The sequence below is a fragment of the Callithrix jacchus genome, chromosome 3 (genome assembly GCF_049354715.1).
Source record: "Callithrix jacchus isolate 240 chromosome 3, calJac240_pri, whole genome shotgun sequence".
Lineage (NCBI taxonomy): Eukaryota > Metazoa > Chordata > Mammalia > Primates > Cebidae > Callithrix > Callithrix jacchus.
Genome location: NC_133504.1, coordinates 43778144 through 44005596, shown reverse-complemented (window position 1 = coordinate 44005596; position 227453 = coordinate 43778144). Strand labels below are relative to the sequence as shown.

Sequence of the window (227453 nt, the reverse complement as noted above, 5' to 3'; positions counted from 1 at the left end):
AGATGATCTTTAAGACCCGGCACTCATATTCCATGAGTCTAAGTCTATCAGATTCCTGCTGCAGAGGCACATATAAAGATTTTCAGAGGCAACGGTAGACCTCAGCTTCTAAAGACATGGACCTACTACAAACAACCTAGCCAGGTCCTCAAGCTTTCCATCATCACTGAGGTCCAGAAATGAAGGCTGGTATTTACAGCAGCATCACGGCTCTGGCAGGATAAGAATAGAGGGTGGTGCCTTCCAGAACTGCCAAACAGCTGAGTATCACTGGAGTGAAATAGAACAGCCATAGACAGGGTGGGCTGGAGAAGCATGACAGTTGTGAAATCAGGGCAGGAGGAAGGAAATAAACAGGCAAATACATGGAAAAGAAGTGTGACGTGGTTTCTTCGCCGTCTGAGAAGCAGCAAGTGCAAAGCTTATCTGAGGCCAGAAACAAAAGTCTTTTCTTTCTGAGATGGAGTCTTGCTCTTGTTGCCCAGGCTGGAGTGCAATGCCACGATCTTGGCTCACTGCAACCTCCACTTGCCGGGTTCAAGCGATTCTCCTGCCTCAGCCTTCTGAGTAGCTGGGATTACAGGCGTCCGCCACCACACCACACCACACCTGGCTAATTTTTATATTTTTAAAGTAGAGACACGGTTTCACCATGCTGGCCAGGCTGGTCTCGAACTCCTGACCTCGTGATCTGCCCGCCTCGGCCTCCCAAAGTGCTGGCTTACAGGCAGGAGCCACCGCGCCCGGCCAGAACAAAAGTCTTCATGTCTGCAGTGGTGATCATCTCAGCTATGACCACATAACGTCAACAAGCACTGGTGTTGGTGACCATGCTTTAACATCCAAAGGTCCACAACAACTTTGCCATGCAGCAAGAGGTCACTTGCTTATGTATCTCATTATTACATTCTCTCTTCTTGAAAAATGGCAATCCCTCGTAGTAGAACGGATCATCGTTCCCAGGCCTTCATGCCCTCTCTGAATTACAGTTGTTCATCTATGCCCTTGCAACTTGGTAGTTCCTTCCACTAGAGCTGGCAAAGTTTATGTCCCTGCCTTTTTGATGCTGGGCCAGGCCACGTATGACTTGCTCTGATCAAAGATATACGGATGGCACAGACAGTGTGCTGGGTGTGGGCAAAGGTCTCTAAAAGCCATCACAGACTTTGACCTGCCTTCTTGTCTTTCTGTGATCTTGCATTTCTCTGATCTTCAAAGATGAGTCCCATAATACGAAGCAGAACAAAGATCAGAAACCCAGACTCCAGACTAGTATAGCCGAAATCAGCCAAACCCCAGCTGCAGACCCATGAGCATGAAAATAAATGGTTATGATTATGAGCTCCAGAGGGATGTAAGACTGTTACTCAGCATTAGTGCAGCAAAAGCAGATTGATGTATCTCTTAGGATTCTTCATTCAGGAGTTGCAAACCTGAGTAAAGAAAGCCAGAGAAGAAAATAAGAGCTGCTTTTGGTAAGCAGAGAAAAACTTTGAGAAATTGGCTGTCAGGTTGCACTGTAAAGCCCTTGTGAAGATAGGACTGTTCACACTTAACTTGCCACAGTCATCTTTTTTCCTTCTGCAGTAACTGCTACTCAGTCCAGAGCCAGCAATTATATTCAGCTGAGTCATGCTATGTTATCATCCACGGCACTCCTGGATTCCTGAGTCACTGGACAGTTGTGTTAGAACCCATGTTCACAGAAGTGTTTATTGGAGTGAAAGGATATGAATAGCACTTGCAGCATTTAAGCTGTACTCATGATCTTCATCACATTATATTCAGATGATATAATTTAGATGATCTCTTTCTGCACTAATTGATAATAGCCTTCTGGAAATGCTTCTGGAAAGCAGAATCCATACCTAAGTTAATTTTTTGACTTCCTTCTACGCAAAGCTCTGCCCCCCCAGGAGAGCTTAGAGCCAAGTAATACATGTTGAATGAGTGCAAGTTAAAGAATCTTAAAATGGCCTTTATTCAAATGAGATAAAAATTATATCTCCTCTTGCACATGGGCACCTACATTTGTAGATGGTCACAAGTTACTGAATCAGGAACAAATAAAATGATTCTTACTATCTTCCTGCCAGGAGATTAACTCCTGAACCTTTGCAAGGGAGTCTATTCACTGGAATGAGCCCAATACACACACCCTGCCTAAATTCTCCTCCTCTGATGTTGAGTTGTTTTTCTCCAATGCATAAACCTGTCTGTCCTTTCTCCTCAGAGTCCTTTGCAAAACATACTGCCTCTTAGAAAAAAAAAAAATCAGATGCAATAGGATGGAGGTCTGAACGCCTGGCTTTTGTGTGTGAATACCTAAAGGTGTTTGCTTGGTGATGTCTGGAGGTAGTTCAGGCTGACATCAATTACAATGCATGCCATGCTCCTGTGGGGCTTTGGCAGGAGAAGAAGCTTATTTTAGATACGTGCAGAGCAACTAATAAAACCTCCTTTTTTGATCATCTTTAGGGATTGAGGATTTTCTGGCTGGAGACAAAATAAAAGAAAAAGCATTGTTTTCACAGAAAAACATTAGCTGTTGAAAATCAAGGAGAAAAAATATGCGTTCGTATACTTAGAAAACTGGAAGGATGGGATCCTCCAGGAATTAAGAGTGCATCTCTGGAGAAGGAGATTGAAAGCTGAGGTGAGGCCGGGCGCGGTGGCTCAAGCCTGTAATCCCAGCACTTTGGGAGGCCGAGGCGGGTGGATCACGAGGTCAGCAGATCGAGACCAACCTGGTCAACATGGTGAAACCCCGTCTCTACTTAAAATTACAAAAAATTAGCTGGGCACGGTGGCGTGTGCCTGTAATCCCAGCTACTCAGGAGGCTGAGGCAGGAGAATTGCCTGAACCCAGGGGGCGGAGGTTGCGGTGAGCCGAGATCGCGCCATTGCACTCCAGCGAAACTCCTCTCAAAAAAAAAAAAAAAGAAAGCTGAGGTGAGACAGGGCAGGCAGGAGGGGAGGGAAAATAAAGGAGGTATGTTTCCCTTAATACATACACTTCTGTACTGGTTGAAAAATATTAATACCATGTTTTATCTTCTTAATATTAAAAAACAAATAAGATGTGTGAGGAGAAAAAACAAGGCGTATAATTATGGAGTGACTTTTAAGCCCATCGGTAGGTTAGTGATACCACTGGAAAAGAAGACAGAGGACTCATTTTAAAAACTTGGATTTTTAAGACAAACTATGTATCAAAGTCAGAAATTAAGTGTCAAAAGTAGTATTGCCTAGCAAACAAAAATCAAAGGGATGATGAAGAAAATAGAAGGTACTTTTAAGTCCAATGTCAGGAAGTAGAGTCTTTGTTTTTTGTTTGTTTTAGTTTTTGAGACGAAGTCTCACTCTGTCGCCCAGGCTGCAGTCCAATGGCACCATCTTGGCTCACTGCAACCTCTGCTTCCTGGATTTATGCAGTTCTCCTGTCTTAGATGCCCAAGTAGCTGGGATTATAGGTGCCTGGCACCATTCCCGGCTAATTTTTATTAGTAGTAGTAGCAGAGACGGTTTCATCATGTTGGCCAGGCTGGTTTTGAACTCCTGACCTCAGGTGATCCACCTGCCTCGGCCTCCCAATGGCCTCCCAAAGTGCTCAGATTACAGGCTTGAGCCACTGCATCTGGCCATGAAGTTTTGTTTCAGAAGATTCTGTGGACAGAATCCAGAGAAGCTACTGAGTCTGTACATAGATAACTGGAAACGTATCTTTACAAAATGTCAGTGTGGTATAGGGAAAGGCATCCCAACATGGAATTTTTTTAAAGCCTCATTTGATGACCAGAAAAGACTGTGGGTGAGGTTAGAGGCACAGCTGGAGGGAAGAGATGGAAGGGTGACCAGAGTGAAACTCTAAAAGCTCATTCCAAACCCCAGTAGTTCCAGACTGGGGCATTTGTTTATGTCTGGAGACATTTTCAGTTGTCATGACTTGGTGACGCTGCTGGCATCTAGTGGATAGATATCCGGTAACACACAGGCCAGCCCCCACCACAAAGAATCATTTCACCCCAAATGTCTGAAGTGTGGAGGGCGAGAAACCCTGTACTAGATGAAAGTGAATAACAAGATTGCTGAGCTGTTAATACCTCACATTGTGTGTGCTTTACAGTTTACTAGGCATTTCCACGTCCATTTGCTCATCACAAACCAGCAGGTAGGCAGGGCAGGCATCTCTATTTCCCCGCGGCCGCTGAGGAAGTAGAAGTCCAGGGACTGACCCAAGGGCACACGGCCTGCGGTCCAAGTCTTCGGCCCCGTCTCCACACTCTGCTGACTCTCCTGTCACATGTGGCATATGAATGTCATCTTTGATCTAGATGCTTGGGTGAATATTTGCCATGCCCCAGAAGGTGACAGGGAGAGGGGATGTCATTTAAGCAAAAGTAGAGAAGTCACAGTGCCAGGAGTAACATTACTGGAAGGAACTGATGGAAACTTTCTCAAATGTCAGTGAAACAGCTACAATGGGTGATCTTCGGTGGTGGGTCTTGGTCACGTTTTGGTCATACGCCCACAGGAGTTTTGATATACAGAGACCTGAAAGCGCTTGGCTTGCTCAAGGAAGAACAATTACATACAGTTAGAAAGTGGAGGTGTTGAAGGAGATGTGGTGGAGAGTAAGGTTGGAAAGCAGACACACGCTCCTGGAGATCAAGTGAGAAACAGAACTCGACTAGGTCATGCCATCCAAAAAACCACCTGATTGGCCAAACAGTAGAAAGGAGAGCTTTACTGGGGATCACCGGTTTGCAAGCTGAGAAGATAAAGAGTGGATTGACGGTGATGTCTCTTTGTGGAGGAGAAGGACAGGTTGGGTTTTATGCCTTGCACAGCCTGTATCACATATATTTAGTAGGTTTGGGGGCAAAAGTTGGACGTATTTGTAAGGGGAGCCAAGTGCATGCTCAATGGGTAAACACGTATATACATCCTGTGTTCACTTTGGGGTGGGGTTTTAGCATTAAAATGAGGTGGAATTTGGCCGTTTACATCAAAAAGTGAAGTATAAGACACAAAGACATTTTGTATGCAGCTTTTATAAGCTGACTGGAACTGGCTTAAAATCTGCAATTGCTTATCAGAAAAGAATGTTTGTGAAGCCGGTCTTCTGTCCAATCAGAGTCAGGTGGTGTGGGTTGTAAATCAGTTAGAAGATGTATTGCTAGTGTGTCTAACAAGAGGGTGGGTTTTTTTTTTTTTTTTGTATCTGTAGAAATGTAGAAATTTCTATGCCAGCCAGGTCCTGAACCCACAACCTATAGGTAGCTTTTGTTTCCTTAACCTTGGGGTCCATCGTAACAGGTAAAGGAGCATCTGTCTCAGATCAGAGTCAGCAACCACAAGCTCTGGACATTTTGAAGGGCAGTAGTGACATGACCAGTATTTTATAAAGTCTCCACTCCATGAAGGACAGTTTCTTTTAAATCACATTTATTCCTCTTGCCCATATTATAAAACTGATTGCCTTTAAAAGCGTTGCATTTGATGTTGGTGGGTTTTCACCGAGGGCGGAGTACTTTGCTACAATTTGGATGATAGAACTTACTGAGAAGTTGGAAGCAGATGAAAATAGCATCCTGCACAGGCTGTCCTTTGGTGTGCCTATTTAAGTACATAGTGAGTGAAGTCATAGCACAAACAGTCTTACGAGCAGCCATCACCTGATGCTAACCCAAATAGGTTTATTACTACAATGCTATATTCAAATGAACCGAAATAGCCTACAGTGTATACACAGGGGACCTAGTGTCATTTACATTTGCTCTGTCTGAAATGGAGATCATCACCCTAAAAAGCGTAAGAAAGGAAAGCACTTAATTACTCACGGTATCATGCTGTGCATAAACCCAATAATGACTGTCTGTACCTTTGAATTACTTACAACTCATATTTTAACAAACATTTTAATATTTTTCAGGTACCACATGCTCACTATAAAAAACTGGAAAATGCTAATAAGGGCAGAAAATAAAAGGGTCACCCACTATCTGCCACAAAGCATTTCTTTCCAGAGCTATTTTCTAAATGGCCCATCTAAACATGCTAGTCACGGTGCCTTTCGTTCCTAACTTCCTCTTACAGTTTCAGAGAAGAAGCATCAGGTTATTTTATTTTTCTAAGGTAAACACTGCTTGGACCAAAGGTGACACTTGACCCAAAACCGTCCAGTGACCCACAAGGTAGCGGGTAAGGTCTTCTGTCCTAGAGGAGTGATAATGAGCAAATATAACTTGTCCTTCTAAAATCTGGACCAAAGGATTTGTGGCCCTTTGGCCAGTTGACAGTGAAAGGAGCAGAACTTACAAACAGGGAGCTAGAAGGAGAGGTCAGCGAGAGAGAACACCTGGGTCAGATGAGAGGACGACACAGAGAATCAGCGGTAGGGCTGAGAGTGCGCTAGGTCCATCTACAGACAATAAAGCCCTCCCTCCTTTCCCCTTAAGGCAGTCAGACACTTTGTTTTTGTTTTGTCCCATCAAAAGTGCTACATGGACCAGACACGGTGGCTCACACTTGTAATCCCAGCATTTTGGGAAGCCGAGGTCAAAAGATCACTTGAGCCCAGGAGTTCAAGACCAGCCTGGGCAATGTGGTGAAACCCTGCTCTACAAAAAACTACAAAAATTAGCCAGGCTCAGTGGCACACACCTGTGATTCCCAGCTGCTTCAGAGACACCGAGGTGGGAAGATCTCTTGAGCCTAAGAGGCAGAGGTTGCAGTGAGCCAAGATTGCATTGCATCACGGCACTCCAGCCTGGGCAGCAGACAGAGACTGTGTCGCAAAAAAAAAAAGAAGTGCTATATGCTCAATATTATTTTAGTGTTCCCAGTCATTATCAGGAAATGGACATGAGGTAAATCTTAATGTTTATGCAAATAAAATAATTCACCTGTTCTCTCAAACTACATTTATTGTATTTAAGATCTTGGGAAACTTCAGGTAAAATGTCATGATTCCCAACCTCAAGGAACTTATCATGAGATATAACTGTAAATATCTACAGACAAATAAAAGTATAGTTATTTTAAGAAGTTTAAAATGACATAATTCACTGAGGATGCCTTTGGCTTCAAGCAACAGAAGACCTCATTTAAAATGCTTAAAAAACAAAGAGAATCTCCCATAACAAAGAGTCCCAGTCAGGGATAGTGGCACAACTGTAGTCCAAGCTGAGGAGTCTGAGGCAGGAGGATCACTTGAGCCCAGCAGTTCAAGTCCAGCCTGGGCAACATAAGGAGACTCTGTCTCTTAAAAATAAAAAGTCTACCTATAATCCCAGCACTTTGGGAGGCCGAGGCGGGTGGATCACGAGGTCAAGAGATCGAGACCATCCTGGTCAACATAGTGAAACCCCGTCTCTACTAAAAATACAAAAAAATTAGCTGGGCATGGTGGCGCGTGCCTGTAATCCCAGCTACTCAGGAGGCTGAGGCAGGAGAATTGCCTGAACCCAGGAGGCGGAGGTTGCCCGGTGAGCCAAGATCGCGCCATTGCACCCCAGCCTGGGTAACAAGAGCGAAACTCCGTCTCAAAAAAAATAAAAAATAAAAATAAAAAGTCTAGAGATAAGGCAGTGTCAGGGCTTACTGGTCCAATGAACACCAACAACATCATCAAGGACCTGGGTTCCTTCTTTCCACTCTGCCATCTTCAAAATTGTATTGACTTTTTGTCCTAAGGCTCTTTTCCTTACAGATGCCAAGTGTCTATTTCTCTCCCAGGGATCAAACCCTTATACAACAGTGTCTGAAGTTTGGAAAAGGTAATGTTTCTGAGTTACAAGAAAAACTCTCTCAGAGACCACAGCTGGCTTCCCTTCACCTCCATCACCATTGTCCAACCACGGGCAAGGGAAATGGAATTACCTAATTGGTTTAGCCTAATCAAAACTCACCCCTGAGGCTGGAGAGGGGCTCATGAAACACATGATTACCCAATACTTCAACAAAATAGGGGTTTGGTTAACAGAAAGGGGAGGGTTCAAAATGATTCTTGAGTGGGTAACTAAGGGTGTCTGTCATACGGTTTAAAAGAACAAATTTAAAAACTACTGATGGGGGTGGGGAGATGTTGGTCAAAGGATACAAAATTTCTGTTAGACAATAAATTCAAGAGAGCTATCTTGAACTTACTTAACATCAGGGTGAGGATAGTTAATAACAATGTATGAATTCTCAAACCTACTTTAAAAAGTGGGGGAAATGACTGGTAAAACAAACATGGAGTAAAAAAATCAGAGTAAAATTAGTATAAAAATCTGGATTAAAATCTAGATTACAAAAAAATTAAATATAGCATAGTTTAATGAGAAGAGAAAAACAAAACTGAGGAAAATTGAGATCTAACTGAAACATTAAATCCAGAAAACTAAGATGCCAAAAAGATGAAATAATAAAATAAACTAAGCCCAGCAGTTCTCAAAGGATGGTTCTTTGGCCAGAAGCACCAGCATAAACTGGGAACTTGCTAGAAATGCAAATACTGGGCCCCACCCCAGGGCTACTGAGTCAGAAACCTTGCGGGTGGGGCCCAGCAATCTGTTTTAACAAGTCCTCCAGAACCAACAGAGTCCCCAGGAGCTGATGTAGCTAACACCTGCAAATCCAAAAGAAAAACAGACACTTTAAAACATTAAAAATTGTAAAATGAGGCCAGTGCCGTGGCTCACACCTGTAATCCCAGCACTTTGAGAGGCTGAGGCGGGGAGATCACCTGAGGTCAGGAGTTCAAGGCCAGCCGGGCTAACATGGTGAAACCCCGTCTCTATTAAAAATACAAAAATTAGCCGGGGATAGTGGTACATGCCTGTAGTCCCACATACCCAGCAGGCCAAGGCAGGAGAATTGCTTGAACCTGGGAGCTGAGATCATGCCACTGCACTCCAGCCTGGGCAACAGAGTAAGACTCTGCGTCAAAAAAAAAAAAAAAAAAAAAGTAAAATGAAAAAAAAAAAAAACAGGCAAGAGGGTCAAATAAAAATCAGCACCTAGACTGATTCCAGGGTTAAATCTTTGTGCTGGGCAAATACAGTTCTCTGAACCACTTTACCCCTCCCCGCTCCCCTGCCCCACATCCTGACTGACACCTAGTTGGTTGTCCTACGAAAGTTAAAATGAGCAGCTCTCATTCTGGCTACACTTTAGAATCAACTGGAGAACATTTAAATCATGTGGCTAAATCAGCCTCTACCTCAAATCAAGTAAGTCAGAACCCTGAGGGTGGAGACCTGGCCTCTGTATTTTTAACAAATCTCTTGGGTGCTCCTATTATACGGCCATAGTTTTGAACTATTGGCTTAGAGCTTCTGGGTTGAGAGCTGAGGGTTAGCGAGGCCTCTTGCTCTTGATAGCTTGCTTGACCTCACACCTGCTGCCCATGTCCCCAGCAGCCTGGCTATAAACCTTGGAGAAAACATAAAATAAGCGAGCACATTGCTTACATCTTTTCTCCAGCAGGTCTACCTACACCTGCCCTATGTACCAGCATTGGACCCTCAAATTACTCCATACGGTTCCCAGATTATGGGATCTCAGTATGGACAAGCATAGGCCAATGTTGAAATTCTTGACTGACATATCTTGTGCCTTCTAAACACTGATGGTGCTGGGCATGGTGGTTCATGATTATAATCCAAACACTTTGGGAAACTGAGGTAGAGGGATCCCTTGAGCACAGGAGGTTGAGACTGCAGTGAGCCATGATCGCACCACTGCACTCCAGCCTGGGCAACAATGAGACTCTGTCTCTTAAAAATAAATAAATAAATAAATAAACACCGATGGGAACATAATGTTCTCACCTCTAGCCTGGGCCAGTCCACCTCATAGGGAGCAACCTTAGTTTTATACATGTATAAAATATTATACAGATGGTCCCCAACTTACAATGGTTCAACATATGATTTTTTTTTTTTTACTTCACGGTGGGTTTATTGGGATATTAAATGCATTTTCTGCTTATAGTTTCAACTTATGTTGGGCTTATTGGGACATATCCCCATCATAAGTCAAGGAGCATCTCCATATACTGTATAATTATAATATTATACATAAATTCCTTTCTATATAACTACACGTTATATGTAATTATTAGATATGTATGTGTATATATATATGCACACACATATGAAAAATGAAAATAACATATATTTAAGTGGTCTAGGATGGGGCCTGAGCATTTTAGAATCTTCTCAGGTGATTTTCCTGAGCAGCCAGCATTGAGAACCACTGATTTAGAGTGAAACATTCATCAATTCAGATCTCTGGATGAGAAAATATAACATATTTAAAATAGAAGGGAGAAATACAGTTAACAAAAGTTCCCCAATTATGTCAGTGGGAAGAAAGCCTGCGCTTTGCTTACTCTCTCCATTCACGCTCTCAAGAGTGTGTCCACAAAACACTCTCAGTGGCTCCCGTAGCAACATGGATTCTTCCACTGCACCTTCATCTTTTCATGGTGGCCCAAAGGCTTTGCTCTCCCCTTCTCCCCGGTAGGAAGCTTGGTTCAATTGCCTCTTCATATTTACCTTCTGACTACTGCTAAGCCTCACGTGAACCAGCAGATACAAATAGTGCTTCTGACGTGTCTTCCTACCTCAAGACTCAATCGAGCTGAACTTCCCTAGAAATGACAAAGCAAGATACAAGAGAGTGGACAGTTGTGGCGGTTCAACAGACAAAAGGGGATAAAGGGGGCTGGGAGGGAAGGTGACCGCCTGTCCTGGTTTGCCTAGTTCTGAGGGCGAAAACTGAGACCGTCCTGACAACACTATGACCACGCACGGCTTTGTGTCTTGCAGGAGCTGACACTCTCGTATCGGTCTATGAGACCTTACTTAACACAAGCATTTTATATTTTCTTTGTTTTGTGAGCATGCAGAGTTAATTTTCTAATTTTATTTTTACTTTTTAAAAAAAATTAAATAGATGTGTCAACCATCAGAAAACTTATTCAGAGAAGCAAGAAGAAAACAAATGAAATCACTTGTAACCTCACTTTCTGGAGAAAATTCCTTTTAAGATTCTGGTGTTTCTCCTTCCAATCTTTATATGCACATATATTCTAAATATCTGTGCAAGTATACATACGTTAAATGTACTTTCTATTTAGGAAATCTAAGAAGTTGGGAGAATAGGAAAGATCATTAGGCATAAACAAAAGATGGTATACCAAGGGAAATGCAAATAACACATGAATGACAAGGGAAGTGAGGGTCACACTGAGCCACACCAGTGCTTCTCCAGGAGCCACAGCCTTGATCTGAGGCATCAGGGTAGTGCTTTGTCCGTGGAGTGTGCTAGAACCATGAGATCACCCTCTCTGATGGTGACAAGGGTTTGATTACTTCTTATTTTTTTTTTGCATTATAAGTTTTGGGGTACATGTGAAGAACATGCAAGATTGTTGCATGGGTACACACATGGCAGTGTGATTTGCTGCCTTCCTCCCCATCACCTATATCTGGCATTTCTCCCCATGCTATCTCTCCCCAACTCACCACCCCCCGCTGTCCCTCCCCTATTTCCCCCAAACAGACCCAAGTGTGTAGTGCTCCCCTCCCTGTGTCCATGTGTTCTCATTGTTAAACACCTGCCTATGAGTGAGAACATGTGGTGTTTGATTTTCTGCTTTTGTGTCAGTTTGCTGAGAATGATGGTTTCCAGGTTCATCCATGTCCCTACAAAGGACACGAACTCATCGTTTTTTTATGGCTGCATAGTATTCCATGGTGTATATGTGCCACATTTTCCCTGTCTAGTCTGTCATCGAGGAGCATTTGGATTGGTTCCAGGTCTTTGCTATTGTAAACTGTGCTGCAATGAATATTCGTGTGCATAAAGGGTATTCAAATAGGAAAGGAGGAAGTCAAATTGTCTCTATTTGCAGATGACATGATTGTATATCTAGAAGACCCCATCGTCTCAGCCCAAAATCCCCTGAAACTGATAAGCAACTTCAGCAAAGTCTCAGGATACAAAATCAATGTGCAAAAATCACAAACATTTCTATACACCAATAACAGACTTATCAAGAGAGCCAAATCAAGAACGAATTGCCATTCACAATTGCTACAAAGAGAATAAAATACCTAGGAATACAACTAACAAGGAACGTAAAGGACCTCTTCAAGGAGAACTGCAAACCACTGCTCAACGAAATAAGAGAGGCACAAACAGATGGAGAAACATTTCATGTTCATGGTTAGGAAGAATCAGTATCATGAAAATGGCCATACTGCCCAAAGTAATTTACAGAATCAACGCTATCCCCATCAAGCTACTTATGACCTTCACAGAATTGATTACTTCTAATTGCAGTTTTTGCACAGCAATTACTTTTGCACAGCCTAGTAAGTATATGCTGGGCTCCAGAACTGAGGAGGACTGAACGTCACAGGAGGCTCCAGCTAAAGAAGTTGGAAAGGGTTCAGAGAAGAGATACCAAAATGACTAATAAAGGGAAGCACAATGAGGCCTTTGAACAGAGGTGAAAGTACAGCTGTGCAGCCCGGAAAGAAAGGAAGGCTGAGACAATGTAATACCGTTCATGCAGATGAGGGGTGTGCACCTATGCAGGGGTGACTTGCTCTTCTCTATTTTCACTAAGAACTGAAAAAGGAGAACAAATAATAAGCATTACTCTGCCTGTCTAAGGGCTTTTTCCTTTGTCAGATTTTTGTTCTTCCCAGTGACTGATACGATCCTTACATTTTTGAGATACTGACTGTTGATACAGGGATTTAGGTTTACACAGGAGAAAGCGCCGCAGCGGCTGTTAAAGCATCCAGTGAGATTTTCCAAGGAGGTCACAGACTTTTCTTTTAATGATTAAAATAGAACTGTTCTTCATCCAATAGGGCTGCTTTCTACACTGCCCTGCCTAAGAACTGAGAATAAGTGTACCTTCCATTTCTATGATACATTCATTGAATGTCTCTTTTTTCTAAACTCATTTGGTCTGTGAAACAATCATTTGAGATCACGAGGAAGATACTATCTGCTCATTGTCCAGGCAAGAAAATGAAGGTTTAGAGGAAGGAAGTGACCTGCCCAAGGCCCCACAGTGAATGGTGAGCTTAAGTATATTCCAGACCTCGTGATTCTGGGTTTCCAGGACTCTGGCCATACTAGTCAATCTCTGAAATCAGAATCACTTGCAGGGCTTGTTGAAACAGGGATTGCTGGATCCAGCCCCAGAGTTTTGATTCTGTAGGTCTTGGGTGGGGCCTGACAATTTGCATTTCCAGCAAGTTCCAGGTAATGCTGCTGCCATCTGGGAACCACACGCTGAGAACGACTGTGTTGCAGCATACCTGCCAGCCAACTAGATTTGTGAAAGGAGAAGACTTCACTAAGACCTCAGACCCAGAGAAGCCGTATTTAACTTGAAAAGCCATCAGCATGAAACTCACTAACTTCTGACCACCTTCCAAGCAACTGGCCCCTGTGTTATCAGAGCACATTAGCACACAAGTCCAGTCACAGTGCGGAGTCGAAGCCTTGCTTCCAAACACTTCCCCAGAGAAATACAACATGAAGAAGCAGAAGTGGAGCAGGGAAAGTAAGAAATATTGAGCCCCTCTTCTATGACAGGCAGTGTCCAGAGTTTTGTATAATTCCTTATTTTATGTTTACAGTCATTCTGATAGAGAAACAATTATTCCCATTTTACGGATGAAGAAACTAAGGCTCAGAAGGGTTACACAACTTGCCTAGGAAAAAAACTAGAATATTCAGCTTCCAAACTATATATTTCTTTGACATCACAGAATCAGCTATTTTACATCCATTCCCTGACTTGCATTCTATCCACCCTAATTTTTAGACCCTCAGCATATTTCCTTCCCACATTCTTTGGGGGTTAGTTAACCCCCCCCCCCGCCCCCGTTCCCAGCCTATGGCATTGCACTTAATTTCTTTCTAATTTATGAAGTTCTTTTCTGAACTTTGGTGCCAGAATCATTCAGGACTTGTTAGTTGTCTATTTCGTTTGATGCAAAGACCTAACCCGGAGGGAATTAGTTGGGTAAATTGTGGCACATCCATATGCTGCTGTACATGGACCTAAAAAATGGTTGTGATATATTCGAATTTTATTTTATTTTTGCTTGTCTTTGTCAGGCAATATATTTGAGTTTTAAGAAGCAGTTTACAATCATGCACACTATACTACTTTTTGTTAAAAAAACACACACATGCATACAAAAATGCACATTCACACATTGCAACCCACACGGTCTAGAAGACTATACACCAAAATGTGAGCAATGATGAACTCATAGTAGTGAAATTATGGGTGATTTTTAAATTTTCTTGATTTTGCTTTTCTAAATGTTATGATCTTTCTTTTGTTTTCTTTTATTTCCTCTTTTTCTCTCTCTCTTTATTAGAGATGGGGCTTCACCATGTTGCCCAGGCTAGTCTCAAACTCCTGAGCTCAGGCCATCCACCCACCTTAGCCTTCCACAGTGCTGAGCAGGTGTGAGCCAGCACGCCTGGACAAAAATGTTAGGATTTTTCTTTATGGATATGTGTAAGAAAGCTTCTTTCACTTCTTATCCTTCTCTCTTCACACTGAGTTCTTTACAAGCTCCTGGTGTTTATTCTCCTAATTAAATATTTAGTTACGTATTCTTCTCTATGCAAGAAAAGAAGAGTTCTTTGGGAGCAGGAGGGTAAAAAACAGCCTCCCAACTATGTCCAATTCAAGGAGAAAACAAGCTGGCTACCAAAACTCCCCTGGGGCTCGAGTTTTCTATGCATGGTAAGAACACTATTCAAGGACATCTAAGAACAGAGCATATGTAATAATTATTTCTTCAGGATTCTGAAGCTCTGCGGGGCATGCATAAGAATAGAATACACCAACTCATAAATCTAAATGATTTATAACAACAACATATATACCAAAATAAATACTTATAGAAATCAATATGTTGCAGTACTGCCTTAAAAACTTTCAAAAATTAATAACTAGATAGAGTCTGAAGCCCTTGGTAGGGAGGTAAATTCTCTATCCATGTAAGTCTGCTGGAGACCCTGGGACAGTGAAGGCTCTAAGCAGTGCAGGTTTGGGGAAGGAGGATTCTGCAGTGTTAAGCCGGGGTCCTCTGGAGTGAGTCTCAGGTCCAGGCCTTTTCCAGTGGAGATCTGTCTCCAGCCGAACTGGAATGAATGCTCTGGGCTAGGGTGAATTCATTCAGTTACACCCCATGCCCTGGGCCAAACCATGCACCCAGTTAAAGGGAGTGAGTGGCTATTCCTGTATATCCCCAAGAATAAAACCACTTGTGACCTCTAATGCCATTGGAGCTAGAAAGGGAAGTGAATTCTTCTTTCAGGTGAGTTCCCGTAAGGGATGGGGATGGGGAATCATTCACTGAGCAAACAGAAATATTTGCAACTAGAACATCCCTAAGCCTGCAAATTAAAAAATAGAACAAAACAAAATCAAAAACCTATACATCTTCAGGATAGGACCATGAGAGTAAAAGCAATTTCTGGCCCAGGTCCCATCCACTAAGCACTTCACCCAGGCAATCCTCCGGAGAAAAACAGAAAAAGTCACTCCTTCTCTAGGCCTGCTGGGTCTGGCCTGGAGGCTGGTTGCTTAAACCAATGATTGTTTTCTAGAGAGCTCTCAGGGAGAGCAAAAGTAATGAAGCCACTTCATGTTCTTTGTCTGGGAGCGTCAGCCTCCGGCGTTCTCAGCACTTCTCCTGAGCTGTATCCATCACTGTCAGACTGTCTTGTGAGAATGGGGCATGCGGATTAAAAATGACTTCACAGCCCCTGCCCCGCAGGTTAGGGAGCACGACATCTATTGGTAGCTGGGCATCTGATGGCTGAGAGCCAGGCCCCACATTGCTACATTTCCACTGGGTACCTGCTGCTGAAATACTTATCCTGAATAACATCTTGGCCCTAATCTTGAACCAACTCTATCCCAGACTCACGTCCTCTCTTAGGTGATCTTTTGGTGATCTTCCACTCTCCACCTCAGCTTTTTTTCCTACTGCAAATTCAACGTTGTAGCAGGTTTTCCATGGTGTATTGTAAATATTTTTAAGATTTTCTCTATATTATGATGCTTTGACATCTTAACCTTTCTGGCAGGGGAGAGACTGTCCCTCCAGGACAGTTCTTAGAGGTAGCAAAGGACCCAGCCAGGAGCATGCCTTTGATAAGCAGATTAATCAATCCAGAGCCACATCTCCTCTACCTGGCCCTCAGGAGGCAATATTCCACTATTTGATCGTCCCCAGGCCTGGTTTCAGAAACCTAGGACCACCACTACAGCTTGGAGCCCTTCAGAATTATATTCAAACCAGCCAATACCACACTGTTCATCCTGCCCTGTCTTGCCATTCCCTCGGAAACCCCAATCAAGCCCCTGGCCTAATGCATCAATGCTTAATGGATGGAAAACTAGCAAATGAAAAGATGCTCAACCTCATTTGACATTAGCAAAATGCAAATTAAAAAAACCACAGCAAGGCCAGGTGCCATGGCTAATGCCTGTAATCCCAGCACTTTGGGAGGCCGAGGCAGGCAACGGATCACTTGAGGTCAGGAGTTCAAGACCAGCCTGGCCAACATGGGGAACTCTCATCTCTACCAAAAAGTACCAAAAAAGAATTAGCCAGGCATGATGGTATGTGCCTTTAGTCCCAGCTACTTGGGAGGTTGAGGAAAGAGGATCACTTAAGCCCAGAAGGCGAAGGTTGCTGTGAGCTGAGATCATACCACTGCACTCCAGCCTGGGGAACAGCACTTGAGACTCTGTCTCAAACAAACAAACACAATAAGATGCCACCACATAGCTACTAGAATGGCTTTTTTTTTTTTTTTTTTTTTTGAGACAGGGTCTCACTCCATCGCCCAGGCTGGAGTGCAGTCATGTGACCTCTGCTCGCTACAACCTCTGCCTCTTGTGCTCAGGCTCAGGTGATTCTCCCACCTCAGCCCTCCAAATAGCTGGGACCAAAGGTGTGCACCAACCACCACACCCAATTTTCTGTATTATTTTTAGAGATGGGATTTCAACACATTGCCCAGGCTGGTCTCGAACTCCTAGACTCAAGCAATCCACCCTCCTTGGCTTCCCAAAGTGCTGGGATTATAGGCAGGAGCCATCACAACCATTCGAATGGCTTGTTTTCAAAAAAAATTGGCTGGGCATGGTGGCTCATGCCAGTGAGGTCCCTTGAGCTCAGAAGTTCAAGACCAGCCTGGGTAACATAGTGAGACCACCTCTCTATAAAAACTTTTAAAATTAGCCAGACATGGTGAGTGGCACAGGCCTTAGTTCCAGCTACTCAGGAGGCTGAGGCAGGAGGATTGCTTGAGCCTGGGAGGTCAAGACTACAGTGTGCCATGATTCTGCCACTGTACTCCAGCCTGGGTGACAGAACAAGACCCTGTCTCAAAAAAAATTTGAATAAATGAATAATAAATAAAAACTAACAATAATGCTAAGTGCTGGTCAGGATGTTGTGAAGCAATTGGAACTCTCTTCTATTGCTAACAGGAATGTAAAATGGTACAACCACTTTGGAAAACAGTTTGGCAGTTTCTTTTTATAGTTAAACATGCGCTTACCATGTGGCCCAACAATCTCACACCTAGCTGAAATAAAATCCTTTGTTCATATAACAATCTTTATATGAATGTTGAAATAGCTTTATTCAAAATTGTCCAGGTCTGGAAATCCAAATGTCCTTCAACTGAAATGGATGAACAAACTATGGTATATCTCTACAAGGAAACATTGCTTAGGGATACAAAGGAATGAATTAGTGATACATGCTGCAACATGGATAAACCTCAAAAACATTATGCTAAATGAAAGAAGCCAGACTCAAAAGCCAGCATACTGTTTGCTTACAGGTTTATGGATTCGTCTGCATTTTCTAGAGTTTTATTTGTGCAAAAGCAAATGTTTAGGGACAGAATACAAACCAGTAGTTGCCAGGGACTGGGGGTTGGGGAGAGGGGTTGACTGGAAGAGTCTGAGAAAATCCTGGGAGCAATGGAGTGTATCTATATCTTAACTTTAGTGATGGTTACACTACAATACATCAAAACTCACTGATCTGTTCACTGAAGATGAATTTTACCATATGGAAATTACACCTTAATCTTCAAAATATGAAGCCAGCATTGGCGTTTGTCTTCAGCCGACCATGTAAATTCCTGATGTCATTTCTCTGTTCAGTCTTCTTCAGTGGGGCTTGTCCATGTTTCTCTCTTCCGTCTCAGAGCCACGGAAGGTAAACACAGGTTTCCCGCAGGCTTCCTGAAGATAAGTGCAGGTTTTCCACAGCCCTAGAGGAAACTGCTATTGCTGCTTAGTTCGCAGAAGTGAAACTAGTAAAAAAAGCCAGCTTGGGATGCCGGTTAAATAGAAAAGGAAGGGGCTCTGTCAGGGCTGCCCTTTACACATGGCGTCATACCCTTATACATGGTGACATGTGGTCACACAGGAAGTAGAAGTCACTGAAGCTGAGCATGGCCACCATAAGCTGTTTCTCACCTAGGATAAACTTCAGGGTGAAAGCGATTGGAGGCAGCCCTGCCTACCAGGTGGTCGGCACCTGAAAAGCTTAAGTAGGTCTCCAGATCCAGCTAACTCCATTCTTCCCTCCTTCCAAAAAGGCACTGCACGCCATGGGGCCACTGTCCTCATGAGCAATGCTGCACTCTTCAACCAAACAGCCATCTGACTTTGACTTAGGAAACAGAGAGCCAGACATGGCTAGGAATGGATAGGCCCCAAATGTTCCTTGTTTCCATGATGGGCAAGGTCCATTTCAGAGTCAGTTTGGGAAGGTGGCTTCTCTCCATCACAGAAAGCATATATTTCTGGGAACCAGCCTGCCACTAGTTCTGAAAAGAATCCTTTGGACCAGAGATGAAGTGGGGCCTGGATGGATCTGCCAGATGAGTTCCTTTCCAGCCTGCCATGCCCAAGGTGGAGCCCTACTGAGGCAGGCCAGCTCCCCACAGCACAGAGGCCAACAGGGGCCAGGATGTTCACCTGACTTCCTGCTGCCACATTGCTCCAGCCCCGGACTTCCAGGCTTCTCTCCATTATTCTTCTATCGTCATTTGTTCCTAGATCTTGGCTACTCTGACCAGCAGTCTTTTCTTTTTCTCTTTCTCTCTCTCTCTATTAAATGGCATTACTAAGGTATAATTGATGTAAAATAAGCTGAGAATTTAACTGTACAATTTGATAAATTTTGACATTCATATATGCCCAGGTAACCATCATCACCAAATCAAGATAGAGAACACATCCATTGCCTCCAAAAGTCTCCTTGTGCCTTTTTGATCATCCCTCCCTCCTGCCCTGCCTGCCCCCTATTCCCAAGAAGCACCAGTCTGTTCCCTGTCACTAGGGATTGCTCTGCATTTTCTAGAGGTTTACATAAATGCAGTCATACCGTATGTGTACAGTCTCTCTCTCTTTCTCTCTCTTTGGTCTGTCTGCTTTCACTCAGAAAAATTATCTTAAGATTTATCTATATTGCTGCATTTATCACCAATTTATTCTGTTTTCTTGCTGAGTAGTGTTCCATCATACAGCTATACCATAATTTCTTGGTGTATGTTTACATTGTTTTCAGGTTTGGGGAAGCCTTTGTCTTCAAGCAGCTGGGCTGGGGCTCCTTCTGAAAACAGCCAGCACTCGTTGCTGCCAAGGCTTCTTGCTTTGGCTGCTTCTGAGTCGCTGCAGTGGGAGCAGGAGAGTCCCTCCACAGAGTACGGGAAGACTTGTGGGGAGAGGTCGCATCTCCATATAACCCCTCCACTTCTCCCCACTCCTCCCCACCCCCTCTATTCCAGCAGCCTCTCAGACCAGATCAAGCTGCCCCTTGACCTGAGCCAGGAAGAGAAAGGACCAGATAGCAACTGGGAGGAATGGGACAGGTCAGTAGTGACACCTTTCATTTCATGAGCATTTCCCACTGTTTGCCCTTTGAGGACAAAGCAAGTCCCTGTAGAGTGGTAGGTTGCCGAAAACTTTTACAACACCAGCTCTTAGAATATGTTTTTAAAGAGATGAATACAGAATGTTTACAGCAGTGCTCCTTAACCTTTGATATGTACACATATCATTAGAGGGTTGTGTAAAATGCAGGTTCTGATGCAATAGGCTGGGCATGGGACTTGAGACTGTGCACTTCCAGCAAGCTCTCAGATGATTCGATGCTGCTGTCTTCAGGCTGCCCACTTCAAGGGGTCATTCGCAGGTGTTCAGTTGTTTAATAATTGCTTTTTAACAAGTGTTTAATCACTGTCTATAAAACTCTACTAAGCACAGGCTAACAACGCAAGTCATCTTCTCTCCTGGAGAGCTCCTGCAGCTATTCTGAATTAACCAGGGCCTCCTACTGAATACCCCAAGTGCTCCCTTAATATCCTACTGAATACCCCAAGTGCTCTCTGACTGGTGTCAGAGCTGGGTGGTGTCAGATTTTAGCCTATCAATAAAAGCACCTCGGCCAGGCGCAGTGGCTCATGCCTGTAATCTCAGCCTTATGCTATATCTTGGTTCCTGGGAAGTATTAAGTTTTGGAACTTAGACTGCAAAAATGGGATACTGTGAAAACCGGTGAACTACAAGGGTGCAAGTAAAATGAAAAAAGTGGGTTATGGGATAGTCTGGGGGACAGGACAAAAGGGAGGGGAACAAGGGTATTGATAATAGAGGGAGGAGGAACTCCCAATTTTGTTACCAAGGCTGATCCTGCGCAGGGGCCCAAGGATTGAATGGTCAATCTGAGATGTGCTCTAAGTTGAAAACCTAGAGCCCCAGGAAAACATTCCAAATAGGCCTCACCTGGTCCACGGTTTCCATCAAATATCTCTCTACCCTTCCTTTCATGGACCCTCAATTTCTCCCATGTTTGAACGACTGCATCTACTTGGCTCATTCTTTAAGCTGTATGCTATTCTCTCAGAGCCTGACTCTGATAGAATCTTTTTTTCCGTGGGGGCCAACCATCACAGGCCGTCTAGGTGGAAATGAGCTGGTACTGGTAGCTGTGGAAAGCACAGATCTCTGGGTGCAAAGTTTTGATAAAGTGATCCATTTAATCACGCAAATGAATGTTTATGTCCTGAAACGTGCAAGGCGCTGTGAATACAGTCCCTTCCCTCAAGGGAGAGCAAGACACAAACTGATATAGCACTCACTTACGCTCAGAGGTACAAACTCAGTGTCTTAGGCAATCAGAGAAGGGTGGTGGCTAGCTATGGTATACAGGAAGGCAGGTGGTGCTTACCTGCATGACAGCTGGGAGCTGGCTAGGGCAAAAGCGAGGGAGATATTCCAAACAGAAGGAATGACCGGAGCAAAGCCACAGGGTGGGAATGTCCACTGTGTCTTTGGAGAAAGGGAGTCTGTCTTCATGTCAGAAGGAATGGAACAGGAGGATGGAACTGTCCCTCTCAGTGAGGTCTGCAAGCAGGGGGAGAGAAATTAGTCAGAGAAGGAAATAGAGAAAGGCCCCAGGGACAGGAAATCAAGATTCTGAGACATCCCTCAGGCCAAAAAGGAAATGATTTCAAGTGATAGCAGTGATCAACAGTGTCAAACACTAAGGGAGGCCAGAGGCCAGCTGTCACTCATTACTAGCTGAATAATATTTGGGAGCTAATTAGGGATGCAGACATCAGAACCAAGATGGTGCTTTATGGCTGATTTGGTGGCCGTGTGCTTTGTTGGAACAGTGGAGTGAGTCAGGAGGTAAAGAGAACAGGTAGGAGGCCACTGTATCGATGGAGGTGTGCAAACCTCAGCCAGGTTGGAGTTCCAGGGATAGAAAAGTTAGTGTAGATGAAGGAGCAGGGGAAGAAGACATCCCAGGTGGGGTATCTGCACGTCAGGGGTGCTGGAGAGAGGACAGTGGTCATGCTGCAATGTTCAGTCTTCCTGAGAGAATGGCAGTTCTGAACAACAAGTTTGGTTTTAGTTAAACTGAGACACTTATGTGAAAATGTCCAAGCACGCTGGCAGAGACATTAATATGCAGCTTTAAAAGAAAGGCCTCAGCTGGGCGTGGTGGCTCACGCCTATAATCCCAGCACTTCGGGAGGCCAAGGTGGGTGGATCACCTGAGGTCAGGAGTTTGAGACTAGCCTGGCCAACATGACGAAACCCCATCTCTACTGAAAATACAAAAATTGGCCAGGGGTGGTGGCAGGCACCTGTAATTCCAGCTACTCAGGAGGCTGAAGCAGAAGAATTACTTCAACCTGGAGGGCAGAGGTTGCAGTGAGCTGAGATCATGCCACTGCACTCCAGCCTGGGCAACAAGAGCAAAGCTCTGTCTCCAAAAGAAAAAAAAAAAAAAAAAGCAAAGTCCTCCTGGAGACATTGAGGTTACCCACAATCATTTGTTTCTACAAAAAGCAAACAAAAACATGAGACTCTCTGGTACTCTACACTGTGCTACACACAGGGGCTCCAAAATGGAGAAAGATGGGGTTCCTCCCTGTGGAGTTGTCAGATCCATGGAGGAAATGTATCCCCTCTGCATTCCAGTAACAGATTCCAGCACTGCAATGGAAGTGGTTGCAGAGTGAGGTGGGGAAATCCTTGGGTAGAGGAGAGCACTGAGGAGGGAGGGCCCAGAGGGGGCAGATTCTTTTCTTGTAGCTTACAGCTTTCCATTGCTCACAATGTGCCAGGCACTGGCTAGAGCACTGCCAAGTGCAGACTTGTACCCACCGGAGGATACTGTCCCTCTCAGTGAGGTCTGCAAGCAGGGGGAGAGAAATTAGTCAGAGAAGGAAATAGAGAAAGGCCCCAGGGACAGGAAATCAAGATTCTGAGACATCCCGCAGGCCAAAAAGGAAATGATTTCAAGTGATAGCAGTGATCAACAGTGTCAAACACTAACAACATGTCAAGAGGGATAAGATTGAACTGGAGATGAGCAGGGCATGGTGGCTCACACCTGTAATCCTAGCACTTTGGGAGGTTGAGGTGAGGTGGATCACCTGAGGTCAGGAGTTCAAGACCAGCCTGGCCATCATGGTGAAACCCCAGCTTAAAAAAAAAAAAATTATTTTTTTAAAAAAAAGGTGAAATTCCATCTCTACTAAAAATACAAAAAATTAGCTGGGCATGGTGGCACGCCCCTGTAGTCCCAGCTACTCGGGAGGCTGAGGCAGGAGAATTGCTTGAACCCAGGAGGCGGAGGTTTCGATGAGCCGAGATCGCGCCATTGTACTCCAGCCCGGGTAACAAGAGCGAAACTCTGTCTCAAAAAAAAAAAAGACTGAACTGGAGATTTGGGAACTTGGTGAAGTCATGGTGATCTTTGGCAGCAATTTCAGTTAAGAAGCATCAGAGAAAGTCACAGAATGAGAGAGTTATGAGGAAGTGGAGAAAAATTGAGTGTAGATATCTTCTTTTTTTGAGAATTTTGGTAGTAAAAGGAAAAATGAATGCTGGCAGTTCAAGGTGAGAGAAATTTAGGAATTTTGGGGGACGAGTGGGGGAATAAGGGAGCCTGGGGCATGTTAGTATTCAGAGGAAGAAGGAAATATTGGGGTGGAAATGTTCACGGATTGAGGAGAAAATGAAAGGAATAGCTTCGTGGAGAGTGTGTAAACTCTGCTTGGCTCCCCACCTGCTCTTCTCTCCTGTGGTTGCGGCCCTCGAGGGGTGGGGACTACAGCCTTCAGGGTGCCCTGGTTGGATCCTAGTCCTCCTGGAGCTGCCAGGCCCTAATCAGTGGTTTCTGCTTTGTGCTCCATTTCCCTGGGAGTGACTTAGTGGTCTAAAGCCCAGTTTCCTCGTGATGAATGCCGGTGTTCTGGCTTGTAAATGAACTGTTGACCAGCCTGAGATTTCAGGAAACTGGTTTTCCTAGTCCTAAACACCAGAATGCCCTGACATGCAATGACAGCTCCTTCAAGTGCTGACCATTTGTCAACTCATTTGTCTACTGAACCCCAGCTTTGCTTCTGTAGATTTGGCATTTTGGTTTGAAACTTTTCACAACTGTCCTGATTTCAAGAGACTTTACATGGAAATCACCTTTTAAAGCCACAGTTACCAAACATCTACTTTATTTGCACCAAACAGCTAGCTTTAGGCTCTGTTTGTTTAGTAAGCATCGCCTTGGCTTCAGTGTTGAGAGCAGGAGAGACTGTGATAAAGAGCAAAAGTAGGTGGGGTGCAGCCCTTCCTTCTGGGAAGTTTAAAGGAGCAGAAAGGGCCCGGGCTAATGCCTGTAATCCCAACACTTTGGGAGGCCGAGGCATGAGGATTGCTTGAGCCCAGGAATTTGAGACCAGAGTGGGCAACGTGGTGAGAGCCTGTCTCTACAAAAAAACTGTAATAAATTAGCCACACATGGTGGTGCACACCTGTGGTCCCAGCTACTTAAGAGGCTGAAGTAGGAGGATGGCTTGACCCAGGAGGTTGAGGCTGTAGTCAGCTGTGATTCTGCCACTGCACTCCAGCAGGCACAGTGGCTTACACCTGTCATCCCAGCACTTTGGGAGGCCGAGGTGGACAGATTACCTGAGGTCAGGAGTTTGAGACTAGCCTGGCCAATATAGTGAAACCGTGTCTCTACTAAAAATACGATTAGCCGGGTGTGGTGGTGGGCACCTATAGTCCCAGCTACTCAGGAGGCTGAAGTAGGGGAATGGCTTGAACCTAGAAGGCGGAGGTTGCAGTGAGCCGAGGTCGCACCACTGCACTCCAGCCTGGGTGACAGATTGAGATTCTATCTCAAAAAAAGAAAAGTAGGAGAGGAAAAACTAGGGAATTCAAGAGGCAAGTCAACCTTGAGATTCTCATTCCCCAGCCGATCATCCATCCGTCTATTCATTTACTCATCCTCTTAATTGTTTATCTGTTCATCCAGTCAACAAAATTTGTGGCTCACTCACAATATGCCAGCCTCCAGAAATAAGAGACAAAAGCACTGAGAAAGCAGCAGGAAAGACTGAAACTAGCCCATCAGTGACTCAGAGGCCTAGACACACCTAAATTATCTCTTGCTTTCAGCTGAAGAGAAAGGGAAAAACCTGTTTTATTCACACACGTTCATGCTGGGGCTTCCATCAACCAATTAGGATCTCAGGCTTCTCTCTCCTCTCCAGTTCTCCCCCAAGGAGGCATGAGTAAAGCTATGGTTTAGCAATTCTGGGCAATAAGGCAAGTGCAGGGTATCAAGTCATTTAAAGACCTTGTCAAATCTAGACGTGGGGAGGGAGGCTACTTGCATAATACTTCTTGCTATTCATTACAGCAACCAGCACATGAGCATTTTATAAGAAATTTAACACCAGACCCTGCCCCAGCAGGAGCTCATTTAGTTACCAGAGGCTTTGCAACCTCCCACTGCTTAGCAGTTAGCGACCCAGCAGGGGCCCCCACTCATCACAGTATCACCCTGGAGACGCCTGCCCCTGGCTCCGCTTCCTTGCCTGGGATTATCACAAGACCCAGATTCCCACCAGCTTCTTCTGCTCCTCCAGGACCAGAGTGGAGCCCAACCTTGGGCCAAGGAAAGGAAGAGGCAGGGGTATCAACGAAAAGCAGGAAGAATGTTCCACCTCATTCTACCACTGTCTGTCAGACACTGAACGTGAAACAGACCCATATCTAAGTCACGCTCATTTAAAACTGGATTCTTATTTTTTAAATTTCTGATTAAAAGCAAAAATATTCCTGTAGATTATCTGAAACAGAAAAAAATAATAGACAAAAAATATAGAAAAAAATGAGATATTTAAAAATTAAGAAAAAAGCAAAAATATTGTTATGGTGAAAACTTGTAAAATATTGAAAAGAGCTGAGAAGAAATAAAATCATCCCAAATCCTATCACTCAGAAATAAACACTGTTAACATTTAGTTTGTTGCCAATCTTTTTTTCTTTGTATTATGAATTCTCTTTGGTGATCTGCTTTTTATTCCACTTAATATATTGTGTCAATTTCCCCATGTTTTCAGATGTTCTTTTACAGCATATTTAATGGCCATGTTGTATGCACAGAGAAAATAATAGTAGCTAACACTTAGAAGGTAGCAGTCACTTTACATGGAGTAACTCATTCTCACAACTTATTGAGGCAGATGCTATAAAATTATCCTCATTTTACAAAAGAGGAAATTGAAGCACAGAGATGCCACACAGCTCTTAGGCAGAGAGCTAGAATTTAAACCCAGAGAGTCTGAGGGTCCAGGCTTTGAACCACGAACCCACATTGCAATGCAATTTACCTCACCTATTCCTGATTGTCCGGTGTCATTCTGACTCAGGGGCTCTTTTTTTGCTGTCATAAACAATGCTGACTTGAACATTCTTTTTTTTTTTTTGACAGGGTCTCGATCTGTCATCCAGGCTGGAGTGTCGTGGTGCGATCACGGCTCACTGCAGCCCCGACTTCCAGGGCTCCAGTGATTCTTCCATCTCAGCCTCCCAGGTAACTGGAACTACAGGTATCTGCCACCATGCCCAGCTAATTTTTATTTTTATTTTGTAGAAATAGGGTTTTGCCATGTTGCCCAGGCTGGTCTCAAACTCCTTGATTCAAGAGATCCACTTGCCTTGGCATCCCAAAATGATGGGATTACAGGCATGAGTCACTGTGCCTGGCCTGAACATTCTTAAATACACACTTTCGTATACATGAATTATTTCCTTATGATACATCCTAGGCCAAATGGAAAACTACTTTTAAGACTTTTGATACGTATTGCCAAACTTCAAAATATAACAAATTATATTCGCACATATAGAAGTACTACTTTTTAATGAACTTTTACTAATGTTGGTTATATTTTTCTTTGTAATTTATGTGGTGAAAATGTTTCCTTATGATTGTTTTGATATGCATTTTCTTGCTTACTAGTTTTATAAAATTTTTAAATAAAATTATTGGCTATTTGCATTTTTGTTTTATGTATTTATTTATTTAGAGACAGGGTCTCACTCTGTGGCCTAGGCTGGAGTACAGTGGCACAACCTCAGCTCACTGCAACCTCTGCCTCCTGGGCTCAAGTGATCATCCCACCTCAGCCTCCCGAGTAGCTGGGACCACAAGTGCCTGCCACCACACCTGGCTAGTGTGTGTGTGTGTGTGTCTGTGTATTTTTGGTAGAGATAGGGTTTTACCATGTTGCCCAGGCTGATCTCGAACTCCTGATCTCAAGTGATCTACCTGCCATGGCCTTCCAATGTGAGTATTTTTGTTTTAAAAATAATTTGTTTGCATTTATATTTTTCTTTCTTTTTTATTTTATTTTTGAGACAAAGTCTCACTCTGTCCTTCAGGATAGAGTACAGTGGTGCGATCTTGGCTCACTGCAACCTCTGCCTACCAGGTTCAAGCAATTCTCTTGCCTCAGTTTTCCAAGTAGCTGGGACTACAGGCATGTGCCACCATGCTCAGCTGATTTTTTAAATTTTCAATAGAGACAGGGTTTCATCGTGTTGACCAGGCTGGTCTTGAACACCTGACTTCAAGTGATCCACCCATTATGGCCTCCCAAAGTGCGGGGATTACAGGCATGAGCAACCGCACCCAGCCCAAACTTACATATTTTTCTATTAGAGTATTCTCTTTTATTTATAAGAGTTCCTGGTATTAAGATTTTTAATCTTTTGTCTGCAAGGTTGTCATTTGATAGACAAATAGAATTACATCAAACTAAAAAGCTTCTGCACAGCAAAGAAAACAATCGGCAGAATTAAGAGATAACCTACAGAATGGGAGAAAATATTTGCAAACCATCTATATGACAAGGAGTTAATGTTCAGAATATATAAGGAATTCAAACAACTCAATAGCAAAAATTCCAGTTTTTAAAATGGGCAAAAGATCTGAATAGATGTTTCTCGAAAGAAGGCATAAAAATACCCGAGGTATATGAAAAAATGCTTCAACATCACTAATCATTGGGGAAATGCAAATGGAAACCACACACAAAGAAATCACTTCACCCCAGTTGGAATGGCTATTACTAAAAAGAGAAAAAATAAATGCTGGTGAGGATGTGGAGAAAGAAACTCCTACACACTGTTGGTGGGAAGGCAAATGAGTACAATCACTATAGAAAACAGTAGAGAGATTCCTCAAAAAATTAAAAATAGAACTACCATACGGTCTAGTGATCCCACTACTGGGTATACATCCCGAGAAACTGAAATCAATATGTCAAAGAGATATCTGTACTCCCATGTTTATTGTAGCACTGTTCACAATAGCTAAGACGTGGAATCAACCTAAGTGTCCATCAGTGGATGAATGGATTAAAAAAATGTGGTATATTTATGCAAGGGAATACTGTTCAGACTTTAAAAAAGAACAAAATCCTGTCATTTGCAGCAACATGGATAAGCCTGGAGGATATTATGTTAAGTGAAATAAACCAGGTACAGAAGGGCAAATACTGCATGATTTCACTCATATGTGAAACCTAAAAAAGTTGATCTCATAGCAGTAGAGAGTAGAATAGTGATTATCAGAGGCTGGGAAGGGAAGTGGGGAGAGAGGATGAAGATAAGTTAGTCAATGGGTTCAAAGTACAGTTAGAAGAAATAAATTCTAGTATTCCATTGCACAGTAGGGTCACTATGATTAACAATAATGTATTACATACTTCAAAATAGCTAGAAGAGAAAATTTTGGATGTGCTCACCACAATTTTAATTTTGAGAATTAAAATGAGAAATGATAAACATCTGAGGTGATGGGTATGCAAATTACCCTAATTGGATTATTGCACATTGTATATATGTATCAAAACATACTATATCCCATAAATATGTAAAATTATTTTGTGTCAATGAAAAATTAGAATAAAAGAGGTTGTCATTTGCCTTTTAGTATTGTTTATAATGTTTTTTTAAAAAAATATATAGTTTCAGTTTTCACATGGGTAAATTCATTGATCTTTTCCCTTATGTTCTGTTTTTAATGCCATGCTTTGAAAGCCTTTCCCTACTTCAAGAGAAATTCACTTGTCTTAGCGTTCTTTTGAGACAACATCATTTAATGACTTTCTGATCAAATGAAGAAAACTGCAGAAAGTAAGAACTTATCCAATGACTTGATTGATTGTCCAGCGCAATATCTACTTTGCTGCCATTTAGAAAATGTCCCCCTTGGGGGAAGACAGGAGTCAGTGCCATTTTGTGTGTCTCTTGGGAGCAGCCTATCATTCTGACTCAGGGACTTTCATTCCCTGCGTCCCCCTGAGGCTTCACTTCCTATCTCAGAGGTGGCCTGCTTGAGTCAAGATAATTTCTTTGCTGCTGTTGATGGGAGCTGTGGGTTTACAATCTGTGTGCACTTGGACCCCTTTCCTTTTCTCTCCAGGCTTCTTCAAAGAATATGTTTAGAAAAAACAAACACCTAGAGCTTCTAAAGACATTGAAAAATTGGTTCAAGGACTCACACATTTTCTTTCTTGAAAAAAAGATAATCATCTTTACATAAGTGTGTTCAACCTTGTCCATGCAGGAACAACCCACCCAGGGGACTACCCTCTCTCTCAGGCCGTGATCCTAATGCAGTAGAGCTGTTTTCCAAGCCCCATGCAGGTTCTTACTAAGTGACAGGAAGACTCAGAATATTGAGCTGCACTCTCTCTGCAACCAAGAAATGCAAAAAAGATCATCTAAGTGCATGAGCATCATTCACTGCTAGCCTAGTGTTTCTCTCTAAACAGGCTTCACCAGATGGGGATGAAGGAGATGCAGCATAAATGCCTGAGCAAGAAGCTAGCATTCGGGCAAATGAAGCCACTTGTAACTGAAGAGCCTACCATTCACTATTATTTTAATATATCTCTCTTCTCTTTTTTTTTTTGAGACAGAGTTTCGCTGTTGTTGCCCAGACTGGAGTGCAATGGCATGATCTCGGCTCACCGCAACCTCCGCCTTCTGGGTTCAAGCAATTCTCCTGCCTCAGCCTCCCGAATAGCTGGTACTACAGGCGCACGCCACCATGCCCAGCTAATTTTTGTATTTTTAGTAGAGACGGGGTTTCACCTTGTTGACCAGGATGGTCTCGATCTCTTGACCTCGTGATCCACCCGCGTTGGCCTCCCAAAGTGCTGGGATTATAGGCGTGAGCCACCGCGCCCAGCTTATTTTAATATATCTCTCTACTCATTTTGAGAAAAATTTTTTTTAAAAAAATGCTTTTGGCCGGGTGCGGTGGCTCCCATCTGTAATCCCAGCACATTGGGAGGCCAACGTGGGCAGATCACGAGGTCAGGAGTTCGAGACCAGCCTGGCCAATATGGTGAAACCCCACTTCTACTATAAAGTACAAAAATTAGCCAGGCGTGGTGACGCGCACCTGTAGTCCCAGGAACTTGGTAGGGTGAAGCAGAGAATCGCGGGAACCAGGGAGGCGGAGATTGCAGTGAGCCCAGATTGCACCACTGCACTCCAGCCTTTGCATAATTTATCTTTATCCCCTAACTTCACCATCTTTTTTATTCCCCTAGTAAAATTGCTACCAAGGTTTTTCAGGAGAGTTCTCCAAGAGGTGTTTGCTGTTTACCCTGACAAAGCTATGAGTGAAAGGAGCTGCTGCAAGAGATGGGGAAAGGAACTAGGCTCAATCTGCTTGAATTACTACAAAACAACTTTACTGTGTTAATAGCACAGTTTTCTCCTTATAATCCCCCCCAACTCCCAACATCAGGAAGAGGTAGGCCTGCCAAAGAGGCTGCAACCCTGAGGCAAGAACCAGCAGTGAATCTTAGATTAGCAGCATCCTACCTGTTCCTTCTTCTGAAGCAAAGAGGACTCAAACTTAGAAAGACAGGAATGACTACAAAATGTCAACTTCCAGTCACTTTCCACTTCTCCCTCGATATGGTTTGCATTTGTTTCCCCCTCCAAATCTCATGTTGAATTGGAGGAGGGGCCTGGTGGGAGATGACTAGATCATAGGGGCGGATTTCCCCCTTGCAGTTCTTGTGATAGTGGGTGAGTTCTCAAGAGATCCGATGGTTTAAAAGTGTGTAGCACTTCCCCTTCATTCTCTTTCTCTCCTGCTGCCAAGTGAGGAAGGTGCTTGCTTCCCCTTCCCATGTTTTTAAGTTTTCTGAGGTCTCCCAGTTATGCTTCTTGTCAAACCTGCAGAAGTGTGAGTCAATTAAACCTCTTTTCTTCTTAAACTACCCAGTCTCAGGTAGTTCTTTGTAGTGCCTGAGAACAGACTAGTACACCCTCTTTTTAATCTTTCTCACACAAATATACTTAAAACAGTTTTAGATAAGGAGTGAGGGATTGCCGAGGGGAAAAATAATGAAAGTAGAAATGACACATTCTAAGAACTTCAATACATCATACTGTACCCAATAACCAATAGGTTTTTAAAATATATATACTTTCTATTTTAGGACACGTTTAGGCTGAGACAATTATTGTGAAGAGAGTACAGAGAATTTCCATATACCTAGTTTCTCCTGTTATTAATATTTCATTAGTGTGGTACATTTTATACAATTAACAAATATTGGCTGGTGTGGTGGCTCACACCTGTAATCCCAGCACTTTGGGAGGCCGAAGTGGGCAGATCATCTGAGGTCAGGAGTTTTGAGACCAGCCTGGTGGATATGGTGATACCCCATCTCTACCAAAAATACAAAAATTAGCTAGGCATGGTGGCAAGTGCCCGTAATCCCAGCTACTTGAGAGTCTGAGGCAGGAGAACTGCTTGAACCTGGGAGGCGGAGCTTGCAGTGAGCAGAGATTGTGCCACCGCACTCCAGCCTGGGTGACAGAGCAAGACTCTGTCTCCAATAAGTAAAAATAAATAACAAATATTGATACATCATTATTAACTGGACTCCACACATTATTCACATTTTCTTAGCTCTTACCCAATGTCCTTTTCCTGTTCCAGGATTCCATCCAGGACACATCTCATTTGCTTGTTAACATCTGCTTAGGATCTTTTGGCTATGACAGTTTCCCACACTTTACTCATCTGTGATGGTCTTGATAATTTCAAGGAGTATTGGTCAGGTGTTTTGTAGAATGTTCTTTAATTTGAGGGTGTCTGACATCTTTCTCTAGATTAGACTGGGTTAATACGTTTTTAGGAGGAAGATCAAAGAGGTAAAGTGTCGTTTTCATCGTATCATATCAAGGGCACATACTATCAATATAACTTAACCACTGTTGATGTTGACTTGATCACTGGCTTGAGGTAGTTATTTGTCAGGTTTCTCCACTGTAAAGTCACTCTTTTTTTTTTCTCCCCCTTTCCATTATGCTATTTGGAAGGAAGTCACTATGTGCAGCCGACACTAGGAAGTGAAGACATATTCTACCTCTTTAAGAATGGGGTATCTACATTAGTTATTTGGAGCTCTGAATGGGATATTTGTTGCTTCTCCTGCATTTATATCACTGTTGACTTATAAATAACTTATTTTGCATTTATATCACTGTTGACTTATAAATAACTTATTTTGCAATTTAGGCTATAATCCAATAGTACTTTGGCCAGTAGTTCAAAAAAAATTATGAATTTTTAACAAATATGAAAGTAGACAGTATAATGAACTTTTATGTAGCAATTACCCAGTTCCAATAACCTGATGCCATCGGCAGTTCTACTCTCCAAACATCATATCATTCTATCCCTAAATATCTCTGTATGTAGCTCTAAAAGACAATGATTTTTTCAAATACCATAATACAATGACCACAGCTTAAAGAACTGGGTCTTTAAGAGCAGATATCCAGTGAACGTTCACATTTCAGATTGTTCTTTTCTAAAAATTAGTTCATTTTTAGCAGTGGGACCCCTTGCTGGAAGAAGCATGGTTTTAGGAACCTCAAATCACAGCAATTACTATGAAAAAATAAAAGAGCAAGGAGGGAAACCCCAAAGGGGTTTAGGACCTGGGCTATACGCACAGCTTTTCCCACCCTCGGTGGTCTGTACACGTATGAATATGCCAGTATGAGAAACAGATACATTAACATGTGATTTTAATATTCAAATTTTAAACTGCCCACTGCAGGAATTCCTCTATAACACTTCTGATAATGGTCATTCCACTCTGAATATTCAATAAAAGGTAATTTACTTTAAAATTCTTCTTGTTTGTTTAAAATGCTTACATAATTGCATTCGTTTTTTAAAAATCACAATTTCTCAGAAATTTTATTAATTCATTAAACCATTTCTTATCAAGCATTGAGTTCTAAATTCTAGGGATATAGCAATGAGCAAAACAGACATAAATTCACATCATCACGAAACTTCCATTCCCATAAATCGAATATGTTAAATAAGTTGATGAAAATAAATTATATCTTCATCCTTTTGGGCTGCTGTAACAAAATATCATAGCTGGGTGGCTTATAAACAATAGAAAACTATTTGTCATATTTCTGCAGGCTGAGAAGTCTGACCTCAGGGCACTGGCACGGTCAGGTCCTCAGGAGGGCTCTCTCTGGGTTGCAGGCTGCTGGCTTCTCCCTGCATCCTCACTTGGAGCAAGGGGCAATCAGGTTTCCTCAGGCTGGCCAGGCGCAGTGGCTCGTGACTGTAATCCCAGCACTTTGGGAGGCTGAGGTGGGCAGATTATTTGAGGTCAGGAGTTTGAGACCAGCCTGGCTAACACAGCAAAACCCTGTTTTTGTTAAAAATACAAAAGCTAGCTGGGCATGGTGACACATGCCTGTAGTCCCAGCTACTGGGGAGGCTGAGGCAGAAGAATGGCTTGAACCCAGGAGACCGAGGTTGCAGTGAGCCAAGATGGCACCACTGCACTCCAGCCTGGATGACAGAGTGAGATCTCATCTTAAAAAAAAAAAAGTTGGCTGGGTTTGGTGGCTCATGCCTGCAATCCCAGCACTTTGGGAGGCACAGGTGGGCAGATCACAAGGTCAGAAGATCAAGTCCATCCTGGCTAACATGCTGAAACCTGTCTCTACTAAAAATACAAAAAATAAAAATAAAAAATTAGCCAGGCGTGGTGGCACAGGCCTGTAATCTCAGCTACTTGGGAGGCAAAGGCAGGAGAATTGCTTGAACCCAGGAGGCGGAGGTTGCAGTTAGCCGAGATGGCGCCACTGCACTCTATCCTGGACAACAGAGCAAGACTGCATCTCAAAAAAAGTTTCCTCAGGCCTCTTTTAGCAGGGCACAAATCCACTCCATGAAGCCTCCACTATTGTGATCTAATCACCCCACAAAGTGCCCACCTCTTAATCCCATTGCCTTCTGAGTTAGGTTTCAGTATATGAATTTCAAAGGGGATGTAAATATTTAGACCATAGCAGTGTCTTAGAAGGTGACAAATTCTAAGAAGAGACATCAAGCAAGGTAGTGGGTCAGGGGTTACATTCTTAAATAGGGGGTTCAGGGAAGCCCTGTAAAGAATGAGTCACATTGGAAATCTGAGGAAGAGGGAACCACAGGAGCAAAGCCCTGAGCTGGAGCCAGGCAGCCAGGGTGGCACAGCCTAAACCTATATTTCAGGTTCCAAAACCAGACAGGTGTCCTTTACAGATCCCAGGTTACTTCATCACAGTGTTTATCACTATATGAACTGAGCTTGTTCTGTGATTTGTTTTTCTCTCCACTAGAATGTGAGCTCCATTACGGGAGGAATCTTGTTTTCTTATTCGCTCCGTACCACTGTACTCCAGCATCTAGAGCAGTGCTACGGTAGTAGGTGCTCAATAAGTATGTGCTGAATGACTGACTGGTAATGCGTGAACAACGGCTTAACCCAAGGCCAGCTCCTAGGCCCCATTGCCCTTGCTCTCCTGCACACTGCTGACCCAGGGAAAGGAAAGGGGCCAATAATGTCAGTCACACCGGCTGGTCCGATCTCCCTGCAGCTTCTCAGGAGTGTGGGACATTTCAAGTAAAACAAAGGGAGAGGACAGTGCTTTTGCTGGAAAGGCAAACATCTGTGGAAGAGATGACAGGGGTGGTCAGAAAAGGAGGATAAAGAAGGGAACTTGTCTTTTAAATCATTTTGCATACACAGAGTTTAGGTCCCATCTTCCCTTTCTGCTTCTAAATCCTCATGTGTGGAGGTTGGAGGACTTGCTGCTGGGAGTTTGATCTTGGTCAGCAGCCCTCTTTTATCAGAAACGGGAATTCATACGTGCAAGCGTTAAAATGCCCTTGCAGGTTAAGACCCCTCACCAGGTTCCAGAGTGGGCTTCACAGCCCGTTAGGACTAAGCTCTTAATGTTGGGGTATACTCACCTACTGCTTTTATGATTCTTATTTCTTCAGTCTGAAAATACACAGTAGCAGGCCTGATTTAAAGGGAGACATACATTGACCTGTTTAGAATGCTGATGATCTGCCAGAACACAGTGGAATCCAGGGGTATATATTTTTTTTTCATAATTTTTAGCAGACAGGCTTACTCAGGTGCCAAGAACAAAAGAAAAAGAAAACAGCTGGGCTGTAGATCAAGTAAAATAGTAATTCTGGACCTTAAAAATCAGAGTTGAATATATGCCACAGGGCTCAGCACTCTTGTCAAACATGTTTCAAGAACAGCAGGTTTCTTAAGTACATCTCCACATGTGGTATTGGCAAGCTTGTGAGGCCGCTTCCCCGCCCTGTGAAAACGCATGCATTTATTCATCTTAAAATACCTCAAGATTGTCAAATATTAAAAAGTAAAAATATGACTCGTTCTGTCGTATCAATAGGATTCATGAACTAGATAGGACTTCCCTGCCAGAGAGCAAACACTGGAAGCATCTAAGAAGCTGGAAGCTTACAATCTAAAGGGTTTTTTAGGTCCAGCATGGTGGGTCATGTCTGTAATCCTTGCACTTTGGGAGGCCGAGGTGGTTGGATCACTTGAGGCTGGGAGTTCAAGACCATCCTGGACAACATGGCAAAACCCTGTCTCTACTAAAAATATAAAAAATTAGCTGGTGTGGTGGTGCTTGCCTGTAATCCCAGCTACTCAGGAGACTGAGGCATAAGACTCACTTGAACCTGGAAAGTGGAAGTTGCAGTGAGCTGAGATCAAACCACTGCACTCCAGCCTGGGTGAAAGAGCAAGACTGTGCCTCAGTATATACACCATGGAATATTATGCAGCAACCAAAAATGATGAGTTCGTGTCCTTTGTAGGGACATGGTTGAATCTGGAGAACATCATTCTCAGCAAACTGACACGAGAACAGAAAATGAAATACCGCATATTCTCACTCATAGACGGGTGATGAAAAATGAGAACACATGGACACAGGGAGGGGAGTACTACACACTGGGGTCTATTGGGGGGAAATAGGGGAGGGACAGCGGTGGGGGGGAGCTGAGGAGGGATAGCCTGGGGAGAAATGCCAAATGTGGGTGAAGGGGAGGAAGGCAGCAAAACACACTGCCATGTGTGTACCTATGCAACTATCTTGCACGTTCTGCACGTGTACCCCAAAACCTAAAATGCAATTAAAAAAAAAAAAAAAGACTGTGCCTCAGAAGAAAAAAGCAAGGGCAGGGGAGGGGTCCCAAGAGGGATTTTATATTACTCCCCAAAGCCAAGAAAGCAAAAATAAAAGTGATGCCAAATTATTCTTTTTGCCAGTGAGTTTAAAATCTTTCTAGGGAAAAGTCCACTTACTTAAACAAACGCCAGTCCTGGCCGGGCACGGTGGCTCATACCTGTAATCCCAGCACTTTGGGAGGCTGAGGCGGGTGGATCACGAGGTGAAGAGATCGAGACCATCCTGGTCAACAAGGTGAAACCCCGTCTCTAATAAAAATACTAAAAATTAGCAGGGTATGGTGGCGTGTGCCTGTAATCCCAGCTACTCAGGAGGCTGAGGCAGGAGAATTACCTGAACCCAGGAGGTGGAGGTTGCGGTGAGCCGAGATCGTGCCGAGCCGAGATAGCGCCATTGCACTCCAGCCTGGGTGACAAGAGCAAAACTCCGCCTCAAAAAAAAAAAGAAAAGAAAAGAGAACACCAGTCCCTTGGCCATGACACAGGTAAGCAATCTTAAGAGACTTGGCCCTTTGCCTCAGACTAGGCACACCAAGCCTACAGACATCAAATATGGGGGTGATTCCCTTCCAAGAACAAACATCAGTTAGCCATTTGGCAAATGAATAGGTAAGCACTCCCTTGGCAGACATAAAAACAACAGATAGCTTAGAAGTTTCTGTAGCTTCTCTCACAATCAAAGACACAGAAAGTTGGTTCTATCAGTCAGGCCAATATGGACTAGAAAAACTGGTATCAAATATTCAACTGCAGCAGAACTTGTATCATAAGACTGATAGCTCTAACTTATCTAAATACGTATACCAATCAGTAGGTATCTACTTTAGAAGCACTGTCATCTTTTAAGTTTTTTCAGGTCATCATAGGTTTTAAGAAAAACTTAAAACCTCTAGCAAGATAAAATTACTTCAGCTGGTAAACAGAGGTCTACAGATGCCATAGGAAATGTAAAGAAAGGGTGAGTCCATTGTCTGATTTTTCTTTGCACCTTTACTTCTGTTCCTTTTGCTTCCAGGCTGTAGCCAGTCCTTTCTTCATGTCTTAGAAACTGAAGAATGGGTAAGAGCAGCTGTAGGGACATATGTAAAATGTTGAGATATCTTCTGAAACACACGATTTTAAATGACAAAGAATATTTTAAAAAATAGTTTGAAATCTGAAACTATTTTCTTTATTTTTGAGATGGAGTCTTGCTCTGTCCCCTAGGCTGGAGTGCAGTGGTGCCATTTCAGCTCATTGAAACCTCCACCTCCCAGGTTTAAGCGATTATCTTGCCTCAGCCTCCCAAGTAGCTGGGATTACAGGTGTGCACCATCACACCTGGCTAATTTTTGTATTTTAAGTAGAAATAAGGTTTCACCACATTGGTCAGGATGGTCTTGAACTCCTGACCTCAGGTAATCTGCCCACCTCAGCCTCCCAAAGTGCTGAGATTACAGACATGAGCCACCACACCTGGCCTGAAACTATTTTCTAAGACTTACGCCTACATATTAATGTCAGACAACATTTTAAGACACCAGGCTTTTCCCAAGATTAGACTATAGAGAAAAATAAATAAAACACCAGGCTTTCACGAATTTACTTCAAAAAGTGTTCATTATGCATGTTGGAGCCAAAACATCTTTAATTTTTAATCCCCTTTTCTTCATTCATACAAGCAAAATAATTTCCATCTTGCTGCTGGATAGAAAGATATGCCCCCACATGAAGATTCTCAGCAAAGGAGGCTGATCATGTGGACAGCTTTGGTCTCTTTCATCTGTAATCTAACCATTCATCCTCTATGTTTACTGAGAATTGCAATGTTCAGGAAAATGAGCTAAGGGCTTTGGTGCATATAGAGACGACTCGGACATGGATCATTTTGCATAGGATGTCTAGGACAAGGAGCAGTCAGGATTAGGAATTGGGTGGTTGAGTTCTAGTCTTGGCTTTGCCACCAACTGTGTGGCTCTTGGCAGCTCACTAAACCCACGGAGGCTTTGCTTCCTTCACCTATACAACAAGGCAGAAACTAGATCAGTATGTCTTAACCTGGGGTTCACAATCCCCAAGGTGTTCAAGAATAGTATGTGGGGTTCATAAACTTGTATGGAGAAAAAAAATTTTTTTTTTTTTCTTTTTGAGACAGGGTCTTCCTCTGTCACCCAGGCTGGAGAGCAATGATGCAGTCACAGCTCACTGTGGCCTCGACCTCCCAGGCTCAAGCAATCCTCCCACCTCAGCCTCCCAAGTACCTGGGACTACAGGCATATGCCATCACGCCCAGCTAATTTTTAAAAATTTTTTGTAGAGATAAGGTCTTGCCATGCTGCCCTAGCTGGTCTCGAACTCCTGACCTCAAGCAATCCTCCTGCTTCAGCTTCCAAAGCGCTGGGAAAAATTGTTTTTTATTTTCATTAATTTCTAATTGCAAATAGGCATTTCTTTCAGTTATGTTGTAGGTAATAAATCAGCGTAGAATTAGCGATGTATTAGCTGCATTTTGTCACCAAGAGGAATCACAGATACGTTCCCGTTATTCGGCAGTTATTGCACATATCTCAAATACTGTTAAGGCTTATTACGGTGATATTATAGTAGCTATTAGACCAGCTGCTACAGTTTTTCAACTAGTATGTTGATAAAACCTTATAAATTACTGTATGACAAACTGGTTTTTAAAAATATATTGAAAACTCCATCTCATATCTATTAGGATAGCTACTACCAAAAAACAAAAAATAACATGTATTGATAGGATGTGGAAAAATTGGAAAGCTTGTACACTGTTGGTAGGAATGCAAAATGGTGCAGCCACTATGGAAAACAGATGATAGTTCTTCAAACAATTAAAGTTAGAATTAATGTATGACCCACCAATTCCATTCCTGGGCATATACTCAAAAGCATTGTAAACAGGGACTTGAGGAGATATTTGTCTGCTTATGTTCATAGCAACGTTAGCCAAAAAATGGAAACAACCCAGCTGTCCATTGACAGATGAATGGGTAAACAATATATTGTAGATACATACACTGGAATATTACTCAGCCTTAAAAAAAGGAAGGAAATTCTGACATGTTGCAACATGGATGAGCCTTGAGGACATTATGCTAAGTGGAACAAGCTGTTCACAAAAGTACAAGGACTTTACAATTTCACTTATATGATGTACTTAGAATTGTTAGACTCATAGAGACAGACAGTAGAAAGGTAGTTGCCAAGGACTAGCAGGGAGAGAAGAATGGGGAGTTATTGTTTAATCGGTACAGGTTTCAGTTTTGCAATACAGGAAAAGATCTGGAGATAGATGGTGGTGATTTGTGCCCAACAATGGGAATGTACTTAAAATGGTTAAGTAAATCAATTTTATACCGTGTGTATTTTGCCGAGGCCGAGGTGCGTGGATCGCGAGGTCAAGAGATTGAGACCATCCTGGTCAACATGGTGAAACCCTGTCTCTACTAAAAAAAATACAAAAAATTAGCTGGGCACGGTGGTGCGTGCCTGTAATCCTAGCTACTCAGGAGGCTGAGGCAGGAGAATTGCCTGAACCCAGGAGGCGGAGGTTGCGGTGAGCCGAGATCGCGCCATTGCACTCCAGCCTGGGTAACAAGAGCGAAACTCTGTCTCAAAAAAAAAAAAAAGAATATATATATATATATATATATACACACACACACACTCACACACACACACACTATTCAGCATCATTTACATTTTTAGGATTTTATGCATTGAAAAATTATTCTGAAGGGGTCAGTAGGCTTCACCAGAATGCCAAAATGGTCTATGACACAAAAAGAAACCCCTTAAAAATCTCAAAAGCCACTGAGCATGGTGGCTCACTCTTGTAATCCCAACACTTTGGGAGGCTGAGGCAGGAGGACTGCTTGAGCTCAGGAGTTTGTGACCAGCCTGAGCAACATGATGAGATCCTGTCTCTACAGAAAAATTTAAAAATTAGCTAGCATAGTGGCATGCACCTGTGGTCCCAGCTACTGAGGAGGCTGAGGTGAAAGAATTGATTGAATCCAGGAGACTGAGGCTGCAGTGAGCTGTGATCACACCACTGCACTCCAGCCTGGGCAACGGAATGAGGCCCTGTCTCAAAACAAACCAAAAAACCCTCAAAATATAAAGGCATTGTTGGTTCTGAAATCCTATCATTCTCTGAAATGGAAAAGGAAGCAGGAGAAAAATAGAGTTTTATAATAAATGAATGCATTCCTATATGTAGGAATATTTAAACCTTCAGTGATAAATTCAAATCCTTTGATTTTTATAACTACTGTAAACAGAATTCCAAAATATTGACAATGTTCTTTTTTTTTTTTTTTGGCAGGGGCTTGCTCTGCCACCCAGGCTGGAGTGCAGTGGCATGATCACAGCTCACTGTAGCTCACTGTAGCCTTAACCTCCCAGAATTAATATCTCCCACCTCAGCCTCCTAAGTAGCTGAGACTACAGGCACATGCCACCATGCCTGGCTAATTTTTATACTTTTTGTAGAGATGGGATTTCGCCATGTTGCTCAGGCTGAAAATGTTCTTTAAATCCCAAGAAAATAACAACAGTTTTATAAGTTCTCTGCTGCCCTTTTCTTAAAAATGTTGACCATGGGACCCTGTGGATGACTTCAATTGTTAATTATAACTAAGCAAATCTGACTTTTTCAACATTTATCAAAATACTCTAGCAGGTTAAGAACAAGGGCTTTGACATTGTTTTGCAGGAGGGAAAAAGTAGAAAGATCTTCCTCCTCTTTTTAAAAAATATTTTCATTTAAATTCAAATGGGAAGAGGAAAATATCTTAGACTTTTAAGGCAGTTTCTCTCCTCTGACGCCACTGGAAGGAACTGAGGCTCCTACTGCCTGCCCCAGTTGGCCCTGCCATAGAAGGTCCGGGGCAGTTTAGGCAAAAGTAAAAAGAATTTCATTTCTCAGGGAGAAGTAAAGTCTTCTTGATCAATTATGTTTCCCTTACTTATCTCCAAGGTTTTATCTAATTACCTGAGCTGTAAATAGGTCATTTTCAGTGTGCATTGGCCCATTCTTGCATTGCTATAAAGGAATTTCTGAGACTGGTTAATTTATAAAGCAAAGAGGTTTAATTGGCTCTTGGTTCTGCAGGCTGTACAAGCATGGTGCCAGCATCTGCTTGGCTTTTGGTGAGGCCTCAGGAAGCTTTCAATCACAGTGGAAGGCAAGGCAGAAGCCAGTGTGTTAAAGGGCAAGAGCGGGAGCAAGGGTGGGGGAGGTTCTAGGCTCTTGTATAATGAACCAGATCTTTCATGAACTCAGAGCAAGAACTCGCTCATCACCAAGGGGATAGCACTAAACCATTCATGAGGGATCCACCACCATGATCCAAACACCTCCCACCAGGCCCCACCTCCAACATTGAGGGTTACATTTTACCATGAGATTTGGAGAGGACAAATATTCAACCTATATCAAGCTGTAAATAATTTTTCTATAAACACGAAATAGTATGTCATTGTTACAGGCTGTATGTGTGACAGAATGCCTTTTTTTTTTTTTTGAGACAGAGTTTTGTTTTAGTTGCCCCAGCTGGAGTGCAATGTCAATCTCGGCTCAGTGCAACCTCCACCTCCCGGGTTCAAGCAATTCTCCTGCCTCAGCCTCCAGAGTAGCTGGATTACAGGTGTATGCCACCATGCCTGGCTAATTTTTTGTATTTTTAGTACAAATGGGGTTTCACCATGTTATCCAGGCTGGTCTCAAACTCCTGACCTCAGGTGATCTGCTGGCCTCGGCCTCCCAAAGTGCTGGGATTACAGGTGTGAGCCACTGCACCTGGCTGAGAATGCCTTCATATCCTACTTCAGTGGTTCTGAACCAGGGTGATTTTATTCCCCAGGGGACAGTTGGCAATATCTGGAGACGTTTTTTGATAGTTATGACTAGACGGGAGGTGGAGAAGTACTGTGGTTGGTGCTACTGGCCTCTAGCATCAAGACCAGGCCAAGGATGCTGCTAAACCTCCAGCCATACATGGCTGGACAGCATCCACAGCAAGTTATCCATCCCACAGTGTCAATAATAAAGAGATTGAGAAATCCTGCTTTATCTGATATTGTTAAAAAGAAAATGATTCCCAGATGTCTCTTGAGAGCCATCTTGTGAGAGGAAAGGAGAACATAAAATCAGATTGAGTACTTTTGGGTTTACTTATTAATACCTCTAATGCTCCCCACAACCATGTGTTTTAGTTATTTTCTCCATGTGCATAAGTAAAGAAACAAGCTCCCTGAACTTAAATCACTTGTCTGGGTCACAGAGTAATGGAAGCCTATTAAGCATGTGTCACTCTGACTCTAAAGCCTATGCCCTGTCCATAATCTGTGCTGCAAGTAGTGAAAATTCAGCTAGGGTGTAATATAATGGACTCCCCCAAACAGGAGTCCCAGTCTTCATGAAGTCCTCCTATGCCATGGACAGAGACCTAGGGTCTTACACAACATCCCATCCAGCCTCTTGGTTGCTAAGTGGCATACAAAAGAAATATTAGAGGGAGAAGCAATGAATTGAGAATAAAATGAAACCATTAAAAATAGCACAGTATATTGTGGCACAATGTGTTGGCAGTGGAATAATAGCACAGTATATTGGTAAGTGTTGCATTACTTGGCATGGACAGTGAGTGCTATGCCAGTTGAGGAGGGGACCCTTCAGTGTGCACTGGAGTAGACTGGATGGTCTCATGGAGGGAGTGAGAATGGAGCTCTCAGTGAGTGTTGCATTTGAAGGCAGAGTTAAGTTTAGGAGGCTAAAGCAATGTATTATTGTGATGAGGATGAGTGCTCTTGAATCAGATTCCTTAGGTTTAAATCCCTTTTTTTTTCTTTTTTCCAAACAGTGTCTCACACTGTCACCCAAGCTCAAGTGCAGTGGTGTGATCATGGCTCTCTGCAGCCTGAACTTCCCAGGCTCGACTGATCCTCCTGCTTCAGTCTCCTGAGTAGCAGGGACTACAGGCATGTGCCACTATGTCTGGCTAGTTCTTTAATTTGTTTTACAGAGACAGAGTCTCCCTATGTTTCCCTGGCTAATTTCAAAATCCTGGATGCAACTGATCCTCCTGCCGCCACCTCCCAAAGGGCTGAGATTACAGGTGTGAGCCACTGTGCCTGTCTTCCCTAGGATTAAATCCTGTTTCCAGCACTTAGCAAGCATGCAACTTTGGACAAAGCAATGAACCCTTTTGCATTTGTTTCTTCATCTGCAAAATGCAGATAATAGTACATTTTACATTGAATTGCTGTGAGAATTAAACAAGATAATTCATGTAAAACCTTAGCATGGTGGTGTTTGCCCTATAGTGAATGCTCATCAAATGTCATCTAAAAAAGACAGGAGAGAGGATGTGTGTGTGTGTGTGAGTTATTTGAATACACAAAAATTTAATTAGTTTAAGGAGAAAATTATTGGAAGGCTGCAAGGGAGCTCACAGAATTGACAGAAGGCAGGATAACTTAGATTAAGAAACCCGGCAGGAACCAAGGGCAGCTGCATGGAAGAAACTGCAGCCAAATCATGTGGTGACAAGCAGAGTCCCACCTGAGACCACACAATGAGGAAGTCTCTGAAGTAGGAGAGAATTAAGATATTAGGTAGTTCTAGATTAGCAAATAGCTACTAAAGTAGGTGTTACGTTTGGGGGAGTAAGAGTAGATTCTAGGGTTTGATGGTGAGGGATGGGAAGAGGCACGGGGCCTGGGAGTGCAGAGGGAGCCCTGACAGTGCCAAAGTGAGCAACTAAAAGGAAATGTGGCTGGAGTGGCTGGTAGTAGCACTTCTAAGTCTTCCCAGGGAGGCAGCTTAACTGCAGGTGGAGGAGAAGGAGCTCGTGCCCCTGAGGGATCCAAAGGAGCCGCCCAGAGGGGCCTGAGGAGAAAGAGCTCATGCCCCTGAGAGATGGAAGGAGCCACCCCAAGGGGCCTGAGGAGGAGCTCATGCCCCTGAGAGACCGGAAGGAGCCGCCCAGAGGGACCTGCCACAAACTCAAAATGCTTTGAAATGCCCTATTTAGTCTTAAACGTTCTTGTGAATTCAATATTCTTCTTCATAACAGATGTTTATTTTGATATACTATGTAATTGGGATCACATACTGAATTCTTTAATATTTTTCCCCCAAGTCTTCAAGAAAAACAGATGGGGCAGGAAAAATCATGTGACTTCATATATCTCCACCCCAATTGGCCTTGTACTCTGCAGGGGCATATGCAAACTTTCCAGCATCCATTCAACATAGACTAAGCTCCTACTGTGAGCCAGATGCTAGGTATTCAGAAGCAAGTCCTAACCAATGTGGTGCCTTCCCTCACTGAGGGATGGTCTATTCTGCACTCCAGTCTAAGGAGCATAAATTCTAAAAAACTGTGAGCAAATATGATTGGAGAAATATGGTTGGGGCAGATCATGTAGTCAATCTCAGCTCAAGAAATACTAGGTCTTGGTGGGGCATGGTGGCTCAAGCCTGTAATCCCAGCACTTTGGGGGTCTGAGGCAAGTGTTTCACCTGACATCAGGAGTTCAAGACCAGACTTGCCAACATGGTGAAACCCCATCTCTACTAAAAATCCAGAAATTAGCCAGGCATGGTGGTGGGTGCCTGTAGTCCCAGCTACTACTCAGCAGGCTGAGGCAGGAGATTCGCTTGTATCTGGGAGGCAGGGGTTGCAGTGAGCCAAGATTGCGCCTCTGCACTCCAGCCTGGGTGACAGAGCAAGACTCTGTCTCAAAAAAATTAAAAAGAAATACTAGGTCTTGAAAAAAGACTTCGGCTGGGTGCGATGGCTCACACCTATAATCCCAGCACTTCGGGAGGCCAAGGTGGGCGGATCACGAGGTTGCGAGTTCGAGACCAGCCTGACCAACATGGTGAAACCCTGTCTCTACTAAAAATACAAAACATTAGTTGGGCATGGTGGCACACGCCTGTAATCTCAGCTACTCGGGAGGCTGAGGCAGGAGATTCACTTGAACTTGGGAGGCGGAGGTTGCAGTGAGCCGAGACTGTGCTTTTACACTCCAGCCTGGGCAAGAAGAGTGAGACTCTGTCTCAAAAAAGAAAAAAGACTTCACACCAAGTACGAGAGGCAGACAGGAAAAGGAAAAAAATCAGACTTGGAAAGTGGACAGAAAGAAATATACAACACATATAATATGTGTGATGTGGCACCTAACAGCCACAGGCATAAGGGGCAGCACAAAGGCGGCAGGAATGAGTTCTACAGGGGAGGATGTGCTTGCTGAAAGAGGCTTTTAAGAGATGAGTAGGAGCTGATGAGGCAGACAAGGAGGGCAGGGCATTCTTGGCAGAGAAAGACACAGTGCTGTGAAAGGGCATGGCGGGTCGGGGTGTCTTAAGGGTAAGAAAGGAATGAGGAGAAGACTGGAGAGAGGAGCAGGGGCCGGGTGTGGAAGGCTTTGTCTGCCTGTCGTGTGAGTGCTGGGACTTGCACCTGAAAGCAGTGGGACGTCACCGAAAGGCTTTTTGACAGGGGCATCAAAGGATCAAATTTGTTTTCAAGAAGTGTAAGTCAGGAAGCAGTGGGTGTGTCTAAAAGAGGCAACATTGGTGGCTGGAAGACAACTTCTGAGACTACTGAGACAGTCTAGCCAGAGATAAGGAGAGCCTGAAGTGAGGAAGAGACGGAAGAGGGGAGACCCTGGTAGCAATGAGGAAGATGATGATAGTTACAACAATTTTTTAAAATCAGGTAAGATTAATAAAACCATTGCTATTCTTGCTAGACACTGTTCTAAAGACATTAAATGAATTATTTTCCCTTATTAATTCATTCAACCAATATGTGGGTCAGGTATGGTGGCTCATGCCTGTAATCCCAGCACTTTGGGAGGCCTAGGTGGGAGGATCACTTGGGCCCAGGAGTTTGAGATCAGCCTGGGCACCATGGTGAAACCCCATTTCTACACAAAATAAAAAACTTAGCTGGGTGTGGTGGCATGCGCCTGTGGTCCCAGCTACTCAGAAGACTGAGTGAGATGGGAGGATCACTTGAGCTCGGGAGGCTGAGGCTTCAGTGAGCCGAGATGGTGCCACTGCACTCCAGCCTGGGCAACAGACCAGAATTTGTCTCAAAAAGACAAAACAAACAAAAACGAATAGGTGAATAAATCAAACACTGATGCAGGCAATGGGATACAGCAGTAAATAAAACTAACAAAAATCCTGACTATAACGGAGCTTATATTCTACTGAGGGAAACAGACAATAAACAAATAAATAATATCTAGCAGTATGTTAGATAATGCTGAATGCTAAGGAAGAAAAGAAAACACGGGAAAGGGGAAATAAAATGCTGGGGAGAAGTGTACAATTTTTAGATTGCAGAGCCAGGCAAGGCCTCAATAAAAAGTGACAGTTGAATAGACCCGAAGGAAATGAGGAAACTAGCCACAAAAATATCTGGGCAAAGAGCAGTCCATGCAGAGGGAACAGCATGTGGAAAGGCCCAGAGGCATGAACACACCTGCTAAGTTCCAGTAACAGCGGGAAGGCCAGTCTGGCTAGACTTCAGTGAATGAGGCGACGAGAAGTTGGAGATTAGGTAAAGACAGAGGAGTCCAATCTTGTTGGACTTTGTAGGCTCTAATGAGGGAAGGTGTTCTCTTTCCGGGTCCACAAGGGGGTGTAGTTTTAAGGGCAAGAACTTCCTAGTGCCATGCCCCCCTCCCATCTCTCTCCATCCGGGAGATTTAACTGCTTATATTTGAATTTCGCAGGCTTGGGAAAAAACTAAGAGTTAATCACTTCAGTGGAAGTTCTAAGGAACTCCTTTCATTGACCAGGGTCTTGGAGAAGGTGGGGGTTCCTCCCAGGTTAAAAGTCCCCTTCTTCCACACCCCTTCGGACTTCATGTTTGGGTCCCCTTCCATGAACACTCCCTTCATGGAAGCTGTTTTTCTCTATCCTGGATTTTCCCTCTGGAGTCCCCTTCCACACTCTCTCGTGGAAGCCTGTCTTCCCCTCCTAAACTTCATCTCTCTCTATTCCCTTCCACTCAGTGTGGAAGCTGCTTTCTTCTGGATTCCTCGCCAGAAGCTGAGCAGATGCCAGGATCATGCTTCCTGTACAGCCTGAAGAACTGTGAGCAAATTAAACCTCTTCTCTCTCTCTTTTTTTTTTTTTTTTTTGAGACAGAGTATTGCTCTGTCACCTCTGAACCCAGGCTGCAGTGCAATGGTACCATCTCAGCTCACTGCAAACTCTGCCTCCTGTAATCCCAGCACTTTTGGAGGCCAAGATGGGTGGATCATTTGAGGTCAGGAGTTTGATACCAGCCTAACTAGCATGGTGAATCCCATTTCTACTAAAATACAAAAATTAGCTGGGTGTGGTAGCCACAGCTGTGACCCCAGCTACTTGGGAGTCTGAGGCAGGCGAATCACTTAAACCAGGAGGCAGAGTTTGCAGTAAGCCAAAATCACGCCACTGCATTCCAGTCTGGGTGACAGAGCAAGAATCAAAAAATAATAAAGTAATTGAATTTAAATTTAGGAACCTGATAAAATCCTAGCTGTTGCCCTCAAACTACCTGTATCAGGTGATTCTCCTGCCTCAGCCTCCTGCATAGCCAGGATTATGGGCATGTGCCACCATACCCAGCTAATGTTTGTATTTTTAGCAGAGACAGGGTTTTGCCATATTGACCAGGCTGGTCTTGAACTCCTGACCTCAAGTGATTCACCTGTCTTGGCTTCCCAAAGTGCTGGGATTACAGGCATGAGCCACCGTGACCGGCCAAACATCTTTTCTTTATAAACTAAGCAGTCTCAGGTATTTCTCTGTAGCACTATGAGAATGTACAGTGAGTAAAGACACTTCTTTGTGTGTGTTGATTTTTTAGAGGTAGGGTCTCACTCTGCTACCCAAGCTGAGTGCAGTGGTGAAATCATAGCTTATGGCAGCCCAAACTCCTGGGTTTAAATGATCCTCCTGCCTCAGCCTCCTGAGTCGCTCAGATTACACGCATGTAACACTGTGCCCAGCTAATTTTTATTTTTGTAGAAACGGGGGTCTCAGTGTGTTGCCCAGACTGTTCCTAAACTTCTGAGCTCAGGTGATCCTCCCACGTGGGCCTCCCAAAGTGCTGGGATTACATGTGTCAGCACTGTGCCTGACCTCTGCAATTCTTTTAAGGAGTTTTGCTGTAGAAGGAATTGGGGGATTGCAGCAGTAGCCAGCTGGGAAGAATTTTTAAGATGGGAGAAATAGCAGCATGCGTGGAGGTTGATGGAAATAACCTGGTAGAGAGGGGGAAACTGATGAAGAAAACAGGGAGAATTTCTTCAGGAGGGAGTGGCCTCTATGGCACTAGTGGTGAGCTGACCTTAGCTAGGAGCTAAGTTCATCTACAGGAACAGGAGTAAGCAAAGAATACAAGCACAGATAGATGCTTCACATTTACATTACTTCAATATTAAGTAAAATTTGAAATTCAGTTCCTTACTTAAGTCACATTTCAAGCACTCAGTAGCCCTATGTGATATGTGATGGAGGCTATTTTATCGGACATAGTGGCCATAAAATATTTCCATCATTGCAGAAAGTTCTTTTGGACAGTGCTGGCCCTGGGGTATGACCATGAGGTTGGATGGAGGACAAGATCTCTAGAGGAGAGGTCAGGGTGTTAGAAAGATCATCTGTGTGTAACTTGAAATCTCTAAGGCCCAAGACAGAGGTAAAATTGAGGTGAGTGAAGGTGGGTCCATTATTAAAATTATACAAAAGTGATTAATAAATGGAGACTACATGATATGGTTTGATGATAAGATAATTATAGAGGAGGCAGGGGGTGTGGTCTAAAAGCAGCAACGAGAAGCAAGAGGAACCCTACTCCACCTCCAGGTCCTATGGAAGGGAAGCCAGCTACCACTGCAGAGGGCTGCAGGGAAGCAGTGTCACCAGGGGACAGAGCCAAGTTTCAGTTACTCCTCCGAGGGGAGGGGAAGGACACACTCAGAGGAGAGCTTGAAGGAAAGGAGGATTCTGCTGACAATTGCCCTGCGTTCCAGAGGGCAGGTGAAAGGGTTTTGGGAGATGAGGAGGATGGCAGGTGAGGCCAGAAAAGGGGATGAGCAGGGTCAGATGGGGATTAGATGTCCAGGGATGAGAGGTGACCTGGGAGTCTTGGGTTTCCTATGGGATGGACATTGGTAGGGATAAGGAACATGATGAGATTAGTCCTGATGGTCACAAGGTACATAGTGAGGGATCAGGGGTAGGGTGGGTGTCTTGACAGGAGCTGGAGGGGTTGGCAATCCCCCTTGAAGAGGCATGGAGTCTGGCTGAAGGGGCATCTTACACTGAGCCATTCCTTTTCTTGGTGGCTGCTTAATGGTGGCCTTACTTGATCCCCACAACTCGTGCACACTATTGTTATTCTAATTTTACAGAAGCAGATATATTTAAAAAGCAAGAACTTGGAGAATGAGGGCCTTTAAATTTCAGGTTGATTCTTAATCCCCAATGAGAAAGGTGAGAAGGGGGAGTATATTTGGGTGTGAAAGTGGAGGGGGAATAAAGGACAGGGAAGTGGATTCTGGTTTAATGTGTCTGGAGTTGAAAGTGCCAGCAGGGGCACTGCCACGTGGAAATGAGTTGAAGGTGCTCCAAACTATGGAAGTTGGCTCAGCATAGGTGTTGGAGCTGGAGAAGTGGATTTAAAGTCAGCAGTCCAAGCCACAACAGATTTTTGACCCCCAGATCTTCCCAGGTAGAGGTCTTACCACCTCACGGCAAATGGAATTGTTTCTAGGGGTGAGAAACAAGAATAGACTAGAAATGAATTTCAAGGGCGGGCGTGGTGGCTCACACCTGTAATCTCAGCACTTTGAGAGGCCAAGGTGGGCGAATCATTTGAGATCAGGAGTTCAAGACCAGCCTGACCAACATGGTGAAACCCAGTCTCTACTAAAATACAAAAATTAGCCGGGCGTGGCAGTGGGCACCTGTAATCTCAGCTACTGGGGGTGGGTGAGGCAGGAGAATCACTTGAATTCAGGAGGCAGAATTCAGGTTGCAGTGAACCGAAATCACAACACTGCATTTCAGCCTGGGCAATAGAGCAAGACTCCCTCTCAGAAAAATAGAAAAGAAAAAGAAAAGAAGTTAATTTCAATTTAGGAAGCTGATAAAATCCCAGCTTTTGCCCTCAAACTACCTGTATAATATTTTTTCCCTCGCAGTGTTCTAAAGGATTGTCTCAATTTTACTGCTGGTTAAAGGCTAATCCTTTTGAAATATTGCTTTAACAGTGACCCCTAGTGTTATAAAGAGGTATCTGCTAACTGATGTAGTTTGGAAACGAAAATTCCCTTAACCTGAAAGTCATTGCATAGATTGATATTGCCAGAAGGTACCTTCATAAATTATTCAATCCATCTCTCTGCCTTTAGGGAGGATCACACTTGAACAATTCCAGGTCACTTCCCTTCAAGAAAGATGTAATGGACCTGAAGAGAGTTCAGAGAATGGCAAGTCACATAAACAAGGAGGAAGATGTACTTTCCTGTGAGAATAGATTGAAGAAAAGGAGAAAGAAGAGGACAAGGAGGAGGAGGGAGAAGAAGAAACTGCAGACTAGAAAATGGACATAGAAAACAGTCAAGTAATAGAACAAATCTTTACATACCACCTCTAAGAGGCACTGCTTTGAAACTGTGAAGAGGCTGCATTAGCGTAATCCTGGACACCATTTTTGAGCATTTGCTTTATGGCAGGCAAACTTACAACCACCCTTAACGTAAGAGGCATTATGGTCTCCATTTTACAGATAAGGAAACAAGGTATAACACTCAATCAGCTGAGGTGCCAGGTGCTATGGCTCACGCCTGTGATCCCAGCACCTTGGGAGCCTGAGGTGAGAGGTTGCTTGAGTCAAGGCATTTGACACCAGCCTGGGAAACATAGTGAGACCTCATCTCTACAAAAAGTAAACAAAATAAGCTATATGCGGTGGTGAACACCTGTACTACCAGCTACTTGAGAGGCTGAGCTGGGAGGATCACTTGAGCCCAGGAGGTTGAGGTTGCAGTGAGCTGAGATCATACCACTGCACTTCAGCCAGGGCAACAGAAGCTGAACAAAATAAAAAATATAAAATAGCTCATCTGAGACAGTTTCAAGGGGCAAAACCAGAACTGGAACTCAGGCTTTTTGACTTCTAAGTGCGCGCTTCTAGCCTCAATGCAACAGCCCTTAACTAATAAAGAGGAACGCTAATTTATAGACAGAATGCACATAAGTCATTAAACTGGCAAAGGCTAAAAACATAAATTTGTTCTAGAAAAGTATGGATGTGGACATGGCAGTTTGGGAACATCTGTGATGTTTTCAGGCAAATCCCCTAATCTGAGCCGGTATGCTAATTTTCATGTGCTTACCACACACAAATCTAAAGACTTTCAGAGTAGAAACCTCATGCAGACTAAACAATGTATTTCAATTTTTAAAAATTCTCAACAGCAGAGAAATTCATCATGTCTCGTTAAATCCCTCCTGTTGCTACCGGTTTTCTTTTATCCTGTCTTCAGTGAAGATGGAAAACAGTTGGACATAATCCTCTCCAACCTTTTCTATATGTGAATGCCATTAAGTGTCTCCAGGTTTCTGCTCTATCCACCTTCAAGATACATAGTTCTCCATCCTTTTGAATATCTCCACAGGTTTTGTTATTTAACTTGTGATTTTAATGCCCCTTAGGGAAGCATTTCCAATCCTAAAGAGAAGTTTGTGCTTATGTAATTAATAAATCATAAAAATGTCTTCATTGATAGCAATGCAATGCCTCTAATTTTCAAAGGACTTCCATATCACTTATCTTGCTTCTCACATATTTGTCCCTGTTTTACAGAAGAGAAAGTGAAGCTCAGAGAAATTAAGCGATTTTCCCAAGGTCATATAAGGAAATAGTGGGGAAAAAATTAAGATGGTTAAAAAGAGGGAGCAAGGTATACGATGACTGAGAAAGTCAAAGGGAAATTTTTAGAAGACACGTGAGTGTTGAATGTTAAGTGCAGAAAGGTTTTTGCCTTTCTGTTTGTCTTTGGTAGCTATCAGCATCTGGAAATATAAATATTCAGCAACCAAAACTACAGCCTTCCTTTCCAGTCACCCACAGCGCTTCCATTTTCATAACTGGAGCCCAGATCCCCTCCTTCAACTTATAGGACTTAGGAGATGCCAACTCAGAGCCACCTAATTATTATGAAGCCAGGCGCTGTTCCCAACACCCCACTGGTATTAACTTGTGGAATCTTTACATCTCTCTGAGCTGGGGTATTATTGTTACCTCTCATTTCACAGATTTGGAAACAAACACAGGTTAAATAACTGGCCCCAGGTCATACAGAGAGTCTTGGTAAATGTAAAGGTAAAGTTTAAGTAAAAGCCGTGTAAGTTCTGCATCTAAATTATTAAGCAGTAATTATTCATCACAGACGATGATCCAGTATAATGGCTATAAGATGGGTAGGACAATAAGATCCCTTGAACACATGTGGCAATTGAGCCCTAGTTAGGTTAAGTCATTCCGTGTTGATCACACAGTGAGGCAGGGCTGATACCAGTTAGCATCCATTTGTGTGGCCATACTATTTCTTAAAATGTTCAATATTTCTGTGCAGATTGACATTAGTTTCTGCCCCAAGCCCTCCATGGGCCTCTCTTGTGTGAGCCCTTCAGATCTCCCCATAGCCCAGCAACTCATGGGGTCCCTGCTCGGGGATGATTGTGCTCAGCCCTGGCATGATTGTGCTCAGCCCTGGCAGGCTCCTTTGGAAACTGACAGAGAGGAGGAGAGGTTCTGCAGTAGGTCAGGCGCCCAGGGACAGAGGGTAGCCCAGTACAGGAGCCTTTAAAAGGTGTCTGCTGCACAGTAGATTTCACCCTTGCCCTCGGCCTGATTACCCAAAAGGCAAAAATAGGGCTCAGTAACAGCAGAGGAAGTATCTTTCCCTTCGTTTACACATTAGCAAGTGAAACTCTAGGTGTTAGAGCAAAGCAACAACCCTGTCTATGGTGCAGTGGTACCCATGGGGGACTTAGGAGAAAGAAGACCAGCATTTGGGGAGAACCAGAGGGCTGGAAATGAAGACTAGGGAGTTTCTCTCTTTTCTATATGGTGTATACATGATGATACACACACATGAGAACCACTGATACAGTGTCGGACCCTTACCTGGTGCACAATAAATGTTTCTGAACTTTCTGGACGGATTAGGTTATGATGTGAGCTGTTTAGAAAAAGGCCATAGGAGTCTGTTTTCAGCCTTGAATTTAGCAGGGGGATTACTAAGGCACCAGAGCAGATATGCAGGGGCCAGGGAGGAGCTGCTGAATCAGAGGACATTGTCTTGATAAAAAAGAGAGTCTCTGAAATGGGCCAGTCGTTATAAATATCAAAGGCACATGCCTGAGCACTGATGTAAGAAGATGAATGGTAGAAACGTGACCGTCTGGGAAAAGACCTGAGCATGACGGATTCTTCCAAATCTAAGTCCACTGAATTAGTTCTGAGACTACTAGTGTGACATGGAAAGACGACAGCAGACAAGGCACCCCTCCGTCTGCAAAACTCTCCTGCTAATGCTTCTAAGGGCACAGGAAGGAGACAAACAGAAACAAAAGCAGGTGGAGTCAAGACGATGAAAGATGACCACCACAAAGGAGTTTATGAAGTGAGAAGTGTTATTTAGTCAACAGAGATATTCCACAAAGAATCTCTTGTTTAGTTTTATGACCTCATTCTTGCAAAGGATATAGCAGAGAAAGAATTGACTCATAAAAAGCAAAGATATTTCTTAATTTCCTAGTCATAACTTGGCAACTTAAAACAACAAAAACTTACAGAGTTCTGAAGGCCAAAATTTCAAAATCAAGGTGTTGGCAAGGCCATGCTCCCCCGGAAGTTTCTGGGGTAGAATGCTTTCTTGTCTCTTCCAGTTTCTGGTGGCTCCTGGCATTCCTTGGTTGGGGCAGCACAACTCCAGTCTCTGCCCTGGCCTTCACCTGGCCTTCCTTGTGTGTTTTTGTGTTCTCTGTTTTGTAAGGACACTAATCATTAGATGCAGGGCCCATTCTAAATCTATGATGATTTCATCTTGAGCTCCTCAACCAATTATGATTAATTATATATGCAAAGAAAATTACATGCCTATTTCCACATAAGGTCACATTCTGAGGTTTTGGTTGGCCATAAATTTGGGTGGGGGGCATTATTCAACCCACTATAATGTGTGACACATGCAGAAAATGACAAAAAAGCGAGATTATGCATTTATAAAATAGGAAATGGATTTATACTTTGAGATTACCTTATTCTTACTACAGCCAACTATCTAATGATTGATGACAATTAGAAGCAAACTTGACCTTTATCTACCTGCTGTAGGACAGTGGTTCCCAAATGCTAAACAATGGAACAGCACTGGTCAGAGGAAAGCTTTCACAGGCCAACGCATCTTTTCCATACTCCCTGTAGGCTCTCAGTTGAAGCCCCAGAACCTCAGCTGCCCAGCCTTAGCTAAGAGGATATACTGAGTAAGAGCTTGCTCTAGGCACCTGGGCTCTACCGCCTGCTCCCCAAGTTCTTCGTGGCCCAGTAAGGAATAAGGACAGCATCAGAAGGGTGAGGAAACCTGCTTTTGTTTGCATAGAACATTTCAAGTTAAGGGAAATACCATTAAGAGTGTGACTTCCACCTTTGCTAACAAACCTATGAGAAACTGAGTTTCATAGTGAATGATAAAGATATGAGGATACCTTGAACGTTGATATGCTACTTTGCGATGTCCCATTGAATATATAACCACAAGCTGACAAATGTGTATAAAACTAACAATTATGTGCAATGCAGTAGGATTTTACATAGTAACTCTTCTAAGCTCAAAAATTATATATATATTTATAAAAATATATTTCATCTGTGTCTCTCTGTTGTCAATGACCAACTATCCTTTATGCTATGTCCTTTTTACTTTTTACATGTAAAGTATGATTTCTTTTATGAAATAATAGTAAACATAGATTCTTACCTTACAAAATGTAGAGGGCAACTTTTGTTGGTTCCATGGTTTTAAAACATTTTCACTGAATATATTTTATATTTCAGTGATTTTTTTTATTGCTTCAGAGTACAGAATTATTACAGAAATAAATTTCAGATCATAAAGGTATTCCTTCATAAGAAAATCTGCCATTTAAAAGTCAAGCTTATAGGACATACTAGTTAAAATATAATTGTATTATTTTGATTTAAAGTAACAGGATTTGCACTTGAGAAGGTACACCGTAGATTTCTTTTGCACAATAAATTTCTGAAGTGCATGTATAATATGATTCCATTTTATATTTAAATCCAAAATTTCAAGAGCACAGTATTTTCAAATCAAGTTACACCTCCTTCTCTTTTTCCTGGAAACAGCTGTCAACAGGCAAGATATTCCCACCAAAGCACTAACCTCTCCTATCCACCTGTCTTTCCACCAGGCATTTTGAGATCAGGCAAGTAGAAAGACCATCTGGGGTAAAAAATGGCTGCAGAGGGAAAGCTGAACCCAGGCTGTACATAGTCGCTTTGCCTAGAACATTGGTTTTTCTCTTTTATGGGCCTTTACTCTGATGAATTACCATATGACAAAAATGGTAGTAGAGCAGCGTCACTGGATAATTACAATCTCCTTAAGTGTCAAAAGACCTTGGTCTTCTTTCATATGGAAACTCTCAACCTTCTCATTGATAGCAATTGATTATTGGTGTGGTGGCTAAGGTGGGCAGATCACTTGAGTCCAGAGTTTGAGAGCAGCCTGGGCAACATGGTGAAATCCTGTCTCTACACAAAATACAAACATTAGCCTGCCTTGGTGGCGTGAATCTGTGGTTCCATTTACTTAGGAGGCTGAGGCGGGGGATGGCTTGAGCCTGGGAGGCCAAGGCTACAGTGAGCTGTGATTGTGTTACTGCACTCTAGCCTGTGTCACACAGCAAGACCCTGTCACAAAAAAAAAAAAAAAAGCAATCAAGTAACTACTCTGTCCAAGGTACTCCAAGAATGGCTTACAATCTAATTGTGTTTTGTCTTCATTACCTCCCTGATGATTCTTTTGTGCAATTGCTTCTGGGCCTCCCTTTCTGTATACTCAGGGAGAAAAGGCAAAAGTTTCTGGCACCTTAATAGGAACTGTTTTGTCAGCTGCTCATGATTAGAAAAGCTGAATCAAGTTGTCTTTTAGTCTCTCTGAATATTTCAAGCTTCTAGAAACCAAGGTCTTATTCATTTTTGCATTTTAAATGTTGTTTGAATTACAACAAGAGGCCTTATTCACCAATATCCAATAAAAGGTATATTTTAAGAGTTACGTACATAACATGGCTGACTTGCTTTCTAGCTGACTCTCAGGAAAAAGTTAGCCGTATACTTACATACATGAGTGCAGATATATGCATATCTCTGGCTGATGCCAAATAAAATCTGTTATCCTGCATGACACAGAGTTTAACTTGGTACATCAAAACTTGTTGGGTCTTGCCTTCCAGAAAAGGAGCTGGCATAGACACAAGGGTAGCATGAGTCAGAAAAAGATGAAAAATACTTATCAGGTTCTTCTTGGTCCTTCATCTGCTTTTGCACTTCATACACAAAATATATTATGTCCTTGGAAATGGCTCTTTGTATCTCCTCTCCTCCTACCATCATGTCAGTCTAACATATCATAGCATAAGCCAGATATAAGCCTCCTTTTGGACTGAGCTGGCTGGTAAATTAACTTATGCTAAACGGCTGTCTGCCCATGACTGTCAACTCTATCATCCTTGTCTGTCTCCTTTTCCCTTTCGCAGACATTTCATTTCACTGTGGATGACATTTCATTTTATTCTCAATGCATTTCATCTCCTTGCAATATACGAAATTTTTTAGTGAACGGAATACTCACTGACCCTTCTGAAACTGACTAGGATATTTGTGTGCCCCAAACAAGTTCAATAATACAACATTGCTTGGCTTCCTTTACAATTTATACTGGAGAGGCTGAGTTCTTAAAAGGGAGCATTTGTCTCCCTTTTATCCCCCTCTTGGATCCCAAAACTGAACTTAAACATTATAGACAGACACTACATCTATAATGTTTGACATTATAGACATGAAGGTCCTTAACGGGCTAGTGGGCAAAAACCATCTAGGAATCAGAAATCAACAGATATTTTCTGAACACTTGTAGTGTGACCTTGGACGCTAGTTTCAAGATCACCTTAATAATATGATGGCAGCGGCATTGTGGCAGCTGGTGGGGAGGCACAGCCTGATCTACGAACTCCACGGAGCCAGCAGGAGCCGGGGACAGGTAGGAGCCCCACCATCTTCCTAGTTAGAGGAGTTGGAGCACCAACCTCCCAGGCTCACTGCAGCCGCCCAGCTCAGCTGCAGACCCTAACTCCCTTCACTCGGAGACCCGGGAAGCGCATCCCCCTGCAGGCTCGGAAGTGCCTGCTCCCACCACCCTCCGGAGCAAAGTTAAGGCTGAACCCAGGCACTGTGGCAACCAGCGGGGTGTGCACGCGCTAGGGGCAGTGCTGACTTCCCATCCCCGCCACCTCAGCCCTCTCCGGACTTTGGGCACCGAGGAGCATGGGAGGGAGGCCAAGGGGTGGTGAGGGCAGCTCGGCACGGGCATGCAGGCGCACCTCGGCAAGAACAGCCTGGGCACTGTGGACTTGTGGACAGCAGGTTGATGGCGGCAGGAGGCAGACAGGCTCCTGGACAGAAAGGAGTGGGTCCTAGGTGAAGCCCCACTTAAGCCAGAAACAGCCTGAAGCCTGGGGGCTGGGCTGCTAGTTCTTCCGACCCGAGTGAGAACTTACCGTGCTTTTTCCAGGTCTGCCATGGACCAATCAGCACACACTTCCTCCTCTCTGAAGCCCGTAACACCCCCTCACACACACTCAGCCAGACTCTGGCAGACAAGGGGACAACCTGCCTGCAAGTAGCAGCCATCTACTCTGGGTCTCCTCTCTGCTGAGGGCTACAGAGACAAGGAGGCAACCTGCCTGCAGATAGGAGCTACTCACTCTGGGGCCAATCACTCTGCATCTCCTCTCTGCTGAGGGCTACAGAGAGGGTGGGATGACCTGCCTGCAGACAAGAGCCACCCACTCCAGGTCTCCCCTCTGCTGAAAGCAGCAGAGATACCTGGACAACCTGCCTGTGGATAGGAGCCACCCACTCTGGTTCTCCTCTCCACTGAGGGCTGCACAGATGTTGGGATGACCTGCCTGTGGATAGGCGCTACCCACTCCAGGTCTCCTCTCTACTGAGAGCTGGACATTCATTGGGACAACCTGCCTGTGACAAGGAGCTACCCACTTCGGGTCTCCTGAGAACTGTTCTACCATTCAGTGTAGCTCCTCTCCACCTTACCCACCCTACAGGTGTCTGCCTACCTCGTTCTTCCTGGATTGGGGGCAAAAACTCAGGACCTGCTGAACAGTGAGTCTAAAAGAGATGTAACACAAAAAGGGCTGAAACACGCATCCCCTGCTCACCATATTGTGGGCGATGAGAAGGAGGGAAGAGCTGGGGTCCTTTGTGAAGCCCAGACTTAGGGGCTCCCTAAGCCTTTTTGGGGTTCTGCGGTTCCTGGTGTCTCCAGCCTTCTGGGTGCCACCACGTTCCCCTTGTCCAGACGCAGGTGTCTGCAGTGGAAGCTGGGCATCTTAGAGACTCTAGTAGAAGGCAGAGCAACCAGGGCTCAAGGCCCATCTACTCCGACCTCAATCCCACTCTCAGCTAGAGCAGCTCATCTTTTCCCTGAGTAGTTCATTTGCTGGAAGGCACTAGGAGGGGTGGGGTAAGCAGCCTCCAATGATAATGCATGCATGTACTCTATACATACTATCTGGGGATGATGGCGATGTTATTGAGAATTCTAACCTACATATGAGAAAACAACAACTTCCTAATTTCCAAATGCATTATGTCCCACTGCAGAAAACAGGTTCTATCAGGTGGATCAGGCAGAAGCAGCATTGGATCCTCTGAGAGAAAGATCTGAAACTTTTAAGACTGATTTATATTTAAACCCCAACACTTCAACTGGTGAGCTGTGTGAACCTCAGTTTTGTCATTTGTAATAATGGAACTCATGAACCTCCTTTATGGGATTCTTGTGAAGAACCACTTTGCTTTTTGTTTTACAGCTGTATCCTCAATGCCTAGAGTAGTATCAGACAGTGGTAGGTGCTCCGTAATATTTGTTGAATTAGGCCAGGCACAGTGGCTCTTGCCTATAATCTCAGCACTCTGGGGGGGCTGAGGTGGGCGGATCACGAGGTCAGGGGATTGAGACCATCCTGGCCAACATGGTGAAACCCTGTCTCTATTAAAATACAAAAAAATTAGCTGGATGTGGGGGCGCATGCCTGTAGTCCCAGCTACTCAGGAGGCCGAGGCAGGGGAATCGCTCAAACCCGGGAGGGGGACATTGCAGTGAGCTGAGATTGGGCCACTGTACTTCAGTCTGGTGACAGAGCAAGACTCCATCTCAAAAAAAAAAAAATTTATTGAATTAATAAATGAAATGATGGTTATGATGAAAATATCAAACTCAGCATCTGGATCATTGAAGATGCTTCATTTTCTTCCTGGGCAGATGAATCAACTGGATGGAGTCAGAGATGTTTTTAGAGAGGGAGTAGAGTGAAATAGTAATAGCTAACATTCTATGTACCAGATACTGTTCCACATGTTTTACGCATATTAACTTCTTTAATCCTCAATTCCTAGGGTCTTCACCAACCTGAGAAAGTGTCCTAATCTTTGCCCTTAAGAAGGTTAATCTATCTCTGATTCAATTTGCATTTTTATAAAATGGAAATAATAACTACTCACTACTGACCTCATAGCTTTGCTATGAGAATGAAATTAATTAATCCATATGTAATTCTTAAAACAATTCCTCATACAGACTAAGCACCCAATACGTTTTTAACTCTGATTGGGTTGTAAAATCTCTACTACTTCATGTTTTGATAATGATATTCTTCTGGGTACAATAAGTAAATGTTTTAAGAATTCTGAGATGAGAGAGATCAATGTAGGCAGTAGGGGCACTTACTAGAGAACTTTCTAGGACTAAAGCTGGGCCTTCATAAAATTTGGGTGGGCAGAGAGGAGTGGGAAGGACATTATAGGAGGAGAAATATATGTAGCTTGGGATGGTGTTAGAGTCATCCTCTAAAGTGCTTGACTTCTGGTTTGCTATTAAAGTTTTCCCATCTGTAAAATCAAGAAAACATCTGCCTTATAGGGTTACTGTTATTAGGATGTTATATGAACTAATGAACATAAAATGCCTAGTAGTTGGCACTACTGTTTACTGTTAAGGGCAGACATAGGCCAGGTGCAGCGATTCACATCTGTAATTCCAGCACTTTGAGTGGCTAAAACAGGTGGATTGCTTGGGCCCAGGAGTTCAAGACCAGCCTGGTCGACATGACCAGACCCCATCTCTACAAAAGATACAAAAATTATCTGGCATGGTGGCATGAGCCCGTACTGCACCTCAGCACCCAGCTACTTGGGAAGCTGAGTTGGGAGGATGGCTTGAGCCCAGGAAGCAGAGGTTGCACAGCCATACCCTGTTTCAAAAAAGAAAAAGAAAAAAGAAAAAGGGGGTAGATACAGAAGTTTGTGAGACAATGCAAAAACTAGCCAATTCCATTCAAGAACTGAGCTAGTCCTAGCTCCCCAAAATGTATCATTAAGTTGGTGATTTTTCACCTATATAAGGTGAAAAATAAATCTGGTTTAAGTGGAGTGTTAAATTTTAACGGTTTAGATTTGGGGGTATAAAGTGGGAATTGGTTTTACGTATAGTACTTAGAGTAATTTTTATACTTTTTTTTTTTGAGATGAGGTCTTGCTCTGTCACCCAGGTTGGAGTGCAGTGGTGCGAACTCTGCTCACTGAAACCTCCATCTCCCGGGTTCAAGCGATTCCCCTGCCTCAGCCTTCTGAGTAGCTGGGACTACAGGAGCATGCCACCATGCCCAGCTAAGTTTCTGTATTTCAGTAGAGACAGGGTTTACCATGGCCAGGATGGTCTCTATCTCCTGACCTTGTGATCTGCCTGCCTCGGTGTTGGGATTACAGCTGTAATCCCAAAGTGCTGGGATTACAGGCGTGAGCCACCGTGTCCGGCCACTTTTATACTTACATTTAAATTGGTTAAAGTTACTTTGAAATGGAATTACTGAAAAGTAGACCGAATAGTAAATTTAGTGGAGAGGTAATTTTATCTTTCTTCAAATTCTATCATGCAGACAGAGGCTTGTTCCTTTTAGCTTGCTGCTGCCAGGGCAATGAACAAGAAGTAACATGAGCCACATTACTTTCCAGCCACTCCTTAAAATGCTTAATATAAACTTCTAGCTCCCAAAATACTTTTCTTGACCTCAGTGTTCTTTAAGACTGGTATTTCCTACTTGATCCTTTTATCCAATCCCAACCCCAGTATCTTAAAGGAGCATGAGCTCAGGCCTAACTTTTCCTCTCATATATATTGTGGGAATTGTTTTAATCATTTAAAAAAGTTTCTTTGTGAAGATTGCATGCATACTTGGAATTAAATGGTATTTTCTCATTGGAACTTCATGCAATCAAGGGTGGAGTTTTGCAGATCTATCTACAACATATGCAAACTCTGGATGACTTAATAGACTCATCTACAATTGATATTTAGAAATATTATAAATGTATATTCTCTTCATTATATGACACAAAAGATCGAATAAAAGACCTTTAAAATTCTTCCCAAGTGCCTTGTTCATTTCTGCCTCAGGTCCTTTGCCCAGTTTTCCTTACTTGGATTTATTTCCCTGCACTTTACCTGTCCAGGCCTGAGAACTCTGCATGAAGTCTTCCTGATTACAGCAGCTCATACCAAACTCTTCTCTGCACTTTTGGAATTCTTTTGTCTCACCGATTTGAAACTTAGCTTTATCATTCAGCGTATTTATTCTGTCTCCCCAAATTAAAGGGTAAAATCTAAGGTAGAGAATAGGTATTCAGCTCCTGTGTATCCCTGCTTACTACCTAACACAATGCATTGGCAGAGAAGGCCCTCAAAATAATATTTTTATGTTTATGTGACAGTCTTCGTCTCAATTCTGAAATAGCTTCACTAATAATAATTGCATGATTGAATAATTTTCTTTGCTCTGAAAACAGAAAACACGTCATTCCTGGGAGGTCAGCTTGGGACCTGTAATGCTCAGTTTTTAAATGCTGTATTTCTGATACTTCACTAGATGGTAATGTCAGAGAGTGTTGCAAAGAGCAAGTCATTATGGAGATTCTGCCTGGTACTATTTCCAGACTCTATGTTCAGCTTCTAGAGAGCACAACAAGGCCATGGATAGTTCTATTTATTAATTGGATTTGGCAAGGACAGTTAATTCCTTGCAAAAATACACAAGCAAGCTATTAAAAATAACATTCAAAGGAGAAGGTTAAAAATAATATACAAAAAAAGCTAAATTGCTTAATTCAAATACAAGTGTAGAAAAATAACTCTATTAAAATTTATTTAAGTATTTATTGATAACACTGAAGTGTTTAAAAAAGAGGCCAGATGGCCAGGTGCAATGGCTCATGCCTGTAATCCCAGCATTTTGTGAGGCCGAGGCAGGCGGATCAAGAGGTCAGGAGTTTGAGACCAGCCTGGCTAATATGGTGAATCTTGTCTCTACTAAAAATACAAAAATTAGCTAGGCATGGTAGCACATACCTGTAATCTCAGCTACTCAGGAGGCTTGAACCCGGGAGGTGGAGGTTGCAGTGAGCCGAGACTGTGCCACTGCATTCCTGCCTGGGCAACTCTGTCTCAAAAACAAAACAACAACAAAAAAAGCCTGATGTGTTAGCTCAATCTCCTCCTCAGCAACTGGTTTCTTTCTTTCTTTTTTAAAGATTTTGTTCAGCTTTTAATAATGAAGACTTTATAAGTGGTGGAAAGATGAAGCAAGATTTCTTAATAGTGAATATTCTGAAATGTTAAATAAATTTTATATACAGTTGGCCCTTCATATTCATGGGTTCCACATCTCACATCTCTGGATTTAACCAACCTCAGATCAAAAATACTCCAGGACAAAAAAAAAAAAAGACAAAAAAATGGATGGTGGCATTTCTACTGAACACGTACAGACATTTTTTGCTTGTCATTCTTCTCTTGACAATACAGTATAATAACTATTCGTACAGCATTTATATTGCACTAGGTATTATAAGTAACTTGAGATGATTTAAAGTCTGTAAAAGGATGTGTGTAGGTTATATGGAAATACTACACCAATTTATATAAAAGGCTTGAGCACTCATAGATTTTGGTAACCAAGCAGTTGCTGGCCAATTCCCCATGGATACCAGGAGATGACTGTACACGTCCCTTTTCTGGAGAAAATCCAAAGCTTTATTTGTATTCTCAAAGGGGGCTTGTAATCAAAAGAGGTTTTAAAAACACAGCATTCTTCCGACTCACTACTCTGAGTTTATTTATTTATTTTGAGAAAAAATCTTGCTCTGTCACCCAGGCTGGAGTACAGTGGCATGATCTCAGCTCACTGCAACCTCCGCCTCCGAGGTTCGAGTGATACTTCCTCACCTTGTAGCTGAGACCTCAGGTGCGTGCCACCATGCCCGCTAATTTTTGTATATTTAGTAGAGACAGGGTCTCACACCACGTTGGCCAGGCTTGTCTCAAGTTCCTGGCCTCAGGTGATCTGCCTACCCTGGCCTTCCAAAGTGCTGGGATTACAGGTGTGAGCCACTGCGCCCAGCCTTACTTACTCTGAGTTTAATAGGAGAGATGAAGATACTTCAAAATTACCTTTATTCCAAGTATGTCTCAAGTTTCAATGCATTTTTTACTTACTTTGAAATAAACAAAAACTCTCTACCTTTATCAGTCTCAAAGTTAAAAAGAAAAACAAAACACAGGTAGCATTCAAAGGCTTAACTTATAGAATGATCCCCTGGACCTAGGGAACTTGACAAGGGTTTCTAGAGTTGCTCTTGAGAGCTCTGAGCATCTGGAGTCCTCATAGGAGTGGGGCTGCTAAGTCATTAAAAAGTGTTAGCTTTATAGTTTGCCTGATTAAAAATGTAGTATCATCTCCCTACGGTCCCACAAAACCCACTAGAAGCACTTAACTGATTCCCACACAGTGAAACCATTCTCAGGGCAGTTAATTAGGAACTATGCCTTTTCCAGACTCCAACAAGTTTTCAAACTGCTCAGCATAGAGTGTCTATTATACACATTATGAAAAGAAGAGAGGTTGCCTGTACTTGTGGTAAAAACTCCTGCGAAAATAAAAATCAAAACTATCTTGTAACCAGGGGAATTACGTGGAATAAAGTCAGTTTTTAAGAAGTCTGGCTTCTTATTTATTAAACAAAGTGGGAATGGAGCAGGGTGAGAAGAAGCACCAGCTTTCAAGGAAAGTCATTTTAAAGACGCTTGTCCCTGTTTAATGTGTTCATCATAATGCAGTGAGTGACACTCCAGCTGAGAACGTGGGTCGCTCCAGTGGTAACAGAATTTGGAAAGGATGGTGAACAGTTCCGAAAACATATTTTAAATCTTTTACGGTAAGGATAGCTGCAGAATATAATTAAAATACCAAAGAAAATACCCAAAATTAAAAATTTGAGAAACTTATATTTTGTGCTTCGCATATCCTAAAATTAAACTTTGATTTTACCCTTCGTTCTTGACACCTGAGGCCCATCATGTCCTACAGGACACATCTTGCTACTATACTGAAAATAAAAAAGAATGGAATATTGTTTATTAATCACTTATTCTCTACATAAAAATGTGTTTTGCCTTTTGTCATTTTTTTTCTTCAAGTGTTTTCAAATCTTCTTTTTGAGGCTCAAACCTTAAAATACATAGTTTTCAGGTAGATTATTACTTCTTTTCCAATTACCCTCCAAGTAGGATGTTAATTACCAATAAGGCCATTTGAGATCACTGACCTAACATAATTCAAGCTGCCCCATGAAAAACTATACCTCAAAACAGAATTAGGAGAACCCTGGTATTACTTGGCCTGTGCTTTCTTGTTACATACTACATTTACACATATTTATAAAGAAGCGGTAGAAAGGGAATCAGAAATATTAACAACACCATTAAAATCCCTTTTATTGTTTCTGTACAGGTGTCTTTTATAGCATGACCTATGTATTTGTTCCATAATGCTCATTTTTACCAGCTTATAACTTATGGATGTTTGGTGCAGGGCAGTTACAGGGATCTCAAATGGGCTCGGTTCAGGTTTTATTTCAAGATTAGGTCTGGGAAGATTTCCCTTCCTCACCCTCACCATCTCATGAGGTCTCCAGGCCCTACTGCCCTTCTCTGAGGAGTTCAAGGAGAGGTTGCCCACATAGAGAAATGGACAAAATATGCCAAGGTCTAAGGCTAAGACTGGAATCATTTCTGCAAGGTGGTCACCAGGAAAAGGCTGCTGTCAAAGTCCTCTCTAGGGATGCTGAGAGGAGGAAGAGGCATTTCTGCTAGCCCACAGGTCCAGACAATGAACATTGCTCATTCCAGTGGGGTTGGGCCATCTGCAGAGCCAACTCAGCTCCCACAGTTCCTTGACCTTCAAATAATGTCCCTCTCAGTGACCTTGACTCTAATCTTCCTCATTATTGGGAGGTTCCATTGATCTTTCTGCTCTCAGTCTTCCAGCTACTTTCTTTCCAGACCTGGAGGGAATATTTTCTAATATTGCGTGGAAACTCCTTTTTCCTCAGACTCTACTGTCTCTCTAACACTTGGCTATGTTCCAAATCCCACAATTCTGCTTATGATCCAGACTTTCAAAGACAAGATGGGAAGACTTCTCAGCTTCTACATTTTTTTTTCCTGTAAATAAGATAGCTGCTACTTTCCAGCCCTAACTACAGGCCAGGCCGTGCAAGGTTTGCCCTTAACCTCACCACACTCTTCCTTACTCTAGAGGCTGCAGTTCCTGAACTGATACAGCCTCTCTCTCTCAGAGCCTTTTTCCAGAATGGTCTTCTCCTTTCTCTAGTCTCTCATGCCTACTTAAATCCTATTTATTATTCAAATTTCAGGTCTTGGCTCCTAATATTTCAGTGAATCTTTCCCTGACCTTGAGTCTAGGTCAAATCCCCATATTATACAATTTTATAAAAGTAGGTGCCACTCCTCGAGAGCATTTATTGCAACTGCAATGTTACATTTGTTGGTGTCATTATTGGGTAGTGTCCGCTTCCCCCACGATACTGCCAGTTCCATGAGGGTAGGGATTTTTTTATTCACTCTCATCATTAAATCCTCAGTGCCTACCATCAGGAGCATATAGGCCTTTGCTGAATAAAGTCATTTTCCCCCCCACTACAATCTTTAGAATTACTAGGATTGCATCAATTGTATATAAATTAAGGAAGACCAATCCGGACCTTCAAAGAATTTAGTATAATTTCTCTAACAGAATAATTAAATCTGGAGGACAATGATCAAATTTAGAAGAAAAGGCTGGAAGTTGAAATTCCACTTGTACTTGTAGCCTAATTGCAATCCCTAATTCCACTTGTACTTGGAGCCTAAGTACAAGTAGATGTTGTAAAAGGTTATTAGCCTCGTAGTAGATTTAAACTGCACGTACTATAATTCAGGAATGAAGAAATATTCTTTCTAAACAAGTTAAACTTTACTTGCTCTTAAGCCCCCATTTCTGTTTGGTAGCAGAAATAACAAACTTAATTTTTTCTTTTAAATATAACTAAGTGTCTTGGGCTGGGTGCAGTGGCTCACGCCTATAATCTCAGCACTTTGGGAGGCTGAGGTGGGCAGATCACCTGAGGTCAAGAGTTTGAGACCAGCCTGGCCAACATGGTGAAACCCCGTCTCTACCAAAAATACAAAAATTAGGAGGGTGTGGTGGCACACATCTGTAGTCCCAGCTACTAGGGAGGCTGAGGCAGCAGAACTGCTTGAACCCACAAGGTAGAGGTTGCAGTGAACAAAGATCACATCACCACCACTGCACTCCAGGCTGGACAACAGAGTGAGACTACTTCTCAAACACACATACACATATACAAACACACACACACACACACACACACACACACGTTTGTATTATTCAGACATTGTAATAAACTGTTCCCTAGCATAACCTCTGGGTGTAGGTGCAGGACTTGCTATACATACAAAAGGCATAACAAAACAGTAAACTAGTCACTCTATGGTGTGGGATGACTATCTTTTTGCAAAGCACTTTAAGAGTTGAGAGATGCAGTTCTGGAGCTTTTTTTGGGTAACGGTTCCTCATTTGAGCAGGTAGTGACACGAAAATAGCTCCTATCTCTATGCTAAGTCTATTTTGTAATATAGAATATAAGGTGTAATACCAGCTAATAACCCAGGCGGTGACCTTACATTAACAATTACAAGAGTTTCTTGCCTTAGAAGAATAAGTTAGGGGAAAACAAAACAAAAGCCAAGTCTTTATTCCTAATACAGGAAACAAGACTATATGTATCTTTTAATTTACTTTCTCCATTGAGCAAATATTTAATCATATCAATAGCCTGCTATGTATTTGGTAAGTATCTCTTGGGGAGATACAAAGGAATAATCCAATAGTCTTACCTTTAAAAATATTCACAATCTTGTTGAGTTTTGACAACTAAGAAAAAAATAATTAAAAATAGAGTGAAGTGGGGCTCTTAATCTTTTGATTTTCTCCTTGTCGCAACGGCTAAGAGTTTTCTGATCAAGGAAACAGACTCCTTTGGCCTTAAATTACGTTAATGTACAAAGATGAACATATAATTCATTAAGTTAAACCAGCAAGTCTAGTTTTTCACCAATTCAACACTATGCTATAGTTTCTATTTTACTTGGAAAGGAATTTTCTAGCCCTGCAGTGATGGTAAAATGTTCAACAAGAAAGATTTGCAAGTCAAATTTCGAAAATATCCTCTTCAGTTCAGGCCAACATCATAGCATATACACCAAACTATAATAAAAGAAATTAAAACAAAGTTTGAGCCTAGACATTTCACGGAATATATAAACATCTATATTGCATCAATCGTCCATTAGAAACATTTAAATGGTTTCAATCTTTTGTTTTTGTCTTGTGCTATTACAGTACTGCAATCTTTTGTTTTTGTCTTGTGCTATTATAGTACTGCAATCTTTTGTTTTTGTCTTGTGCTATTATAGTACTGCAATCTTTTGTGCTATTATAGTACATGAATATGTTTCACTGAAGAATTATTTCAATATAGGGTGTTTTCCTAGTGCCCACTGGGGGTGTTATATAATAAAGCGCATGTGGATATAACATCTTTTTCAAATATGGGAAGTTCTGAATTCTGAGATGCATATGTCCCAGGGTTTTGAATATGGGACTTTGGAGCTGCAAACACCGCAACAAATATCCTTAATATTTTGTTGTGTCAGGATAAATGTATATCGTGTATACATATTAAGTCAAATTTTCTGGGTTCGAATCCCTGTTCTGTTGTTTATTAGCTGTAGCTATACTTACATTTTCTCGTCAGTAAAATGGGGATAAGATTTTGAATTATTCTGAGTATTAAATGAGGTAACGTGCAAAACAGTTAAAATGTCTGGCAATTAGTAAGCATTTAATACATGTCAGTGATAATTAATTAGTAATAGTAAGCATTTAATACATGTCAGCTATCATATAATTACAGTAACAGAAGAGTGTACCAATTTATAACCAGTTTATCTTTCTAACAACAGTGAATCTATTTCCTTATGCTTTTGTCTACATTTGGTATTATCATTTTTGTCTAATGTGACAGGCCAAGAAACAGAGAGCAATATCCCATTGTTTTGCTTACATTTCTTTGATTTCTAGCGATGTTGAAAATATTTTCCTACTTTTATGAACCATTAGTATTTTTATACTTTTTCTTGAGTGTCGCAATTTTATAAAGATTTTCCCTATTACAATATTTACATTTCCTATTACAATTCCTTATTACGGTATTTGCATTTACCTGTATTTTTTCTTAGTATTTGTAAGCCTGTTCGTTACTTTGCCAGCCTGTTTGTTACTTTCTTTCCTTCCTTCCTTTCTTCCTCTTCAAAGTTTAAAAGGATTAAACTTTGAAGAGGAAGAAAGGATTAATTAAAGGGATTAATTTTGCTTTACGACTTTTAAAAAATCCTACAGAGTTAGCCAGTTGCCCCACTACCAGTTAAATACCAGTTATTGAATAATTCATCTTTTCACCACTGATTAAAAACTCCATTTTTATCATATACTAAATTCCTGGTCTTCTTCTAGATATTATATATTAGTCATTTGATTTATCTATTATTTATTTTCTTTTTTTTGAGACCGAGTTTCGCTCTGTCACCCAGGCTCGAGAGCAGTGGCAGGATCTCAGCTTACTGCAACCTCTGCCTCCCAGATCCAAGTGATTCTTGTGCCTCAGACACCAAGGAGCTGGGATTATCGGCACACACCACCACATCCAGCTAATTTTTATATTTTTAAATTTTGTATTTTAAAATTTTTGTATTTGTAGTAGAGCCCCACATTGGACAGGCTGGTCTTGAACTCCTGACCTCAAGTGATCCGCCTGCCTCAGCCTCCAAAGTGCTGGGATTACAGGCATGAGCCACTGTGCCTGGCCTGATCTGCTAAAATTATATCTCTTGCCCACACCATATCGTTTTGACTTCTGGTAGGCCATATACTCGGTTATATTGATTTTTCAATTTTTTCTTAGGTATTGATACACATTTATTCTCCCAAATGAAAATCAGAATGCTTTTGCAAAGTGTTCAACAAAACTGCCTTGGGATTTTGATTGGAATTAACTTGAGGAAAACTAGTATATTCCATATTGAGTCTTCTCATTTATTCAAGAACATAAAATGTCTTCATTTCTTCATAAACTTTATGTATGTCACATAAATTTTAAAGTCCTTTTTAATAGCTACAGCTGATTAACAAGTTCTGAAACATGCATGCCCTTTTAGTTTTTAGTGATGGGAAACTAAATTAACATGTGAATACCTTTATTTATACTAGGTTGTTGAGATGGACTGAATTTTTGTGCCCCCTCACCAAAATTCATATGTTCAAGCCCTCACCCTCAAAGTGATACTTGGAGATGAGGGATGAGGGAGAGGTAATTAGGGTTAGTTGGGATCTTCATGACGGGATTGAGTGCCTTTATGGGAGACACCAGAGAGCTTACTCTCTCCCCATGCTCCCACAAAGAGGTCATGTGGGCACATGGTAACAAGGTGGCGGTCTGCAACCCAAGAGGAGAGCCTTCATCAGAAACCAACCATGCCAATGCCCAGATCTTGGACTTCCAGCCTCCAGAGCTGTGAGAAATAAATTTCTGTTGTTTAAGCCACCCTGTCTATGATATGACAATATGGCAGTCCAAGCAGATAAATACAGTAATGTATTTGTTACTTAGTGTGCCCCCAGATTCTGGGTTACTCCGGCTTCGCAGGTTATGGCCCACGGAAATAGGACAACTGAAACATGGCAATAGAAGGGGCCACTTTGTTTGTAAAGTGCATTTTATTGTATTGCTTTGCATAAGGATTGATTCAGGAAAAATAAAGGATTCTAAGTCACCATTTTTCCTCATTCAAGATGAAAATCTTTTTTTTTTTTTTTTTTTTTTTTGAGACAAGGTATCTATTACCCAGGCTGGAGTACGGTGGCATGATTTGGTTCATTGTAGCCTTGAACTCCTGGTCTCAAGCAATTCTCCTGCCTTAGCCTCCTGAGGATCTGAACTACTAGCTCTTGCCACCATGTCCAGCTAATTTTTATTTTTTAATTTTGTGTAGAGATGGAGTCTTGCTATGTTGGCCAAGCTGGTCTTGGACTCCTGGCATCAAGCAATCCTCTTGCCTTGGCCTGAAAATAGTTTCTGAGCTTCATATTTCTAGAAATGCTGGCTTCCCTATTTTATTGCATAGAAGAATGCCAATGAGAAAACTGTTATTGATGTTTAGTGACCACATGTTAACCTTTGGGCATATTTGGAAGTAGTAACATGGAAGTACGATGTAGTCATTCCTTATAGTTGTGGAACTTTACTAAATGCATTTATATTTTTACACGCAAAATTTTCTTTCAGTTTCATTTTATGAACGGAGTAAACTCAGATTCAGAGAAATGGATGTCTATCACAAGGTAGCACAGAACCAGAGCTTGATTTAATTTATTCCACTCAATGAAACTTTTTCTGAGAACTTATTGTACGCACACTATGGTCTCCACCCTAGGTCTTTCTGTGCTGTGGTGCTAGGATTTTCTCTTAGCTTTCTGACCCACTTAAGCCATACTGTACTTACTTAACTCAGGTAGCTCCTGGTGCCCTAAAGATTTAGACTACCACTGGACTCTGAACCCACAGCCGGATGTGTGGTGCTGCCTCTCCTCAGGTTCAAACCTCTCTCTGACAGTTCCTACCAAAATGAAGCCCCTTCTGGACCAGCAATGGAAAAAGGGTGTCTCTTAACAGCTGAGGTTTTTGCTTGGAAAGCTCTCCTTCAACCCTCCCTTTCTTTTCCCCATTCTGATTAATCCGTTTTATATATAGTGAAAGGGAAGTTTGAGATTTGATCTCAGGTCCAAATGAGAAGTTAGGCAGACAACATGAAACTCACAGGCCGTAATTTACTTATTGTCCTACTTTATCCTGAATTAAACCTTTCACTAGTAGTTCAGTGGCCATTAGTAGTGAACTGATGTCCCAAATTTAACATAAGACTTGCTCTGGATGAAGCAGAAGGAAGCAAAAACGTTGCTGAAACAGTAGGAATTTGCAAGGCAAGAACAATGAAAATAATGCCACATTTAATTGAAAAACAATTGATTTAGGCAAATTAAATCAAGTAGTGTTTTGAAAAGACAAGCAATATTTAGTTCTCACTTTGTATTGACTGTGTACAGAGAAGATAAATCAGGAGCAAGATATGTAGCAGTGATTGTCAATATCTGAGGAAAAGTTAATTCCTAAAATTTTTATTCAAAAAATTGCTTACATGTCTTCTAAACTACAAAAGAGTGCACAGTAACAACTTTTGAATTTAAATATGTAGGTATTTTTTATTCTTATTTTATAATAGCTTTGTCTTATTTTATTTGAGATAGAGTCTCACTCTGTCACCCAGGCTGGAGTGCAGTGGCATGATCTCGACCCACTGCAATTTCCAACTCCCAGGTTCAAGCAATTCTTCTGCCTCAGCCTCCTGAGTAGCTGGGACTACAGGTGAGCACTACCACACCTGGCTAACTTTTGTATTTTTAGTAGGGATGGGGTTTCACCATATTGGCCAGGCTGGTCTTGAGCTCCTGACCTCGTGATCTGCCCGTCTTGGCCTCCCAAAGTGCTGGGATTACAGGCGTGAGCCACTGTGTCTGGGTATTTTTTTATTTTTACTTTTTTTGAGACAGAGTCTCACTCAGTTGCCCAGGCTGGAATGCAGTAGCACATTCACTGCTCACTGCAGCCTCAACTTCCCGAGCTGAAGCAATCCTCCCACCTCAGTCTCCCAAGCAGCTGCGACAACAGGCATGAGCCACTGCATCTGGATAATTTTCTTATTTTCTGTAGACACGGGGTCTCCCTGTGTTGCCCAGGCTGGCCTTGAACTCTTGGGCTCAAGTGATTCTCCTGCTTTGGCCTCCCAAAATGCTGGAATTCTAGATGTGAACCACCATGCCCCACCTTGTCTTATTATATTATCTTTAGATCTATTATGCCACAGAAATATTTATGTCAGACATGGATCATGTCATATAGGAGAAAAACAGAGAGTGCTTTCAGTGTATTTTAAATATTTTCAAAAGAACTACACTGGAACCTCTGTGATTGACTGGTACAGAATTACCAAATCTGATGGCATCCCAGTATTTCACTAGTAATAGTGTTCTCAGAAGAGATCTTATGAATAGCATTACCAGCATGGATCCAGCTGGTATATTTTCTGAAGTACTTTGCCCTCAGTCCCGTAAACTCAAGGGAAGAAAGTAATACAATTTTCCTTCATAGAGTATAGAGAAGAAGCATTGTGGTACATAAAGGAATACAGGACTAGGTGACAGGAAACTGCTGCTTTAGTTTGGCTCTGAGATTTTTTAACCAAATCATTTCATCTTTCCAGGTTTAATTGCCTCATCTATAAAAATGGAGATAGTTCTTACATCATTAAATATCTGGAATGATTAAATAAAATAGATCACAACATGGTATCAAGTAGAGAAAAAAGGAAAAAAAAATTTGAGGGGTTAATATATGCTAAGTACTATGGTTAAAAGTGGAACTCTTAAGGGCTCCTTTAGACCCATGATTGTACCAAATCACAATTTTAAATCAAATATTTAACAAAATGCTTTTAATTTAAATAATCCTATTTTACTCTAAAAGAAACTTTAATACATTTTAAGACTTACTATTACCAATTTTCAAAAGGAGAATAAATCAACAGTTGAAAAATAAAAATACTTTCCATAAATATGTCCAGATGTGTCATCTATTGGCAGACTAATAATTCATAGTAAAAATAATCTGTATATTTTACATTTTTATAAAATATTTTTCAAAGGGGACAGTAATTTGAATGTAATAAGTTAAATAAGCATACTATTTAAATTTAACTATGGAAAAATCTCACAAATTATTGTTATTTTTTCTACTATCTCAAGATTACTTTATAGATGGAAATTAATTTCATATAATATCTTAAAACATTCTATAGATAAAACTTTCTCAAACAGAATTTTAATCCAAAATATTACCCATCAAATTTAAGGGAAGAAAGGATTACATATATCAAAATATGCTAAAAGAACATTTAATTGTACCTGAAAATAAAATTCAGTAAAATTAAAAAAAATTAAATATTATAGATTAAAAACTTTAGCTGTTAAAATTAGAAAAACATCTAGGTACAACTATTAAACTCTACCATGAGAGTTTAATAAATGTTTCAGTAATATATTTTTCTATTAAACACAAATATACATATAAATATTTGGGAAGAATCCATATCTTCTGGTTATAGATGACAAACCTGATAGGGTCCCAGCTTTTTATTTGACCTTATATACAAATAACTTGAAAGTAGTAAAACACATATTTTTAATCATTTTGGTATATAGTTAGGTCAGATTTTATTTCTAGTAGTTTTCCATAATTTCTTATTAGAAAGGCCAGCTACTTATGTGAAAAATAATTTTAAATTACTTTATATTTGATATTTAAAAGTCTAGTTAGAATACATATGGCATATATATATATATCTTTATAAAAATAAATATCTAAACTATTGATATTTTGTTTCTTAGATTAGGTAGATAAATTAAAATATTCTAGAACATAATCTGAACTCAAAAAAATAGAAATCATTAATTCAATGTATAAATATAGCAGAAGAGTTCCTTTCATGTTTGACATATTGACCATATGTGTCTAGGACAGCCCTCTGAAATATATTTTTTACTCCCTAAAACTTTGTAACATAGAAATTTGTAATTTTTACTCAATCCTTATTTACTAGGGAGTTTTGCTATTCAAACCAAAGGTTTTTGCAATTAAGCCAAGGATTACTAGTTTTTCACTTTTTTATGTTTATGTTTAAGTGGTATAACTCCTTTACATACCTTATATAATAAAATGTATCAGGAAAAGCTATAACCCTTCATATGTAATACATAGTTACTTAGGTGATAAAGAGTTAATGAAATTTTCAAGGTCTGCTAAAGAATTTTGAAGTCCATCATTAATATCTTGACTTCTAAGAAATTTTTTCAGAGTATCTAAAGCAGTGATTGCCTCAGATTTTGATGGTAAAGGGAGTTCAGTTCCTGGAGATCCATCATCATCCTCTTCATCAGAAGTGTAAAATCCAGTTTCATCTGATTTACTTTCTTTGGTGCGTACAGAATCGCCACCTGGCGCTGTTTCACATGTCTCCAAATCGTCATCCAGGGCAGCATACTCTTCTATAGATAAACCTTCAGGAAATTCTACTCCTGCCCCCAGAGCATGGGCAACCAAATCCAGACTGGTATCCTTTTCTGCATTTGTTATGTCACCTTCTCCCTTTTGAGATTTGAATCCTGCCTCTTCATAGCTTTTAACAATAGTCTCTGGGGTTACAGCCCACCAGCAAAGATGCAATGTATCAACTGCATCTAGTAGTGAAAATGTAAATTCTTTGCTACCTTCAACAGAACTTAAAAATTTCTTGATCAGACACTGTCGATATTTGATTTTAAGGCTTTTAATAATGCCTTGTTTCATAGCTACACATTTGGAAGATAAACATGATGGAAAGAAAGCTAACTCAATGGACTTTAGGTTATTTACCTCTGGATGTGCTGGAAGGGACTCAACAAAAATCACCACTCTTCGTTGCTGGGCTTGAAATTTCTCATCAAGCTTTCGCATCCATTGTTCAAATACATCTGAGGTCATCCATGCCATTCTGTTAGCTTCATAACACACAGGCAGTGATTTTAAACCTTTGAAACAATGTGGACTTCTGTTTTTTCCAATGACAAGCAAAGGAAGTTTCTCTGAGCCATCCATGTTGGTGCCAACCATCAGAGTTATTCTGTCTTTGCATAACTTTCCAACTGAGCATGTTTCGCCTTTAAATGCAAATGTATTCGTAGGTAACATTCGATAAAGCAGGCCAGTCTCTTTTATATTAAAAACATTTTTAGGATGATAATCATTTAAATAATAAGGAAGTACATTTTGGTACCAGACAGTCGAAGGGTCTACTGATACACCTGTAGCTTCTACAGGTTGAGCTCTAAACACTAAACCATACCTGGATTTAAAACGATCCAGCCAACCATTACTGCACTTAAAATCATTATGGCCCAGTTTCTGGGCAAAATCATTAGCTTTTAGACGCAACATCGGACCATTAACTGGTACATTTAGACACTGAGCAATTCGATACCACCTCATTAATGCCTCTTCCAGATCTGTGTAAAAAGCAGTTCTCAGTCTTTTTCTTTTTGGATCAAATCTTAGAGATTCAAAGGCTTCTAGAACTTTGTCTTTATTCTTCATAATAGAAGACAATGAATTTTTCTTTATTCCATATTCAGCAGCAATCTCTGCTTTTTTCTTGCCACTTTCCACTGCATTTATGATGTCAATCTTTTCCTCAATGGATAGGCTTTTCTTTTTCTTCACTGTTACAGGCAGAGTTGAGGCATCCACAGGAGCTTCTGCCATCTCAGCCAGTGCTTATATAGAGATTACTCTTCTTACTTCCTGGTGACTGTTTCTTTGATTAAAATTTGTTTTCCAGTATGATATAGATTGCTGCTTTCTATCCTACTTCATATATTAAAAATTGGCAAGTGCTTGATAGTCTTATTTCATAGGAACTTGATGACGAAATACACTTTTTCAAAGATCTGAAGAAAAAAATGTTATATGCAACTACAATATCTTAGAAGAGAAACTTCCTTCCTAGAACCTTGTATAGCTCAGTTTATAGTTTATTCATAGTTTTAGAAGTCAAGCTAAAATAGAAATTTCATATCAAACCTGTCCAGTCCTGCTGATGTATTTTTGGAACTTCAATCTTTTAAGATGATCCATTTTATCCATGCACAAATTCAACCTCCTATTAATTCTCCACAGAAGGACTCAGAGATAAGAAGAAAAAATGTTCAACAGTTTTCATGCAAAAATGTTACCCATTAATTTTCAACTTCGTTCATGATAAAGAAGAAAATGGTAGAATCCTTCTAGAACTTGCCAGTATATCTTCTATTTTTTGAAGATGTAAAAAAAAAAAAAGGGCAGCAATTTTAGCAGTATGTCATTTAGCAGTATGAATATTAAAAAGAATACTTATACAGATTATTATACTCTTAATAATGAAAATAATAGAAACATGGTTCTGAAATTACAATAAACAAAGTTTCCAAAATAAATGCTTACCTCCCGAAAGGTCTCTCTGTAAAAGCTCTCTAGTTCTGCTCTACAGATTTGAATTCTCACTTGTCTTTGAATGCCTTATAATATATAGTTCTGAAATAAATCAGATAAATTTAATCTATTCTGAAAATGTGGGCTTACCAAAATTAAAGAACTAAAAATGATGCTGGATAGATGCTTGGTGGCTATTTTCTACATGAGGTCACAGACTGCACCCTCTAACTTCTCTAAAAGAAAACATAGTCAGAAGTCACAAGGTTCAACTTTTAATAGTACATGGGAGACAGTGTCTCTTTTATAAGAGTCTGACAGAAAATGCTTCACTCAAAATTCAAATCAAGTGGTAATTCTATTTTTAAAAAATCTAAATCCCATTCTGTCTAAAAGCTTAAAAACCCAATACCTTTTCATTTTTATAATTAAAAATTTTTCTTTTCTCTTTTTTTTTTACCCTTATCCTGTTAGTAGGCTAAGAATGCAGTAACTTTTGTATTAATTTGACACATTAGCTGAATGTATAGAGGCCAGAAATACTGGACAAAAGGAATAGGAACAAACAATTCGGAGAGTATAATGCAGAAAGAGATGTAGACTACGAATAGGAAGGATACTGACGAGTCTTAACGTGTCAGTCATCCACTTTCTATCTGTAAAAAAAGAAAACAAAAAGGTGCAGGCCACTTCTGAATTGAGAAGTCACTCTGCTATTTAGTACTCAGTGATCCCAGGCCATTTACGTAACCACTTGAAGCTTCAGCTTCCTTATCTGTAAAATGGGAGTAACTACAGCACCTACCTCATTATTGTGCATTCAAAGAGATTCAATGAGAGAGTGTAAAGCCCTTAGCACAGTATTTAGTACTTTAAGAAAGTGCTCAGCAAATACATGGTGATGATCTTATCATCATTATCTGTCTCACATCTTTTGGCTGTGTGAATCTACAATTTGGAAAACTTTGTAAAATCCGACTGGCAAACAGAAGCAAGGATCTCACCTTACATCTATACTCAAAGTAGAGCTTTTCCTAAGCCACAAGAACAGTAACAGGCCCCAGATGGGCTCATCTCTACTTTCCCAAGTCAGCATCTCCCTTATCAGAATCTATGGGGCTTTGGGCCTACTATGGCCAAGATAATAACAAGCTAATTGATGAGCAATGTTACTTCTGCGCGAATGTGGGCACTCCATTGACGAGCAGTGTTCCTTCTGTGCGAATGTGGGCACTCCATTGATGAGCGATGTTACTTCTGTACTAGTGTGGGCACTACACGGATGAGCGGTGTTACTTCTGTGGGAGCGTGGGCACTACACGGATGAGCGGTGTTACTTCTGTGGGAGCGTGGGCACTCCATGGATGAGCGGTGTTACTTCTGTGTGAGTGTGGGCACTCCATGGATGAGCAGTGTTAATTCTGTGTGAGTGTGAGCACTCCATGGATGAGCGGTGTTACTTCTGTGGGAGCGTGGGCACTCCATGGATGAGCGGTGTTACTTCTGTGTGAGTGTGGGCACTCCATGGATGAGCGGTGTTACTTCTGTACTAGTGTGGGCACTACACGGATGAGCGGTGTTACTTCTGTGGGAGCGTGGGCACTCCATGGATGAGCGGTGTTACTTCTGTGTGAGTGTGGGCACTCCATGGATGAGCGGTGTTACTTCTGTGTGAGTGTGGGCACTCCATGGATGAGCAGTGTTAATTCTGTGTGAGTGTGAGCACTCCATGGATGAGCGGTGTTACTTCTGTGGGAGCGTGGGCACTCCATGGATGAGCGGTGTTACTTCTGTGTGAGTGTGGGCACTCCATGGATGAGCGGTGTTACTTCTGTACTAGTGTGGGCACTACACGGATGAGCGGTGTTACTTCTGTGGGAGCGTGGGCACTCCATGGATGAGCGGTGTTACTTCTGTGTGAGTGTGGGCACTCCATGGATGAGCGGTGTTACTTCTGTGGGAGCGTGAGCACTCCATGGATGAGTGGTGTTACTTCTGTGTGAGCGTGGGCCCTCCATGGATGAGCGGTGTTACTTCTGTGTGAGTGTGGGCACTCCATGGATGAGCAGTGTTAATTCTGTGTGTGAGCACTCCATGGATGAGCGGTGTTACTTCTGTGTGAGTGTGAGCACTCCATGGATGAGCGGTGTTACTTCTGTGGGAGCGTGGGCACTCCATGGATGAGCAGTGTTACTTCTGTGTGAGTGTGGGCACTCCATGGATGAGCGGTGTTAATTCTGTGTGAGTGTGGGCACTCCATGGATGAGCGGTGTTAATTCTGTGTGAGTGTGAGCACTCCATGGATGAGCGGTGTTACTTCTGTGGGAGCGTGGGCCCTCCATGGATGAGCGGTGTTACTTCTGTGTGAGTGTGGGCCCTCCATGGATGAGCGGTGTTAATTCTGTGTGAGTGTGGGCACTCCATGGATGAGCGGTGTTAATTCTGTGTGAGCGTGAGCACTCCATGGATGAGCGGTGTTACTTCTGTGGGAGCGTGAGCACTCCATGGATGAGCGGTGTTACTTCTGTGGGAGCGTGGGCCCTCCATGGATGAGCGGTGTTACTTCTGTGTGAGTGTGGGCCCTCCATGGATGAGCGGTGTTACTTCTGTGGGAGCGTGGGCACTCCATGGATGAGCGGTGTTACTTCTGTGGGAGCGTGAGCACTCCATGGATGAGCGGTGTTACTTCTGTGTGAGTGTGGGCCCTCCATGGATGAGCAGTGTTAATTCTGTGTAAGTGTGGGCACTCCATGGATGAGCGGTGTTAATTCTGTGTGAGCGTGAGCACTCCATGGATGAGCAGTGTTACTTCTGTGTGAGTGTGAGCACTCCATGGATGAGCGGTGTTACTTCTGTGGGAGCGTGGGCACTCCATGGATGAGCGGTGTTAATTCTGTGTGAGCGTGAGCACTCCATGGATGAGCGGTGTTACTTCTGTGGGAGCGTGGGCACTCCATGGATGAGCGGTGTTACTTCTGTGGGAGCGTGGGCCCTCCATGGATGAGCGGTGTTACTTCTGTGGGAGCGTGGGCCCTCCATGGATGAGCGGTGTTACTTCTGTGTGAGTGTGGGCACTCCATGGATGAGCGGTGTTAATTCTGTGTGAGTGTGGGCACTCCATGGATGAGCGGTGTTACTTCTGTGTGAGCGTGGGCACTCCATGGCTGAGCAGTGTTAATTCTGTGTGAGTGTGGGCACTCCATGGATGAGCGGTGTTACTTCTGTGTGAGTGTGGGCACTCCATGGATGAGCAGTGTTAATTCTGTGGGAGCGTGGGCACTCCATGGATGAGCGGTGTTACTTCTGTGTTAGTGTGGGTGCTCCAGGGATGAGCGGTGTTACTTCTGTGCGAGTGTGGGCACTCCATTCTTCTCGATTCCGGGTTTCCCAGGTGATGTGTGCCTTTTTGCACAAAACCTTTTGACAAAACTTTTTGCCACAATTATTCTGCCCTTGTTGCCCAACTCAAAGGAGGAATTTTTATCTTAGGAATTACAACCAGTAAAGGAATTCTTTTTTAAAAAAAGTGTCACTTCGAAAAAAGTCTTACAAGTAATGATAGCCTAGGGTTTTAATTTTTAAATTATTTTACTGCCTATATTCCAAATAACTATGGAGGACGGTAAAACTGGATTTAATTGATCCCACAGTTACAATGTGGTTAAGAGCAGTCCAGAATCTAGGCTTTTAAATGTCAAGTCAGCATTCTTTTCACTATATTACAGTATCTTTGAATTACACTGGTGGGGTCTCCTGTGACCACAGTTACAGATTCTATGCTCCCAGGACCAACCTAAGCCAGCATTTCCAATGCCTTAAAAGTAGAAAGCAACATTACACCTCCATGGAAGAAAAGGCCATTAAGAATTCTGTGAACACAAATAGTAACTCTATCTGTTAGGGAGGGCTAACCTAAGTAATAAGGTTTGACCATACAACTAATATTAAAAATCTTGCTTGTATATAGTATCTCCTCTTACATTTTCCTGTAAATACACAATTCTTTCAAAATAAAAATAAAATACTTGCTCTTATTAGGAAGATACCAAGTTTCAGAAATTGATGTAGCAAAAACCAATTTTTCAAAAAAGACAAAACCAACCAAAATTTACTAGGAGAATCTTCCAACTCCCTCCCTCCTTCCCTCCCTCCCTCTTCTTTCCTTCCTTCCTTCCCTCCCTCCCACCCTTCACTTCCTCCCTCCCACAATCCCTCCCTCTCTTTCCCTTGCTTCCTCTCTCCCTCCTGCCTTATCTCATTTATCAGAAATAAAATCTATCATGTCAAATAACAAGGATTATAGAAAAAGTAACTTGAATTTCTTCTTTTCCCATCCTTGTTAAAGCAATATAATATATATTATTAGAGATTACTCATTATCTTGAGAAAATTGAAAATGTGGTAACTTTGTTTAGGAAGATTAAGTTTTTCCCCTGAGTTAACATTAGTGATAGCTACCATTTTCCATGATAAGATACAATATATATTTATTCCTAAAAAAATCACATTTCTAATGCCAAACAGACAAATTAGACTTTTTCCCTAGAAAAGAATAAGGCATCAATACTACCTGATCAATGAGGGTGACATTCTCCAAACTCCAACAATACAACATCTGGGATATTCTTTTGCAAGGAGTAATGGTAGCAGCTAATATTTCTCAGAATAGTCATCCTCTCAAGCTCATTAATCATTCTCCCTCTTGAAAATACTACAGCAGAGAAATGCTGTATTAACATGCTAGGGAGTATTTTCTCTATGTCAACAGTTAAGCTAATAAGAATATGCAACTGACCAAAAAAAGACTCACCAAATTAATTTCAAATAAAGAAAACAATGGTCAATCCTACTAGTAAGAAAAACATAAATCTTCTTTTAAAAAAAGAGATACCTTGTTTTTGCCTATCAGAATGGCAGTATCTAGTGTTTGCTAGGGTGAGGTAACAGGTCAGTCAGGCACATCAATTGTTACAACACACTTATGGAGGGCAAATTTGCAATATGATATACAACCTTAAAACTCTGTATAACTTTTTATCTAGAAGGTCTATATCAAGGATTTTTTTTTTTTTTTTTTTTTTTTTTGAGATTGAGTCTCACTCTGTTGCCTCGGCTTAAGTGCAGTGGTGTGATCTCAGCTAACTGCATTGTCTGCCTTCTGGGTTCAAGCAATTCTCCCACCTCAGCCTCCTGAGTAGCTGGGACTATGGGTATGCGCCACCACACCTGGCTAATTTACTGTATTTTTTTTAGCAGAGATGGGGTTTTACTGTGTTAGCTAGGATGGTCTCGATCTCCTGACCTCATGATCCACCTGCCTCGGCCTCCCAAAGTGTTCAGATTACAGGCATGAGCCACCACGCCCAGCCTATATCAAGGATTTTATCCCAAAAGAATAATTACAGATGTAAAAATAATTTCTTATAAATGTATTAGCTTTCTACTGCTATGCAACAAATTACCACATACTCAGTGCCTTAAAACAACACCCATTTATTATCTCACAGTTCTGTAGATCTTAAGTCCACGCAAGATGTCATTCAGAAACTGGGCTCTTATCTGGAGGCTCTGGGGAAGAATTTCCTTCCAAGCTCACTCAGATTGTTTGCAGAATTCAGTTCCTTGCTGTTGTAGGACTACAGTCTCTAGTTTTTTTCATTGGCTGGTGGCAGGGACTACTCTTCGCTTCTAGAGGCTTTGCTCAGGTCCTTGTCTGTGGCCCTCTTCATTTCAGCAATGTAGAACATCGCTTCTGTAGGTTCTCTTTCACACTTTGAATCTCCCTGACTTCCTCTACTGCCAAAAGCAGGAGAAAACTCTCTGTTCTTAAAGGGCTCATTTGATTGGGTGAGGTCTACCTAGAATATTGCCCTTTTGAGTAATTCAGAGTCAATTGATTAGCAACCTTAATTACATCTGCAAAATCCTCTTGCAAGCAATATAATCATAGCAGTAATATCCCAACATGTTCACAGGAAAGGGAATTATACAAGGTAAGGGTCATTGGAGTTCATCTTAGAATTCTGCCTACTACACAGGACTATTCCCTACATTGCTATATAATTACAGACAAAATTGAAAATATACAACAAAAAGGATGCGTTTCAATAAATTATGAAATATCTGCATACTGAAATACAATTATGCCACACAAAGAGAATATTTAATGATATGAAAAATTCCATGATATATTAAGTGAAAAAATATAAAATTATATGTCAACAAATACAACATATAGTAAAAATTACATCAGAGCAGAAGCTATATATGTACATCAGAGCATGGCTATTCCTACACAGCTCACTTCCAGCAAACCATAGGCTGTCAATAACAATTTGTTCCATAAATGAAGAAATATATATCAACATTGATATAAAGAAAAATACATTTACCAAAATGTTGAATGTTCCCTCTACGTAAATGCATTATAAATAGGTTCAGTTTTTTTCCTCTTTATAGTTAAAAACACTTTTACAGTTCTAATATTCTACTTTTTTTCTTCCACAACAGTCATCTTAATGTTCTACTTTTGCACCAAGTTATTTAAAAAAATCAGTATCAGAAAACGTAAAGTTGGCATTCTTTCCATTCAGAATGTCTAGGGGTAACAAGCACTCTCCTTTTATCAGTAATTTATGCTCCTCTGCAGAGAATCAACTACTTTCCAAACTTAAGAAAGCACTCACTCATTGTCTTCTACAAATAGAAACTATATCCACTTAATCCTGCTTGTACTATTATCCTAAGTAGCAGGAGTTGCTGGTATTCTGGAACTTTCCTTGTGTGCAGCAGACAACATATTTCCATAACTCAACCATAGTTAGTCAATTTCCTAGTGCTTTAAGAGAATCAAGTAAGTCCAAAGTTGCAAAGGACTGTTTAGTATGCTTCAAACTGCCCTGTAATTTCCCTTTTCTATGCTTTATTCTCTATTCATAAAAGAATAGAGAAAGGACTAAACAGTCCTTTGCAACTAAAGTTTCATATCTATGTCTATATTATTATCTATACCAATCTCTGTTAGTTGGCTAAATTAGCACTCTTCCTTCAGGTATATAAAAGAGAGTACTCATTTGCAAGATTGAGGCCAGATCTTGGTAAGCCTTTAATGCCAGGATGAAGAATTAGATTTCATTGAGTATGCCACAAATGCCATTCAGGGCTACTAGAATTCCCCACAAGCCCAGTGAATAAACAGTACCTGATTTTTCAAAAGCCAAATAAACAGCCAATAGCAGTGCAAGTAAGTGAGTAGATAATCTCATCATAAGTATATATGGAAGGCAGCTATTCCCTTTTTTTTGTCTCTCTCCAAAAATAAATGACAATTTAGAGAAAAGTAGTAATCTTCTATTCTAAACAAGGTGAGCAGGCAAGGTCCCTCAAGTTTTAGGGCAAAGGAGGGAAGGAAGAAAAGAAGGGAGAGAGGGAGGGAGGAAGGGAGGAAAGAAGGAAGAAAGGGAGAGAGGGAGGAAGGGAGGGAGGGACAGATAGAGGAAGGGAAGAAGGAAAGAAGGAAGGGAGGAAGGAGAAGGGAGGAAAGAAAAAGAGGAAAGGAGTAAAGAAAAAGAGTGAGGGAGGGGAAAAAAAGGAAGAGAGGGATAGAGGGAAGAGAAAACAAGTCTCCATCTAACCAGGGCTAGGCTTAAAATAATGTTTTTCAATTAGTACCCAAAATATTTCCCAATCCAAAGAACAATGGTTGCTGCTTCCTTTGTCCCAAAGGATGTATAGAATTCCACTATTTTCCATCACCAGTTGAAGTAGCTTCCAGTGTTTTCTTGGAACCAGACTACACTCTAATTTCCTTTGGGACAGCAGAAATCATGGAAAGATTAATCCCGTGTATATATAGCCTTGCACAGTGTAATACTGTGGATGATGATTAATCATACACAGTACCTGAATCTCACTGAAGAGTATCTAACTTGGTTAGTATCTGCACCAAACAGAAGTTAGCATTAGTTCCAAGTCCATTGGAATCTCCAACAAAATCTTCAGCTGTCAAGGAAACTATCCAGCTAAAGACAAACTAAAGCAAGTCTTCACTTTTGCAAAATAAGAAACACCTCTAACAGTCTAACAATTAGACTAACTTTAGTGAAGGTAAGCATCCACAAACTCAAGACAGCTAGCAGGAATCCTTAAGACAACAGCCAGTTCAAACAGTTCAGTACTCATTGTCCACATCATTTAAGCACTGCTGTACCGGACCATGCCCTTCCAAGTCACCCTTTTGAAACCCTAGGAATAACACCTGTACTTAGCTGCAAGTTCTGTAGCCACTCTGTTCCTAAACAATTACAGCAGTAATGAATTTAGATTGGGATTCTTTTCTTATAATTGAGAAGACTAGTGTTCTCCAAACCAAGACAGCTTTGTACAGAAAAATTCACAGTAAGCTATAAGAACTGAAGTTACAGTTTGAGTGGGTTGGCATATATATTTGCTCCTTTCTTTCGTTAAAGACAGAACTACTTAAGATGAGAGATTTATGTTTTGGAATTTCAGTGCTGTTTTTGTAAGAGGTGGTATTCTGGAGAGCTCAATCAATATTGTTATTTACTTTGGAAACATTTATGGTGCCATAGGTATTTACTATTCACAGATCTGGGGAAAACACCTGCCAGGGATATTTCACTACACTGAAACTCCCTGGAAATCTGTAGAGGTAGAGCTCTGCCTTTAGGTATCAGTCATTAAAAATACCTTGTCAGCTACTGTGACAAGTAAAGGCAGCAGAGAAGTACGGTCTAAAGAAGGGTAAATCTCACCATGTGCACAGTTACCCTTCACATTTCTACCAGCGAAATGGGAGTAAAACGAGCAGCTGTCAAAGGAAAAGCAGTCCAGCAGTTCGAAGGGATATACTGTGGATGGACCAACTGTACTGTACTGTATGTAAATGAACTTCAGGTCTGCCTAGCACCACGGAGGAGCCACGCTTTCCCACCACTCAGCGCTGGGGATGGGGAGAGTAGTGCAGGTTGGGGCCCCATTTAGGAAACTACGAAAGGCTCTGAGAGAGGGAATTGTTCAGCAGTTTCCGTGTCAGGACAATGATCTATTTAAGAAGTAATCGGGCAAGCAAAGAAAGCAGAGCTTGGTCATCTAGAAGAAGAAAGAGGAGCAGGAAAGAAAAGTGTCAGGGAATCTACTGTGAGAGAGTGAACAAAGCAAAAAGCGATCTTAAATCCAGAGCAAGTAAGAGCTCAGCGAACGGGGGTCTAGCCTTTCTGAAGGGAGAGGGCTCCCCAGGCGCGGGGGCAGGGGGAGGGAGCGCCCGCATTCCGTCTGCTCCCTTATCCTCTCATCCTCTCCACCACCCCACCCTCCCCGCGGGACTGGAATAACCTTCTTCGTGCTCTCCGGTGTCTGAGAAAGCAGCTTTGGCTCTTCTGCGGTAGCGTGGCGGTGAGCTACATCCACCTCCACCCTCCCGGCACCGGCTCACGGTCTGATGGGAAGACGCCTAACGTGTAAGGCTGGAGTGTGTGAATCAAAAAGAGGGATGCGGAGGGCTTCCGGAGACGTCTGACCTCTCAAGACCAGGCCGGAGCGCCCTTCCGCAAGCTCCCAGCTCTGGCCAGCGCCTCTGGACCTGCGCGCACACTAGGTCGCTGCCAGAAAACTACCCCGGCAACCACACCGCCAGAGTCCCGGAAGTGGTTGCTAGGGCAGCAGCGGGAGGGCGTGGACCGCCTCCCCGAGAGGGGCGGAGGGAGCCTCGTGGGAGGTGCGCTGGCACCACCGAGACGTGGCTAGGCAAGGCCAGATTGAGGGAGAGAGAGGCCGTCCAGGGCCAGGGACAACGCTACTTCCGGTCTCCTCACTTCCGGCTTCGCTGCTCTTGGTGCTGGTTCTGGAGGCCGGGTTGAGAGGTCGCAGGTCCAGCTGTCCTGGGCGGTTGGTCAGTGTGAATTTGTGACAGCTGCAGTTTCTCCCCGCCCCCGAGGAGCCGAGGTGCGTGGGGGAAGGGGAAGAAGGAAAAGGTCCGGGTCGCGTTTCCGCTCACTTCTTGCCAGGGTTGAGGCGATTCCAGAGAGCGGCGGCAGGGATAAGCCTCGACTTAGACGCTACCGAGTTACCCTAAGACAGGTGAGGGCGGAGCTGGCTCGCCGGGGAAAAGGCGGGGAAAAGATGGTTTGAGGTGGTTGGCGGGGCAGACACTTTGCCTCCGGGTTCGCAGTTCTCGACTTTCATAGGGCACACCTCTCCTTAGTCTGTGCCATATCTGCCCAAGTATTCTGCCTTTGGTTTCTGTTCCTTCAGTCCCTGTCACTCTGAGTGTGCTCCCGAAACAGTCGAGTGAAGGTGTAGGACCGGCCCTTGCAGGGTGGCACTCTCTTCGCTTTGCATACACTAGGTGGGAAAAAGGGTTGCAGGATCCAGAATTCAGACTTTTCTTGACAAAGTGTCGGAGTGGGCCACCTCAGGCTTGGTATCCAACCTTCATTTCTCTCCTCCTCTCGCTGCATCCCCCACTTCCTCTCTCCCTCAGTCGGAGGGAGACAGTGATAGTCCCTCTGAGAGGTTCATCTGGCAGTGGTGCAGGAAGGAGTCCTGCCTGTGAAATGTCCCAAGCCTGACTGCGCATCTGAGGACGTCCAAGAAATGCTGGAGATTTGGAAAGGGAGTTGTGCGGTTGTCTTCCGCTCCATTCCTGTTTGCCAAGTTGCTGCTGTTTACGTGTCTAGGAAAAGGAAAGAATTTTTTAAAGAAACAGTTTTTAGACGCTAGACGTTTTTCCCTTTTACTTCATTTTATTATTACTTCCTTTGTTTTGTTCTTATCTTCCTCTAGAGCCCTTTGATTTCAGAAAGTTTATGCTTTACACTTCCTGCAGATCCTTTTGCCGCTTTTAGGATTTCTGTGCACCGCCCCTACCCTGTTTTCTCCTAAAGTACATAATTCGTCTAACTCGGTTCCTATTGTTAAGAAAAAGCCGGAAGAGATGCAGCACTTCGCACTAACTTTTGCTTTCATACTTTCACCTGCAAGGGTGTGTTCACGTTTGCCATTTAATTAACTTAATTGGCATAGCAATGTGCACCAGAAATGGTTACCTTAAGTCAGCCATCTGTTAAGGCTGCAGGAATTCTCTTTCTCTTCCCCTCCTCCTTTCTCTTTCTCTCTTCTTTTTCTTTCATTCCCTTCTTTCTTTTTTATTTCTTTTCTTTCTGTCATCTTTTTTGAGACAGGGTCTTACTCTGTCACCCAGGCTGGAGTGCATTGGCAGGATCTCGCCATACTGCAACCTCCGCCTCCCAGGCTCACGCGATTCTCCTGCCTCAGCCTCCCGATTAGCCGGGATTACAGGCGCGCGCCACTTCCGCCTGGCTAATTTTTATATTTTTAGTAGAGACGGGGTTTCACCATGTTGACCAGGCTGGTCTCCAACTCAGGGCCTCAAATGATCTGCCCGCCTGGGCTTCCCGAAGTGCGGGATTACAGGTGTGGGTCACTGCGCGCGGCCAAATTGGCCATTTCATTGCTGTTCTCTCAGGGCGGCTAGAGTCGACTGTATTTTACTACTGTTTTAATTCTGTTTTCTTATGCTTTTCCTTTGGTGTTTTTTTGTTCTGTTTACCTTGCTTAGCGTGACCCACGTCTCCTCCCAACCACCAAGTCTAACACAGTTTATCTGAGAAAACATAAAAGAAAATGTATTTTTCTGGATTAAATTCCTGCCCCAGTTATTTTAGTTCCTATTCGAATTGATAAATTGGTTTTCCTTGGATTATGATTTGTCTTAATCCTGGATGATGACTTGGGGTCCATGGCCTAAGGGTCAGCAACTTCAGGGGTCTTCCTCATTCCCACCCCTGAAATTATATACAAAGTCTGGTTTGAGTGAATTTTTTTCTTCCTGGGGAAAATGTCCATTCTTTTTATCAAATCTTCAAAGGTGATATACAGTCTCTTGATAGATTAAAACCACTGCTTAGGCAGTGTCTTTTTGAAGTTAGTGAAAGGTGTGTGTGTGTCTTGTTGAAGTTAGTGAAAACAGGGGCGTGTGTGTGTGCGTGTTTTTCCCAAAATGAAAATTGTTTGCTTTGGGACCAAGGAAAGTAGAATACAGTGATTCTTCTAGCTTGATATTGAAATCTCTACTTTGAAACGTTAGTGTTTCTAAATTTCTTCGTAGAGTTAGAGAAGGAAATGAGGCTGCCTACTTTTGTTCCTAATTTGTGGTTTTGAGGTTTCTTTTTAGGGATAGTTGTTTATGATTAATGCTCTGGAGATCCAGTGGATTTACAAACTAATGTGCTTATCTTTAATACATATTAAATATCACCAACCTACTAGGCACAGTTCAGAGTAAAAAATTTAAATTCTAGTTGTACTTTGCTTTCATTTTCTTATTTTTTTTCTGCTTGAGGCATGTACTTTAGAATTTTATTTAGTCCCAGCTACTTGGGAGGCTGAGGCAAGTGAATTGCTTGAACCCAGGAGGCAGAGGCTGCAGTGAGCTAAGATTCCACCACTTCACTCCAGCCTGGGCAACAGAGGGAGACTCCATCTCAAAAAAAAAAAAAAAAAAAAAAAAAAAGAGAGACTAGTTTATGTGAAATTAGTTTCCTTTTAAGGTAATAATGAATTCAGAAGATAGGTTATATCTAACACTGTAACAATTAAATTTGTTTGCTTACCATGTGTATTAAGCTAAGTATTTTATATTATTATCTCATGATCTCATGTGATAACCTTATAAAGTGGCTAATATCCCGATTTCTGTAGATGAAGAAAATAAAACTGAATGATTAACTGAAGCTAAAGTAGATTGCTCAGAATTGCACCAGTGGAGCGAGGATTTGAACCTAGTTCAAATCCCTGGTAGTAGTCTGACTCCAGACTAGTACTATAGACAGCTTCTACCAGGTGTCTATTATGTCCTTTTTGGAATAAGTAGGAGATATCTCACCTGATTTTCTATCAGGTGTTTAAAAAAGGTTGTTTCCTTACTTAATCTTCAGTGGATGAAATTCTGGTTGAATATCATACTGAGAAGTTTGATAAAAAGAAGTGAATTTGGAGGAGGCTGTTGGTAGAGGTTTCCTGTGGGGATGGATATAAGTCTGGGGTGTGTGTGTGTGTGTGTGTGTGTATGTATTAGAACACACACACATTCTTGAAATGAAAGTATTATAAATTCTTGAAATAAAGATTCAAATAATAAGCAGATGGTGTGTGTGTGTGTATATGAGGAGTGGAAAATGTAAAAATGAAGATTGTAAGTAATAAACTGGGCATTATAAGAGTCTGGAAATATAAATCAATTTTAGAATAATAAAATTGGGATGGAGGAAAGAATACAGAATGGAAGAAGGAAATTAAACCGGAAACTTTAATATGGCTATGGATGAAAAACCAAAATATTTGTGCAGAATGGAAAGTGAGTTGTTCCACTTAATATGGAAGTTGATGACTTAGGACCATGGCAGTCTAAAAGTCAGATATGTAGCACTAGTTCTGGATGTATGAAAATGACTGCTGGTCTGAAAATAATTTTGTTTTCCTTGATCTCTACTAGCTTTTGGCAGTCATGAAAGCCACCGAATGGCTCTTGCAGATTATCAGATATTCTTTATGAGACAAAAGTATATATTTTCTTTTCCTCTTTTCTTTATTCCTATCCTTCTCTTCCTCTATCTCTCATTCCATTCTCCTCCATTCCTTCTAAACCTTTGTCTTAGGATGGACATAGGCAGATGTTGCTTAAACCTTTAGTTGATACCTGAAAAACAAATATAAAGTCTCTTTATTAAGTACATTTTTTTCCCCTTAACAAGCATACTTATTTGAGTGAATGCTGTTCTTCAGAGTAGGCAATCTGCTTTGAAATCTACTTCTAGAATGACTGGCAGTTCAGATTGAGACATACAAAAATGAAAAGTTCTTGCCTGGCTTCATCACTTCACCTCAGTCACCAGAATCTGAATAACTTTGGGTGTTTGGAAAAAATCAGATCCTCTCTTGGAAAGACAGAGATTTGCGGCTCTGAAGGTAGTTGCAAAACAGGCAATTGCTCAAATCTTTTGTGAAAATATGGCAGTGTCTTTGCCATGTTCTCACCTAAGATAAGAATTTATATTTTATTTTTGTGTATCTGTGATAGCATTGGGCTAGCAGCTCCTTGATGTTCAAGCTCCAGCCTCATTCGTCCCTGGGGAACAGTGACACACTGCCTTTGGAACAGGATCATAAAAGCAGCAGAGTTAGTGGTAAGCCCTAAATCATCCAGATGGGGGAGTCAGTTCACCAACTTCAGTTTCTGCTAGCTTGAGATAGTCATCATAGCACAAATAAAAAATGATTATAATTGTATGGCAGACTAGAGCCAGGCCCTCCCTGGTTCCCTGAAAGCTATGAAGTGAGGGAATTGGTCACAATTTCAGCACATGTGTAATCCATTCTTGGCACACTGGTTGGAAAACTTTGCCTTAGAGGAAAGGAGTATGTTACTCTGTTTAATACCTAATGTTTGTTTAGCATGTAATAATTTACAAAGTACTTTCACATATATCCTCATTTTATTTTTTCTCCAGCCGTACCAAATAGGTAGAGCAGATAATATCACCATGTTAGAAATAAAGAAATTGATATTTAGGTAAAGTGCTTTGTCCAGGGTCACACACCTAAAAAGGGATGAATCAGGAATTTAAACCCCCAGTGGAAAGAGTCCCTGGGTTTAAGCCTGTGGTCTGTAATCACTAAAATGGCCAGAACTTATCTGTTTTGTTTCACTGCTATATATTGCCCAGGCTGGTCTTGAACTCCTGGGCTCAAGCGATCCTTCCGCCTTGGCCTCCCAAAGTGCTGGGATAACAGGCATGAGCCACTGCACTGAGCCTAAGTATTATAAATTCTTGAAATAAAGATTCAAGTAATAAGTAGAAAATGGAAAGGATTTTTTTTCTACTCCTGTAATCTCTCCACCTCTCTCCCAGTTAATTTGAAAAGTAGGGTGTTAATAATAAAAAAAAAAAAAAGAAAAGTAGGTATTGGGGATTCAGAGGAAATCTGTAAGGAAGCCGTAAACCTGCACTGTCTAATACCAGGGGCACTAGCCACATGTGGCTATTTAAGTTAGTTAAAATTAAATACCACAAAAGATTCTCTTCCTCAATTGTACCAGCCACATTTCAGTGTCAGTGTCATATGTGGCTAGTGGCTACTTTATTGAACAGTGCAAATTTAGAACATTTCCAACACTGGCCAGCCCTGCTAAAACTTTAAAATGCGACCTGATGTGATATGATGCATAATTCCTATGTTGTTGAGCCAAGAGTTTAAAAATCTGTTACCCGTAGGGCCTTGCAGTTTTTGTTTTAGCTGATGAAATATTATTGCTCTGTTCTCTCTAAGCTTTTTGTTTTAACTAAATCCAGATGTTCAAAGTCTAAGTCTGATGTTTTTCTTGGATATTTGGGGATTATAGTTAGCTGCTTTTCTAGGATAAAGATGTCGGCTTCATTAAGGGCATGAGTGTTTTATGTCTCCTTTGAGCTCTAGATCTGTATGTCCTACGGTCTTGTTGACATCCTCTCTTGAATATCTTAAAGGTATCTCAAATCCAGTATGTGTAAAATGAAACGGATTTCCCCTTCCCTCCCTACAAAACTGCACAATATTGGCTCTTCCTTTGTTCCTTTTTTCAGTGAATGACACCATTATCTTTTCATCGTAAACTCCAGAAAACTAGAAGTGATCCTTAATTCCCACTTCCTGATAGATCCAATTTATCAACAAGTTTTTAAAATTTTACTTCTTCATGTCACTTGAATTTTTCTATTTCTTCCTGTTTCCACTACTGCCACTTCAGTTTATTACCATCATCTTGCCTGAAACTTTTACAGTAGCCTCCATTCTTATCTGTCCACTTCTATTTTGGCCCCTCTCTAATTCATTACCCTTCCTGAAGGCACAGTGATTTATTTTGGAACACACATTGGATTGTCACTCTTTCTTCCTCCCCCAGTCCTTTTATGACTTCCCATTGCTTCTAGAATCAAAATAAAACTGCTTAACAATGTTTAGCTCTCCAAACTCATCTTGTACCATGTTCTGCATAACTCTCCAGTTCAACTATGCTGGCCTTGGTTAGTTCTTTGTATGCGTCTTGCTCCCTGCCTTTTCGCAAGCTTTTGTACATGCCTTTTTCTGGACCATTATTTCTTTACTTTCATTTTATTTCACTTGTTAGTTCCTAGTCATCCTTCATACCTCAGCTGAAGTTTTGCATCCTTAGAGAATATGCTATCCTCCCACATTAAGGTAATAGCATCATACATTTTCCACAGTTGCAATTTACATTTAATCGTGTGACTGTAAGATTGTCTTTCGTTCAGTGACCTATAAACTTCGTGATGGTAGGGTCCATATCTTGTTTTCTTTTTTGGCTCATTGTTGAATTTCTAGGACCTAGTTCAGTGCCTGACACCTAAATTTGACTCATTAAATTTCCCAATTGATGATATTAAGGATTTCAGTTCATTGAGTTTTATAACACAAGAATTTGAATGTGAATTTTTATCAAAATAGTGTTATAGTACAGTTTGAGCATTCCTAATCCAAAAACTTGAAATCCAAATGCTGCAAAATTTGAAACTTTTTGGAGCCCAACAAGATGCTACAAATACATAATTCCACATCTTACTTTATGTGATGAATTAAAGTCAGAGTGCAGGTGTACAACAGTTTACCCAAGAGAAAAAAGACTTGCCTCCTAACCCGCTTCAGCTGCCATGTATCTTTTCCTCACACACCCAGGTGTGCCTACGCAAGCATGCCCACAAAGGGTAATACAATGCTATGTGTATGTGTAAGAGATGATTGCTTATTGTAGCATATAAATTCAGAGACAGAAATGATGGGGATGTCAAACCACCACAGATTGTTCACATGAGTGGCTGAGATAGTGTCACCTTTGCTTTTGGATGGTACAGGTACACAAACATTGTTTCATGCAAAAAATTATTAAAAGTATCGTAAAATTACCTTCAGGCTATGTGTATAAGGTGTATATGAAATGTAAATGAATTTTGTGTTTAGTCCCTTCCTGGAGATACCTCATTATGTATATGCAAATATTCCAAACTCCAAAAAAATCTGAAATCCAAAACACTTCTAGTCTCAAGCATTTTGGAAAAGGGATAATCAACCTGTAATTAAAATTTCAGTCAGACTGTTTTTTTTTCAACTGTAAGTAAATAAATTAGTAGGCTGGGCACGGTGGCTCACACCTGTAATCCCAGCACTTTGGGTGGCAAAGGTGGGTGGATCACTTGAGGTTGGGAGTTCAAGACCAGCCTGGCCAACATGGTGAAACCCTGCCTCTATTAAAAAATATAAATATGCAAATTAGCTGGGTGTAGTGATGTACACCTGTAATCCCAGCTACTTGGGAGGCTAAGGTGGAAGATTGCTTGAACCTGGGAAGCAAAGGTTGCAGTGAGCAGAGATCATGCCTCTGCACTCCAGCCTGGGCAACAGAGCGAGACTGTCTCAAAAAAAAAAAAAAGCTGTGTTATTAATAGTTACATAAAATATGGCACAGTATTCTTAGATTATTTTGTAATAGACCCTTTTAATTTTGGATGGTTTAATTTTTTCAGAATTATTGTGAAGATAGAGCTTCCCATACCCACTTTTCCCATTATAATATATTAGGCTATGCACAGTGGCTCACACTGGTAATCCTAGCACTTTGGGAAGCCAAGGCAGGTGAATTGCTTGAGCTCAGGAGTTCAAGACCAGTCTGGGCAACACGGTGAAACCCCATCTCTACCCAAAATATGAAAAATTAGCTGGGCATGATGGTGCTGGTCTGTGGTCTCAGCTCCTCGGGAGGCTGAGATGGGAGGATCACTTTAGCCCAGAAGGTGGAAGTTGCAGTGAGCCGAGATCATGCCATGATGGTATTCCATCCTGTATGTCAGAGTGAGACTCCATTTCAAAAAAACAAATACATATTACATTAGCATAGTACATTTGTCACAGTGAACCAATAATGACACATAATTATTAAAGTTCGTATTTTATTCAGATTACCTCACTTTTCCCCTGAATTTTTCTGTTCAGGGATCCCGTCCAGGATAGCATATTACCGTTAGTGGTCATGTATCCTCTAAGTTTTGACGTTTCTCAGATTTTTTTGTTTTTGATGACAAGTTAATAGTTTTGAAGATTACTGCCTGGTCAGGTATTTTGTAGATTGTCCCTCAGCTGGTGCTTGTTTGATGTTTTTCTCATGATTAAACTAGGTGAGAGGGAGGAAGGTCATAGAAGTGCTATTCCCATCACATCATATCAAGAATACAGAGTTTTTTATTTTTTTGAGATAGTCTCACTCTGTTACCCAGGCTGGAATTCAGTAACACGATCTTGGCTCACTGCAACCTCCACTTCCCGGTTCCAGCGATTCTCCTGTCTTAGCCTCCCAAATAGCTGGGACTACAGGTGCATGCCACCACGCCTGGCTAATTTTTGTATTTTTAGTAGAGACGGGGTTTCACCATGTTGCCCAGGCTGGTCTTGAACTCCCAACCTCAGGTGATCCACCCACCTCAGCTTCCCAAAGTGTTGGATACAGGTGTGTGCCACTGTACTCGGTCAAGAATACAAACTGTTAATATAACTTAGTACCATTGATATTAACCTCAATTACCTGGGTTGAGGTAGTGTTTGCCAGCTTTGTCCACTGTGAAATTACTCTTTCCCCTCTCCTTTTGTATATTGTACTTTTTAGAAGAAAGTCTCTCTGTGAAGCACACAATTGGGGAGTGAGGAATTATGCTCTACCTCTTTAAGGGTGGAGTGTCTACATACATTTTTGAAAAGTCTTCTGTAAGGTTTTTTTTTTTTTGTCTCTTCTCCCCATTTATTCAGTCATTTATTTATATCAGTATTGACTCATGTATATTTATTTTATACTTAGGGGTAAATCCAATAGTACTTCATTAATTTTGTTGCTCAAATTGTTTCAGCTTTGGCCATTGGGAACTCTTTTAGTTGGTTCCTATATTCCTTTGACTTTTGAGATTTTTGTTTTTTTGTTTATTTGTATTACAGGATGCCTAGGCTCACCTTGTATGTTACCTACACAGGCCTAGAATCTGCCTTTTTTTCCAAGGAGCACTGATTCCTTTTACTGGAGAACAGTATTAGAAACCACCATCTGGGTACTGTGTGTGCTCATTGCTATTGGAATATCATTGCTTCTAGCCCCTCCCAGTGGACAGAGTAAGGAAATATATGTGTGTACACTAACTCATGTATGTATACATAACTATAAATATTTCTATATATAACTACATTTATGTTAAGCTATATTTTTAGATTATTTACAGTGAGCTTTTTTCACTGAAAAAATTATTGTGAATATTGAAAGGGTTTATTTTTACATGGTTTTGGGAATTTAGTAACAAAATTAAAGTAATCCTCCAATTATCCATTGCTAAGGGAGAAAAACAATTCAGATGATACCAAGTAACAGGTAACCTGTTTGATCTTTGAATGAAATCAATTACAACAACAAACCGATGGATGACCACCTCTCTTGGTTCTTGGTTGGCTTCACTGCTAATGTTCTGGAACTCAGCCATCTGTGAAGAATGAGGCCACAGTATACTGAATAATTTAGAGTTAATTTACAGCTAGTTTTCTTTTCAGAGAGTGATTTAGTTTAGAGGGTCTTATTTACTTCTCATTAGTTTCTCTGTAACACAGTTTGAGTGTGGAAATTAAAGACTTCTTCAAACAAGCAGTCAATTTTGTTACCTAAGAGTTGATTATGGTGGTAGAGATAGGCATAGTTGAGTATGTTAGGTTAACTTTTTAATTGTTTCTCATAATACATATAATTCAGAATTAACTACATTTTGTCAGGGCTTTCTACTTTTGAATTATCTAGACTGAAGTGTTTATCTTTTTTTTTTTTTTTTTTTGAGACAGAGTCTCAATCTGTTGCCCAGGCTGGAGTGTAGTGGTGAGATCTTGGCTCACTGCAACCTCTGCCTCCCAGGCTTAAGTGATCCTCCCACCTCAGCTTCCTGAGTCACTGAGACCACAGGTGTGTGCCACCACGCCAGGCTAATTTTTGTATTTTTTTGTAGACACCCATTTTGCCAGGTTGCCCAGGCTGATCAAGAACTCCTGGGCTCAAGTGATCTGCCGACCTCAGCCTCCCAAAGTGCTGGGATTACAAGCTTGAGCCACCATGCCTGGCCTGATGTGTTTGTCTTAATAAGCAACCTGAACTTAATTTATCAATATCTAAAAGAGCTTGTAGGTATTTAGCAAAATAGCTTTTACAGGTACCAGATAGTTGTTAATCTAAAGACAGAAGAGTAATGTAAATGATTCTGTGTTATCTTTAGTTATTCTGTTTATGAAAATAAATGTAATATACTTTGAACATATTGTGTAGTAAGCCATTTTCAGTTCTTTTGCATTGGACAGTAAGGAAAATGATTCTTTTTTTCTTGTTAGAACTGCCATCATAGAAAACAAAATCATTTTAAATTATTTTCACTAAAGCAAAAGCTTCTATATTTTGGATATTTTCAACTCTGAACACACAGTTTTATTTTTTATTTTTTTTTGGGTGGGAGGAAGGCAGGAAGGAAGGGAATAAGGACGGTAGGGAGGAAGGAAGGGATGAAGGAAGGAAGGAAGGGAGGAAGCGGGGAGGGAGGGAGGGAGGGAGGGAGGGAGGGAAGGGAAGAAAGGAAATCAAGCAATGAAAGAGACATTGCCGACCTGGATCTAGAGGTTTACAAGTTGATTTCTTTTTTTTGAGAGAAGGAAAGAAAAAAAATAAAAAAATAAGTAAAGGAGAGGAAGAAAGAGGAAGAGAAAGAGGGAGAGTAAATGGAAATATTGCTTTATTTTGAAAAAAATTGGGTATTAATAATGGCCAATCAATGTTTCATTTAAACTTATGGGTAGGTGTGATGTGGTATTGACAAGAATGTATATTTTGTGTATTTGAAGTGGAGAGCTCTATAAATATTTATTAAGTTTACTTGTTCTGGATCTGAGTTCGAGTCCTTGATATCCTTATTAATTTTCTGTCTCATTGAATCTAAGTCTCCTATCTGGGTGTTAGGATCGTTAGCTCTTGTTGTTGCATTGATCCTTTTACCACTATATCTTTGTTGCTTTAAAATCTATTTTATCCGATACAAGAATTGCAACTCCTGCTTTTTATTTATTTATTATTTATTTTTGCTCTCCATTTGGTTGGTAAATCTTTCTCCATCCCTTTGTTTTGAGTCTTTGTGTATCCTTGCATGTGAAACAGGTCTGGATGTAACATGCCGTTGGGTTTTGGCTGTGTCTTTTGATTGGGAATTTAGTCAATTTAAATTTAGGGTTACTGCCATTTGATGTTGACTGGCTGTTTTATCCATGTGTTGGTGTAAATTCTTCTTTATGTTGGTGCTCTTGACTTTTTGGTGTATTTTTAGAAAGGCTAATACTGGTTGTTTCTTTCTGTGTGTAATGCTTCTTTCAGAAGCTCTTGTAAAGCAGGCCTGGTGGTAATAAAATCTCTGAGTTCTTGCTTGTTCATAAAAGATTTTATTTTTCCTTCAGTTATGAAGCTTAGTTTGGCTGGATATGAAATTCTGGGCTGAAGGTTCTGTTCTTTGAGGATGTTGAATATTGGCCCCCACTCTCTTCTGGCCTGTAGAGTTTCTGCCGAGAGATCTGCTGTAAGTCTGACAGGCTTGCCTTTGTGGGTTATCCGACCTTTCTCTCTGGCTGCCCTTAGTATCCTCTCCTTCGTTTCAACCCTGGTGAATCTAATGATTATGTGCCTTGGGGTTGGTCTTCTTGAGGAATATCTTTGTGGTATTACCTGGGGTTGAATGTTGACCTGCTTTGCTAGTTTAGGAAAATTTTCCTGAATAATATCCTGAAGGGTATTTTCCAGCTTGGATTCATTCTCTCCCTCGCATTCAGGTACACCTATGAAACGTAAATTTGGTCTTTTCACATAGTCCCACATTTCTTGGAGACTGCTCATTCCTTTTTATCCTTTTTTCTCTAATCTTTTCTTCACGTTTTATTTCATTAAGTTGGACTTTGACCTCTGATATCCTTTCTTCTGCTTGAACAATTCGAGTGTTTAAACCTGTGCATACTTCTCGGAGTTCCTGTATTGTATTCTTCAGTTCCATTAATTTACTCATACTCCTCTCTAAGTTGTCTATTCTCAATAGGATTTCATCAAACCTTTTTTCAAAGTTCCTAGTTTCTTTACATTGGGCTACAAAATGTTCTTTTAACTCACCGAAGTTTGTTATTATCCATTCCTTGAAGAGTGATTCTGTCATCAGGAGGCGCTCGTTCTCCATCAAGCCTTGTTCCATTGTCGATGTGGAACTGTGATCATCTTTAGAGGGAGAGGCGTTCTGACTTTGAGTATTCTCAGCTTTTTTATGCTGGTTTCTTCCCGTCATTGTAAATTTATCCTCCTGTCGTCTTTGAAATTACCAACTTTCAGATTAGGTCTCTTGAGTGGACGTCCAGGTTGTTAGTTCCCAGGGCCAGAGCAGCGGCGTTAAAACTGATGGTGCTCTTCTGCCCAGGATTCTCCTGTCGGGCTTCCTCCTTGTGTCTGTAGTAGGCGACTCTGCCTTCCCAGGGCTCCAAACCTCGGTCAGAAGGGGAACCGGTCCCGTTTACTCTGCGCCGAGCGCTGCCGCATAGAGGTGCCGGTGGAACCGCTGCGCCCACCACGAGAGTCGCGCTGGCGACTCGTGTGTTTCCTCCACTGGGGGCCATCTTCTGCTTCGTGAGTGACCAGACTTTGTCTGAAAGTGTGGCGTCCTCTAGTTCTCCGCGCCTTCCCTGAGAGCTGCAATCCCGGGATGTTAGCAATCGGCCATCTTGGATCGTTCCTGAACACACAGTTTTAGAATGAAGTCATGTAACTCAGTTTTTTTTATTGTTAACAAGTCAATTCAACTTGAAAATTAGTATTCAATTATGAAATCAAACAAGTCTTTTTCAGGTTTCAAGCAATGTCATCTTGGTATAAGCTCCGTTTTCTGAATATAAACCTATTTTCATTGTAATTTCTAAAAATCCAGTAGGTTTCTGGATATTATAAAGATGTGAATACAGATATAATTGTGCAAATTTCATAGTATTTTATTTTGAGGTGAGAATTTTGTTATAGCTTATAAAAGATATTTTCCTCTTCAGACCTCAGGGCTATTTTGAGACCTACAAATAAATATGACCACTAGCTGCTTCAGTTCTTGCTATTCAAAAGGTTAATCTTTATGTTAAGTATAATGTGATATTAGTCAACAGAAAGAATATTTCTTTTTCTTTTTAACCTTGAGCAAATTTTATATCTGATTGTTTAAAAAGAATTTTTAAAAGTTGTGATAATATAAAAATGTGTGGAAATTGTGACTAAATAATTAAAAATAACTTGCAAATTAAACATATTCTCATGGTAAAGAAAAAAACTGATTGTACCATTCTCTTCCTGTTTATCCATGAATGAGAAAAATGGGCATATTCCAATAGATTTCATCAAAAGTGAAAGAAATAGAGCCACTTAAAAAAATCTTTAGAATGATAACTAATCTCTGGAGTATCAATGATATAACAACCTAAAGAAACTAAGCAAAATCACATCAAAGCAAGCCCAAGTTTTGCTACTTTTTGCTTTTAGTGTTTTCTGTTTACCTCTTTTTATTGTCTTTGACTCACCAGTTACAAGTTCTTAATGTTACATATCATTATTTATAGTACTTTTCAAACTTTTTTTTTTTACTAACGTACATTTAGAAAGAGTAATAACTCTTAAAACATTTCTTCAAAGACTCATATTTTATCATAAAAAATCAGTAAATTTCTTTGAAGACTTATGTGTGTTATTTTATTCAAGTGAATTTTGCGTTAGATTCCATTATATTTATTTTAGTGAAAAAGAACGTAAATTTATATTCCAATACGATGCGCCATGTTTATCTTGTCTGCCGTGTTTATATCTGCCTTCCAGTGTCTTGGGCATACCACTTAAGACCACCTGTTATATGAGTACCTGAATTTGAAAAATCCACATCATGATTTTTGTTCAACACTCCTGCCATAAATCCTTTAGTATTAGACTTCTGAATCTTTAAGCTCAGTGTTCTCATGGAGACTGAAGGAATTTTAGGGATTATGGCAAATGTAATACCTCCTGCTCTCTCTTTCCTGGGTCTTAAGAAGACCCTAAATGCATTTAAGAGTGGTAGAGTATAAAATTCTCCCTCACTTTAAAATATGGGAAAAGATCTTATAGTTTCCCTCTGTATAGTTTTGGTCTATTCAGTATGTATATGTTAAAGTGTGACTTTTATAGCAAAATAACAGCAGCCACAAAGAGTTGGATTTTAAACTTCAGGTGATATTATTTATTCATTTTTACAAATTCTAATTAGTAATTCACTTTGTAGGTCTTTGGTTCTTACACTCATTAGTTAGAAAATACCTCTGGCTGATTTATAGATAGAACCCCCAGAGATGACTTATGACATTTTTGGCCTCCAGTATAACTGGCCTGTGAGGGGTGAACATTACTGGTGGTTTCGTAGTAATAATTTATCATTCTGTTTTAAAGGCAGCCTTCAAAGATAACTGAATTCATGTAAAAGTTAGAAAATGTATAACCTAAACAGCACAAATTATAGGTCATTAACTTCTTAAATCTTGTTACTTCCATGTATTTTTGTTATCAAAGTTATAAACAGGAAGACCTTTAAGAAATAAATATGAAGTGGATCAGAACATTTAAGGAATATAAATAAGATTTAGTACCTGTCTCTGTAATTCTCAGAAATTTTATTTGATATTTCTCTATCTGCCCTGGGTTATTTGGTCTCTTCCAGAATTGAATGATAATGATATACAGTAGTCTTCCCATAGTCTTGGGGGAGATAGTCGAAGACCCACATACCTGAAACTGTGGGTAGTCCCAAATAATGTATATACTAAGGTTTTCCTATATATACATTCCTATGATAAAGTTTAATTTGTAAATTAGGTACAATAAGATATTAACAACAGTAATAATAAAATAGGACAATTATAACAACATATTTTCCTAGTCTGTTTGGGTTGCTATAAAGGAATACCTGAGGCTGAGTAATTTATAAAGAAGAGAGGTTTATTTTCAGACCGTGATTGACAGTGGATATCAAACTGCGGAAAGCTAAAATGTGGATAAGTGAGGGAACTACTGTATTTTCCTCATTGGCGCTGCTGTTTTATACAGGGCGTCAAATGATAACTTCTATTTCACAAGATACTAAAAGAACAAAAATGGACCACCTTAACCATCTATTTTCCATTTCACTCTTTACTATCCCTACAGTGAGGCCTTTATTTTGGCCTCACTGGAAGAGATTTCCTCCTTTTATTTGAAGTGTAATTCCTCTAGCTTTGTTCAGAATTTAATTTTTTAAAAAAAAATCTTATTTTAATCTAATTTTGGACTTGCAGAACAGCTGCAAAAATAGTACAGAGTTCCCTTAAATTCGTCACCCCATTTCCCCTAATGCTAACATCTTACATAACCGTAATACTATCATGAGTAAGAAATTAACATTGGTATAATATTATTAAACCATAGCTCTTATTAAAATGAAACCAAATTTTTAACTGCCTTTTTCAGTCCCAGGATCCTTATAGGAACCCATATTGAATTTAGTGATTTCTCCATAGTCTCTTACAGTTTTTAAGTTTCTGACACTTTCCTTGTCTTTTATGACTATGACACTTTTGAAGAGTGCCAATCGGTTATTTTTAGAATAGCTCTTCAGTTTGGGTTTGTCTGATGTTTTCTCATGATTGGACTGAGCCTATGCATTTTTGGCAAGAATATCACAAAAATGATGTCATGTCTTTCTTAGTGCATTGTATTGAGGGGTTTATGATGTATGTCTTAATGCTTATGATTACTTGATCACTTGGTTGAGTGTACTGTTTTTATACTGTGAAGTTATTATCTTTCCCTTTTTAGTTGATAAGTATCTTGTTGGAGCTACTGGAGACTGTGTAAATCCAGTTTCTTCTCAAACTGTTGCTCTCTAATTTTAGCGTCTATCAAGTAGATCCTCTGCAGTATTTGTGATATTTGCCTGATGTTGATTGTTTGCCACTTTGCTTCCTATGTTAATTTACTTACTGTATTCTATTGTGAAGAAGAGTTGTCTCTTTTCTTCCATTTACTTATCAGATGGTTTATATCAGCATAGATTCATTAATATTTTACTCTTTGTTTTTTATCTAGCACTATTATTTATTTTGTTGCTGAATTTGTTCCAGCATTGACCATTATGGGCTCCTTCAGGTTGGTTTTTGTGCTCTCTCAACAAACCTCCATCTGCTTTTGAAGTTTTCTTTATTTTCTGACACCATATGAGTATGTGGAAATTACCATGGTTCAGAATTACCAAGAGTCAGAATTATTACAAAATATACTGTATATCTAGAGAAGTGTCACTCCATCCTTAGCCTTGCTATGCTGTTCCCATGCCCTTTCCCACTTCTTCCTATCCCTTTCTCACCTGCCCATGGTAGGTAAGCTATCTCTTTAGATTTTGGTTTATCCTTCCTGTGTTTCTTTCACTTTGCTTTTCCAGTAGAAACATGTATTTTCTTATATCCCCCTCCATTCTTACATGAACATAGCATACTGTAGGTATTGTTTTGCTTTTTTCAGACTTTGCATTTTTCAGTTAACACTGTGTCCTATAAATCACTTCATATAATAGAGATTTTCCTCATTCTTTATTTCCCCCCACAGTTGGGTAACTTGGATGTACCATAGTTTATTCAGTCACTGTCCTAGGTACCAATTTACTACCATAGGAAGGTGAGTGAATAAAGTATGGCACATCCAGGTTTCCAATATTTTAGTTACAAAGAATGCTGCAATTTGTATGTATCTTTGTATATTTGGATGTATATTTCCAGGGTGGATTCCTTGAAGTGGAATTGCTGGGGCCAAAGGTAAGTGTATATGTGTTTTTGTTAGGCATTACCAAAACTCCCTCCAGAATGGTTGTACCAATTCGTATTCCCATTAGCAATGTATGTAAATGCCTGTTTATCTTACATCCTCACTAATGGAATGTTTTGTCATATTTTAAAATTTCTGTGAGTCTAACAGATGAGAAATGGTATCTCAGTGTTGTTTGAGCTGGCATTTCTCTAATTTTGAGTGAATTTGAGCAATTGTTATGTATTTGAGGGTCCTTTTAATATCTTTTTCTTCTGTGTGTAAACTGACTGTGTCTTTTTTTATTTGATTTTTGGTCCTTTTTCCCAAAAGAGTTCTTTATTTGCCTTTTATGGTATATATTGTGAATATTTCATCTTAGTTTTTTATTTGTCTTTTGCTTTGCATGTACTGTGGGTTGTCCAATTAAAAATTTTTGCGTAGTCAATATTTTCTTTTATTGTTTCTGGATTCTCCTTTTCCTATACCAACTTTAAGCAGAATTCATCCATTTTTTTCTAGTTTTTTTTTTTCTTGTTCCATTTTTTATATCTAGATTCCTAATCCATTTGGAGTTTATTCTGGAGTATGGTGTGAGATAGAGATTGAATTTTATGTTTTCCAAATAGATACCTAGTTTTCCTGGCACCATTTATTGAAAAGTCCATCTGTACTTTAGTGATTTGAGATGCCACCTTTGTTATTTACTGAATTTCTGGATATTTTTGGATATATTTGGGTCTGATTCTAGACTTTTACAAAATTCCACTGATCTATTTATGTGCTAGTACCACACTGCTTTAATTACAGATGTTTTTGGTGCTTTAGTGTTTGATAAAGGTGGTCTCATTGTGGTTTTTCTTTTTCAGTGTTTTCCTACCAATTTTTGCATGTTTGATTTTCCATATCAACTTGCCAAACTTTACAGAATAGCTTGTTAGTATTTTCATTATATTGCATTGCATTTATAAAGTAAGGGAGAAATGGCATCTTTATAATGTTGTCATCCTATCTAAGAATGTTGTCATTCTATCTAAGAAGATACCTTTCCATGTCCTCAAGTCTTCTTCAGTGTCTTTCAGTGGTGGTTAAGTTTTCCTTGTATAGTTTTTATACACTGTTTAGTTTATTCCTAAGTATTTGATCTTTCTGTTGCTATTATAAATGGGATTTTCTTTGACATTATTTTCCCTGATTATTGTTGTTGTATAGGAAAGCTATTTTTGTATGTTAATTTATTATCATGCTACTTCACTGAATTCTGTTTTTGAGTTAATTTTATCATTGATTCTTCAAGGGTTTTTAGGCATACCATTATATCATCTGCAAATAGAGATAGTTTTACTTTCCCCTTACCTGTTATTCCTCTAATTGATTTCTCTTAACTAGTTGATTTGCCTAATGCCTCTAGTATGATGTTGAATAGTAGTAGAAATGGCTGGGCATGATGGCTCACGCCTGTAATCCCAGCACTTTGGGAGGCTGAGGCGGGCGGATCATCTGAAGTCAGGAGATCGAGACCAGCCTGGCCAACATGCTGAAACCCTGTAACTACTAAAAATACAAAAAATTAGCCGGGTATGGTGGCGGGCGCCTATAGTTTCAGCTACTCAGTGGGGCTGAGGCAGGAGAATCGCTTGAAATCAGGAGGTGGAGGTTGCAGTGAGTGAAGATCGCACCACTGCATTTCAACCTGGGTGACAGAATGAGACACTGTCTCAAAAAAAAAAAAAAAAAAAGAATAGTAGTAGAAATGGTGGGCATCTTTGCCTTTTTCCTGATCTTAGTGGAAATGCCTCTGTTATTTCTTTATTAAATAAGATAATGGTCGTTGGACTAAAACATATATATTTTATATGTTGAGAAATTACTTTCTGATTCTTCTTTCCTTGAGTGTTGGATTTTGAATGGGTGTTGAATTTTGTCAAATACACTACATGTCAGTGTGTGTATGGAGAAAATTGTATGTTTCCCTCCACCTTAGATTTATGAATATGGTATATACTAAGAGATTTCCTAATTAAACCAATCCTATACCTCTAGGATAAATCCCATTTGGTCATGTTATATTATTTTCTTAATGTATTACATTCTGTTAGCAATCAGCAAAATCGTTCCCTCCAGTATATTTCAAGAGTAAAAATTTGTTTCTTTGCATTATTGTAGGTAAAATGGTGTCTGGTACTTATGTTTGTGTATTTGTCTCTGTGATTAATTTTATCATTGATTCTTCAAGGGTTTTTAGGCATACCATTTGCATTATTGTAGGTAATGCAGTAGAACCAGAACTAGAGTTTACTTTTAGAACCAGAACTAGACTTTACTTTTCATTACCCTTAGTGCCTAGCAGAGTTCTTCATATGTAGTTGGTATTATGTACATTTTACTGAATAAAAATAGAAGGAGATTAGCCAATATGGGCCAAAAAAAAAAAAAAAAAGAAGCAGAAATAGCACATTAAACTTTCTTGAATGAAATTTGAGCATCATGTTTTACTTACACAGTGAACAGTCACATCAATCCTAAAGAGCACTAGCCATGAAGGTGGGGGAGATCTGAGTTCTGGTCTGGAACTTTGTTTTATGTAGATCACAGAAACTAACATTTTGACATCAGACACCTTTGGATCACTGTCAAATCAAGTTGGTACTCTGATCTTGTACAATTTGTTTCATATCTAAATGATCTTATGAAATTATTTTTTCTTATTGCAGTGTGCATTTTTATATTTTGTCAAATAATTTTTCTGAATTTTTATTTGTCTTTAGAATGGTTTGCCTGTTGTAATGAACATATATACATATAATTGCAGATAGTTTTGAAAAGCAATTCTGAATACAAATAAATTAGTTATATTGTGGAATATTTGTAATATTCTATCAGTGAGATGATACAGCTCTTTTAACAAAATTATTTAATGTGTGCATAACACATTTTACTTTTAGGTATATATGACTGCAGCAATGACACTACAACTCTTGGTGTATCTAAACCAGCTATAAAAATAGTTAAGTTTTATTCTGAGGTGATTGGGTGGTCAGTGATATTTTTGTTGCTTTTAAAAGTCGGGCCATCTCAATTAAAGTTTTAGATGGTCCACATTGACTTAGCTGGTTTAAACATAGGCCATTTAAAATGAACTTTTTAATACAGGTATTCTCAGGAAAAGGGTGAAAGGAAAAATAGCTTTGTAATGGCAAGTAAGTTGCCATTTGCTTTTGGGTTTCTGAAATTCTAGAGTGTAGCTTATTTGTCACATAAAAATGAACATAAAAGCTATGAGTCAAACTGTAGGGTTTTTTTTTTTTCTTTTGAGATGGAGTTTTGTTCTTGTTGCCCAGGCTGGAGTGCAATGGCCTGATCTTGGCTCACTGCAGTATTCACCTCAGGGATTCAAGGGATTCTCCTGCCTCAGCCTCCCAAGTAGCTGGAATTACAGGCATGCACCCCGCCCCCGCCACCGGCTAATTTTTTCTATTTACGAGAGTCAGGGTTTCACCAGGTTAGTCAGGCTGGTCTCAAACTCCTGACCTCAGGTGATCCACCCACCTCAGCCTCCCAAAGTGCTGGGATTACAGGCATGCACCACCATGCCCAGCCAGTTTTTTATTTAAATATGAACTATGACAATGGCTGGCAGTTCCTGTTGAAGTGAAAGTAGTGGAGTAGAGCTAATATACTCCCATAAGTTATGTCTAGTTTGGTATACATCAGAATTCTGGTATAGAGCTTGTAAATAGCTTCTGGGTTCTGAACTTTTCTTCAGTCTTGCTGAATCTAAATCTGCAGTGATAGACATTAGACCATGTGTATTTTTTTCTGGTATTTACAGGTGATTCTGTTATATAATGCTAGCTAAGAACCATTGTTAATTAGAATAAGGAGAAAGAGAGTAAGCAGTTTTTTGGGCCGGGTGTGGTGGCTCAAGCCTGTAATCCCAGCACTTTGGGAGGCCGAGGCGGGTGGATCACGAGGTCAAGATATCAAGACCATCCTGGTCAACATGGTGAAACCCCGTCTCTACTAAAAATACAAAAAATTAGCTGGGCATGGTGGCGCGTGCCTGTAATCCCAGCTACTCAGGAGGCTGAGGCAGGAGAATTGCCTGAACCCAGGGGGCAGGCGGAGGTTGCGGTGAGCCGAGATCGCACCATTGCACTCCAGCCTGGGTAACAAAAGTGAAACTCCGTCTAGAAAAAAAAAAAAGAGAGAGTAAGCAATTTTTTGTTTGTCTGTTTATGTGTTTGTTTTTTGAGACGGATTCTCACTCTGTCACCCAGGCTGAAATGCAGTGGCATGATCTCGGCTCACTGCAACATCTGCCTCCTGGGTTCAAACGATTCTTCTGCCTCAGCCTCCCAAGTAGCTGGGACTACGGGCGCGTGCCACCATGCCCAACTAATTTTTGTATTTTTAGTAGACAGGGTTTAACCGTATTGGTTAGGCTGGTCTTGAACTCCTGACCTCATGATTTGCCGGCCTCAGCCTCCCAAGGTGCTGGGATTACAGGCATGAGCCATGGTGCCCGGCCTGAGCAGTTAATTTGTATATTGAATTGAAGCCAATAGTTGTTTTTCAAATGCCTAACACTAGTAATGCATCCTGTATTTATAGTGCTTAAAGATTTACAGAGTAGCACTTTCATATTGTCTCTAGATGTTTAGAATAATTCAGTATAATTCATTTAGGTAAGTAAAACAACTATTATTTTCCCCATTTTTCAGTTAAACAAATTTAACCTTCAGAGATATGGTGACTGCTGATTTAGAGGAATTGGTAAGGCTGGAGCACAACATGGGATTTTCTGACTCCAGTTGCAGTGTTTCTTTACTAGTTTGCCACCTGTTTATGTGACATGGTGCTGGGCATGGTGTTTCTTCAACTAAGCCAAGATAATGTGATTCAGTGTGATAAATTTTAATGTAGGATTTAGAACTGGATTATTTACATTCCAAAAATCAAAGATGAATTCTGGTTGGCACAATATGTATTCCTTGTGGAGGATTCTGGATTCTTTGTGATTTAAAATAGCTTGAGTGTTTAACATTTAACAAAGCAGTGTTGTAGTTACAGGTAGTCCTGAGAAGCTAGAGAATTATGTGTACTGTACATATCTTAGTTCATGGGTTTGATTGTGTGCTGTAGGAAAGATTGACAGCTTAGCCAGTGATGGGATTCACAAAAATAAATGAAAGTATTCTGTTTGTGGTTTACCGTTGTGAGTTTTGTCTTTGTAGTATCACTCTGATAGATGCTAAAATAGAAATTTCCTGCTCAGTAGGGAGTTAAGCCTGGATGACAGTGATCTGAAGGAAACTACTGCCAAGCAATTGATTGTTCAAATGTGTCTGGAAATTAACATTAAAATCCATGTGATGCATTCCTTGTGTTTTTAGCCATACCCAAATATGCAGCATCCACAAGGAATATTCTTATTAAATTGAAAAAAAAGAAAAGGTACATGAGTATAAGCTGAATTTATCCTCCAATTTAAAAGCATTGTGTGAGTTCACAGTTAACAAAAGTACAGTTTAGGTATATTTTATTACTTTAAAATTCCCTACTCATTACTACTCTACTAATTTAAACCTGCATTTTAAAATCTTATGGGTTAGATTTGTTTACAAGAAGAACAGTAGCCTAATAGGCAACATTCATTGAAGGCCTATTAAGTGACAGGCATTGTACTAGGTTTCACATATATCATCTCATTTAATGCTACAATAACCCTGCTGACGTTTTCTCCCATTTTATAGATTAGGCAACTAAGACTTGGAAAGGTCAACATAGCTCTTAAGGAGCAGAGCTATGATTTGAGCCTAAATGAAAGAAAAGATGAGTAAATTGAGGAAACTACAGAAAAAAAATATTTAAACGTAGAAGCAAGAAATTGGGGAAACAAATAAATTAGGTATATTTTTATAACAGTGACAACAAAAAAAAAAGCAAAGAAGTTGCATTAGGTATTTATTTATCCTGAGATTATAGTCTCAATTCTTTTCTGTCTGCCCTTCAATATGGTAACAGTAGAACATATGCCTGTTTCTATTATTCAGGGAAAATATACAGATATTTGCACTTTTCTTTTGTGTAACTCAGACATCTAAAAAGTTAATTGAATATAGATCCTGCATCCAAGGTCATATTGTTAAATAGAGGAAATTTTTAAATAAATGAAATAAAATGCATAATAATAATTTTTTAGAGTAGTACAAATCAAGCATTTTGGCAGTTCAGAGGAGTAGCAGCCAGGAATATCAGTGAAGGTGCCATTTAGTCTGAGTCTTATAGCGTGGGTAGAATTTGAACTTGAGCAAAGTGGCACAAAGAATATTGAGAAATATGTATGGAGAAGAGTAAGTTTGATTTCATAGGGTATCTGAAGAAGCATGATTGGTAGAAAGAAAACAGGTCAAACCATAGGAAGGATTTTGAGTGTCAAGCTTAGGAGTCAGCTTTTATACTGTAGACATATTGGGGAGGGAGACAAGCCATGTTAAAGATATACCTAAGTTATTTTATAATGTAATGTAAACTAGTGTTTACTGCTGTAAAGCATGGTAAAGGGCTAGAGTGATGAAGAGTGCTAATGGACATAGATTGGTCAAGGATAGCCCTTCTGAGGAGTTGATGTTTCAGCAGAAACCTAAATGAGATGAGGGAAAGAATCATGTGAAAATCCAGGAGTAACAGCTTTCCAGACAGAGCAAAGAGCAAGAGGAGAAATACTAATAAGATTGTGTGTTTGCGAAATAGTCGAGTGGGCTCTGTGGGTAGAACTGCGTGTCAGGAAATATGGAAAGGAATGTGGTTCAAGAGGTAGCTAGCAGCTAGGATGGCTTTCCCTAGAGTAAATGAATTTCTGTGTACTCATCTGTGTTCAGTTATTATCTAGATTTCACCATATTTGCTTTATTCACTTATAATAACAGTTTTGAGAATCACCTTCCTACTGAGGCCGTGAGATTGCCAAGATAGATAGAATAAAGAAAGAAGGCTACAGACAGTAACATTTATAATCATATTTCAAATCTGTCTTGATTGTCATCTGAGAAAAGTGTACTTAAGGTACCTGTAGTGACAAAGTTACAAAGAATAGCTGTGCTGGCGAATACTAGCGTTGTTGGAACTACTTCAACATTTGTTCTGTTGGTCTTGAGCTGAAATCAATGTACTATAATTTTACATTTAATTTTCACAACAGCTGTATTATATATAGGTGAGGTTAAAAACCTCATTTTACAAATGAGGAAACACAGTTACAGAATTAAAGTGAGATACAAAGGATAAAAAGAGAGCTGGACCTGAAGTCCATGTGTCTCTAATATCTTGGTTAGTTCTGCAATTTCACAAAGTGGGCTTATTCACCTAATACTTTTGAGCCGTGTTGAATTACCACTTTGTAATAAAAACAACCATTTTTCAAAGGTCATATTTTTACTGATACAGAAGGAAGCTCCAAAAACTGTTTGAATTATGAGTTTAATAGAATTACTTTCCTTTTTTGTAGGCAAAAATCTGAATAATTTCATCTGACACAGAAGGCATTTGTGCTTTTTGGTATTGGAACAAAATACGGTCTCTCTGGAGATGCATAATTAGTCCACTAAGCACTGTAGCCTTCATTGTCTGAAGCCTTAACTAAAACAGAGTTGAATTAGCTTTAGGTCTTTCTTTTCTTCTTTCACTTTCTTTACTTTCTTCACTGCTTTGCCTAACTGAACTTAAGAATTTGATCCTTTAAATAGGAAGAAAATGTAACTACTTGATAACAGAACAAAATACCTACTTAACATATGTAGTTAATGACCTGAGCATTCAAAATATTTCACAGTACTTTTTATTGCATTTTTAAATAACTTTTAAAAAATAGTAGATTTAAGAAATAGCTGGAAAAACTTTAATTATTGTACCACTTTGTTTTTGTTTGCTCAATGGTAAACTGGATTAAAGAGCCATGTTTAATGTGTTTTAGAAGATATGATGCCTATGTAGTTTCACAAATCTAAGGCTAAGGCAAGTTCTTTTAGATCCTTTCTAGAAAGTTTCTACATTGTTTCTAAGCATTTTTGAAATTACGTTTTACTATGAATAATATAATGAATAGCAAGAAACTTACTTTTAGTATGCCTTTCTTTTGCATTATTAAGATAGTGTTTTAGTCTTTGGCTGACTCTTATTTTCCATATGGTATTAGCCTATAAATGCTGAATTGTCAAATGTAAAGCCATTTATGTTAGTGTCCGAGTATATTTTCAGGATCTGAAAAACATAAGTAGCATGATAAAAAAAAGTACATTAATTTGTAAATTTTAGCCCTAGGTGGTGGGCTGCTACAGAAAGGGCTATACACTAGGAGTTGAGTTGTCGGGAGGAGAGTTACTGTGTACTCTCGGGGTAAAGATGAAGTTAGTGGATACTCGTCCACTGTCCAAATTGGCCAGAATGAAGAAAGAAGGGGGAAAGTATGGTATGATAAACAGCTAGAGATGTAGGTAGAGGTCAGACTGTAAGCAGTTTTATGAGCCATGTTATCGCGATTGTAGTGCTGAGAAAGTTTGCTCGAGTGCTATTTGGTCCACCAAAGGAATGCAGGGGGGTGGCTATTATCCCCCAGTCAGTGAAATGGGTTACATTTATGACATTGAAGTGAATAAATAATACATAATAATAATAGATAAATAATAATATACTTTGTTTTGTGAAGTGTTCTGTTAAGTTTTGGCCATTTTTCATTTGTGTTTTCTTACTATTGGATTGCAAGAGTTATTTATATATCTTTACTATCAGTCATCACATTTAGATATTGTAACTGATTTTCTCCTAGTCTCTGGTTCACCTTTTCATTTTTTTCATGGTGTCTTTTGAAAAGAGGTTTTTAATTTTAATGAGGTCCAGATTATCCGTGTTTTTCTTTTCTTGTTTTTGTTGTTTGTGCCTAAGAAATTTTGCTTACCCCAAGGTCATGACTCACTACTATTCCTCCCCAAGATAACCACTCTTCTGCCTGTATCAACACTTACTCGTTTTCTTTTTGAATTGGATCATATAGTATGTATCTTTGGTTCTGGTTTCATTTGCTGAGCACTATGTCTGTGAAGTTTTTTCCGTGTTTTTTTGTAGCAGTAGTTTGTTGTGTTTTATTGCTGTGTGATAGTTCATTATATGACTCTACTAGTTTGTTTGGTAGACATTTGGATTGTTTCCAGGTTTTGGCCATTATAGGTAAAGCCGCTATGAATTCTTGTACTTGCCTTTTAATGGACATGTGTATTTATATTTCTTGGGTATATTTCCTAGGAGTGAAATTGCTGGATTATAGGATAGGTGTATGTTTAATAGTACTGCCAAATAGTTTTCCAAAGTGATTTTTACCTACTTTTACTTGTACCAGCAATGTATAAGTCAAGTTGCTCTGTACATACTGGCTACTAGTTAGTTTTGTCAGTCTTTATAGTTTTGGCCATTCTAATGGGTGTATATTGGTATCTTACTTGTGGTTTTAATCTGCATGACAAGTTGAGCTGAATGACTTTGTAGCTGCTTCCCAATACAAAGGTTTCCTGTGTGTTTTTAAAAGTGCAGCCAGGCACAGTAGCTGATGCTTATAATCCCAGCACTTTGGGAGGCTGAGGCAGGCGGATCACCTGAGGTCGAGATTTAAGACCAGCCTGACCAATATGATGAAATTCTGTGTCTGCTAAAAATACAAAAATTAGCCTGGCTGTGGTAGCGCGTGCCTATAAATCTAGCTACTCAGGAGGCTGAGGCAGGAGATCGCTTGAACCTGGGAGGCAGAGGTTGCAGCACTGCACTACAGCCTGGGCTGGAGACAGGGAGACCCTGTCTCCAAAAACAAAAAAAGGAAAAGGTTGTAGCTCAAGGTACAGCATGTAAACACAGGTCCTTAAACAATAGTAGGTGTTCATGGGTTTTTGTATAAATACAGCAGATATTTGTACAGCCAATTTTGCTGTATTAACCTTCCTCTCTTGTCTAGGGCCTGATAGCACTGGTTCTCACATGGCTGCACATTACAATCACCTGATGAGATTTTAAAAATAATTTAAAAGCATATTGGCCATTCATATGGGTCCTGGCTTATAGATGTGTATTCATAGCAGCTTTACTTATAATAAGACCCCAAAACTAGAAAAAGTCCATCATTTGGGTTAATGAATAAACAAATTGTAGTATATACACTACAATGAAATATTCCTCAGCAATACAAAAGGAATGAACTACTGATGCATGCAACAATTCTTGATTAATTTTAAAAGATTATTAAAATCATAATCTCTGTGGAGAGGCAAAAAGCTCCCCTGGTAGTTCTAAGATGCAGGGAGTTGTTAATCATTGGCATATACGAATGAAATATTCTATTGTTTCTTAAGAGGTCTTGCTGTACCCTTTAGGAATGAAGCACCAACTATAAAATCTTTATTAGACATGCGTCATGTTAATTTATCACCAAATCTGACTCAATGAAAGGATTCAAGAAGCTAGTTCCCACCGTTTGCTTTTTTGATTGTACAATATGCTAACTTTCCAGGTAAGTTCTGTGTACATATTTTTAATTTTGTGTTAGTCTTCATGTTACAAGGCTAATTCTGCTTTTAAAGTACATTCTACATATGACTCAAGAAAATCCCCTATTATAAATGTACTTTTTCTATTAGCAAAACAGTATTTATCACATAAGAGTATTTGCTCAGCCTTGATTTTCTCCTTTAACATGATTGTGGATTTACAATGTACTTGAACTTAACAAGGAACAACACCAAAAAAGGCATATGATTTGATTGTTGCTTTATAAAATAAAAAATGAAGAAAATGTGTTCAGCTTTTTGTCTATGAATATTATAGTGAATCTAGCCTCCTTTTGGTATGTACATTTGGTTCATGAAGATGCTTTTAGATCATCTCCAAACAAGTAACATCATAATTGGAATGTGACATTCATATATATTGGATTTTTAAAGATTGTTTCCAAAGATTCAACTATATAGAGTGGGTGCCTAATACTTATTTTCTAACTTGGAAATAATTCAGTGGTGGCTAAAGCTGGCTTGTACTGCTGGCAAAAGCTGATTGGTAAATTTTCAAGAATTTGTAAGCCAACTGTTAAGCACAGACAATATTTTTAAAATTCTATAAACTTATGATTAAATACATGTATTAAAAATAAAAGTAATACATCCTGAAAATTTACTAGTTCCCAAATATATTACTATCTTTTACTGTCATCTGTGCTCTTAAGATTGTGTCTGTGGTGTATCCATGGTAGAAATACTATGTGATAGTGTGCTACTGCATATCTTGTGCTACTGCATATCGCTTTCTACTGTGTGATGCTGTGCTGTTGCATATCTCTTTCTACTATATGACATTGTGCTACTGCATGTCTCTACTATATGATGGTGTGCTGCTGCATCTCTTTCTACTATACGAGATGTGCTACAGCATATCTCTTTCTACTATATGATGGTGTGCTGCTGTATATCTCTTTCTACTATATGGTGCTATGTTATTGCATATCTCTTTCTACTATATGATGGTGTACTGCTGCATATCTCTTTCTACTGTATGATATTATGCTATTGCATATCTTCTCCTGCCTCTGGATTCAGTGAGGTCATGTTGGATGCTTGAAATTGGCCACGGTGGGAGTATTGGCACCATGAAAATGGACAAACGCTACACGCCAAGGTTGAGGCTTTTTTTTTTATTTGGAAAACTGGTAGTTAAACATTTACCAGCATACCACTGGAGACATCATTCTTTATTCAATGAATTCCTACTGTGTGCTGGCTACCCTTCATAAGTGCTTTAAATAAATCTTAATTTAATTTACTCAAGTATTATCTGAGATGTGTTTCTCAATTGTATAGATGAGAAAAATAAGATTAAGTAACAAAGATCACAAAGCAGCTGTTATATTGTACAGCTGGGATTGTAACCCAAGTCTCTCGTATTTCAAAGCTCTTCTCATTATACTGTGTGGTCTCTCTGAAGCTTTGGAATATATTTTATAGAAGAGAGAGCATTTGAGCTGAGCCTTAAGTTATGGGCAGGATCTTATTAGATATTGAAGTTGGAAGAATACTTAAAGCATTTTGAAGAATTCAAATGTTCACAGATATCAAAGTATATTTTATGTTCCAAAAATGGTAAGTAGTAGATTCAGTAGTAGAGAATATCTAGAAGAGGAAAGTTAAAAGAAGTAAAGCCCAAAAAGCTGACTGGACCTTGTTGTGAAGGACCTTAAACAGCATGAACCTGAGAACAAAAGAGATTCTGTTTTTATTCCTAAAGGACTTAATTATTTCCCAAAGCCTTTGTGTAATTATTTTGGTTGTCTAATTTGAATTTAAATTCTGTTTCAATTTAAAGCATGAGTGAGGTATCATGGATGTTTTTTGTCCAGGGATATAACATGGAGCTTTTGGTTTGGGGCCTTATTCTGCTGATTTATGTGTTGGCTGTTAATTTTCAGTACTGTAATTAATGGTTAGTAAAGGATGTTCCCCAAAATGGGGTCATTCTTTGTAGGGAAGAAAATGAATGGATAATAGTTGCAATGTTTGCATGTCTTTGCCAAATGAGTATTCTTATTACCTACCTTATGCCATAAAGTGGTATTGGTTTATCATTGTATTTCTCATTTTTGAAACATCTGTGTTTTATTTAAAGTCATAATCACAGAACAATACATCATGCCATTGCTGTAATTTTCTCTGCTGTATCTGCATCATGAACCATTTACTCCCCTTACCCCGGAATCTCTTTTGTAGTATCTTCTGCCTTTTGTTGTTGTTGTTGTTTTGAGATGAGATCATGCTCTGTCAGCCAGGCTGGAGTACAGTGGCATGATCATGGCTCACAGCAACCTTGACCTCCCTGGCTTAAGCAATCCTTCCACCTCAGCCTCTGGAGTAGGTGGGACCACAGGCACATGCCATCAAGCCAGACTAATTTTTTAAAAATTAAAAAAAAAAAAAAAAAGGTTCTCCCTGTGTTGCCCAGGCTGGTCTCAAACTCCTGGGCTCAAGCCATTCTCCCACTTGGCCTCTCAAAGTGCTGGGATTATAGGCGTGAGCTGCCACGCCTGGCCTTCTCTACCTTTTAATGTTCCACGGGATTATTCTCTTGAGTTCTTTTGCCGTTCTTAATAGTTAATGCATCCACATCCCTACAGTGATAATTTCCAGGTGTATGTCTTCAGACTGGAGCTCTAGACTTGCATTTTGAAATTCCCAATGAACTGGTAGACTTGGATACTCCACAAACATTCTCAAATTCAGAATGTCTACAACTAGACTCAGTCTCTGACCTTTCCAAGCCAAATAAACCTCTTGCTTTCCTTACTTTGGTGAGTGACATGTTTATCTTTCCAGTTACCCAAGCCATAAATTGGGGGATGGTGAGAAGAGGTAGGTCATTCTAGATTCCTCCTCCTTTTTAATCTCTCACAATCTAGTGACTCTGTAAGTCTCTTATTTCTGCCATCTTAATATCTCTTGAATCCACCTGTTTTCATTCCCACAATTTTAACTGCAGTTGTTATGATTTATTGCCTAGATTATAAAATAGTCTTTCAGATAGCTTTTCTGTCATCAGTCTGTGCCGCTTTTCTTCAGTCTAGCTTCCCAATAGACTGTTTAAAATATAGTCAGCTCTTCCTATCCATGAGTTTCTAATCCATGGAGTCAACCAACCTTGGATTGAAAATATTTGAGGGTGAAAAACAATAAAAAATAATATAAAAAATACTACATTTTACTTTTAGTGGTTGCCATAAGGATTACAGTATATATCCTAAAATTTTGTAGTCCACTTACAAGTAATAATACACTGCTTCACTTGAAATATAGAAATCTTACAACCTTTTAGGTCCAGATTTCCTTTACTTTTCCCCGTTCTTTGATAATAAGTGTTATATATATTACATCTTGATACATATTAAGCCCCAAAAGATAATCATATAACATTTGCTTCTAGCAGTTATGTGGATTATATAGAAATTGAGAGGAAAAGGCAAAAGGAAAAAAATAGGTTTTTTTTCTTATATTTACCGAGTTATTTACCATTTCACTTCCTCCTCTTCCCTTTCTGAAAATCCATGTTTCTCTCTGATTTTATTTCCCTTCAGCCTGAAGAACTTCCTTTAGTATTTCTTGTAATGCAAGTCAAGTGATAAATTCTTTTGGTGTTGTCCAAAAAATGCCTATTTCTCCCTTATTTGATATAGAATTCTGGGTGGAGTGTTTTCTTTCTTTTCTTTACCCTCCCTCCCTCCCTCCTTCCCTCCCTTCCTTCCTTCCTTCCCTCTCTCCCTCCCTCCGTCCCTCCCTCCCTTTCTCTCTCTTTTTCTTTTCTTGGTTTTACTCCATCACCCAGGCTAGGCTGCAGTGACATGATCATAGCTCACTGCAGCCTCGACCTCCCTAGGCTCACATGATCCTCCCACCTTAGCATCCCGAATAGCTGAGACCACAGGTGTGTATCACCGTGCCTAGCTAATGTTTTTTGTATTTTTTTGTAGAGGTGGGGTTTTGTCATATTGCCCAGGCTGGTCTTGAACTCCTGAGCTCAAGTGATCCACCCATCTCAGCCTCCAGCAGTGCTGGGATTATAGATATGAGCCACCACTCCTAGTCAATTTCCTTCTTCCATTACTTTAAAAATGTTTCAGCTCCGTGCAGTGGTTCATGACGTAATCTCAACACTTTGGAAGGCTGAGGTGGGGGAATCATTTGCGTTCAGGAATTTGAGACCAGCCTGGACAACAAAATGACACCCTTTTCCCTACGAAAAATTTAAAAAAAATAGTCAGGCATGGTGGCATGCTGAAGGTGAGAGGATTGCCTGAGCCTGAGAGGTCAAGGCTGTAGCAAGTCACAATCACCCTATTGCAGTTCTAGCCAAGGGCAACAGACTGAGTGAGACCCTGTCTCAAAAAATAAGTAAACTAAGATAAAGTAAGGTACAGGCAGGGGTAAAAGAGTTAAGTAAAAGTAAGATAAAAAGGTTTCTGTTTCTTCTGGCTTTTGTAACTACCATGAGAAGTCAGCCATTAATTGGATTATTGTTCCCTGGTGGTCATACTTGTTTTTCTCTTGCTGTTTTCAAGGTTAGCTTGAAAACCTTTATTTTTGCTTTAAATAGTTTGATTTTGAGGTTAGCTCTTTATATTTGGCTTTAAATAGTTTGACTTTGATGTGCCTTGGCCTGGAATTCTTGGTGTTTTTTCTGCATTTTTTCTGTTCATTGAGCATTTTTTGTCTGGACATTTTTGTCTTTCATCAAATTTGGAACTTTTTGGCCATTAGATCTCTGTTCCATTTCTCCTTTCTTTCTGGTATTTCATCTACACATATGTTGGATCATATAATATCTCACAGGCCGCCACAGCTCTTTTTTTCCCTCAGACTTCTTTTCTCTCTGTTCTTCAGCTTGGATAATTTATTTTGATTTAGTTTAGATTCATTTACTCTTTCCTCTGTCATCTCCATCTGGATTTCTAACCAGTGATTTTTAAAATATACTTTTTAGTTCTGTAATTTTCATTTGGCTCATTTTTAATGGTTTTATTTCTGTACTGAGATTTTCAATTTTTTTGTCAAGATTTTTATTCATTGAAAATATTTTCCTTGAGACTAGTTATAGTAGCTTCTTTAAAATCCTTGTCTGCAGTTCCAACACCTGGTTCATCTCCGAGTCTTTTAGATTGATTTTCTTCCCCCTTGGGAATGTTTTGTTTTCTTGCTTCATTGCATATCTTAGTACTTTTGGATTGTATTTTGAACATTGTGCATATCGGGATGTGGAGATTCTGTCTAGATACTGTCCAGATTCTGTTGATTTTCTTCAACGAGTATTGTTTCCTTTGTTTTAGCAGGTAATTTTCTTGTCTGGACTTGCATTTCAAACTGTTTCTTGATGACAGCTCTGCTCTCAATTGAGTTAGTTTGTCTATGGTTGAGCTCCTTTCGCCCAAGTGCATCAAGGGTTAGTCAGAGATGTGGGTAGGCACATTCTTGGATCTCCTTTCTAGATATTTCCTTTTCAGGATTTCCTATTCCTATCATTTTTCTCAACTTAACTTTTTCCCAGCCAGAAAAGACTACAACTTTTCCCTCTGGGTGCCCTAGCCAAGGCTGGATGCACAGCATGGATAGCACTTAGCTCTAAACTTTTGCCTAGGAGACGGAAAGTTACTTGCATAGCTCCGTGTTTTCATCCTGCATGTGAACATGCCTTCCCCACCAAGAGTTTCTGTTTACTTTCTAGTACTTTTAGGGGATTTCTTTTTTAAATTGTGTTCAAGTTTTGTAGTTGCATTCTGTACAGATGTGGGGAGGTTCAGTAGGGTCTTTGTCATCAGTCTCAGAAACAAGAACCTCTCTTCCTTTTACCTGTCCTCAGAAGCCCCCCTGTTACGGTTCTCCTTCTACCTTAGGTGCTATTCTTCATGAGTTTTATTCTACTAGTTCCCCTTCATTTCTCTGTATCTCAGATTTTGAGATATCCCAGAGTGCAGTCTTTAGATTTCTTTTTTTAAAAAAAAATCTCTACAGACTTGCTAGGGCAGGAGTCAGGTCAAATCCATTCTCGTTCATTTGCATACTGTCAGTGGCTGCTTTGGGACTACAACAGCAAAATTGAGTAGTTGCAATAAATTAGTTGAACTGATGAATGTTTGAGTGAGCAATCATCATTCTAGCCAAGTTGCTTTACTTGCAGTTTCTAGAATATATGACTCTTTTCCACTCGGCTTCTTATTCCTATTGAGGATCTCTTGTTTACTATACCCTTAAACTTATTATACACAATTTAGCTTAAATGTCACCTCTGTTAAATTTTTCATCTTAATGCTCACCACGTTGTTTCCCTCTTTGTCCTCACAACACTGATTATACTTTTTTTTTCTTTTTTTGAGACGGAGTCTGGTTCTGTTGCCAGACTGGAGTGCAGTGGTGTGATCTGGGCTCACTGCAACCTCCACTTCTGGGTTCAAGCGATTCTCCTGCCTCAGCCTCCTGAGTAGCTGGAACTACAGGCGCCCCACCACCATACCCAGCTAATTTTTGTATTTTATAACTTTTTTATCTGCCAAAACAGTTTAAGTTTCTGGAAGGCTAAAAACTGATTTCTGTTTTATCCCACACACATTGCCCACAAAATAGTAGGCATATAGTAAATTCCTGTCGAATAACCAGCTGTTTTTAGAAGGAATGAAATAAGAACATAATAGCATAATTGGAAAAGGTAGTGATTATTTAGATAGCTGGATCTTAGTCTTCCTAATTAAAGTATAAATACTAATGTCTGTACATCTATTATTCGCAAGGAACAGGAACTTCAGTAGCCACAACTAATCTAGATGTAGTGTGAGAATGTAGTGGCAGGAAGAAAAATAGGAATTTCAAAGATGCCAAGACCATTCAATGGAGAAAGGATCGTCTCTTCAACAAATCATGCTGGAAAAACTGGAATGATGTTGGACTCTTACCTTACACCATTTACAAAAATTAACTCAAAATGAATCAAAGACCTAAATGTAGACCTAAAACTACAAACGTCTTAGGAAAAAATAGAGGAAAAGTATTCTGACATCTGATTTGGCAAGGATTTCCTGGTTGTGAAACCAAAGCATAAGCAACCAAAGTAAAAATAGACAAATTGGACTACAAAAAGAAAAGCTTCTGTGTGTCAAAGGACACAACAGAGTGAAAAGGCCACCTATAGAATAGGAGAAAATATTTGCGAATTACGTATTTGATAAGTAAATATCCAGAATATATAAAGGACTTGTATAACTCAACAGCAACAAAAATCCCCCAAACAACCCAATTTTAAAATGGGCACAGAACTTGAATAAATAGTTCTAAAAAGATGATAAACATGTAGCCAACAAGCATATGGAAAGACAATCAATGTCGTTAACCATTAGGGTAATAATGCAAATCAAAACTACAATGAGATATCACTGCACACTTATTAGGATGGCAGCTGTTTTAAAACCAGTAAATAACAAGTATTGGTGAGATGCAGAGATTGGAACCCTTGTACACTGATAGTGGGAATATAAAATGATGCAGCTGCTATAGAAAACAGTATGGTGGTTTCCCAAAAAATTAAAAATAATTCTTTTTTCCCCAAGATGGCAGATTGGAGGCATTGTTAGCACGCTTCTCCCACTTGGAAAGATGAAGTAGTGTGTAGAGATTCACACCGTGAACTTTTTTCCAAGAGGCAGCATAGGAACTTGACAGAAAAACGGAAACTACAGACCCTTTGAAAGAAGCAGCAAGCAGTAGCCTGCACCATGAATCTGACGGAAAACAATGTCCGCAGAGCTTGGGAAGGGGAGAGAGAGCTGCAGTGACACTCTCCCACTGGGGAACCCAGGAATCCAGACCATGGCAGGAGGCCTTAACCCTATCCAGCACTGGAGCTGATTTAGTGAGCAGTGGGGAATATATGAGAGGGAGCAGCGTCAGGATGGGCTTTGCATGCACTCCCAGACTCTAGGAGGGACGGAGGGAAGCCATTCCCTGTCTTACCTCACAGGGGAGCTCACATCAGCTATCTCAGGCTGTGGTCACAGGTTGAGCAAAGCTCCCAACTGAGATTTGTGATACAAAATTGAGTGAGGATGAACACCTTTGGCCAGAATTGAGATATGAGCAGTAAGTATATGGCTGTAGCCACAGGCACAGAAGCTGGGCACCCTTGCTTCCATAGACCAGGAAGGGTGTTTCCTGAAAGCTGTGATTTCTGTCTTTGTGAATAGGTTGGTGCCCTGGGGGCAGTTTTGCCTTCTGAATGTAGGCTGCCTGGGACCTAGCTGGCTGCTGCTAGTAGAACACTATGGGTTGTGACATCTGCCTTGCCAAGTGCATGGGAGCTGAGTGGAACTTATTGCTGCCTGCAACCTCTTCTTCCCATGCAGATTCTTTTGTACAGCAAAAGCTGGTATGCTTCTCCCTGGAACATTACTCCAGCCGCCAGGGAATTACCCTTTCGGGAACACCATGGCCCTGCCCATTATATGAGGCAGCAGAGTATCTCCCCTGGGTAACATAAGGCAAACACAAATTCCACCACTGCCACTGTAGCTGGTGCAGTTGCAAGTGCTACCTCCTGGCTGGTGGACAACTGGCATAGCTTACAGCAACATCTGCAAGCATAATAACACAGCATTCAGGAAAGGGAAAGCTATTGCACAACCTCAACTATACTATTGCCTGCATCACCCTGGCTAACCAGAAGGTCTTGAGTTTGTTCATGTACCCAGTACATTACTACTGTTGGCATTTGAGAAAGGCAATACGCTAAGGCTCTTTATAACCAAGGAAATATGTCTACATCACTTTCATCCCACCTCCATCGGAGCTGCTCCTGGTACCTGCTGCTGGGAGACTAGAGGACAGGTTACATCACTGAATCCATTGCAGACTTTCGCCAGCACCAGCCTGGAGTTTGGCAGCTTCACTGGGCAGCTAGACCCAGAGGAGCAGCAAGATTCACTGTATGGCCCTCAGGGACTGCTACTCCTAGGGGAAGGGATGGAGTGAGTAAACCACATTAAGGGTGTACCTCGTGGGACAAAGGAAATGAGACTATATAGGCCTTGAGTCCATGAATTTTCCACTTGTGGGAAGTTTCTTTCAGCAGAGGCACAGGTGCAGTGCTGGGCTTGGTAGGAAAAGTGCAGCTATAATTCAGCAGTCAGGCAGCCCTGGTGCTCCTGAAGGGTCTGGGAGAAGATTACTTCTCCCTCTTGCCCACCACTGCAAACACAGCTACAGTTTCTCCCAGGGAGCTCATTGCAGGTGCCTCTTTAGACAACATCTCTAGAACATTTCAGGGTGACTACATCTGCACAGGGGGAGTGCCTTCCAGGTTCAGGCTTGCATGAGAGGTAGAGTCACAACCCCGCTGTATATGGAACATCAGCATTCCTGCAGATGAAAAGAAGTGCCTGCTTCTGATCTGAATAGGTAGAACACTGGGTCAAGAGTGTGATTGGGAGGTAGATTGCTTTCCTGCTGGCTTGGAAGAAGAGCTGTGTTAGACCCCCTCCTCCCCAAAAAGACATCAGTGTATTTCACTGAGATTTTCCCCAGCCACCTCTGTCAAGGCTGGGACCTCTGTTCACTATTGGAGTATTGTATTTACCCATCAGCCTTTGCTGTGGCCAGTTTTTACCTGTGGGCACCTCCTACTGGCATGAAGCCTGAACTGTTCAACCCAGTTAATAAAATACTGGGGAAAAAAATTTTTTAAGTGTACACCACTGGGGACAAGATAAGCTTCATGAGACCTCTGCCATTCCAGCCCCACAGGAGATGGTGAACCTCCTCACACACTGTATTAGTTTGTTTTTGTATAACTATAAAAAAAAAAAACTACCAGAGACTGGGTAATTTATAAAGAAAAGAGGCTTAATTGGCTCACAGTTCCACAGGCTGTACAGGAAGCATGGCTGGGGAGGCCTGAGGAAACTTACAATCATCGTGGAAGGTGAAGGGGAAGCAGGTATGTCCTATATGGCTGGAGCAGAAAGAATAGAGCAAAGGGGGAAGTGCTATGATAAGTCACTATCATGAGAACAGCAAGGGGGGAGTCTGCCCCCATGATCCAGTCACCTCCCACCAGATTCCTTTTCTAACATTGGGGATTACAGTTCAACATAAGATTTGGGCAGGGACACAAATCCAAACCATGTCATACACCCAGCACATTTCTCCTGCAGCCAGCATCTGGCAAAGCCATCTCACAAAGATTCTGCATAACCAAGGAACTCGTACAGAGTCTCCACCACTGAAAGCTCCCAGAGCTGAAGCTAAGTGATGATAAACTATAAACATTTAAGTCACATCCTCAAGGGGGAGAAAAGGACATTTTTTAAAATAACCTAGAATGATAAAAATACATGCAAAAATAGTTAGAATAAATAGTCTGCTCACATGAGAAGGAATGAGAAAACTAATTCTGGCAATATAAAAAAATGGAGAGTCACTCCCAAGATACCATGCCACTTCTCCAGCAGTGGATCCAAATTAAGATGAGATCTTTGAAATACCAGATAAAGAATACAAAAGGTTGATTATGAAGTTACTCAAGGAGATACAAAAAAAAACAGAAAGGTGAAAACCAACAAAAAAATTGAAAAAACGATTCAGGATATGACTGAAAATTTTCTAAATTGCTATTTTAAAGAAAAACCAACCAGAACTTCTGGACGTGAAAGACACATTTGGGGAACTACAACATGCGGTGGCAAGCTTTAACGATAGACTAGACCAAGTAGGAAAAAGAATTTCAGAGCTCAAGGACAAGGCTTTTGAATTAATCCAATCAGACAAAAATTAAGACAAAAGAATTAAATAAAGTCATCCAGAAATAGAGGATTATATAAAATGGCCAAACTTAATAATTATAGGTGTTCTCAGAGAAGAAAAAGCAAAAAAATGTGGAAAACTTATTTGGGGGAATAAATGAGGAAAACTTCCTGGCCTTGTTAGAGATTTAAACATCCAAATACAAGAAGCTTAAAGAACTTCTGAGAGACTCATTGCAAAAGGGGCATCACCAGGGCATGTAGTCATCAGGCTATCTAAAGTCAGCATGAAGGAAAGAACTCCTAGAGGAGTTAGACAAAAGTATCAGGTAACAGCAGACTTCTCAGCAGAAACCTTACAAGCCAGAAGGGATTGGGGTCCTATCTTGAGTCTGCTTAAACAGAATAACATCCAGCAAAACTAAGTTTCATAAATGAAGGAGAAATAAAGTGTTTCTCAGACAAGCAAATGGCCAGGGGAATTTGTCAATACTAGACTAGCCCTACAAGAAATGCTAAAAGGAATTCTAAATCTTGAAACAAAAGATTGATACACATCAAAACAGAAATTTCTGAAGGCATAAAATTCACAAGGATTTCATAAAACAATACATAGAAGAAAACAGTCACTAGGTAATAACATGATCTATTTAAAAGATACAGATTGGCAGAATGGATAAAAGTTACAAACCAAATATCTGCTATCTTTAGAAGACACACATAACATAAGGATTCTTGTAGACTCAAAGTAAAGGAGTGGAAACAGATATTTCATAGAAGTGGAAATCAAAAGCAAGGAGGAGTAGCTATTCTTATATCAGATAAAATAGACTATAAAAGCAACAACAGTAAAAAAAAAAAAGGTCATTATATAATAGTAAAAAGATCTATTCAACAAGAAAATGTAACAGTCCTAAGTATATACAGCACCTAATTTTCAAGCTTCCAGGTTTGTAAAGCAATTACTGCTAGATCTAAGAAAAGAGACAGACAGCAGCACTGTGATGGGGGGGACTTCAGCACTCCACTAACAACGGTAGACAAATCATTGAGGCAGAAAGTCAACAAGGAAACACTGAGGTTAAACTACACTGTAGAATAAATAGACCTAATATATATTTATAGAACATTCTACCAAGGAACTGCAGAATAAACACAATTCTCATCAGTACACAGAGCATTCGTCAAAGTAGAACACATGATAGGCCACAAAACAAGTCTCAATAATTTTTTGAAAATTGAAATTATATCAAGTATCTTCTCAGATCACAGCCGAATAAAACTAGAACTCAATTCTGAAAGGAACCCTCAAAACTATATATAGACACAGACCTTAACAATCTGCTCTTGAATGATGTCTGGGCTAACAATGAAATAAAGATGAAAATTGAAAATTTTGCAGTGAATGGTAACAGTGAAATAAGTTTTCAAAACTTCTGGGATACGGCAAAAACTATGCTAAGAGGAAATGTATAGCACTAAACACCTACATCAAAAAGTATGAAATATTATAAGTTGACTACCTAACATGACACCTCAAGGAACTAGAGAAACAAGAACAAACCAAACCCAAAGTTAGCGGACGAAAAATAACAAAGATCAGAGCATAAGTAAATGAAACTGAAACAAAAAAATATACAAAATATTAAACAAAAAGCTGGTTCTTTCAAAAGATAAGCAAAATAGATAGACCACTAGCTAGATGAACCAAGAAAAGATCAGAGATGATTCAACTAATCTCAATTAGAAATTAAGATGGAGACATTATAACTGATACCACACAAGTACAAAAGATTATTCAAGACTACTATGATGAACACCTGTTTTGCATACAAACTAGAAAATCTAAAGGAAATAGATAAGTTATTGGAAACATACAACTCCCCCAAGCTTGAATCAAGAAGAAATAGAAATCCTGAACACACCAGTAACAAGCAGTGAGATTGATTCAGTAATTAAAAAAATAAAACTGCCAATTAAAAAAGCCCCTGGCCAGACGGAATCAAAGCTGAATTCTACCAGATATTCAAAGAATCGATACTAATTCTGGCTGGGCACGATGGCTCATGCCTGTAATCCCAGCACTTTGGGAGGCCAAGGCAGGGATCATTGAGGTCAGGAGTTCAAGACCAGCCTGGCCACCATGGCGAAACCCTGTCTCTACTGAAAATACAAAAATTAGCCAGGTGTGGTGGCATGTGCCTGTAGTCCCAGCCACTTGGAAGGGTAAAGCAGGAGAATCTCTTGAACCCAAAAGGCAAAGGTTGCAGTGAGCCATTATCACGCCACTGCACTCCAGCCTGGGTGACATAGTGAGACTCTGTCTCAAAAAAAAAAAAAAAGAATTGATACCAATTCTATTGAAAATTTTCCAAAAGATTGAGAAGGCGGGATTGCTCCCTAACTTATTCTCTGGAGCCAGTATCACCCTGATGCCAAAACCAAGGAAGGACATAACAAAAAAGTACAGACCAGTATACCTGATGAACATAGATGTAAAAATCCTCAACAACAAACAATCTGACAGCACATCAAAAAAATAATTCCCTATGAGGCCAAGTGTAGTGTCTCCCACCTGAATCGCAGCACTTTAGGAAGCCAAGGTGAGAGGATCATTTGAGGCCAGGAGTTTCAGACCAGCCTGGCCAACATGGCGAAACCCCCTCTCTACTAAAAATACAAAAATTAGCTGGAAATGTTGGTGCGGGCCTGTAATCCCAGCTACTTGGGAGGCTGAGGCAGGAGAATTGCTTGAACCCAGGAGACAGATGTTTCAGTAAGCTGAGATCATGCAACTGCAAGACTCTGTATCAGGGGGAAAAAAAGTTAAAAGGTAATTCCCCATGATCAAGTGGGTTTCATTCCAGGGATTCAGAGATGGTTCAGCATATGCAAATCAATATATGATTCATCACATGAACAGAATTAAAAACAAAAACTATCAATAAATCCAGAAAAAGCATCCAATAAAATTCAGCATCCCTTTATGATAAAAACCCTCAACAAACTAGGCATAGAAGGAACACACCTCAAAATAAAGCCATATATGACACACTCAACAGCCAGCATCATACTGAACAAGGAAAAGTTGAAAGTATTCCCCGTAAGAACTGGAACAAGGGAAGGGTGCCCACCTTCACTGCTTCTCTTCAGCATATTATAGTACTGGAAGTCTTAGAGCAATCAGGCAAAAGAAAAAAACAAAGGGCATGCAAATTGGAAAAGAGGAAATCCAATTATCTCTGTTTGCCAATGGTTATATACCTAGAAAACCTTAAGGACTCCATCAAAAGACTCTTCAGATAAATGAATTGGAGAAAGTCTCAGGTTATAAAATCAGTGTACACACAGTAGTAGCACTGCTGTACACCAACAACAACCAAGCTGTGAATCAACTCCCTTTTACAATTGGGCCATATGTGGGTGTGGGTGCGGGTGTGTGCGTGTGGTGTGTGTATCTAAAAAGTCATCACCATATCCATGGTCATCTAGGTTTTCTCCTGTGTTCTCTTTATGAGCTTTATGATTTTGCGTTTTGCACTTAGGTCTATGATCCATTTTGAGTTAATTTTTATGAAAAGTGTAAGGTCTCTGATCCTTTTTTTATGTCGATGTCCAGCACCACTGTGGAAAATACCATCTTTTTACCATTGTATTACCTTTCTACTTTGTCAGAGATCAGTTGACTACGTTAATGTGGGTCTATTTCTGGGCTCTCTATTCCACTGACCTATTTGTCTGTTTTTTTCACCGATACCATATTGTCTTGATTAGCTTTCCAGCTAGTCTTGAAGTCTGTGAATAGATGCAGAATTATTTTGATAACACTTGTCAACTAAAGTTTGTGGATTTTTAAGCTGGTGATCTGTTACCAACCTAATTCTACTCTTCCCTGTGCTCTCATTTGTCTTCGTAGTACTCCAGTTGGAAAAATAGAGCTGCTGTAGTTGAATTAACAATCAAGCTTGGCTTTACGTAATTTTTTCCCCCAATTGTAAGTCCTGGTCTATCATAATGCTATTTAAGAGGCTATGAGAGTGCCTCCAGTACCTACAACAAATATGTAACTCACTTTTAATCAAGAAGTTAAGGTTAAGTGAAGATAAATCAGCCAGATGGAATTTTAAAATTATATATGTATTCTGTTTATTATACAAGTATTTCATAGGTTGCAATGATAAAAAATGTTGACAGTGGCTTTTAAATATTATAAACATGAATATAGTCTTTATGATTTGGTATTAGTTATGGCTGTTTTTTTCTTCTTTTGTTTTAGGAGTCTACTATGGCTCAAGAATCTCCCAAAAATTCAGCAGCAGAAATTCCAGTGACCAGTAATGGAGAAGTTGATGACTCTCATGAACATGGCTTTAATAGGGTAAGAACACTTTTCTTTGTCTTAATGCAAAGAATCATGATAAGCCTTTAAATATTGAGATGAAAATAATAGACAAAATTTAATATAGAATTGTTTCCTAAGACTGGCTTCAGTCAGGAATCTAATGTTATGATATAGAGACAATGAGGAAGGCCATTTTAGTAGTTTGTCAAGATTAAGCTCCAGGCCAGTAAACTATTAGACTTTGGTGTTATTTTCAGTAATTGATCAGCCCAAGAGTATGTATGATGATTTTGGTATCTAACTTTATAAGACTACTTAATTCTATTTTTAATAAAAAGATTATCCTTTTAAAATTAGCACTCTTTCCTATATGTATGTCATTTAGTACATAGTTTCTAAATAGCTGCTGTTCATTTTCTAAATTCGCTTTTCATTTTCTAAAGTGCCATACATGACTCAGTGGGAAATAATACTTAGGCTGTGTTTAATTTTGATCTGTCTCTCAGTCAGAATTTAAATTGAGTGCATTTTAGTGGAAACACCATAGGTTTGAAGACTATCTGGGTTCAAATTTTAGCTGTGTCACATTTCTAGCAGGATAACCTTGAGCCGGTTATTTATTTAATCTCTTCAGGTTTTTGTTTTCTAATCTCAGTAATGAAAATCTTATCTACTTTCATGAAGATATTAATATTAAATGAGATAAGTAATGTCTAATACAGTAGAAGTGATAGTGATGATTATGACATTTGATACAAATATATAACTTTAAAAACAGTTTTCATATTTTTGAAAATGTGGTTGAAATGTACTTAAATTATTTTATAGTTTAAATAGGACTCTTCATATGTTTAAGAATAAAATCTTTTCGTTTAGCAGAACGTGATAATTTAAATCAGTATTTCTTAGTCTCAGCATTGCTGACATTTTGGGCCAAATTATACTTTGTTGAGGGTATTAAACTATGCATTGTAGGATGATTAGCACATTGCTGGCCTCTTCCTACTATTTAATAGATGCCAGTAGTACCCTGCAGTTAAGCAGAAATGTCCAGATATTGCTAAATGTCTCCCGGAGAGAGGAGAAATTCCTCCTTGGCTGAGAACCACTGTTATAAATAGATAGTTTAAATGATAGTAGAAAATTCCATTGAATTTTATTTATTTTTGCCTTAGCAGTCTTTTGAAAGGAACTAATATGTCGTCAAGCTTGAGGTTTATTTTAACGGCAAGTGTTTTAACTTGGTTTCTGGGCACCTGTGGTCCAACATAGAGTGACTCATAGAAGCAAGAGACTTTTAAATTCTGAATACACAAAATAAATTTTCATTTCAGATTTTAGTCTTTCCAAGACACACCTGCATAATAAACTCAAGTTAGCATCATTAGACTATGCCAATACTTTGTAAACTTTTATTAATTTAAATACTCATTATGTCAAGATTTCTTCATCTTATTTTTGGTAACAACTCTTTTTGTAAACTTACCATGCAAGTATTTATTATCTGCTCTGTACCAGGAACTAGGGATATAAAGTGACCAAAAATATACCTGACCTCAGGTAGTTGACATTCTAAAACACAATCTGATGAAAGCTAAGGACCTTCATCCAGGAATAATGCAATAGGTAGAAAATGTTGCATTCTTTGTTAGGGAAGTCACTTGCCATCTTAAACCTGTTTTTCTTCTTCCCGTTCTTTTTTATTGAGGTACAGCTTTTATATAGCAGAAAGCACAAATGTTAAGTGTACCGCTCAAGAGAACTATCAAGATAAAGATGTAGAACATTTCCAGGACCTCAGAAGGCTTTCTTCTGCCCTCTCCTAGGCAGTATAACTCACCCCGTGCTCGGATAACCACATTAACCTAACTGTATAATCATAAATTGTTTTTTGCAGTTCCTGAACTATATATCAGTTCAATCATACAGTGTGTACTCTTTTTCAAGTGGCTTTCACTCAACATTATGTCTGTGAGATTCAGTCATATTGTTGCTTATAGCAGTATTTCAATCTTTTAAAAATTTTATTTTACTTTAAGTTCTGGGATATATATGCAGAACGTGCAGGTTTGTTACATATGTATAGGTGTGCCACAGTGGTTCTCTGCACCTATCAACCCGTCCTCTAGGTTTTAAGTCCTGCATGCATTAGGTATTTGTCCTAATGCTCTCCCCACTGCCTTACCCCCCACCCCCTGAGTATTTCAGTGTTTTAAATTGTAGTATAGCTTTCCAGTGTGTTAATATACCACAGTTTGTGTATCATTTTTCAGTTGATGGTTATCTAGGTTGTTTCTAGTTTATGGCTATTATGAATAAAGCTGCCGTGACCATTCTTGTACAGATATTTTGGTGTACATGATTATTTGTTTCTGTCAGGTACATACCCAAAAGTGAAATTGCCAGGTCATGCCAGGTCAAACATATGAATGTTTGGCAAATGGTTGAACCAGGTGACAACACCAGCAATGAATAAGAGTTCTTCTGGTTGTTCCACATCCTTACCAGCTCTTCATATTGTCATACATGATCCAGTCACCTCCCACAAGGCCCCACCTCTAACATTGGGAATCACATTTCAGCATGAGATTTGGAGGGGACACTTTGCCCCTGGCCTCCTAGATCTCATGTTCTCACATTTCAAAATACAGTCATGCTTCACAATAATTCCGTAAAGTCTTAACTCATTCCAGCATTAACTCCTAAGTCTAAACTCTCAAATAGAGATGAATTTCTTCCACCTATGAGTGTATAAGATCAAAAACACGTTGTTTACTCCCAAGATACAATGGTAGTACAGGCATAATGTATACATTCCCATTCCAAAAGGGAGAATTTGGCCAAAAGAAGGGAGCAATAGGCCCCACACAAGTTTGAAACCCAGCAGAGAAATCATTAAATCTTAAAGTTTCAAAACAGTTTCCTTTACTCTGTGCCCTGCATCCTGGGCACACTGGTGCAAGGGATGGGCTTCTAAGGCCTTGGGCAGCTCTGCCCCAGCCTCCATGGCTGCTCTCATTAGTTGGAGTTGAGTGCCTTTGCCTTTTCCATACTGAGATTGCAAGCTGCTGGTGGCTCTACCATTCTCAGGTCTAGAGGGTGGTGGTTCCCTTCTCACAGCTCCCCTAGGCAGTGGCCCACTGGGGACTCTGTGTGGAGGGGCTGCAGTTGCCAAGCTTCCTTCACTCTTGCATTCTCTGCACCAACAGGCTTAACACCATGTGGAAGCTGCCAAGGCTTATGGCAGCCTGTACTCTTCAAAGTGGCAACTGGAGCTGTGCCTAGGACCCTTTGAGCCAAACTGGAACTGGAGCAGCTGGGATGTGGGGAACAGTGTCCCAAGGTTGCACAGGGCAGCAGCATCCTGGGTCTGGCCCATGAAACCTTTCTTTTCTCTGGGGCCTCTAGGCCTATGGTAGGAGAGGCTATCCCAAAGACTTCTGAAATGCCCTTTTAGGCCTTTTTCCCATTGTCTTGGATGTTAGCACATGGCTCCCCTTTAGTCATGCTAATCTCTCTAGCAAGTGGCTGCTCCACAGTCTGCTTGCATTCTTTCTTTACCACAGGGCCAGCCTGCAAATCTTCCAAACTTTTATGCTCTGCTTTCCTTTTAGATATAAGTTCCAACTTTAAGTCATTTTTTTTCTTTCATACCTGATTGTAGGCTGTTAGAAGCAGCCAGGTTATATCTTGAATGCTTTGCTGCTTAGAAATTTCTTCTGCCAGATACACTAATTTGTCACTCTTAAGTTCAAACTTCCACAGGTCCCTAGGATATATGAATGCAATGCCACCAAGCTCTGTGCTAGGGTGTAACATGGGTGACCTTTACTTCAGTTCCCAGTCACTTCCTCATTCCCAGCTGAAACTTTGTCAGCCTGGACTTCACTATCCATATATCTATCAGCATTTTTGTCACAACTATTTAGTCTGTAAGAGGTTCCAAACTTTCCTTCACATTCCTGTCTTCTGAGCCCTCAGCTTTTCTGACCTCTGCTCGTTACCCAGTTCCAGAGCTGCTTGCATCTATTCAGGAATGTTTATAGCACTATTCCTCATCGGTACCAATTTTCTTATGTTAGTCCATTCTTATGTTGCTATAAATAAATACATGAAACTGGGTAATTTATAAAGAAAAGAGTTTTGTTTGGCTCCCAGTTCTGCAGGCAGTAAAGGAAGCATGGCACCAACTGGTGAGGCCCTCAGGAAGCTTCCAATCATGATGGAAGGTAAAGGGGGAGAAGACACATTATATGGTGAGAGCAGGAGCAAGAGAGAAGGGGAAGGACCTGGAGTCTTTTAAACAACCAGATGTCTTGTGAACTGGGTGGGAACTTATCACCAAGGGGATGGTCCTAAACCATTCATGAGGGATCTGCCCCCATGATGCAGTCACCTCCCTCCTGGCTCTATCTCCAACATGGGGAATCACATTTCAGCATGAGATTTGGAGGAGACAAACATCCAAACCATATGTTGAGGAGGTGGGGGAGGAAGATTGTGATCTAAGGATACAAACTTGCAGTTGGTAGGTAAGTTCTGGAGGTATAACATGTTATACCTTAGCATGTTAACTATAGTTTAGTAACTATGTAATTTATTATATACTGAAATGTGCTAAGAGAGTAGATCTTACATATTCTCACCCACACATGCAAATAAAAATGGTAACTGTGAAGTAATGGATCTGCTCATTAGCCTGATTGATTGTGGCAATCCTTTCATAGCATATATGTAAATTGAAACCACATTGTACACCTTACAATTAAATACAATTTTGTCAATTATACTTCAGTAAAGCTGGAAGAAAAAAGACTATCCTTCCTGTACTGGAGGCTTTTGTTTTCGGATGATTGCATTTGTGTAGGTCTATTTCTGGTATCTCCTTTTTTTCTTCTGTTTTTGGTCTGACCTTGAAGCAGTAACACATTATCTTATTTACTTACCACAGTAATTAAAACTGGAGCAAATGTCAGCTCCAACCGTGATACCTGGTAGTTTATTTCACCAGCTTTGTTCTTTGAGGTTGCCTTGTACGTTAAACTCATTCATGAGTCTTAACCTTTATTTGCCTTTGAGTAGTACTGAAACAAATTTTTCCCCTTTCAAATTTTAACTTCAGAATAAAATGTTTTATTTTTTATTTTTCCATGTTATTGGGGTACAGGTGGTATTTGATTACATAAGTTCTCTAGTGGCGATTTGTTAGATTTTAGTGCACCCATCACCCAAGCAGTATACACTGCTCCATATTTATAGTCTTTTATCCCTCGTCCCCCTCCCACTCTTCCACCCAAGTCCCTAAAGTCCATTGTATCATTCTTAAGTCTTTGCATCCCCATAGCTTAGCTCCCACATATCAGTGAGAACACATGATATTTGGTTTTCCGTTCCTGAGTTACTTCACTTAGAACAATAGTCTCCAGTTGCATCCAGGTCACTGCAAATGCTGTTAGCTCATTCCTTTTTATGACTGTGTAGCATTCCATCGTGTGTGTGTGTGTGTGTGTGTGTGTGTGTGTGTGTGTATTAGTTTCTTTATCCACTTGTTGATTGATGGTCATTTGGGTTGGTTCCATGATTTTGTTGTGTGAATTGTGCTGCTATAAACATGCGTGTGCAAGTATCTTTTTCACATAATGACTTCTTTTCTTTTGAGTAGATATCCAGTAGTGGGATTGCTGGATCTAGTAGTACTTCTACTTTTAGTTCTTTAAGGAATCTTCACACTGTTTTCCATAATGGCTGTACTAGTTTACATTCTGTAGAAGTTCACCACATCCACGCCAACATCTTACAGTTTTTTTGATTTTTCTATTATAGTCTTGCAGGAGTGAGGTGGTATCTCATTGTGGTTTTGATTTGCATTTCCCTGATCTTTAGGGATGTTGAGCATTTTTTTTTTCATATACTTGTTGGCCATTTGTATATCTTCTTTTGAGAATTATCTATTCATATCCTTAACCTACTTTTTGATGGGATTGTTTGTTTTTTTTCTTACTGATTTGTTTGAGTTCATTGTAGATTCTGGATATTAGTCCTTTGTTGGAAGTGTAGATTGTGAAGATTTTCTTCCACTCTGTGGGCTGTTTATTCTGTGGAGTGTTCCTATTACTATGCAGAAGCTCTTTAGTTTAATTAGGCCAGCTATTTATCTTTGTTTTTAATGCATTTGCTTTTGGATTCTTGGTCATGAAATCCTTTCCTAAGCCAATGTCTAGAAGGGTTTTTCCAATGCTATCTTCTAGAATATTTGTAGTTTCAGAGTTCAGGTTTAAGTCCTCAATCCATCTTTGAGTTGATTTTTGTATAAAAGGAGAGATGAGGATCCATTTTCATTCTCTTACATGTGGCTAGCCAATTATTTCAGCACCATTTGGTGAAAAGGGTGTCCTTTCTCCACTTTATGTTATTTGCTTTGTCGAAGATCAGTTGGCTGTCAGTATTTGGGTTTATTTCTGGGTTCTTTATTCTGTTCCATTGATCTGTGTGCCTATCATTATACCAGTACCATGCTGTTTTGGTGACTCTGGCCTGATAGTATAGTTTGAAATCAGGTAGCGTGATGCCTCCAGATGTGTTGTTTCTGCTTAGTCTTGCTTTGGCCATATGGGCTCTTTATGGTTCCATATGAATTTTAGATTTGTTTTTTTCTAACTCCGTAAAGAATTATGGTGGTATTTTGATGGGGACTGCATTGAATTTGTAGATTACTTTTGGCAATATGGTCATTTTCACAATATCAATTCTACCCATCCATGAGCATGGGATATGTTTCCACTTGTTTGTGTCGTCTGTGATTTCTTTCAGCAGAGTTTTGTAGTTTTCCTTGTAGAGGTCTTTTGACTCCTTGGTTAGGTATATTGCTAAGTTTTTTTGTTTTGTTTGCAGCTATTGTAAAAGGAGTTGAGTTCTTGATTTGATTCTCCACTTGGTTGCTATTGGGGTATAGAAGAGCTACTGATTTGCACAGATTGATCTTGTATCCGGAAACTTTGCTGAATTCTTTTATCAGTTCTAGAAACTTTCTGGAGCAGTCCTTAGAGTTTTTGAAGTAAACGATCGTATCGTCAGCAAACAGTGACAGTCTTATCTCCTCTTTACTGATTTGGATGCCCTTATTTCTTTCTCTTGTCTGATTGTTCTGGCTAGGACTTCCAGTACTGTGCTGAAGAGGAGTAGTGAGAGTGGGCATCCTTGTCTTGTTCCAGTTCTCAGAGAGAATGCTTTCAACTTTTCCCCATTCAGTATTATGTTGACTGTGGGCTTGTCATAGATGGTCTTTATTACGTTAAAGTATGCCCCTTGTATGCTGATTTTGCTGAGAGTTTTAGTCATAAAGTGATACTGGAGTTTATCAAATGCTTTTTCCGCATCTATGGAGAAGATCATGTGACTTTTGTTTTTAATTCTATTTATGTGATGTATCACATTTATTGACATGCATATATTAAACCATCCCTGCATCCCTGGTATGAAACCCACTTGATCATGGTGCATTGTCTTTTTGACATCTTGTTGGATTTGATTAGCCAATATTTTGTTAAGGATTTTAGCATAAGTGTTCATCAAAGATAGTGGGTCTATAGTTTTCTTTTTTGGTTATGTCCTTTCCTGGTTTTAGTATTAGGGTGATGCTGGCTTCATAAAATGAATTAGGAGGGTTCCTTTTTTCTCTATCTTGTGGAATAGTGTCAAAAAGATTGGTACCAATTCTTTGTTGAATTTCTGGTATAATTCTGCTGTGAATCTCTCTGGTCCTGGACTTTTTTTGTTAGTAATTTTAAAATTACTGTTTTAATCTCACTGCTTGTTATTGGTCTGTTCAGGGTATCATTCTTCTTGATTTAAGCTAGGAAGGTTATATTTTTCTAGAAATTTATCTGACTCTTCTAGGTTTTCTAGTTTGTGTGAAGGTGTTCATAGTAGCTTTGAATGATCTTTTGTATTTCAGTGGTGTCAGTTGTAATATCTCCTGTTTTGTTTCTTAGTGAGGTTATTTGGATTTTCTCTCTTCTTTTCCTGGTTAATCTTGTTAATGGTCTATCAATTTTATTTATATTTTCAAAGAACCACCTTTTTGTTTTATTTATCTTTTGTATTGTTGTTTGTTTCAATTTCATTTAGTTCTGCTCTGATCTTGGTAATTTTCTTTCTTCTGCTGGGTTTGAGTTTGGTTTGTTCTTGCTTCTCTAGCTCCTTGAGGTGTGACCTTCAAATGTCAGTTTGTGCTCTTTCAGTCTTTTTGATGTAGGCATTTAGTACCTCTCTGCACCTCTTAGCACCACCTTGCTGTTTCCCAGAGGTTTTGACAGGTTAATTTTCATCTTGTTTTCGCTTTTGACCTAATGCTCATTCAGGAGCAGGTTATTTAATGCTCATGTATTTGCATGGTTTCAAAATTCCTTTTGGAGTTGATTTCCAGTTTGATTCTGAGAGAGCGCTTTATATCATTTCAATTTTTTAAAATTTATTGAGGTTTGTTTTATGGCCTATTATGTGGTCTATCTTAGAGAAAGTTCTGTGCACTGTTGAATAGAATGTGTATTCTGTGGTTGTTGGATGAAATGTTCTGTATATATCTGTTAAGTCCATTTGTTCCAAGGTATGTATAGTTTAAATCCATTGTTTCGTTGTTGACTTTCTGTCTAGATGACCTGTCTAGTGCTGCCAGTGGAGGATTGAACTTCCCCACTATTATTGTGTTGCTGTCTATCGCATTTCTTAGGTCTATTAGTAATTGTTTTATAAATTTGAGAACTCCAGTGTTAGGTGCATATATGTTTAGGATTGTGATATTTTCCTGCTAGACAAGGCCATTTACCATTATATAATGTCCCTGTTTGTCTCTTTTATTTGCTGTTGCTTTAAAATTTGTTTTGTCTGATCTAAGAATAGCTATCCCTGCTTGTTTTCTTGTCCCTTTGCATGAAATGCCTTTTACCACCCCTTTTCTTTAAGTTTATGTGAGTCCTTATGTGTCTTTTGAAGGCAGCAAATGGTTGGTTGGTGAGTTATTATCCGTTCTGTGGCTCTGTATCTTTTTTCTTTCTTTCTTGAGACAGAGTCTCGCTCTTTTTGCCCAGGCTGGAGTGCAATGGCACAATCTCGGCTCACTGCAATCTCTGTCTCCCAGGTTCAAGTGATTCTCTTGCCTCAGCCTCCTGAGTAGCTGGAATTACAGTCGCCTGTCACCACACCCAGCTAATTTTTGTATTTTCAGTAGAGACAGGATTTTCACCATGTTGACCAGGTTGGTCTCGAAATTCTGACCTCAGGTGGTCCACCCATCTCCGTCTCCCAATGTGCTGGGATTACATGCATGAGCCACCGCACCCAGTCGGTTCTGTATCTTTTAAGTGGAGCATTTAAGCCATTTACATTCAATGTTAGTATTGAAATGTGAGGTACAGTTGCAGTCATCACGCTCTTTGTTGCCTGTGTACTTTTGTTTTGGTTTTTGATTTTTAATCTGTATTTTTGTTTATAGGTCCTGTGTGATTTATGCTTTAAAGAGGTTCTGTTTTGATGTGTTTCCAGGATTTGTTTCAAGATTTAGAGCTCCTTTTAGCAGTTCTTGTAGTGGTGGCTTGGTAGTGGAGGATTCTCTCAGGATTTGTTTGTCCAAAAAGACTGCATCTTTCCTTTATATATGATGCTTAGTTTCGCTGGATATGAAATTCTTGGCTGATTGTTTTGTTTGAGGAGGCCAAAGACAGGGCCCCAATCTATTCTACCTTGCAGAGTTTCTGCTGAGAAATCTGCTGTTGATCTGATAGGTTTTCCTTTGTAGATAACCTGGTGGTTCTGTCTCACAGCTCTTAAGATTCTTTCCTTCATCTTAACCTTGGATAACCCGATAACAGTGTGCCAAGGATCTTTTTGCAATGAATTTCCCAGGTGTTGTTTGTGCTTATTGTATTTGGATGTCTAAGTCTCTAACAAGGGTGGGGAAGTTTTCCTCAATTATTCCTCCAAATAGGTTTTCCAAGCTTTTAGAATTCTCTTCTTCCTCAGGAACACCAATTATTCTTAGGTTTGGTCATTTAACATAATCTCAGACTTCTTGGAGGCTTTGTTCATATTTTCTTATTCTGTTTTTCTTTGTCTTAGTTGGATTGGGTTAATTCGAAGACCTTGTCTTTGAGCTCTGAATTTCTTTCTTCTACTTGTTCAGTTCTATTGCTGAAAATCTCCAGAACATTTTGCATTTCTATTTTTTTTTTAATTTTTTATTGCATTTTAGGTTTTGGGGTACATGTGTAGAACATGCAAGACAGTTGCATAGGTACACACATGGCAGTGTGCTTTGCTTCCTTTCTCCCCTTCACCCACATTTGGCATTTCTCCCCAGGCTATCCCTCCCCAGCTCCCCCCACCGCTGGCCCTCCCCTTTTCCCCCCAATAGACCCCAGTGTTTAGTACTCCCCTCCGTGTGTCCATTTTAGTACTCCCCTCCATGTGTCCATGTGTTCTCATTTTTCATCACCCGCCTATGAGTGAGAATATGCGGTATTTCATTTTCCATTCTTGTGTCAGTTTGCTGAGAATGATGTTCTCCAGATTCATCCATGTCCCTACAAACAACACGAACTCATCATTTCTGATTGCTGCATAATATTCCATGGTGTATATGTGCCACATTTTCCCAATCCAGTCTATCATCAATGGGCATTTGGGTTGATTCCAGGTCTTTGCTATTGTAAACAGTGCTGCAGTGAACATTCGTGTGCATGTGTCCTTATAGTAGAACGATTTATAGTCCTTTGCATATATACCCAGTAATGGGATTGCTGGGTCAAATGGAATTTCTATTTCTAAGGCCTTGAGGAATCGCCACACTGTCTTCCACAATGGTTGAACTAATTTACACTCCCACCAACAGTGTAAAAGTGTTCCTTTTTCTCCACATCCTCTCCAGCATCTGTTGTCTCCAGATTTTTTAATGATCGCCATTCTAACTGGCGTGAGATGGTATCTCAATGTGGTTTTGATTTGCATCTCTCTGATGACCAGTGACGATGAGCATTTTTTCGTATGATTGTTGGCCTGCATTTTGTATTTCTAAAAGTGTGGCCAAAGTTCCCTGAAATTTTGTTTTTCTTTTATACTATCTATTTTCTTCAATATTTCTCCCTTCATTTTTTTTTTTTTGAGATGGAATTTCGCTCTTGTTACCCAGGCTGGAGTGTAATGGCGCGACCTCGGCTCACCGCAACCTCCGCCTCCTGGGTTCAGGCAATTCTCCTGCCTCAGCCTCCTGAGTAGCTCGGATTACAGGCGTGAGCCACCATGCCCAGCTAATCTTTTGTATTTGTAGTAGAGACAGGGTTTCACCTTGTTTACCAGGATGGTCTCGATCTCTTGACCTCGTGATCCACCCACCTCGGCCTCCCAAAGTGCTGGGATTACAGGCGTGAGCCACCACGCCCAGCCCTCGCCCATCATTTTTGGATTTCCTTGCATTGGGCTTCACCTTTCTCTGGTCCCAGCCTGCTTAGCTAATAACTAACCTCCTGAAGTCTTTTTCAGGTAAATCAGGGTTTGGATCTATTGCTGGTGAACTTGTGTGATTTTTTTTTTTGTGTGGGGTGGGGGGGAGATGTGTTGATAATGAACCTTGTTTTGTCATATTACCAGGTTGCTTTTCTCATTCCTTCTCATTTGGGTAGGTTCTGTAAGAGGGAAGGTCTAGGGCTGAAGGCTGTCATTCAGATTATTTTGTCCTGTGGGGTGTTCCCTAGATGTAATAATCCCATTACTGGGTATATATCCAAAAGAAAATAAATCATTCTTCCAAAAAGACACATGTACTTGTATGTTCATCAGAGTGCTATTGACAATCACAAAGACATAGAAGGAATCTAGGTACCCACCAGTGGTGGACTGGGTAAAGAAAATGTGGTAGATATACATCATTAAATACTAGGCAGGCATAAAAAAAAAAGAACAAAATTACCTCTTTCTTTTTTTTAGATGAGTTTTGCTCTTGTTGCCAGGCTGGAGTGCAATGGTGCAATCTCAGCTGACTGCAACCTCTGCCTCCTGGATTCAAGCGGTTCTCCTGCCTCAGTCTCCCAAGCAGCTGGGATTACAGGCATGCACCACCACGCCCAGCTAATTTTTGTATTTTTAGTAGAGATGGGGTTTCCCAATGTTGTTCAGGCTGGTCTTGAACTCCCAACCTCACGTGATCCACCTGCCTCAGCCTAAGCCTCCCTAAGTGCTGGGATTACAGGCAGGAGCCACTGCGCCCAGCCAAAATTACATCGTTTGCAGCAACATGTCTACAACTGGAGGCCATCCGTTTGTTTTTGTTTCTTTTTGTTTTTGTTTTTGTTCTGCTGAATTAACACAGGAAGAGAAAACCAAATGCCACATGTTCTCACTCATAAGTACTAGCTAAACATTGCATACTCATGGACATAAAGATGGCAAGAACAGAAACTAGGGATGACTAGAGTAGGGAGGGAGAGAAGACGGCAAAGGGTGAAAAGTACCTGGGTGACAGTGTCAGTGGTACCCCAAATCTCAGCCTCATGCAATATATCCAGGTAGCAAACCTGCACATGTAATCCCTGAATCTAAAATAAAAGTTGCAGTTAAACACACGTGTGTGCACACACACAGCATGTGAATCATTTACATATTTAATAGTTTTTAATTAAAATAAAAGCCATGTGCTCTGTTAACCCATGAGTGAAAATAGTATTTCAGAAGCATCTTTTGACTGTTTTGAATAAACTACCCTCAAGATCTTTTAAGCATCCTAAATTTAAATACCTAAATTTTTGCTCAGTTTCCCCATTTATCCATTTGTTTTCCTGAGGAATAAACAGGGAAATTGCATTTAACTCCAAATCCATTTTTCTATAAGAGATAAAATTTTTTAGAGAAAATAAATATATTAATATATTTTATAGACTCGTAAAGAGATGTATGTAAAAACTGGATCATAACCAAAGTTTTCTGAGGTACTTATATACATCTTTTATACTTGTTTAAAATCTTATAATGGCTTTTGTTTAATGCATAATACACTTTTTAAAAGTTTAGTCTTACATAAAATCAAGGTGGTAGCTTATTACATTGTCATAACCTGGCTGGCCAGCTGGTGTCACTGTGGCACAGGCAATGAAATTACAAATTTTTTTGTTCTTGTATGTGTTTCTCATTGCAGATGTCTGAGTTTTTCATTTTATTTACTTTCTTAGTGTGTCCTAAGAGAGCACCTGATTATCTTCACATTCAACATTCAACTTTATGTAGAGACAATTTCATCCTAGAAATCCCCTTGCCAGCGGTTTAGTGATTGTCTCATTTGTTAATGTTTTTAAGTTTGTTCCTCTTTTTTTTTTTTTTTTTTTTTGAAACAAATCACCCAGGCTGGAATGCAGTGGCGCAATCTTGGCTCACTGCAACCTCTGCCTCCCGTGTTCAAGCGATTCCCCTGCCTCAGCCTCCCGAGTGGCTGGGGCTACAGGCGTGTGTGCCACCATGCCTGGCTAATTTTTGTATTTTTAGTAGAGGTGGAGTTTCGCCATGTTGGCCAAGCAGGTCTCAAACTCCTGATCTAAGGTGATCCTCCCATCTCAGCCTCCCAAAGTGCTGGAATTACGGGCATGAGCCACCATGCCCAGCCTCCTCTTTTAATTAAGATAGGATAGCAACAGCTAGATGTGGAGAGGATAATCATTTTAAGATTATCTCAGTCTTTTACAGTAACAATATTTCTGCTTCTAAATAAATGCATTTTATTTAGAAAATAAAATTAAAAGTGCTGGTCAAAAATTAGATTAAGAAATTTGCAACTAATACCATGAGTTTAAGAGCAGAAACAAATCATATTAACTCCACGTGGTTGAACTTTTTGTGAATTTATTTATAGTTGGTAGATTTAGAGACATTGCCTCAATAGACCTAGCTAAAATGGATTCTTTCCCATGGAAGACCCAAAACAAAAATCCAAGCATTTAGGGTGTTTTCACCTATGAACGCACTTTCTCTAGAAAAATGTACATACATAAACCTACCAAAATTTGCATTCAAATTTAGGTAGCTTATGACCCCCTGAACACTGTATAAGGGTTCTCAGGTTCCCTGAGTCTTAAGAACCCCTAAACTGTAAGTTTTAAGTTAAATCACAGAGTATTAGTTCAATAGAAGTACCTTAGAGATCTCTGATTCTCACTATGTTATTTTACACTGGAGGAAAAGGGCCGTTGAGGTTGTTATGGAATTACCCAGTATTAATTAAATAGCTGTACCAAAAGCTTATGTGATTTAACTGTAAGTGCAGTGAGTACAAGAGTGCTCTCATTTATTACCTTATTTCCAGAGTTTGGTAACAGTTTTTGGCACATACTACCTAAGAGGGCCTTTCAATAAATATTTGGTGAATAAGTGAATGTTTTATTCATGTAAGAACCAGGACTAGAAACCAGATTATTAGACTTCTCTGGAAAACAAGGGAAGAGATATTGTAATCTTATAGTCGATACATTGTATGTCCTTAATTTCCCTGCATGTGGTATTTGAGTTTGTGAGTATGGAGTCTGTTGTTATTGTTTTAATTCTTAATAATTTTGTTGAACAAAGTCATTTCTTCATTCCCTGTACTTAGCAGTCCGCAATATCATACATTACAATCTGGAGAAAATTTGGGAAAGAAATATAAGAAACTGTCAGAAGACTATTTTAGACATACTTCCATCTTCCAACTCCTACCCTCACCAGTCACAGGTTGTAACTTACGTTAAAACCTGCATTCTGAATGAAGAGACTCCCCCGAAGTCTTTGTATGAGCAGCATAGCTGTTTATTCACCCAGGTGTGGGCGGGCTGAGTCCGAAAAGAGAAAGTCATTGGAGGGCAGTGGGATAGGAGTTGGTTTTATAGGTTTGGGGTAAGCAGTGTGGTATTTTGCAAGCTGGGAGGGGGTCGTGGGGTCTGGAGTCATGAGGTTAACGAAGGTCGGTTCCAGAGTCCAGTGGCCTTGTCAGTTGATGCTGGAATAAGAAACAATAGAAGAATGTTTCAAGTTAGTTAGGCGCCACAGGGGTTGATCATTCTTCTGCTTTTACTTCGGGTTTTCGAGTTCCAGAAGGCCCTCCAGAGGTGTACGTGCAGGCCACGGCACCATCAGTCAGCCTAATAGACCTTACAACTTATTTATCTGCTTTTGCCAAGAGATTGGAATCACTATTAGGTCAGAGATAGTGTATACACACAGCACAGTTATTAGTTCATAGTAGTTGCTCAATAAAATAATGAATTCTAGTAAATAGACTTAAAAGTTGACATATTTTCTACTTCAGCCATCCTACCCTGGAGTTTTCATAGCATGTGATGACAGTTTGTCTCCATTCTATGTAGGAGTGCAATATAATGTTTCCACATTACTCACACCTAAAACATGTAGTAGCTCAGTCAATGGCAACAATGATTTGTTGGGGACTTTTTTGTTGGAGAGCCAGTTTTGACCAAATATGTATGTTGTTCCCTTTTAGAGGTATGGCAAATTTTTTCAAGGATTGTTTAACCCTTGCAAAATCTAGATTCATTTTAATACTCACTTTTTAGCTATAGACTATACTCTTAATACTATTAATACAAATTAAAATTTTAAGTATATATATTTTAATATACATTAAATTGATTCTGGATTGAGAGTCCTGTTGAGAATATAATTCATAATGAAAGGTTGAAGGCTTATCTATTTTAATTATAATCTGAGAGTATGCCCTTATTTATAAACAAAAGCTATTAGGAATATATTTTTTAATTTCTTGGAGGAATTATTTTGAATGTAGATACATATAAATATTTCCACAGTGATAGCATGTGAATGAATTCAGTATTCTTTGATGCAGGTTGGTACATGATTTCAGTCTTATCAAACTTCTGAACTACTTAGAATCTAGACTAAGCAGGGGAGGCCAAGAGGGTAGGCAATGAATCACCAAATGGTACTGTAAGTTCTTGTTAAATATTGTTAAATGATTGAATTGGGGGGGGGGAGGAAGATTGAAATTGTGTGTGTGTGTGTGTGTGTGTTAAAATGGAGAAAACAATAGATATGTTAGGAGATATACTCTCTTGATTAGGTAGAATAAGATATAAAAGGATATTGTGATCATAGAGTGAGTTATTAAACTTATTTAAAGTGAGAGTCTAGAAGTGTTGCTTCCCCAAGTGATGACAAGGTCTAAGAGTGACAATTTGAGTTTAAGTTGCCTGAGTGGAATATGGAGTATGAAAGATGAAAGACATTAGAGATGAAGATGTTAATGAAATCTGAGACTAAGGTGTAGGTTGGGTTATTTTAAGTCTAAAATGTCTTTTTTCTGCCCTGATACTTCTTTGGCTCGTTGTCCAACTACAGATTCCCAAACCTGATCCAGATTACCAGTTTTAGGCATTTCTGCAAGTATACTGAGGAAAAATAAAATCACATACCTTTATGTATCGTTATTAGTGTCCCCTGTCATTCTGCATCAACATAGGTAGACAGGCTTATGCAATAGATTTTAAGTGCTTTACAATTTAGATTTTAAAATATAGCAACATACTATATACCATGACTTTAGTGGACTGTATTTTTGATGATTTATGAAAATCAAAGCCTAGATAGCAAATGTATCAGCTTGGAAGGAATTGCTAACTGAACATTCATAATCATTTCCTGAAGTGTTTCCAACGACTTGCGAAAGGTTAGAACCACACAGTTGAATGGTGAGAGTTAGGGGTAAAGCAAAAACCCTAGATATGCCAAAACCCTCAATAAATATTTGAAATTGACTGGAAAGAAGGTAGATGACAATGTTGAAGTGGGGAGGAGGGCAGTGAGGTAGGGTAGGGGTCAGAGTTGCCCAAGAATGGAAAGCAGTTCTCTACAACAGATCCTTAAAATAGACTAAGGATCGTCTCCATCAGAATCACCTGACTTCCTTGTTTTGAAATTCGGATTTCTGTGCTTCACATTCCAACTCCATGAGAATCACAACTGGCAATTAAGAGCAATCTGCATTTTTAACAGGATCCTCAGGTTATTACTCCCGAAATTAAAGTTTCAGAACTGGTTGTTTAGAAGTACCAATAGAGAGCCTTAGAAAATGCTGACCCTGCCTTTTAACAGGGTCAACATTGTTGATAAGTAGAACATGGGAAGATAATCAGTTTTATAAAACTCAAGAAAATTGTGGAGAGGCAGACAGACCTATAACAGGGTTAATAATGTTGCAGAGCTGAGGATGTGGAGGCTGTTCTAATAATAGCTTTGCTTCTGGCAGATATTTTTTATAAAAAGCTAACTGTTTAACAAAGGAGATTTTTTTTTTTTTTTTTGAGATGGAGTTTCGCTCTTGTTACCCAGGCTGGAGTGCAATGGCATGATCTCGGCTCACTGCAACCTCCGCCTCCTGGGTTCAGGCAGTTTTCCTGCCTCAGCCTCCTGAGTAGCTGGGATTTCAGGCACACGCCACCATGCCCAGCTAATTTTTTGTATTTTTAGTAGAGACGGGGTTTCACCATGTTGACCAGGATGGTCTCGATCTCTTGACCTTGTGATCCACCCGCCTCGGCCTCCCAAAGTGCTGGGATTGCAGGCTTGAGCCACTGCGCCCAGCCTTCAAAGGAGATTTTAAATTAACAAAATTCATCAAACATTTAACATAAGTTTTTCAGTTTGTTTCTTTAAAATTTTTATTATGTGGATGCTTTGGAATGTTTTGACCATTTTGAAGGATGAGATGTTTAAACTGAGAAAATTTCTTGGTAAATGAAGTAATAGAGACTCTGCCAGATGTCAAGACTACAAGTGGTAAATAAGATAAGCTCCCTATCTTAGCATATGGTTTTTGGAGTGGGGAGAGAGAATATAGACAAATTAATTTTAATACTATGTGAAAAATGGTATGCATGGTCTGAGAACTGGTAGGAGCATGGAAGGATTACCTGAGTGATTGCTATATAAGATGAGATCTGAAGGATGACCTAGCCAGATGAAAGGTGAAAAATATTCTCATCAGAAGCAACTGTAACATCTCGAAGGAAGTGAGAGACCGTAGAACTGAAAATTCATGTTGCTAGAATGTAGAATATGAGGGCAGGTGTTTGAGAAATGAGGATAGAGAGTTAAGTAGGTACTAGATCCTGCAAAACCTTAAAACCAAGTTGAGGAGTTTAGACTTTACCTAAAAGGCAGTGGAGAGCCACTAAATGCTATAAAAATGAGAGTGTCTCAGTTGGGTGTGCATTTTAGAAAACTATCTCTGGCTGCAGTTTGAAGAATTCATTGCAGGGCTAACAGTACTAGAAACACGGGAAACAAGTTCAGTCATCAAGGGCGGAAGAGGAGTGAGGACATTCTCAAGGGTATATATTTTAAAACATTTGCCGAGCATTTCGTGTTCTTTGTGTTGGTTTTGCACTACAGTTCAAAACTATTACTTTAAGTTCTAAACTTATGTTTCTGATGTCATTCTTTTTTTTTTTTTTTTTTGAGACGGAGTTTCGCTCTTGTTACCCAGGCTAGAGAGCAATGGTGCGACCGCAACCTCCGCCTCCTGGGTTCAGGCAATTCTCCTGCCTCAGCCTCCTGAGTAGCTGGGATTACAGGCACGCACCACCATGCCCAGCTAATTTTTTGTATTTTTAGTAGAGACGGGGTTTCACCATGTTGACCAGGATGGTCTCGATCCGTTGACCTCGTGATCCACATGCCTCGGCCTCCCAAAGTGCTGGGATTACAGGCTTGAGCCACCGCGCCCAGCCCCTGATGTCATTCTTAATCTAAACTCTATTAAAATATACAAAATGGAGACTTTATTTTTCACAACTTTATGAAAGCTATTACCACAAATACTACTTTGTATTCTTTTAAAAGTACTTAAAATATACAAAAGTGTATTTGGAGCCTTTGCTAAAAGCATATTTTGTTTTAGCTTAATTGTTTGAAACATTTTTAAAAACTATTAAATACTCCAGCTTGAATAAAAGGTTAACTCAGGTTTATCCCATTTTATTGTACACTTGTTAAGCTTGGCTTTGTGAAGTGTTAAACTTTGAATTGAATGTCAGGAACATGAAAATGCCAGTTAGGAATTTTATGTTGATTATAAATGGGCTCATTGTCTCTGAAATATATTCCGGGAAATATAGGAGCAAATTCAGTAGCAGATATTTTAAAAGTTGCTAAGCTAAGTACAGACTTATATAACTGATACATTTAAAAAATTTAAGGGTTGGCCAGGTTCAGTGGCTCACACTTGTAATCCTAACACTTTGGGAGGCTGAGATGGGTGGATTGCCTGAGCTCAGGAGTTCAAGACCAGACTGGCCAACATGGTGAAACCCTGTCTCTACTAAAATACAAGATGAATTAGCTGGGTGTGGCAGTGTACACCTGTAGTCCCAGCTACTCGGGAGGCTGAGGCAGGAGAATTGCTTGAACTTGGGAGGCGGAGGTTGCAGTGAGCTGAGATCGTGCCACTGCACTCTAGCCTGGGCAACAGAGCGAGACTCCGTCTCTTAAAAACAAAAAAAAATTGAGAGGTTATTTAAAGGGTTATGTAAAGAAAGCACATTTAAAGTTTTGGTGAATTATGAGGCAATATAATATTACTTAGAGAATGAGTATTTTATAAAAAGCAATCAACAAGCTCATAAAATCCCGAGTATTATCTCACAAGTCATAAATTCCTCTCACATAGCCCTTATCATTTTGTGTTGCATTTAGCTGCCAAAGCACTATCAAAATGATAGTTCTCTTTAGAATAGGAATTGAACCTATTTGCATCACTTTTGGTTAGGCTTCTTCTGTTAGTAGCAATTTACGCGTAGGGAGGCCTTAGAGCTTTTCAGATTTTACATGTTTTATGTCAAGGACAAGAAGGTTTTCTTCTGGAAGAACTTTTGTTTGTTTAGTAAGGATCTCCAGCAGACAGTAGGGAGGGATTTGAGTAACTGTAATGTCCTCGGCTGTAGTTGTCTTCATTTGCATTTAAGATTATGATTGATATGTTTTGTTTTTCTCATATTGTTAATTCGTTTTTGGTTATTTTGTTTAATCTTTGTTCTTCTCTTTTTCCCTGGTTGTTTGTCATTTTGGTTTAGTGGTTTTCTGTAGTGGTGCCATTTGAGTCTTTTCTCTTTGTCATTTATGTGTTTGCTTTACCCGTGAGTTTTATATGTGTTTTGATGATGGTTTTGTCCTTTTGCTTCCAAGTTTAGCACTCACTTGGGCATTTATTGTAGTGCCTGTTTACTGGTGATGAATTATCTACTGGTGATGAATTACTTCAGCTTTTGCTTGTCTAGGAAAGACTTTACTTCTTCTTCTGATAATTTTTTTAGATATAGTATCCTTGGCTGGCAGGTTGTTTTCTTTCTGCACTTCGAATATGTCATCCCCTTCTCTCCTAGCCTCTGTCTCCTGAAAAATCCACTGTTAGTCTTATGGGGGTTCCAGTTTCATCCATGTCCCTGCAGAAGACATTAACTCATCCTTTTTTATGGCTGCATAGTATTCCATGTTATATATGTGCCATATTTTCTTTATCTAGTTTATCATTGATGGACATTTAGGTTGGTTCCAAGTCTTTGCTATTGTGCATAGTGCTGCAATAAACATGCCTGTGCATGTGTCTTTATAGCACAATTATTTATAATCCTTTGCATATATACCCAGTAATGGGATTCCTGGGTCAAATGGTATTATTTCTGGTTCTAGATCCTTCAGGAATCACCACACTGGCTTCCACAATGGTTGAACTAATTTACACTCCCACTAACAGTGTAAAAGCATTCCTATTTTTCGCACATCCTTTCCAGCATCTGTTATTTCCTGACTTTTTTTTTTTTTTTTTTTTTTTGCTTTTTAAAGAAGACTTTACGTCCTTGTTTTGCAAATAAAGCTGGCTAAGTTGGTTGCTTTCTGGTGATTAGTCAAAGAGACCAAATCCCATATCCTCGTCCAACTCCTCTGACTCTTCCTTGGCTTCAACCTTAGCTGGGGCTGCAGCAGCAGCAGGAGCAGCCATGGTGGCAGCAGCTATGGGGGCAGCCGCCACAAAGGCAGATGGATCAGCCAAGAAGGCCTTGACCTTTTCAGCAAGTGGGAAGGTGTAATCAGTCTCCACAGACAAGGCCAGGACTCGATGATAGAATGGGGTACTGATGCAACAGTTGGGTAGTCATTCTGCAGACAGACACTGGCAACATTGCGGATGCCCTCCAGGAAGCAAGAGTGCAGAGTTTCCTTTGTGATGTCAAGCACTTCAGGGTTGTAGATGCTGCCGTTGTCGAACCCCTGCTGGATGACCAGCCCAAAGGAGAAGGGAGAGATGTTGAGCATGTTCAGCAGCGTGGCTTCGCTGGCTCCCACTTTGTCTCCAGTCTTGATCAGCTGCACATCACTCAGGATTTCAACGGTGCCCCTGGAGATTTTGGTGGTGATACCTAAAGCCTGGAAAAAGGAGGTCTTCTCAGGCCCCAGACTTGTGTTCTGGGCTGGCACAGGGACTTCACATGGGGCAATGGCACCAGCACAGGCAGCAGCTGGGACCTTATTGGCCAGCAGCATGTTCCTGATCTCAGTGAGGTCCTCCTTGGTGAACACAAAGCCCACATTCCCCCGGATATGAGGCAGCAGTTTCTCCAGAGCTAGGTTGTTTTTCAGGTGCCTTTGGATGGCCTTGTGCATCATGGCGTTCTTGCCCATCAGCACCACGGCTTTCCCGTGGAGGGACATGCAGATCTGCTGCATCTGCTTGGAGCCCACATTGTCTGCTCCCACGATGAAGCATTTCGGATAATCATCCAATAGTTGGATGATCTTAAGGAAGTGATCATCTTAAGGAAGTAGTTGGACTTCCAGGTCACCCTGTCTTCCCTGGGCATCACAGCGGTGCATCAGGGATTCCCACACTGGGTTTAAAGATTATGTCACTTCCACGAGGATGCCTGGCGAGAGCTGTTTCCTGACTTTTTAATGATCGTCATTCTGACTGGTGTGAGATGGTATCTCGTTGTGATTTTGATTTGCATTTCTCTAATGACCAGTGATAATGAGCTTTTTTTCATATGTTTTTTGGTCACATAAATGTCTTTTTTTTTTTTTTTTTGAGACAGAGTCTCACTCTGTTGCCCAAGCTGGAGTGCAGTGGCACAATCTTAGCTCACTGCAACCTCCGCCTCCTGGGTCCTAACAATTCTCCTGCCTCAGCCTCCCAAGTAGCTGGGATTACAGGTGCACACCACCACACTGGCAAACTTTTTGTATTTTAGTATAGATGGAGTTTCACCATGTTGTCCAGGCTAGTCTCGAACTCCTGAGCTCAGGCAGTCCACCCACCTCGGCCTCTGAAAGTGCTAGCTTTACAGGTGTGAGCCACCGCACCTGGCCAAATGATTTTTGAGAAGTGTCTGTTCATATCCTTCGCCCACTTTTTGATGAGGTTGTTTGGTTTTTTCTTGTAAATTTGTTGAAGTTCCTCATAAATTCTGGACATTAGCCCTTTGTCAGATGGCTAGATTGCAAAAATGTTTTCCCATTCTGTAGGTTGCCTGTTCACTCTGATGATAGTTTCCTTTGCTGTGCAGAAGCTCTTTAGTTTAATTAGATCCCCTTTGTCAATTTTGGCTTTTGTTGTCATTGCTTTTGGTGTTCTAGTCATGAAGTCTTTGCCTGTGCCTATGTCCTGAATGATATTGCCTAGGTTTTCTCCTAGAGTTTTTCTGGTTTTAGCTCTTATGTTTAAGTCTTTAATCCATCTTGAGTTAATTTTTATAAGACGTAAGGAAGGGGTCCAGTTTCAGTTTTCTGCATATGGCTGGCCAGTTTTCCCAACAATATTTGTTAAATGGGGAATCTTTTCCCCGTTGCTTGTTTTTGTCTGGTTTGTCAAAAATCAGATGATGGTTGCACATTTGTGACATTATTTCTGAGGCCTCTGTTCTGTTCCATTGGTCTATATATCTGTTTTAGTACCAGTGCCATACTGTTTCAGTTACTGTAGCCTTATAGTATAGTTTGAAGTCAGATAGCATGGTGCCTCCAGCTTTGTTCTTTTTGCTTAGGATTATCGTGGCTATATGGACCCTTTTTGGCTCCATATGAAATTTAAGGTAGTTTTTTCTAATTCTGTGAAGAAAGTCAGTAGTAGTTTGAAGGGGATAGCATTGAATATATAAATTACTTTGGGCAGTATGGCCATTTTCACAATATTGATTCTTCCTATCCATGAGCATGGAATGTTTTTCCATTTGTTTGTGTCCTCTCTTATTTCTTTGAGGAGTGGGTTGTAGTTCTCTTTGAAGAGGTCCTTTACATCCCTTGTAACTTGCATTCCTAGGTATTTTATTCTCTTTGTAGCAGCTGTGAATCAGAGTTTATTCATGATTTGGCTCTAGGTATTTTATTCTCTTTGTAGCAGCTGTGAATCAGAGTTCATTCATGATTTGGCTCTCTGTCTTTTATTGTATAGGAAAGCTTGTGATTTCCTATAGGTGTATAGGAAAGCTTGTGATTTTTGCACACTGATTTTGTATCCCAAGACTTTGCTGAAATTGCTTATCAGCTTAAGGAGATTGTATATTTAGAAAACAATGGGGTTTTCTAAATATACAATCATGTCATCAGCAAACAGTGATGGTTTTACTTCCTCTCTTCCTATTTGAGTACCATTTATTTCTCTCTTGCCTGATTTCCCTGGCCAGAACTTCCAATACTGTGTTGAATAAGAGTGGTAAGAGAGGGCATCCTAGTATTGTGCCAGCTTCCAAAGGGAATGCTTCCAGCTTTTGCCCATTCAGTATGATATTGTATGTGGGTCATAAAGAGCTTTTATTATTTTGAGATATATTCCATCAATACGTAGTTTATTGAGCATTTTTAGCATTAAGTGGTGTTGAATTTTATCAAAGGCCTTTTCTGCATCTATTGAGATAATCATATGGTTTTGGTTATTGCTTCTGTTTATGTGATGGATTACGTTTATTGATTTGCATATATTGAACCAGCCTTGCATCCCAGGGATGAAGCCAACTTGATCATGGTGGATAAGCTTTTTGATGTGCTGCTGGATTCAGTTTGCCAGTGTTTTATTGAAGATTTTCACATCGATGTTCATCAGGGATATTGGACTGAAATTTTCTTTTTGTGTTGTGTCTCTGCCAGGTTTTGGTATCAGAATGATGCTGGCCTCATAAAATGAGTTAGGGAGGAGTCCCTCTTTTTCTGTTGTTTGGAATAGTTTTAGGAGCTCCTCTTTGTACGTCTGGTAGAATTTAGCTGTGAATCCATCTGGTCCTGGCCAGGCTATTAATTACTGCCTCAATTTCAGAAATTGTTCTGGGTCTACTCAGGATTCGACTTCTTCCTGGTTTAGTCATGCGACGGTGTATGTATCCAGGAATTTATCCATTTCTTCTAGATTTTCTAGTTTATTTGCATAGAGGTATTTGTAGTATTCTCTGATGGTAGTTATTTCTGTGGGATCAGTGGCGATATCCCCTTTATCATTTCTTACTGTGTCTATTTGATTATTTTCTCTTTTCTTCATTAGTCTCGCTAGTGGTCTATTTTGTTAATCTTTTCAAAAAACCAACTCCTGGATTTGTTCATTTTTTTTGAAGGCTTTTTCTTTTTTTTTTTGAGACGGAGTTTCGCTCTTGTTACCCAGGCTGGAGTGCAATGGCGCGATCTCGGCTCACCGCAACCTCCGCCTCCTGGGTTCAGGCAATTCTCCTGCCTCAGCCTCCTGAGTAGCTGGGATTACAGGCACACGCCACCATGCCCAGCTAATTTTTTGTATCTTTAGTAGAGACGGGGTTTCACCATGTTGACCAGGATGGTCTCGATATCTTGACCTCGTGATCCACCCACCTCGGCCTCCCAAAGTGCTGGGATTACAGGCTTGAGCCACCACGCCCGGCCTGAAGGGTTTTTTCATGTCTCTAGCTCCTTCAGTTCTGCTCAGATCTTACTTATTTCTTGTCTTCTGCTAGCTTTTGAATTTGTTTGCTCTTGCTTCTCTAGTTTTTTTTATTGTGATGTTAGGGTATTGATTTTAGATCTTTTCTGCTTTCTCCTGTGGGCATTTAGTGCTATAATTTTTCCTCTAGACACAGCTTTAGCTGTATTCCAGAGATTCTGGTATATTGTGTCTTTGTTCTCATTGGTATCAAAGAACTTATTTATTTCTGCCTTTATTTTATTTTCTCAGTAGTCATTCAGGAGCAAGTTGTTCAGTTTCCATGTAGTTGTGCAGTTTTGATTGAGTTTTTCTGAGAGACTGTTATGTTTCCATTCTTTTGCATTTGCTAAGAAGTGTTTTACTGTTAATTATGTGATCAATTTTAAAATAAGTGTGATGTGGTGCTAAGAAGAATATATATTCTGTTGATTTGTGATGGAGAATTCTGTAGATGTCTATTAGGTCCCACTTGGTCCAGAGCTGAGTTCAAGTCCTGAATATCCTTGTTAATTTTCTGTCTTATTGATCTGTCTAATAATTGACAGTGGGGTGTTAAATTCTCCCACTATTATTGTGTGGGAATCTAAGTCTCTGTAGGTCTTTAAGAACTTGTTGTTTGAATCTGGGTGCTCCTGTATTGGGTGCATATATATTTAGGATAGTTAGCTCTTCTTGTTGCATTGATCCCTTTACCATTGTGTAATATCCTTCTTTGTCTTTTTTTTTTTTTTTAATCTTTATTGGTTTAAAGTCTGTTTTATCAGAGACTAGGATGGCAACCCCTGCTTGCTTTTTTTTTTCTTTCTTTCTTGTTTTGCTTTCCATTTTTCTGGTAAATATTCCTCCATCCCTTTCTTTTGAGATTTTGAGCCTATGTGTGTCTTTGCACATGAGATGGGTCCCCAGAATGTAGCACACTGAAGGGTCTTGACTCTTTATTCAGTTTGCCAGTCTGTGTCTTTTAATTGGAGCATTTAGCTCATTTACATTTAAGGTTAATATTGTTTTGTGTGAATTTGATCCTGTCATTAGGATGCTAGCTGGTTATTTTGCCTCTTAGTTGATACAGTTTTTTCATAGTGTTGGTGGTCTCTAAAATTTAGTATGTTTTTGCAGTAATTGGTACTGGTTTCTTTCTTTCCATATTTAATGCTTTCTTCAGGAGCTCTTGTAAGGCAGGCCTGGTGGTGAAAAAATCTCGCAGCATTTGCTTGTCTTTAAAGGATTTTATTTCTCCTTCACTTATGAAGCTTAGTTTGGCTGGATATGAAATTCTGGGTTGAAAATTCTTTTTTATAAGGATGTTGAATATTGGCCCCCATACTGTTCTGGCTTGTAGGGTTTTTGCAGAGAGATCCACTGTTAGTCTGATGGGCTTCCCTTTGTGGATAACCCAACCTTTCTCTCTGGCTGCCCTTAATATTTTTTCCCTTCATTTCAACCTTGCTGAATCTTACAATTATGTGTCTTGGGGTTATTCTTCTCGAGGAGTATCTTTGTGGTGTTCTCTGTATTTACTGAATTTGAATGTTGGCCTGACTTGCTAGGTTGGGGAAGTTCTTCTGGATAATATCCTGAAGAGTGTTTTCCAGCGTGGTTCCATTCTCCCCATCACTTTGAGGTACACCAATCAAACGCAGGTTTGGTCTTTTCACAGAGTCCCACATTTGTTGGAGGCTTTGTTCGTTCCTTTTCATTCTTTTTTCTTTAATCTTGTCTTCATGCTTTATTTCATTAAGTTGATCTTCAATCTCTGATATCCTTTCTTCTGCTTGATTGATTCAGCTATTGATACATGTGTTTGCTTCACGAAGTTCTCGTGCTGTGTTTTTCAGTTCTGTCAGGTCATTTATCTTCTTCTCTAAACCAGTTATTCTGCTTAGCAATTCCTCTAACATTTTTTCAAAGTTCTTAGCTTCATTGCATTGAGTTAGAACATGCTCCTTTAGCTCAGAGGAGTTTGTTATTACCCACCTTCTGAAGCCTACTTCTGTCAATTTGTCAAACTCATTCTCCATCCAGTTTTGTTCCCTTGCTGGCAAGGAGTTGTAATTCTTTGGAGGAAAAGAGGTGTTCTGGGTTTTGGAATTTTCAGCCTTTTTGTGCTGTTTTTTTTCCATCTTTGTGGATTTATCTACCTTTGGTCTCTGATATTGGTGACCTTAGGATAGGATTTTTGGGTGGACATCCTTTTTGTTGATGTTGATGCTTTTTTTTTATGTTTGTTAATTTTCCTTCTAACAGCCAGGCCCTTTTGCTGTAGGTCTGCTGGAGTTTGCTGGAGGTCCACTCCAGACCCTGTTTGCCTGGGTATCACCAGTGGAAGCTGCAGAACAGCAAAGATTGCTGCCTGTTTCTTCTGGAAGCTTCATCCCAGAGGGGCACCCGCCAGATGCCAGCTGAAGCTCTCCTGTATGCGGTGTCTGTTGACCCTGCTGGGAGGTGTCTCTTAGGAGGCACAGGCATCAGGAACCACTTGAAGAGGCAGTCTGTCCCTTAGCAGAGCTCAAGCACTGTGCTCAGAGATCTGCTGCTCTCTTTAGAGCTGGAAGGCAGGAACGTTTAAATCTGCTGAAGCTGTGCCCACAACCGGCCCTTCCCCCAGGTGTTCTTTCCCTGATGGGAATTTTGTCTATAAGCCCCTGACTAGGGCTTCTGCCTTTCTTTCAGAGATGCCCTGCCCAGAGAGGAGGAATCTAGAGAGGCAGTCTGGCTACAGAGGCTTTGTGGAACTACAGTGGACTCCACCGAGTTTGAACTTCCCAGAGGCTTTGTTTATGTTGTAAGGGGAAAACTGCCTACTCAAGCCTCAGTAATGGCAGACACCCCTCCCCCCACGAAGCTTGAGTGTCCCAGGTTGACTTCAGACTACTGTGCTGGCAGCAAGAATTTTAAGTCAGTGGATCTTAGTTTGCTGGACTCCACTGAGTTAGACTACTTGGCTCCCTGGCTTCAGCTGCCTTTCCAAGGGAGTGAATGATTCTGTCTCCTGGCTTTTCAGGCTCTACTGGGATATGAAAACTAACTCCTGCAGCTAGCTCAGTGTTTGCCCAAACAGCTGCCCAGTTTTGTGCTTGAATCCCAGGGCCCCGGTGACATAGGCACTGGAGGGAATCTCCTGGTCTACAGGTTGCAAAGACCATGGGAAAACTTAGTATCTAGGCTTCTCTTGGCTAGGGAATGGAGTACCCTTACCTCTTACACTTCCCAGGTGAGGCAGTGCCCCACCCTGCTTCTGCTTACCCTCCATGGGACTGCACCCACTGTCTAACCAGTCCCAGTGAGATGTGCCAGGTACCTCAGTTGGAAATGCAGAAATCACCTGCCTTCTGTGTTGATCTCACTGGGAGCTGCATACTGGAGCTTTTCTTATTTGGCCATCTTGGCAGCCACCTCCCTGGGGGTTCCTTTATAGGTGATTAAACACTTTTTTCTTGCTATTTTTAGAATTCTCTATTGTTGAATTTAGAGATTTTGACTATAATGTGCCATAGAGAAAATCTTTTTTGTATTGTATCAGTTTGGTGATCTGAGAGCCTCCTGCATCTGAACATCTAAATCTCTTGCTAGACTTGGGAAGTTTTCATTTATTGTTTTATTAAATAGGTTTTCTTTTCTTTCTTTTTTTTTTTTTTTGAGATGGAGTTTTACTCTGTCACCCAGACTGGAATGCAGCAGTGTGATCTTGGCTCACTGCAGCCTTCGCCTCCCAGATTCAAGCAGTTCTCCTGCCTCAGCCTCCTGAGGAGCTGGAATTAAAGGCTCATGCCACCATGCCCAATTAGTTTTTGTATTTTTAGTAGATTTCACCATGTTGGTCAGGCTGGTCTCAAACTCCTGACCTCGTGATCCGCCCATCTCAGCCTCCCAAAGTGCTGGGATTATAGGTGTGAGCCACCACGCCCAGCTATTAAATAGGTTTTCTAACCCTTTCATTCTCTCTTCACTCTCTGGGACCCCAATAATGTGAATATTTGGTCACTTTATATTGTCTCATGTCATTAATACTTTCCTCATTCTTTTTTATCCTTTTTTTTTCTGAGAAGGTTATATCAAAAGACCTGTCTTCAAATTTTGAGATTCCTTTTTTTTTTTTTGAGACTGAGTCTCACTCTATCACTCAGGCTGGAGTGCACGATCTCAACTCCCTGTTAGTTTCACGGCCCATGAGGCCGTGGGGTCTGGGGCTCTTCTGTAGCTAGGATTGCAAGAGTCCACAATGGGAATGTAGACTTCTGAGGGTGTCTCATTTACCTCTTTCCCATATTGGGAAGTCTGTCTTGCCTCCCAGCTGATCCTGGCAGAGCAGGTTGCCTTGCTTCCTTCTCCTTTCTTGCTTCAGATACTTTCTGTCACTTTTCTGTTGAATTCCAGTGGTCTCACTTGGATGAAGTGTTTGAAGTGTGATTACCTACTCTTTTGATTCTTCACAATGGAGGAGGGGAGTGCAAAACGTTTCTAATCAACCTTCTTGAACCCCCCTCTTAAGTTGTCTCTTCTAAGAGGCCATAGGTGACAAGATGAAAGGTGTCTCTTACTGCTTGATTAGGTAATCAGAATTATCTATTATATGTGCTATTTAACACATTATTTAGCTCCCCTCCTCCCAGATACTACTACTATTATATCTCTTTTCCACAATATTTACACAATATTCTATGACAGGAGAATGATTCAGATGAGTATTATTACTTCTGATAAAGTTCCAAGGATACATCTAACATAACTATTCTGGACTATACAGTCAGCTGTCTCTATCCCTGGTTCTATATCCCTGGTCTATATCCACAGATTCAACCAACTACATTGAAAATATTTGGGGAAAATGAAATAAAATAAAAAATAACAATACAATTAAAAATGCAGATTTAAAAACAATACAGTATAACAACTATTTACATGGAATTTATACTGTATTTGGTATTTTAAATTAGAGATTATTTAAAGTATACAGGGAGGACGTACATAGGATATAGGCAAATAGGCATTTTATATAAGGGACTTGAGCATTCATATATTTTGGTATCCAAGGGTTCCTGAACCAATCTTCCAAAAAACAGCTCTGTGCCATTTGTGTGTTGTTTGTGTTTAAATTTTAGGGTTTTTAAATTTCTTGTATTTTGAGGGGTGTTTTGGTACTTTTTTCCCTTAAGGAAAGCTGTTATCTTCACTAAAACATAAGCTGCTGAAAAGCTGTCAAGATTTAAGCAAGGCAGCATGCGAGGAAGCCATTCCAAAAATAGTTGCCCTAATGACCAAACTTGAAAAGTTTACAAATTATTTCAGTGATTTGACAACATTTTATTTTGTCAGTGATATATTTGTCTTTCAGAGAGGGAAAATTCTAGCAATGTAAATAAAAGGAATACTGATATTTGAAACTAGTAACCATTGATTTTAGATATTAAAAACTAACCGAGAAAGTTAAAGGTTACTTATTCAGTGAAATGAATGGAATTGGAGTCTTGGTTTAAAAATAGGAAGTAAATAAAAATTGAGTATAAGGAATGTTTTCTTTTTGACTCTAAGTGTTCTTCAAAACAATGTATAGCTGAAAAGGGTGTTGTCCTGTGACAGGAGGTTTTAAGTGGTATTAGGAAATGAGTGAATGGGATAAAGGCAGTTCATCTGTTTTGTACCAGTCGGATATTACAGCTTGAGACCATATTTCTGTTAGTGTGAACCTGAGCAGGTTCTGAAATAATGCTTTTTAAAAGCTATTTCTTTAAATAAATCTTTTAGAAAACTAAAATACTAGCCAAAATGAATTCTAAGTCTCCATTAAATTGCCTACAGCTATCTATATTTACTATACATTATAGTTAATATTGTTTCTGGAAGCTTACTCCTAACCATATTGCTAGTTAATATCAAAATGTCATACTTCTATGTATCAGTTTTCTCATCTGTAAAATGGGAGTGAAAGCACTTCAAGTATTTGTCAAGATTAAATGAGATAATATATACACTGTTCTTGCTTTGTATAGTTCCAATATACATTAATTTCGGTTAGCACAGTTTACTTAAATAACACCAGTCCCTCCCTATGCAGTTTAATAGAAAATTTAAAAAAAGCAGGAAAGAGAAATAACACCAGTCTCTCAACAGCACAGCTTAGTCCCTCAACAACACAGCTTACTCCCTCACTTTATTCACAATTTACCTCCTCAGAGAGACCTTTCCTGAATACTGCATCTAAAGTTACCTGTCACTCTCTATCACTCTTACCATATCTTTAAAAACAAAAACTTATCTACTTGTTTATTACTTAATTACAGGACTTAATACCACCTGTTCGTTTACTAACAATCTCCTCCCTTCCTATTTCCCCACCTACCCAGAACATGAGTCTAAGTAAGTGGGGACCTTATCTGTTTTTCCTTCACTTCCATGACTGTAGTGTCTAGAGCAGTGGCTGTCATGAAGTTGGTAGTCATTAGATGTTGATTCAATAAATAAGTAGATAAATAAGCCAGGCATTTTGGGTCACGCCTGTAATTCCAGCACTTCGGGAGGCTAAGACTGGTGGATCCCTTGAGTTCATGAGTTTGAGACCAACCAGGGTAACATGGCAAAACCCCGTCTATACTAAAAATACAAAAATTAGTGGGACATGGTGGTGCATGTCTGTATTCCCAGCTACTCGGGATGCTGAAGTGAGAGGATGGGTTGAGCCTAGGAGGCAAAGGTTATAGTGAGCCCAGATTGCACCACTACACTCCAGCCTGGGCGATAGAGCCAGACCTTTTCTCAAAACAGCAAAATAAAATAAAATAAGTAAATAAATAATTTATATTTTATAGCTCAGGCGGTGCTTTCTTCTTTTCTATTTGTTTTTTATGGACTTAGTCTATTTTGAATTCCTCTGATACTTAGTGTCTTTACTTTGGTACCACATTCAACTTTTATGTTAATATATATCTTGTCTCCAGTGAGACGTCAAGGAGTGTACCTTACCTCTTTCTGTGCCCAAAAAATCTAATGTAGTAAGAATAAGCAAATATGCATTAAATTATATTTCAAAATAAACCCATTATTATTAAAGCTTCTTTATGTGGCACTGAATTATAAATCCTTTAGTTATATATCACTTAGTGGCCACTGCTATGAGAAAAATAGAACAGGTAAGGGGAATAGGGAGTTCTTTTGTCGGTTTTGGAGGGGATTGCTATGTTATATGTTGTCTTTAAAGGAGCAGGCCCTGTGAATCTCTGATTCAAACCAGATGGTAAAAAAGACTTTTAGTTGGAAATCTAATGTTTTGAGAACCCATTTGAGACCCAAGACCAATATTTTTCTTTTCCTATATAAGAGGCTTACTAGTTTATCTCTCTTTTGTGTGTGTGGGTTTTTTTGTTTTTTGTTTTGAGGCAAGGTCTTATTCTGCTGCCCAGTCTGTAGGGCAGTCCCACAAATTGGCTCACTGCAACCTCTGTCTTTTGGGCTCAAGCTATCCTTCCACCTCAGCCTCCCAAGTAGCTGGGACTACAGACGCATGTCACCATGCCCAGCTGCATTTTTGTATTTTTTTAGAGTTGGGGTTTTGCCATGTTGCCTAAGCTAGTCTCAAATTCCTGAGCTCAAATCCTTTCGTCTCAGCCTCCCGAAGTGCTGGGATTATAGCTGTGAGCCACCATGCCTGACCAGTTTATCACTTTGAAACAAAGAGTTTGATTCGGATTTGATGTACAATAGGTAACCAATCATATTTCTTGGGGTCTAGAATTCCTCGGATGCCTCACTTATTGAATATAGAGTAATGTTCTTCAGAATACCCCAGCTTTTCTTTTGAGAATTTTCACAAGTGTTCGTTCCAATGACTGTTTCAAAGACTAGCTTACCTTTCAAACTCTCTTTAGCATCATTTCTTTGTTTATGAAAACATTCCTATCACTACTGAAAGTACTTATTTTTAATGATCTTCCAGCTGGGCTTTTCCTCCATTTTTTTTTTTGGTTTGTTCTCTGTGTATTCCTTACTTTGAGTAACAAACTCATCACCTTCCCTTTAAAGCATGTCTTTTTCCCCACATTTTTTGGTCTCTCCCTCCATACTCAGAAACTCTGTTTCTACTGAAGGTGTCGTTGTATACATTTTAAAACAGATCTCTCTGACTAGACTTGTAACTTCTGTCTAGTTGCTCTGTTTAAAGTCACTGAATATCAGAAGTTAATTTTATGGTTAGTTTCACATATCGGCATGCTCTAATATAATTAAGATGGCATTGTAAGCATAATACTGAGGATGGGAATGCTTATAATTTCATAACTTTGTGACTCAAAAAATAAAAATCATTCATCCTAAGTGATCTGAAAACACATTCTTAAATATAATGGTCAGTTTTAAATATAAGAAAATAATTTTTCATCATTCCAACTTCTAGTCTCCAGAAGAGTTCTGTTTAAAAATTGGGAAGAAGGAGAAAGACATTAATACTTGAAGTATCAGATGTTGTAGTATACTTTTTGTGTGTTGTCTATGAGGTAAGAATTATTATCCTTTAACATTATCATTTTATAGTCAAGAAACTCAGCAATTCAGACTACTTGCCTGGGATTATAGAGCCATTAAGTGACTGGAGCCAGGATTCAAACTCAGGTTTATCTGACCTAACTTCAGAGCTCACATTGCATCCGTTACATCAAACTGCCTCATCATATGGTTGCTAATTATTATTCTTCGAAATAATAGATGCATCTGAAACCAGAGCCAATTCTCAGACATTTTCACTGTTATCCAAAGTGCTGAACAATTTTGTTTGCTTTCTGAAACTTCACCCTGTATCTCTCAGTCCGGAAAGCATACTAAAATGCAATGAAAGAGTAAGTCATAGAGATTATCTTGAGCATATCATAATATAAATACTTTACATGCTGAAGTTGATACATGTTTTGCTTTCAACTTCTATTAGTTACAAATCACTTTACACACCTTTCACTGACAGTGTGATGAAATCCTAGGGTTGAGAACTACAGGGTAAAGGAGGCATTCCCAGTTACAATCCCCTCCATTTAATTTATTTCCAATAACAAATTAGTAACTGGACAGACACTTGTTTAACTAGAAAAAGGAAACCAAGCTGCAAAATTGGAGATTTAAGATTGAATGTATAAAACTAAAATGGCTAAAACTGAGCAAAGATACTTATGACAAGGTTTATTTTTAGATTTAGAGTTAATAAACACAAATGTAATTAACAGTAGGAAGTTGATATGGGTATTTGTTTCTTCATTCTTAGATGTTAGGATCTGGAGGGAATTTTAAGAACTACTTTTAATTGAATTGAGCCAAATTGGCTTTTTTGTACTTCAGTTTTTAAAATGCTGTAGTAAAAATATCTAAGAGCAGTTTTAAGCAATGTAAACCTTGACATTTCCGAATGGAAATTATATTAATTCCTATGGATTTAATTTAAAATCATGTATTCTGATAAATGTTCATGGTTAACTAAAGAAGTTTAGTGATAGAGATTCAGCATGCTCTGGACCTGGGTACCTAATCATAATATAGTCCCAGAGATTCCTACAAAGATGATGCAAAGTAGAGAAAAGCATGACTCCATGGCCTAGCACCTAGAAGAAGTCTTTAGGAACTGTTTTGTTTCAATTCTGTATAGCTATCTATTTTCATATAAAATGTATATTTACAGCATATACCTTTTCTCAGAAGTATAGGGATAATGAACCTAGTCATCCTTACTGTATCTCTACAGAGTTGTGTAAGTTAATAAGTTCCACATTGAAAATAGTGAAAAACTTCAGGAAGAAAAGAAAATTGAAGATTACTCATACATTGGTCAAGAAAAACATCAAGTACATTTAAAGAATACATTTAGGAGAACATTAGAATCCACATGGAAACTTCTTAAGCAAACATTTCAAAATAGTGTGTTTAAGTTATATTATACAACATAAATGCCACTTAACTTGCCCCTACACTATTTTTACTTCATTAGCAGAGTAGATATAATTGCTTGAGATCAAATCATCTTGGCTAGTGATTTAATAATCCCTTTGCATTTTGGTTAATGATTATGGAAATTAACCTCTGAAAGGGCTTCTTATTTCAGTAGTATAAATTATCTTAGCTATCCCACTTTATTATACTGACATATGGCTATACCTTGAATTTTTATTAAAAGTTTATATTTTAACTACTCTTAATTATTCCTAAATTTCATCCCTTCTCTCCATTCTTTTGGCCACCTCTCTATCCTAAACTGTAGCTATTGAATACCTGAGATACAGTTAAGTATATTCTAATTAGTATTTTATGATTGATCTTGCCTCAGTTTCTTATTCTTCCAAGCTGTTCTTACGTGTTTGCCACATTAATGCTCTAAATAATCCTTTAACCAAATCAACTAAACGTGCTACTCAAAATTTTCTAACTCATTTATTTCTCTCTCTCAACATAGACCTTTAGTGACATTGGCCATGGGAGCCTAGTTGCTGGCCTCCTTGCTATCCCAGTAACATGGTGATGACTGCTCAGTCCTACCCACACCCTCTGCAAAGTTTTTCTACTAGGTTGAAGATGAACCCTTCCTCACCCTATTCCATCCTTCCAACATTTCGTATCATTCATATTGGTCATTTATGCAGCTTAGAATCCATCTCTTCCATTAAGACTTTTCTTCTGTTTGATGCACACTGATAATTCTCACTTCTGAATTCTTAACTACATTATGAATTGTTACATGCTTCCCTCTTTGATTGCATATTGCCTTCACCTACTAATTAAGATGTGCATGTCTTGACCTAGGTAAATAAAAAAAGTATAACTCCGACTCTGGAGAAATATCCTGGACCCCCTGCTATAGACTCTGTGCTTTACCATTGTATCAAGAAAAGGCGTAATGGATTAGAAAAAATATATAACACTAGTTATATATGTTTGTGATCTAAAATCTGCTATCTTAAACTGTGATCAGTCTAAAAATTGAGCTTACTAGCTGCGTTTACTTATAATTTGTCATAGCCGTGAAATTCCCATGAAAATTTAATAAAGGTAAATAGAAAAGTGATTTTGTTTTAGATGTAATACCTTACCTCATTTCAGTTTGATTTCTCTGAGGTTCTAGTCATGTGGATAGGCCAGATTTAAGTCTGCATTATTAATGTATGATTGAATCACATGAAGCCAGCAGACTGTAGCCTCAGCTTTACTTCTTGGTGATTTTACAGTTTTACTTGGCCTTTTTGCCTAATTATTACTAAGCCCCAAGATTTAATTTACAAGGTTCTGGAAAAAAAATATTAGAATATACTTAAGTAGGATTGTGCCTTTAAAAAAAAAAATTGTGCTTTTTGACTTTCTATATTTTTTAAGCTCTTAAGACTTAGTATTGAATGTTATTTTTATTACAGTAAGATTCTGTTATAAGCTAATTTGCAGTTAGGTTAATTATTATCATTGTGCAATGTAAATCCAAATAGAGTTTTGTTTACCACACCTTGATTGTAGTCAGAGAAGACCTGTTGAAATGGAAGAGAAATTAACATGGCAAGTGAATGATTTGTTTATACTGAGCATTCTCCAGGCTCATCGTGATTATGTTAGATGCCAGTCAACTTTTACGTATTAGGCATGGCAATTTAATGATCTTAATTTTGTTCATTAAAATAATTTTCCTGATGTATCAGTAAGATTAAAATTTTTACATTGGATTTTATTATCTGCCTGCTACTTAGTTACAGAATGATGAAAGTGTATGGTATGTGATGTACACAATACCACTTAATACAAATCTTGCTGTATTTGCTGCTGATTATACATCATTATAGAATGCAATGGCAGCATAAGGGAACACTGCATAGCAGAGAGAAAAATAATTTATGATGTGATTAAAAGGATACACTTATTCTGAACTGTTACATAATGTGGGATTTTTTACAAAATTTTTTTCTTTTATTTAAATCTTGCTAAGGATTTGAAGCACTCATTACCATCTGGACTTGGACTCTCAGAAACCCAAATTACATCTCATGGCTTTGACAGTACCAAAGAGGGAGTTGTTGAAGCAGGAGCCTTTCAAGGTAAGAGCCCATGTATTTGTAAAGATGGCTGGGATGGAGGATGGGAGAAATTCACCAAATGCTACCTTTATTAATAAAGCACAAGAATGAAGCCCATTCATTCTGTAATAAAACATTGATTATAAACATAATCCTTTTACTCTTAAATTTAAGTAATATAGGAATTATTTTAATATTCTTCTTTACATAAACAGATCAATGTACATAATATCACTGGTGATTATTTAAGAATTGGTTGTAAAATACTGAAATAAAAACAAAAATTATATTAGAAATATAAATGTAGATTTTAACTTGTAACCATGAAATTTATAACTACAAATCAGTGTTGATTTTTATAAATACATATTTCTTATTTTAAAGCAAATAGAAAAATGAACGTTTTACATGTTATGTAGGAGGTTTCCAGGACCACACTCATTAAAAGTGTGTATTTTAATTACTCTTAATTATTCCTAAATTTCATCCCTTCTCTCCTTTTTTTTTTTTTGAGACGGAGTTTCGCTCTTGTTACCCAGGCTGGAGTGCAATGGCGCGACCTCGGCTCACTGCAACATCCGCCTCCTGGGTTCAGGCAATTCTCCTGCCTCAGCCTCCTGAGTAGCTGTGATTACAGGCATGCACCACCATGCCCAGATAATTTTTTGTATTTTTAGTAGAGACAGGGTTTCACCTTGTTGACCGGGATGGTCTCGATCTCTTGACCTCGTGATCCACCCGCCTCGGCCTCCCAAAGTGCTGGGATTACAGGCTTGCGTCACCACACCCGGCCCCATTTTTTAAAAATATGTATTTTATTGCATTTTAGGTTCTGGGGTACACGTGAAGCACATGCAGGATTGTTGCATGGGTACATACATGGCAATGTGGTTTGCTGCCTCCATCCCCATCACCGATATCTGGCATTTCTCCCGGTGTTATCCCTCCCCATCTCCCTACCACCACTGTCCCTCCCCTAGTCCTCCCCGACAGACCTCAATGTGTGATGCTCCCCTCCCTGTGTCCATCTGTTCTCATTGTTCAGCACCCACCTATGAGTGAGAACATGCGGTGTCCTTCTCTCCATTATTTTGGCCACTTCTCTATTCTAACTGTAGCTATTGAATACCTGAGATATAGTGATATCTTATGATTGATCTTGCCTCAATTTCTGACTCTTCCAAGCTGTTCTTACATGTCTGCCAAATTAATATTCTTTAAGCATTCCTTTAACCAAATCAGAAATTTGCTAGGAGAGCTCACAGGACTTACACAGTGACACACATAGCTATGATTTCTTATAATGAGAGTAGCAAGCACAGTCAGTAAAGGCAAAAGGTATATAGACTAAGTCTGAGGAAAACTAAGCATAAGCTTCCAAGAGTCTTCTTCCAGCTTAATCACACAGGAATTGCTTAATTCCTCCAGCAGTAAGACTGACAATGTATGTGAAATTTTGCTAACTGGGGAAGCTCATTTAGAAATTCCATGCTTAGGATTTTTACTGGGGGCTGATCACATAGGTTTCTCTGTCTGTTACATACCAAGATTCTAGACTTCAGAAGGAAAGCAGGTAAGCAGCATAAACCACACTGCAGGTAAACAGCTTAAGCACAGTGAGGCACTCATAATCATTCTGGTGATGGAGGGAATCCTCCCAAAATTCAAGTTCCTACATGCCAGCCTTTCTAAGGATAGGCAGTTAGATCTGCTACGTTAACTCTTTCTGCACACATCTCATGTATGTCTGTTTTGAATAGGAAAATATTGCCTCCTTTCTTAATGCTTTTACTTGTAATAACTTTTTTAAACTTTTTTTTATTCAAGTGAAAGTAAAGCCATGTAAACATTTGGATGTGGGAAATAGATTTTCGGATGGTGCTGTAAACTAATAGCTATAGTTTTATGTTCAATTTGTTCAATTAAGTATGTTAATTTTAATGCTGCATTATAGTTTTACAAAATGAAGAAACAGTTATGTCCATGCCTTTGTAAACCATAGCCCTCTTGCAGATATTAGTATTCTTTATTTTTTATTGTACAATTGGCCAATACTTTATTCAAAGAACAATTTAGATTTTGAAGTATATTTATATTCTTTGCTATATGGGTCCTGGAAATAGAAATTTAGGATAATCCAGTATAATCTCCTCTACTTCAGGCTGTGAAATGAATGGACTTTCTACTGACATCATTTTTTTTTCTCTTTTCATTCTTATGTTTAGAAAAATAAAGGGAGCAGTCACATCAGTGTCTTAGTGATCATTCTGAAGCATCATGGCATTCTTATATCAGGGATAACTGAATTTGGAAGGGCTCACTAAGTACCTAAAACTATGAATGTTTAGAAATATAAGGCTTACTTTGCATAATTTTGCACCATTTTTTGACTAATTACCAATTCTAAAATTTAAATGTTAACATAGAATAAAAAACTAATTTTACTATTAAGATATTTTAAATGAAATTATTTAGCTGACATTTTTCCTTTTAAGTGAAATGGTATTTTACAATAATTGAAATCAGTTGGCCATTATAAACTGATATACATTAACATTAAAATGCCCATCAATTTCACTTGCTTATAGATACATCCTAATCCTTCCAACTGGAATAAGAAAATATATTTCATGATAATGGCAGTAATATATGCCTCTCTGAACTGAGTTTATAAAACATTTAAAAATCCAAACTGTATTGCTGATCAGTATATTAAGATAATCATTCTGCTGCTATGCTTAAATTAGTTAAGCATTTTTTGGAAAGTTGTGGTTGTTTTAAGATATATGTAAATAAATTGGAACGAACATGAGAACAGCACACAACGATAACAATTTGGCAAATAGGTCTCACAAAAAAATGTTAAAAGAATTAGGGCTGTGTTAGCTCTCTGGAGAGATGACTAAATGATAAATACAACTTTTTATTACTTAAACCTTTAACAAGAAGAGTATTAACCATCTACTTTTTTATCTTTCTAGCGCAAATTTAGAAGTTACAGTTAAATTAAGCTTAAAAACAACAAATATTGAAATCTACCTAACACCAAAGATGTTGCAGAATCAGTAATAGTGGAAATCATGAATAAATCAAAGTTCATAAGAGTAAAGTGTACTTGGTACCAGGGTTTTGTTTTAAAGGGGGTATCACATATGTATTCATCTTCTTAGATTTTTGTTGTTGAGATAAAATAGATCTGATTCCCCAAATTTAGTCAATTAGCAAGATCATGTATTATTAAGAGTTATTTTTTATTTGGTATTAGTGAATGATTTTAGTAACAATCATTTAAAGGGTTAAAATATTAAAGATACAGAGAAGGAATAATTACCTTGGAACGTAAATCAAAAAAGCTGAAGTCCCAGTTACATCCACACTACATCATTTGCTATTTTACTTTGGAAAGTCACATATCATTTGTTATATATATATTATACACCTCTCATTGTAATGCCATGGTATTATTTCTTAAGCAAGATTAATAAACTGTAATAACTAGAACAATAGAGCTCTGTTTCTGGGGTCAAGACATGGAAGTTCAGTAGTCTTCTTTTATTTTATACTTTCTTATTTTAGAATCCCTATTCCTTGGACAGTAGAGATACACAGTCTATTTAAAATGGTGATTGGACTGGATAACCTATTAAAATGCCTTCCAACTTAGCAAGTAACATGTAGATTAGTGATTTCTGTGTTGAATTTAATAATGGAAATAATGGTGTTAAGAACATCTGAGTCTCTAATAAGAAACTATTTTAACCTCTGAGTTTTATCATTTATCTTATAGTTTAGTGTGAGAGTTTAGACTAGTTGATTTCCATCATCCCTTCTGGTTTTAAATTTTATAATTTAACAGATTTAAAGAGACAAATGTCTCTCACTTTGAAAGTCAGTGACAGCCTATTTAGGTCTATTGCATGTCTGAATTTTAGTGTGAGCTCTAGTCCAAATTAAGGTATATTTTACACTGTTAGAACTGGTGACTGCTTCTACATCAGAATTTAGTACATATGGGATAGGACTAATTATTACTAATACTAAGTAAAGAAAGTAGATGATTCTTTCTTATTAGAAAATTTAATTATGAACTTGATGCATTGTATTTTTTCCAGAGAACTGAGGAAGAGTGTAATTGAAATACAAGTACATTATAGACATTAAAATATTCTCAGTTAAACATGGAAGGACTTTAAATTTCTTTCAGTTTTAAAAACTGTCACTCCCTCTTTTTGTTTAATGCTTGACATTAGCAGCAATGTTGGGTAGTCAGTGTTTCTTTCTTTTCTTTTTTTTTTTTTTTTTTTTTTGATTGAGACAGTCTGGCTCTGTCACTCATGTTGGAGAACAGTGGTGTGATCTCAGCTTACTGCAGCCTCCACCTCCTGGGCTCAAGGAGTTTTCCCACCTCAACCTCTGAGTACCTGGGACTACAGGCGTGTGCTACCATGCCTGGCAAGATGGGGTTTCGCCATGTTGTCCACACTGATCTTGAACTTCTGAGCTCAAGCGATCCACTTGCTTCGGACTACCAAAGTGCTGGGATTATAGGCATGACCCACTACTCCCAGCCAGTAGGCAAATTTCCTACTCTGTAGATAATTAAGGCTCAGAGATGTTTACTAATTTGCCAGGGTGCTCTTGATATCATGTGGTAGATGGAGCCAGAATTTTAAACTCAGTGTTAGAATTCAAAACTTAGTTGTGTTTATTTAAAAATTGTGTTTTTCCTCTGGTTCTCAAACTTGGTTGTGTTTGAGAATCATCTTGAGTGGCTTTTGCAAAACAATACATGCCTATTTCACTGATAATCAGTAGATCTTGTGGAGTATCCCAGGTATGTTTTAAAAGCTTCAAAAGTAATTCTTATAATGTCCAAAAATACTCTACATCAGCACCTCTCAAATTTCAAAGTACATACAAATCACCTGGGAATTCTTATGAAAATACAGGTTTGAGTTCAGTAGGTATGCAGCAGGGCCTGAGATTTTGCATTTCTAACAAGTGTCCAGGTGAATTTATGAAGGTCTCCTACATCCACATGATGAATAGCAATGAGATGCACTATGTGACATTTGATTTATGATTTGAAATTTTCGGCTACAATTCCTGTGAAGGCTATATATAATGCATTCCTATTTCTTATAAGAGATATGAAAGTATGTTTTAATATCCCTTACATACCTTTGAATTTTTACTTGAAGAGCTTTTCCTTCATATATGAGAGTAGCAAGTTATGAAATATTTACTGAAGCTTTAAATCATCTAACTATGGGACTGTATTCACATTCTGTTAACTGATTTTGGAAATGGCAGAGTTCAGTTAAAATCCTGTTTAGATGTCATCTTACCAGATTTCAGCATATAATTATGTATTTTTGTTTAGTTCTGATAGTTTGATGAAAAGTTTATATAAAAAATGAGCCTGGTAGCATACATTTATTATTTATTAGTCTTTCCCTGAAAGAAAGCAAATATATTAATTCTAATTAGTGTTTGAATATTTTAAAGGAAATATCAGTAACCCTATATTCAAAATGTGGAGGAGGAAAAGGATTTTCACAGTTAAGATGTCTACCTTTTCAGGTTCCCCAGCACTGCCGTTGCCATCTGTTATGTCTCCTAGCAGGGTTGCAGCTAGTCGACTGGCTCATCAAGGAAGTGATTTAATTGTTCCTGCAGGTATTCACTGCACTGATTGGATAAAGTCCTTCTTGCTACTGCTGAAGCTAAACTAATTTACTCAGTTTCATAATCACTTGCTTTTTATTCTTAGGTGTGTGTTATTCTGACTTTTTTGGTGGCTGCCTTATTAACAATAAAGGAAATAATTTTTCTAACTATATCCTATCTTTCTGCCTTTTGAGAGTAATTAGGCTCTATCTCATACCTGAAACTTAATCCATTTTGAAACTAAAACATTATAAAATTTGTTTTAAATCATTCTTTCTTTGCTCTGGAGACTGTAGGTTTACCATTTGATCTATCTTTGCAGCTCTGCCTTCTATTTTCAGTTAAAGGAAAAACAACGTTCAACAATTAGGTTGGTTGTTTTTAAGAATGGGTTAAGGCTGGGTGTCGTGGCTCACGCCTGTAATCCCAGCTCTTTGGGAGTCCAAGGAGGGCGGATTATGAGGTCAGGAGATGGAGACCAGCCTGGCCAACATGGTGAAACCCCGTTTTGTTTATTTTATTTATTTTTTTTTCTTTTCTTTTTTCTTTTTTTTTTCGTTTATTTTTTTTCTTTTATTTAGATTTGAAACCCATTTCTACTAAAAATACAAAAATTAGCCAGGCGTGGTAAGGCGTGCCTGTAATCCCAGCTACTCAGGAAGCTGAGGCAAGAGAATTGTTTGAATGTGGGAAGCGGAGGTTGCAGTGAGCCGAGATCGTGCCACTGCACTCCAGCCTGGTCAACACGAGTGAGACTCCATCTCAAAAGAAAGAAAAGAAAAAAAAAGAATGGGTTAAGTGGAAAAAGGTCTTGTCTTTAACTTATAAATAGTTTGCAGATTGCAACACAATGCTATTAATTTACCAGTTATACCCAATGAAAAATATTTGGGAAAATCAGTATCTTCACACTGAATATGCTCTGCACTTTACTGTAACTGGACTATAAAAATGAACTCCATATTTCTTATATGAAATGTTAACATTTACATTTTGTTTTGTGAGATTTTTGTAAATTCTTAAATGTGTTCTAATTTAATATATGATTCTTGTTCTTAGACTGTGTTAAAGCTGTGGGAAAAATTGATCTGGCTATAGGAATAAGTTGGAGAAGAAATTTTTGCTGATCCTAATTTTTCTCTTTTATTTCATTATTCTTTTAAAGTTATTAGAAATGTTCTTAAACATTTATGCTACTAATGTTTTGGGATAGAAACTATTGAAATGAAAAATATTTCAGCTATGAAAACTATTTCGGCTGTGAAAAATATTTTACTATTAGGAACTACATAGTTGTAGAGTTGCTTTCACATCATAAATTCTTAATTGTTGGAAGAGTACATTGTCAAGACTTTACACTGCTTCTTTATTCATATGGCTCTCTTTGATTTTCTTGCCCTTTTTTTTGTAGTCTCTTGAGAAAACAGAGGTACAGTGTAGGTCTTGTTTCAACCCAGCTTTCAAAGTCTCCAAAATTATAGTGACATTCTATTGTTCTAGTCCACCTATTACAGTGCAAGATCACTGTGGGGAATATGTAGCCTTTTAGATTTTTATTGACCAAAAAAGTTCCTTTTTAGCATCATTAGAGTTTAAGATTAGTTGTGGAAATTTTATTTTTTCTTGAAGTAAACGGCAGCTTATCTAGAAAATAAGGCTGATTGCAGCAGGTGTGTTTTTTGTTTGTTTAAAGAAGTCAGATAAATCACATGGCATTTGTGTTTAACATACAGAAATGTTCTTTAAGCAATTAGGAAACTATCCTCAGCAATTCCAGGAAGTTCTAGTTCTTTACTTAGTGGGAACCTTTTTTATGTTTTTAGATGCACAAGTATTTTAATTTGAACAATGTCAGTGTTTTATTTTCTTTCCCTACTTGTCTTTATCCGGATTGTGTTTTTATCTTTTGTTATTTTGCAGGTGGCCAGAGAACACAGACAAAAAGTGGACCAGTTATTCTAGCAGATGAAATTAAAAATCCTGCAATGGAAAAGTTAGAACTTGTTAGAAAATGGAGTCTAAACACTTATAAGGTTTGTAATTATTTATGTTTCCACCCTAAATGACTCTAAAAAATTTTATTTATATGTTTATTCAAGTCATTATGTTGCAATTAAATGAATATGGAGAAGAGAAAAATACCATCTAAACATGGTGGAAATACAGTTGGAAAATGAAGTATTTGTTTTATTACTGATCTTTGAATGTAATTTAAGAATTTAGTACAAAAGAGTTAAAAAGCTATTGAAATGATTATTAACAGATAATGTACATAATTGAAGACATGTACTGCTTTGGAGTTTATTTAGCTGTAGAGCTACTATAGATACATTTGCTCCTTTCTCTCCTTTTGATACTTTGTAGGAGCTGAAGGTCAAGAGAGGTGTCTTTGTTCTCCAAAGTTTGAAATTCTCTGATTTTACTATAATAACTAAGCATTAACTATATGGGCAACACCAGATCGCAAATGAGTTGTGTTTCTAAAATTTGTTAACATTCTTAGTTGCATTGCTTCAGATGAATTGGTGATTATTTTTCTTATGCCCTCCATAAAACAAGCAGATTATTTAACCCATATTGTATTTGATGTATTACAAACAGCTCAACCCCCAAATCCCCTTAGTACCTTTTGAATTTTAACAGGGACAAGACAGTAGAATTCGTGGAATAGTTAGGATGAAAGCTCTAGCAGCTCAGGGTAGAACATTAGCCATAATTCTCTTTATATTCATGAACTGATTGTGGGTCTAGTGATTGGTAAATTAGTAATTGTCTATATTTTTATACAGAGCAGGTCTCTCTTACATCTCAGAAGTGAATTTATTCTTTCAGTTAATGCCTTAAAAATATGATCTAGAAGTCTTCCACAAAAGCATAGGTTTTCTTAAGATGATAAAAGGTCCCTGAAACATGTTACATGAAGCTTTCCAAAAATTATTTAACTCATGTCAGTGTAGAATCTGAGAAATGCCAATGGTAGTCTTCAAAAAGTGACGCCTGCTTAAACTAAACTGTTCTCAAATATTCACAGATTTCTACTCCATCTTCTTGCTGATTGCACATATCCAGTCAGTCATTAAGTTCTGTGGATTCTGCCTCCTTAATATTCTTTCACCTTTTCCCCTATTCTCCATCCCAGCCTTCACAGCCATAGTTCATATTTATTATTCTCTCTTATTACTATAACAACTTCTTAACCAATTCTCTTAGATTACATATTTGATTCTGCCTAATGTGGGTTCATCCTTGCTTAAAATCCTTCAGTTGATCCCCACTGTCTTTGGAATAGGATGAGTCTGATATACTTTTCCAACTTTGTCTCTTACTACTATTCTTTTCTATGTATGGATCAAGTGATCCATACCAAATAACCCAGAAACTTCCCAAACAATCTGTGCTTTCTCACACTTCTATAACTTTGTCATGAGGTTATATTTGCCTACTGCTTGGAATTCCCCTTCGTTTTACTTGGTCATCTTTCATACGAGACTGAGCACGTTTAAACTTTTGTTCATTTGAACCTGCCTCTCATGCTGTTTAGTTGATGTTTTCCTTGTTTGTTATCTATTTGTTCCTATGTGTCTGTGTGGCGTTATGTTTTTTTCTTCTATCTCTTGCCTCTTTTCTTCCATCTCTCATCTCTACAATAATCTGAGTTGAATCACTATTAAGATTCCATATTTATCTCTTATATTAATGTGCCACATTTAGCCTATTAAAAATTTGTGTTGATGAAAATGACAACTCTTTAAAATGTACATATGGTATAATACTATGTGAAGGAGGCATTATTTTCTTTAAACTTTGTTTTTAAATGACAATTTTTTTCATAGAACTTAACTTGGACATTTTGATCTAGGTCTGACTTATATGATTTTATAGAGTTAATAGTCCAGTGTATCCAGGGCTGACATATTCCTCTAAACCAAAAAAAATTCATAATGTAATAACCTTATGGGGTCTACATGACTCTCTGCGTTGTTACTGCTTTTTGACCTTTTCAGCTCAATTTTTTTTTTTTGAGATGGAGTCTTGCATTGTTGCCTGGGCTGGAGTGCAATGGTGCGATTTCGGCTCACTGCAACCTCTGCCTCTTGGGTTCATGAATTCTCCTGCCTCAGCCTCCCAAGTAATTGGGATTACAGGCACACACCACCACACCTGGCTAATTTCTTGTATTTTTAGTAGAGACAGGGTTTCGCTGTGTTGGCCAGACTGGTCTTGAACTCCTGACCTCATGATCTGCCCACCTCAGCCTCCCAAAGTGCTGGAATTACAGGCATGAGCCACTGCACCTGGCCTCAGCTCAAATTTTAGCTAATGTTGGGCATTCGTTGGCATTTGGATAATGCTTCAAATACTGATTCTGATTTGGTTGATTTAAGACTGTGCTTGTTATCCATTTTACTTGTTTTTGTTTGTAGACAGAGTCTCACTCTGTTAACCCAGGCTCTAGTGTAGTGGTGTGATCATGGCTCACTGCAGTCGTAATCACCTGGGCGCAAGTGGTCCTCCCACCTCAGCCTCCTGAGCAGCTGGGAATACAGGTGGGCATCACCACTCCTGGCTAATTTCTTATTTTTTTCGAGATGGAGTCAACATTTGTTGATCAGGGTGGTCTCAAACTCCTGGGTTCAAGCAGTCCTCCCATCTCAGCCTCCCAAAGTGCAGGGATTTACAGGTGTTGAGCCACCACACCGGCCCCATTTTCTCTCAAATAACTTGATTCTGCTTTAGGTTCTGGGGTACATGTGCAGAACATGCAGGATTGTTGCATAGGTACATACATGGCAATGCGGTTTGCTGCCTCCATCCCTGTCACCTATATCTGGCATTTCTCCCTATGTTATCCCTCCCCAACTTCCTATCCCCAGCTGTCCCTCCCCTAGTCCCCCCAAACAGGCCCCAGTGGGTTATGCTCCCCTCCCTGTGTCCATGTGTTCTCATTGTTCAACACCCGCCTGTGAGTGAGAACATGCAGTGTTTGATTTTCTGTTCTTGTGTCAGTTTGCTGAGAATGATGTTTTCCAGATTCATCCATGTCTCTACAAAGGACATGAACTCATCTTTTTTATGGCTGCATAGTATTCCATGGTGTGTATGTGCCACATTTTCCTTGTCCAGTCTATCATTGATGGACATTTGGGTTGGGTCCAAGTTTTTGCTATTGTAAACAGTGCCACAGTGAACATATGTATGCATGTATCTTTATAATAGAATGATTTATAATCCTTTGGATATATACCCAGTAATTGGATTGCTGGGTCAAATGGAATTTCTATTTCTAGGTCCTTGAGGAATTGTCACACTGTCTTCCACAATGGTTGGACTAATTTACACTCCCACCAACAATGTAAAAGTGTTCCTATTTCTCCACATCCTCTCCAGCATCTGCTGTCTCCAGATTTTTTAATGATTGCCATTCTAACTGGCATGAGATGGTATCTCAATGTGGTTTTGATTTGCATTTCTGTAATGACCAGTGATGATGAGCATTTATTCATATGTTTCTTGGCCTCATATATGTCTTCTTTTGAAAAGTGTCTGTTCATATCCTTTGCCCATTTTTGAATAGGTTTGTTTTTTTTCTTGTAAATCTGTTTTAGTTCTTTATAAATTCTGGATATTAGCCCTTTGTCATATGGGTACACTGCAAAAATTTTTTCCCATTCTCTTGGTTGCTGGTCACTCTAATGATTGTTTCTTTTGCTGTACAGAAACTCTGGAGTTTAATTAGATCCCATTTGTCTATTTTGGCTTTTGTTGCCAATGCTTTTGGTGTTTTAGTCATGACGTCCTTGCCTATGCCTATGTCCTGAATGGTTTTACCTAGGTTTTCTTCTAGGGTTTTTATGGCCTTAGGTCTTATGTTTAAGTCTTTAATCCATCTGGAGTTAATTTTAGTGTAAGGTATCAGGAAGGGGTCCAGTTTCTGCTTTCTGCACATGGCTAGCCAGTTTTCCCAACACCATTTATTAAACAGAGAATCCTTTCCCCATTGCTTATTTTTATCAAGTTTATCAAAGATCAGATAGGTGTAGATGTGTGGCGTTACCTCCGAGGCCTCTGTTGTGTTTCATTGGTCTATATGTCTGTTTTGGTACCAGTACCTTGCTGTTTTGATTACTGTAGCCTTGTAGTATAGTTTGAAGTCAGGTAGCGTGATGCCTCCAGCTTTGTTCTTTTTGCTTAGAATTGACTTGGCTATGTGGGCTCTCTTTTGGTTCCATATGAAGTTTAAGGTGGTTTTTTCCAGTTCTGTGAAGAGAAGGTCATAGGTAGCTTGATGGGGATAGTGTTGAATCTGTAAATTACTTTGGGCAGTATGGCCATTTTCACAATATTGATTCTTTCTAACCATGAGCATGGAATGTTTTTCCATCTCTTTGTATCCATTCTTATTTCCTTGAGCAGTGGTTCCTAGTTCTCCTTGAAGAGATCCTTTACATCCTTTGTTAGTTGTATTCCTAGGTATTTTATTCTCTTTGTAGCAATCATGAATGACAGTTCGTTCTTGATTTAGCTCTCTTTAAGTCTGTTATTGGTATTACATAGGAATGCTTGCGATTTCTGCACATTGATTTTGTATCCTGAGACTTTGCTGAAGTTGCTTATCAGTTTCAGGAGATTTTGGGCTGAGACGATGGGGTCTTCTAAGTATACAATTATGTCGTATGCAAATAGAGACAATTTGGCTTCCACCTTTCCTATTTGAATGCCCTTTATTTCTTTTTCTTGCCTGATTGCTCTGGCTAGAACTTCCAGTACTATATTGAATAGGAGTGGTGAGAGAGGGCATCCTTATCTAGTGCTAGATTTCAAAGGGAATGCTTCCAGTTTTTGCCAATTCAATATGATATTGGCTGTGGGTCTGTTGTTAAATAGTTTTTATTATTTTGAGATACGTTCCGTTCATACCTAGTTTATTGAGAGTTTTTAGCCTAAAGGGCTGTTGAATTTTGTCAAAGGCCTTTTCTGCATCAATTGAGATAATCATGTGGTTTCTGTCTTTGGTTCTGTTTATGTGGTGGATTACATTTATAGACTTGCATATGTTGAACCAGCCTTGCATTTCCTGGTTGAAGCCTACTTGATCATGATGGTTAAGCTTTATAATGTGCTGTTGCAATCAGTTTGCCAGTATTTTATTGAAGAATTTTGTGTCTATGTTTATCATGGATATTGGCCGGAAGTTTTCTTTTCTTGTTGGGTCTCTGCCAGGTTTTGATATCAGGATGATGTTGGTCTCATAAAATGATTTGGGAAGGACCCTCTTTTTGGATTGTTTGGAATAGTTTCAGAAGGAGTAGTACCAGCTCCTCTTTGTATGTCTGGTAGAATGCAGCTGTGAACCCATCTGGACCTGGGCTTTTTTTGGTTGGTAGACTATTAATTGCTGCCTCAACTTCAGCCCTTGTTACTGGTCTATTCAGGGTTTCGACTTCTTCCTGGTTTAGGTGTGGGAGGGTGCAAGTGTCCAGGAGTTTATCCATTTCTTCCAGGTTTACTGGTTTGTGTGCATAGAGTTGTTTGTACTAATCTCTGATGGTAGTTTGTATTTCTGTAGAATCTGTGGTGATATCCCCTTTATTGCTTTATATTGCATCTATTTGATTCTTCTCTCTCTCTTTTTTTTTAAATTAATCAGGCTAATGGTCTGTCTATTTTGTTGATCTTTTAAAAAAACCAGATCCTGGATTTATTAATTTTTGAAGGTTTTTTTGTGTCTCTGTCTCCTTCAGTTCTGCTCTAATCTTAGTTATTTCTTGTCTTCTGCTAGCCTTTGAGTTTTTTTTTCTTTTGCTTGCTCCTCTTGCTCTTTCAGTTTTGATGTTAGGGTGTCAATTTTAGATCTTTCCTTGCTTCTTCTGTGGGCATTCATTGCTGTAAAGTTTCCTCTAGACACTGCTTTAAATGTGTCCCAGAGATTCTGGTACATTGTCTCTTTGTTCTCGTTAGTTTCAAAGAACATCTTTATTTCTCCCTTCATTTCATTGTTTATCCAATCAACATTCAAGAGCCAGTTGTTTAGTTTCCATGAAGTTGTGCAGTTCTGAATGAGTTTCTTAATCCTGAGTTCTAACTTGATTGCACTGTGGTCTGAGAGACTGTTTGTTATGATTTCCATTCTTTTGCATTTGCTGAGGAGTGATTACTTCCAATTATGTGGTCAATTTTAGAGTAGGTGTGATGTGGTGCTGAGAAGAATGTATATTCTGTGGATTTGGGGTGGAGAGTTCTGTAGTGTCTAGTAGGTGGATCAGTTGAGCCCAGGAGTTTGAGATCAGCCTAGGCAACATAGCAAAACCCCATCTCTACTAAAAACACAAAAAATTTACTGGGCATGGTGGTACATGCCTGTAATCCCAGCTTCTTGGTAGGCGGAGACATGAGAATCACCTGAACCTGGGAGGCGGAGGTTGCAGTGAGCCAAGATCGGACCACTGCACTTCATCTAACTTGGGCGACGGAGCAAGACTCCATCTCAGAAACACACACGCACACACACACACACACACAAATATATATATGTGTGTTTCTGTATTATTTCTGGGGCAGAATGCAATAACAATATAATACAATGCTATCTGGGCAAAAGTAAAAAACTCAGTAATATCTCTTCCTCTTTCCCCCCTCCTTTCATTCTTCCTCTTTCTTCTTTCTTTCTTTCATTCCTCATTCATACACACATATATACAAGTAATTTAAGGGGGAAGACAGAAGTAAAAGAGCATTTGACAACAATAAGAGAGTAGTATTTTAGTGTTCTTATCATTCCTGTATTAACAGCCTATATTAGTCTTAGTGCTAAAATCTCTGTTTTAAGTAATCTACTGAAATGTACTAAACTTGCAAAATAATTATGTGAGCGAGTTTTTATGGCAGTATGTAAGTTTGCTAGATAAGTCTTAAAATGTCCTTTGATTAGTAATCATTATTAGATACATATGGTGAATTTACTTTCCAGGTCCTAATCAGTTAAGGAAGCTGACAGTTCTCAGTTTTTTAGACTAGCTTGTTTGAATCCAAAAAAATGGTATATGCCTTATGCTCTAGCATTTATATTTTGTTTTGTTTTTTCTTTCTAAACAAAATACATCTTCAACTTTTAGTGTACTCGACAAATTATCTCTGAGAAGCTAGGCCGTGGCTCAAGAACTGTGGACCTTGAACTTGAAGCTCAAATTGATATATTAAGGGATAACAAGAAAAAATATGAAAATATTTTAAAACTGGCTCAAACATTGTCGACCCAGCTTTTCCAGATGGTACATACCCAAAGGCAACTTGGAGATGCATTTGCTGACCTGAGTTTGAAGTCACTAGAACTTCATGTAAGATTATTTTAAATAAGTATTAAGGATGGGGGAAAATGATAATAGAAGTGTTCTAAGAAGTAATTTGTTATATTTGTGATTTTCTGATCTTAATGAAAATGGAATTCTCAGATTTTCTTTTAAGATATTTTATGGCTGGGCACGGTGGCTCACGCCTGTAATCCCAGCACTTTGGGAGGCCAAAGCAGGTGGATCACGAGCTCAAGAAACTGAGACCATCCTGGCCAACATGGTAAAACCCTGTCTCTACTAAAAAATACAAAAAATTAGCTGGGTGTGGTGGCGCACGCCTGTAGTCCCAGCTACTCGGGAGGCTGAGGCAGGAGAATTGCCTGAACCCAGGAGGCGGAGGTTGCGGTGAGCCGAGATTATGCCACTGCACTCCAGCCTGGCACCTGGTGACAGAGCAAGACTCTGTCTCAAAAAAAAAAGAGAGATTTTATATCACTTTAGGAAGGCCCAACTGACTTCTGTTAACTTTACTTTTTATGAATTAGTGTATATATGTAAATCTTTTATATTTTTCTTTCTGTTTAATTTTTTATTTTGCCTTTTACTTAATGAATATTAGCAGTTACTGTTGTAATATGTTGTGTTAACTTTTTCTAAAAGTTGTAAAAAATTTTTTTCTGTATTCTTTTTCCAGTAACATTATATAGACTCCAGTGTATAACTTGGTTTGTGGAAATTTGATGCCAAAAATATTAAGCTGTCCTGTCTTTCATTTTAGTTTTTATATGCATTGATTGATAATCTTTTTATGTAGTCCTTTATTTGCCAATATTTGCAAATCAAAGTCTATAATACTTTGAAGACTTGAGTCCAGAGTGGAGTTACATGGACATCTCTTAAATAGAAAATGCTTTTAGGATAATAAAGATAATTTTACTTTCCTGCTATTTTCTGAATTATTGAATACTTTGTCACCTAAGAAATATAGTTACAGCTATTGCACTAGCATTAAATTTGTACCTTCTAAGATTCTAATTAATTTAAAATTACATTATTTGTTTCCATTGAAATTGAGAAGTGTTTTATAACAAACTGGAGAATTATCAAATTAAATGATATATCTTATGTGATCAATTTTTTTATTTGGTTAGGTGCATTCCTGATTAATCTGTCAATTAGTAAAACTTGGACTGGAAAGCTTTTACTGCTAAACATACGGAGCTGGAGCTAGTTCTTGCCATATCTGAAGGAGTCATGTGTAATGTTTACTGCACCAAGATGCAGTTTGTTCAAAAAGAATGAACTAAATCGGGTGTCAAGTGATCCTTCCTCACTTGTGTGCCTAGAGAAACCTGAGCTGGGAGTCAACTAGTCACCAAGTTTACAAAGAAATGTGTATTGTTAATATTTATACTTTGAGGAGATTCAGTCAAAACACAAAAAATTTATACTTTGTTTTATGTCTGAAAGTTTTAACCAATTATTACCTAATTTGGCTGTGATAGTTACAGTTTCTCTGATTAATAATCTGCTATATTTTTCTTTCTAACATCTGTGCTTATAGCATAATAGAAACAAAATGTAGAAATGAATATATTCTTTCTACTACAAAGTAACTTATAAAAATTATTTTGCTTTTAGCTATGTATCTGAGCTGATGACAATTTTGGCTTATTAGACTTTTTCAGTAATTATTATAGCTAGATGTGATTTACATTTTTTTAAATTTAAAGATTTATATTTAAAATTCTATATAAAATTATATCTTAAAAATCTATAATTTTAAAGATTTATATAGCTAACTGTGATTTTAGTTCTTTTAAAGATTGAAAGAAAAAGTAAAACTGCTACAGCTAGATCTCTAAATCACATATTTTCCCATTAGCGGTGTGCTTGAGATTTTTAAGTCACTAATTTATTACTGGATGAATTAAGGCATCTTCTTTGTTTTAGGAAGAATTTGGCTATAATGCAAATACCCAGAAGCTGCTGGCTAAAAATGGAGAGACTCTTCTTGGGGCCATTAATTTTTTCATTGCTAGTGTGAACACTTTGGTGAATAAAACAATTGAAGATACATTAATGACTGTGAAACAGTATGAAAGTGCCAGGTAAGTATATTGTTTGTTTTACAGATGGCATGTAATTCTGTTAAGTTTTTGGCTACAAACAACAGAAACCAACTCTGGCCAATTTAAGCAGGAAAAAAATACTGGAAAGTTATAGTATACCTCCACAGAACTGGCAGAAAGGGAGAGGACAGGATTCTAGAAAAAACCAAGAACCAAAGCCAAGTTAAGTCTCAGAAGAATCTAATTAGGACCCTTATGCCATAGAATCTAATTAGGACCCTTATTCTATGGCAGTACTTGATGCTGCCACAGCTACCATAAATAATTTTCTAAAGGCCCAAAAATACTTGCTTCATTGCCTTGAGATTATCTGAGCCCTGGTCATGTGCCCAAACCCTGCTTTCTAATGAATAGGGAAATGAAAGATTTTCTAACTCTGGCTTCTTTAGAAGAGGACAGGGCCCTATCTTCTACCAGGCAGGTACTACATGGTCCTCTATAATGTGGCCTAAATTTACCTTTCATCCTTATTATCACTGCTTCCACAATAGCCAGACTCACACTTTCAGTTTCTATTGAATAAATAAGCTAATTTCACCTCTGTCATTTTTGTTAGGATACCGGTCATCTTCCATTTATCCAGATTATAACAAGCCTTCAAACCCTTTCAAATTTTACCTTTTATATAAATTAAGTATTTGACTTATGTTTTGATAGCTGTTTATAATGCAGTGTTTTTATACATTCTATTTTAATGGGTTTTTATACATCCATGTTCATATATATATGTATATATAAAATTTCCCTGTCTCGTAACTATCTAGTTAAATGGTGAACAAAATATGTATAAATAAATACTTTGAAAGGTCTAAAATGTGGCAGACCTATAATAGCCTTTTCATATTTTGATTCCAGGCCCAATTTTTTCCCCATTTGCCCTCCTACTTTTATTTAAATATCATTCTAGTCCCCTTTGAGATTTTTTTTCTTTTGAACACCCAAAATTTTTATTTTTCATTACACTTTTTATAGCATAGTTGAAGATAAACTTTACCTTTTAGAAGGATAACTTTACCCTTTGTCCTCTGATCCTAGTTTAATGGTATGAGAAATGCCTGTAAAAACTCCAAACTCATCTAGTCTTTTTGCAATTGAGTGCTTATTAAATATATATTTCCTTGCACTTCAATTAAGTAAAAAGACCAAATCATTTGGAAAAGCTAATTTTTGATGTTTTCACAGGAAGAGATGCTTCTGTCCCATCCCAAGTTTATTTTGTCATTTTCCATTTAGTATTAACATGAGATTCTTAATGACTCGAAAATGAAGGTCAAACAGCTGTGGTTGTATGGAGGGGTAAGAGTGAGGATTGCTGTTGGTAAGATAGCCGTGGAAATCTTTTCAATAACGTTCTCAGTAGTTGGTTTTTCAGTCTTGATGTAAATCTTTTCATGGAAATTGTATTTTCAAAGGGTTCATTATGTATATGAATTTAAAAATTCATTTATATGTTTTATTGGATTATTTTCTAAATTTGTTCCTTATTCATAATGTCATAATTTGTTCATAATTATGTACTCTTTTATCTCTAATCATTTTAAATATTCTTATTTTCCAGTCTAATTGTTTTAACATTTATGGTTTTTTTTATTTGTTTTGTTTTTTTTTTTGAGACGGAGTTTTGCTCTTGTTACCCAGGCTGGAGTGCAATGGCGCGATCTCGGCTCACTGCAACCTCCGCCTCCTGGGTTCAGGCAATTCTCCTGCCTCAGCCTCCTGAGTAGCTGGAATTACAGGCGCGTGCCACCGTGCCCAGCTAATTTTTTTTTGTATTTTTTTTAGTAGAGATGGGGTTTCACCATGTTGACCAGGATGGTCTTGATCTCTTGACCTCATGATCCACCCACCTCGGCCTCCCAAAAATTTATGGGTTTTAAAGATGAATATTGTTTTCTTCTGAAAGTACCCCCACTACCTCCTAATTAAGAACTTTGTGGATCTAGATTGTTTCTCTACTTTGGAATTGCCTACCTATCTTGAAATATGTTTTAGTTAATAATAATCTCTTTCTCTTTAGCTCTTATTTCTAAACGTTTTATAATTAATTTGTAGAGGAGAAAAATAACACTCTAGAAGTTAAATGGTTTGCTCACTTGTAGTCAATTTCAAAGCCAACATGAGAACCCATTGTTTCCATATGGTTCACATTTTATCAATAGGCCTTATACCTGAGTATTAGTGCCCTAAGTATAATGTGATATAAGATCTCAGTTTATAAAATGCAGTATATAGGTTCATTTGGAACTTTTGAACAAAATTATAAATCAAGTTACATGTTCTTGGTAGCTGGTTTCTTAAAGCCCTCACACAGCCTCTGTGTATACTTTAAAAAACAACAATAATGACCTCATCCCATAATTTATCCTTTTTTATTCCAATTACAAAATATGATCTTATGAAGCTTAGCTTGGGGTTTGACTTTCCTGTTGTATATGAAGTAGCTGTGAAATTGGCTAGTTGTTAAAACTAAAACATTGCCTACTGATGGATAATAGTCCAAAAGAATCCAAGGTTAAAAGTTTTTCAGTAGCTGAATTTTCTTCTCTGTCAAAACCAGAATTTGCTGACTTTTAGAGCAAGGGTCATCTATTTGATCAGTACAAAAGTGGTAATTTAGGGAAATGCCCGGGTGGCCTTTTAATGCCCCCTATTGTGCATTGTGTACAAGTATTTCCTAGCCCTCTGGTGCTTCATGTATAGAAAATCTTGTAACAGCCCATTCAGCACTTCTTCACAGCAGCACCAACAAGGGAGTCAATTGTGGTCAAGACTATTCAGATGTGGACACCTGTTCTCTAGAAGTTTTACATAAGCCATAAAGTAACCGTCACTAACTGTTGATAGGGACTCAGTTCAGTTGGGTAACCTTGAAGTGAAGTTGCTTTTTGAAAACTTAGTGAGTTTCTCTTCTTGGTGGTAATGTGCACTGTTAGAGAAGCTGTTATGGAAAGTTTTACTTTGATACCATCTACAAACTCTGAATGTAAAATTAAGAAATATAAGGTCAGTGTTATAACTTCGATTATGTTTAAGTTAATCAGTGTTGTTTAGAAATGTGCTCCAGGCTATTGAAGTATATTTATCCTTAGATCAAATCACCATGTATTACTATTTATTTTAGTTCTACGTTTTTCTCCTTTATTTTTTATTGTTTTTAGCATGTTTGCTTCTAGATAGCCCTCTTCTAATTTGGCCACAATAATAAGCATTCTAAAGGTATCAGTGATTACCAGGTGTCCTGTGTGCTTTATCGACATGAAGTTTTTGTGGAGATTTGTATTACCATTCATAGATTGAAAAACTGGAGCACAAAGAGATGAAATAACTAGCTCAGGACATTAGAGCCAAAAGGCAGGAAGGTCATTCAGCTTGGCTACTGAACCCATGGATTTAACTAACTTGATATTATTGCCAAGTCAGTCTTGCTTCCTAAATCTTTTGTATCTGTCTCCTTAGCTCTACTGCCTTTGTCCTGATTCAGTGACTCATTTCTTATATGTCCATCATTTTCTAATAGGTTTCCTTGCTCCTGATTTTTAAATCTTTTACTCTATTCTATCCTCTGTCTCTTACACTACCAGAAGGGTGATCTTTCTATCCTGATACAATCATGTCACTTTTATGTAGGCTCAACGTTCTTCAGTGGCTTCCCATTACCTGTCGTACTCGATTAAATTTAAATTCTTTAGCATGGCCTATAGGGCTGTTTATTTTCAATTCTGCCTACCTGTCTGATGTTAATTTATTTCATTGTCCTGTTCCAATTTCAGATTCTGACATACTGAATTACCAAATTGTCATTGTGTCTTACAAATCTATGCCTTTGTCCATGCTGTTCTCTTCAGATTCAGAATATTCTACTGATTTCCCTATCCCAATTCACCCAGCCAGCTTTTAACATCCTTCAGAATTTAATTACAGTATTTTAATTCTGTCTGAGATACCTTTTCAGGTATCTAATTTAATAATTATTCCTCTTGATTTTCATTATACCTTACCTTCCTTTATGGTCATTTTTATTATCTTATTGTGTTGTCATTATTTACAAGGTTCTCTTCTTCCTTAGACTGCGAGCTTCTTGAGGATAAATTTATCTGTTCATCTTTATAGCTTTACTTTCCAACACAGTGCCTGGAATGTAGAAAGTGCTCTCTTGAGAACTGTTGAATGAATCAGTGTATCAGTGAATGAATGAATGGTTCTCTTTTGACCCTGAAAGAGGCCAATGAAATTAAATCTTAACTCATACTGTTAAATTCAGTACGAGTTAAGAATAAATTAGGACCTGGTTATGTATGTACCTATGCAACAACCCTGCATGACCTGCACATGTACCCCAGAACCTAAAGTAAAATAAAAATAAAAAAAGAATAAATTAGGATCAGTGTGAAGGACTAATTTATTCTTTCTCAAGTGATATCTACAGTGTAGATTATGTTATTTAAAGTATTGTTAATTCCCAGAATAGGAGATGTGAATTATACTCCTATTATCTCCAAATAAAGAGCTTTAGTTTTAGGGTATAAGCTTTGTGATTCTGATCTTGACTAAATTAGAGGTCACTTTGCTGCTTCTTTGCTGAGTACCAAATAGTTGAGGCTGCTGGATAAATCACTGTTTAATAAGCAAGGTAGGACTATACTTAGGCGTTGTGATAGAGCTATTATGAGGGCTTATAGGATCATGGAGTGATGACAGTGGTGGAGTAACTATCTGAGTTAAGGGGGAGAGAATATTAGAGTGGGGCATCTCACAGAACACAGGATGGTAAGTGCTCTACGATAGATACTTTTGTTACATTCTGAATACTGATGTTGCAGAAATTCATCCAGAGCTGTGTTGTCAAATACAGTAGCCACACATGTCTGGTAAGCACTTGAAATGTGGCTAGTTTGAATTGAGATGAGATAGAAGTGTAAAATACACAGTGGATTTCAAGGACTCATTACCCACTCTCCAAATGAAAAGTACCTCATGAATAATTTTGTTGTATTGATTACATGCCACAATGATTAATATTTGAGATATATTGGGTAAAATGAAATATATTGATAACACAGGTGAAATTAATTTATTGTAGCTACTCGAAAATTTTTAATTACATGTGTTGCTCACATTATATTTTTGTTGTGTGTTGCTAACCCAGACTTATTCTGAGAACCACTGATACTTCTACCTCTTTTAGTATGCCATTCTAGAGTCTGCTGTCCTTAACTGCTTTACCTCATCAGTATTAGGCAGTTCACACATGGTATTTATTCTGCCCTTGCTCTTGTTTTGACATTTACTTGTTTTAACTAGTTTTCAGATTTTGGAAATTTTACTTGTCAGTTAATATTGTAGTTTGGGGGAAATAGTTAATGAGATTAACAAGCAGCTTTCCCCCTGTTCTTATTTGAATAGCTCCTTGTTTTTAAAGAAATGATGATTTCAAAAGCATGAAGTAGAACCTGTATGAGAATTTTATGTATTAATGTATAGTATGAAACTGAATATTATAAATTTCCAACCCATCTTTGAACATATTTTACTCCTTTTGTAGTATGCTTCTCTTATTCTCTTCTTTCCAGGATTGAATATGATGCATATCGCACTGATTTGGAAGAACTGAATCTTGGACCACGTGATGCAAACACTCTGCCAAAGATTGAGCAGTCACAGCATCTCTTCCAAGCACATAAGGAAAAATATGATAAAATGCGCAATGATGTTTCTATCAAATTGAAATTTCTAGAAGAAAATAAGGTAAATTCTTTACCTTCTGAGGTCTTTCTGTGGACTTTAAAGTCACCTTCAAGAGAGGTAGTCAGTTTTTGTTTCTTTTAACTCTTGTATGACAGTTGCAAGGAGGAATTCCATTCATAATCAGTGTTTGAGTTTTTAGAAGTATACAAAATATATTTACCTGTCTTTGATAAAAGTTGCAATGCCACTATTTCAGTCTTTCACATATAACACATGGCAGAAAGTATTTGATAGATGGCCATTGATCTTTGGATTGGCATTGGTAGCAAGTGTTTTAAAAAGTTAAATAGCTCTTCCCTTTTGCGGTCATCACCAAAGTGGGAGCAGCCAAAATGAAGTGCAGTCCCTTTGTGACTTCTGACCTTCATTCTTGAAGCAAGAATCGCAAAAGGCATTTCAGTGCACCTTCCCACATTCGCAGGAAGATTATGTCCTCCCCTCTTTCCAAAGATCTGAGACAGTAAGTACTACGTGCGATCCATGCCCATCCGAAAGGATGATGAAGTTCAGGTTGTACGAGGATACTATAAAGGTCAGCAGATTGGCAAAGTAGTCCAGGTTTGCAGGAAGAAATATGTAATCTACATTGAATGAGTGCAGCGGGAAAAGGCTAATGGCATAACTGTCCACATAGGCATTCACCCCAGCAAGGTGGTTATCACTAGGCTAAAACTGGACAAAGACTGCAAAAAGATCCTTGAACGGAAAGCCAAATCTTGCCAAGTAGGAAAGGAAAAGGGCAAATACAAGGAAGAAACAATTGAGAAGATGCAGGATAAAGTCATCTTATATACAAGCTTTGATTAAAACTTGAAAAAAAAAGTTAAATAGTGATAGGTTACGCTGTGAATGTGTTGAAGCTTTTCTATTAATGGTAGGTGCAGATTTCAGGAAAATAATTACAGCAATCTTCTCAGTAACTGGTAAATGAAAAATAACTAAAAGATCTAGCTTAGGGTTGCAGTTTACATAACCTAGAAGGAAGAAGCCAAGAGATCAATTTTCCACATTTTTTTCATAGGTGAACACATCTAAGAACTAGAGTAATGAGGGCTGAACTGGACCAGCTACAGGTTTCAGCAGGAAGTGGATTCATTTAATAATAGACTCCTGTGTTTTGGTTTAAGTAAAAGGACAGTTTCTCATGTTTGACATATCTCTTATTACTTGCATACCCAGTTTTGTATGATTGCAGTTCTGGAAATGGGAGAGCCAGTAGTGAGGTTGGTACAGAATAGGTGTAGGACAGTTCTGTGAAGATGGGTCTCACCATTGCATTGTTGTTTTTTCTGTGCGTTTCACATCCTATGAGGTCACAACAGGTCTTCAGCTGCACTCTCTTCCAGGTCCCCTCTTAAAATTATTTTTCAGTTCTCTCAAGAAACAGTAATGTTTATATTCTCCCCCGTAACATCAAAGGGCATTATATTAAACTATAATTTTCAGTATCTTATTGTTTTCTTTAACATTTCCTTAGAAACTCTTCTTTTTTTTTTTTTAGATGCATTTTAGGTTTTGGGGTACATGTGAAGAACATGCAAGATTGTTGCATAGGTACACACAAGGCAGTGTGATTTGCTGCCTTCCTCCCCTTCACCTATATCTGGCATTTCTCCCCTTGCTATCTCTCCCCAACTCCCCACCCCCTGTTGTCCCTCCCCTATTTCCTCCTAACAGACCCCAGTGTGTGGTGCTCCCCTCCCTGTGTCCATGTGTTCTCATTGTTCAACACCTGCCTAAGAGTGAGAACATGTGGTGTTTGATTTTTTGTTCTTGTGTCAGTTTGCTGAGAATGATGGTTTCCAGGTTCATCCATGTCCCTACAAAGGACACAAACTCATTGTTTTTGATGGCTGCATAATATTCCATGGTGTATATGTGCCACATTTTCCCTGTCCAGTCTATCATTGATGGGCATTTGGGTTGATTCCAGGTCTTTGCTATTGTAAACTGTGCTGCAGTGAACATTCGTGTGCATGTGTCCTTATAGTAGAATGATTTATAATCCTTTGGATATATACCCAGTAATGGGGTTGCTGGGTCAAATGGAATTTCTATTTCTAGGTCCTTGAGGAATTGCCAAACTGTCTTCCACAATGGTTGATCTAATTTACACTCCCACCAACAGTGTGAAAGTGTTCCTCTTTCTCCACATCCTCTCCAGCATTTGTTGTCTCCAGATTTTTTAATGATCACATTGTAACTGGCGTGAGATGGTATCTCAATGTGGTTTTGATTTGCATTTCTCTAATGACGAGTGATGATGAGCATTTTTTCATATGTTTGTTGGCCTCATGTATGTCTTCTTTTGTAAAGTATCTGCTCATATCCTTCACCCACTTTTGAATGGGCTTATTTGTGTTTTTCTTGTAAATCCGTTTTAGTTCTTTGTAAATTCTGGATATCAGCCCTTTGTCAGATGGGTAAACTGCAAAAATTTGTTCCCATTCTGTTGGTTGCCGATTCACTCTAATGATTGTTTCTTTTGCCGTGCAGAAGCTGTGGAGTTTGATTAGGTCCCATTTGTCTATTTTGGCTTTTGTTGCCAATGCTTTTGGTGTTTTGTTCATGAAGTCCTTGCCTACGCCTATGTCCTGAATGGTTTTGCCTAGGTTTTCTTCTAGGGTTTTTATGGTGTTAGGTCCTATGTTTAAGTCTTTAATCCATCTGGAGTTAATTTTAGTGTCAGGAAGGGGTCCAGTTTCTGCTTTCTGCACATGGCTAGCCAGTTTTCTCAACACCATTTATTAAACAGGGAATCCTTTCCCCATTGCTTGTTTCTGTCAGGTTTGTCAAATATCGGATGGTTGTAGATATATTGTGTTGCCTCCAAGGCCTCTGTTCTGTTCCATTGGTCTATATCTCTGTTTTGGTACCAGTACCCTGCTGTTTTGATTACTGTAGCCTTGTAGTATAGTTTGAAGTCAGGTAGTGTGATGCCTCCAGCTTTGTTCTTTTTGCTTAGAATTGACTTGGCTATGCAGGCTCTCTTTTGGTTCCATATGAAGTTTAAGGTGGTTTTTTTCCAGTTCTGTGAAGAAGGTCATTGGTAGCTTGATGGGGATAGTGTTGAATCTGTAAATTACTTTGGGCAGTATGGCCATTTTCACAATATTGATTCTTCCTAACCCTGAACATGGAATGTTTCTCCATCTGTTTGTGTCCTCTCTTATTTCGTTGAGCAGTGGTTTGTAGTTCTCCTTGAAGAGGTCCTTTACGTTCCTTGTTAGTTGTATTCCTAGGTATTTTATTCTCTGTAGCAATTGTGAATGGCAATTCGTTCTTGATTTGGCTCTCTTTAAGTCTGTTATTGGTGTATAGGAATGCTTGTGATTTTTGCACGTTGATTTTGTATCCTGAGACTTTGGTGAAGTTGCTTATCAGTTTCAGGAGATTTTGGGCTGAGACGATGGGGTCTTCTAGATATACAATCATGTCGTCTGCAAATAGAGACAATTTGACTTCCTCCTTTCCTAATTGAATACCCTTTATTTCTTTTTCTTGCCTGATTGCTCTGGCTCCTTAGAAACTCTTATGGCTGTGAAACCTATAGAATAATATATTTCTTTTGGATCCACCTAGTCTAGCACTATCACTGACTTTTTTTTAAGCTGCTATGGATGAAAATTACTTGCCAGAAAACATTATAGTGGCAATAGAGGAAACCTCGACAGAGTTGTCAGACAAATTGCCTGGCATCATTCAGAGTACATTGTAGCCTTCTGGCATTCGTTAACTGAGCCCATAAGATTGTATTCATTTTAGTCATATATATATGTACTGCTTACACTGTTCAATATTTTAATGGATGCAAATATATCAATACTTTGATAATAGATATTGTATATTTTAAATATAAAAATTTTTGACATTCCACCTTATCATCACTACGAAATAATACTAAAAGAGGTATGCTAGAGGAATACACATGTTTGATAGAAAAGTAGACTAACATAGTGAAACCTATGGTTCACATGATTTAAAGGAAGAGAAAAATCAAAAGGGGAAGCCAGATTATACTGAGCCCTGAGCACATACAGACTGAATTGTGGCCTTGGAAGGGACTTAGACTGAGCAGGGAGGGAAGAAGGAGACACCTTCATAGACAGCCAGGTCGTCTTTATAAATTTTAAATGTCAGTCAGTTGGATCTTACTTCTAACTTTATCTGGTAGGTATTGAAGAATTTTTAAAGTTGAGAATAGCAGGGAAAAAAAAAAAACCATCATTTAAAAAGACTCTTTAGTCACCATAATTTAAAGGAAGAAAGAAAGTAGAAGCACACGTACTAATGAGGAATCTTTTATAGCCAAATGAAATGCTTAAGAGCTTGCACTAGGGTCTTTGCAATAGCAGCAGGAATGAAGGAGTATGGTGGGGATTTAAAGGCTGTATGAGAGGAGTTGGAAATTAAAATAGGAAGCTGGTATGGCCTGAAGAGGGTAAAAGTATAGGATTGGGAATTTTTTCTATTTGATCCAGTGTTTAGTTTGAGATGATGACAAAATACTCAAGTGGAAACAATTGGTAGGAATTTGATGATGTGTGTTTAGAGTTTGGATGAACAGAATCAGGGCTTCAGATAGAAAGGTTTGGAAGTCATTGCTTTAAGAATAATGTCATTACATTTTCTCTTCTTTTTTACTGTTCAGTAAAAATAGAAAATTGCTTCTAAAGGATTTTACATTCTTAGATGATGTCTTTGTCTTTTGGGGCTGCTGTAACAAAAAACCATAAACTGAGTAGCTTATAAACAAGAGAGAATTATTTCTTCCAGTTCTAGAGTCTGGGAAGTTCACAATGAAGGTACCAGTGTCTGGTGAGGGCCTGCCTTCTGACTCATAGGTGGCTCCTTGCTGTGTCTTCGCACTGGAACCGGGAGGGGTCTCTCCCATTCCTTTATTATAAGGACACATTGCTTTTATGAGGACTCTACCCCCATGGCTTAATCACCTCCCAAAGATGATTAGTACCTCCTAATACCATCACATTGTGGGTGACGATTTCAGCATTTGAACTTGGCAGGGGACACATTCACACTGTGGCAGATAGGATAGATATTCTTTGTTTTGGCTTTCCACCGTTGTCGTCAAGCTAAGTTTGAATTTGAACTCAGTAATTGGCTGTGTCTAAAGTAAAACCTGTAAAGAAACCTTGGTCTCTGTATCTTTTTTAACTCTTCAAAATGATAAAGAGATATTGTCGGACCGTTATTTTAAACAGTAATTGTCATTTAGAAGACAAAGATCCATGAGAGAACTTTTCTTTATTTTTTTGTTGTTGTTTAGCAATGTTTATTCTTATTCTGTTATTTTTAATAGCATTAAAAAGGGAGGAAAAGCAGGTGTTTAGCCTAGAAACTGTCTATCATCCCTGTTTGTTTTCTTGGCAATTCGAAATGCCTCAAGTCTAGGTTTTTTGTTGTTTTGTTAAAATCTAGGTGAATTTGTACCTCGACATCACTTTTATATGTAGTTACCAGGTAGGCTGCTTAGCACTTTAATTTGTTTGTTTGTTTTTGTTTTTGTTTGAGATGGGGAGTCTGGGGAGTCTCACTCTGTTGCCCGCCCACACTGGAGTGCAGTGATGTGATAGCTCACTGCAGCCTCCACCTCCTGGGTTCAAGCACTTCTCCTGTCTCAGCCTCCCTGTAGCTGGGATTACAGGTGCTTACCACCATGCCCAGCTAATTTTTTTTTTTTCTGTATTTTTAGTAGAGGCGGGTTTCACCATGTTGGCAAGACTGGTCTTGAACTCCTGACCTCAGGTGGTCTGCCCACCTTGGCGTCCCAAAGTGCTGGGATTACAGGTGTCAGCCACTGCACCAGGCCCAACACTTTAATTTGAATAAAACATGTATATGCTTCCTATTTCTTCCTCCCAACCACTCCCCATCCCCTGCTTCTTTTTCCCAAAGATACTGGATCTCACTGTGTGGCCCAGGTTAGATTTGAACTTCTGGGCTCAAGCAATTTTCCCACCTCAGCCTCTCAAGCAGCCTGCACTACAGGCGCATGCCACCATATCCAGCTAGTGGTCTTCCTATTTCTTAACAGGAAGAAATGAAACATCAATGAATGTGCTGTTCTATAATTTGATAATGTCCTAAAGACTACTGCAGTATATACACCTGCTTTTGCAGCCTCTCTCTCTGTCTCTCTCTCTCTGTCTCTCTCTCTCTCTCTCTCTCTGTCTCTCTCTCTCTCTCTCTCTCTCCTCTCTCTTTCGGTTCTCATATCATGGCTTTTGGAATATCTTTTCATAACACTTCTAAAATGAGAAGCCAGATAACCAAACAGTGAGAATAGGGCATAAAGTAAAAGCAAATAGTCCTTGAATATGGGACTGAAAGCCAGCCCTGTGTCTCAAGTAATAAGTTTTAGCATTTAGTATTTTTGTTTGTTCTCTTAGAACTTTTTTAAATTTTGAGGCAGATGAGGTGTTAGGTTCTTAGCTATGAAACTGATGTGTTTATATGTACTTAGTCTAGCTTTTCTTCGCTCTGGCAAAACAAAGAGGGTAGGTATATAAAATACACACATTTCTGCATATGTGCGTGATAAATGCATCTAAGGGTATTTGTCATTTACCCTTAATGAAAACCTGTGTTCTATTTATGGTCTATATTTTCTACCTCTTCACCTGGTGATTTAGCTGTGTTTGCCTTTAACCTAAACAATCCTTATTCATCTCTGATATTCTCTTCTTTGTTTACTAAACCACATTGATTTGTGTAGCAGTAAAGACATAGCTCATTCATCTTCTAATGTTTCTCCTTTCATCAGTATTTCTCCTTTTTTAGACCTTTAAATAATGTAACTTGAGCTGTTTTGTGACTTAAGACAGTTTGTTTACCTGTTATTGTTTCTTTCTTGATTTAAAACAAAACATAGGCTACTTCAGTAAAGAGAAAGAATCATAGACATTTCTGGTGCTTTGTAGACTTCGTGAGACTAGATACCATGCTTTATTTTACATCCTTCATAAAGCCTAGCAACATTGCAGGTTTATAGTACTCATTCAGCAAGTGCATGTTTGCATTCCTCCCAGAATTAGAGATATGCTACAGGGATTGGAAGGAGATGGAAGTGAATGAAAGTCAACTGTTTTCTGCAGTGTTTACTGTTTACATGGGAAGAGAAGCAAAAAGTTAAAAATATGCAGATCAATGTAAGCAACTCATGTTTGTGTTTTTAGATAGCTTTTTATGTGGCTTGGAACTATAAAGATGTGAAAAAATAGTTGAAGGTTAATTTTTTTCTTTAAGATGACTATAATTTAACTTGGGAATGATAAATCTCAAGGGCTATGAATATACTGGGAGTGGGATCTGAATGTATCAAAAGATTCAACAGTAGTTTGGGGTATAAATATAAAAAGTAACAATTTTATTCTTATTTTAAGAAGTATAAAATATACTCCTGCTTTAAGGTAATGTCAATTAAATTAGCTATAATCATTAAATACAGGCTTGTTTTATTATTATTTTATATTTTAGTGACTTAAAGGATGACAGAGGAGGCAGAAAAAGATGAACCAGACCTGGGATCTATCCTGGACACATATTTGATTAGTTCAGTTACTTAATCTAAAAAATTTTTTTCTTAAAATTTATAGTCATTCCTAATCTTAGATTGATATGAAAACTGTTGTTTTCACTAACAGTGTTTTCATATACAATCACAATACAATACCATTCGTGTATATTAGGATTTCTTTTCTAATATATTATTTAATACACCTGTAATCCTAGCACTTTGGGAGGCTGAGGCAGATAGATCCCTTGAGGTCAGGAGTTTGAAACCAGCCTGGCCAACACGGTGAAACCCCATCTCTACTAAAAATACAAAAATTAGCTGGATATGGTGGTGTGTGCCCATAATTCCAGCTACTGCAGAGGCTGAGGCAGGAGAATCACTTGAACCCCAGGAGGCGGAGTTTGCAGTGAGCTGAGATCACGAGACTGCACTCCAGCATGGGTGACAGAGCAAGACTCCATCTCAAAAAATAAAAGATAAAAAATAAAGTGCTCAAAGCCTAGTACTTTTTTGTAAAAATACACTAAAGATTTGGGAAAGCTTTGAGCACAGAGGTATTTTTTGCTTACTAAAACTTTTTCTTTGAGAGGAAAAAATATAAACCTCAGAATTTAAAAAATGGATACTTGTTGCCAAAGTTTAAGGAGCATGTTAATTAATACCTACTGTGTACAAGCAGATATATTTTTGAAATTTCTTTTCCCATTGTCAGAAGAAGAGGAACCCTAACTTCTTCTCGTACTTTTAAAATATTCATGCCAGTGACTTAATGTCACCTTTACTTCCAAAGCAAAAACAGTAGTACTTTTGGTATGTGCTTCTAGGGAAAGTGAGTTGAGTTATATCAGTGAAAGAACTGCCTGGTTTTAAATTTTAAAATAAGCATTTATGGATTTAAGTCTGTAAGTGTAATAAGCAGAGTTCATAGTGCTGCACCCAAAAGAACCTGCCTTTCCACACTGTGCCAAATATTACCTACATTTGGATCCTATGAGTCATTCTCTTATTCACGCAACTTTACTTCCAGACTTAATTTTGGTTGTGACTGGTGCTTTCAAGGGAAGGTACCTGGTCAGTTAAGAGTGGCTGGGGAAGGCTTCCATGAGGAAGTGATATTGAACATTAACATCACTTAATGTTGAGAAAGTAAGAAATTGAGAAGCAGAAGAGTATTCCAGGAAAGGATACCAGCATGCGTCACTGCCTCGTGGCAGGAGACAATGTGGTATGGTGAAAGAATGAATGTAACTAGAGCCATTGTGACCAGAGCATAGAGGGAAGGCTGGAGAGGTAAGTTGAGGTCAGACTATGCAAGCCTGATAAAATAAACTTTTCCACATTGAGGAAAAGTTTATTTTAATATCAGTGGGAAGCCATTGAAATAATTCTTAGCAAATGATAGGTCTAAAATATGGAGGATAGATCTCAATGGGGCCTAAGAGTAAGTATAGTAGCTTAGACAAGAGATGGTAGGAGGTTGGATTAGAGTAGTAATAGTGGAAATGGAGTGAACGGGAGGCTTCAGGAGATATTTAAAAGATAAAACAAATACATATAAAATAGAGCAGACTGATGTATAATTGGCACCTTTGACAGTTTATTCCTTTATTCATCAAATATTGGTGAAGTGCCATTTATGCATTCATTCATTTATGTATTTATTTATTTATTTGAGACAGTGTCTCACTGTGTTGCCCAGGCTGGAGTGCAGTGGTGCAGTCATAGCTTACTGTATCCTTGAACTCCTGGCCTTAAATGATCCTCCCATCTCAGCCTTCCAAGTAGCTGAGAGTAGTGGTACATGCCGCTGCACTTGGCTAATTTTTTGTTTTTCCTTTTTTTTTTTTTGAGATAGAGTTTTGTTCTGTCATCCAGGCTAGAGTACAGTGGTGTCATCACGGCCCACTGCAGCCTCAACCTCCCAGGCTCAAGTAGTTCTTCCACCTCAGCCTCTAGAGTAGCTGGGATGACAGGCATGTGCCACCATGCATGGATAATTTTTTTATTTTTTGTAGAGACAGAATCTCACTATGTTGCCCAGGCTATTTTCAAACTCCTGGCCTCAAGCAGTCCTCCTGCCTCAGCCTCCCAAAGAGCTAGGATTACAGGTGTGAGCTGCCATGCCAGGTCTTGTGGATTGCTTTTTATGTGCCAGTCACTGAGTTAGGTAATAGAGGTATAATAGTCTTACAATCATAGAGATTATAGTCAAGTAGGAGAAATAGGCATTAACCAAACAATTACATATACAAGCTATGGTAAGTGTGATGAAGGGAAAATAGAAATATTATGTCAGTATACAGGGGACTTGGACAGGTGTGTTGGGGGGCATCATGGAAGGCCTCCCTGCAGCAGTGACATTGGGACCAAGATCCAAAGAGAGGAATAAAGGTGTGTGATGGAAGGATATTTTAAATAGAAGAAACAGCATATGCTGATGGTCAGTGAGGCTAGAGCATAATGGGGATGGGGAGAATAGCACTGGATGAAGCTGGAAAGGTGGTTTAGGGCCTAAACAAAGATGAAATGACTTAGGTACAAGGTTATTCATTGCAGCATCACTTGTTATATTAAAAGATTAGAAAGAACTCAGTGAAAGAACTCAGCAGTAAAGGACTAATTGAATAAACTGTTTTTTTCATACAGTGAAATACTTTGCAGCTGTTTTAAAAAAATGAGAATACTAATAATAGAAAGATCCTCAGGACATACAGTTAAATGAAAAGAGCAAAGAACAAAGTAATGTTTATTGTGTAGTATCTTTTGTGTTAGAAAAGAAAGAAAAATGTATAATCATATTTTCATATATTTACATAAAGAAAAACTGGAAGGATTAACTAACAAAATCAGTTACCTATAGAGGGAACAGGGTAAGTGGAAAGAGGAATGAAAATGAAACGTCTCATTGTATACTTTTGGTATCTTTTTAATTTTGAACCACATTTGTGTCTTACCTATTCAAAAAAATAATACTTTTAAATGGATAGAAAAATAAGTTAGCTAGAAAATGTTTTTTAAATACTATGCCTTATCCTTTTTCCAAAATGAGACTTAAAATAGATTTGTATTTCCCAAATAAAGAGTCTTTCATTTTCCTCTTAGCTCAAAATTAGATGATCAATTCTGTGTTGGTGAAAATAGAAAAAGTTAATTTAGAATATGAGTCCTGTTGCAACATCATTCTTAAATGACAGAGTAGAAACAGTGTGATATCGTACCTTTCATTTATAGAAGAAAATATTTTCACTTATGGTGCAACATTTGCTGCTGTTAGTGGTTTGTCTTTCTAAACCCACATGGAGGAGGAAAAATTTGCTGTGGTTTGCATTGCCTTCTTTCTCCCTTTAGAAATGAGGCAGAAATTAACTTTGTATAAACCATACAATGAAAAAGAATTGTGAGTCATAGGCTAATTTTGAAACTGGATTCATCCAACCCATACCTGTTTGGAATCAATCAAGGTAATTTTAAGTGTTGAAGAGTGAATAGGGATGAAAGCCTGAGTGGATGCTGGGGAGAAGCACACCTTACCAATTCATATAGTTTTTTTTTGTCAGTTGTGCTAAGATTCCGACATGACAATTTTTGTAAGGGAGGAGTATTTTGTATTCAGTATTGAAAAGCTTTCCAGGAAGGATAGCTTTATAATCACGAATTGCTGTTCTTATAGACTTTCTTCTTTTCGGCAATCATAAGGTACTTATGTATTTTCTAACCCTTTTTGGTCAGAAGTGATCAACTTATTGTAGAGTAGGATTATAGTTTCTTATTCTGCTGTATATGTTGGAGATGAGGGAATTGTTCCTTTCACTTTGAGTGAAAGGAATTCACTTATAAAAATTTACTTTTTAATCATTATTGCTGTGATGTGTCTGTTCTAACGGTTGATATGTGTATATTCTTCAGATCACATTTCACTTATTTTGCCAACCTTTGGTGTTATCTAAGTTGGTTTGCCAGGTTTTATGATAAAGCTGACTTTTTAAGTGATCAGTGTGGTACTTGAACAGATTACTAATAACTGCATTGGTTGTACTGTTGATGGTGGTGCTGGTGCTTACAGCTGTGACATTGCTATACTTTTTTAGTTCTAAGTAGTTATGATTCCCTCAGTTTGCTTAAAAGTAAAACCTTTATTAGTATTTCCGAGTAATTAGTATTTCTGATGGGCCATTGGTTTGACTAGTTCTATTGCCCAGTGTCCAAAGGCCAGTGAGCACAGCGTCTGCACAGCATGCTATTACTACTTACAAGCTTTTTAAAAAGAAGAGTAATTGTTTTATCATAACAATTTTGATAAAGCTTTTCCATTGGATGGGCCTTTGGTTTGACTAGTTCCTATTGCCCAGTGTCCAAAGGCCAGTGAGCACAGCGTCTGCACAGCATGCTATTACTACTTACAAGCTTTTTAAAAAGAAGAGTAATTGTTTGATCATAACAATTTTGATAAAGCTTTTCCATTGGATGGGCCTTTGGTTTGACTAGTTCCTATTGCCCAGTGTCCAAAGGCCGGTGAACACAGGGTCTGCTGATCCTTGTGGTGAGTTGGTCCCATTTTGTCACTTAGCAGATAGCTCCAACAGATCTGGGTACCTGAGCTTTCTGTTTCTTGTGATCTAAATACAGAATTCATGATTCTCTCCATTCCCTCCCACAACTGCCTACATATTTACCCCTTTTTTATGGATTTCATAGGGATTTGTGAGTACTCAAGGGACAGGGACTAATTCTTAACTTGAGATCAGGAATGGGGTAAAGATCTGAGAGAAGTTATAGAGTGATTAAAAAAGAAAGCATTGGTGGGATCTCTTCCTCTTTCTATGCCCTGTGGCCTCCCATGCAGTTCCTGGAATCTCATTACCCCTAATTCTGTGATTGTGGACTTCTGTGTGTTTGTAAAGAGTATTCAGTGCTTTCAAGTCCATGATTGTCAGACTTGTCTGTTAGGTTAATAGCATTCTCCAAACTTTTTTTGAAATAACTTTATGTCTCAACCCTGATCGATGAAATGAAATACCCAATTCCTTACCTACTCTTCCGTACCCAAATGGATTTTGGACTAGGAGAGCAGATGGTAATTTATGATACTTTATGTTTTCTCTGCCAACTTGAAAGTGTGTTTATCACTCCCTCCTCCCCATAATTCCCGGGCCTTTCTCCAGTGAACGCACATATCATACTATGTTGTGATTGCCTGCTGGTGTTTTTCCGCCTAGAGGTAAGCTCCATGGATCCATCTGTAGAGCATTGCCTCCCTACGTTGAGTATTGAGTTAGTGAATGGACACTAATCTTTGAGTACTATAATCTGTAAATGGAAGATGCTTGCTATAATGATTTTTGTATGCTATAATATCTATATCTAGATGAATATATACCAGTGCACAGATGATAATGCTGGGCTTCAGAGAGGTTAAGTAGTTTGTTCAAAGTCTCACAACCAGACCAAGATTAAAATCTAAATCTCTCTGACTCCACAGCCCTGTTTTTAGTTAAGTATAATACCGTGCTGTAATGCTGCCCAAGGTTAAGATTGTTAAGATAGCAGAGAGAGAAGATGGAAAGAATACCTTGGAAAACAGAAGTTGTATTGATCACGTCTAAACTTGGAGCTCTTGGAAGGAAGGAAAGGAGGGAGAAATGGGCAGAGGGACAAGTGAGGGACGGATTGATGGGCGGGAACCAACACTGTAAAATCATAGAACAAAAAAGGCGATAGACTTTTTTGCTAAAGGTGAGAAAAATCTTCCTCTGGTAAGATTCTGAAGGCATCTTCCACCTTCAGAATTTTAACGTATCTAATTCCTGGATAAAGAATTATAAGACATCACCACAGTTCTGTAACCTGTTGTTACTGGAGTCTATAGATAACGTTTCATCAATTATCTTCTCTTCAATGTATCTAATTCCTGGATAAAGAATTATAAGACATCACCACAGTTCTGTGACCTGCTATTACTGGAGTCTCTAGATAATGTTTCATCGATTGTCTTCTTTTCAGAACAGAGAACTGCCTTTTTTTTTTTTCCTTCTGTAAGGACTCTTTTTTTTTTTTTTAACCCTCTGCTTGTGGGTGATTTGTTGAAACCTATTGCAATGAGTCAGAAAAATAAAAAGAACTATCCTTCCATAGAATAGTTTTTGTAGCCCGTATTTGTCTTTGCTTCCCTCACTCCCTTCCCAGTGCCCACACCCGTATTTTTGATAGTATTTCTCTTTCTCAATCAGTAGTTGCTTTTTTTTCTTTTTGCCATCTCACTCTGTCAACCCAGGCTGGAGTGCAATGGCCCAATCTCGGCTCACTGCAACTTCTGCCTCCTAGGTTCAAGCAGTTTTTCTGACTCCACCTCCCAAGCAGCTGGGACTACAGGCATATACCACCACACTTTGCTAATTTTTGTATTTTTCATAGAGATGAGGTTTCAGTATGTTGGCCAGGCTAGTCTCGAACTCCTGACCTCGTGATCCTCCTGCCTTGAACTCCGAAAGTGCTGAAATTACAGGCATGAGCCACCACACCCAGCCAAACTCCTATTTCATAGAATTATTGGGAAAAACCGATAACTGCTTTGAAGAACTTAACAATCATAAATATTAGGTTGGTACAAAAGTAATTGCAGGTTTTACCATTGAAAGTAATGGCAAAAGCTGCAGTTACTTTTGCACCAACCTAAATATATGAAGACAACTTATTTTAATAAGAAATTGCTTTTTAAAAAAAATATAGTGCCTCTAAACGAGAAGGTTATATAATTAAATTTTATTTAGAAAAAAGTTTATTTGGTAGAAGTAAACTGCCTTTTAAATAGTTTTAATGTCTACAAGGTAATGTTTATCATTAGTTTTTTCAGTCAGTAACTTTGTAAATGTTACTTATATTCTACTGATACATGAAAGTTTTCAGTATAATCTACTTGGCATCATCTATCAGTCCTGCTCTTAAATTTCAGTTACCTCCTAGTTTCTATTTAAAACTCCAACCTGTCTTTCTGCCTTGGGTAGTCAGTGTTGGAGCTAGCTTTGCCCTTTAACAAATAAAGTATTGTATGATATGTTTAGGTTACTCAGTAGATGTTGCTGTAGTGGTTTTGCTCATTGTTTGACAGATCTTTATGAAAGTTCTTCATAAGTGAGTTTGTAATGATTTGGTGTATTTCTAAATCACTGTAATTGTTTCTGATAGGTTTTCAAAATTTGTCAAATTGGCCACCATTCCATTATAATTGTTACTTCTTTTTTTGCTCCTGTTTTAAATCTATCTTTCTGTTACATTAATATTTTATATTTTAAATTATTTCTAACTTAGGACATAAATATTCAATAAAGACTTTTTCCTACTCTGTAAATATGGGAAGATTATATGAAAGTTTAATGTTTTATTAATCTTCATCATTTTAGCAAGAATTAACTTTTATTTCTTTCATCTGCTACAATCCTGTGTTAGAGCCTTGTCCTAAGGATGTTTTAATACAGCTTTAGGGCTAGGGACAAAATTGGGGACAAGGTTAAAGTGCTGTGTATCTTTTCTACACCACCACTTTTGCTTAGGTGCTCTGCTGCCCTTTCTTGTCTGTTTCAAATTTTGTTTAAAAGCTTTCTAAAATTTATTGCCCATGAATAGAGGCAGATTAGAATAGGTGAAAGGATATGGATCAGGCTTGGAATAAGACATTCCTGAGTTCCCCAAATCCCAATCCATCTATCACCTAGCTGTCTAACCTTAGGCAAATTATTTAACTGAGTCTTCCTCAGCTACAAAAGGAGCTGCCTCTCTGTGTTTAGTCAGCTAAACAGGGGTGGGGAAACAAACTGACTTATATTGACATTTGCAGGGTTAAAAATTTTTGGATGCCCTTCCCACTTTCTTTCTGACTCTCTAACTTTATAGAGTGTTACAGCAGCTCTCTCCAAGGCCAGCACATGAATTAAATACCATACTCTGCTTTTATTCTCTCCACTAATTCTAAAAAATTGGAAGTTAACATTTTTCTTTTTATAGTTATTTTCATTTTAAGTTCATCACACATCCAGGATGTGCAAGTTTATTACATAGGTAAACTTGTGCCATGAAGGTTTGCTGCACCTATTAACCCATCACCTAGATATTAAGCCCTGAATGCATTAGCTATTTATCCTGATGCTCTCCCTCCTCTAGCAACCCTTCCTACAGGCCCTAGTGTGTGTTGTTCCCCTCCCTGTGTCCATGTGTTCTCATTTTCAGCTCCCACTTATGAGTAAGAACATGCAGTATTTGGTTTTCTGTTCCGGTGTTAGTTTGCTAAGGATGATGGCTTCCAGCTATATCGTGTCCCTCTAAAGGACATGATCTTATTCCTTTTTATGGTTGTATAGTATTCCATGGTGTATATGTACCACATTTTCTTTATCCAGTCTATCATTGATTGGCATTTGGGTGTATTCCATGTCTTTGCTATTGCAAATAGTGCTGAAGTAAACATATATGTGCATGTAACTTTATAAGAGAATGATTTATATTCCTTTGGGTATATAGCCAGTAATGGGATTGCTGGGTCAAATGGTTTTTCTGGTTCTAGATCCTTGAGGAATCACCACACTATCTTCCACAATGGTTGAACTAACTTACATTGCCACCAACAGTGTAAAAACATTCCTATTTCTCCACAGTCTTGCCAACATCTGTTGTTTCTTGACTTTTTAATAATTGCCATTCTGACTGGCGTGAAATGGTCAGTGAACATTTGGGTTGTTTCAGTTTTAGGCTATTACAAGTATAGCTATTATGAACTTTCATGTGGAAGTCTCTGCTTTCATTTCTCTTAGGCAAATACCTGAGAGTGGAATAATTATGTTACATAGTAGGTGCATGTAAGTTTTTAAGAAACTGACAAACTTTTCTAAGATACTTACACCATTTTACAATCCCAACAGTTGTATATGAGAGTTTCAGTTGCCCTGCATTCTGGTCAATAAGGTATGGTCAAGGTTTTTAATTTTAGCTATTCTAGTGGATGTGTAGTAATATCTCATTGTGGTTTTAATTTGGATTTTCCTAATAACTAAAGATGTTGAGCATCTTTTTATGTGCTTATTTGCCATCTGTGTTTTCCTCCTTTTTGGTTAGGTTGTTCTTATTCAATTGCAAGAATTCCTTTTTTTTTTTTTTTTTTTTTTTTTTTTTTGAGACAGAGTTTTACTCTGTTGCCCAGGCTGGAGTGCAGTGGTGCGATCTCAGCTGACTGCAGCCTCCACCTCCTGGGTTCAAGTGATTCTCCTGCCTCAGCCTCCTGAGTAGGAGAAGCTGGGATTACAAGTGCCTGCTACCACACCTGATAATTTTTATATTTTTAGTGGAGACAGGGTTTCATCATGTTGGCCTGGCTGGTCTCAAACTCCTGACCTCAAATGATCTCCACACCTTGGCCTCCCAAAGTTCTGGGATTATAGGCATGAGACACTGTGCCTGGCCAAGAATTCTTTATGTATTCTAGAATCAAGTTCTTTGATACCTGTTTTGCAAATATTTTCTCCAAATATATGACTTACTTTTTTCATTTTTATAAGTATCTTTTGAAGAGAGAAATATTTTTATGAAGTCCAATTTATTGATTTTTCATTTATAATTTATGCTTTTTATATATTGTTTAAAACTCTTTGCCAAACCGAAGATCATTAAGATTTTCTTTTATTTTTTTTTCTATAAGTTTTTGTAGCTTTAGCCCTGACACTTAGGCCCATGATCCATTTCAACTTCAATTTTGTATATATTTTGAGATATAAGGGTCAAGGTTCATTTTCCATGAATTAATCCTTGAATCACTTCTGTGTCTACTCTCTTATGAACTTACCTAGTCATGTGGCTTTAAATATCATCTGTATATTAATGACTCCCAAATTACAACTCTAGCCCAAACTGCTATTTTAAGAGTTCTCTCAAACGTGTCCAAAACTAAGCTGTTAATATCCATCTTTTCCCTTCTTCCATGCCTGTCCCTCTCACAGTCTTTGCCATTTCGGTAAATGCAACTTCATTCTTTCAGTTGCCTGGGACAAAACTCTTGGCACATCTTTGAGTGTTCTCTTTTTCTGTCACCTCCCATCTTGATATGTTGTCAAATTCTGTTGGCTTCATCTTCACATTATATTCAGAATCCCACCTCTTCTCACTCTCTCCTCTTTTACCACTGTAGTCCAAGCCACAATTATCTTACCCAGCTTATTGCTGTAATATTCTAATAGGTCTCTCTACTTCTACCTTTGCATGTTTATTAAATTAAGTCAAATGTTGTCATTTTTCGGCTCATAACCTACCAGTAGCTTTTCATCTCACTCAGAGAAGGAGCCAGATTGTTATAATGATACCTAAGGGCCTGCACCATCTAGCCACCCATTACCTACCTTACAACATTACCAGGCCCTTACTCACTCTGTTACAGCCGTACAGGCCTTGTTGATGCTTCTCAAATATACCAAGCACACTGCCTACCTCATGCCATTAGAACTTGCTATTTCCTCTGTCTGGAATGTTTTTCTTCCAGATAACTTAAAGTTTATTCTCTCACTTCCTTAGATCTGTATTCAGCTGTTACCTCAGTGAGCCCTTCCTATTTAAATTACTACTAGGCGGGGTACAGTGGCTCACATCTATAATCCTAGCACTTTGGGAGGCCGAGGCGGGTGGATCACAAGGTCAACAGATCAAGACCATCCTGGTCAACATGGTGAAACCCTGTCTCTACTAAAAATACAAAAATTAGCTGGGCATGGTGGCACATGCCTGTAGTCCCAGCTACTCTGGAGGCTGAGACATGAGTTTCATCTATGTTGATGCATGTAGCTGCAGTTCATTTATGTTTACTCCTATATAGTATCCCCATTGCATTGAGAAACCACTCTATCTATTCTCCTGTATGTACAATTTTGTGGTGGTTTTCTTGCTTTTTAATGCTAAAAACAGTGCTGCCATAAACATGACTGTACATGTTTCATGAAACAGACATGCAAGTTTTTCTAGGGCAGTTTCTTAGGAGTAAAATTACTATTGCATAGGGTATTTGTATCTTTCATTTTACTAGTTAATGCCAGATTGTTTTCAAAAACAGTTGTACATATTTATATGCCCATCAATGGTATATATGAGTTGTTATTTTGTTTTTCTAATGTGGAGGGTATAAAGCAGTGTTCCATGTTAGTTTTAATTTGCATTTTCCTATTTTCTAATGAGGCTGGATATCTTCTCAGATGTAATTGGCCAAAAATTAGCCAGGCATGTTGGTGCACGTTTGTAATCCCAGCTACTCGGGAGGCTGAGACACGAGAATCGCTTGACCTCTGGAGGCAGAGGTTGCAGTGAACCAAGATTGTGCCACTGCATGACAGCCTGGGCGACAGAGCAAGAGTCGGTCTCAAAAAACAAAAGAAAAACAACCTCAGGAAACAATTTATAAATTTTTTTGATGCATTATCTCTTTAGGAAAGACTTACAGAGATAGTATAACTTGGTTAAAATATACTCTTCATATCAGCAGAAGTAATAGCCAGTTGAAAATAATTGAGAGTCATCTGAGCTTTATGTAAATTGATTTTCTGGGCAACACTTGCTTCTTACTTGATGCTTTCCTCTGTGAAATGTTTATCTGTGTTATTTGTTCTTTTTTAATTGGACTTTTTGGTTTGTGGGAGTTCTTCATATATTCCAGATATATATTCTTTACCAGTTATATATAATGCAGATACCTTTTCCCAGTATGTAGCTTATCTTTCACTATCTTTTGATGAATAGAAATTCTAAATTTTAATATAGTTTAATTATCAATCTTTGCCTTCATAATTTATGGGGGTTTTTTTTAGCCTTACTTAAGAAATCCTTTCATATACAGCATCATCCAGTGATTTTCTTTTTCCAACCCTGTCAAGGCAGATTGCCCTTGGAGCACTCCTTAGACTTGTCCTTGACAACCTGTTCTACAGAAGAGATCTGAAAGTCAGTCACAATGGCAAAGACAACTGAGACCAGCTCAGTTTTGGAAAATATTTTCAGAAATGGAGGGGCAGGCGGAGGGAGAGAGACGGAGAGAGTGGGGAGATGGGGAGCGGGGAGAGGGAAGGTGAGAGAGTTATAGTGAAACATTTTCTATTCTGTTTTTTTCACATAGCATCATGTTTCAAATATTTTTACCTCATTAAAATTATTAAGGTTCAATTATAATGAATATTATATTGGATGGGAATCAGAGTTCTTATTGAACATTTTGCAGTTGTAAGACCCCAGATGTCCAAGCGTGGTGGCTTATGCCTGTAATCCCAGCACTTTGGGAGGCCAAGGTAGGCAGATCACCTGAGGTCAGGCGTTCAAGACCAGCCTGGCCAACATGGTGAAACCCTGTCTCTACTGAAAATACAAAAATTAGCCAGGCATGTTGGTGCATGTTTGTAGTCCCAGCTACTCAGGAGGCTGAGACATGAGAATCGCTTGAACCCTGGAGGCAGAGGTTGCAGTGAGCCAAGATTCCGCCACTGCACAACAGCCTGGGCAACAGAGCAAGACTCTGTCTCAAAAAACAAAACAAAAGAAAAACAACCTCAGGAAACAATTTATAAATTTTTTTGATGCATTATCTCTTTAAGAAAGACTTACAGAGATAGTATGACTTGGTTAAAATATACTCTTCATATCAGCAGAGGCAATAGGCAGTTGAAAATAATTGAGAGTCATCTGAGCTTTCAGTAAATTGATTTTCTGGGCAACACTTGCTACTTGCTTGATTCTTTACAAAGAAAGTGACTATTTAGGCTGGGCGTGGTGGCTCACGCCTGTAATCCCAGCACTTTGGGAGGCCGAGGCGGGTGGATCACGAGGTCAAGAGATCGAGACCATCCTGGTCAACATGGTGAAACCCCGTCTCTACTAAAAATACAAAAAATTAGCTGGGCATGGTGGCACGTGCCTATAATCCCAGCTACTCAGGAGGCTGAGGCAGGAGAATTGCCTGAACCCAGGAGACGGAGGTTGCAGTGAGCTGAGATCACGCCATTGCACTCCAGCCTAGGTAGCAAGAGCGAAACTCCGTCTCAAAAAAAAAAAGAAAGTGACTATTTAAAAGTATCTAGCCTACTTGGCTTACATGAAGCTTAGACTTGATGATGTCCATGTTTACTATTCATACATTGTATAGTAATTATGTATAATTTTTCCTTTTTGATATCTCACATGATTTTGAACATACTTAGTTTGATGAGGATTTAATGGTATTTTTAATTAATCCTCTCAATGTTTGAAAATGGTTAATAGGGTATATATTTTGGCATCTTAAAACTGACCTATTCTCTTTAGGGTAATTAAAAAGTCAGTGTACACTTTGTATGTGTGAAATACTTGGTCATTATTAAACCAGCTTTTCTTCAAGAGAGATACACTCTTTAATTAAGGAATGTAATAAATCACCCTCTATTTTATTGTTATTGGTGTTAATGCTTGGTCTTGTAACTCTGCCCTGTCCACAGGTTAAAGTATTACACAATCAGCTGGTCCTTTTCCACAATGCCATTGCCGCCTACTTTGCTGGGAATCAGAAGCAGCTTGAACAGACACTTAAACAGTTCCATATCAAATTGAAAACCCCTGGAGTGGATGCCCCGTCTTGGCTTGAAGAACAGTAAAATCACACCAGAGAATAAAAAGAAAGTCGCATTGTTATATTCTAAACAAACTTAACAAGAATTAAGCAGAGTTGGGGAGAGTGGGAGGGGTGACAGCCATTGTAGTGATCTTGCACAAACAGCTTTAATTTTTCCCTTTTTCATACTTTAACAATTGAACTATTAAATTTGATGGGAAGGTGGGTGGTTTTAATGTAAACATAGTTTCTATAATCTGAACACAATAATTTTCCTTTTTGAGAAATCCTTTTGTATTGTGAGGGTTGACGGCTATTTCTATAGTTTGAAAACATCTAATATAGATTTGCACTGACAAGATAAAAATTCAAGGTTTTTGGTCCTGGAAATGAGGGCCAATTGTAACTTTTCCAAAGGGAGGTTTACATGATTTGTATCAACATCAGATATTTTATATATGAATATATTAAACATCTTTAAGAGATTCATTTTCATGTATTAAAGAAAAAAGAAACTATTTTGCAGAGTAAAGTTATATGGTGTTCCTGCAGTGTCCACATAGAGGCAGCAGCTCTGTTGAATGACTAATTAGCTTGTGGAGTTGTGGCAAATACCTTTTTAAAAATGAATTTGTACCATTGTAATTTTATTTAGACTATTTTAAATAGTCTAAATAGACTATTTAAATAGAGACTTTTAAGCTTCTGAATTTCTTCACCCAAAGTCATTGGACAGTTGCATTTGCAGTTTCTTGTGGTTCGTAACAAAATCTGCTTAAGGGAATTTTTTTTTTTTTGACAGGTGGACGTGGGAATGGAATTCCTTGATGGTTTCTCAAGTAGAAATCTGTACTTAGAAAACTAGTTTTTGGATCGGTTTCATTTTGATAGAAGTGAATACGTAGACAGCTTTTATTGACTTCCATATGTAACAATACCGTTTAAGCCTTAAATCACAGATAACGTGCCTTCTCAGATACAGTAATTCTCGTTCAACCAATGTACAAAATCCATAAAGAAGCCCCTGTTGGATAATGTTTGATGTGTCTATTCCTTCCATGGAAAGGAGCACTATGTATAAATGTTGGGTTTCTTTGTACTCATTAAGTCACATTTGAGGTTTATGGTAAAAATCAACTTTTGAGTGTGCTCTTTGGTTTTTCTTCATTCGTTTTGAGGAATGGGAAAATGGAAGGATTCTTTGATTTGGGTAATGAAGAGCTAATTTGGGACAGTGTGGTTGTACCAGAAATAAGGAGGGTTGGAAAGGCCAGTACTGTTTTAGTTGCTCAGCACTACTGGTTTTGTGTTAATGTGATTGCCCTGTCCACTACATGGTTCTGTCAGTAATGTAATCCATTTTCAATGTAAAGCTCTTTTCATTTTTGTCATAGACATAAATTAATATTTTGAGAGGTATCCCTCGCCTGTTCATTTCTTCTGTGTTAAAATGAAGTACTTAAAATTACCGTTATACATGAACTTTGTGGACTGTAAGATTTGTTATATATGTTCAAATGCCTTTTAGCTGGCTTTTTAATTATATGCCTGTTTTGAGTGCTTAATACAATGTAATGTGATTGTAAATCATAAACCTATTTTAAATCATTCATTCCTGTATATTTGTACTCAGAGAGCCTTATTTTATTCTTCCAGCAGAATTACTACTTGTGATAGTTCATTTACATTCCCCAGAATGTGCCTCTGGTGTGAATTTTGTATTGTTATTAAAAGTGTTTGCTGCAGTAAATTGTTTCTCTGGTCCTTCATAGTTTAAGAAGTATATATTTGGAAATTCTGAAGACACACGACTTGTCTTTTCTGAACTTTAAAATAAATGGTGCTTCTCTCACTTATAATTGTTTTAGCTCAGTAAGCTATTTTTTTTTCTCAATGTGAATCTCTTGAGAGCTGACCATGTCCAGTCTTAACCACATTTCAAAAACAGTTATGCTACCTAAGGAGCTAAATCGTTTCATGGATTGATTTTTTTTTTCAGAATAAATTTAAAATATCAGTGATTCTGACAGTGGGTACATAAGCAAAAGAAAAAGTAAATTAATATATTTAGCCAGTGGTACATTTACTTTGTTAGGAATGTAATTTATGTTCATTATAGAAAAGAATTAGTAAAAAATTTCAAGTCATAGAAGATAATAAGTACCTTCCCAAGTGAGTACTTGGAGCCACCCAGCACCTCTGAAGTTGGATATTTTAGTTTTGGATTTTTATATTATGAGCTCTATTTTGAATATCCTTTAATATAACATACATTTACATCTTTACACTCTTATCTACTTATTCCCTTAGGTTATATTCCTAGAAGTGAAAATGGGCTCTTAAAATTATATACACACTTTTAAGACTTTATAATATATTGCCTGTTTGCTTTCAAGAAAGACTGTGCCGGTTTACACCTCTAAGAGCATACACATGTGCCTATTTAATATATTTTTTAAGCTAATACTATATGCATAAAATAAAAGGGAAAAAAGGAAGATAAAGCCTGAACAATCACGAACTGGAGAGTGTGGGGATGTAGGTTGTGGGAGCAGGGGATGGATGGAAATGGCTGGCTTGTTTCTCATTAAAATAAAAGTTGTTATTCTAGAAAAAAAAATGCACTGAAGAACTTGTCTGTGAAATTAAACTTTTCATCCCAAAGCTTCCAAATCTTAGGTCCAGGAACTATCTGGGTTTGCAAAAGCAATTTAGCTGAAATCTAGGCTTTAAGAAGCATCTTTTCCATATTCAAAACACACTGATAATGTTACTGAAGCTTATCCCATAGAGTGTGAAACTAGAAGGTTCCTTAGAGATTATGTCACACACTTTTCTTTTTTACAGATGAAACTTTCAAGGCTTCAAAATAAGTTAAACTGACAGCTAACCCCCATCTCCAAATGTAATGCCAAATGAGTATTTGCAATATATACTTGAATTCTCCTTTAAAATCCTGCCATTTCGACTGCATAATTAAATCTATGTGTCAAAAATGTCAAGTTTCTTCTCAAGTTTAATGTGTATTAAATGTCTTTCCTGTTGAGGAAAAAAAAATTCCAACTACCCCCAGATGACTTCATACTAGGTACGTTGCAAAGTATGCAAGATGCCTTCCTTTCTATCCACTGACCTTCAACTTGCAGTATTCTGCAAAAGAAATCAGGTGAGCTTGAAAAGTGTTATGTAAAGTAAACTTACATATATTGAAAACACTAAAGTTAAATTTCTTCTAATCATGGAACTGTTAATTGAAAGAATAAGTACATCAAAATGTGCCCATTCTCCTTCAGTTTTCACTGGAGATGACTGTAGTTTTGAAAAATCAATTATCTGAGTTGCTAGTTCATTGCAACATTCAAGTGTAATTTATGCTAATTTCATGAAATACCACTTAAATACTTATACTTGCAATAGTCCTAAAAATCCTTTGCCAGTACCTCTTTTTTTCTTCTTTCTTTTTTTAACCTTTCAGTTGTCTGGAGGAATTGAAACTACCTGAAATCTTTGATCACTCAATTCTAACCAAATTTAGGCATTAAAAAAAATCTAATTCCCCTTTAAGACTATAAATTTTCACATTAGCTTAAACCATCCAGTTTTGAGTAGGCTACTTTCGATTAGAAGACCAGCTACATTTTGCATTATTTCAAAGCTTTCCCAAGATCACAGTTCCTTTACTATTTTTACAGTATAGCAGGACCTATTAAACTAGGACAATGTGAACAATTTTTTTGAAGACTTTCATTAAATTCAGTTCTGTGTTTCCACTTAAAGGTTTCCTATTCAACAGCTTTCCCAGCATAAATGGACCTTTATAATGAATTGCCAAGTGGTCATCGTAACGTACAGGAAACTATGAAGTTCAGCTTTGTTTTCATGAAATAAAGTTGACTCAGTAGTTTATTTATGTTAAGTGAGAACTGCTTGTTAGTCTGGTACTAGCTCTGGTAAGGAAAAAGACTATAAATCTGAGGAAATTACGTCCAGTCTAAGGACCATAACTCTACTTTTGTGCAGTTAATTGATTAGTATGCTATCAGAACTAAGAATTATGGTTTTTTTTTAACAAGTGAAACTGTTCCACAAAAACTAAAACCACAGTTTTGTTTGGGTCCAAGCTAGGCTTTGCTGTAAACTCTGTCAAATATTGTGTGAATTGCTGATTCATAAAGAAGATGTAAGATTTGTTATCTTAAAAATAACTTTCTATGACAGCCTTTCATATCACTTTGCCTTTGGTACAAGTGTATATGTTCGTATGAATACCTTACGGGTGACATGTACACCTAGCTGGTATAGGGCACATAGGAAGAAGAATGTAAGCCGTATACATCTCACTATATCTTGGAGCTTTGATTATTGATGTTCTACTAAAGAAGAAGCAAACTCTAAAACTTTTTGTTTCAAATGAGCGTAGAACATTATAGAGTAGTGAGAGGAAAGATAATCTTGTTGGCCTTCCTGAAAAGATTTAAAATTAAGAAGCCTTAGAATAATGAATAAAGTACTCAAGATAAATTGTTTAGATATGCTACTTTACTGTTATTCTCCGCCTAAATGATTTCTGATTCTACATGAGGAAGCTTTTTGTAAAAACTATTCTTTCCTTTGAGGAATATATACTTATTATCTAGACACTCAGCTCTTGAGAAAGGCACAGGCTAGACTGTCTTATTCACCCTGTATCCCCAACTCCTTGCATAGTTTTCTTTTTTGAGACAGAGTCTCACTCTTGCTCAGGCCCAGCTAAGTTTTGTGCATCTAGTAAAGATGGGGTTTCGCCATGTTGGCCAAACTAGTCTCAAACTCCCAACCTCAGGTGATCCACCCACCTCAGCTTCCGAAACTGCTAGGATTTCAGGCATGAGCCACAGTGCCCGGTCTCCTTGCATAGCTCTTAATTCAAAGGAGCAATGTATAAAAATGTGTTGGTTTTGATCCAAAATTACATGCAGAAAAGCATTCAGTGCTTGCACTGCAATTTCATTTGAATTAGTACAAAAAAAGACACTACATTTATAATTTACTCTAAATTAATGTCGGGGTGTTACCTAAGACATTAGGATGTTTACAGAAGAGTGACCAGTTTTTAAAATGACCATTCTTCTGTAATGTAATTCTTTCTACTACAGAAAGAATGGCAGAATTATAGAGAAATCACCATGTTGCAACCATGACTAAAATAATCGATTCACACAGGGATGGCCAATGGATGCTTATATCATTAAGTGAGAGATTAAGGGAAAACAGACTATTTCCACAATACCAAAGTATTACCCTACAAATGATTCCATTTGAAAGGGGAAAAAGTACCATTAATAAGAAGAGATTTGTGCTTACAACCTAAATTGTGATCAAATTTAAAACCATGAATAATCTACTAATCATTGTGCCTTGGATATAATGAGATATAAATTATACACTATCACATATTTCTGCTGGAACTGTTCAATCTGAAGCTAATCAAGTATTTTACCTTAAATTCCAGTATACAGAAGATACAAGGGGTTAAGGACCAAGTTAAATTATACCAAGAAGAATCAACTGGACAAATCCAGAATCTGAGACATTCTACAACATAATTGGCTTGATCTCTTCAAAAAGTCCACCAGAAAAGAAATTAGTAATACTGTTAGAAAACAAAGATTTGAGATAATAATTCAAAAGAATAGCTATATAAGACATTTGGAAAAAGAACTCAGTTACTTGAGTGTATATTTGATGCTGCTAGGAACTTCTGTTTAATTTTTTTAGGTATGATTATATTGTGGTAATGTAGGGGAAGAGCTTTACTAGGAATGCATGCCCAAACTACCTAAAGCCAAAGTAGCATGATGTCTTCAGTTTACTTTTAAATGGCTCAGCAAAAATACACACATTTATATGTATTCACATATATGGAGAGAAGATGTCAGAGTAAATATGGCAAAATGTAACAATTGTTGAAATAAGTGGGTGGATATGTGCAGTTCCATAGTACTAGTCTTTAACATTTTCTTTTTAAAATTGTTTTTCATACTGACATTTAAAAAAAAAAAAGGTTGTTTGGTCCAGAAAGGCATTAAGACTCACTAAAGCATTCCTCTTGCACCAGGTTGCAGTCAGAGCTGTTTTTGATATAAACAGTGACACCACTTGCTCCACTCCTACAGATACTAGAATTTCTCCTCTAGCATGGGAGATAAATTGATTTGTATCTGGAAACAGAAATTCAAGTAAGTATAAAATTGAGCAGTTTTTCAGTAAAGAGTACAGAAACAGGACAAGTGAAGAGGCAGAAATAGTTTAGGCTATGACTATATAAAAAGATTCTATGTAGAAAAACAAGCATTCACTAAACTAGATCTTTTTCTCTTGTTTTTCTCCTCACCTAATTTCCAAATTGAAGCTTTTCAAGAAAAAAGTACTATATTTACTACAGGCACATGCCATCATGCCCAACTAGTTTTTGTATTTTTTGTAGAGATGGGTTTTGCCATGTTGCCCAGGCTGGGCTCAGACTCCGGGGCTCAAGCCATCCTCTTGCCTCAGCCTCCCACAGTGCTGGATTACAGGTATGAGCCCCTGCTTCTGCCCCAAATTGATGCTTTCTAAATAGCTATTTGAAGGTACAAGGGAAGTTAAGTTCAAAAACAAAACACTAACTTTCTTTTAGCCTAATAAGTGTGGTTTGTTCTGTCTCAATTTTTTTGGCCTCTTCTTGTAAATAAGCATATACTACTATTCAGTAATACTATAGTTTTTTTTAAATTAAGCTGCTTAGAGCTTTATTTACTATAACAGCTTAAGACTCTTTAAAAATAAATATATATTGCTAAGTTTTAATAATAATTATTTCCAATCCAAAAATATATTTTATGAGATGGTCAAGTTTTCTCAGATGCACACTTCTAAAATTAATAAAATTGCTTAACTCTTTAAAGCATTTCTCAAATAAATAATGGATATTTATTTACGTTGTTCTCGAATTCTCTTTTTCCTGTTCTCCCACCCCATCTCCGATAAGAACAAAGAAAAAACTATGGATTAAAATTTTCTGACTAGTTTATATTAATAATAGAAGTAGCAAAAACCCAGGCAATGTTTGGAGAATTGAGTTTTAACCATGGCAATGGTTACTATATAATCACAGGTACTACAAAGTGAGTTTAAAAAAAAAAGTAAGTTTAAACAGTAACGAGTATTTGCTGAATGACGGGTCAGCTTGTCTGTGTTGACTTTCATTCACCACCTGATTCCACTAACGCCTTGAAGAGGGTCAGATGATTCCTGAAGTAGGCACTAACAATTTTTTTTCTCAAAATGTTGTTTCTCTGAAAAGGCTCACCATATTTTCTCTTTGAAAGTTAGCGTTTTTCTCCAATGAAGCCAGCGATAAAATGAGAAAAAAAAATGTTAGAAATTGCAAATGAACAGCTATGTCTAATGACAAAATTTTGTGTGTGTCTATAAGAGACCTTGCCTAAACTCATAAGGGAAAGGCAAGCATTAAAGCTTCATAGTAAGCTGTGGCCCTGACTTGCCCCTTTGTCCTTTTTTAAAAAAAAAAATACAAAGACCTACTAAGAGGCTGTTGTGCTGTCTTTGAGTTTTCAAGCTTTGGAGTCACTATTTATGCTTATGACTACAGCAATGAAAACAAGCCTTTTTTCCCCAAACACAAGTAGCTTCAGTCCAGGCCACTCCAGACTTCCTTTCCAGTGACCTCAACACTGACCTTGATTTATTCTAGGAAGAACTCTGCCTGTTTAGTTCTTTTAGCTCATTTTTATGTGAATTCCCATTCACTAGTAGAAAACTAACTTGAACGATTAATTTCATTTCTAGTCTGCTGACTTTTCATTATTATGATTTTATTTTTCCTTATAGTACCCTCTTTGGAATCCCGTTCACCTAGCTTATGGAAACACTTTAGCCCGAGCAGTGACAGACAGGTAATTGTCTTACCAAGGCCATACTTAGTCTCATTTAAAAGCAGACATCCCCACGCTTTCGTGTAGCCCTGAAAGAAGTGGAGGATCAAAGCTACATGCTTCAATTCTTAATCCTCTTTGCCCGATTACTTCATGAAATTTCTGAAGAAAGAACTCAATCCATCCCTCTTCTTCCCAAACCATGTCAGAGCTGCAGTTGTTTTTCAGTCCAATTCTGAACGGCATTGATCTGGGTCAAACATCAGCATGTCTTCCGAAAGGTTTCACTTAATTGGCCTTTACAAGTCTACATTTCTTTGGTTCACCATAAAATTTTATGATACCTGGCTGTTCCCTTCATGCACTCTTACATCTTAGCTCACTGGCACTATCAAGTGAATTATTTTTAAAATGTAAGTTTAAATTGTCGTGAGTATTTGCTGAATACTCATTCAGCAATGAGTATTGTAATGACCAGTCAGCTTACCCATGTAATCAGTAATGACCAGTTAGCTTACCCATGTTGAGTTTCACCACCTGATTCCACTAACACCGTGAAGAGGCTCAGGCTTCAAAGAGCTTGGATATAGCGGATTTTCTTCTGGTCCGTAGAAGCCTCTTGAGGGCAAGAACTGTTTTGAACATGTTTGTAACCCTCCTTATGCTTTTCACATAAAAGTCACTCACTGTTTTCAATAATGATAATTAGCATTGCTGGGGCACTTACCTTTGATGACTGGAGGCCCACTGGTGACACTTGCTGGTGATGAAAATCACAGGTCTAGGTGGCAAACACTGACTACTAACCACTGTTTAGCCTTGAAGGTAAATACTACCAAGATGTGGTCATTAGGGTTGTTGTTGGCTGGAACATTTAGCAGTTTATATGACCCTAGTTTTTATTTGGAGGCCAGCCTAACTGCTGCCATTTTTCAGAAGGAAAATAAGTTAAAACTAGTTAACCTACCTGTTCAAGTGTGTGGATTCTAACTACAGGCACACAAGGACTGGGTTGCATGGGTGTTTCAATATTACCCAGCAGAAATAGACTCTACAAACATGGCTTTCTGGAATTTGAAGGCAATTCTCATAGGAAAGTTCCTTTTTTTTTTTTTTTGAGACTTGCTCTGTGGCCCAGGTTAGAGTGCAGTGGTACAATCTTGGCTCAGTGCAACCTCTGCCTCTTGGGTTCAAGCAATCCTCCTGTCTCAGCCTCCCAAGTAGCTCCAATTACAGGCGCCCACCATCACACCTGGCTAATTTTTATATTTTAGTACAGATGCGGTTTTACCATATGGTCAATCTGGTCTCGAACTCCTGACCCCAGGCAATCCACCCACCTCGGCTTTCCAAAGTACTGGGATTACAGGCATGAGCCACCGCTTCTGGCCCGGGAAGTTTTTTATTATAGTATCCATGTTTGCAATCTAATGAAGAAGAAACTGACTATTGTGACAGAGAACACACACACATACACATAAAATGTGTCTTTCTTGATTATCTCAAGAGCTTTGGTTAAAGGTAGAATAGCATGTGACTTTTGTTAAAAACTTTTATGCCAATAAAAAACTGATGATAAGTCATAATTTCCCTGGGCTCCTTTCTCCCTTTATGTTCTGTCCCTGCTCCAGCCTTCTGAGTTAGCCCTCTGATTTCTTCATGGTGCCCCTACCCAGCCTGCTGCACAGGAAAATGGGCTGTGAACCATTGTGAACACAAAATATATGAGACAAGTCTCAGTCCATTTAGGAAACTTATTTTTCCAAGGTTAAGGGCACACCCATGACACAGCCTCAGGAGGTCCTGATGATGATTGTCCAAGGTGGTCAGGTCACAGCTTGGTTTTATACATTTTAGGGAGACATGAGACACTGACGTAAGTAAGATGTACATTGGCATGGTCCAGAAAAGAGTGATAACTTGAAGCAGGGAGGAGCTTCCAGGTCATAGGCAGATAAAAGACAAATGGTTGCACACTTTTGAGTCTCTGATTAGCCTTTCACGGAATATACAATTTACTCATGATAGGGGTTAGAGGAATAGTCACATATGCCTTAGTCTGGCTTAGCGAAACAACAGGCCAAAGGAAGCCATCAGATATGCATTTGTTTCATTTGAACAGAGAGATGATGACTTTGAGTTCTGTCTGTTCTTTGTCCACAAGGAATTTCCTTATGTGCAAACTGTGAGGGAGGTATGTAGCTTTTTAATCTTTGTAGCTATCTCATGTAGGAATAGCATGAGAAGCAGATTTGCACAACACATTTCCCAGCTCAACTTTTCCCTTTGGCTTAGTGATTTGGGGGGGGTCTCAAAATTTATTTTCCTTTCACATTTCCCCCTTTTTCTTTTTAAAATCTTTCAGAGAAAGCACTTCAGAAGAAAATGAGTCTCGGGTCTCAAGTTATATCTGATCTCTCATGGCTAAGATGGTTCATTCCTAGAGGGTAGGTCCCATGTTATTAGGAAAGCTCATTTTCAGCAGGTTGTGAAGACTTACATCCTACAAAAAGAAAATAGGAGGAAGTGAGAAAAACAACAAACAAAAAGAATGAAGATCTTAGGAAATCAGTATAGGCCATATTATTCTGAAGTCCACATATTAGTAGGCAGCAGGTATAAAAGTGGTTTATGTATGAAAATAAGTTGATGTTATCTTCTTCTAAAGTTTAAGCTGTTTAGCTTCAGTTTTTCAGAGCTTTAAGAAAGTACAGTTCGGCCCGCCCCTTGCGCTGCCCCCTCCGAGTGATTGAGCTGCGTTCCTCTCAGAACACGCTGCAGAAGGGGTCCTAGTGAGGAGTGCTGCGTTTGCTCCCTGAGTCTACTCGCCAGCCCACCGTCCTCCGCTGCCACATCCCGCACACCCGCCCCTCTCCTGTACCAGGAACTTGCTACCACCAGCACCATGCCCTACCAATATCCAGCGCTTACCCCGGAGCAGAAGAAGGAGCTGTCTGACATCGCTCACCGCCTTGTGGCCCCGGGCAAGGGCATCCTGGTTGCAGATGAGTCCACTGAGAGCATTGCCAAGCGGCTGCAGTCCGTTGGCACCGAGAACACCGAGGAGTTCTTGGTGTCAGCTCAGTCATCATTGAGCTGACAGCTGATGACCGCATGAACCCCTGCATCGAGGGCGTCATCCTCTTCCACGAGACACTCTAACAGAAGGCAGATGATGGGTGTCCTTTCCCCCAAGTTATCAAATCCAAGGGCGGTGTTGTGGGCATCAAGGTAGACAAGGTCACCCTGGCAGGGACAAATGGTGAGATCACCACCCAAGGGCTGGATGGGCTGTCTGAGCGCTGTGCCCAGAACAAGAAGGATGGCGCTGACTTCGCCAAATGGCGTTGTGTGCTGAAGATTGGGGAGCACGCCCCCTCAACCAATGTCCTGGCCCGTTACACCAGCATCTGCCAGCAGAATGACTTCGTGCCCATCGTGGAGCCTGAAATCCTCCCTGATGTGGACCATGACTTGAAGCGCTCAGTGTGTGACTGAGAAGGCGCTGGCTGCTGTCTACAAGGCTCTGAGCGACCACCACATCTACCTGGAAGGCACCTTGCTGAAGCCCAACATGGTTACCCCAGGCCACGCCTGTACTCAGAAGTTTTCTCACAAGGAGATTGCCATGGCAACTGTCACAGCTGCGCACCGCACAGTTCCTCCCCCCACCCGCACCCCCCGGCTGTCCCTGGGATCATCTTCCTTCTGGAGGCCAGAGTGAGGAGGAGGCGTCCATCAACTTCAACGCCATTAACAAGTGCCCGCTGCTGAAGCCCTGGGCCCTGACCTTCTCCTACGGCCAAGTCCTGCAGGCCTCTCTCTGTCCTGAAGGTCTGGGGTGGGAAGAAGGAAAGCAAGAAGGCGGCGCAGGAGAAGTACATCAAGCGCGCCCTGGCCAACAGCCTCGCCTGTCAAGGAAAACACACCCCAAGAGGTCAGGCTGGGGGCTGCTGCCAGCGAGTCCCTCTTCATCTCTAACCATGCCTACTAAGCGGAAGTGTTCCCAGGCTGCCCCCAACACTCCAGGCCCCGCCCCCTCCCACACTGTCTTGAAGAGGGGGCCTCCTACTCCGGGGCTCCAGTCTGGCTTGCCCACGCTCTTGCCTCCCTTGAGCCAGTGATGTGTAGTGTCGTCTGTGAATGCTAATTCCATCGCCCTTTCCAGCACACTGCTAATAAACAGCTATTTAAGGGGATGGGTAGAAGTGATTTTTAGTGATTTCAAATTAGTAAAAATAGGAACAAAAGGAAAGGAAAGAAAAAAATTGAAAACATTATTTTGGAGATTTGTAGCCATTAAAAGTTTTAGATTTCAGTCCAAACCGTAGAAAATAATTAAAAGGGAAAAACATTAGGCAAGACTAGAATCTAATAACAGGTGTACTATAGTTTATTTTGAAACATAATTCTCTCTCCAGTCCCATTTTTACTAAAGACAAATCAAAGACAAATTCATTTGCAAAGTAAGTTTTAGTCTTATTATACTTGACTGGAGTATTTGCATAAAGTCAGCAAGGATAATTATTTGCCATATAGGCTTCTTTTGTTTTTGTTTTTTAATTGGCTTTGCTAGAACTTTATTCCATAGGAATCTCAGATTCAACTTTATATGCCTTAAGCCCAGCCTATGCTTACAAATACCTGTATTAATTGGTTGAATTCCTCACCTTGAGGTCCCAAGAAAACTTGGGGTTCCTGGTTCTGTCAGAAAGTGACATTCTTACCACAGAGACTGTGTAGACAGGGTATGAAGCCAGTTTTCTCAAGGGACTTTTATTAACCCTATAAGTCAACTTTAATTCCTTAAAGGAGACTGTAACTGAAAGCTTGCCATTCCAGTCAAAACCTGGTAAAATAACCTGTGGCTCCAGTTGTGTCCTGTTACAAAAGAAAACATTGTTATTGCACTTATGCAAATAAGTCTATCATCATATGTTAAGAATACAGATAGTTTCCAAATTTTGGAGAAATTATGTAGACAGAAGTATACTCCAAATTTTGTTTATAGGAATATACTTAAATGTTAAAAGCTGTAAAAAGCTTAAAAGTTCTTGGCTCTGAAAAACAAAGGATCAGCAATCTTTTAAGCAAAAAATAATAAAAGGATTATTTCAGTCTTCTGTTAGTTTACTCCTGCAGTTAACTGCTGTTCTGCTTGATATTCATGAACATTTCAGCTCTCCATGAGAGTCTTGTGAGTTTTTCCTCTATTCTAGTGTCACAATCTCCAAAGTTATCAGAAACCTGCATTTAAAAGCACCTGCCAAGAGTCCTATAGCTGATTATAAAACCACCTTTTAAAAAGAATAAAAGTAAAACAACTGTGGTTGACAAAAGTCTTAGAACAATCATAGTTACTAAGACAACTGACAAAGAAATTTGGTTGCTTCTGTGGCATACAGTGATTTTACATAGTAACCATAATTACTACTGACAACATGTGTTACGATATATCAGAATCACAGGATTTCACACAGTTCTGGAACACATACTAATAACCCATTTATATAAATATAATCCAAAGAAGTTTAAACACTTTCATATTTGACAATACTTGTATGATTTTATTATATCAAATAAGCCAGATACATCTCTTTTGACTCCAGGGGACTAACATAAAATTAATGAGGAAAAAAGTTAGAATTTGATTTTGGAGTTTGTCAAACATAAAAAGTTTAAAACACTTAATATCACAAAATAGGATCACAGGTCATTGTAAAATAAGTCACTCATTTAGACAATGTGATACCTTAAAGATTACCAAAAAAGTTAAAACCTTTATTCTTTGAGAGAGGAAACTTAATTTCCCAGATATTAAGCTCTAATAAAGACAGCATGAGGCCAATTAAATTTGTTTTTCAAAATTTTATAAACAACTTATAAAATTTTAATCATCTTGACCATAAGAAATAATTTCCATAAGCTTTTTATAACCTTTATACCATTTATTAAGGAGTGAGTTAATATTCCAAGAAAACCTTGTTAATCGACATGGGGGTCCATATGCTAGCCTTGCACTAGTGTGCCTTTCACGTTAACAGTTAATTTATAGAGAAACTGAACTTACTTAATCTCTCAAATCAGCCCTTATTCACATGCCTGTCTCTTCTGCGATAGTCCCCGGCCTTGAGGAGTTGAATAGTTTTAATTTCTGGCCCTGTGTCTCACAAATGGAGTTTATTTTGATTGGCATCTGCTACTGGGGCTGAAGATGAGGCTTCTACTGCTATCAGTGTTTTAAAATTTAGCAGGACTTGGTGTCCATTTTAGACTCTGAAGTCAAACCCCTGTAAGGACTTTAAAAGCACATGTAGAAAGTTACACAGATGTAATAGCCTTAATTTAAAATTAAGTACTTTAAAAGCACATGTAGAAAGTTACACAGATGTAATAGCCTTAAATTTTCTTTCAATTTGTTTTTTCTAAGAAAACCAAAACTTAATAATATTGACAACAACATTATTTTCATAAAGCATAAAATCTTTGTTACACCAGTTAACTGAAGGCAAAAGAAATGCACAGCAAATACTGGTCCCTCTCAGGAGTCTATTTAGAATATCTACAAGTCAAAACTAATGAAAAGAGTACTTGAATTAGTTAGATATAGGAAGCGTTGCTTGAGTCATAGTGAAAATTTTCTGATTCATAAAACAACTTAAAGCCAAGGGCACAGAATATTATGTTGGAAGGAAGAATTTTCTTTAAGATAAAACATTTTTAGCATCAGCCCACAACAAATAGTTAGAACCCAAAGAAATAAAACCTATGGTAGTTGAAAATGAGTTGAAGTTTAGAGTTATTAATTCAGACCTTTTAAATGAGGAGAAAAATTTGAAAACAGATGCAATGAAAGATTAAAATTTGGGTTAAAAACATTAAAATCTCTTGTAATTAAGACTAAATACCTTCAGAAAATTTCATTGTTCTACCCAGTTCTGTAGTGTACAAATGTCTTAAAAAAATTAAAACTCAATCTCTAGAAAGACCATTGTAAATAATTTCCCTTTAATTATAGACAACTTGATCATATAAAAGTTTTTTTTCATAAATCTTCTTATGACTTACAGAGACCATTTGTGATATGCTTGGACTTTCTGGTTTGTCCTAAACATCCCTTTATCTTTATTTTTCTCATATATATATATAATTGCACTTTAGGTTCCAGGGTACATGTGCAAAACATGCAGAATTGTTGCATAGGTACATACACGGCAATGTGGTTTGCTACCTCCACCCCCTCCCCATCACCTATACCTGGCATTTCTCCCCCGTTATCCCTCCCAAACATCCCTGCCCCCCTCTGTCCCTCCCCTATTCCCCCCAACAGACACCAGTGTATGATGCTCCCCTCCCTGTGTTCATGTGTTCTCATTGTTCAGCACCTATCTATGAGTGAGGACATGCAACGTTTGATTTTCTGTTCTTGTGTCAGTTTGCTGAGAATAATGGTTTCCAGATTCATCCATGTCCCTACAAAGGACACGAACTCATTGTTTTTGATGGCTGCATAGTATTCCATGGTGTATATGTGCCACGTTTTTCTTGTCCAGTTTATCATCGATGGGCATTTGGGTTGGTTCCAGGTCTTTGCTATTGTAAACAGTGCTGCAAGGAACATATGTGTGCATGTGTCTTTATAATAGAACTATTTATAATCCTTTGGATGTATACCCAGTAATGGGACTCCTGCATCAAATGGAATTTCTATTTCTTGAGGACTCACTACACTGTCTTCCACAATGGTTGAACTAATTTACACTCCACCAACAGTGTAAAAGTGTTCCTATTTCTCCACATCCTCTCCAGCATCTGTTGTCTCTAGATTTTTTAATGATCACCATTCTAACTGGTGTGAGATGCTCTCTCAATGTGGTTTTGATTTGCATTTCTCTAATAACCAGTGATGAGCATTTTTTCATGTTTGTTGGCCTCATAAATGTCTTCTTTTGAGAAGTGTCTGTTCATGTCTTTTGCCCACTTTTGAATGGGTTTGTTTGTTCTTTTCTTGTAAATCTGTTTTAGTTCTTTGTAAATTCTGGATGTAGCCCTTGGTTAGATGGGTAGCTTGCAAAAATTTTTTCCCATTCATTTTGGTTTTCCCAACCAATAACCCAACCATGGTTTGTCAGTTCACTCTAATGATAGTTTCTTTTGCTGTACAGAAGCTCTGGAGTTTAATTAGATCCTATTGGTCTATTTTGGCTTTTGTTGCCAATGCTTTTGGTTTTTTTTTCTTCTAGGGTTTTTATGGTGTTAGATCTTATGTTTA

At 39.2% G+C, this 227453-nt stretch overlaps 2 protein-coding genes and 3 pseudogenes across 9 annotated transcripts; 3 read left to right on the top strand and 2 right to left on the bottom strand.

The window, feature by feature from the left end:
* Positions 1 to 75241: 75241 nt before the first annotated feature.
* Positions 75242 to 87234, bottom strand: TIGD4 (tigger transposable element derived 4). The gene is given in 2 exon segments (NM_001270903.1): positions 75242 to 77435; positions 86952 to 87234. A coding segment is annotated over 1 exon segment (1539 nt). The 5' UTR covers positions 76893 to 77435; positions 86952 to 87234; the 3' UTR covers positions 75242 to 75353.
* Positions 87235 to 87428: 194 nt separating this feature from the next.
* ARFIP1 (ARF interacting protein 1) lies at positions 87429 to 213015 on the top strand. Of its 8 annotated transcripts, XM_035292852.3 has the most exons (10): positions 87429 to 87560; positions 115026 to 115162; positions 130239 to 130340; positions 167210 to 167318; positions 172881 to 172976; positions 174888 to 175000; positions 182081 to 182302; positions 184211 to 184368; positions 189960 to 190134; positions 211153 to 213015. In XM_035292852.3, the coding sequence occupies exons 2-10, from the start codon at positions 115148 to 115150 to the stop codon at positions 211306 to 211308; spliced, it is 1146 nt and encodes a 381-aa protein (XP_035148743.1). In that variant the 5' UTR covers positions 87429 to 87560; positions 115026 to 115147; the 3' UTR covers positions 211309 to 213015. The 8 variants fall into 8 exon arrangements, with proteins under 8 accessions (XP_035148743.1, XP_002745437.1, XP_035148745.1 ...); XM_002745391.6 differs by lacking the exon at positions 115026 to 115162; XM_035292854.3 differs by lacking the exon at positions 172881 to 172976.
* LOC100413521 (large ribosomal subunit protein uL10 pseudogene) lies at positions 151167 to 152203 on the bottom strand (annotated as a pseudogene).
* On the top strand, positions 190345 to 191064 carry LOC144581923 (large ribosomal subunit protein uL24 pseudogene; annotated as a pseudogene).
* A 9026-nt stretch (positions 213016 to 222041) lies between the features above and the next one.
* Positions 222042 to 223380, top strand: LOC100411022 (fructose-bisphosphate aldolase A pseudogene; annotated as a pseudogene).
* The last annotated feature ends 4073 nt before the right edge of the window (positions 223381 to 227453 follow it).

Excerpts from the sequence above, each read along its gene's own strand:
- ARFIP1 (XM_035292852.3), top strand. Across the intron at positions 172,977-174,887 it reads TGATTTAATTGTTCCTGCAG|GTGGCCAGAGAACACAGACA; the intron begins GTATTCACTGCA and ends GTTATTTTGCAG. Across the intron at positions 184,369-189,959 it reads AAACAGTATGAAAGTGCCAG|GATTGAATATGATGCATATC; the intron begins GTAAGTATATTG and ends TCTTCTTTCCAG.